The 249,993-nt window shown below is 41.1% G+C and overlaps 13 protein-coding genes across 18 annotated transcripts in view; 8 read left to right on the forward strand and 5 right to left on the reverse strand.

The window, feature by feature from the left end:
• Window positions 1-7,326: 7,326 nt before the first annotated feature.
• Window positions 7,327-22,462, reverse strand: LOC117469297 (zinc finger protein 646-like). Of its 3 annotated transcripts, none has more exons than XM_034113719.1 (6): window positions 22,232-22,462; window positions 19,794-20,053; window positions 18,681-18,927; window positions 14,665-14,916; window positions 12,210-12,389; window positions 7,327-8,992 (listed from the first exon to the last, which is right to left on the reverse strand). In XM_034113719.1, exons 1-6 carry the CDS (start codon window positions 22,364-22,366, stop codon window positions 8,825-8,827), a joined length of 1,242 nt encoding a protein of 413 aa, XP_033969610.1. In that variant the 5' UTR covers window positions 22,367-22,462; the 3' UTR covers window positions 7,327-8,824. The 3 variants fall into 3 exon arrangements, with proteins under 3 accessions (XP_033969610.1, XP_033969611.1, XP_033969609.1); XM_034113720.1 differs by having other exon boundaries at window positions 12,258-12,392; XM_034113718.1 differs by having other exon boundaries at window positions 12,210-12,392.
• Window positions 22,463-23,888: 1,426 nt separating this feature from the next.
• On the reverse strand, window positions 23,889-64,903 carry rab11fip4a (RAB11 family interacting protein 4 (class II) a). Its single transcript, XM_034113551.1, has 15 exons — window positions 64,614-64,903; window positions 58,735-58,822; window positions 58,203-58,291; window positions 46,742-46,893; window positions 46,130-46,285; window positions 44,990-45,124; window positions 43,765-43,800; window positions 43,304-43,412; window positions 31,580-31,683; window positions 30,328-30,468; window positions 29,605-29,686; window positions 29,129-29,266; window positions 28,911-29,045; window positions 27,497-27,640; window positions 23,889-26,128 (listed from the first exon to the last, which is right to left on the reverse strand). Exons 1-15 carry the CDS (start codon window positions 64,761-64,763, stop codon window positions 26,012-26,014), a joined length of 1,776 nt encoding a protein of 591 aa, XP_033969442.1. The 5' UTR covers window positions 64,764-64,903; the 3' UTR covers window positions 23,889-26,011.
• An 863-nt stretch (window positions 64,904-65,766) lies between these two features.
• coil (coilin p80) lies at window positions 65,767-73,947 on the reverse strand. Of its 2 annotated transcripts, XM_034113784.1 has the most exons (8): window positions 73,657-73,947; window positions 71,977-72,847; window positions 71,647-71,937; window positions 70,881-70,979; window positions 68,517-68,564; window positions 68,372-68,441; window positions 66,959-67,047; window positions 65,767-66,180 (listed from the first exon to the last, which is right to left on the reverse strand). In XM_034113784.1, exons 1-8 carry the CDS (start codon window positions 73,905-73,907, stop codon window positions 66,133-66,135), a joined length of 1,767 nt encoding a protein of 588 aa, XP_033969675.1. In that variant the 5' UTR covers window positions 73,908-73,947; the 3' UTR covers window positions 65,767-66,132. The 2 variants fall into 2 exon arrangements, with proteins under 2 accessions (XP_033969675.1, XP_033969674.1); XM_034113783.1 differs by having other exon boundaries at window positions 71,647-72,847.
• A 13,000-nt stretch (window positions 73,948-86,947) lies between these two features.
• Window positions 86,948-111,901, forward strand: scpep1 (serine carboxypeptidase 1). Its single transcript, XM_034113713.1, has 13 exons — window positions 86,948-87,222; window positions 87,362-87,504; window positions 99,940-100,029; window positions 100,300-100,455; window positions 101,579-101,653; window positions 102,322-102,394; window positions 102,542-102,579; window positions 103,093-103,221; window positions 105,074-105,158; window positions 105,246-105,359; window positions 105,433-105,570; window positions 111,188-111,351; window positions 111,514-111,901. Exons 1-13 carry the CDS (start codon window positions 87,174-87,176, stop codon window positions 111,574-111,576), a joined length of 1,317 nt encoding a protein of 438 aa, XP_033969604.1. The 5' UTR covers window positions 86,948-87,173; the 3' UTR covers window positions 111,577-111,901.
• Window positions 111,902-114,441: 2,540 nt separating this feature from the next.
• On the reverse strand, window positions 114,442-130,311 carry engase (endo-beta-N-acetylglucosaminidase). 2 transcript variants are annotated; one of them, XM_034113793.1, is made up of 14 exons: window positions 130,284-130,311; window positions 126,095-126,165; window positions 125,816-126,017; window positions 124,414-124,562; window positions 124,176-124,330; window positions 123,683-123,831; window positions 123,397-123,568; window positions 122,556-122,662; window positions 122,343-122,454; window positions 121,497-121,684; window positions 121,247-121,389; window positions 118,637-118,736; window positions 117,492-117,603; window positions 114,442-116,723 (listed from the first exon to the last, which is right to left on the reverse strand). In XM_034113793.1, the coding sequence occupies exons 2-14, from the start codon at window positions 126,138-126,140 to the stop codon at window positions 116,331-116,333; spliced, it is 2,028 nt and encodes a 675-aa protein (XP_033969684.1). In that variant the 5' UTR covers window positions 126,141-126,165; window positions 130,284-130,311; the 3' UTR covers window positions 114,442-116,330. The 2 variants fall into 2 exon arrangements, with proteins under 2 accessions (XP_033969684.1, XP_033969683.1); XM_034113792.1 differs by lacking the exon at window positions 130,284-130,311 and adding an exon at window positions 128,883-128,963.
• A 3,185-nt stretch (window positions 130,312-133,496) lies between these two features.
• On the forward strand, window positions 133,497-156,436 carry csnk1da (casein kinase 1, delta a). The gene is made up of 9 exons (XM_034113794.1): window positions 133,497-133,955; window positions 144,239-144,349; window positions 148,866-149,014; window positions 149,395-149,623; window positions 150,290-150,460; window positions 151,269-151,417; window positions 152,441-152,609; window positions 152,722-152,831; window positions 153,939-156,436. The coding sequence occupies exons 1-9, from the start codon at window positions 133,880-133,882 to the stop codon at window positions 153,990-153,992; spliced, it is 1,218 nt and encodes a 405-aa protein (XP_033969685.1). The 5' UTR covers window positions 133,497-133,879; the 3' UTR covers window positions 153,993-156,436.
• Window positions 156,437-162,525: 6,089 nt separating this feature from the next.
• Window positions 162,526-171,312, forward strand: si:ch211-234h8.7 (uncharacterized protein LOC561627 homolog). Its single transcript, XM_034113702.1, has 7 exons — window positions 162,526-162,694; window positions 165,894-166,037; window positions 166,278-166,539; window positions 167,347-167,490; window positions 167,682-168,289; window positions 168,390-168,570; window positions 169,574-171,312. The coding sequence occupies exons 3-7, from the start codon at window positions 166,317-166,319 to the stop codon at window positions 169,960-169,962; spliced, it is 1,545 nt and encodes a 514-aa protein (XP_033969593.1). The 5' UTR covers window positions 162,526-162,694; window positions 165,894-166,037; window positions 166,278-166,316; the 3' UTR covers window positions 169,963-171,312.
• A 2,328-nt stretch (window positions 171,313-173,640) lies between these two features.
• dus1l (dihydrouridine synthase 1-like (S. cerevisiae)) lies at window positions 173,641-186,789 on the forward strand. Of its 2 annotated transcripts, XM_034113703.1 has the most exons (14): window positions 173,641-173,723; window positions 174,743-174,988; window positions 175,109-175,217; window positions 175,312-175,362; window positions 175,960-176,072; window positions 176,190-176,272; window positions 176,366-176,469; window positions 177,433-177,580; window positions 178,682-178,778; window positions 178,871-178,959; window positions 180,798-180,973; window positions 181,741-181,778; window positions 181,893-181,968; window positions 184,383-186,789. In XM_034113703.1, the coding sequence occupies exons 2-14, from the start codon at window positions 174,752-174,754 to the stop codon at window positions 184,751-184,753; spliced, it is 1,692 nt and encodes a 563-aa protein (XP_033969594.1). In that variant the 5' UTR covers window positions 173,641-173,723; window positions 174,743-174,751; the 3' UTR covers window positions 184,754-186,789. The 2 variants fall into 2 exon arrangements, with proteins under 2 accessions (XP_033969594.1, XP_033969596.1); XM_034113705.1 differs by lacking the exons at window positions 173,641-173,723; window positions 181,741-181,778; window positions 181,893-181,968 and having other exon boundaries at window positions 174,752-174,988.
• A 7,594-nt stretch (window positions 186,790-194,383) lies between these two features.
• Window positions 194,384-196,875, reverse strand: LOC117469174 (tryptase-2-like). Its single transcript, XM_034113549.1, is given in 6 exon segments — window positions 194,384-194,655; window positions 195,159-195,292; window positions 195,558-195,835; window positions 196,188-196,330; window positions 196,332-196,366; window positions 196,827-196,875. Coding segments are annotated over 6 exon segments (807 nt in total). The 3' UTR covers window positions 194,384-194,487.
• A 4,252-nt stretch (window positions 196,876-201,127) lies between these two features.
• cln3 (CLN3 lysosomal/endosomal transmembrane protein, battenin) lies at window positions 201,128-216,554 on the forward strand. The gene is given in 16 exon segments (XM_034113708.1): window positions 201,128-201,419; window positions 202,270-202,306; window positions 203,330-203,426; window positions 203,529-203,558; window positions 203,560-203,616; window positions 204,359-204,438; window positions 205,197-205,282; window positions 207,202-207,274; window positions 207,767-207,910; window positions 208,531-208,664; window positions 210,641-210,693; window positions 210,771-210,839; window positions 212,389-212,444; window positions 212,902-212,995; window positions 214,205-214,345; window positions 214,831-216,554. Coding segments are annotated over 16 exon segments (1,323 nt in total). The 5' UTR covers window positions 201,128-201,364; the 3' UTR covers window positions 214,948-216,554.
• Window positions 216,555-217,299: 745 nt separating this feature from the next.
• Window positions 217,300-229,292, forward strand: LOC117469290 (serine/threonine-protein phosphatase 4 catalytic subunit B). The gene is made up of 9 exons (XM_034113709.1): window positions 217,300-217,481; window positions 218,059-218,327; window positions 221,479-221,530; window positions 221,624-221,674; window positions 223,737-223,838; window positions 223,965-224,138; window positions 225,539-225,665; window positions 226,962-227,151; window positions 228,561-229,292. The coding sequence occupies exons 2-9, from the start codon at window positions 218,218-218,220 to the stop codon at window positions 228,688-228,690; spliced, it is 936 nt and encodes a 311-aa protein (XP_033969600.1). The 5' UTR covers window positions 217,300-217,481; window positions 218,059-218,217; the 3' UTR covers window positions 228,691-229,292.
• A 1,633-nt stretch (window positions 229,293-230,925) lies between these two features.
• On the forward strand, window positions 230,926-232,568 carry LOC117469304. Its single transcript, XM_034113728.1, has 3 exons — window positions 230,926-231,170; window positions 231,455-231,607; window positions 231,805-232,568. Exons 1-3 carry the CDS (start codon window positions 230,936-230,938, stop codon window positions 232,080-232,082), a joined length of 666 nt encoding a protein of 221 aa, XP_033969619.1. The 5' UTR covers window positions 230,926-230,935; the 3' UTR covers window positions 232,083-232,568.
• Window positions 232,569-235,746: 3,178 nt separating this feature from the next.
• The window catches only part of aldh3b1 (aldehyde dehydrogenase 3 family, member B1), a 17,676-nt gene continuing 3,429 nt past the window's right edge, over window positions 235,747-249,993 (forward strand). The window contains 9 exon segments of the mRNA XM_034113677.1: window positions 235,747-235,952; window positions 241,358-241,527; window positions 242,959-243,069; window positions 244,009-244,129; window positions 245,639-245,724; window positions 245,975-246,056; window positions 247,289-247,542; window positions 247,545-247,683; window positions 248,590-248,756. Coding sequence (XP_033969568.1) covers window positions 241,366-241,527; window positions 242,959-243,069; window positions 244,009-244,129; window positions 245,639-245,724; window positions 245,975-246,056; window positions 247,289-247,542; window positions 247,545-247,683; window positions 248,590-248,756 — 1,122 coding nt within the window. The 5' untranslated portion in view covers window positions 235,747-235,952; window positions 241,358-241,365.

Raw genomic sequence — 249,993 nt, forward strand, 5'->3', positions numbered from 1 at the left:
TCTCTCGCACTGTGAGCACTGGCTGTACTGGTGGATGCTGATGGGTCTGTGCTGGAAGAGTGAGGAAAACTATGGCGGGATCCGCTGTGGAAAATGTGTTCCTCCCCCCTCTCTCTCTAGCTTCCTCTCTCTCTCTCTCTCTCTCTCTCTCTCTCTCTCTCTCTCTCTCTCTCTCTCTCTCTCTCTCTCTCTCTCTCCTCAGTATCCCCCTTCAGCCTGCTGCCGGTGGAGGGTGACGCCGCCCTTCACTGATTCACGTTTTTTTTTTTTGCGAAGTGGAAACCACGTGGTGTGTTTAGAGTAGGTTATACAGGGGAGGAAAGGGGGGGCATCCCCTGCTTATAGGGTATTCACCAGATCAGTGCGCGTGTACATATCCGCGCGCACACAACAAGCCGAGACCCCTAATTCGTTTCTGTGCGCGTGCGCGCTCTGTGTTGTACTGTATCACCGCGCGCTGCACCGGGGCTTTACGCAGCACGCGGACACACATGCGCTTTGTGCGCTCGATCTGCTCGTGCGGCAAAGAGTGTGCTGTGGCCTACAGAGAGGAAGATGCTGCCTGGACTCCCCCATCCCCCTGTTCATTGGCGAAACGTTACATTTCGCCAATGAAAGGGGCAGAATGGTCAGTCGGCATGATGTTACATAAATGACCTATGGTGAACCTCGGGCTGTGTGGCACAGGGAACAAAATGTCCAGGGCCCCCTCTCTCTGACCCAGGGGGCCCTGAGAGCCTCGTCCACCCGCACAAGGTGTCGGATACATGCAGGCTCAGCGAGGCCCAACAGGCGCAGGCTCGTGAGCGTCGTGTGCGGGGCGCAGAGGAAATGACGCTATGGCGCAATTGCTGGGCTATATAGCAGCACGCGCCTTCCAGCATGGATTTCTCAAAATGGAGGCAGTTACTAATGCCCCCCCCCACACACACACACACACACACTACTACACACACGGTTTGGTTCGCTTTGGTGCCCACCTCCCCTCTCCTGTTGGCTGGGCCTACATCCGGTTCTCAGAGCTCCTCTTCCCGCTGGTGACATCAGCTTCACACGGTGGAGCCAAACTGTTCCTGCCAGCAGCCGACGTGGCACGAGACCTCACAGAACCTGGACCAAAAAAGAGCCATTTAACAAATATATAGGAAAGAGGTTCTTCAAAATCATAATTTAATTTTCATCTCCATTATGAACGTGGTTTTCTACACTACATGGTTTGTTATTCTCATTCCTGCATTACCTGCACATTAGTCTTGCAACATTCTCTTGCATTATTTAATTTCTATTCTGTTATTTCCTGAAGAATTTGTATTGTTTTTGCATTTGTTTAATGTCTTATATATCTTTATGTTGCATTGTTGGTGCTGGTGGAGCCTGGGACTCATTGCCATATAGGACCTACTGTGCATATAAGTCGACAATAAGCCATTCTAAAAAATGTAATAGCACATTTGTGCTATAGCCAGAAACAAATGAATAAACCTTTATGGACTAGATTGAAATCAACAAATGGAGTAAACATTTGACCATATCATATGTTGATCATATTCATCTAATCATCATATCCAACGTTAAAACCATAATCATGTCACTGCTTAATCACATTGATAACTATATTAGATGAGCCAGTGATAATGTCATTATGTTTAATTGATGGATATTTATTATGCGTAATCCCCCTCTCACACACACACACACACAAATGCACACACACGCTGGTGAATTCACAGATTTAAAAAAAGGCCCAGGATACCAGATATTTTGACATCTTTTTCATACACTTGAATTATGATTCATATTGTAATCTAAAACCAAGAATAATTTTTCTCAGTGTTTGTTTCTTACATTTGTTTGCAAGAATAGGTGTGTTTATCTCCAAACATGTTAGTGTGTGAATGTTATCATTTCCAGATATCCCTTATGCTCACACATGTTGAGCATACATTAATTCTGTGTGCTTTCCAGTGATGCATACATCAGGAATGTTCAATATAAAGGCTCAAAATTCCAGAATGCGCAGAAATAAATACAGTATAGTTACGCCACAGACCTTTAGTTTCAAACTTTTCTTAACTTCAGGCACTGAGGACTAAACTCAGATGATGTTTGAGACCAGAATATTCTCAAGAGCAGAAAGAATTGAGGAAGTCTTAGAGCAGAAGTCATAGGAAGCTTTCATTCCTATATTCAGGGAAATATGCTTCCCAGAGGCTAGTGGAGAAAGAAAAGTATTGTCTAAGTGTGGAGGTTGTGAGGGGCCCGACCGACACTTCCTGCTGAAGCCCTGCACACTGTGCCCTGTGGAGGGTCCCTGACAGAGCAGCATCTTTTACACAAATTACAATTAATGTATAGTTGTTTCTTTGTGGCGTCTTAAGCATGACTATGCCTGAGTATAATCTGACCTGACATTCAAAGAGCTGCAGTTAGTATTCCCATTCTATACAGATGTCAATACTGCAATATATAATAACTGTAATAGAGAAAGGCTCCTGCATTGAAAATACAACATCATTACTAGAAAAATGTACTTAATGCATCAAAAGTGAAAGTTATAGCAATGTCCAACTTTGGCCCCTGTAAGTGTTTTACTGTGATAGTAATGTATTATTACTAATGATGAATTTATTGTAATTGTAATTGTTGTATCCGTCTGAGGTTAAGATCATGTTTTTGGCTGTACGAATCTGAAAGAGGCATGATGAAGTCGGAACCATCGAATGTTGGTGAATACAAACTTTTCATATGGGCATGCAACGACTCATTCTTATCAGAAACATGATTAATCGTGGCTATGTTCATCTCTAACAGTGCATCATGGGTCCTTGTGTAAAGATATCCCTCTGAGATGTAGTAGAAATATAAAGTAGCTGAAAAAATAATGATCTGTACACACTTTAGATGAAGACCAAATGTCCATCCATCTTCCTCCTCCGTCCTCCCCCTAAAAACATTCACTGACTGCACTCAGCAGAACACCAAACCTGGATTAGTCCGCCGGTGAAAATAGTCCCCACTTTTCCTCTTGTTGTTTGACACAACCAAGCGTGACAGACAGACAGGAAGTCAGAAAGTCTCAAAGACAAGCTCACACACCGAGTGTTTCTCCATTTGAAGGTTGCTTGATTCCTTTGTAGGTTGGGTCCTTCGAATTTGGTTGAAATATATTTTGATTTGCAATTATAAATAACAAAACAAATGTCAACAAATATTCTCTACTCGAAAACAGCAAATCCCATCATCAGAAACAGTCATTTGAGCTTTCTACATAATCTTTGTTAGTGCAACAATCAAACTAACCCTGTCCCTTATGAACCGGGGCCCCAGCCGCCGGGTGTATGGAGATTTATATTTGTAGTGGATGGTGTTAAAGTGTTAGGTGAGGGACTAGCAAAGACAAAAAGCAACATTTGAAGTCATTGTTTCCAAAAACAAATACTATTTCTAGTGTGATGCTGGTGTTTTGGCCCCAGAATGTCACAGCGCCTTTAGGGAGAAATGTTAAGTCGAATTGAAGAAACCTTTTGGAACTAAGAGCCCCAAGCGAACATACGTCCCAACAGCTCCTTGATGCTTTAACTACAGGAGAAAAATACATTCAGATTTGACCAAGTTCCCATCAGCAAAAACACGTCGGTTTGCTATCCTGGCTCCAAAATGGTGGAATGAGCTCCCCATTGAAATCAGGACAGCAAAAAGCTTACACATCTTACAAAACTCATCTCTTTCGACTCCACTTCGAGCGATAGAATTACCAACAAAGAATGACTAACAAAGCACTTGTATACGAATAAAGGACTGGCTTATCTAAAGCCAGTTGAGTAGCACTTGAAATGTTTTGGCTCTATGAAACCTGATGTACTTATATGATTCTGTTTTCTTCAAGTTTGTATCTTCTTGGTCGAATGCACTTATTGTAAGTCGCTTTGGATAAAAGCGTCAGCTAAATGCAATGTAATGTAATGTAATGTTCCAGCTATGGGTGGCTTTTGGACGGGGCCCAGGGCCACGGACTGCCATGGGGCCTCCAAGCCTCAGGCTGCACGTGGTGTGTGGCCCACAACGACGTTAACTGCCCGGGCCCTTAGTGTGCACACCACAAGCTGAACACTATGGCCCCTGGGTGCAGGGTGTGCCTTTGTTGCGGCAAACAAACCCAACCTGTAGAGACAGGGGCCAGTGTTTAGAGAAGGGCCTGACTACGGATGTGTGGGTGAAAAATCATGAAAATAAACTTCAGTTGGCAACTGTGACGGAAACCAAAAGATTGAATAATTAAACAAGCACCTGAACTGTAATCAAGGAGTCCCCCGCTCTTCAGAAGTTATGTTCAAGTGTTCATTGTTTCATATTTCATGAATGGGAAGAGGCTCAGCAGGAAGTCACTCTTTGTTCTTCCAAACAGTTCATCCACACCTGCCTCTGTTGGTATGTGCAGTCATGGAGATTGTTCCTGAGACAAATTGGACAGTGTTTTATCAAGTTGTACTTTAATGAATATTAGAAACATTCAATTTTAAGTAGCTATTCAACTGAATACCTTTTTAAACATCTCTCTAAAATGATCATGTTCCCTCCCTTTATCATTTGAGTGCATGCTTCATTTCTTTCTTTTTGAAATGATATGATAAAGACCACAAGCTAGGAAACACGTGTTTAAATGTAGGATACTTCTATTCTAATCTGTTACCTAAGTAAAAGTCATAATAATCTAGTCAAAGTGAACAAGTATCATCAGAAAATGTACTAAGGGCAAAACAAGTTGGCTGATTAAGCCTTTTAGCTATTATAATATTGGATTACTACTTCTATTCTATTTACATGTATATAGACTTTTTGCACTACTTTTTATTTTGTATTTTATTATATATGTTGGATTGTTGGAGGAGCTCAGGTCAGAAGAATTTCATTGCCATTTCTACACTGTAGCTTTATGACATTAAAACCTTTGAATCTTTGAAACAGTGTATCATATAATATAACATCAACATAACTCATAGATTAATAAGTCACTAAAATAGCCCAATTCAGTCTTGAGTACAAATAACTTCCTAGCAATGACATTGTAAGCATTTTGTAGACTTAACACAAAGAAATTCCAACACAAAACCACAATAGAACAAATATATTACAAATATGCAATAACAGCTACATCATGTGAATTCGAATTATATCAGGAAAAAAAATAGTCTACTTTAAATGTAATAATCAGCTGAATAATAACCTTAACAAAAAATAAGAAAATGAAATAACAAGAGATTGAGATTTAATAAACGATATTAAGTGTTTTTTCTTGTAGAATGTTTTTTTAAATGGATATGGAAGTAGCATTTTAGGAGGAACAAGTGTAATACTGAAAGGCAGCTATAGATTATTGTAATTAGTACTTCACATGCAGTCAATAGATAGCCTGCAAAACTCCTTTAGCAGAATTAGCCTATTTTATAGTAATTCAGTTGTTCTTTAAGTCTGGTTTTTAAAGTGTAATGCTAATGTTGTTGAAGGCTGCACAGTAAATATAAGAACTGAATTATCCTTGTCTCCTATTGTCCGGAACACTACCGCCCCCCACCGGTGTGAGGCGGGCCACTACACCCGGGGCGGGCCTGGCAGGCCGGGGAGCTGAGGCAGGGGAGGCCGAGGCCTGGGCCTTCTGCCGGGAGGCCTGCTGAAATTAATCGTCGTGAACGAGTAACATACACTTTTAGTTTGAAACGAATGTTTTTCAAAGTAATTTGATTTATGGAGGCCCAAATATTCAATCTTCTTAGTCAGAGTTTAATTCAACCTTAAAGTAATAATTCTCTGCTTTCATTTATTTGCTTGTTATTAATCAAATTATATTATCAAAATTAATATAACCAAATGACACATTTTTGCACAGGAAATATTTGCTTTTTAAAACTTCCATTGACATATTTCGCGGGATGCAAAGTGTTTCCGGTATGCGCACCGCGTTTAGGATATTAATTAACGCACGCATTGTTACAATATTATTACAATTATAATGAGTCACTAATCACTACAGCCCGCGGGTCAGAGCAGTGTTAGGGACCGAGCCCCGGTAGAAGCACCGGGCCGGGCCTCAGAGGCCCTGAAAGGAGCCCTGCCGTCGGACATGAAAATGATTGTTTATTAATAACAAGCAATGATACTGAAACTACGTCTCGTGCACCGACACGCGGATATTAATTCACAGTAAACCGCACGGCAGTGTCGCGCGGCCGAACACTTCAGAGCCTTTAAACGAGCCGGAAACCGCGCGCGGGTCGCTCCATTCATTCCTATGAAATCTCAATTAATGCACGTTCCCGCCACGCGCACGCGGCTTGTTGAGATATTTGGACTTCACGTGATTAACTTGACGAAACATGTCATGTCATTAAATACAATTTGAATCTATTATTAACAATTATAAGCCGCAATGACGAGTCCACCAAAGCTGTCTGCACTAAAATAACCCTCCTGGGGGGCGAGTGTGGCCCCCCTGATGCAGGTCAGGCTACACTGTCACAAACACAACCTCCACTATTTGAACATTTCCTGTTTCACAGAGGATTAAAGGGGATGCTTTTGAAAGCTCTAAAAACAAGGATAATTCTGAATCCCCGGATGTAGACCAATATGTAACACTGATGATGTTGAGATTAATCAATTTCTATGTATACATCATATTAGTTCACAGCACTTCAATCTGTCATCACCTCGTCATGTAATATATAAGGTTGAAAAAGAAACAAACGTTTATTTATCAGTTTGTAGAAAACTGTGCTTTAATTTTGACCTGGAAACTAGATGTACAGTTCCTAAATAATGACCTAATGGGTGTCCTGATGATAGGCTGTAGTTTGACTTTTTGATTGAACAAATATTTTGGCTCCATTTCCATCATCACCGACACGAGCGCCAAGCACTCTTCATCACAGAGAACAGGGAGGATCAGCGCTGTAGTCTCAAAGATTTGATCAGGTTCTTATTCAATTCGATATGAGGTCAATTAAATATGTCGCCCTCTGGTGGCTGGAACAGAACGTCAAACCAGTGTCAACAGAAAAAAAAAAGAGGCCACTTTTCAGGTCAATTTACTTGCTTTTCTGGAGCTTTTTTGTCCTCATCAGATCATTGGATGTTCAGTTTGTAGGGAACCATATATAGGGTCTCTACTCTGCACTCTTCATGGCGGGATCTCGCAAACAGATGCTATCCATATCCATGTAAAATACCTGCATGCATCTTTTCATTTTACAGAAAGAAAGTATTTTAATTTAGAAAACAACACTAGCTACTGGGATTAGATCGTGGTCTATATAGGAGAAGCAGCCCTGATGGTGATAATAATAAAACATTTTATTTGTATAGCACTTTTCTAAATACTCAAAGACACTTTACAAGGAGAGAGAAAGCAACGATGAAAACATGTCATGAATAAAAATAGAAACAACTTTAAAAAGAGAAAATACAATGTCAGTAGAATTGTGGGTATTTCAGTGAACACCGTGTTAGCGAGATAACGTAACAGAACTACATATTGGAAACATGATTAAACTGTTATTCATTAAACGGACCGTTTTACATGATTCACCTCATCTTTTAATTGGAGTTATCTGGCCAGTTGTGATTGGCTGTTTGTTGAGACACCTCACAGGAAGTTGTGAGACGCAGGCAGGACGTTTTCTGAAAGGGAAAGCAACACTGGAGGGTGTGTTAGGGGGGAGTGTATTTTGGCCACTGAAGCTTCCGGTGCAGCCGTGGTGATCGTGTGTGTGTGTGTCGTGATGGGGGGGGGGGGGTGGGGGATGTAAGGCAGTGTGACATCCTTACAGCCCACACAGCTTGAGATAGGGGGGGGGGTAGGACAGTAATAATTATACAGCACTTTTCTTAAAGTGCTTCTTAAACATGTTAACAGTCAGTTTGGAACAAAAGGGATGGAGAAGTGAATGTTCTGGATGTGATTCCCAGCCAACAGGTTATTAAAACTACAATAACAACAAGCCACCACGTCAGGAAAAAGAGTGAGCTTCAGTTGTGTTAAAGAAGGAAACCGTGCCAAACTAGTCCTTGTGGCGGGAAGCGATGAGGTCCTTTAAACAGCAGGGCTTCAGTCTTCACGTGAAGAGGGGCCCCACTGCACACATGTTGTCAGCGGGGCCCCTTCCTCGAGGGGTCCCTGCTGTGGAAAACGGCTTTTAGTCATGACACCCCCAAACGTACAATATACACAAACTTCATTCTGGAGCAAGTAACAAAGAAAAGTTTCCCTTTCTCTTTCCAGAGCCTTATCTGACTAAATGTTGGGTTTATGTTCAGAAACATAAGTGAGGGGAGAATTTTGTCACATTACTCGACATTTTGGCGCCCTGGAATGTTCAGATTCAGACTGGTCTGGATCTGAATCCCTCGTCGTTCAGGGTTTGGAATGCTATCTTAATAGAAAATAGCCTTTTGTTTAACATGGAAAAAAAGGGGAAGGGGTGGGGAGAGACAATATTCATAATGGGAAGGATAGATACGTTCATAACTAGAGTGGGGGGGGGGAAGAATGGGGGACAGAAAGTCTTAGTGAGAGGACAGACATTTTAACTTATATCCAGTACATGGCATAGATCATACATGAGGGGCAAGGCAACACATTTTAACCTAACTACTCAGTAATCAATCTCAACTAGTTCTCATGGGGTGGGGTCCCTGTCCCCGAGCCCAGAGGAGGGGTGAGGCGCTGGAGGGGCGTCCAAAGTCCTCCCCTCCTTGATGCTGGGTCCAACAGGGGGTAGGGGGAGGGTGTGTGGGGGTGTTGGAGGGGGGGGGGGGCTGCAGGTCCCTCTCATTGATTGTAGAGAGAGCGCTGCTCCCACGGCATGGCCTGGATGCTGCGCGGCACGGGGGAGGGCTTCAGTGTGGGCGCGCCGTTCGGATGGAGGGAGTGGCCGATGGGGTTGATGGTGGTGAGGGGCCGCTGGGGGGCCAGAGAGAAAGTGTCCTGGTGCTTCGGCTGCAGAGGGGGGAGAAGGGGAGGAACGTCAAATACCAGTCACAGCAGAGACATCTCAGATGAAATAGCAATGTGACACACAGAGACACACACAGATAAAACAGGCAGGTGTAGTTAGAGATGGAGCTGCACGCGCCTGAGCAACACTATCTAAATTAATCATATAGAGTAGGGTTCATCAAATAATGTTACAATATTACCTCATATGTTACAAATAAAACACAGAGTTCAATGAGTATAATTGTTAGGTGTTAGTTTATAACATATTTTCTACAATATGAAAAAGACTAGTGTTTGTAGTGCCAGTTCAGCAGCTGGTTATCCCATTGAACTTGATTTGGTTTAAAGTCGTTTTTCTTCATTATTAAAGAGAAGGTCCACATGACATTGTGAGCATATATTCCTGTTCCTACATTAGTGTTCGGTCAGCGACTTGGGGTCAGATTCTTGCACTCTGATCTGATGACATACATTTGACTTCACACTAAAACCTGTTGGATTCGCTGACTAACAATAAGATCTGAGGAATCCAAGTGGTACATTAAACTTGATAGCTCTTGATTTTTAAACTTTTTTTCAGTGTTGCTAATGTGATCAAATATGAAGACTCGTGTGCAGCCCCAACTCCAACGTGCACCACCGAGCTAAGAGAGTGACAGGTGCGAAAGGGTGAAAGGCGGGACTAGGTTAGCAGGACAGCCCTAGGTTAGTGTGCTACTGTCAGGTCAGAGCCCGAGCTACACCCGGAGAAACCCGGAGACTGAGTGGGGGAGGGGCTTTGAGAGCTGTGCAGGGATGGTGTAATTTTGGAGGTTGACACAGCAGTTAATACATTTTGCAGATTATAAGATCTGTCGCAAACACACGTTTCTGATACTTACACGTTTTGTTCAGCAGGATAATCTCCACATATTAACACCACTTCTATAGTATTTGAAGCTTAAATACATCGGCAAAAGAATGCTAAAAAGGCTAGGCTGCATCACAATCAAATGACTTCACGTCACGACACGACCGCTAAGCTAAAGGAGGATAACCCCGGGATTCCACCGGGTCCGTCTGCGCCGCGGTTTTGTTCCGACCTCCTACAGCGTCAAACCCCACCGGGCGCGTTTCAGAAGCGGAGCGTCTTGTCTGCCGGCTCGCAGTTTTTGTTGATTTGGGCATATTTCCTGGACAGGCTACTTTGTACAGACAAAGTTAATAATAATTGTAATAGTCCAGTTACAAACGACATGAATCAAAGATGTGTTGCTGCTGTATTTTAGTGGTAAAAAAATGCATTCATCATTATAATTATTCTATAGGCTATATATAATTTGCACAGTGCCTGTAAACCGGAGGAGAACGCTGGCACTTATTCTCCTACTTGAAAGACTACGGAGGGATAGGGTCTGCAAAATTAGTTTATTTTGGGGATTGACTGGATGCTCTGATCGTTCCACTTCCTGCCCAGCGCTATGCAACACCTCGGGTCTCGCGTCGAAAATAGACCAGCCGCGTACTTTTAGCGGAGCCCAACGCCGAGACGGTTCTGGGACGCTTCTGGGACTATTCTGAGCCGTAACACGGTGCGTCTGGTGGAATAACACGCATTGACTGAAGTGGCCGCGATCGTTGTGCACGCGGCGGCGCAGCGCAGACGGACCCGGTGGAATCCCGGGGTAAGGCTAAGGCGGCGTTTGGTAGTCTTAAGTAGTCCAAAATTATGAATGATTTAAGGGTTAAGGACTCCTTCAAGCACCCCTCTTTATTCTCCTATAATCTGGTATTAGTATTTGGACAGGCTAATTCATGGCAGCTAGAGAACAACATATGTGCTCCTCTCTTGTAAACATACAAGAAGATACAATAAGATAACGTATCTGCATCTGCTGACAAGTCAGGGGGCTGCTAATACCGCATGAAGCTTCTGTGAGTCTTAAGAAAAGAGGTTGCTAGTAAGTGTCTAGATGAGACTACTAAACGCCTTCATGCTGAACATTAGCCACCTTTAGCTTATCGATGGTGATGGGAAGTCATGTGACCTTGCTGTAGTTCCTTTATAGAGTGCCACAGTGACGCGTCCTAAAACCCGGAAGTAAACTCCTTCCGGTTCCTTCGTCAAAAACGCAATGCAATTTCTCCATAGGATTTTGAAAAATAGCTGGAAATAAGGTCTGTGGTTGACACACATTTAAGAGACAGATCACGTTTTGTTCAGCCGGATAATCTCCACATGTCTACCCTACTTTTATAATTTTCTAATCATAAATCTAGTCGCCAGAAGCAAAATGCTAACGTTATGCTATAAACGAACTACAGCAGGGTCGCTGCTTCAACGTCACGCCAACTTAAGATCCATATTCAAACATACAGATTCTAAATGGTACAAGTTGAAGCTTTTGTTTGAACAGTTTGCAGGAGGCAGGTACTTGCTTTCAAGCAGAACAGGGCAAACAAACTTAGCGGGAGTGTTTACGTGCTCGGTAAACGAAGCGGCCTGGACAACTTCTGTAGTCCTATTCAGCCACATGTTAACAACCATCGTTTTTCAGACACGTAAACTCTTCAAAAATCACCAGCGGGGTCACTGCTGATGTATTTAATGTCGTAGAACAAAACGTGATCTGTCTCTTCAATGTGTCTCAAACACAGACCTTATTTCAAGCTATTTTCCAAAATCCCATGGAGAAATTGCATTGTTTTTTGGCGAGGGAACCGGAAGTGATAAAATACTAACTTACTTCCGGGTTTTAGGACGCGTCACTGTGGCACTCTATAGCCTAGCGTTAGCTTTTTACTCCTGGCTATTACGAGATGTATTTTTTTAGCATTACATTAGCTTCTGTCGACTGCAGTCATCTTTTAACTTTTATTTAAGTGGTGTATATATGTAGAGATTATTCTGCTGATGTATCATTAACGTGTGTTTGCCACAGATCTTACTTTTAGCAATATTCAACGGGGTCGGCCTACAAAAATAAGTCATTGCTGCACCACTTTATTTCCATCTTGGCTCCTAATATTTGAAATGAAAGCAGCAGACTAAGAGCCTAACACTGTGCCCCCCTCAGACAGCAGAATCTCTAAAGGAGGAAAGACCAGAGCTGAGAGCAGAGGCTCTGCTGGACAGACATGTTAGTCCTCTCTCCTGGTGTTAGTAGGCAGACAGAGAGCAGGAAGCTAGGAAGCCAGCGGGAGTGGGCGGCGAGTGGGGGGGGGTTCTCTCTCCTACCATGGGGTTGGCGCTCAGCCTAGTGTATCCCGAGCTCATCTCCTTTACCTCAGGCACCAGGGGCTGGAGCAGGGAGTAGGAGGAGGACGGGGGGGCACTGGAGGAGGAGATGTGTTTGTTGGAGGAGGAGCTCCTCATGCTCTGCTGGCTGCTCTGAGAGGAGACGGAGCTGGGGCGGCCCTGCTGGAACACAGAGACCCACACTCAGTACAACACAACCACTAACATGTACCTAGTCAAAGAAAAATATCTATACGTTCAGGTATTGCAATATTATGTTTTGGGATACTGAATACATTTTTCAAAAACACTAAATAATTAGCAGTTTACATCAGGGCTTTGCTCATACATGCAGCTAAACCATTTCTATTTGCTGACCTTTGCTTCTCTGTGTGTGTATGTGTCATTTTCCCACCCTCAATTTAATATCGGAATATGAGTCATAAAACCTGGAAATTAGTTTGGTTTTCTCAGCACATCTAATTCCCTCGTTGGGGATGGTTTTTTAGAAAGAGTTTTTGGTTTGATTCCCAAATAAAGTCTGTGGTTAATACACGCTTACATTTTTTTACGTTGTATTCTAAGACATCAAATATGTGAGTAAATACCCCACTGGTGAATGTCTAAAAAATGTATTAAAAACAGTTGCTAACAAGTGGCTAAATGACACTAAACGTAATGACACCAAACATTAGCTACCTTTAGCCTAGCGTGACGTCATGTGACCTTGCTGTAGTTCCTTTATAGCCTAGCGTTAGCTTTTCACTTCTGGCGATAGCATTAACGCATCAATATTTCAAAAAAATATGATTTTTTCTCAGATATTCCAAAATCCAATGGATAAAAAAAAAAAAAAGAAGAAAAGTCACAATAGGCGCTTTCACACCGGAGTACTTTTCCCAGGAATAGTTCCGATAGTTCCTGGGATTTTGCGTTCACACCAAAAAGATCTGGAACTAGAACTTTTTTTGCTAACCTTTTCCCCCCTTTTCAGTCCCTGCTAGAGAGGGACTTTCCTGGGGAGAAAAAGGTTCCAATTTCTGATTGGCTGGGCGAATTGCAAACCACGCCCGGTAAAACTCGGAAAAGTTTTTGTGAAGCCGCCATTTTCTTTGCTCGCATTAGCATTATTAGCATTAGCCCAGCGCACCAACGGAGAGAGACTAACTTATGGCAACACAAAATAAAACATGGGAGCAGTGGAGATGAGGAGGTGTCGGCGTTCTGGCGATTTACTCGGAAGGCTTCAGTAGAAGCTGCTGGGAGTCCCAGCAGCTTCTACTGAAGACAGTCCCCAACTCGGGGGACTTCCGGCCGGGGGACTTCGGGTGGCAGTATACGCCGTGAAGTTGTTTGCGGCCTGCCAGTAAACCCAAAGCAGAAGAAGACGAAGAAGTGACGTCAGCGGCTCCCTCAGGGACTTATTCCTGGGGTAGTATCCATAGTAACGCAGTGTAGGCGGAGCCATGACGTCATCTTCAATGCGAAACACAAAAACAACATCAGCCGTTAGCTGTTAGCCCTCAGAGCTCACAGCTCCTCATATCTGTTCAGAAACTAGACAAAAGTTAAACAAGTACAAACCACAGACTGCCTGTGTCATGGTGAATACAATCGCTGGTTTATTTATGTCTGTATAGGCCGTTGTTGTGAGTGTGGACGGTCGGAGCATATACAACGTTACCTTAGCCAATCTCCATTTAGAAAACACACATTTTAAAAGGTTTTTCGCCTGCCATCTGTCTGCAGACTTGTCAAAGCATTAATTCATGGTTTCTACTAACCGGTATCAGTATGTTGTTACTTCGGCATCATTTTGAAACGTGTATTACAATTAAATCACGGTCAAATATGTTCATTTTGTTGTAGTTGCCAGCGATTCTCTCACTAGTTTAGCATACTCAGCCCGGTTGTTGGCCCGGTAAGAACCTCGATTTTGTGAAAAAGTACCCACTAGCCGGAACTACGCCTAGTGGAAACGCAACCAAAAACAGGCCGGGCACGGCGCGCTTAAACCGCGCTCTAGTGGAAATGCGTAATTAGTTCTGGGAACTATTCCTGGGAAAAGTACTTGGTGTGAAAGCGCCTATTGGGTTTTTGTCGAGGGAGCCCTTCCAGATGTGCCCGCTAAAATACGTCATAACTGCACCACTATATTTAGAGAAAATATCAATATTGAATGTTTTACTGGACAATAAAATACTGCAGTGCTATTTCCGACACAAAACGGCCAGACCCTACATCGGAAGAATCACATGGTCAGATACAAGAGGACTTAACCAGAAAAGAAGTATTCATTGCATTTAGTGTAACTAGTGCAGCAAACAGAAAGGCTGGAACCGGGTTTTAGCTTTCCGAGCGCCAACCTGTAGAATCACTATATATTGAGTGGTAAACCCTGTGGTATGGGAGGGCAGTACCCAGCCCTAGAGTTAAGGTTTCCTCTCCTCCATACCTGGTGGGGGTCCGGCTGGCTGCCCACGCCTCCCTGGGACATGGGGGAGACGCAGTGGGGGGGCAGAGGTTCCTGCTGGCCGTGTCCCCCGTGCTGCGGCTGCATCATGGAGTTAGCGCTGTTCTGCTGCTGCTGCTGCTGCTGCTGCTGCAGCTGCTGTTGCTGCTGCTGCTGCTGCTGCTGACGGCGGTGGTTGGAGTAGTTGGCACGACGACCACCACCAGCAGCCCCACCTCCACCTGTAGCTCCGGACTGGAGGGGGGGGAAGAGAGACATTTGATAAATCATATGTCTTTAGTAATGCACACAGAAGATATAGAGCGGAGGACCGGTGACGAATGAATGTGATGAGTCAGGTCCTTGAGCCAATCAGTGCAAAGCCCTACAGACTCCTGACCTTCCACTAGCCTTTAGTCAACCTGGAATGTGAGGGATGGAGTACACACAAACAGAAACACTCACACAAAGCTAGAAATTATTCAGGCCATCAACTCCTTTGCTACCAAGAATCCAAACGATCTTCTGTAACCGTGACAACTATAAAAGTAGCTTGCCTTGTCAGCTTGTCCTCTCACCCCGACACCTTTACATTGGTGTTAAAGCCTAATCATGCCACTGACCATTTAAAGCTACACTAGTCCTTTAAACTTTAGCGTTAATCTTGAGAGAATGTTTACAGTTAACAGGCGAGGTTTCCTGTCAAGCCAAAGTGATATTACAAGTGAACTGAAACTAATCCAGTTTCCCAATGTGTACAGTAGAACACCAAATGGAGAGAAAACAAGTTCCCTAACCCCATTTTTTAAAAAGTTTTTTTTTTTTTTAAGTACAATGGACTAAACACATTTTCAGTACATTAAAAACAGACATTTGGTCCGAGAACAGACTGGCACCTCACCTTCCCGATGTATTTGACTGTTGATCTTGTTCTCCACCTCCACATTGGAGGTGTGTAGGGATTTGCTCCCAGCCAGTATAGATAGGAAAAATGATCATTTCCACTGATATGAGATTTCAATGTCACATGAGCACGAGTCTTATTTTTTTTATGATGGCCGTGATGCTTATTCATTTGCAGAGTGATTTTCACTTTCAATTTTCAAAACCACTCATTTTGATAAACTGGATGGTCAAACCAACAGATATCATATAATCAGACACCCATCAATAAAGTGGTGCATATATTTGTAGCCCGACCCGGAACTGAGAATTGCATGGGTTCCTTTGATTTTTCCTGTGATTTTGGAATATTGCAAAGAAAATAAGATCTGTTGCTAACATGTTATTTATTTGTTTTGTTCAGCAGATTAATCTCCACATATTAACACCACTTTAAGATTTTTTTAAGCGTAAATGCAATAGCCAGAAGTAAAAAGCTAACATAATGCAATAATCAAATTTCACTAGTCACATTGATGCGCATCACCACCGCTAAGCTATAGGCGGCTAATGTTTGGCATGAATACGTTTAGTAGTCTCATTTAGATACTTGTTAGCCAGCTCCGTTTTTTTTAAATGTAAAATCTTTGCAAATTCACCAGTGGGGTATGTACCGACACATTTTATATTTTAGAACAAAAAGGTGAAGGGCTCTTCGGCTCTGACCACAGACCTTATTTCAGGAGTCGAACTTGCTTTAGTTCCTGACCATCACATCTAAAACTTGTGTATAGGTTTGCCCTTTCTCACAGCTACAGTTCCACCTGCTGACGCTACCTTAAACATACACACAACACACACACTCATACACACACATGCCCACTGATGCTCACACCAACCTGGTTTTTGGCCGCGGCGTTGCAGCGGTGCTGGGCCAGGTCCAGCATGGTTCTGTAGCTCTTAAAGCAGGACGGGCAGTTGAACCGGTTCTTATAACCCAACCCCACACACACACACGCACAGACACACACGCACAGACACACATATACATTTGGATTACTATTCCCGAGAGGAAAAATCCACTGAAATGTGTGCCTGCCCTAACCTCTAAACCCTGACTCTTTCCCTAAACTCAGCCTAACCCTGGTCTAACCCTGACTCCACACACACTTTCACTACAGGGGGGGGGGGGGGGTTGGAAAAAGGAGTAAGCTGGTGATCAGACAGAGAGTAAAAAAGGGCTACAATATGTAACGCACTTTTCTCTTACGTAGGGAGAAAAAAACAGTGTTGCACTGCTAGTTTTTCCACGCCTGGCAGAGTAACATTTATAATGTCCAATCCACTAGGAAATGTTAAACTCACCGGCAGGACTGGAGGTCCTCACTGCCGGTGAGTGTTGCTGTGAGTGCTGTCAGACTGAGCAGTGAAGCTCGTTTATACAGAGTTTGACAGCAACACTTCTCTGGTTGGTGTTCATGGTGAAAAACAAATCGAGTGTCAAACAAATAGCAAGTAGCATAAATAGATAACCAAAAGCAAAGGGGCGATGTAGAGCTGGGCGGTATACCGTTTCATACCAAATACCAAGAACTTTATACCGTATGATTTTAATTTTTCATATACCGCAATACCTTTGGAAAAGTGGCGAAGGGTGCTCGAGCGGCAGAGTATTTCAATGTGCACACTGCAGTTTCAGGGGAGGGGGGGGATTTGTTTAGATTTTCAAACGGTGCTTTTGTTGTTAGTTATGTGGTATGCAAAGTTTGCACAATGAAATGGTTTACATTGTGCAACACAAGACTCCTGAGGGCCACTACTGATCAGGTGTTTTTGTGGGGCCAAAACGTATAAATGTAAATACATTTCCAATCATTGAAAAATAAATAAATACTGTGATCATTTGGAGAAATACTCTGAGAAAGACATGAGTTTTTGTCATACCGCCCAGCATTAGGGCGATGCGCGTCTGTTAAAACAACAGCTGTGATTTGTTGAGTCGGAGTGCTTTTCTTTGGAGCAAAGGCTGGGATGAGGCTCTGCCCAGCACCTTTCTGCCAGATAAAGACTCTCCTGGTTATACTAATGTTTACATGGAAGCTGAGGCACAGTGACTAGACCGAGCTCTCTAGCATAGTGCTGCAGAGAGCTGCAGCAGAATAGACTAGACCAAGTGAGACATCCAATGGTCATTATACGCCTCTTTGAAACCCTCCGATCTTTATTAAGGAAAGGAAAACTGTGATTCAAATGTGGTGGGCATTTCAGGTGGCTGCGTTCAACCATTTAACTTTCATGTAAATAAGATCCATCATTTAAACTAATTAAACTGTCCAGACCTCAATATTTTGGAGCTATAGCTGTGTCAGATACACTTTCAATCAACGGGTAACGTTGTGACATTTGTGAAGAATTGTTTCTCAGGGGTATCAGGGTCTCAAATAAGGTATACAAAAGATGCCAACTCTCCAAAAATTGGTAATAGATTTAATGTGTTAATGAAATGTGAGTGTTAAAACCTTGTATTCCACTTTTAAAAGATTGAGAGAGCATTAGAAGCAGGAGCAACCCCATCCTCATCCCCTCTGATAGTAGGAATTGGGGTTCGACATTGTGCAAAAAATTACTTTTGGCACATATTCTGACTGATTTTGCAATTGTGATATGATTCACAACATTGGAGGAATAGATCATTTTGCATCATAAATCTTCCTATTATTGAAAAATACATTAGCATTATATGGTGTGATTTCTTTAAGGGGATCTGTACCAAACAAAGATAGTCTAATTAGTCCACAGAATACCATTTGTAGGTCGGGACATTTCTGCAGCACCACAATACTAGTAATTCCAAATGATAACTCATATTTTGCCTGTAACAAATATTGGACCGACTGTTTTAATATTGCACTAACCCATGTTGCAACTTTGATTACATTTCGATTAGCTGTGCAGGCCTAATAACAATCACATTTAGGAAGTGTTTATGTAACAAAACCACACGCATCCAAATCTTACCATTCAAATAGAAAATATGTAAGCTTTCATGTGGCTGCCATCACACATTGTTGTATTACCAATGCAGCTGGACACACACCCCCCCAGGCCCCCCCACTCTGTCCCAGAGCCCCACCCACCTGGCTGGCGCTAGCGGCGGTGCAGCGGTGCTGGGCCAGCTCCAGCATGGTCCTGAAGCTCTTGCAGCAGGAGGGGCAGTCGAAGCGGTTGGGCCCGTCGTCGTGGATCCTCTGGTGGTTGCGGAGGTACCGGGCCAGGCGGAAGGCCTTCCCACACAGGTCACACATGTAGCGCTTCTGACCGTGGATCCGCATGTGATTGCGCAGGGACATGTAGTTGGTGTAGGGCTTGCTGCAAAAGTCGCACCTATGTTTTGGAGACAAAAAAAATGTGGAGGTTAGAGGGGAAGTTGGTTTAGGCTTTACCTGATGCCCTCGATAATAGTAATCATTAGGGAGTAACAATGCATAGGCCAGTGTGAGCCCTATTTTCTCTCTTCGGCAAATAAGGTGACATGCGCTGATAGCTAGGGGCTGCAAAATGTATTGAAATCGTATAGAAAATTACAATATTGACTAGTGCAACATCCCAATCACGGTAGGCGCAATATATGGTAAGGCTAAGTATGTGAAAATATCTGAATTAATTATTGTAGAGATGCAGAGTAACAAACAATGTGCAACACACTTAATACAAAAAGATCCTCGTTTGGTACAGATCCTCTTAAAAAAAATTGAAATAAAAAAAATCACACCATGATCATATTAGTATATTTGTTCAATTGATAACATTTCAGATATGATCCCTCTATCATGAATCATATTACAATGTAAAACATTGTTCAAACCGTGCAGCCCCATTAATGGCAGCGGCCGATGTTTATCGGTTTCCCAGGACTTTGTAATATAGAAATAATCCTTTTTAATAATGACGCTGGACAAAATCTAAAGGTCGTCTGTTCTTTGAAGCATTAGAACCCTGAATGAGGACGATCCCAGCAACTTCAAAGTAGACAAACACAACCACTGACGGTTGGTACTTCTCGTCGAGTAGGTAGTTGTATTCAAAGTTAGTGTGATGAAAGGATAAAGAGTTATAATAAAGATGTATTTGTTACCTGGCACAAAAGGAGAATAAATAACATCATCCAAACTGTTATTCTAAACATCGCTATTGGATGAAAAAAGTGACATTGGTGCAGCCCCAGTAATCCTCTGTGAGTGAGACCCTACCTGAAGTCTCCGGTCTTGTGGGTGAGCTTGTGGTTGAGCAGGGAGCTGGCGTGCTTGTAGGCGCAGGTGCACATGTCGCACACGTACGGCCTCTCGTCTGACTCCATGTCGTCTGACGCTGACGTGGCTGCTGGGGGGGCCGGAGCCCGGGACTCCAGAGATAGGCTGGAGCTGGAGAGAGACGCTGAGGACAGGCTGGAGCTGGACAGGGCTGCTGAGGACGAGGGCAGCTGATCACACCAGCTGATGGTGGAGCTCGGCTGCAAGAGGAGAGGACAGTGAAGACACAGCAAACATATCAACAAGCCGTTACATTGATTCTTCAACATCCTCCTGGTAGCTCGGAATGTTGATATGAAATGATATATTGCAAAAATATGTATTTCTTGGTGTGTGGAATAGGTTGCTGCTTAAATTGAAGAAACACTAGGTTCATCTGGGGAGATGACGCGAGTGCATTCATCCCTTAACATTTAATCTAAAACATGAAATATGCCTTTACACTGGTGAGTCTTATAATAAATGTGAGAGGTGTAAAGTAAAAGAAACACAGCTCAGCACCATGGACAGCCGCTCATTAGAGACAAGGCCCATAACAGTCAATTGAAGGTCCAATCTGACAACAACTTTAAGCTGTTAAATGTGAAATATAAAGCTTTATTTTTTTATTTCATCCACAAACCGTTGGCTAGCCAGGCTAATCTAACACATTGGCTGCAATCTGTATAATTTGCTACTTGCAGTACATGACAAATAATTGGCCCTGTCATCAGCCGAGAGTCAAGTGTGTTCACACCGCTCTGATGTCAGCAGATAAAGTCTTTCTCTAACAAAGGTTTTTTTAATGGTACAGTGCCATTATGTTTGTTTAGTATTGAGACTGATCACTCAGTGTAACTATAGAACATTATGCAAATTAACAACAACCTAAGAAATTATCTCCATGACTGACCGCCAAAAATTGAGAGACCAATGTGATCTAATGCATCCAATAGAACAGCTCTAACACATATCTATCTTAACAAAGGTTATCATTTCTAGGTTGTTTACACTTTCTGCATTTTCTCTTAGGTTCAGAGATCTGAAATAGCAAAACGAATTATAACTGCATTGTAAATATCAATGATATTGGATGGTTTTTATAAGGAAAATAGGGGGAATGCTCCAGGGGAGACATGTTTTTTTAAATAATATTACTGTTTGTACATACAATCTGCACTTGCACTCTGTTAATACTCTGTCAATACTTACATCTGTATATTGTAGATGTTTTGCTCATTCAATGCTCCCTGTATTGTCAGTTTTTATAATATGCACCTTGTATTTATTTATATTTAGCACATCTTGCATTTCTGGTTGGATACTAACTGCATTTCCTTGGCTTGTACCTGTACTTTGCACAATGAAAATAAAAGTTGAATCTAATGTGATTTAATGACCAGAATAAGCACAAATTGTGTTTAAATGCACATAGGCTGAAGACAGCGGGGCAACATCAGGTGAGTGACACCTGGAAAGTACTGCAAACTCCTGAAATATAAACTTTTGTTTGAGGAATCCCAAACTCATGCTAGGATTTAATTAAGATTCCAGTTAACACTGTGTTATGAAGCTGCTTTAGTGTGACAGAATAAAGCCAAATAGACATAAAATAAGCCTGTAATATATAAATCTAACTCATATCAGTCCATGTGTGCACTGTGCACATAGTGTGTGGGCACAGAGCGACCATGAATGCACCGCACAGTGTGCATCACAAAGAGCGCTTTCAGAGTCCTCCGCGGGGCGTCTTCCGCTCCCGTTTCCTGCGGGGCAGTCTGCTACTGTTTACTTTGCGCTGCTCGATAACAATATTGCAGACCTCATGCAAACAAACCTGCATTCGCTGCTCACATACACCTTCTACGGTTCACTATGTTAGAGCAGACCGTATAAAGTATCGTCTAATGCGAAGCGCTACCTAACAGTAACACGCTGGTTTAACAGCAGGCGAAGGTGTTCGCTAGCCGGACTGTGTTGCCTGGTGTTAGCATTAGCTCGGTGATGCTCCGCTACAATAACATGCATTTTATGCAGCGCTGGGCGCCTCACACAACATATATGTGGCATAGGGCTGGGCATAGATGTTTAATTTCACCAAAGAACTTGTGGCAGATGAAAGAGATACAGTATGTAGGCGCATATTATTATTAGCCACCAAGCTCGGGGGCTAAGAATCAAACTAGGCCGTGAGCCGCTCAGCATGACGGTTGGTCCGTTACCAACAGCTAACGGAGCTAACATAACCTGCAGCTTCACATCACACACTGTTGCTAAACTGGACTTCATGCACTAATTTAACACTTCCGTGTAGAAAGACCATTTGCTTTGTGCTAGTTAGGTAAATAGTTTGACAAAGCTACAGCTCGCTAGCTGGCGATAGGCAGCTGCTTTCTTACTCCGGAGTCGTTGGGATCCTTTTTCCAGAACAATTGAGAGCAGTGGCCGAAAGTCTCTGTCGATGTCACATAATTCACTCCGTTTCGATCCTGAAAGTCTCCGTGTGTGCTGCCGGTATTTGTCCTGGCGTACATCGTCGGTTTTCGGATTATTTGACTTTTTGTGACTGAAAAGAAATAGGGCCGCTTTGTCGGGATCTTCTTCCGAAAAGAAAAATATTTCTTCAGTGAGATGAGCGTTTTGGCGGCGGTCATATCGCAGCACACGGAGCATTACTGCCATCTGCTGGCCTGGAGTGTGCACGCATGGTTTACTCATTCGATATTGTATGAGTGATATCGTTTATTTTTATAAGGTTAATCATGTTTATTTATTGAAGGTTCAATGTGTCATTCACAATGTCATGCCATTTTGTACCGTTTTTTTTCTAAATTAAAGCCATTATTGAGAATGCTTTCCACAAGGCCAAAAAAACTATCAACCTATTTGTGATCACAGAACATGGTATTTAGCTATGCAGATGTGGTTCCCCTTCCTATGTGACATCATGCAGGTCCACCCATGGCTACTGGCTAGAGTACTATCTTTGCAAAGGTGTGCCTTATTTTTGTCCCAGGCCAATCAGAGCACTGGAAAGAGTCTTACAGAGACCGCCTTAAAAGTGAGCCTTTTAGACAGAGGGGGAATACAGTTATGTTTAGAGAGAAAATATGTTTGTTTGTTTTTTTAAACAATAAAGCATGTTAACCTGTTCTTTAAGTAAGTATGCTTCAGTGTGTGGTGACGAACTGCTGGTCTGGTTACTTTGGCTCCACTTGCTTGAGATTAGAGCCCAATTACTGTGGGATACTGCTCCAGGGCCACTGTGGCCCCAAAGGGCCCGCTTCACTGCATATCAATCTGTTTCGGTAACTATCTTAATTTCAATATTGTGGTGCAAGGAGTCTAACATGTGACATATTAACCAGCTTGAGCTTAGTGGCTAACGGTCATGTGACCGTCATCCATAATGCTATCCATCTACTTCTTTCAATTGAATTATCGCTTTCACTATTATTAAAGTAGGGTTAATATGTTGAGATTATCCTGCTGAACAAAACATGTAAGTATCATAAACATGTGTTGGCCACAGATCCTATTTTCTGCAATATTCCAAATTGAATAGAAGAATCTATTGTTTTGTTGAGGGAGCGCTTGCGATGCTAACTTTTAGTTCGGCCCACACAAATACGTCATCACTACAGGACTTTATTGTGTAAATGTACAGTTAAACTGAGACATTTTAAATGTTATTTGTAACACCTGTGCTTGTATATGACAAGTAAAATGTCTGCTATGAAAAAGGCCTTTAACCATAGCTGCTGTATTTGCCTCGCAGTCGCTCTGTAGTTCCCTGTAAAATTCTAGTTTGTATAACTTCAAAAAATTCTACAATAAACCTTTTGTTGCTACAACTGTTTTCGATTCACAGGAAGACGGAACGGAAGTCATGCACTTTTATTTTGGCACCTGCTTCTACAGTAGAGGAAACAAACAAAAGGGCCCACTGCGTCATGCCAAAGCACTTTAGTTTATTTACACATTTATTTGTGCGATACACAAGTATCGCACAAATAAATGAAATTGAACAAATATGAGATGTGACAGACTATAATATTTTTCATCATCTTTTATAGTATTCCAATACTTTGGCTATGACACTTTTAAGTGTGCTAAGCATTATTGACTTCATAGTGCAACCTACAACACATATTTAGTTATTGTGTCCAAACTCTCCAAGAGACTTTTGATAAGCAACATGACTTGCACATGAATATGAACTAGATTCTGTACAGCATTTACAATGTATGAAATCACAAATACTGTGCCTTAAAGAAAACATGTACATATAAAAAAACATTACTCACAAAGGCAACGATGGACAAAATCATAAATGGACTGCTTAAATTAAATATGTGTATATGCAAATGCACAAAACCTGTGAAAAAACAAGCAAATAAACAATGAAAAAACGTTATATATATATGCTGCTCTCACTGTGAAACACCCTGGGAATAGCATTTATACTCAGATCACACTGTGCCTCTACAAGTACATGTGAAACAAGTTTAATATCAAGGTGAAATTATGTTCAATGGCACTAATTCACAACATAGCATCAAGTGTTTCCCCTAAACACACTGGAGGCATACATCAAGGCAGTTTTGTTTGAGATGATTAGATAGCTTTAGTTCAATTGCTTTTTTTCTAGAGAACACTGCAACGTTTACAGTAATATTAGACTATTCATAAATAATACTGATGAATACATTAGTAATGACCCTTTGTAAGAGGCTGGGGAACAGTAGAAGGTGGCCTGTTTAGTGTCATCACAATGTGTCCAGCTCTTAAGCTCGGTAGTAACACATTGGAAATGTAACTTGAGTAGGATGCCCATAAAACATTGAAATGATTTGGCACATACTCTCTTAACACCTTGAAATACCGCTTACAGAACTGATTTGTCCTGATTTGGACATCCAGATGTGTCGGGACAGCCACATTAAAGGGTTAGAAGCTGTTTCATCAAAAATAACTATGTCAGTGTTTATGCATGTTGTAGTCATTTACTACATATTCAATAATACTTTACAGATTTCACATTTTTTAAAGAAATTCATGTTTTGTAAAACATCTATTCATCCAGAAATACTTCCACAACTTGTGGTTTCACATGTGTGTTTGTGTACCGATTGAAATAACGGCATACAACTTGTCAGTGTTCTTTAGATGCGAACTGTTCCCCCTGCTTTCAGTCTTAATGCTGAGCTAAGCTAAGCTAGGCTAACCATGTCCTGATGCTCCCTCTGCTTCCCATGATTCCCATGCAGTTTGAAAGTCAAATAGCTTTAAGAATGTTAGCTTGCTTATGCTTACCATCGCCAATCAATACAAACAACCACATTGTTCACATTCAAAATGAACTGGAGCTAATTTTGAGTCTTACTCTGAGTCAAATTGATTTTCATATGACCTGATTGGTTGCAGGGAAGTCTGTAAAAGCACCTTACATTACGGCCTGCTTTAGTTTGTAGAAACATGCCAAACACTGCTATGGTCCTTTAAACCTTAATCGCTTCATGTCCTTCACTTAAATCTAGCGTACAGTTAGAATCAATAACAATTACTACAGTGTGTACAAGAAAAACACCAACATATGTTTTTGTGCACTCCCAAATATTTCCCAGTGCTCACATTTCAGTAGTTTTGAATATATAGCTATAACACATTGGACAGATTCAACATGACACAGCAGTTCTACAGTGATTGCCTCATAGATAAGCGTTTGGTTCTAGTTGAAATAAAGGTGTTTGTTTGAGTGTGTGACTACAGTTTCAGTTATAATTGGTGAGAATATTTAGCACATTCAAAATGTAAAGTTATAATCCTGATGATTTTCATGAAATAAGATCCTGTATCTGATCATTGGTAATGATCTCTATAGCAGTTTATTGTAAGTGGCAGCCGCTTCCTTATTCGAAATTGGAACTATTGACAGGAAACAATTCAGTGTGTAAACCAGTGTGACTAATGAAGGTTATCACTATACCCCATTATTCATCAGAAATGCGTCTAGAGAAAAACACGATATGGTTGTCAGTCCCTTACAAGCAGGATGGATGTTTGTTTAGTTCCGTCAGAGAGTATGCTGCTTTCCCGTGCACTAGCAGGGGCTTACATCATGAGGATTATAACTTTAAGGTGAGTACAGTAACAGAGTGCTTGTGTGAATGTGTCCTTTAACCCTTGATCTCCAGGATGGAGGGGTTGTGGTCGAGGATGGCCAGAATGATTTTGTCCATGTACTGCCTCAGACGCAGGTTGATCTCCTCCTGCTCCTTCAGCGCGTCCACCAGCTGAGGGACACAGAGACGCATCAGGGACTCATGCTTTGGCACAAATTAATAATACACAAACAGAACAGGTAACACATGACCAACACTGAAAAACTGAAACGTTGACTTAATGAAACACATTTCACATAACTGCATTAGGTTCATTGAAAGCAAGAATATTTTGTATTTGAACTTAATATTATTGCTTGCAACTAACCTAATACAGTTATGTGAAATCTCTTGACATAATACATTTCATTAAAGTCAACGTTTCAGTTCTGTCAGTGCAGGAAGAGGCAAAAAACCCATTGGGCTTATTTACACCCTCTATCGAAATAATGTAGGAAAATCACACTTTTATATAAAAGACAAGAGATCAATATACAAACAATTGCTTGAATTCAATAAGAAATTGCAAACATTGAGAACAACAAATAATAAACTGAAAATGGTAATAAAATAACACTGATGTGAATATGGAAAGCAGGCATCATACAGGTCTTTTGTAAAGCAATGCAGCGAGGTACAGTGATTGTTAGTGATCGGAAGGCCATTCCACTTTATTCCTCTGAAACGGACGGAAAATGGAGCTCTCATATCTGTGAAGGCACCATTAAAGCTGAATTCAGAGGAACACACTTCTTAATTCATGTGAGACACTGAGGGGTGGGGGGGAGGATTTGATGAGTTCCATCAAAATGAAATCATTTTTTAAATATGTTTTGAAGTGCATAGGAATGATCCCTTTACCTGCAGTGCTGTAAAGTAACTAAGTACATTTACTCGAGTACTGTACTTAAGTACAATTTTGAGGGACTTGTACTTTACTTGAGTATTTCATTTTTTTGCTACTTTGTACTTTTACTCCACTACATGTATGTAATACCTTTAGTTACTTCACAGATTTGGATGAATGATGTGAAATATAATCAAGTGTTAACTCAGACTTTAGTTCCACCTGGAGTAAATTCACAAGCTACCCTGCAGTATACAAAGTCATTCAAACTAGCTGCACCTTTACCAGCTTTGAGAACACTTTCATGATCAATCATTATAAAACATATCATATATATTATTCTGAAATGGACCAATCTGCACAATGACTACTTTTACTGTCGCTACTTTCACTATATTTTGATGAGAATACTTTTCTACTTTCACTTGAGGAACATTTTGAATACAGGACTTTTACTGTAACAGAGTATTCCTACACTCTGGTACTAAGTGTACAAGATCTGAGTACTTCTCCCACCTCTATGTACCTGAAAATATTTAGTAAATAAAAACACAAATGTGGTAATCGTTGATGTCATGAACTGTAAGAATGTGAAGCCTGTTAATGAAGGAGTTTACAGATCATAATGAAGGCCGTCCTCCAGCAGCTCTCACCTCGTCTCTGGACGCGTTGTCGATCTCGGCGGCCAGGCACTGGGCCTTGGACGGACAGGAGAATAGGTTCCTGGCCTCGTACAAACTCAGACTGAGGATCTGAGCGTTCAGGTCTTCGTTCTGATCCCGCAGCTTAAAGTTCTCCTGAGGAAGCAAAAAGAGAACAGCTGCTTTTCAGAGGGTAGCGTGAGGAAACTCTCCACGTTGTGCAGTACACAGACTAAAGGTATTAAATATGCTCAGGTATGCTCAGCATCTCACAAAATGCTAACAACTGCATTAAAGGTAGGGTAGGTAAGTTTGAGAAACCGGCTCGAGAAACACTTTTTGTTATATTCCATGGAATGCTCTTAACATCCCGATAGCAATGAATATCTGAAGTGCTTTGACAAAAAATCCATTAAAAAATGTCATCTGTGGAAGCCGTAGTACTGTAAAAAGCACGACCAATCATTTTAGCCGGCCCGGCTAAAATAACTGGATGGCCTACCTGCCTGTCAGCCTTCCATCTGGGCACAAACTTATCTCGTGCCCTCATTGGTCATGTGCGCGTTCGTGTGTGTTGGAGGAGGGGCTCTATAAGGAAGTGGCAGATTTTCTCCGGTTGTGTATTTTCAAATTCTAGCGATCTCGAGCTGGTTTCTCAAACTTACCTACCCTACCTTTAAAGTAGAGGGCCTTAGAATTGACCTCGCATCGCGATTAGGAAACTTTTGATCTTTTATTCTTCCCAGTATTCTTCTTTAAATAAATAGTTTGCCATTTTGAAATGCCCTTTACCCCGATATCTAATGCTATCTTTATACGAAATATATATATATTTTTTTTTACATTTTACTTTGACTTCTTAAAGTATGTTTATAAATATATACATTTTTTTATTGCAAATTCTAACTTTAACTTCTTTTGTTTAGATTTGTATTCAAATTTTTTTTTTAATCTTTTAAATTCTAAAATGAAGCAAGTGTCACAAAACCCAATAACCCACAGAATGAACATATCTGAAATGACCTTTTTTATGAAATATGTTGTTATACAGCCATGAAATTATATATACATTTTTTAAATTGTACTTGATTTGAATCTATCGTTTAGTGGACAATTTACTTTAACTTTTGATATTTATATAAATATCTTTATTTGTGTGATCATTTTATGCAGATTCTTACTTTACCCTCTTGTGGTTTGTGTACATTTTCTATTCCATTTTGATTCTATCCAAATTCCCCCGGGATAAATCAATGATTCGGATTTGGACATAATGATCTAGATATGAAATGACCTCTATCCTGATATATATCATTATATTCATATTGGAATCTGAAACATATTGTTATATAAAATGAACTATATCGTGATGGAACACTTGTGGCCCAGCCCTTCTTGGGAATGAAAGTAGGGAAGATAGAAGGACCTGTTTCAGCCTCTTGACTTCGTGTTCCATCTCGGTCTCTCTGGTCCTGGAGAGGCTCTTGCCCTGCCCTGGATGCTCCATCTCCATCTTAAACAGCTGCAGGTAGTCCAGCTCGCGGCGCAGGTCATCGATCAGCTGCAGAGAGAAGACACCGTTCAATGTTGCTCCTGAACTCTCTCCATGAAGAGATGGGTGAGCTGTGTGTTCCTGAGCCTCACCTCCTGCATGGCCTCCTTCTCCTTGTTGAACTCGTGGCGGTTCTGCCACAGTTTGTCCATGATCTTCCTGTAGAGGTCCATCTCATCCTTCAGCCTCAGGCCCGTGTCCTCCAGCTTGTCTGTCATCCTCTGCTTCTCCTGCACACACAAACAAAATCAACACTTGCTCTCCTGTTACTTGTTTGGACTATATTTATTTTAGCTAAAATAATCCTGTACTACCAGAGAAATGTGCCAAGATGTTGGAACAACTATGCAACAAAAAGTGGGTCTGTAATCTGTGATGGGTGCTGTTGATTCACTGTCTATATTACTTTTCTCTTCTCAATAAGTTGGACCAACCTCTGCATTTTGTTTCTGTCTGTTCTTTTAAGCCATGTTGGCACATTCCCAGATCTCACCATAACATGTTCAAGGTAGTTCAAAGTAGATACAAATGACAGCAAAACACAGGCAAATAGTAAAGTCCCACTCACCTGGTCCAGTTTCTCAGTCTGCGACTTGAGTCGGCTCACACTTATCTTCATCTCTCCGTTCTCTTCTTCTAACAGCTGTAGCCTGTGTGTCAGAGACAGTTTCGTTTTTGTAAAAACTGTTAAATAATATCGCCAGCTGTGTCTGTAACCAATGGAATATAAAAGACTACAATTCCCACAGCGCCAGCCTATTAACACACAATATTATGAGCAAGCGGTGTGGGAGACGTCGACGAGACACAGTTCTCAATTTGACATTTTTTAACGTGACCTTCTTTATCATTATCATCTAACAGAAACAGTCTTGCCCCTTTTGTTTCCCTTTGTTTTGGCTCTGGTAAAGGACTATCTCATTAGTTCAATGTTTATCGAAACTATTTGATTTGATTTTGATTAACCTCACGAGCTGCCTATCATCAATCCAACCTTGTAAGCCAGAGGCATCACAATTGTGAGTCAAATGAATAACATGACAGAACTTTAAAGAAAGTCTCCATAATGGCCTATAGAAACACAGGAAGGAAGCTGCGACACTGTTTATACAAATACACACAGTACCATTCAGAGACAAGATAGATCCAGTTTGACTGAATGATCAAAGACTGGAAGACAAACCAATGCCCTGGTGCAGAGGATACAGTGAGCTGCAGACTTATTACGCTGTACCACAAAGAGGCACTAACTGCTCTCAGACAGCAGCACATGTGTTGTTGAAGAGCAGACCTGTTAGAGAGCAGGTCGATCTCCAGGTTCCTGTCCCGGTCCATCTTGCTGTAGGCCTCGCGGTGCCTCTTGGTCTCCTCCTGCAGACTCTGGTCGGCCCGAGCCTCGGCATCCTTCACCTGCTCCTCCAGCTCGTGCACCCTGACATCAGAACACAGTCAGAAGAGACATGGCAGTGTACAGTTCTGAAATATCACTCCAATACAGCATTCTCTGGAATATTTTGTAAGTTTATTTAACTTCAGCTATACATGTTTTACTTTCCAGCTCCTGTAATCTCCTTATGAGAGCGACCCACAACACAGAAATGAACCCAGAGCACCCCCTCATGGACAAAACAACACCCTGGCACAACATGAGCCATAACATCACAGAGCTGGAAGAAGTACTCAGACCTAGTACTTGAGTAAAAGTAGAAGTACCAGTGTAGGAATACTCTGTTACAGTAAAAGTCCGGCAACCAAAATGTTACTCAAGTAAAAGTACTAAGGTATTAGCATCTAAATATACTTAAAGTACCAAAAGTAAAAGTAGTCATTGTGCAGATTGGTCCTTTTCAGAATAATATATATGATATGTTTTATAATGATTGATCATTTAAGTGTTCTCAAAGCTGGTAAAGGTGCAGCTAGTTTGAATGACTTTTCAATTCAAATCATTATTAAAAATGTGAAAGTAACTAATAATAACTTAAATAAATGTAGTGGAAGTACACCATTTACCTCTGAATTGTAGTGGAGTAGCAACAATGGTAATACTCAAGTTAAGTACAAGTCTCTCAAAATTGTACTTAAGTACAGTACTTGAGTAAATGTACTTAGTAACTTTAGATCACTGGTAATAAAGCTCATGAAAGATGGAAGTGTAGGATTTCCAGATGAGGTTAGACCTTATATCCTTGTTGAATAAATAAATCTTCAACTGGGACAGATTTAACAAAAAATATGCCCGATTTCAGAATTCCATATGAATCGGATTACTGTAGATGTAAAGAGTACAAAGCACCATGCTGGTCTGCAGAGAAACTGAAGTAAAACCACAAAAATCATCAATTTGAATTCTGACGTACTACGTTTGCTGGGGCCTGTCAAACCTTTTCCCTCTGAGTTCCCCATAAGCCCCCAGACCCACAGGCTTCCCCAAAGCCAATAACTGCTTTCTAACTGAAGGTTTATGACCCTTCCTGTTATGTTTGTTTGTGAACACTTTCAGGACAACATACAAACATGACAACAATAATGACTTTTCCTACCTGTGTACAAGGTGTGTGTTCTCCTGTTTGAGCTTAGACTTGAGGTCACTGTTGGCCAGATTGTCGCTCTCCAACTCTGTCACCTTCTTCTCCAGATAACTGACCTGAGGAACACAGAAAGGCTTTAGACCCCCCTTACACACACATTACTCATGTCTGAGGCCTTACCAGGGACACCTAAACACACACTGTCCTTTCAAAGGCTGAGGAGACAGGGGGGCTGTACTGGGAAGCAAGATTAGTGTGTAAGCCTGGTGTGTTGAGCCAAAAGAGTTCCCATGTTATGAAAGTGGCTCTCATTTAAACTGGCTATATCACATTACATTACATTACATTACATGTCACTTGTTAGACGCTTTTATCCAAAGCGACTTTCATACTCAATACTGTGGACAATCCCCACAGGAGCAATTTGGGGTGAAGTGTCTCAGGGACACAACGACATGCTGACTGCAGTGGGGTTTGAACCTGTGACCCCCTGATCCGAACACCAACGCACTAGTCCACTGCGCCCATGACAACTTATGCTGCAGACCTGACCAAACCTAATCGGCTAAAAAATCCTTTCACTAATTATTACCATTAAAATAGCATCACTTTATAGACAATACTACAGTAGCACATACTATAACTATATGCATTGCATTGTTTTGTTTTTCTTAGCCGCAATCAGTGATATAAAATATATGTACAAATTTAAATGAATACAATAATACAAGACATTGTGATTTTAAATGAGGGTAAATTGTACATTAGTGACTTCCGGTTATGGCGCGGTGTTGATCAGACGTAGTTCAGTCGTCGCTCTGCCCTAATATTGTAAATGAACTATTTGGAACGCGGGAGGTAAAAGGAAAACGCAATTTACACAGTCATAACGGTGTTACTAATGCCTCCACGCAAGAAAACAACTAGAAAGGACAACGTTTTGGAAACTTTATCCGAAGAAGATTGGTCAGCCAGCTAATCACCCAACCCACCCGGGTATGTGAAACAACACAAACTACCATTGATCTCATTCTGACCTCTGACAGGTCCAGGATCTCCAGTAAAGGGGTTATAGCATGCGGTTTAAGTGATCATTATATGATATTCTGTACCCGCAAAAAGCTAAAACAAAAGGCCGGCTGTCACAAAACAGTCATATCTAGAGACCTCAAAAACTACTCTAGCGAGGCCTTTAACCTAGAACTGGAGAGCCTGGACTGGTCAGATGAGCTCAGTGGTACACAAGTTGAAGAAACATGGCTTGGTTTCAAAAACAAATTCTCTGCAATACTCAATGATTTGGCCCCCCTAAGAACAACCAGGGTAAAAAATCGCGCTGAGCCGTGGATGCACTCCGGCATACTGACCGCCATGAAAACCAGAGACAAAAAATGCTCTGAGTTTCATAAAAGTCAGTCAATGCTTTCCAAAAGCACGAGCAGTGAACTCCAGGCCCACGTGACTGAACTAAAAATTGAAAGAAACAGACTAAGAAATGACGTAAGCTCCATGATCAAAACTGCCAAAAAGAATTTCATCAATGTCAAAACTGAGGAAAACAAAAATAAACCCCGTGAACTTTGGAAATTACTCAATAACCAGCTTGGCTGCAGTAAAAAACTCAAAACGAGATTTTCAAACGTAAACATAAAGACAGATAACAGGCTCATCACAGACAAACTGGATGTGGCCAAGTACTTGAACATTTTTTTCACAAACATAGCCACAACTCTTGTAAATAAATTACCCTCCCACTCAGGGCTTTTTGGAGTAGATCACATCATGACCTACTACAAAAACCTAGGGGTACGCAAAGATGATTTCAGTCTAGCAAGGGTAACAACAGCAGAGGTACTCATTAAACTGAGCGCCCTCAAACCTAACAAGGCCACTGGCCACGACAATATCCCCTCCAAATTCCTCAGAGACACAGCAACCGCCATCTCACCAGTCATAGCTCACATAATTAACCTCTCCATAAAACAGGGAAAAGTACCCAAAGACTTCAAAATTGCAAGAGTAACCCCCCTGCACAAAAAGGGCAGCAAATTGGACCCAGGCAACTACCGCCCTGTTTCTATACTTACCTCCATCTCGAAAGTCATGGAAAAAATAGTATATGAACAGGTCGAAAAGTACCTCGCGGAAAAGAAACTAATCTATGAATTTCAATCTGGCTTTAGAACATCCCACTCCACTGACACATGCCTTCTTTATTTGAACGACCACATCAAACAAGAGGTGGACGAGGGTAAATACTGCGGCATGGTGATGCTGGACCTACAAAAGGCTTTCGACACTGTCAATCACCCCATTCTGATTGACAAGCTAAAAGCAATTGGTTTTGATAAACTATCGGTGAGCTGGATGCAATCCTACCTGGAGGGGAGAGAACAGATGGTGGAGGTAAACGGTACTCTGTCCCCCCCCCTCCCAGTGAGCTGTGGTGTTCCACAAGGAAGCATATTAGGTCCGTTACTGTTCCTAATTTATGCAAATGACATGTCATCAGCATGTGACTGCAACTTGTTCCTGTTCGCGGACGACTCAGCCCTGCTGGTCTCTGACAGGAGCAGATTGCAGGTTGAAAAAAACCCTCAGCTCCGAGCTCGGCAGAATCTGCACCTGGCTCGCCGATAATAAATTATCATTACACCTGGGTAAAACAGAGTCCATTCTCTTCGGTTCGAAACATAATCTCAGCAAATCCGACGACTTCTCAGTTGCAGTGGGTGACATTATTGTCACAAGTAAGAAGGAAATTACATACCTAGGATCTATTCTTGAGGCAAACCTCTCCTGTGACAAAATGGCATCCAAGGTAATAAAAAAAGTCAATCAAAGAACTAGATTCCTATACCGGATCTCCTCTCTGGTAAACAAAAGCACCCTGAAAACTCTGGCAGGAGCACTCATTCAAGGGTACTATGACTATGCTTGCACGTCATGGTACCATAGCACCTCCAAGGCGCTAAAAATAAAACTTCAAACATCGCAAAATAAACTGGTCAGACTACTGCTTGACCTTTCATCTAGAACCCACCTCACCTCTGCCCACTTTGACAACCTAGGATGGCTTAGAGTAGACGACAGAGTACAGCTACTTGCAATGGGCCTGGTCTACAAGATCCACTACACCTCTATGGTACCCATGTACATGTCACAATTCTTCCCAAAGGTCAAGGAATACCATGATCATAACACCAGAGGGAGCTCCACAAATCATGTAAAACCCAGATTTGGCACAAAAAAAGGGGAATACACGTTTCGCAATTATGCCACATCAAGGTGGAACGCTCTTCCCACAACTGTAAAGGAAAGTAAAACTATACTTACCTTCAAAACCTCTCTTAAAGAGCACCTTCGGGGGAAAGCATTGCAAAACTGGCCCCGGTAATGGTACAAATCTCAACCTGTCGTACAATGGACAGCTTCCCCCCCCCATCTATGTATATACTCGCATTTTAGACTCTGTTACTAACTGTATATCTGTAGACTTGGTATGTCTTAAATGTCCGGTTAGGATGTATTAGAACGAAATCTAAAATGAAAATTGTAAATAAGCCATCTGTATGTAAAAAACCACCTGTATGTAAATTGTAAATAAGCCATCTGTATGTCAAATATGTCTTATATGTCTTAAATGATATGATGAATTGGAAATGGGGGACCCTGATGTAAACAAGACGAAAGTCTTTCTCTGGTCTGCATCCCCTTAACAATTGTATGTTTTGAGCTGTACTGTACTGTACCCAATATACAAGCTGTTAATAAACTTTTCAATCAATCAATCAATCACCGCTGTCTCAAACTGGCCTTACTCCCGACATGGAACACGAGGAGGGAGAAGACCTGTCGCAGGATAAATCCTCAGGTGAAATTCTGAGTGCAATCAACAATTTAAAGAAAGACCTGAAGGAAGACTTTGCATCAAAATGTAATACGGTGATACACTCAATACAATCAATCGAAGGCAAACTAAAACAATACTCTGGCCGATTAACGGAGGCTGAGGAGCGGCTTGGAGCGGTGGAAGACGATGCCTCAGCGCTGAATAAAACAACGAAACAGCTGAGACAACAGGTGGAAAGTTTGGAGGCGAAAATGGAAGATCTGGAAAATCGTAGCCGCAGATCTAATGTGCGACTGATAGGCTTGCCCGAAAACGCTGAAGGGAAGGATGCATGCATCTTTCTGGAAAAATGGATCCCTGAAATGTTGGGTGCCGGATCGTTTTCAGCACCGCTCGCTATTGAAAGGGCGCACAGAGTTCCATCTGGCAGACCGAAGCCAAACGCACCGCCTCGAGCACTTCTGATTAAGTTCTTAAACTACAAGGACAAAACCAAAGTGATTTTGTCCTTGGCTGCATATGAAAAGGGTAAAATCCACTTTGACAAACATCATATAATGTTTTTCCATGACGTCGCCAAGGAGACGGATAAAAAGCGCAGAGCCTACGATGGAGTTAAAACGAGATGCAGAGACATGGGTCTGCGGTATGGAATACAATATCCATGCTCTTTCCGAGTGACACATGACGGCAACTCTCACCTCTTCACTTCTCCTACGGATGTACACACGTTCCTGAAAAAGATCCAGGACAGGCCCAGAGATGGAACAGTTCTGTGAAAGCACCTGGTGAGATTACCATAAAGAATGGCCTACAGTATATGACTTGTTACCGTAAAAGGACAAAATCTGCTATATATACACTGTCAAAGTAAAGTTTTGTCTTTGCAGTATTTAGCAGTAATAATATTGATGTAGGCTATACACTGGTATATCTGTGTTATTATATTACACTGTTGAAGAAGTGTGTTTTCTGTTATTGATACTGTTAAGAATAAGTGCTGTCCTTGAACGGTTAAATCTAAGTTATGCCTTTACACTCCCAAAATCACATTTTATGCATAAAACAAATTAATAATCCACATTTTAGACCCTAACAATGGCAGATAAACTTGGTGTTTACTTATGAATACATTTTATTTTAAGAGCTTTAAACTTGCTGCCTGGTGAATGAAAACATCGACAAGTTAAAGTGGAAATATTTTATAGAAGTTTTTAGTTTTATTCATTCCCTTTGTTAACATTTCTATAATTTGTATGGAAATTAGGGCGGAGCGACACTTTAGGGTCTTGTTTGTGGACATTTATTCTGTTCCTCAGTTTTGTGGACCAGATAGCTCCATGATTAGAGTCTTTAGGAGGGAAAGGGATGCTCATGGTTTGAGCAAAGGGAGGGGTGAGGTTCGTTTGGGGAATTTCACATGGGGTGTTTTGTTTTATTTGTTTTATGTCATGGTGAGTAGGGCTGTGCAATTAATCGTATTTTAATCGCAATTACGATTTTGGCCTGCCACAATTACGAAAACAACATAATCGAAAAAAACAATTATTTAGCTTTGCTAGGTTGTGACAGTGCACTGCAACATATTTGATCAAATTAATTTTGGTCTCATTTATTTGTATTTATCATATTTATATATGTTTAGTAGCTTGTGGAAGTGCGCTACAAAATATTTGTTGATCTTGTTTATTGGTATTTATTATTTTGATATTATTTATTTAAATGTAGATATAAATGTATCAATTATTTAATTTATTTTTGTATTGGTTTTTCAGTTGAATTATACGTTCAGGGTAATCAACAGTTAAAAAGATACTGTTCAAATTATTATTGGTATTTGTTTTAAAGTTCAATAAATTAATTTTTTCAAAGTCAATGAATAATCGTATTTAATAATCGTGATATCAATTATTGACCCAAATAATCGTGATTATGATTTTTGCCATAATCGCACAGCCCTAATGGTGAGTTTATTTTCTGTTCATATTGCGGTCAGCAAATGGGGTCGTGTTAAGCAGTCTGATAGGCAGTTTGATTTCAGTCAGGTGTTTATGGGATTTTGTTATTTTCTGTTTCTTCTAAATACTGTTGTATTTTTGTTTAGATAACAGAATATGACTTCCAATACAGAATTTAAGATAACTTCATGGAATGTACGTGGGTTCAATCATTTATCGAAACTTAAGCAAATGTTAAATAGAGCTAAGAGGTTGAATTCCAAAATACTGCTTTTACAGGAATCGCATTTGCCACGAGGTGATATTCATAAGATCCAGAAAAGATGGACTGGTCAGGTCATCGCAGCCTCCTATTCTTCCCATGCTAGAGGGGTGTTAACTCATACATAAATCCATTCCTTTTACCATTATTAGGACTATCTCTGACCCAAGAGGCAGATATTCCATTATTCACGGCACCCTTCTTACAGAAACCTTGAATATTGTCAATATATACGGATAATGAGGATGTTCCCTTATTCTTCAAAAACATTTTTCTAACTTTATCCTCCCTCCCAGGCCATTATATTATAGGGGGAGACTTCAATTGTGCACTGGAGCCCAGTACAGACAGATCAAGGGGGACAGACTTGTCTCACACCCAAACAAGGAAAACCTTTAACCTCTTTAGCCCCACGGACCTGCCGAAGGGGCCGAAACCACAACATCTGCAAGCAACAGTGTCTGAGGGCTTCTTAAGATTGAATAAACTATGAATGTTTCATATCCATGTAACGGGAAGAAACTCAGCTAACAGACTTGTCTCACACCCAAACAAGGAAACCCCTTAAACAACTGATCCAGGATTTTAATTTGTGTGAAGTTTGGAGGTCATTTAAACCAGTTTCCAGAGAATATTCTTGTTTTTCCGCCACTCACCAAACACACTCACGTATAGACTATTTCCTGGTTTCTATGGGTCTTATGTCAAGGATTACAAAATGTTGGTATGACAGTAGGGTCCTCTCTGACCATTCACCAATTTCATTATTGTTTAATAACTCTGATCTTGTTATGAATCCACCTAGGTGGCGTTTTCAATCCAGATGGCTACAGGATAGAAAATGTGTTGAATTTGTAGGAATACATATTGACCTCTATTTTAGCATGAATACTAACGAAACCTCTCCAACTGTACGCTGGGAAGCGTTTAAGGCATACATTAGGGGCATGATTATTAGCTATTCCACCTCGCAGAACAAAGCCTTTAAATCCAAATTAAATTCACTGGAGGGTTGTATTAAAGATTTGGAGGACAGGATTGTTACCCAAGATTCCCCAGAACTACAAACAGAACTTTTGGTCCTAAGGACTAGTGTTAATTTCGTTGACTAAAACTATGACGAAATATGTTCGTCAACGACCTTTTTTCCATGACGAAAACAAGACGATGACGAGACGGCACCGACGGCAGTAAACAATAACTGTAACGAAATCATCATGCAATATCGTTGACGAAAAGTGACGAGACGAAAATGTAGTTTACTAAATAAAAACTATGCCAAAATCTCTCTTTACTTTCGTTGACGAAAAATGAGGAGACTAAATATTATCCAAGATAACGTTACATCTCTGATAGTCAGTTTTTCTCCCAGCAGTTCAATTTCTGGTGCTGCAGCTGTGTGTCTGTGCTGCGCGCGGCGGTACATTTGAATTACACTGGGCAGCGGCACAATATGAACTGTCAGGAAGACTCGGGTCTAACTCATGGTCTAACTAACCTTATTTAACAGAAAATAAAATGGCAACAACAGGGCTTGGGAGCAGTTAACTGAATACCCCCCCCCCCCCCCCCCCCGTCAGCGCGAGTGAGTGATGAGTTGTGTACAGACTCGACGGGTAATAATGGATTATGACAGAAATGTTACGATCCTGTCCGTCAAAATGACTGACAACGACAAAGTCTAATGCCACCACTGCTTGGGAGAAAGAAACGATGTGATATTTGGGCCCATTTTCGCTACAATGAGGCGGAGAAAAAAAGTGAATGCATTGTTTTATCAGAAGGGAAGCAATGTGGCCATAACACAGCTGGTAAAAACACCACAAACCTGACCAGATACTCTCTGACTGCAAAGCTGCTTTCTTAATCATTCAACCTGTGTTTTTCATCAAATAAGGACAAGATATCATCTTATTGTGAAATAAGTTTGACTAAAATGACAAATGATTGGTTTTGGCTAGACTAGTTTGACTGAAATGTTCTATATAATCTGATGACTAAAAAAGACTCAACAGTTTTCATTGACAAAAAGTAGACTAAAATAATTAGTTTTCTTTGACTAAAATAAGACTAAAATGCTCAGACTTTTAGTCGACTAAAACTTGACTAAATAAAAACAGGATGAAGGTGACTAAATATGACTAAAACTAAAAAGGAAATTTAACACAGGACTAAGACTAAAACTAAATTAAAAAATAGCTGACGAAATGAACACTACTAAGGACTCAATATAGTGAATTATCGAGTAACCAGACAGCTGCTAGCTTACTAACATTAAAACAAAGCTACTACGATCAGGGAGAAAAGGCGGGCAAAATATTGGCTTGGCGTATTCAAAAATTGCAATCTGAAAGGGTTATCAACAGCATTAAAATAAATGGTAAATTAACAAATGACCCTGCAGAAATAAATAATGCTTTTAAAATGTTTTATGAAAAACTTTATCCTTCCGAACATGAAGATTCAGACCAACATGAACATGTTCTAAGTTCATTAGATTTCCCCATTATTTCAACTGATTCAAAAGGAAAACTAGACCATATCATAGGAACTGAGGAGCTTTCAGAAGCCATAACCAGCATGACGGGGGGAAAGGCGGCTGGTCCAGATGGGCTTCCTATAGAAATCTATAAACAATTTCAAGATAAGCTACTACAACCACTTTTGGATATGCTGTTGGAGTCATATGAAAAGGAGGACCTACCACCATCTCTTAGAGGGGCACTAATCACTCTGATGCTAAAACCAGGAAAGGAACCCACTGACTGTGCATCGTACAGACCAATCTCACTGCTTAATACAGATGTATTGACGTTGTCGAGACGCCTAAACAAACTACTGCCTTCCATGATTAAAGATGATCAAAATGGTTTTATTTAGGGAAGGCAAGCTTTTCATAATGTTAGAAGGGTACTAAATATTCTTTATGAAAAAAGAGGGTCACCTAACATGGCACTGCTGTCCTTAGACGCAGAGAAGGCCTTCGACCGAATTGAGTGGAAGTATTTGTTTGAAGTGTTGGAGAGGTTTGGAATAGGCGTAGGCTTTCTCAAATGGCTCAGGACGATATATAAGAACCCAACAGCTGAAGTGGTGACAAATAATATGACTTCTACATCCTTCTCATTGTACAGATCTACACGTCAGGGCTGCCCCCTCTCCCCATTGCTGTTTGTGTTAGCAATGGAGCCATTTGCCATGGCTATTAGAGACTCTCCATCTATATCTGGGATCTCAGTAGGTGACTTGGATCATCGAATATCACTTTATGCGGACGATGTTGTTCTTTTTTTATCAAATCTTGAGTATTCTGTACCATCTCTGTTAGAACTAATTACGACCTTTGGGGAATTTTCAGGCTACAAATAAATATGTATAAATTCTCAATACTTTATCTAAATGAACAAGAGAGGCAGCAACCTAGAATACAAACTCCCTTTTCAGCTCATAGGGAAGGATTCACCTATTTAGGAATAAAAATCTCACCTGAAATGAATGATCTGGTTCCAGCCAACTATAACCCTGTTGGAGACTCTGTGGTAGAATCGCTTAACAGATGGACTTTAATGCCAATCTCCTTAATCGGTCATGTTAACATCTTAAAAATGAATACATTACCCAAATTGCTCTATTTGTTTCAATCAATCCCCTTACCCCCACCCGAGTCATTTATTTATCTGGAATATTAGACGCTCAAGGCTCCGTTTTACCCTACTTTACTTGCCTTATGACAGAGGGGGTCTAAAACTGCCCAACCTACGCTGGTACTATTGGGCAGCACAACTGAGAGCAGCCATGTGCTACTTCTCCCCAGAGGAAGCTCCAGCGTGGGTCAAGATTGAAGCATGCTCAGCTCAAGGGTTGTCGCTTAGTAGCTATCTTTATTCTTCTGAGCCAAAGAAGCTAGGGAAAAACACAAAAAAAATCTTTCTAAGAAATACATCTGGCATGAGGTCCAAAAATATATAGGGGACACCCCCCCACTGTCAGGTTTCACCCCCATATGGGGCAATAGTCCATTTATACCTGGTAGAGAACATGGTTTTAAGACTCGGGCAAACAAGGGATTAAGCAGGATTACCGATTTGTACAATGATGGAAAATTAATGTCATTTACTGAACTACAAGAAAAGTATGATATTCCTTCTAAGCACTTCTTTAAGTTTTTACAAATAAGACATTTTATCTCTGTATCTCAAAACCGCTCACTTACTCAGCCACCTCTCTCAATGTTGGAAGACATTACAGTTAAACACGTGGTTGGTAGAGGCCAGCTATCGCTGCTCTATAAAATCTTTGTAGACAAGTCACCTGAATCTTCAGAAGATAAACTTAAAAGCTGGAGGCTTGATTTACAAGAGGAAATCTCTGAAAAGGAATGTTCTGAAGTGTGCCTGAAGGCTCAAACACAAACAATCAACACACGGCTTAAGTTGATACAATACAATTGGATTTTAAGAACATATATAACGCCATCACAACTACATCACTTTAATCCCAATACCCCAGACACCTGCTTTAAATGTAACAATGCTAAAGGATCACTCGTTCACTGTTTGTGGGAATGTAATGTGGTCAATCGTTTTTTAACATGATTAACCAGATAACAAAGCTGAAAATCCCTTGTCAGCCAAAGTTGTGCATCCTGGGTATTTATCCAAAAGACTTTGTTTCTAAGAAGAGTGAGCGTGCACTTATAGACTTGTGTCTTTTACAAGCTAAGAGGGCAATAGCTATAGAATGGACAAATGTGACTAAACCTAGTATGAATAAATATATTAAGGATCTGTCAGCAAGTGTCGCTTTAGAAAAACTAACATACATTACTAAAGGAAAGCTGGCAGTTTTCGAAAATATCTGGGGGAGCTTCATGGAGTTTCTGAAAAATAATGTTTGTAATGATTAATAACACTAAAGACCGGGGCGGGGAAGGGGGCAACGGGAATACGATTCTAAAGTCTAAACGCCCACGTCATATTCTTTCAGATTTTTGTCCTGTATCATCTGTATACTGACCTGTGTTTATTTGCATGCCTATTCATTTGATTTTACACTGTATCTGCCACATAGACTGACCATTTATGTATGTGTAATGTTCGTTATTTTATTTTATGTATGTGTAATGTTCGTTATTATATGTATGTGTAACGTCCGTATTTGAAAACTTCAATACAAATATTGTAAAAAAAAAAAAATATTTGTACATTAGTTTGTCTATTTTTTCCCCTCCCATTTGGGTAAATGTATTTTTAGTATTATTATATCAATGTTTATGTCCTTTACTGTCTTGACCATTTGCCCCCACTGGCTCAGTCAGTCACAGTCTTGGACCCTGCAGGGTTATCAGCTGTCATTCATTATTTCAGGAAGACGTATTGAGGAGGGGGGAGCTGATCAGAGTGAGAGGAGACTGTGATCGCTGAAGTTAACATCCCGTCTTTACAAGCTAAGATTTTGTATTTCTCGTCTGAATGAAAAGGCAATACAAGTTTGATATTCTTAAAGCCAATACTTTGTTTGTTTAAAATCAACCAAAACCCCCAAATGACCAGAACACAAGTTTTTCACATTAATCCATGATTAGCTCGGAATGGCCGTTGCGACATCCAACTGATTTCAATAGAGCGGGTCACATTTGTGCCTGCATGTGTGAGTGTGTGTACTTTGTCTGTGATGTCGAGGTCGCAGGAGTCGATGCTGTCAGTGAACAGATCCTCCGTGCTGCTGCCCTGACTCGATCCAAACACACTGTGGTTGGCCTGGAACAGCTGACTGCAGGACGAAAATCCAACAGGATTATTCTCTCACACACACACACACACACACACACACACACACACACACACACACACACACACACACACACACACACACACACACACACACACACACACACACACACACACACACACACACACACACACACACACCACACACACACACACACACACACACACACACACACACACACACACACACACACACACACACACACACACACACACACACACACACACACACACACACACACACACACACACACACACACACACACCACAAGTGATTGCCCCCCCTCAGTGCAGTATTTTCATTTAAAGGTCATCAGGAAGGTCGGGTCACTCACCGTCCAAACGCTGTGCTGGTAATCTTTCTGTTAGGGCTGAAACACAAGAGAGAGACCTAGTCACACACTGACTGCTGACACTACACTTACTGTTAGCATGGACACTTCTCACACGCAGAGAAAAAAACATCGGAAAATTGATAGTTAGTTGCTGCTCTGTGAGCATAATGCTCTAATGGGCTGTGTTTTCAGGATCATTGCCAAGTGCACCAGAAGGCACTTTTATTCACTTGGTGGTCAGGCTCCCTTGATCACGGGGTGTGTTAAGAACGAACGATCCTAACAGAGTGGGAGTGATTCATAATTTTTCATGGGGCTGAATGAATTGTTTTCGATGTGTTAGTGTCCTACACCCCTGTATGTAGATGTGCAGAAGAAACTGTAGGATAATCACCATACGTCTGAGCTAAGACCCTCAGTAACGTGTCATTACAGACAGCTCTGATCTGCTGAGCTGGCATCAATGACATAACAGCAGATAGGGCTGTCTTAACAACTTAATACATCTTGTATATAACTTTTTTTAAACAGTTAAATATTGTTACTACTGGATGCTACTACACAGTTCTTAAATAACATTGCAATATATACTTAAAATCGCAACTTACAATTTAATAATAATTTAACAATTAAAATATGTTAGTCTACTTATTTTATTTAGCTTTAATGTGCACTTTCCCTTTGCTGCAACAATTTAAATGTTCCTGCTGTGTGTCGAATAAAGCATTTCTGATTACTGATTATTCATGTATCTGTTGAGTTAGCATTCAGACTAAGAAAAGAAAAAAGGGAACCAAATGCTAATTTTGGGCTCTTTATTGATGGGGTTTTTCATCGATACAAGCTGTAAATGAAGACTTTGGCTGACACATGCAGTGGTTAAGGTCCCAGAATGCTGACTCATTCAATCCCATTTACTTTGCTCACAATTTAAGCCATTTCTAAATAAATAATATCATTGATCTACCATCTTGTTTTTGTATACTGTGTTATTGATGATGTATTGCATCTCACACAGACACACAAAAACCTGCCATCCAATGGGATATGGTTGCTATAGCAACAGCTCTAGCTGGCCGGGCCCTCAGATGTGGGTGTAGCGTGTGAGTGCCAAGGACGAGTCAGGGTGGATTTGGCCGGATGGCGTTTGATGGAAAGGAGTGTGTGTCTCTGCTCTGTAAGGACTATGGTTTGGCCCCGTTGTGTTTCTGCTCGGGTGTTTCACCTGTTGGCCTTCAGGTTTCTCAGGCGAGCCTCCAGGTCGTTGAGCAGATTCACTTTCTTGCAGCACTGAGAGCAGTAGATGTCCAGCAGCTCGCTGTTATACAGCTGCCGCATCTTCTGAGGAGTCTGCCCCGCACTGCAACACAGAGAGAGCATCGGTCTACAGGTCTGAAGGGGGGCTGTGATTATAACACCTTGGAAGTCAGAGAAGTAGTAAATACACGAGACAAGGGCTAGCAGCATATAATGTAACAGCAACCATCAATAGAAACAAAATACTCAAAGAAATGAGGCGTTTAATATAACACAAAACCTTTCAGCTCAAATTAAAACTGTTTTTGTTTCTATTTAAGGCATCTTCCTTAAAAAAAGGGCTTTCTCCATGATGGTATGGATTACTCTGTAGTGACAGTAAGTATTTTTTTTTTTTCTGTATTTTGAAATCTTACTCACATTGGGATCAATGTTTTGCTGCTGTTAGCCTCTACTCTGTTTCCTTTGTGCATTGCATTTTGGGAGAAGTGCTTTCATTAATACCACACTCTTGAATCAAGCTACATTTACTGTAGGTACCGATTTTGGGAGTAGAAAAAGTAGAAAAATCTAATGTAGATATAACATTCAAACTTTCTTAGAATCAGAATAATAATTATGATTATGTTTGTTAAATATATATGTATATAAAGTATAGTGAAGTTCAAGCACAGAAAGTCTGAGACAGAGACGATACAGATTGTTATGACTAGGATCTGTGGAGCCATCGAAATGACTCATCTTTAGATAAAGAAGTGTATTGCTTGCCATGTTTAGGGTAAAAAGGACAGGCAAGGGCTGTACACTTGAATTGTTCATTTTCTATTATCCTTGGCCAAGCCTTTTGATCAAACCTTCAGTTTGTCAGACATCAGATCAGTCTGCAGCATCCTTTTTCTTAGTACTCTGCTCATTCAATTTCCATCACAGCTTTGAAAAGACACGCCAAGGCTTTGCTACAGACCTAACATTGGCAGCAAGTGAACCGAGGGAGATCAAAACTTTGCTTTGCTAGGGAGGAAAGTCATCTGCCGTCCAGTCCCTGACAAATCAGATAATAATACCAGAGCGTGTGATTCAGGGTGTGCGCTCTAACTGGACCACCAACCTGGAGGGAAGCGAGGACCCCAGGTCGGAGAAGCCGTTTGTTCGGGTTTCCTCTTCTGGGCAAGGGCTGCTGGGAGTGAAATCCACATCCTCCCCCTCCCCGTAGTCCTCAAACTGCTCCTCTCTGGAGATCACAGACGCCGAGCCCATCAGGCGGCTGGGCTCGCACAGCAGGGAGCAGGGGAGGAGGGAATTAAACACATTTAGATTTCAGACATTTTGTTTATGTTGACAGATTACATAGCTGTTGTTTATATCTTAAATGAATACCTTTTTGTATAGCTTTGTCTACTTTTCTCTATTTTCCTGTTCTTAAAAAGCTCTTCAAAAGGTTTTGGGCCAGGCTATGTATCCGTCACTTGGATGGAACAAGTCTGTTGCGACGTGGTAATGTACTTTTAATAAATGAATGTTCAAGTTTGACCAGCTTCCTGTGAGACTTCACCAAAGGTTTTGATGGAACATGAATAAGAACTGAGATATCCTTGCAGACTAAGTAGGCTAGGAACTTGGTGCACTGAATAAACAACCATTATAACCATCTTTAAAAGCTGAAAATGCTCGCACAATGTAATGCAAAGTCCGCTTCTGAGATACAGATCGATCTCCTCACCTGTCCCGCCGAGCTGGACCCGAAGAGTCGCAGCTGTTGCCGTTTTCAGCGCTGCTGTCCATGGCACACTCCCCGTCAGCACAACCCTCTCCGTATTCTGGGTAGGAGCGCGTACACATTATGATGGGAGGGCCCAGCTTGGCCTCGCCGTTCTACACAACACACAACATCAGGGCTTAGCATGGCAACACTTATCATTACAAAACACCATTTGAGACAGAGTTCAACTTGAAGGTACCTGCTGTCGTTTTTGTAATTATTATGCAACTGGAAATGAAACACAGAGAAGTCCCAGTACTGTAGTGCTGGTGCTGAGGGCCAGACTTCAGAGTCATGGTGTTCATACAAGGCAAACTGCACGCTAAAACGTACCCAAAGAAAGCTAAACAGCTTCATTCAAGCATATAACATTTCTGAGCTTGCTCGATTCGAAAAATAACAAATTGCAAAATACTTCATGATATTAGAAGAGTTGGCATTTCTTATTCATAATTCTCATAAATTGTGAAACCTTAAATTATTATGTTTGTGATTTTTTAAGGCAGAACTGCACCACAAATATGTTTATTAAGTCTGTAGAAAATGATTTGTTGGCCGGGATATGCAGTTCCACTTTAAAAGCTCCCATGTCATGCTTTTCTGGTTATTACCCGTCCCCTTGTGTTATGAAGCGTTTTCTGCATGTAAACGGTCTGCAGAGTCACAAACCCTCAAAGTACACCCTGTAGCGAGTAAAACTCTAACACAGAAAAGACCTGTCTATGCTGCCCCAGAACGCCTCGTTGGAGATTTCTCTTTTTCCATTTTTTTCGTCCTGGTCATAGTGACGTAACGCTGCGGAGCTTCACACACACACACACACACACACACACACACACACACACACACACACACACACACACACACACACACACACACACACACACACACACACACACACACACACACACACACACACACACACACACACACACACACACACACACACACACACACACACACACACACACACACACACACACACACACACACACACACACACACACACACACACACACACACACACACACACGGAGCTCAGGCTGTGAGTGTGTGTGTGCTCAGGCTGAGTTCCGCGGTGTCTCGCTGTCTCGCAGACCCCACGCAGCAACCAGGAAACGACACCAGTAATCCAGCTCACACTGTCCGCTCCTCGAGCCTCAAAGGGCGGAGCAGCGAGCCCCACAACGTTTTATTGGTTCACACAGACTAATGCGCAATATATCAAGGAGTTTAATTTAAGGAAAATAATGTGTTAAATGTAAGAACATTTGTTATCTTGGAAAATGGGAATTGAGAAAATTGGTCACATATTTTAGAAGGTTGAACATTAGAATATAATTGAACAGCATGATGCTTTGTTTTATATTTATGCTATACTCTTTATAAACATGAAACCACTTTTAAAAACATTTACCCCTGCAATAATAACCACAATTCAAGTATTTAAAGTTTTACATAAGATCTTAGCATTGTTCTGTCTCTTAAAGAACCCTGAGACAGATGTGACACATTTAAAATATTTGTATAAGATGTCAAAAAACATACAGAGCCTAAAGGAGCAGCTCCAGTTGAAACCTCACATACGATTGTGACAACTCTCAGTCACTTTTTTTTTTTTTTTTAAACCTCACATTACATTACATTACATTACATGTTACTTGTTAGACGCTTTTATCCAAAGCGACTTACATACTCAATACTGTGGGCAATCCCCACAGGAGCAATTAGGGGTGAAGTGTCTTGCCGACATGCTGACTGCAGTGGGGTTTGTACCTGTGACGCCCTGATCCCAACACCAACGCACACACGCCCCCCTCTCATATAACCTGACCTGGGATTCAATATGTCTTGAATAAAATAAAATTCAACTTGCAGACACCTTGATAAAGTAGACCTCTAGACATATCAGACACTGAGTGGGATAACATAGCATGGCCACATCTGTGTGCCATCAATAATGCACGTGCACGTCTGGCTTCACCCAACACAAAGGCCGATTCCACACTCAGCTGAGTGAGGCTCCTTTTTTAAGGTGTGGGTGTAAATACAGTCGTGAACATCTTTTCCGTTTGAAATGTGATATTTAGGAGCTGATTGGCTTTGGTAACAGTACCTGTAAATATTCCAAACTGTACAAACAAATGCACATGTGTACCACTTTCTACAATATACATGGGTATATTTGATACTAATAAACAATACAATACAATAAAGTGTTTGACTATAAAGGGTCTATTTCTAGTTACTATTTAAACGCAGCGTGTTCCCTGACGAACACAAACAGACTCCATGTGCATGGGGGGAGGTTGGGGGGGGTGTTATTGGAATTGAGCCACACACACTGCTTAAGAGACTGCTGGTAGGGTCTATTCATCAATTATACACACGTTTCTGTCTGAGATAAACAGTGTGTAGGTATGGGTATAGGAAAAACAGTAAATGAGGATTTTAATTGTGGTTTTCTGTGGAGAGTTGTTATGCTCTAACAACTTCTTTTTTTTTACCAAAACAGTACCTGGACACTGACTTTATATTTAAGAATTGGGGATTTCACTGCCTGTTTACACATCAACATCATGCCAACATAAGAGAAACAAGGAGGCATTGTGCTGGTTACTGACATTTGTCTAACCATCTACCTCCTTTTTAAAGGCTCGTGGAGTTCCACTGCATTTTAACATGACAGCGCTGTGTATTGTTAATCGCTAAAGGATAACCTTCTGAATTGTGTGTCTGTGTTGATCCAACTGCCTCTCCCTCAGCAGACATGTTTAATCAACAGAACCCAGAACACCTGTGTGCATTCACAAAGACCAACCCCAAGCTGCATGCACCGATAATAAAACACCAAGGTGGAAGATGTCTCACACCCCCCCCCAAGTTCCAACAGCAGAGTGGGCAAGGTGTCAATCAAAAGTTATATTTAGCCAAACTAAGTGAAAACACCTGTGTACCTAAAATGCTGTGTGGACATGTACTAAATGCACCACACACACACCCTCCTAACAAATCAATTGTGACTGCAATGTCTCCTCTCCACTACGAGTGTGTGTGTGTGTATGTGTATGTGTATGTGTATGTGTGTGTGTGTGTGTGTGTGTGTGTGTGTGTGTGTGTGTGTGTGTGTGTGTGTGTGTGTGTGTGTGTGTGTGTGTGTGTGTCCTCTAAACAAACATACGCTTTCCTTTATGGTGGAGGTGGGCCCAGAATCCACTGTGATCCTAAAGATGGAGGCTCAGTGTGAAGAACACACACGTCACTGCAGCAGCTCACTCACTCATCTGAACACACACCCAGGTTGCAGTCGAATAGTCCATTTAGCTTAGGAACCTTCCTAACGGAGTGAAATGACCCGGAAGTACCTCAGTGGCAGCCATGATAAGAGCCGTTCTAATTCTCTAGAAGTCTAGATGATAGGAAAGGAGGTTTCAAACTTCCTTTATAACCTCCTTTAGCTTAGGAACCACTGTACCTCCCTTTATGAAAGGAGAGGAGAAAATGCTGCCCCACAATGCCTTGCAGCCGCAGCATTTGCCGTCACACAACAGTCGGCCGTTCACGGAAACAACCGATTATGAACGAGAAATGATATCATGAAAGTTACGGTGCTTATTAAGCATTTTAAAACGTATGTGGTAACTTGCCAAAGTGCTTTGTTTTGAACGTTCATCAGTATTATAATCAAAAAGAGAAATATGAACGTTAGTTTTTACTGAAATGATCAAATAAAGTCAACATTTCACAGTCTTTACTGAGCTGTGTGGGGTTTGTTCAACTTTTAAAAGATGTTTGAATGGTGATATACACAGTGATAGATGTTAAGGACTAACGTTTATAATAAATACATTTGTATTGATTTTAAGATCTTTTCATACAATCATACATATTGGGATCATTTGTATTAATGTGGACCGGAGGGAGAGGGTGACGAGCATAAGTTTCACTTTCCTTTTTTATTTCAATTCCAACTTTGGTCATGAAGAATATGTTTCTCTGTTGTCCCCGTTCATAAAGCATAAAACAACAGCATCAGAGCACGGTGCAGAGTCTCTAGATGAGTTTACAGTAGTCCGTCTTTCTTATTCTACATCATGTAGTCCTCTGTATAGAAAACTGTAGTTTGCTGGCGCAATACGTCGGATAGTGAAAGTGCAGTCGGATTCTCAAAGCACCGCAGTCTCTTCTCCTAAATCCTTTTGAATTCTCCAATCCACTATCCCTTAATCCCGTGACGTTTCACACAGATGTCAAGGGATAGACGATAGGAGCTGATTTTTGGACTATTCGACCGCAACCCAGGCTTTAGCTGGGTCTCTCTCTCTCTCTCTGAGAAGAGAGAGGGGAGAAGAGAGAGCGAGAGAGAGAGAGACTCTCTCTCTGCTCTAGCAGAGAGAGAGTAGCGAGAGCGCTCATAGCTTGCGTATCTATCATCTCTCTCTATTCTAACTCATCTCTCGCTATATCTCATCTCTATCGCTCTCCTTCTCTATCTCTCTCTCGCTATCTCTCTCTCTCTCTCTCTCTCGCTCTCTCTCTCTCTCTCTCTCTTCTCTCTCTCTCTCTCTCTTCTCTCTCTCTCTCTCTCTCTCTCTCTCTCTCTCTCTCTCTCTCTCTCTCTATCCCTTGTTGCTAAGCAACAGTTCAGCAGGGTTGATCTCCATTGCAACACACGCAGCAATTCATGATATCTTTCACATTATTTATGCGACTGTGCATGCTGAAGTCCTAACATGAGGTATGGCAGCTTGCTATAAATGATAACAAATAAAAGAATACTGCGCGGCAAAAAAGTAATAGCAAACAAAAGGAACATTGTAAATAATAATATTTAATAGGTATGTATGACATTGAATACTTAGTAATAATTCTAGATTATTATTGCAGTTGTTAAATGTTTGAAACATGGTTTAATTTGTATAAGAAATATAGATATATATTTAAAACAATCTCTGATGACAATCATGTTTTTCCCGACATGTTTCTAAAACTGTTCCCTCAAAAACATGTCAACAGTTCCCTTGATTCCCATTTTTGAAGAAGTACAAAAACATATGGTCTCACAACTTTAAATACATTATAATTATTATTTTGAACTTTTATTTGTCTGTGTTAAAAGAAGATGTGACATATATCTCATAACATATAAAAATAGTTTGTATCAATAAGTCAACATCCGGACATACTTAATGTTAGGAAAAATCTCACTCTTCACCGGCTTGATCTTCAATATCAGGATGCATGTATTTATTATCCTTGCAAGAGTGGAAGTAGTCATCACATACAGAGGTTGCATGGGACAAATAGTTCCCAGAGTAATGTCCTTGACATGCTTATATACAGGGGTGCACATAACTTCTATATTGTATAAGGCTTCGCCCTCTAAGGCTATCGCTATTGGGTAATCCCACTGCGCATGCGCAGCACTGACAGACTTAATCCACGCCCACCTATGACCTCACTTCCGTATAAATAGGAAGTAGGCCCGACCATCTGCTCTCATTTTTCTTCAGCACTCCGTTGCAGAAGCACTGTCAGGCACAAGCTCTTTTCAGAGCTGCAGGCTAAAAAGCAGGGATTCCTCTTCTAAAAAGCTTTTGTTCCAATTATTAAGATGCCAAACAGGATACATTATGAGTTACGACCAGCGCTCACGGTTTGAGTCCTGCCTGGGATTGGAGCACGCAAACGCGGCTCTCACTCCCCAGGTGTCGTGCACTCATTGTGTCCGTCTCCCTCTGGCCCTTTTGCTGCTGCGGCAGAGGATGATTGGCTAGTCCAGGAGTCTTACTCCGTGGACCAAGCCCTTGACTTATTGGATCCGAGTGGCGGGCAGCAGTCAGGCGACTCCTTCCCCTCCATTCACGGATCACCATGTAGTTCCCCCATCCTCCCTCTCCTCCGGACGGAGGAGACAGGGCGGGGGCCCGGTGTCAGCTGACACCGGGCTGACACCGGGCTGACACCGGGTCCCGGGTCAGCGACTGGTTAACCAGTCGGTTAATAGACAGCAGGGCTTGACGTTTAAACGGGATATAGGAAACAATCCTGTCATCCCAGGAACAGTGTCTCGCGCTCGCACATTTTCAAAGTGTGTGGAGACGGCTCTGGAGCCGCTACACAGAATGGGGGAGAGTGTTATTTTACCTGGACGACAGGCTGTGGCTGGCTCGCTCCAGGGAGGAAGTCGCTTTACAGACGGTACAGCTCGTATCTCATCTGTCAAGCCTGGGTTTAATTTATAAACGGGAAGAAGAGCTGTCCTCTTCCCTCCCAGATTATCATTTATCTGGGAGTGGAATAAAACTCAGCCACCATGAGAGCGCGGCTCTCACGGCAGAGAGTGGAGAAACTGACAGCTCTCCTCCGACGCAACACCCGGATGTGCCTGCACATCGACCCCGTGCGCCAGTAGAGACGCATGGTGCAACAAAGCGGCGGCTGCCTACATCAGTCACCAGGGAGGTGTACGATCAGCGCAGCTGCTGAACACAGCCAGGTGGCTGCTGTGCTGGGCGCAAACACACGTACTCTCTATCAGAGCAGTGTATATTCCCGGCGAGTTGAACAGAGGGGCAGACCTCATGTCCAGAGGAGGTCCTCGCCAAGGGGACTGGAGCCTCCACCCCGAACTGGTCTCCCAGGTGTGGAGCAGGTTTGGGAGAGCGGAGGTGGATATGTTCGCTGCACGCGGGAACGCACAATGTGCCCTCTGGTTCTCCCTGAGAACGCAGGAAGACCCCCCCCCCCTGGGGGTGGACACGTTCGCACACATACCTTGGCCCAGGGTGTTATTATACGCTTTCCCACCAGTCCCTCTGATCCCTCGGTTCCTGGACCGAGTGCAGGAGGAGAGACTGACAGCGGTCTTAATAGCCTCGGAGCGCACGGGAGCGTCCTGGTTTCCATGCCTACAGCGGATGCTGTCAGGGAGACCGTGGGAAATTCCGTGGCGCAGGGACGCTCTCTCCCAGGTGGAGGGAGCGATCAGCGGTCACCCAGGGTTAGGCCAACGTTTGTGGGCATGGCCCCTGAACGGGAACACTTAGAGGGGCTTGGCCTCTCTCAAGATGTTTTGGTACGTGCACTGAGAAAAGCTCCATTTGAACCTTTAGATCAGGTCCCCCTGAAGTTCTTGTCAGCCAAAGTAGCTCTGCTCTTGGCTCTGACATCAGTTAAAAGGGTGAGTGATTTGTCTGCTCTCTCTGTGGCTCCGTCATGTCTCCGGATCCAAGGAGATGGCAGCTCAGCTGTTTTGCGCCCTAACCCGGCTTTTATGCCAAAGGTTATCACAAGCTCTTTTAGATCGAGAGTGATAACTTTGGATGGCTTTTTTCCTCCTCCTCACACATCAGAGGAAGAAGCCACATCTCATCTCCTCTGTCCCGTGCGCGCGCTGTCATGCTATATTGGACGCACGGCTGCGTTGTGCAGTTCCCAGCGTCTGTTTGTGAATTACAGAGAGCGCTCAATAGGGCAGCCTCTGTCTGCACAACGCCTGTCACACTAGCTGTGTGAGGCTGTGTCACAGGCGTATGTCTCCTCTGGGTTGGATCCCCCGGAGAACATCAAAGCGCACAGCACCAGAGGAATTTCAACCTCTACGGCTTTGCACAGAGGAATGACAGTGGATTCGTTTTTATTTGAGGGATGTCTCCCATTCCTCTCTAACACACTCAGTACTGAATGTCCTGTCAGAGTGAGTAATGTCGGGGACTCACTCAACTGTGTGCCCTCTCTCCTGCCTGTCGGCACTCAGAGAGCTGCCCTTTTTCCCTCTTTTATTGTTTTAACAAGTGGGACTTTGGTCTCTACTTTTTATAACGACAGGTATTCACCTTCATTCTAGGGACTGTGATGCTCCATTACGCATGGCGCAATGGACATGGGTTATTAATAGGGATGGGAACGGGATTATTCAGGTATTCGAATAATTATTCAGGTATTCGAATATGAGTTATGAATATTTTTATTCATTTCTTTTTTTTTTTTTTTTTTTGGGAGGGATGCCTAAGTTGATTACATATTATCAAATGGAATAATTCAATGTATACGACAGTGCCATAGCTAAATGTGTTAGGTGACGTCTAAAGGTGTGTTTTGCTCCGCTCACCGGTCCCTCACAGCGGGCAAAGCTGCAGGTGCTGATCTCTCTCTCTCTCGCGTCCGGTAATTCACTCGCGTTTATGTCCAAATCCATCAGATCTAGCTAGTTCTAGCTAATGATATGGCTGCTGCCCCTGCCTACACGCAAATCACGCAGACTCAAACCTCATCTTATGCCCAAATGCGGCGCAAATGCGCTCCGCTGCCGTTGCGAGGTTCCGGCGCTAACAGTTCATGAGCGTGCTCCCCCGCCCCCTGTCAACACTCGCGACACATGAGTGGCCAGCCTAAACAACAATAAGCGCTGCTTGGCAACCGTGTGTGGCGGCAAAGTATAGACATTTTGACAGGAGAGATTTAGTTTTGCCAGTATTCAACATATTTTACCAGTCATAGTCCGGTAATTATTTACACTCTAAGAAGAGTCCTACACAACAGACATGGCGTCAAAAAGGCAGTGGCGAGCCGTGAGCTTTATACCTAGGCCCTCTGACCCCCACCAATTCCCTCGAAAAAAAGAAAAAAAAATAGTTATTACGTCACAGCGTATACTTCAGCGGAATATCAAAACAACGGCCCAGGGTGCAAAACGCACCTCTAAAAAAAAACCCTCTACCACACAAAACAACACCTGTGAACCCAATTTGTGTTCTTTGACATTGAAAATGATATTGCATTGTGTTTGTTACTTTTGTTGCAGTTGTATGTCTTAAGTGTAATTTGGCATGCTTTTATTTTGAAGGCGAGTTCACGCTGTTGACAGGAAGTTGTTGTTGCTATGGAAACAAGAAAAGTTTCACAGCGGGCGGAACTTGTCATAAAGTCCGCGATAATAAAACCCACCCATTTAGGGGAAGATATGATTGGTCAATTGTACTGTCATTTGACATTACTCTCTCGTTCAGTTACTATAGCGGGCCCTCTGTGAATCGCAGAGAGGGCCAGACGAGCTTCTTTCATGTAACCCTTCACATTCAACAGAGACTGAACAGGCAGATTCGAAGGATTTATTTCTTTGGAAATGTTATTTTAAATACAATTAAATCAAGTTTTTTTTCGGTAAAACTAATGAAAAATATAACAAAAATAATATTAAAAAAATATATATTTAAAAAAAAATATTTTTTTTAAAAATGTTTTTAAATATTATTTTTTAGAATATCTTAGGCCCTCACAGAGGGCCTAGAGGGCCCTGACGGCTCGCCACTGCAAAAAGGAGTAATGTGTGGAAATATTTCGACCAGGTTAGTGAGTGCGGTGTAGAGTGCAAACTATGCCAAATTAAACTTATATATATATATACATACTATACCTTGCTATACCCGCAACCTCCGTTCCAGCTGAGAGGGTCTTCTCTACAGCTGGCCTGATTGTGAATCGCCTCCGCACATGAAAGCTGTAGGCCTATAGCTGTCAAACTGTGATCACCAGTTCAATACATTTGACAAATTCGACTTGGTTTCTATACTTATTTGAACATGTATTTATTTATTTCCAAAAATTTGGAATTTTTTTTTTTTTAATTTTCTTTTTGACCCAATTTTTTTTTTATAGGATATTTACATTTCGGTTAACCGGTTAACCGTTTTTTGGGGGGTCGAATATTCGAATATACATTTGCTTTCAAATTCCCATCCCTAGTTATTAATTGAGTAGATGTGTTTTTGTACTTCTGGTAACGGACGGACCAGTGGGGCGTGGACTACATCCTGCTTCGCCCTTAACCCAATAGCGATAGCCTTAGAGGGCGAAGCCTTATACGATATAGAACTGGGGTTACCTACTGTAACCCAGCTTCTATGAGTATAGGCGCAGCAATCTAAGGTTCGGGCCCCACTGGCTCCGCGAATAGCTGAAGAAAAGCTGTTTGTGTGGGAGCAGATGGTCGTGCCTACTTCCTATTTATACGGAAGTGAGGCCGTAGGTGGGGCCCACGTCATAGGTGGGCGTGGATTAAGTCTGTCAGTGCTGCGCATGCGCAGTGGGATTACCCAATAGCGATAGCCTTAGAGGGCTGCGCCTATACTCATAGAAGCTGGGTTACAGTACGTAACCCCAGTTTCTCAGTGAGGTACTCAGATGAGTACCTGGAGTCAGTCTTTGGTACTCCAACTTCTGGACCCATGCAAAATTATGAGATGAAGCCCTCTGTGTCGCGAACGTCGACGGGGGGGTGGGGGCATGCTAGTGGAGTACTTCGGGAACGTCGACGGGGGTGGGTGGGGGTGGGGGACGGGTGCTAGTGGAGTACTTTGTGAACACAGAGCGTCAACGTTGTGATCAGCTGATTTTGCGCAGTTCTCCAGTGTGTGCGCGGGGCACAGGGGGGTCTCCCTACGCAGCCGGTTGGCGTAATTTTGGCACAATTCCGTTGTACAGACCGACGTTAACAGCAGCCCCGTCTGTGCACACGGAGACCGACTCTGTCTTCCAGTGATCTAAGCGCCTTCTGGAAAAGCTTCACAAGTACGTCGGTACGCAAAGGCGCTTAGTGACACAAGTGACGGTACGCATTTCAGATTTTTCCCACGCATGCGTACCTGCGTACCAGTTATGTGCACCCCTGCTTATATACAAGAGAGTGTTACAGTCACAAGATGGAGAATACCGGTCCAAAGCAGTATTCAATGTTTAGTTCAGATTAGCTAAGGCCCACGTAAGCAATAAACATGACAGTCATATGTCTATCTCCATAGAGGCTGAATCATCATGTTAATCGTTGTCACATAGCTATCATATGCCTAGAACATTGTGTCCTGATGCTCTTCTAGGTAATCATACATCCTGTTACGTACACAGTTACAGTTGGGCCTTTTTTATCATGTGCTACTCTGATATTGGAAGAGTACATTCAGTATTTTCCCAACACTTACTTTTTAAGTTAAACTTAACCCATACAGTCACAAGTTTGATTATCTCATCAGGTTGACATGACAAAGGTGTAGTATTTGTATTTGTATGGTTATTATTGCTTAAGTATAATCTTTTCTTTTATAGTCCGGTACAGAAACACTGTTTACAGTTTCGGCCATTAATACAACTTCCATTGAAAACCTATCAAGACCTGTAGAGCTGTGATTTTGTATTATCGGATGTATTCCTCATCAAACATGAGTGAATGAGGTGCCACACAGTGACAGGAGGAGAAGACTAGTGCTGCTCCATCACTCTGTGCACGGTGAGGAAAAGTCATCCCCTCTCCTTCAACTATGAAGGTGATCACTGACTCAGATTTGAGGATGCTCATGCTAAAATAACTGTTTTCAGTAAGTAAAAAAAGGCTCACGGTTCCACCATTGTGGGCTCAACAATGTACCTGGTAAATGTAACCGTTGTCAGTGACAGACGGCTGGGTGGAGGCCACACTGCGAGGGCCCACAGCCATCTTCAGGATCCCCTCACAACCTGCAACAAGGGAGGAAGAACTCCACCTCAATACAGCACAATAATCCTTTTATCGTTTGGTTTTTGGTTTTTCCATTTCAAAATCAAATAGAAAAAATGTAAGAGATTTATTTTCTTGAATATTTGTGACTTATAATCTTAGAGAATTGTATGTTTCAATTTTTCTGTTTAGGATTTAAAACAGAAAACACAAAAAGAAGAAAACAAAAGAAAAGAAGGAACGATTTGCAGATTAATACATCACTTCAGGAAGGCTATCAACATTTGATGGAATAGTTTAACATTTTGAGGACTACTGCAACTGCAGTAAGCTTAACACAACGCTTGGAAACAGAAGGAAAAGAGCTAGCCTGGCTCATCCTAATGCAGATCAAATGCAGTAGTGAGCTGATTCTCCACTCTACCTCTTTGGTACGTCATTTACATCTGTCTGCATGTCTTACCTTTAATGGCGAGCACTCCGTGGCAAAAGTCTTTGAAGTTGATCTTCCCATGAGCGTTAGGATCCAGGTACCTGGTTAACTTCTTCACCTGCAACAGACACAAGAGATTTTTACAACACAGTACTGCACCCTGGATCCTCAGACCGTCTGCATCAGGCATTAGTTCTGTTGAAGAGTATAACCCTCTTTAATCACCACAATGGCTGTGAATTTAAGATATGCTAGTGACCTGGCTTTATGTCATAAATGTGTGCTGATTAGCCGCTACATCATTTTTTGTTATTTTGAAAAAGAAAAGATCATTTTTGGTAAAGATTTCTATTAGGTCAGAGTGTCCAATAAGTATAAGTGACCAAAACCTACCTAAGCGTCCTCGGGTTTATGAAAGGCGCTATATAAATGTAAGTTATTATTATCATCACCTACCTGGATACAACACATGCTAAGCTAACATGGTGATTACAGTTCACATTATACGGGCCACATTAGTTTGCCAACATTGTGATTGTCAGTATAATGTAACAACAACAGATTCCAACCAATCCATGTTGGACTCTGCAGGAAAGCTAGCTAACATTAGCTGTTAGCAGCAGGTAAACAGAACAAATACACACACAACATTTAAATGAAATGGTTTATATGTGCTTTTATGATTATAGCATTTTTACCTTAGTGGAATAGGGGGATTTGAAAGGGATCGGTGTTCAATGTCTCAAATGTAGCCTCTGCATTTACCCATGCTATCAGGAGCAGTGTGCAGCTATTACACCTCACAGGAAGCCTTGATATGAATAAAGATGAATAACCCCTAGTGTGCTTGCAGTAAAGGAACAGCAGTGTGGTATTAAGATGTTATTTCATACGCTGACTGCAGAGAATTAATCACCATAGAAACGGGTGTTTTACAAACGACACAAATGTAAATACTTGACTGCTGCACCGTCTCATAGGCTGCTTCATTACTTAATAACCGACCAATCCGCTCAGAGACTCCTCGCCAGGCTCTCATCGCCATGGTGACAAAGAACACAGAGATGAGAGGCGATGTGAGGGAGGGAGGGAGATGGAGGAAAAGCTACCTCTTAGTACGACAGAGTTATTTTTAGTAGTGTGTTCATGGTGCTCAGCCGCCATGACAGCTTAAAGGAGAATCTACTCTCACTTTTCTGAAACACTCACAGGCGCATCCAGGATCTCACCTGCACCCTCCTACAATACTGATTCACATTTATTTCAAGATAATGTTTTACACAGCTGTCTTCAAACCATATGGTGTGACTAAATACAGTATAACAAATTAGGCCTCACCTGAAGCCTATATTTTAAATAAATTAACCAACAAAATTCAATTAAAAAACAACAAATTAGAGACCCCCATATGTATATAAATATATGTATTTAAGGGTACATAAGGAAGGAAGTGATTGACATAAGGACTTGTATATGAGGTTTTGGTAAAGTATAATTGATAAATGATTGTATCTTTTTATTTATATTCAAAACTGAAAAATGTATAGGCCGCGAAGATATCTGCCATCCTGTCCATCCAAAAAAATAAGAATTCAAAATAAGCTTTTACATTTATGATGACAATATCTCAAATATATGTTTTTAGTTGCATTTAAAAGTATGATTTATGAAATATATAATTTAGAACTATATACTTTTAATAGACTAAAGACATCTTTGATTGCAGTTAAGAAGGCCACATTATTTGCCTCAGTATTTATCACAGTAGATTTGGATAAGGTTTGAGTTATGTTTCGATTTGATTCTAGAAAGTTAACTGGACTTAATTGTTTATTAAATCATTTATTTCAGTGAAACGAAACAGCATCTCAGTGCGTGCATTTTTGTAGGAAACGTTATTGGACATCCATCCTCTTACCTCAGGTGGCTTAGGAAGAGTCAAAGTCTAGGATTTGCCACTTCACATATTTTTAAGATTTAATTAAAATTCTTCTGGGCAGCCACCGGTTTGAATTTCTCAGCAGGGTATGAAAAAAACTGCTATGAATAAGTATACATTGGGAAAGCTTTATTAAGCTTTTATGTGTAAATGCAGTTGCACACTTGGAGCGTATTGAAAGCTGTTGAGGATTCAATGCCCAATGTTTAATATGCGGCTAAAACATTGAAATGTTGGCAGAAACATCAAACTGCCAGAGCTCATGTGGCAACTTGACATGACAAAAAGGTATCTAAAACTTTGCATTATACTTTTAAACTCCTCTTAACCATAGACCAACTTTTGTATTTTTTAGAAGGAGGGGGGATATTGAGGGGGAGATAGCAGGTAACAATAAATGCCACAAAAGTGGTTTACATCATCTGAACTAGGGATGCATATCGTTGACTTTTTTACGATACCGATACCGATACCACTGAACGATACCGATACTCAACCGATACATATCGTGATACTTTCATGTTGCATAAGGGAAACATTTTATCATCCCGCAATTACTCCCATGAAGCGCTTTATTATATAGTTAACGTGTCAAATGAATATTAAATTCAATTGTGGGACTTGGACCTTTTAGTACTGAACAAACAATGAAAAACACGTTATCTATGAAGAAAACTGATTCTGCAATATCATTTATAATAACCATCAGGCGGGAATAGTACATCTTGTCAATGGAAAAACAAAATAGCACCAGTATAATCAATATTCAACCTGAGATTCGACTGACCAGAGAACACATAAAGGATCATGAGATCTCGGCATTGCACATAAAACAAATAGCATCCTTAAAATCAACATTTGCCTGATGAAAGAAAACAAATCCCATCACAGTTCAGTTTTGTGCATTCATCTTCAAGAAGATGAGCATATCTGCTCTCTCTGGATCCAAACGGGCCCTTTCACAGCGTAGGATATCACCTGCTAAACTGAACACTCTCTCGCTTGGCACGCTGCTTCCCTGAACACAAAGGTACTTGGTTGCCATACGAGACAGCATTGGTTGGAGATTGGATGTGTTGCCACCTTTCCCAGAAATAAACTTCTTGCAGTGGTTACAGACCCCACCATTCAGACTGGCAGTGGTTACAGACCCCACCATTCAGACTGGCAGTGGTTACAGACCCCACCATTCAGACTGGCAGTGGTTACAGACCCCACCATTCAGACTGGCAGTCATATGCAGCCACACTTTAGATTTTCAAAAGTGACTTGGTTGCGGAGTTTCACTGCAAAATTGACATCGTAATTCCGACGGTTTTGGGCACAAGTTTAAGGATATTATGCCTCACTTTTATAAAAAAATTAATTAAAAAAAAAGTAAAAAAAAATAAAAAAGTATAGAAAACCGGATCTGATTTCGGTACGGTATACCGTAGCCACCAGTATTTCGGTAATACCGGGAACCGGTATGCACCCCTAATCTGAACGCTGGCAACCTGAAGATTAGAGATGCACTCAGCACTGTGAAAGATATTGAATAAACTTTCCTTTGAATGGGGTCCTATCTTAATGTTTGAATAATATTAGATTGATTACCATGCATGCTCTATTACGTCTCAAGTTGTTGTGGTACTTTTTGTTTGTGTTACACAGAATTGAAATCAGTTTAAAGGACACCTATCATGCTATATTTAAATGATATATTGTAGGGCCATACCTATATAAGGTATATTTATACGTTTCTGTTTTCAAAATACCAAACAGATCATGCATTTTAGCCATGCCTCATTTCGCTCTATGTGCTGTTTGCTGTCTACGGGGCTGATCTCTGTGAGCTGCAGCTGACCACGCCCCCCTGCAGGAGAGGGGAGCGCGCTCTGATCAAGTCAAGAGGGGGAGAAAAAAAGATCTCCGTCCTCCGTGTTTTATTATATTATTATAGGCCTATAGAGTCGTTATTCATTTGTTTTAAAGCTCAATAAATGACAAAGAAGACCTTTGACCGGCACTTTTCTAATTTTGTCCGGAAGATTTAAACTTTAACGGACATCTTGACTGGCGAAAGAAACTGAAACTCTGCCGCACGGTCCCTTCGTTCCTTGGAAGAGGCGGAGAGGTGGGTGTTTGTCCTCTGCTGGTGGACTAACCGGAGAGAATTACAGTGCTTGCCTCGACGGGGAGGGATTGCATTGAATTAAAGCAGCGGGAGCAAACGCTTGCCACGCTGCTTTTGTGGCAGACTACAGCGCCACTTACAGGCCTGGCATATGTACTACAGCGTCTCCAGCGCTTTCGAGCGGCAATGGCCGGCCGTGGCCCAACCCCACATTCCCCTGATAGGTGGAGAGTTGGCCCAATAGCCGTGAAGCCACTTTACTGACGTCAGTAAAGTGTTCAAATCTGGATCAGTTTTTATCAGATCCGTTGCAGCCCCTTTTTTGGAGATTTGGGTATGGAGGAAAATAGAGAGGGTTGTGTTTTCTGACACTTGGTGAGTTCCCTGGAAGACTGGGGACACATATTCATGTATAAAAGACGTACAAAAGTGCATTTTGCATGATAGGTCCCCTTTAAATGATTTTTGACCCTTTAAGGATTGATATCAAATGGTCAAAAAGCTTTCACATTTGGAGACATTTTTCAGCAATCGGATAACTATTACTTCGCTAATGGAAACTGAGTATAGCACCTATAGTGACTTGTGTTAAGTAACTAAGTACATTTACTCAAGTACTGCTATTAAGTACAATTTTGAGATACTTGTACTTTACTTGAGTATTTCCATTTAATGCTACTTTGTTCTTCTACCCCACTACAATTCAGAGGTTTATAGTGTACTTTTACTCCACTACATGAATGTAATAGCTTTAGTTACTTTACAGATCTGAATTAATGATAAACAATATAATCAAGTGTTAAATCAGACTTTAGTTCCACCTGGAGTAAATTCACAAGCTACCCTGCAGTATACAAAGTTATTCAAACTAGCTGCACCTTTACCAGCTTTGATAACACTTTCATGATCAATCATTATAAAACATATCATATATATTATTCTGAAATGGACCAATCTGCACAATGACTACTTTTACTGTCTGTACTTTTGATGCTAATACTTTTGTACATGACTTGTAACAGAGTATTCCTACACTCTGGTACTTCTACTTTTACTCAAGAAAGATCTGAGTACTTCTTCCAGCTCTGCCTATACACTGACAAAACTGAAACGTTGACTTTAATCAAAATGTATTATGTCAACAAATGTCAACTGTATTAGGTTAGTTCAAAGCAATAATATAAAGTTATTTGATGTCCAGTTTAATATTAAAACGACAGTCTATAGCTAGCTTAACACTGAACATGTAAAGAACATGTCAGTCAATAGTTAGCAACTGAACACACATGCAAAGCACCTATAATCTCATACTAACATGTACACGTTATTATTCAGCTAACTATAGATAGGTAAGCACCTATAATCTCATACTAACATGTACATTTACACGTTATTATTCAGCTAACTATAGATAGGTAAGCACCTATGTTACTGAAGAGAAATGTAAAATACCTATATTAGGCCTATATATCCAGCTAGTTGTTAGGCAACTACAGTCTATAGTTAGCTTAACACTGAACATGTAAATAACATATCGTCAATAGTTAGCAACTGAACACACGTGAAAAGCACACACAGACTATATTTAGCTAAATAATGAACATGTAAAGCATGCAGTATAGTCTATAGCTAAACACTGAGCATGCAAGGAACATATAGTCAGTTAGCTACTGAATACATAGCCGAATAGCCTTCGAAACACTCATGTTGGTAAAGCACAGGTCTGGAGATTATAATTAGCTAAATAAAAAACACATAAAGCACCTATAGTCTACGATTAGCTGAATACTGATATAAATATAAAGCACAAATGGTCTATATTTAGCGGAAACGTCCTGTCCTCCAGCCTCTCACCTCGTCTCCTTGGCCGAACTGCAGCCCGAGGTCCACCAGGTGCTCAACGCGGATGAATCCGTCCGCATCTTCGTCACAGACGTCGAAAACCTCCTTGAGCCTCCGGAGAAACTGCAGGAGCTGCTCCTGGTCAGGAACATTTCCTTCCATCGCAGAGCTGCTTGGTATTTTTTTTTTCCTGTTAAAGAATGTCTGTGACGGTCGCCATCATCACCGTCGTCTTCTCCTTCATCCCGTCCTCCGCTCTCCTCCGCCGAACCGACTGCTGCTGATGCTGCTGCCGTGACATAAGCAGCGGCGCGTGCTCAGAGAGCGCGAGAAGTGACGGAAAAGGCCGATGATAAACGACTGAGGCACGAGGCATTGCGTCACAAGCCGGCAGCTCATTAATAATCCAGGTGTGTTACCACTCTCCGAAATAAACAATATGCCCTTTCAGCTGTTTTCAAAGATGCAGTAGAGCCAAGTTAAACAAAAAAGAGAGAATATAGTACATACAATGCAAGGAATGACAACAATCAAAAAATAATAATGGTTGGAACTGGAAGAATTCAAGATTATGATTTAAAGCAATGCATATCATTTCTGAAAATACATTCTTCTTGGTTGCATTCAGATGCAATAAAGCACAGCATGAAGCAACGCTCATATATTAGCAGCTAATACATGAGCAAACTTGAAATATATGTGTCTGTAACCAACATTACTTAAGTCAGTTGCAGACAGCAAACACATCTTTAATTTGTTAACATAATCACGATGTAAATTTGTATCCCACAATGCAATGCAAAAAAGAAATGGAGTTAGTACAAGCAGAAGCAGCTAAAAATATATTTTTGAAAACTGACCATGGTGGTGACACAGCTCGATAGATCCTTATAAAAAATAACCAAAAAAAACATTGAGCTATGGTGTTTAGTTCGCTTGACCTAAAATCCCAGTTGGATTGAATGCAGGCACCTTATCCTTTCCTGTGAATAAAATGGGAGAGTTGGGATTCAGCATGTGCCTTTGTTTCATATATTTGATGTAGTAAGTCTACATTTTAAATGACATAGGGAATCAATGTTTCATATGGCATTCCTGTCATTCTTTTCTTCTCCTGGAAGAAATGGCTTTTCATGAAAGGAAGCATTACTACATTGCAATAATACTATAGACCAAGGATTTTATTAGAAAAACGGTTTATACAAGACTGATATCAACACAATACTGTACAAAACATAAAACCATTATGTCTCTGTCCTGGAAGTCACTCGTTCCACCAACATATTAAAACACAATACTTCATATCTTACCCAGGTTGAATGCAAAACATATTCCACTTTTCAATACTTACACCTACACTAGCTTTTCTGTGCAAATAATGAGTTATTGAGGAGTACATCTAAGAGAATATAATCAACCTTTATCACATTCCTTAGCCGTCATGTACAATGCACAGAAGTGACTCCCCAGTTTAAGTCAAGCTGAAGGATCCTGAAATAAAAAATAAGTAGAGAAACAGCTTGATCCATTTTTAGATGATCAGCCTTGGTTCCAGCAGGGAGTCCCAGCGCTCTGTCACCTGTGGGAGGAGATGAAGACGTTTTTCAACTATATGCTTAGATATATGCTTATACGCATGGCATATGAATTATTCACCACTTTGAATGAGTAGGTACTTGTTGCCATCAATGTGGCATTAGCTGCTTTCGACCAGCATTTGGGTAGAAATGAATAGGCCTGGTTAATGTTCTGTGAGGTTTATCATATATATGATGTGATCCAGTCCAGCCGCTTTGGATCTCAGCACTACTGCTCACAACTTTCTACTCTTCATCACACAAAAAACCCTTATCTGCTCTGAGTTTAATATATGTATTACAGTTATAGTTGTATATTGTAGTAGTACAATGTGCACCATTTTATGTTTGCATAAATATTTGTTTTAATTCTTATTGAACATTTTTGACATTTTGTTTGTTTGTTAAAAAGGTCCCTTATTATATATGTATATATAAGATAAGATGTACTTTATTAATCGCCATTTGGGATTTTTTGTTGTTGCAGCAGCATAAAACAAAACAAGGCATTGCATATAATAACAAATTATAAGAGTAGAAATAAAACAATTCTAAAATATAAACATCACAAAATAGAATAAACCAGCATTAGAGAGTAAGAAAAATATACAGATGACCGTTAAGATAAAAAAAATCTATAAACTGTCTGACAAATAAAAACACTATTGAAGTCAATATAATTGACAAACAGACATGAGATTGATTTCCCTCCTTCACCTCTCTCTTTCCCTTAAGGTGAAAGTATTCCTTTAACAATAGAACAGAAGTTGAATATGTTACCTGAGAGCCTCTGGACACGGCGTACTCCACGCTCTCAGAGCCGTCTGCGTTCTGATACACAAGGTCAAACTTGCCCGGCTCTACAGGAGCTGAGGAAGAATGAACTCATTTTTAATCATAAACATGTAGTCATTTTGACATACTCTTGCTATTAAATCATATCAAATATGGTCATTTTGGGTTCAGTCCACTGTAGCTAACAACAAATATCTGGGACATGCACAACATGCACAAAGCAGCAAGAGTAGTCATTTCAGCCTTTACATTTATATTTTTATATTCTATAATTTATTGCATTCTATTTCAATGTAAATTACTGCTTTATTTTATTGCTATCTAACTATATTTGTATTACAATGTTCTTAATATAGGTCACTATGTGTGTTCTTTTTTAAAAAAAAAACATTTTTATGTATGCACCACGTCACCTTGTCAAATTCCTTGTACGTGTGAACCTACTAGGTAATAAACCTGATTCTGATTCAGTTTACATAAAGATAAGCCCCGCCTTCTATCCGGAGCGTTTAGTTTGAGTGACAAGAGGAATACAAATCATATCGCGGTCAAACTTGTGCGAGTACTGCAATGCGATATTTTCTTTGCCCCCAGTGTTTTGGAAGACAAACCTTTTTGAATGTTGACACTTTAAATTAGCCATTTTAGAATAAGATCAATGATGTAAGTCAGGGCTTCTCAAACTCCGGACCAAGGTCCGGATCCGGACCGAACTGCAAATCAATCCGGACCGAACCCTGTGTCCCATTATAAAAAAAATAAATAAAAATAATTAAAAATAAATAAATAAATAAATAATAATTCTGATTCTGATAAATTAATGTACATCATCATGTACGCGCGTCTTGTGTCTGACGCATTGTGAGAATGAACGTGCATATATATGTACTTGTGTGCGCGAGCGTGACACGCATTGCAGACCGCAAGTTAACCGCAAGTTTACCTTGACTTTCTAATGCTTCTAATGCCTTTTTTGCCGAGGTTCAAGGCATTGGCTACAGACAAACAGTGCCATTTCTCCCACTAGTTCAAGCCATCATACTGTATGTATGTATTGAATGTGTGTGTGTATATTACAGAGGCGCCGTTTGCCGACAGGCAAGTGCTTGGACCAGAAGGGGTCCCCCAAAGAAGGTAGATTAAGAAGGTCCACAGCAACGACAACATGAAACACCCTTTAATTTACTGCAACGACATGTCGGCAAAACCCCTCAAGGGGGCCCCATGCATAGAGCGCCGTAAGAAACATTTTCTTAATTTCAGCTTCTTTGCTCCGCTCCGGGGGGGGGGGGGGGTGACTTTACCGATCCGGACCAGTGACCTTGTATAAAGTTCACAAGTGGACCTTTAATAAAAAAGTTTGAGTACCCCTGATGTAAGTGGTGCAAGGGTCCTTACCTTGATAGGTATAAAGAAGTTCCAGCTCGATCTGTTTGGTGGTTGGGTCAAAGCTCACAAGCTTTCCTTCCTAAAATGAGAAGCAACATGTGGGTCAGTAGTGTGGGGATTCCAGTATGATGAAGTCAGAGACAATCACACCTACCTTATACTCTGATACCTCCGGTGTGTAGTTCTCTGTTAGCTCTAGTAACTGTGAACACACACAAATGTTTATTGTAAATACATTAAAAAGGAAAAATAGTGGTGAGCAATAAACAGCATTAGTAACTATTATTTTCAACATGGATTACCAGACAGTGACATTCTGCTCTGCTTAGCTAGGCACCAACAAACTAGCCATGGGCAAAGTTAGTGAGTCTAAGACCCTAGCGACACGGAGACGGTAACAAAAACGAACCAAATTCGATATCAAAAAAGTCTTCTGTCCACACGCAATCGGCACCAGAAATGTGTCCGTCCACACGAGACCGCTCGACCCGCTGGAGACACTGTAGTACATATGCCGGGCCTGTAAGTGGCGCTGTACTTCTGCCACAAAATACACCAAAAGCAGCGAAGAAAACTTCACGAGCATGCATGGTTGCCATGGTTGCCCTTCTGTTTATTCTCCGCGGTGGATTTAGCAGCAGAGGTGGGGAGAGGCAGGGGCCAGGGCTTTGGCTCTTTTTCTCCCTCCCCGAGGCAAGCGTGTGCTCCTGCTGTATATCTCTCCGGTTTTCCACCAGCAGATGAAAAACACCCACCTCTCCGCCTCTTCCAAGGGACGAGGGAACCGTGCGGCAGAGTTTCTGTTCGAATTTTTTTTCGCCGGTCAACATGTCCGTTAAAGTTTAAATCTTCCGGACAAAATTATAAAAGTGCCGGTCAAAGGTCTTCTTTGTTATTTATTGAGCTTTAAAACAAATGAATAACGGCTATATAATAATATAAGAATAATATACGGAGTCTCTCTTTTCCTCCCCCTCTCCTGACAGCCCGTCAGTATTTTCGTTATCAGGAAATGATCGTATAGGCGTAATCACGGAGCCGTTTGGCCCCCCAGAGCGTTGCGTCCGCAGATCTACCCACCTTGGGACCCTTTATCGTTATCTGCCTTTCCCTGTTGGCCTTGTGTGACCGAACCGTCTATATCAGGGGTAGCCAACACGGTGGCCGCGGGCACTTAGTCGCCCGCAGGGGCAACGTGAGTCGCCCGCAGGGGCAACGTGAGTCGCCCGCAGGGGCATGTTCTAAAAATAGCTCGCCAAGCAAATCCAAAATGTATAAAATACACAAAACAAAAAAGGAAATGTAATTAAAATAATCTACCCTATGCATAAACGAAACCTAAATCATAGCGAACTCTATCTACTTACTACAACTCTATATCTATCTAAAACCCCTCCTCCCCCCACCCCACAATGAATATCGACCAATCACGTTCTTGCTTGATTTGCGGGACCAGCGTTGCAGTCAGGAAGAAAAGCAATGTGGAGCGGCACCTCCCCGCTTCATAAGGAGTTTGACCTTTCCTTCTGGCAGAATCTACACAACACATCAGCCCCATTGAACACAGCCTATCATGCCAGCCTATACAACATATGAGGAACAGAGTTTTACTCTGTGTGTGTTGCAACTTGCATATATATTTATTGCACTTGACGCACACACACGCATTGCGTAATTTCCACTGGGACCAGGGGGGACATGTTCCCCGCTCTTTTCGAAATCCCGTTTGTGTCCCCCCACTTTACAAATATGTTTATTTTTATTTTTTAACGCAAGCCGTCATCGCCACGGAGCGAGCGAGACAGAGGGAGAGAGAGAGAGAGAGCGAGCGAGCTAGGGAGAGCACATCTTTATCTATTTAATATAGATAAAGTAAGAAATCATTCCAATGTGTACTATAGGACAGTAAAAAAAACAAAAACAGTTTAAAAGGGGAGTGATTAGTAAAATAAGCATAAAAAAAAAGAAAGAATGCTAACTAGGTAACATAAGATAAGAATAAACCAGTTTAAATGATTTGTTATGGGTTGTGATCATATTCTAAAGATGTTTGGATTATTGAAAAGTATACAGCTCCCTTTCATCTGAGTGTTGAGAGCTGTATCCATCAATTCATGTTGTGCTCAAAGTGCTCCAGATTGATGCTTTTAACTTCAACATTTAAAAAAAAATCTTCCCGGGGGTCCTCACACCCCCTAGAGGATGTGAGGACCCCCCTAGAGGATGCGAGGTCCACCCCCAGATAAAGCAGGTTAAAATAATTAAATTGAATACATGTTCTTTTAGTAAACACTGAAAACGGGTCCCACAGACCCAAACAGCACACACAGGTTAAAGGTAAGCATATAATAATGTTAAAATGTGCTAAATATATACACTGCAAAAAAAAAATCTCACGACTTGTTTTATTTTTTGAAAGTAGCCCTCATCCTAAAAAAAGGTTGGTGACCCCTGGTCTATATGATAGAGAACTGAAGCGGATACGACCCGTTTCGTCTCCGTGTGGCTAGGACATTACCTTGAAGGCGATCTTCTGCCCTGGCTGGGGGGGGGCGGCCAGCAGAGGCAAGGAGCTGTAGTCCCGTTTGGGGGCAGCTTGTGCTCCGTTTGCTCCGTTCTACAACAAGGGAAGAACAAAGTATTGTTGAATGGTGCAATCGGTTTTTTGAACTTGTTTCTCGTTAGATGTAAACAATTAGGTCATCTCCCAGACTAGTGTCAGTTTCTTTATTTGTTGTTACTTTCTTTTAAGTAAATGTTTTCAAGTTCTGTACTTTAAGTAAAAAAAATGGAGGTACTTTACTGTAGACAAATGTTGTACTTTTTCCTGAACTACTTTTATTTAACAGATTTAGTTACTTTTCCGATTTAGATTATGAATACAAAATATAAATCAACTAACACATTATTATATTTTATTATAGGTTAAGCTAGCCAGGAGTGCATCAAATAATTCAAATGAACCACACTTTTTCCAAGTGCAACATTGAAGTTATGAACACATGAATACATTAATAGTTATAACACAATCATTTAAAATATATTATATATGCTTATTTGTGCATCTTCATGAAGAGTACTTTTACTTTTGGTATGCTAATACTTTTACTTATGTACAATTTTGACTACAGGACTTTTACTTGTAGCCGAGTATTTTTACACTGTAGTATTGTTACTTTTACCTAAGTAAGTAATCTAAGTACTTCTTCCATCACTGTCCTATTTAAAGATGACCTAAGCAGGAACTGAAATCCTACTGAATCACAGACATTAATGAGACACACCTGGAGGACCACTGACAGGTTGGTCAGTGTGTCAGTGTGGCAGGATGGCTCTCTGGCTCCGTTGTAACTGGACCCTCTGAAGCCCCCTGGTCGTCCTCCACCCCTGCCCTGCTCTACAGGACTCCCCCGCCCGATGTGTCCCCTGCTCTGCTCTACAGGACTCCCCCGCCCGATGTGTCCCCTGCTCTGCTCCAAAGGACTCCCCCGCCCGATGTGTCCCCTACTCTGCTCTACAGGACTCCCCCGCCCGATGTGTCCCCTGCTCTGCTCTACAGGACTCCCCCGCCCGATGTGTCCCCTGCTCTGCTCTACAGGACTCCCCCGCCCGATGTGTCCCCTGCCGCGGCCTCTCCATGGCGACATGCCACCCCCACCGAAGCCCGGCTGCTGCCCCGGCTGGCGGATCACCAGCTTGATCTCATCATCACTGTCTGAGTCAGAAGACGCTGCGTTGTCATGGTGATTTTGCGCCGCCACCTGCTTCTGTGCACCGTTGGTGGCCTGCTGTGGCTTGGAGTCTTTACTTATTGCTCCTTTGGGGGCTGTGGAGGTTAAATAAGTTGTTTTGGGCAGGCTTTTCACAGCGGGGGCCTCATCAGAGGAGGAGCACTCGGAAGAGGATGAAGGAGGAGGGCGTGGTTTAGTCTGGGGGGGTTTGGTGGTTGGAGGCGCCTTGGAAGCAGTAGGAGTGGAGGAGGGCGTTTTGGGTGTGGGTGTTTTGAGTGTGGGTGTTTTGGGTGTGGGTTTTATGGCGGCTGGTTTTTTGGCAGCTGGTTTTTTGGCAGCTTCATCGTCTTCGCTGCTGCTGCTGGAGTCTGAAGAGGAGACCTTCTTTGGCTTTGTCACTAGGGGCTTCTTGCTGCTTTTAGCTGGCTTCTCTACACTAGCTGGGGTTTTGGGGGGAGAAGCAGCTGCTTTGGGGGTTTCCTCTGCCTTCTTTTTCTTCTTCTTCTTCTTCTTCTTGTCCTTGTGTTTTATTTCTAACTTCCCATTCTTCTCCTCTCCTGAAGCCTGCTTGGTATCGGTCTCCACGCTCTCCTCACACTTTTTTTTCCTCTTTTTTTTCTTCCGATCCACACACACTGCCTTCTCTTCTGGACAATCCTCCTCTGTGGGTCTCTGTCTCTTTTTGCCGTTTTCACTTGCTGCATCCGGACTGCTGCTGTGGCCATTAAGATGAGCCAGAGAGTCCACCTTCACCCTGGAAAATCAAAAATCAAGTCTTTAAAGGAGGAGACAAACATTGTAAAATACACATTTATATCTTTAGAGTTTATGACTTTCTTGACCATTCTTCCTGGATCAAGCAGTGAGGTAGGGATTTGAGAGGGAAACCAAGATTAAGTACCCATAAAAAGGTCGGAATAATACACGACTGGGATATAGTTTTAAAATAATTTTAAAAAACTGCCACCCCCCCCAGCATTAGAGAACAGTACCATTAGTACAGTATTACTACTATAATAGTAGTATATTACTACACTGATAGTACTATACAGCATGTATTAAAGTACTGTGCGTGCAGTGTTATGGGTACAATACTATAGGTAGCCTATATTGCTATGGGTACAGTACTATGGGTACAGTACTATTGGTACAATAGTATGCGTAGCCTCCAGTAGTATTGGTTCACCACCATAAGTACAGCATTACGGGTACAGTCCTATTGGTACAATACGGTACTATGAGTATCCTACAGGCACAGTACTATGAGTAGTCTACAGTACTATGGGTATAGCAGTATGGGTACAGTAATATGGGTACAGTACTTAGGGTACAGGTCCATAAGTAGCCTACAATGCTACGGGTACAGTACTATGGGTTAAATACTTGGAGTACAATACTGAGTAGCCTACAGTACTATGGGTACAGCATTATGGGTCCAGTACTATGGGTAAAGTACTATGGGTACATTGCTGTGTGGATACAGTACTATGGCTACAGCATTATGTGAACAGAACTATAAGTACAATGTGTAGTACAGTATTATTGACAGAAGAGCACGCGCACCTGAGGCTGTCGTCATCGCGCACAACACAAACGCTCTCGGTGTGCGGCAGGTAGCAGTCCTGGAGGAAGAGCTGCAGGACGCTGCTGCGGCTGAACCCGAACTTCTCCCGGATCAGGCTCTCCAGGTCCGCCACCACCCGGCAGGTGTTCAGGTCCGCGAGCAGCCAGCACATGCGGCATCCCGCAACAGCCGGAGGCGGGTAGTCGAAGTGGAGGCGCACGCGGATAAAGTTTTTACCGTGAGCAGCCATGAGCACGAGAGGACCAAAACACCGCTCTGTTCCGCCGGAAATAGTCACGGTATTTCTAACCGGGAGTTTCAGAACAAGAGTGTTAAATAATTTAGATACGTCTTTCACATTTCTTTCTTTGTTACTGTTTTAAATTCACCAAACAGAGAGTGAAAAAAGAGCCAAAAGTTAATTATCTTTTAGAAAATAATCTGTCAATATTAAATTGCCTGATGTTAAAGTGTCGTGAAATTTGAATAGAATGGATATACACCCAATATGTTACACATACATTCACTATAAAGTATATTTATTTATCATATCAAGTCAACTGTTATCTTCAAATCAGGGTGTTTCTCAATGTCGAGGAAGGCTGCTCCAGAGCCACTAGGCTTGTTTGAGATGAGCTGCGGCTCGCCTCGAAAGTAGACGACAGCTCGGAGTCGGCTTCTTCTCTCTTCTTCTCTTCGTGTTTTGGCGGATTACAAACAATTTTAAAGTGCATACCGCCACCTACTGTACAAGAGTGTGTATCACCATATCATCCTATCACCACTTGTGGAATTATACCACTGTATTTACGTTGTTTTAAATTCTTCCAATCAATCCTGTTTCACTCAAATACTTAAGAATGGCCTTCCTGGTAGCTCTTACCCCCTCACCTTCTGTTCCTAGTATCCCCATCAGGCTCCACTCCCTTCCTGCCTCTCTGACCCTGTCTCTTAGTTGTTCCCTCTCTGTTTTGTACATGTTGCAGTGTAATATGATGTGTTCCACATTTTCTTTCACTCCACACCCCCTGCATACTTCAACTTCGCTTTTTACCATTATAAACATTGTGCCGTTTAATCCTGTATGATCCAGTCTGAGTCTAGTGATGGTGATCTCCTCCCGTCTGTTCCTTATAGATCTTTATTATGACTGATTTCTGTAACTTGTGGTATCTCCTCCCTTTCTGATCTTCCTCCCACCTTTTCTGCCATATTTCCATACCCTTCTTCTTAATTATTGCTTTTCCTTCTCCTTTTCCAAGTGAAACTGGTATTGCTATTTCCTTCTGTAACGCATCTTTTGCTAACTTATCAGCATGCTCATTCCCTTGAACCCCCTCATGTGCAGGCACCCAGCATAACTGCACATCTATTCCCCTTCTCTGAAGTCTCAATAAGCAATGGTTAAGTTCAATAATTAAATCTTCTCTAACAGTTATTGTCGACTATGCTTTTCAAAGCAGATAGTGAGTCTGTGCATATCACCACCCTATCTGACTTCTTCAACCTATTGTAGCCCAATAATTGCTGCTAGTATTTATGCTGTATAAACTGATAAGTTATGTGACACTCGTTTTAAGATTGATATTTTGAATTCTGATATATACACGCCTATCCCCACACATTCTTGCTTCTTAGATCCATCTGTGTACATTTTGAGGTAATTATACTTTTCGTTCGGGTACATACTCGTTTTAATTCCCACTTCATTTATTTGCCACTCTTTTTTCCTTTCTATGATACTCATATCTATGTTAGCTTCTGGGGAAAGCCATGGGGGAACACTGCTAAATGGGCTTGCTTTGGCAAACGTTATGGTCTCCACTCCATATGCCCTCGTTCTCTCCTTACTTGTCCAGCCAAACCCACGCCCCTGGAACTTTGTATATTCCCAGCAATCCTGTAGTATTCCGTTTGTGATATTTTCCTCTCCACTTCCTTGTAGCCTGACCCAGTAGGCCTCTGACAGAGCAAGTTTCTCTCTTCTGATCTCCAGAGGTGTCTCTCCTCTCGGAGTCGGCTTGACTCGGTTTGCATTCATAAAGAATGCACAAATGTGTTTAATCGTTAATGTCAGATATGTACCAAATAAATACATTTGTTCCTGCTCAAGATTAGATTCAACTTTATTGTTATTGCACAGATTACAGACTGAGACAACGAAATGCAGTTTAGCTTCTAACCAGGAGTGCAAAAAGCAGTAAAGTGAAAAGTAATGTACACAATCTACAGAATAAAATATAGAATGAATTGAATGATGAATAAACAGTGAGGGATATGAATACACTAGGCCTAGATATACACAACAGTAGCCTATGAGCAGTATGAACAGTGTGTATGAATATGCTAAGATATATAAAGTATGAAAACGGTAAGCAGTGCAAGTATAGTATAAAATATATATACCCCTCACTGTTTATTCATCATTCAATTCATTCTATATTTTATTCTGTTGTGTACATTATCACTTTACTGCTTATTGCACTCCTGGTTAAGCTAAATTGCATTTCGTTGTCTCAGTACCTGTAATCTGTGCAATAACAATAAAGTTGAATCTAATCTTGAGCAGGAACACATTTATTTACTTAGTAGGCCTACATATCTGACATTAACGATTAAACACATTTGTGCATTCTTTATAAATGCAAACTGGTCAAGACCACTGACGGAAGTAGTTTTGAAAAGAAATAGGCCTAAGTGGTTCTGTCTTTTACATGTAGGATTCAACCCCCCTTGTATTGATTTGTTTTCAAATGAACAGACACTTGAGTCATTCATTTGTAGTGATATAATAATTGTGGGATTTCTATTGCATCCACGACTTCATCTGCAACGAAGAACGCCAACACAATTTCCGCCATTGCAAACCGAGTCAAGCCGACTCCAAGCTGTCCGACTTCAGGCGAGCTTTATGAGACCTCCCCCAGCTGCAATCGGCTATTCTCGTCTACTTTCGAGCCGAGCCGCAGCTCATCTCAAACAAGCCAATAGAGAGGCGAAGTCCCGCCCTTCTACTTCCGCCCCATGGGACCTTATTTCGGAAAAATTATGTATTGAAGTCAATGGGTAGAGAAAGATTATCTTTCGATCTCGTTTGAATTGTGCCATGAATTACACATATGATGTTTGTCAATCTTAAAAAATAATTTCCATGTCAGAAAAGTCACAGTTTGTCGTAAAACTGTTGAAATATAAGACTATGAAAAATACGCAACTAGAAATACTACAAATCCCAGAATCGCGTAAGTGATGTCACAATTGTTTTCCTCCACTAAATATAAGAGATAGCTAAGATAACTTTAACAAGATGCCTGTGTGCTTTGTACCAGGCTGTAATCATACCAGCAATGGGTCTTGCTCGTTCTTTCGCTTCCCGTCTGATGAAAGGACCAGGAGTGGCTGGCTGGATCAAGTTAGCTACCTAGCTAGTAGCAAGCACGTTAGTTAGCAGTACAGCCGGCTTAGCCTTGTCATTTTTATTAGCCTTAACATGAAGTAACATTAAGTAACCCAAAATGTTAAACAGTAGAGTAGTAGTCATATTTCGTGAACCCTTTGAAGAGTACTGTCACACCGGTGTGATCATTCTATAATACACCTTTAAGCCCGGATGCCCCCGAGGGAGACATGCTAACGCTACATTAGCATAGGCGATCTTTTATTACTTCATGCTATCTGCACAAATGGTTAACATTGAACATTAAAAAGATCAGGGAGAATCGAAGGAAGGCAGGCAGGCAGGCAGCTTTGCATGACATTCTTCTGGACGTGTTTCATTGTGGTAATGGTAGTCAATCCCTTGTTTAGCAAGACAGTAGTGACGGCCATCTTGGTGACGTGTGTTGTTGTGCGAGACCAGAGATGTAGTTCATTGAGCGGTTTCACACAAAAAAAGTCTTACTCCAAAGTTTTACGGCAAAACATTTTTTTTTTAACTTGAAAAATTATCTTTTAAATTGACAAACATAATTTGTGTAATTCGTGGCACAATTCAAACGGGATCGAAAGATAACTTTTCTCTCGCCATTGACTTCAATACATAATTTTTCCGAAATAAGGTCCCATGGAGGTCCACCGGAAAGGGAGGGACTTCGCCTCTCTATTAACCATGGAAGTATAATAAGAACTGGATACAGCGTCGGAGGCGGGGTCTCGTTCTTTCTTATGTGAGCTGCTCTCGACACAGGTTCGGGAAAGCCCCATGAGCTTCTCGTTGTAGAGTGAAAATGGAACGCACACGCTGTTGTTTGTTTATATCACGCAGTCTGTTCTTCTTCTCTCGGTTATCACGCAGTCTGTCTTCCGGTTGTTGCCTCTTTTGAATGACGAATACACACTACCGCCGCCTGCTGGTAAGGAGAGTTATTGCCACTCACGCATGCGCAGTTCGTACATGCTTCTTGGCCGTCGGCTGAAGTCTTTGCGGTGTGTTCCAGTGCGACACATGGCCAAGACGCAGAGACGCGAGGCGACGCGACAGTCGGGGTCCGTCTGTGTCAGTTCTTTGTTGTCAGATTGGTGTGTCCCGGCCTTAAGATAGCTGAGAAATGGGTGTCAAAACTAATCACCAAACATTTAGACAAAGGTTTCGCTTCACTCCACCCAATGCAGTTTGGTTTTCTTGCTCACCACTCCACTGAGACAGCTAACTGTGTCTTTGTGGAAAAGGTTAAATGTATGTTGGACACAAGCCCATATGTAGGTGCTGTCTTCCTTGATCTCAGGAAGGCATTTGACACAGTTGACCACCAAGTGCTCCTTACAAAGCTGACTCATTTCAATTTTTCGGCAGTTTCAATACATTGGTTCAAGTCTTACTTATCGAACAGAAAACAGTGTGTTTTGGTCAACGGTGCCAAATCCCCCTACCTTGTCAACCCTGTTGGGGTTCCACAAGGTTCCATTCTTGGACCGGTACCTTTTTCACTGTACATCAATGACTTGCCTAATCTATGTCCTGAGTTGAATGTGCAAATGTATGCCGATGATGTGGTCATCTTTATACACGGGAAGAACACTGAAATAATCTCATCCTGTCTCTCAAATGCATTGGACAAGGTTCAACACTGGCTGAACAACATTTGCTTACAGTTAAACGTAAAAAGAACAGTATGCATGATGTTCAGTAAACGACCAGTCAAAATCGAAGGATCCAATGTGTTTTTAAACGGAGCAGAACTAGAACTAGTCTCCCAGTTCAAGTATCTTGGAGTCATATTGGACTCGAACTTGACTTTTAAGAAACATATTAAGAAAGTATCAAATACTATTAAATTCAACTTGCAACATTTTAAACAAATTAGACCCTTCTTAACTGTCAATGCTGCAAAGTCATACCTCCACTGCATGATTATATCCCACATTGAATACTGTTTGACAAACTGGTCGTTTGCTTGTGCCACAAACCTGAAACCAATAGAACAGCTGTACAAGAGAGCTATCAAGGTGTTTGACAGAAAGCCTTATTCATCCCACCACTGTACCATCCTTGAAAAACATAATTTCTTAAGTTTTGACAATTTTAAGTCTTTTAAAAGTATGTGTTTTATTTACAAATGTTTACATGGACTGGCCCCCCCTCCCTTAGGGGAATTCATCCACAAAATACACTGGACGCTGCACTAGGTCAGAAACCAGAGGAGACTGTGAAGTCCACCATAGACGGACCACTTTTGGACAAAATGTTCTTTCCATCAAAGGCAGCTCATTCTGGAATAGCCTCCCAACTGAGATACGGGATTGTCCCACTCTCAATAGTTTTAAAGGTCAACTCAAAGAATGGTTGAGAAACAAACAGATGTGCAATCACCGCTAAATGCACTTTAATACAGGGGTATCTTCTCTTGCACTTCATGTATCAATGCTGCTATATTGTATTGCCATGTCATACATACTTGTGTATTCTGCTCTTGCTCTTTTGCACTTTTCTTGCATTTCATGTATTTGTATTTGTATTTGCTATGTTTGTAAATGTAATTTTCTTAAATATTTTATGTGAGGGACTGCGGATGGAAAGTAGCTCAAAGCTAAATCCGGCATATTTACGCTTGGCACATTTATTGTTTTAAGTGTTCATTGATGTGCATTGTCCCTACCAAATAAACGAGTAAAATAAATAAAATGTTTTAGTTGTTTGTCTGTATTCGTTACTGCGCACTGGGACAGGGTTGCACTCCAAAACCATGTTGTATATTTTTCTACAATGACAACAAAGGCTTTCAGCGTTAACTGTACAATCGTGTGGTGTAATGTCTATGTAATGTTTATATGCTGATGATGATACTTCAGGTTTAACAGTTTATTGGGTTCCCCAGCTGCCGATATAGAACAGACATGTTCCAGTCACTGAGGACATCTGCATTGGAACAGTTCAGCCCCCTCCCAACCCTGGTTACTGTACAGCAGCTCCACTGCCCCCTCTGTGATGGTGTTCGAGGAGATATATTTCAGAGTATGTTTTGATCTGTTGTGACCTCTCTTCAGGGGAGCGTTGGTGTCTGGGTGGACCTACGAGGTGCTGCTGGATGCTGAGTTGGATGTGGGGGTTGTCACAGAGGTGACGTTTCGCTGGTACAATCACATCTTTAACCCCATGACACCCAGGTATGGTGCGTCCAAGGTGGAGCTGCAGAGAGGAAAAGACAACATGATGTAAGTCAGATTCTTCTATACATAAAAACCTTCAGGTGGCACTCCTCACACTTTGAGAGGAAATCAAACACACCTACACAGTGATATGTTGTCAATCATCAGACATGTTATTCAAATGGTGGCTGTAAGGAGATGGTTATAAAGGCTGTATATTACATTTTGATTAGATACATATCATTTTTTTTAATTAACTCAATTAGTTTGTCAAATTATTTTTATGAGTTCATTTAGAGTTGTGTTACCTGGTTAAATAAACGGCTGTCCTTAACCTATGTAAGCCTTTATCTCTTTTAACTGAATATTGCTATGCGGTACATAGAACATCACACACACACACACACACACACACACACACACACACACACACACACACACACACACACACACACATGAGACTGTGTGTAAGGTGTTCCAGTACTGGTGGGGGGAGAGTACATAGACAAGATTTCTCCTCCATAGTCTTTACTTTCATATCCTTCCATTTATAAACATATAGTGATGGCAAATAGATTTGACTTTGACTTTAAACTTTATATACAAACCAGATGTTTTTATCATTTTTGGAATTCTACGTTTTAATATAGTTTGCCTTGTCGGTCAAAACAGATTTCAAACAATCAGTGTTTACTAGGATTTTATATTTGAGTAAGAGGAAATTCTGCTGTTTTGACATACTTGTATGCAGTAGATTAAAATGGATACTTACACCAATATATGTATTCACATTGTGTTCTATGCTGTTTCACTCACTCTCTCTATCCTTCCTTCTTTGCTTCTTTACAGCGTCTCCTTCTGTGGTACGGAGAACGTGAAGGAGAACGCCGTTCAGCATGTGCTTCCATGCCAGGCCTAACCAGGCAGGCTCTCTCAATAAAGATACGTTATACTCTGATACACTCAGACCTTTGCAGGTCTCCCTTGAAAAAGAGATCTATGATCTCAATGGGACCATCTGGTTAAATAAAGGTTTGAAATGAAGACCTCTGCATGGCTCCTTCCTTTGTGCTGCTGTGCAGACTGTCATATTGTTCTATTGAGATCACACAATGAATGGAGCGGAGAGAGGCAGAGGATGGTGCAGATCAACTGGAACTCTTTGAAATAAAGAGACTCAAATGTTAACTGAGACCAAGTGGTCATGGGCCGATGTAAAAACCCAAACTAGTTTTCTTACAGCATATTTGTATTGAGATAAGATAAGATAAGTGGACCTTAATGAATCCCCGTAGGGACATTCAGGTGTCATAGCCACAACAGAATAAGACAGAAACACAGATAGGACACATGGAATATATATACACAGGCATAATAAGAATAAAAGTAAAATAAAAATAAAATTGTCAAACATGTATTAACAGTATAAATAGAAATAAGAAAATAACTTGGTTAAATCGTTATCCGGTAAATGTACATATATTCAGATGAGTGAGCATGGTTAAATATATATACATTTAAATGTATTTTCCTGAGACATAAGAACCTATGAAAGAATCAAATATTTAAAGTTACGGCCTTCACGCAGATAAAATACTTAGTATTATGTACTGGGTAAGAGTCAGTGGTGGAAAGAAATGAAGTACATTGACTCAAGTACTGTACTTCAGCATACATTTGAGTGTACTTTTATTTTTTTCCTCTTCTACTCCATTTTTCTACTTTACTACAAAACAAACGGACATTTTGTACTTTGAGAAATGTAGTTACTAGGTACTTTATACATTGATATTTTCTTACACACAACACTTGTGTATACATGATGCCATCCAACATTATATTAAAATACCTAAAACAATACAACTACAAATTAATTTGCAGCAATTTTGCACACTTTTTGTGTCATTTTTTGTTAAGTAACATTTCACAGTTTCAACCTCTCAAAAGTGAGACTGAAAATATTTGAATATTTTGGATTTTATTTGAATAATTCAAAGTAATTTGACTCCTAATACCTAAGTACATGTTCCTCTTCATACTTAAATATCTTTACTTACGTACTATTCTCAATGCCGTGTAATGGACTGTTTTGACAGTAAGGTATTAGTACTTTTACTTGAAGGATCTGAATCCTTTTTCCACCACTGGTGAGTGGGTCCTGCTTTACCGCCATCAGCAGCACCATATGAGACAGAACTCTGCAGGGTGTCCAAACTACGGCCTGAGGGCCAACTGTGGCCCGTGGTCCGTTTTTAATGAAATATGGCCCACACATGAAACCTGTGCTTGTCTTATATTGTACTTCTAAAATAGATATGTAAACATATATTACACAGTATTCATGTGTTATTTTACCCACTTTTCAAATACATTCAGTCAATACAAGTTGAAAACATGTTCTAACAAATCTTAGTTATTTGCATTATTTGCATAACAAGCTTGAAATAGACCCTTCCTATATTTCCACTTATTATAAGTAGTCTGAGCTTCTGTTTTAAGGCTGCCAACAAGATAAATGAAACCCTCTGTGATGGAGGCTGTGTTTTTCATATATTTAATAATCAAGCAAAAATGTACCTACTTTTGATTGATTTTGCAAACTTATCACTTCACTTATGAGGCGATATACCTCACCTCTAGTGAGGGGCCCGCCCTTTGTGTGTTTTTCTGTATCAAATCAAATCAAATCAAATCAAAGTTTATTTATAAAGCACATTTAAAAGCGATTTTTGGTCGGGCCAAGTGCTGTAATAAATACTACAATCATAAAAACACATTACTACAATCACAATAAAAGACAATAAATTACAACAGATATATAAAATAAAAAAAACACAGGGAAAAGTCAGGAAGTCGTGCTCCGCTCTGACTAAAAGGCCAGGGAGAAGAAGTGTGTTTTAAGAGTATAAAACCCCTAGGGTCTGGGCCGACCTCACATGGAGGGGCAGAGTGTTCCAGAGCCTCGGGTCAGCTGCTGCGAAGGCTCGGTGCCCTCGGGTTTTGAGCCTGGCCTTGGGCACTATCAGCAACAGCTGGTCAGCAGACCTTAAAGCTCTGGCTGGGGTGTAGCGCTGGAGGAGTTCAGCTATATAGGCCGGAGTCAGCCCATTTAGGGCTTTGAAAACAAATAAAAGGAGTTTAAAATCAATTCTGAACCGAATTGGAAGCCAGTGCAGTGAGGCCAGAATTGGGGTGTATGTGGCCCTCAGTGAAAAATGTTGGACACCCCTGCTTTAGACGAACATACAAAGAGACAGAAAGCCACCACACAGAGATGCCCAGAGACTCAGAAGGCTGATCTGTGAGCTCGGACAGAGGGCATCTTTGAGTGTAAGCCTACAATCTCCATTCATCATTATTACATGTTTATGGACTGAGAACTCACATAAATCACTTTAAACCAATCCCTGACAACTTCATTGCTAATTATAGTCCCCCATTATGTCAGTGTTATTACTGTCACTTTTACAAGAGCAGCAGAGGATATCACTAAAGAGTTCTCATGAACTAAGTTCTGATGAACCTTTGTGGGAAAAGTACTGCGGTGTGAAAGCGCCTATTGCTGTTTTAATACAAGAGACAACGCACAGCAACCGGTGCTTCCATCAGGAAAAGGAACTTCCATCCTGTGAAGTGTTTGTCATGATCCTGGTGTTGTGTCACAATGTTGGTTTTGTCTGTCTTGTGGTGGGTTTTATTTTGCTGTTCTGTTCTCCCTGTCTCTTGTCTTCCTTCCTGTGTTTTCCTCCTTTGTCTGATTGTCTGATTGTGTTCACCTGTTGCCCTTGTGTTTCTGCCTCCCTTACCCAGCTGTGTCTTGTTCTGTGATTACCCCTCTTTGTATTTAGTCTTGTCTTCCCCTGTGTGCCTTGTCGGTTCATTGTTTTTCCTGTCTCCCTCCATGTTGGTCACGATTGTTTTGGTATTGTATCTTCCTCGTGTTACCTATGTGTTTCATGCCATGTTATTTATGTTCATCAGCTTTTTTTATTAAAGCTCGCTTTTGTTTTGAAACCCGCTTCCCTTTTAATCTGCATTTGGGTCCTACCTTTTGCCGAACCTTAACAGTGTTAGGATGAATGTTGAACATTTAGATGTGGCAAAGTCCTTTCACAGATTTACAATTAGTGTGATGCTCAGTGATTACATCTGAAGTCACATATACAGTAGCTGAGTGATGAAAGGATGCTGATGGGATGCATTTTATGCACTGATGGGGTGAGTCAATCTTGACATCACAATTAATATACTAGGCACTCTTTTACTTAAGACTTTAATAAGTAAACCTTTCATGATCATCTGGAAATGTGGCTCTTGACTGGATTATTGCTGACTATGCTTCAGTCTTTAACAAAGAAAACTATTTCTAAATGAAATGGCTTGATTGTATTTCTTCAAAGAATATGTAATAATTATGATCCACAGTTCAGCGGGTGAGATGAAAAGGGGACCGGACACAGACTCTGCTACCATTTCAAGACTGAAATGCTTTAAGGACGGAGGTATTCAAGTTTCTTTTGTGTTTGTGAAAAAAAAGCACACATCCACTCTCACTTTAAACAGAGCATCCAACCTGCTGCGCCTCTCATGCTATGGAGAAAAACAATTTGAGATGTGAAAACACACACACACACACACACACACACACACACACACACACACGGTTAGAATAAACTGCAGAATAAACGCAAAAAATCTGTACAATATTTAAATACTGTATTTACACAGAAATAAACACACTCCATTGCTTGTCTCAGCTGGCCTGCATCTTTGTGCAGAATAATAATCTAATAGTCAGAAGCATAAACAAATAAAGGCAACAGTTATGTGCATTGATGGCTGCACTTGCTATTCAGATTGAGCTTGCAGCACGTTTCATATTCTAGGATTCAGATTTGACTGTGGATCATTTAATGGAACAATGGTTTTGCATGATTTGGCTGATTGGCTAAATTCAGATATACTAAGCATTGCCAGTGATTGTCAAAAGTAAGCCATAAGATTTACATCGACTTCCCATGTCATACCAGGCCGGGTTTTTACCTTTACAGTACATACTGTATGGTAATACTTCAGTGCTGACAAATGGTTCTGGTCTCTTAATTAGTAAAAGACATACTGATATGTTCTCCTAATGTTGCTGTAAAAACAACAAAGCTGTAGATGTTCATCTGTTAAATAACCAATATATCCACAAAGGCGTACTGTAAACAAATGTTAAGCAAATACACAAATCAGAATTAACGCTAATGTTGCTTCAATTCTCCTGGATGTGAATTCTAACCCTTTTGACTTCTGTTTTAACAGCTTGTTTTGCTGCCCATGAATTGCCAATAAGCCCTATGGTTGGTCCCTTCTTCGGACGATTTGTTTCATACAGTCATGCTTTGGAAATCACTGGCAGCACTGTGACATGTGATGTTTACTCTGTGTCAAAAGAGCTGAATCATGCAAAACCATGATGACATGTTATTCCTTTACAGATATACATTGATCTGCTGTAATCTGAAGCAAAGAAGATGCAATCTGAATGTGTATCCACTAGATCAGTGGTTCTCAACTGGTCAGGCCTCGGGACCCACTTTTTACTTGGTCAATACATCGCGACCCAACATTTTGAAGCACTCAAATCTATTCAACAAAAAAATCGTGCTGTAATTTATACGCTTTTGAGCATACAATATTAATAAAAGTGAAGTACAGTGCATATATCCCTTATATCCCTTCACAGAACTAAAGTATGCTTTTAAAAAAGGTTTAATGAGATGATGGAATCAAAGCTGAACTATATAAAAAGGCACACATGCTGAAAACCCAACCCCAGCAGGGGGGTCTGGGGGGATTCTCCCCCAGGAGATTTTTAGAAATACTAACATAAACTACGCATTCTGGTACACTCTGAGAAGAAAATAAATAAATCTATTACTACCCGACATATTAATAATATTTTATGCCATTGTTTGTTTTTCACTTTGTTCTGATATCTTGCTGCGAGAAGAGTAAAGAGGAGATTTTTAAATTACTTTAAATTGTGGGTAAGGGTAGATAGCTCCCATTGCTCTGTGACCTGTCAATCATCAAACCGGGGGTCATATTTCATTATGTGTTCATTTTTATCTGAAGTTGTACCCATGGATGTATTAAGATGTACAATCTTGATTCTGATTGGCCAGAAGACTCGAAAAAACATCAGCAAAGATATTTTATTGAGAAGATGATCGTGACAGAAGTTTTCAAAACCGTTTATAGTCTCCGGTACTTCCAGTCCAACGCCGACTGCATGCACAGCGTTAGAAAATCGGGCCTTCAAAATAAAAATTTGACTTTTTCCCCAAAAAAAAAAAAAATTCCAATTAATTTTTTTTCAACTTTTTTTCTTCACTCACACATCCGCGACCCACTCGAAACGGGTCCGCGACCCACCAGTTGAGAACCACTGGTCTGGTGGTTCCTCGGTTATAGCTCCTCCATTATCGCTCCTCGGTCCTCCGGCAAGACCGAGAGACCGGTGAGACCGAGACCGAGGAGCGAGGAAATGAAAAATAAGAGAAGTGAAACGCAGCCACGGGCAGAGCCGAGCTTGAATGACACAAGCACACGTTTATTTCCATGCAACTCTCTGATTGGTCGGGTGTCATGCCTCTGTTGCATTCACTGAACACGGGAAATTACACTCCTGCCGTCCTCTCTTGTGTCATGATGAGGTTCACGTAAAGCACGGTTAATGTATTATATTATTGGAGGGAGAATTGTCCGGGACTACAGAAAAAACATTCGGGGCCCAGGCCAGGCGACGCCACTGGTTCCAAACCACAGACTGTACACAAAAACAAAACATAAAAAGCACGCCATGAGTCAGCTGACCTCGCCAGTGGTCATGTGATTTCTTGTACCAATAGAGCCGCACAGTTCCAGCGAAGTCAGTCTAACAATGGCAGCAGTCTGGACTCTGGCTGTACTGGCTCTTGTCCTCAACACGGGTAAGTCCTTATTGTTTTCATGACTACATTCTGCTGCTAAACCAATCTAACGTAGTTAACATAAATGTTTTCTTGCGCCTGTAAGTTATACGGTAAGTGAACACCCAGTGAAGTGTGTAATGTATGTGTGTGTGTGTAGGGCTCTGCAGCCCCCTGGCGGCTAAGGAGGACTGGGGCTATGTGACGGTGAGGGACGGGGCCCACATGTTCTGGTGGCTGTACGGCCCCTCTGAGGGCCAGTCTGCGGGGCCCAGCAGGCTGCCTCTCATCCTGTGGTTGCAGGTAGGACTGCTGCTTCCTGTTCCTCATCACGGTCATGCTTTCTGTTTCACCTGACTGCCAGGAAACTGTTCTGCCTGAATCTTTGTCGAAATTGACATTGTTGTTGTGTTGCACGGCATTCCAAAGAGGGCTATCCACAGTCTTGTGGATGGGAAGTTCAGCTGTGGCTCGGCAGGAGAGGAAGAAGTACTCAGATCTTGTACTTGAGTAAAAGTAGAAGTACGAGAGTGTAGGAATACTATTTTACAAGTAAAAGTCCTGAAATCAAAATGTTGGCATCAAAATATACTATAAGTAGCCTGGCTCATGTCAGAATAATATAGATATGTTTTGATTATAATTCAAAACGCTTGTGAATTTACTCCAGGTGTAACTAAAGTCTGATTTAAGTGTTGATTATATTTCACATCATTAATCCAAATCTGTAAGGTAACTGAAGGTATTAAATAAATATAGTGGAGTAAAAGTACAAAGTAGCAAAAAATGGAAATACTCAATTAAGGTACAAGTAACTCAAAATGGTACAGTACTTGAGTACATGTAGTAAGTTACTTTACAACTCGTCTCAGACCGCGGTGAAGTTAGTTTTAGGTTGGATATTCGACAGACATTCGCGGACCAGCCAGCAGCGTCAGTTTCCCCTGCTGCTGGCTATATTAGCCGCGTTCACACCAAGTACTTTCCTGTACTTAGTTCCGGCACCAAGAGCCCTGGCGCTTTTAACCCCAGGGCACTTAGTACAGATCGCGTTCACACCGGAGTACTTTTCCCTGAGGGAAGATTACAAGTACAGTAGGTGGCGGTAAGCACCTTAAAGTTGTTTGCAATCCGCTACAAAACAAGAGAAGAAGAAGAAGAAAAACTTCCCGCGTATACTGTCTGTTGTTTACCTTCCGACCTCAGACATGATGGAGATGGAGTCGACTGAAGTTGTGCTGTTTGTGCTCATGTTATACAGCTTTGTAACTTCGTTAATGCGGCCAGAGCCTGAGCCTATTAGGCGTCCGACAAAAATCCGGAGCCGCCACACGTCGAATGCTATAATCGCAAAGTTTCTTCAGCATCAAAGGCAGTTCAAAAGCTTTAGGAAAAGGATTGGCCGACGGAAAGCACACGTGATTGCCATGTTTCACCGTAGGATGGCTGATACAGGATCTGTTTAATCGCCATGTCGGTTTTCTTTATTGCACTCTCAAGACATAACATTAAATAGAAATATTTTAAATGTAACTAAAGTGTCAGTTGTACATGTCAGTAAACATTGTCAATATAAAATAAAGTGTCAGTTGTACTATATAATAACAGTAATAACAATATAAAATAAACTCCCAGGTGTAGGGATAGTCTCAGCAGCAAACCCACCTTTATTATATATCTTCCTGAGACCCACTGCATCCGTCTGCCATAAACACTATGCAAACATACATGTTAGTTTTGGCCCATAGTGGACTCCATGTTGTGTTGTGTGAAATGGGGGGGAATTAAAAGTTTAGGTCAAATAATATTTAAAATGATATAAATTGTCATATTTGTGTATGTGCCCCTGCCATTCCCCCACAAGGTTGCAACATTGATGATAAATAAATGACAAATAAAGCTTTGCCAGTTTATAACCGATGAAACATGATGGTATCAGAATAATCACTTACATGTGATGTATAGGATGCTACACAGGTCACAAAAGATAAAGTGTCAGGAGAAATAAGCTTAATCGCCATGTCGGTTTTCTTTATTGCACTCTCAAGACATAACATTAAATGGAACAATTTTAAATGTAAATAAAGTGTCAGTTGTACATGTCAGTAAACATTATATATAAAATAAAGTCATAACAGTAATAACAATATAAAATAAACTGTCCCAGGTGTAGGGATATTCTCAGCAGCATACACACCTTAGTGCAACGTTGTGTGTCGTGTGTCAGTATTTACAAAAACTATACCAAATAAACTGTTATTAAATGCAGTTTGTCGCTCATCCTGCCGCTGCGCCCACACTTCATCCTGGTGCTGCTGGCGCTCCATCTGCTGCTTGAACACTTCTGCCTGGCGCTCCATCGAGGTGAGCATCTTGTCCTCCGTTTCCTGGGCCTTGGTGAACAGCACCATCTGATCTCCACGCAGCGACTCATTCACCACGGCACGCCGGTCCTCCAACACCTGGGCGGTGTCAAAGAAATTCGCATTCCGTGTCCGCTTTCCTAAGAGGGGAAAATAAGCAATATACAAGATCTGTTTAGTCGCCATGTAGTTTTACAACATACTAGGAATGTGTTTTTTGTATTTTCACAAATAGAATTAAGGTTTCACAAATCTGAAACTGTGTTATAAAGAATCTTTTGACTCTCTGGGATAATCCAGTCCAGATTTGATGAGTCTAGGTATAGTGGTTTTAGATCAGGACCTGGTCTAATGTGGTCTACATGTAAAAAAAGCACTGAAATCTCCCTTTTTTGTATTTTCACAAATAGAATTAAGGTTTCACAAATCTGAAACTGTGTTATAAAGAATGTTTGGCCTCTCTGGGATAATCCAGTCCAAATAAATCGGCTATGCAGCGATTTAAGAGGTTCAAACACGGAGGATTGTTCCTTTTTGAAGAGTGCTTCATGTATGCTTGAACTTTGTTTAATGTTGTTGAGGCAAGTTAAACATAAAATATGATGAATATTATGAAATAAACATGATTGTGAACATCAGTTCGATGCGTAACGTTCTTTCAAGACAAAGTTACAGTGTGTGTACCTTTTGCGTTTGGTTGCTGGTAAGGAGGACGACCAAGAACTGTGATCTAGAATGCAAAGCTCGCTTGTTTCCAATCCCGAGAGTTGTCCATCCTCGCCTGAAACAGACGATTAGTGCCATGAGTTAGTGAAGCAAATTACAGAAACACTGCACAGTTATTCACAAGTCAAAACGTTTTCATAGCGGTGGAGAATATCTAGCTAGCTAGATGTAGCTAGCTCGGGGCCGGTGTTAGCCTATTATGGCTAGCATGGCTAGCTTGATCTACTGAGCAAATAAAAGTACATCTGAGACCATTATTGTGCAGATTAAAACCCCAGTGCATGTAGTTGATTTTACCTTCGTCGTGGTAGTCATCGTTGGCCACTGAATCCGCCGTTTGTAGTCCTGAGTTTCTTTATATTTAGCCGGCTGTGCACAATTCCCAGGTCGAGTGAAAGCTACCGAACTGGCTTCAGTAGCATTCCCTGGGTCGCGTCCTCGGCGTAGATCTCCAGAAGCGCCGACACCTCCTCATCATTTCTTGATGCTTGCCATAACTGCTTTCAAAAACAAACACAACGCACGGAGCGTTGTGTTTTTGTAGCGAGGAAAAACAATGGCGTCTCCACACAACATTTTCAGAGTTGTACGGGCGTGGTTTGCAATTCGCCCAGCCAATCAGCACTGGGGCACTTTTGGAGCACTTTTCACCCACAGAAAAGTACGCTCTCTGAGCTGGCTCTAAAAATGGGGGTAAAAGTACCCGAGATTAAGTACGATTTTTGGTGTGAACGCGACATAAGGGGTACTCACGGAACTAAAACGCGAAAAGTACGGTGAAAGTACTCCGGTGTGAACGCGGCTATTACGACGGGGAGATCTTCTCCGCGAAACGAGGCTTTCACTTGGGGACCATCAACAAATGACTTTTCAATTACACAAGAAAAATGTTCTTTTTAATAAATCGACAGCTTCCCGATCGAGTGAATGTGAAACAAATCTACTCTAGATCATACATTTGTTGAACACACCTCTTGTTATTGCATTTTAATACTTTAAATACGTTTTATTAATATTTTGATGGAAACATTTGCATATTTCTTCAATAACTTCTAGATCATGTGACCTAATGACTCAAAATCAGTGCTGGATAAAATAACTAAACTTGCTGCATAGGACACACCTCTTTTTATTGCATTTTCACCCTCTAAATATTTTTATATTAACATTTTGATGGAAAAATTTGCTTATTTCTTCAATACCTTCCAGGTCATGTGACCGAATCACTCAAAATCAGCTATGGATCAAATAACCACACTTGCTGCATAGGACACACCTCTTTGTATTGCATTTTAATACTTTAAATATTTTTATATTAATATTTGTATGGGAAAATTAGCATATTGCTTCAATACCTTCCAGGTCATGTGACCTAATCACTCAAAATCAGTTATGAATCAAATAACTACACTTGCTGCATAGGACACACCTCTTTTTATTGCATTTTCACCCTGTAAATATTTTTATATTTGTATGGGAAAATGAGCATATTCAATCAATAGGATATGGCTGTAATAGGCCTAAGGCCTTTTAGTCGCTCATAAATAAGTAGATCACTGTTCTTTATATACTATGATGCTGGCAACAGTCACACAGTCCAAAGTGAAGGTGATGTTTGACCAGTAATGGTCGAGACGGGACTTGAGACAGTTAACCGTCTTGGATGTGACAACGCTTTCTGGCAGATCATTCCACAAGTCAACCACACGCAGGCTGAAAAAGTTGCGGCGGATAGCCAGTCTTGAGTACTGTTTCTTCAACTTGAGGCAGTGTCCACGAGTCCTGGTGTTATAATCCCGTTGTAGTGGGCATGATGTTTTGTAGATGTTGTGGAGATAACCTCTTTTTATTCCATTTTAATACTCTAAATATTTTTATATTTGTATGGGGAAATGAGCATATTGATTCAATACCTTCCAGGTCATGTGACCTAATCACTCAAAATCAATGCTGGGTCAAAGAACTACACTGGCTGCATAGGACACACCTCTTTTTGTTGCATTTTAATACTTTACATATTTTATATTAATATTTTTATCAGAAAATGAGCATATTGCTTCAATATTGTCCAGGTCATGTGACCTAATCACTCAAAATCAATGCTGGGTCAAATAACTACACTGGCTGCATAGGGCACACCTCTTTTTGTTGCATTTTAATACTTTACATATTTTATATTAATATTTTTATCGGAAAATGAGCATATTGCTCCAATAATGTCCAGGTCATGTGACCTAATCACTCAAAATCAATGCTGGGTCAAATAACTACACTTGCTGCATAGGACACACCTCTTTTTATTCCATTTTAATACTCTAAATATTTTTATATTAATATTTGCATGGGAAGATTAGCATATTGCTTCAATACCTTCCAGGTCATGTGACCTAATCACTCAAAATCAATGTGGGTCAAAGAACTACACTTGCTGCCAGGATAACAACCTCCATCTCAACGTCAGCAAAACCAAAGAGCTGATTGTGGACTACATGAAGCAGCAAAGAGAGGGTCACGCCCCCATCGCCATCAATGGGACTACGGTGGAGAGAGTCAGCAGCTTCAGGTTCCTTGGGGTCCACATCACTGAGGACCTGACATGGACTCTTCACACTACCACCATCACCAAGAAAGCTCGACAGCGGCTCTTCTTCCTCCGCAGGTTGAGGAGGTTCAACATGGACTCCAGGATACTCTGCAACTTCTACAGGTGCACCATAGAGAGGATCCTGACTGGCTGCATCACGGCCTGGGGCCTCATTCATAACGCCTTGCGTAGGATTGACGTAGGAAGGTTGCTTACGTAGTACAAAGCACAAAAATAGGTACATAAATTTTCCGCCATTTTCCGATTCACAAAACATTGCGTACCGGCGAGGGAAGTGCGTACGGCACTCCCTACGCCTGTTTCCCTTTATAAATCACAATCGACTCGTAACGCCCATATTTGCCTATACATAGTCAAAGAAACGCCCATTCATTCATTCATTTTGACTGACTGCATGAAGAAGATCGCAGGAAATGACGATAGAACAGCTAAAAAAGACATCTCACACCGTGTCAGATTTAGGTTATTGTGGGGAGGTCGAGATAAATCATATTGTTTGGTGGATACAGTTTGAACCAGAGTAGCAGCATGGAGGTCGGATCGTCACCAAAATAAATAAATAAGTGGTCCGAAAAAAGTTAATGACAAAAAAAATACACATAACCTTCCTCAGGCAGTGTGTTTGTCCCGGGGACAGGAGACACCCCCTTGATGAGAAACTGTAAGAAATGATCGGGGAATCCCTCCGGAGTGGAGTCATGACGACTGGATCTGAATTATTTTTGTTGTATTTGGTGGTTTGTGTTCCAGCTGTCGATCAGCAACTATATATATATATCCATAATCCACCAGTTAAAGGAAATACAACTCATGTGTTGTGTTATATTAGCTGTACAATTTACCACATATGGTGTTCTTAGTTTCCATACCTCCTGTGTTTTACGAGCGACTTATCAAGTCTTGGCAAACGGCATAAAACACGATTAAACGTGATAGTATATAAAACCATGCTCGTATCTATACAACCTATAGAAATGCAAAACGGCGTCAGTTTAGACGTAATTCTGTCCTCCTGCTATACCGCATAATTTATGAGAAAACATTTCATAACATTAACACAACATATTCGAGGTGGTTTTAAATAGCATATCCGTATTTATTTATTTCTCCAAGTTATGTTTTTGTGTGCACTGAGGAGTTTCAAACAGGCGTTTGTTTAATCATTTAAAGATTGGCTTTAATCAATGTTTGAAAATGAATTCTTCATATTTGATAAATGAGAGGTAACATTTTATTTATGGTATTATTTCCACATATTTCTCTCCATTCTTACTTCTGCCAACGGTGTCGCAGTTTCTCGTCTCTCCCGTTTGTGTGCTTAGTGCGTACGCATGGGTTAGAGTTTGCGTGGAGGACAGCACATTTTCCCGTCAAGTTAGTATTTTATAAATCGCAAACATTGCGTAGAAACTGGCGTACGCCATTTTTTGAGCGTATATCCCTTTATAAATGAGGCCCCTGGTACGGCAGCTGCACCGACCTCAATCGTAAGGCTTTACAGAGGGTGGTGAAAACTGCACAGAACATCACCAGGACGGAGCTGCCATCCATGGAGGACCTTTACTCCCAGTGGCTCAGGAAGAAAGCCCTCAGGATTATAAAAGACCCCCCATCCCCCCAGCCACAAACTGTTCTGTCTGCTGCCGTCTGGCAGACGGTACCGCAGCATCAGGACTAAAACCACCAGACTCAGGGACAGTTTCATCCCACAGGCAATAAGACTGTTAAACACCTGAACTGTTGAAACTACATCCATAACATTCATCTGGCTGCTACTTAGAAATTATTTAACTATTTATCTAATATATTATTATTCCAATAACTTGCATATAGACTCTTATTGCACTATTTCACTTTTTTAAACTATTTTCCTTTTTGTATTTACTGGCACTACATTTTTCTGTTATCTGTTTTATTGTGTTCCACTGTTGGAGGAGCCTTTGACCTAAGATTTTCATCATCATAACTACACTGCAGCTATGTTCATATGACAAATGAAAACCTTGAACCTTGATTAATGAATTAAAGTGCTACTTGTTTTGCCCGCTGACCGGCTGGTCCTGTGGCTCGTCTTTTTTTTGTAACTAGCTGATGCTCAATCTCATCCTGTTCTTCAAAGTCACTGTCGGACTCAGACTTCTCAGAAATGTGATCCTCACATTCTGAAACACCTTCCTCTTCCTCTACATCATCATCAAATGGTTCTCTCTCTTCCAAAATCATTTGCAAGGCCCTCAGAGCAGAGAACCATTTGGCCATCTTGATCAGTTGTGATCACACACACACACACACACACACACTTTCCACACTTGTGTTAGCCCCGAACATCCTGTATGTAAGGCAAGGCAAGGCAAGTTTATTTATATAGCACCTTTCAACACAAGGCAATTCAAAGTGCTTTACAGAAATGGAAGACATGAAGAAAATGGCATTTAAAATCGTGTAATATAAAACATGTAATATAAATGTGTAGGGGGGGGGTGTACAGTGGGTGGTCATTGAAAATGTGTTCTGATATATGTTCTTCACAGAAAATTAGCCAACGCCATTGAGTGTGAGTTTGAATAAATAATGTATCATATCATTTTACTTTAGATAAATAATGAAACACTATACAAGGGTTAATATTATATTATCACGTTTGCCAAAGCAAGCCCATTTAGCAGTGTTCCTCCAGAAGCTAAAATAGATATGAGTATTGTAGAAAGGAAAAAAGAGTGGCAAATAAATGAAGTGGGAATTAAAACAAGTATATATCTGAACGAAAAAAAGTACTACAATTACCTACAAATGTTCACAGAGGGTTCTAAGAACAAAGAAGAGTGTGTTGGAGTTGGTATATACATCCCAGACTTTAAAATATCTGTCTCAAAAAGAGCGTCTGATCAATTATCAGTGTACACAGCAGAAATGCTTGCTGTAATAATAGGATTACAGTGGGTTGAAGAGGTCAGACCAGATAGGGTGGTGATATGCACAGATTCATTGTCCATATTAAAAAGCATACAGTCAACAACTGTCAGAGAAGCCATTCTCATAGAACTGAATCATAGCCTGTTAAGACTTCACAGAGGCGGTATAGATCTGCAGTTCTGCTGGGTGCCTGCACATGAGGGGGTGAAAGGAAACGAGTGTGCTGATAAATTAGCAAAAAGTGCACTATAAAAGGAAATAACATTACCAGTTCAACTTGGAAAAGGAGAAGGTCCTTCCAGGTCACATGACCTGGAAGGTATTGAAGCAATATGCTAATTTTCGCATACAAATATTAATATAAAAATATTTAGAGTATTAAAATGGAATAAAAAGAGGTGTGTCCTATGCAGCAAGTGTAGTTATTTGATCCAGCACTGATTTTGAGTCATTAGGTCACACGACCTAGCAGTTATTGAAGAAATATGCAAATGTTTCCATCAAAATATTAATATAAAAATATTTAAAGTATTAAAATGAAATAAAAAGAGGTGTATTCAATAAATGTATGATCTAGAGTGAATTTGCTTCACATTCACTCGATCGGGAAGCTGTCGATTTATTAAAAAGAACATTTTTCTTGTGTAATTGTAAAAGTCATTTGTTGATGGTCCCTAAATGAAAGCCTCGTTTCGCGGAGAAGATCTCCCCGTTAAACTGACGCTGCTGGCGGGTCCGGGAAACTGACGCTGCTGGCGGGTCCGCGAATGTCTGTCGAATATCCAACCTAAAACTAAATTCACCGCGGTTCTGCTCAGGGGATAAAATGGTCCTACCAATTAGAAGATCAGTGGTTGGACCCTCAGTCCCTTCAGTCAAAGTGTCCTTATGCAAAATACCAGGGGCGTCGCCTGGACCTGAAAACATTCGGGGCTTAGCCCACAGTGGCGGCGGCACTACAGTGGCATTTTTTACTGCAACACTCCCCACACGCACACACACAGTACACCCGCGACTGTTACAATGAAGGCTCGATAATCAGCTCACGGCATATAGGCAGGGGTAAAGTGGTATTTTTTATGAGTGGGTGGCTCACCTCCTCTAGGGGGGTCCGGGGAGATGCTCCCCCGGGAAGATTTTTTTTTAAATATTGAAGTTAAATGCATCAATCTGGTGCACTTTGAGAGCAAAATGAAGAGATCTATGGATACCTCTCTCAACACCCATATGAAGCAGAACTGTAAACAGATTTACTTTTTCTTTATGGATATTTTACTAATCACTCTCCTTTTAAACTCTATTCTTGTTTTACTGCCATATAGTATTTCATAACTGTTTTTCCTTTATTCTCTTATTTTTTTTATAACTATAATGATCATATGAAGGTGTGCCGCGGAAATAATCTTTTGAATAATTTGTGACCAAACCGTTTGAGACCCACTGAGATAACTTAGACTAAAGTTAAGTATCTAAACACTCAGAGAGTCCTTTAGCTCACCTGAGTCTCTCAGTCTGAGAGGAGAGGACTCTCCTCCAGCTTCTTGTGGAACAAACAGCTCCATATGTCCGTTAGTGCAGCTAGCTAACCAGATGATAACAACACGGTCCATGCTGGCACCGGTCCCTCCCTCCCCCTCTCTCCCTCTCTCTCTCTCTATCACTAGGGGTGGGCAGATCGATCCCAAAATATCGATACTTCCGATATTACGTTAAGTTTCAAAATATCGATACTAGAGCCAATAGGATCGATACTTTTATACTTTTTTCCCCCTCTCCTCTACTCGTCAATTTCATCAAAAACTATGTGCAGACGAACACAAGTATATGCGCTCTTTTCTTCTCTCTCCACTGCTGTCCTCCTCTCCTCGAGGCTCGCGCACGCGCAGCGCGCTCCCTGCCTGAACGCCGATTATCAAGCTGACTGACAGCAGCCAGCAGGGCAGGACAGCAGCAGCCAGCGACTCGCGAGTGCGACACACACACGCGCATGATGGCTGAGAGAAAGAGCGTTGTGTGGAGCTATTTCACAACTGTCAATGAAAACTTAGCGAACTGTGATGTGTGCAAGAAGGCAGTTCACTACTGTGGCCACTTTGTATTGTTATTTTTCATGTTTGCACTTTAAATTTGCAAAAGTAAAATGTTTATTTGTCTATAAAAACTGTCCTGTCTTTAATCATGAAAATTAATTCAGATTTAGTCTATGATGCTTTCAGCTCAAAAATCATGTCATGCAGCTCTCCCCTATATGAAAGTACATAAGAAGCTTTTCATTTTAAAAAGTATCGGTATCGGTATCGGCGATACTGGCCCTGAAATACTTGGTATCGGATCGAATCCAGATTTTGTGGTATCGCCCACCCCTATCTATCACACTAAATGCGCTATTGCCACACCCACACACAGAGCCGAGCTTGAATGACACAAGCACACGTTTATTTCCATGCAACTCTCTGATTGGTCTGGTGTCATGCCTCTGTTGCATTAACTGAACACGGGAAATTACAGTGCTGCCGTCCTCTCTTGTGTCATGATGAGGTTCACGTAAAGCACGGTTAATGTATTATATTGTTGAGGGAGAATTGTCCGGGGCTACAGAAAAAACATTCGGGGCTAAAGCCCCGGATGCCCAGGCCAGGCGACGCCACTGCAAAATACTGAACCCCAGATTGCTCCGGTGGCTCAGGGGGTCAACCTGTTGAAGTGTCCATGGGCAAGATACTTGGCCCCATATTGCTCCCATCTGTAGGCATGTCTACTCTATCAAGGTGTCCGCGGGGTCTTAAAAAGGTCTTAAAAGGTATTACATTTGACTTCAGCATTCCTGCATATACCCTGTCTATTGAAGTGTATGTAAGTTGTTTTTGATAAGAGGAAGTTTCCAATTTTAGAACTCTTTTTTTTTTTTTACCATTTTTAATTAGTTTGGGTAGACACATCCAGTAAACACAAACATTTGGCTATGGGTTTTTATATTTAGTTGTTCTCAACAAAGTAATATCAATTTACTAAGAAAACCGCTGGTTGGCGAATGTTGCTCAACATGTCGAAGTGTCCTTAGGCAAGATGTGGTATTGAAAGTTTTGGAAGTCACTTTGGATCAAAGAAACAACATTGTGTGATCAACAATGCAGGTTTCAAGACTCTGCAAGTTGATATTCATATCATTGAATATGGAAATGAATGTCTCTGGTTTAGGATTAGGGCTAGCTTAACATTGAACATAGCTGTGGTGTGTTTAAAGCATGTGAGAGGTAGCTTGTTGTAATGGGCATCGGCTATAGAAACCTTCTTTAGTGTGACTGAGTGACTAACAGCAGTGTCGCTGAAAAGCAGAAACTGCCTCATGAAGTAAAAATAAACAAGCTTAAAGATACCCTTGTGTAATACAGCTATTTAAATGTATATATGACTGCTGCTATAGGAAGTAGCCCCTCTGCTCATAAGTCACTATTGCTCAAGTGATGGTACAAATACTAAAAGACCTTTTGGCACTTAAGTGACTACAGATGGGGTCCAAGAATAGCAAGCCGCCTTAAAGGTGGGGTAGGTAAGTTTGAGAAACCGGCTCGAGATACACTTTTTGTTATATTCCATGGAATGCTCTTAACATCCCGATAGCAATGAATATCTTAAGTGCTTTGACAAAAAATCCATCAAAAAATGTCATCTGTGGAAGCCGTAGTACTGTAAAAAGCACGACCAATCATCTGAGCCGGCCCGGCTAAAATAACTGGATGGCCTACCTGCCTGTCAGCCTTCCATCTGTGCACAAACTTATCTCGTGCCCTCATTGGTCATGTGCGCGTTCGTGTGTGTTGGAGGAGGGGCTCTGTAAGGAAGTGGCAGATTTTTTCCGGCTGTGTATTTTCAAATTCTAGCGATCTCGAGCTGGTTTCTCCAAAATTACCTACCCTACCTTTAATGTGTATTAAATGTATTTAATGTATTAGCTTGTTTTTTTTAATATTAATTTTATTCTCCTTGCTTTTTTATGACTGTTTTTTAAATTCCATTCTGCACTATTTCTTAATGTTTTTCATTTTTGTAAAGCACTTTGAATAGCCTTGTGTTGAAAGGTGCCATGCCTCTCCAGAGCATGATGAGGATGTTTGCCCCTTGTGTCTTCAGGGGGGGCCAGGAGGATCAGGAAGTGGCTTTGGGAACTTCGAAGAGATCGGCCCTTTGGACAGGGACCTAGAGCCCAGAAAGGCCAGCTGGGTAAGAGTTTGTTGGAGCGCTGTAAAAGTCATGCACATCTTTGAGCAGAATTTCAACTCAGTTTAGAGGGTCTTCAGCATGTATTCTCTTCAGTGATTGTTATGTTAAATACTTATTTTCCTTGTTTGATGTTGCAAATGGAGCTGCTTTGATGCAAGACAAATGTCAGACTTAATCTGACAATATAGTATTGTATCTTTCAACAAATTGTTCCTTTTCCGACTCTGATGATGGTCACGTTGTTGTCGTCTGGTTGACCTGCTGTTTCAGGTGCAGGCAGCCAGCGTGCTGTTTGTGGATAACCCTGTGGGGACGGGCTTCAGCTACACAGACCGGCCCGACGCCTTCGCCACCAACATAGCCACGGTGGCCTCGGACATGCTGGTGCTGCTGCAGCACTTCTTCACCCAGAGAGCCGACCTCCAGGTCTGTCACCAGTACTGAACAGTGACACATGTTGACCCTGCTTCATTTTATAATACTGAAGGTTCTAAAACGGTTAACACTCCAGACATGCTGATTGAGTATTACTCACTTTTCATCACACTGAGGCTGGAAGTTCTGGTCCCGATGTGTAGAACAAAGCTTTTTCCAGCAGCCATCGCTTAAATGAACAAATTGTAGCAGCCTAGGATACTCTTTTATTTAAATTTGATAGATGTGTCTGTTTTCTGTGTTGTGTTCAATGTGTGTCACCTTGTCCTTAAACTTCAAACCAAATCTACCTACGGGCAGTGTTGGAAGAAGTACTTATAAAAGTAGCAATACTAAACTGTAATATATTATTAGTTAGAAGTAAAAGTCCTGCATTCAAACATTTATTAAGTAAAAGTATTGACTTCAATTTATCCTTTAAGTATTAAAAGTCAAAGTACTCATCATGACTAAAGGCCCCTTTCAGAACCGTGTAGATGAAATGATTGGATTATGATCAGTGGTGGAAGAATTACTGGGATCATTTCTCAATTTGGGATCAATAAAGTATCTATCTAAAAGTAACAATACATTATTGTCAAAATACTCCATTACAAGTAAAAGTACAGAAGAAGTTGTATCGAAAGAAAATGTACTTTAAGTATAAATAATGCTAATTCTGCAGAAAAAAGGCATCTATAAGTGATTTAATGTTTTATATATATATATATATGATAATATTAATATTGTTGCATTTTACTGTTTTAGACAAAGTTTTGATAGACAATTTATTTATGTAAAGAACTTTTTGTAATATATTGTATTGGTTCACTTTTTTGTACCTTAAACAGTTAGTCCACTGTTTTTGAATGCAACATCTTAATAACCTGAACTTACATCACTACAAGTGGAATATGAAAACTATATTTGTAGGACATATTAAGGACTAATACTCCAGTCTACACAGAACATGATGATACTACAGTAGCTGCCTAGTGTATCCTGTAAGGCCTTTGTTTTCTGAAAGAGGAAAAACTGTTTAGTATCTATATTCAACTTTATATACTGTATCTCATGTTTCATGGTTACAGCCTTGGCTTTTTAAAAACAGTGTCCCCTAATTGTCTTTGTGCAGAGCGTGCCCTTCTACATCTTCTCTGAGTCGTATGGAGGGAAGATGGCCGCTGTGCTCTCCTTGGAGCTCACTAAGGTGAGTTCAGAGTCCTTCAGTGACGATGGAAGGTCCCGTGTTTAACAGCTGCCATGTGATGATGAGTGGGCAGTCATGCAAGTCGGCAAGTTCTTCTGTAAAGTACACGTAATCATCCTAAATGTTCTGCTTCATACATTTAATGACAACAATACTGTACATTTTGCACATTTCTGTTCAATACTACCATTTTTTTAAGTACACAGCTCATCCTCTTTAAATTCTAGTACGTATACTGCACATATTTTAAAATGTGTCGCATACTTGTATGTACATTTTGTATATTTCTACCTCTTAACATTTCTTTTTATTTCAAATAGTTTTATACTAGTTCTATATTTGCTCCTTTTTCACAACCTATTTAATTTGACTGTTTATGTTTGCCCCATTATACACCAAAGCAAATTCTATTTTCGAAACCTACATGTCAAAAACCTGATTCTCAGAAGTGTCATTGTTTTTTGGGTACACTTGATACTGTGTAAATGTTTCCAATATGACAGTGACTAGATTTTTGGTTTCACAGCAACTGACACATGTTGGTGTTATTGATTTTCTTTTTTTGTTCTCTTCCATCTTCCTCAGGGTCAAACCGCTTTTGTCATTGAGATGAAAATCTTCAGGATTCATCACCGTGTTGAACTCTAATGTGTCTCCTCTATTTCCAGGCTAGAACACAGGGGACGGTGAAATGTAACTTTGCTGGTGTGGCTCTCGGGGACTCATGGATTTCCCCCCTGGGTCAGTATCATTTACAAGGCAGTTTAATGAATTGCTCGGCAGTATGTAGTTGTTACTTTTAATAGCCAATCACAGGCAGTCAAATCATGACCGTGATCAAAGCTTTGTCAAAGGTGTGCTCTGAATAATCTTTTCCTTCACCCACAGACTCCGTCATGACCTGGGGGCCGTACCTCTACACCACTGTAAGTAACAAACCTTGGACACACTTCTTCTTCAGAGCTGGATTACACAGACCTTCTACTTTACTAAAAGTAGTGATACGACGGTGTAGAAATATTATCAGTATCAAAATGTCACTTGAGTACAAGGGTAGGGGGCTTCATAATACAATTAAAGTACCAACAGTAAACATTCTTATTATGCAAAATTGACTATTACGAAACAATACATATCATATTATTGTATGAATGTCAATAATTTAACACCTCAATGTAGCAGATTTTAAAGGTAGAGCTCATATTAATAATTATATACAACTTGCCAAAACACTATATTTTTGTATGAAGAATATGCGTTGTATATAAATGGAATGCTGTAAAAAGTACAATATTTGCCTCTTAGATGGAGTGGAGTAGAAGTTTATTCGGCATAACATTGTCATTGCGTACAGTACTCCAGTAAATGTTCTTAGTTACATTCAACCTCCTCTTATTATAATTCGTCCCGTTAAATATCTGTTCCCATGTGCCGTGCAGTCCCTGCTGGACGATGTGGGCCTGGCGGACGTCAGCAGTGCGGCGGAGGCGGTGAAGCGCGCTGTGGAGCAGGAGCAGTTTGAGAAAGCCACAGAGCTGTGGTCGGTGCTGGAGACGGTGGTGGAGCAGGTCGGTACTGTCAGGGTCTCACACACTGCTCATGCAAGTTATTCTACATGTTAAAATAAACTGTTGTATAGTGACCGGGGCCATGATTCATGTCAGCTTGTGCCGTAGGGAGTCCTAAACACGGAAATTATTTCGCATTTTAGCACTTCCAGCTAGTTTTTGTCGGCAGAAACCCCCAAAAAGGTCTATGGTTTATACAAGCTAATAAGACTTTTGTTCTCAGACATGAAATACCCCACTGGTGAATGTATTATTAAAACAGTAGTTGCTAAATAAGAAGACTAAACGTCATCAAACCAAACATTAGCTGCCTTTAGCTTAGCGCTGGTGACTTGAAGTCATGCGACTGATTTTATATTATAAGGTTAGCTTAATACTTATGCCGATTTATTTCCGCTTAATCCATAATAAAAGTGGTTTTAATATCTGGAGATTATCCTGCCAAACTAAACATGTAAGTATCATAAACGTGCGTTTTCCACAGATCTCGATTTCAACAATATTCTAAAATCCAATGGAAAAATCACATTGGCTTCAGTGAATGGAGCCTTGTGATTTAAAGGTCCCATGTCATGCTTTTCCTGTTATTACCCGTCCCCTTGTGTGTTATGAAGGTTTGTCAGCATGTAAACGGTCTGCAGAGTCACAAACCCTCAAAGTACACCCTGTAGCGAGTAAAACTCTACCACAGAAAAGACCTGTCTATGCTGCCCCCAGAACGCCTCGTTTTTTCTTCTTGGGTATAGTGACGTATTTGGGTATAGTGACGTTACGTTAAGACTTCCTCATACACACACTCAATCTTTTCTCAGCTGCAGCTCCGCAGATTTCTCAGCCTGAGACAGCGGGACGCGGCGAGGCTGTGAGTGTGAGCACACACAGACTCATAAGCCAGGCTGCGGGTGTGTGTGTGTGTGTGTGTGTGTGTGTGTGTGCTCGGCTGGTTTCGGGCTGGGTTTTGTTGTGTCTCGCAGGCGGCCACTGGGCTCACAGGGAGGGGGGGGGGGCAGGAGCTCCAACAAGCCGTTTAGGACAGAGAGTGAATACACATACTATACAGAGATGCTGTATGAGAAAGCAATGTGAGTTTGGAAAATTGCACAATATAAATCTATTTTAGTAGACCTCAACAATGGATCAGTAGAAATGGCCATGCCATGGGACTTTTAAAATTCCGGGTCTGCCTACAAAAACGTCATCACTGCAGAGGTTTTTGGGATTGGTTTACTGGCTTTTACCTTTTTGAATTTCCACTGTTTCTTATTTTCTCTAGTAGACTCCATGTTGATGCAAACCTCAGCAGGAAGTGGTCCGTTTCACTGGCAGTAACTTAGCAATAAAACAACATATTCTGGGATTGTGTTGCTTTCTTGCCAAAAATGGAATGAGCAGGTCAAAACACTTGTGTCTTTACAGCAGCTAGTTAGCTTGGCACAGAGCTTGGAAAAAAACAGCTAGCCTGACAAACTGCTCTTTTCGTACAAAAAAAACTCATTACAATTTCTGCATATTGATTTTCTTGCTGTGATTCATGCAGTGGTCACTTTCAACTTTCTCTGCATCATTTAGCTTATTGTTTTTATTTATTTTCTGTATAAAATAATTTTATGTATATAGCAGGACAAATTTGAAACTTACCGGTCATGTTTCAATAATAATAATAATAATTGTGTTGCAGAGTTTCCGTTGGCAGGTAATTAACGGACTATGACCGGATATGCTGATGTTTAAAACTCAGTTAATGGGGCTCATTTTTAGATTGACACTGTAGCTACTGTGCATATAATAATACAACTCTTGAATCTTGAGTGCGTGTGCATCATGTTTGATGTGGTCTGCTTTTGGTTGTCAGAACACCAATGGGGTCAACTTCTACAACATCCTGACCCAGGAACCGGATGAGAGCCGCAGCTCTGCAGCAGGAGAAGACTATATCTGTAAGAATCTACAGCTCAGCCAGATGAAAACTGACTGCCGATAACGGAGACGTTCATTATTAAACTAAGAGGTTCTGTTCCCCACAGCTCTGCAGGTACGTCGCCATATCAGACCCCTCCACAGCCAATCACTGAGCCAGCTGATGAATGGACCAATCAGGAAGAAACTGGGCATCATCCCCCAGAACGTCACCTGGGGAGGTACTGTACCGATTCTTTAGTTCAACACGCATGCTTTTCAAGAGTTTATTTGTATTATGTGTGTGTGTTTCAGGCCAGGCAGACGAGGTGTTCAGCTACATGGCAGGAGACTTCATGAGGCCTGTGGTGGACGTAGTGGACAAGCTGCTGAGCGCCGGAGTCAACGTCACCGTCTACAACGGCCAGCTGGACCTCATCGTGGACACCATGGGTAACTCTCTCACTATATTACTTTAAGTGCAGCAGCAGTGGTGGAAACTAAGTAAATGTACTCAAGTACTGTACTTGGTTACCATTGTTTAGGTACTTGTGATCAACTTGTGTATTTTTATGTATTGCTATTTAATACTTTAACAACATTTTTAAGGCAATTTTGTACTTTTTTTTTAAACAAATGTACTTATTGGCTACTTTGCAGGTATGGATTTATTATACAGAATATTAATCAACCAATACATCATTATGTGTTATTATAGGTTAAGCAACACAGCAGTATATCAAGTAATCTAGATAATCCCCACCTTTACCAAGTGAACATTGAAATCAATGCATTAATAATAATACAAACATGTAATATTTAAATGGAACATTTGTATTTACTTTTTGTACTTTAAGTACAGTTTGATGACAGTACTTTTACTTGAGGATAATTTTGAATGCGGAACTATTACTTGTAACAGAGTATTTTTACAGTATAGTACTTAAGTAAAATATCTGAGTACTTCTTCCACCTCTGTGCAGATAGGCACTTCCTGTCACATGGTCTATTCTTCTGTAACATGGGCTGCGGTCCATATTGCATGCCTTTCTTTTCCCATATACTGCAGCTGCCCCCACAAAGTTTGCATTTTAGGCGAATTATTTCTTACTGGTGTATTCCCTGCGCAAAGGATTGAGGGTAAGAATAGCCAAAAAAAACCTGGTGTCTTGCACACTGTAAAATGGGACAAGATGCATCCTGGTATTTTAAGCATGCTGCATTTGACATAAAGAGTACAAGTTATAGTAAGGGTATAATGTGGTGCAGGAATGATTCCTAAACCGGGAAATTAGTTGGCATTTTATTACTTCCGGTTGCCTCTTCTTGAACTCTATGGTTTTTCGAATTATTAAATGTTTTGGTTGGATTCCCGAAAAAAGGTCTGTGGTTAATAAAACCTTACAAAATGTAATGTTTTGTTCTAAAACATAAAATATAGTAAAAAAAGTAATACTTCACTGGCAACCGTCTAAATCTTTGTTTCTTAAAATCAGTGGTTGCTAACAAGTGGCTATATGAGACTACTAAAAATCATCTTGCCAAACATTATCTGCCCTTAGCTTAGCGGTGTTGACATGTAACCATGCCAACCTACTGTAGTTGTAAATCCAATGGAAAAAATCCCATTGCTTTTTGTCAACTTCTGGGTCGGCCTACCAAACTAATCACTGAGCCTCAATCAATCTTTATTTATTTATATAGCACATTTAAAACAACCTTCAGTTGACCAAAGTGCTGTACAGGCAATACATATTAAATAACACCATGGGAGTACAATAATAAAACAATAATTAAAAACATGATAAAATAGAAAAATATTTAAAAAAACACATACAAATGTAAAAATGTAATGTTCAACTAGTATTAAAAGCCAGTGCAAAGAGGTGAGTTTTTAGCTGAGATTTAAAAAGTTCAATAGACTCAGCAGTCCGGATATGTACTGGGAGGCTGTTCCACAGTCTGGGAGCTGCAACACTGAAAGCCCTGTCACCTCGGTTTTTTTTCCTGCACCGAGGAACCACCAACATATTTTGCTGAGCTGATCGCAATGCTCTAGCTGGAGCATGGCGGTGCAATAACTCAGACAGGTAATGTGGTGCCAGTCCATGCAATGATTTAAAAACAACAAGTAAGTACTTGAACTGGATCCTGTAACTGACAGGAAGCCAATGAAGGTCTGCCAAAACGGGTGTGATGTGGTCATAACGTCTCTTCCCAGTAAGAAGGTGTGCAGCTGCATTTTAGACCAGCTGCAGGCGACGGATCAAACACTTATCAACACCAATATACAGGGAGTTACAATAGTCTAAACGAGACGTTATAAATAGGTGGATTAGCTGTTCAAATTCCTTATTAGGAAGATAGGCCTTTACCTTCCCCAGAAGCCGCAGCTGGAAGAAGCTTGTCTTGACAACTGAGCTTATTTGTTTGTCGAATTTAAAACAGTTGTCAAAGATGACTCCAAGATTTCTGACAGAGGGACGTCTGTAGGAGGCTAAGGGGCCGAGTACACTATTAAAGCCATCCAGGAGTTCAGACTGTCCAAATATTATAATCTCTGTCTTGTTTTCGTTGAGAGTCAAGAAGTTGATTTCCATCCATGAATTTATGTCTTTCAGACAGCTAAGCAAGGCAATCCTAGATTCCTTATTTGCTTTTATAGGCAGGTATACCTGCAGATCATCTGCAAAGCAATGGTAAGAAATGTTATGGTTTTTAAAAATTGACCCCAGAGGTAGTAAATACAGACTGAACAAAATGGGGCCTAGGAAAGAACCTTGAGGGACCCCATATGCTAGTGGGACTGCAGCTGAAGAATACTGGCCAAGATGCACAGAAAAGGTCCTTTCTGACAGATAGGATTGAAACCATTTTAGGACATTACCTTTAATTCCAACACACAGTTCAAGGCGTGATAAAAGAATTTGGTGGTCAATGGTATCAAAAGCAGCAGACAAATCTAAAAGCACAAGCACAGCAGAATTCCCAGAATCAGCAGTTAAAAGAAGATCATTCAAAACTCTTAGGAGAGCAGTTTCTGTACTGTGGCGTGATTTAAAACCAGACTGAAACTTTTCTGATATGCAGTTTAAAACAAGGTGCGACTGCAGTTGCGCTAACACCACTTTCTCTAGGACTTTAGACAGGAAGGGCAGCTTAGAAATAGGTCTAAAGTTGGAGAGAACAGAATGATCAAGGTTCTGTTTTTTGATAAGAGGCTGCAATACAGCATGTTTAAAAAAGGTTGGAACGCAGCCTGAGGTGAGAGAGATATTTATCAAAGTTAAAATATATGACCCAATTGTAGTAAAAACGTCTTTCAGTAGTCTCGGAGGAATACTGTCTAAGGGGTATTGTGAAGGTTTCAAATTTTTAACCACATCAGATAACTCGGGCAGTGAAACCAGGTCAAACTGCTCGAAGACAGCTGAGCACACAGGAGACACTGCTGGGTCTAAGGTGAGAGGAGGAGGTGAAGATCTGATGGCCAAGACTTTATCATTAAAAAATGAAAGGAACTGTTCACATAGAGTAGGTGATGGCACAACACAGGGAGAGTTACAGGGATTTAAAAGACAATTAAGAGTGGTAAAAAGGAACTGGGGCCTATTTCGGTTTTTGGACACAAGATTTGAAATAAAATGTGTTTTTGCACATTTAACAGCCCTCTGATATTCGCTTAAACCGTCTCTTCGAATCCCCAAGGAGACGTGAAGTTTATCCTTCTTCCATCTCGTCTCTGCTCGTCTACATGCGCGTCTCAGGGCGCGGGTAGAGTCAGTCATCCACGGTTCAGTCACAGGTTTAGGGCGTCTGGCCGTGAATGGATCGATCAGGTCCAGAATAACCGTGCAAGTAGAATTAAAAAGGCTGAGAATCTCCTCAGCACTGGCATCACAAGAGTCAATTAATGTGGAAAGCACAGAGTCATTAAAGGCAACGGAAAACTGTGACACTGTCAGAGGATTCAGCGCACGTAGGCGGCGCTCCGGAACGCACGAGTCAACTTGAGAGCAAGGCAGCATCATAGTAAATAACACAGGCAAATGGTCCGAAATACCAGTGTCACAAATGTCCCTGATACAAACATCTAAACCATGAGACAACACAAGGTCCAGTGTGTGTCCCTTCTCATGTGTCGGGCCATTAACCGACTGTGTAAGGTTAAAAGAGTCAATGAGATTCATAAAATCTTTGACGATCGGTCGGGAATCACAGCACACATGAATATTAAAATCGCCAATGATTAAACATCGATCAAAGTTCAAGATAACCCCCGTTACAAAGTCTGAGAATTCCTGAATAAAATCCTTATTGAACTTCGGAGGGCGATAGATCAAAGCACAGAGCACTGGAAGTGTTAAGTGTAGTTCGAAAAGTTGCAGCTCAAAGCTGGAGAAGCTGTTCGACGGAGTTTGACGGCAATTAAAGCTGGATTTAAAGACCGACGCCAGCCCTCCACCTCTACCGGTGGTCCGCGGGGTGCTGATGAATGAACAGTCAGGTGGTAGAAGTTCCGAAAAAGCTGTTAGCTCACCAGCACGAATCCACGTCTCCGTCAGAAACATAAAGTCCAAATCCCGGGATTTAAAAAAGTCATTAAGCAGGAAAGTCTTGTTAGCTAGCGATCTAGCATTGATGAGTGCCAGGCGGAGAGTAAGCTCCTCTCTTCTCGGTTTTTGAGTACGATCCAGTGGGCGAAGGTGTCTGTGATCCACGCCACCCCTGCGTATCCGCCTGGGGAAATTAGCCTGCTCCGGTAGGCTCACTGAGCGGCCATCCGGAAAGACGCGGAGGAGCCATCTCTGCCTAATCATCGGGGCAGCGTAGCATACACTGCTATTGAGGCTAAGGGCCTTTCCACGTAGAGATAGCAGCCAGGTAAGCCCTGATCCTTATGGCTTCTCCGCCCCGCTTTCCCCTTCGTCTTGGGCGCTTCCTCTGGGGGATGGCATATACCTGGCGGCGCAGGTATGCCGGTATGCTTGAAAGAAGTGGAGGAGGAGGATTCCTAAACATTGCTCTAATACCCCCTCCTGAAACGCTTTGATTTCCATAAGCGACTGGCGGTCGTAAACTAGTAGAGCAGAGACATTGTGACAAAAAACACAAAACAATAAAACTACTAGAACTAATAAAAGGCTGAACAGGCCTGGGAGACGTCTCGCCGTGCACACTGCTGGCGCCATCTAATGGCACATTTCCACTACACGGTCGGCCTCGGCCACGCTCGGTACGGCTCGGTACGGCTTGGCCTTAACAGGGCCGACTCACTTCATGCTGCGCTTCCATTACAGTTTAGGAACTGGGGTAGTTACTATAGTAACGCAGTGTAGGCAGAGCCGTGACGTCATCTTCAATGAGAACTCCAGAAACACAACACAGCCGTTAGCTGTTAGCACTCAGAGCTCACAGCTCCTTATATATGTTCAGAAACTCGACAAAAGTTAAACAAGTACACACCACAGACTGCCTGTGTCATGGTGAATACAGTCGCTGCTTTATTTACGTCTGTATAGGCCGTTGTTGTGAGTGTGGACGGTCGGAGCATATACTGCGTTAGCTTAGCCAATGTCCATCTAGAAAAACACGCATTTTAAAAGGTTTTTCGCCTGCCGTCTGTCTGCAGACTTGACAAAGCATTAATTCATGGTTTTTACTAACCGGTATCAGTATGTTGTTACTTCGGCATCATTTTGAAACGTGTATTACAATTAAATCACGGTCAAATATGTCCATCTTGTTGTAGTTGTAGCCCCCTTGCCAGCGCTCCTCTCTCTAGTTTAGCATACTCAGCCCGACTCAGCCCTGTTTGTTGGCCTCGATAGAACCACAATTTTCTCGGGCCAGAAAAGACGTGAAAAAGTGGCCCCGGGCCGGGCCGGGCCGGGCCGGAACTAGGCCTAGTGGAAGCGCAACCAAAAACGGGAACGGCACGACACGGCACGCTTAAAGCGAGCTCCGCGCTGTAGTGGAACTGCGCCATTAGAGCCTCTCTAAAGTATGGGTACTGAAGCGCGCCATTGGTCTGTACTTCCTGTCACATGGTCTGTTTTTACTGTCACAGGTCAGGAGCTGTGGGTGAAGAGGCTGAAGTGGGAGGGGCTACCTGTCTTTAACAAGATTAGGTGGACCCCCCTGGACGATCCCACCTCCCAAGGCGTTACTGGAGCTTTCTGCAAGACCTATAAGAACTTTGGCTTCTATTGGATCCTCAAAGCAGGTCACATGGTAAGACACTGGCATTTGTTGTTACGTATTGGTCATTTGATATGTTTGACACTGCTTGGAGACTAATCCAGTTCAGTTTATTAAGGATATTTTAGAACTCATGTTACCTTCTCATGATGGAGACTTTTGACTTCAGATGTTAAACTTGTCTTTGTGTCCCAGATCCCCTCAGACCAGGGCCCGATGGCCTTGCAGATGATGAAGATGATCACTCGGCAGGTTTAATCTCCAACTCTGATGCCAGCTGGAATGGCTCTGACAATCTCTATGACCACATTACCTTTTTTATATGTTCTGCTAAACCAAATCAAGACTCTGAGCTCTGTGATTAAGGCCACATTTACACGAGAACGAAACGGCTTGTATCTGCATAGTTTCTCTTGCGTATAGCCCTATTATTTACACGAGGCCGCAACAAACGGACCCCACAAACGATAACGGGTCCCAAGGTGGATAGATTTGCAAACAAAACGCTCTGGGGGGTCAAACGAGTCCGTGTAATCGCCTCAATACGAATATTTCCTGAAAAAATAACGATAGCCCCACCTCTCCTGCTCACTGCTGTAGCATGGCCAGTAGCTACTGTCAGTAGCTACTGCTAGTGCTACTGCTACTGACCATGCTACAGATGTTAGTGCAAAATCTACAGCTCCTCTACCACAACCATCAGCAACAAGTGGACATGGAGAATTACATTAACTACTACATGTTGCTAAATCCACCGCGGGGCATAAACAGAAGGGTAGCCATGGCAACATTGCTGCGAGGCTGCTCCGGGGTCTTCTTCGCTGCTTTTGGTGTATTTTGGCGGAAGTTACAGCGCCACTTACAGTCCTGGCATATGTATTACAGCATTTCCAGCGGTCTCGTTTGAACAGACACGTTAAATGAAACGAATGCATGTGAACGGAAGACTTTTTTGAAAGCGCATACTGTGCATAAACGCAAACGTTCCCGTGTAAAAGCAGCCTAAAACACTGACCTGTTTAACTTTCAGCCAAAAAACAATAAAGGCACTTTCTTTTGTAAACACTGAGTGGTTCCTTGTCTACTACACCATCAACTGTCCTTACTACATATCTGCAATGAGTGCTACTTTTGTTTTTTCATTCTTTAATGAAAGCTGTATGAAACAAATGTTTAATATAATTCTCATAGGGATGTTTGGTTTGCTGCATTGATGGAAGAAAGATAATATTAAAGGTCCCCTATTATACTGTTTTTCATCAAAATATTACAGGTCTCAGATATACAGAACATGTCTCTGAAGTGTTTGTCTGAAACACCAAACAGATCATTGCAGCATCCCATAATCCCCTCTGTTTCCAAAGTGCTGATTCTCTGTCTGTTAGGCCCAATCCCAAACCGCCCCCTACACCCTACCCCTACAAACAACCCCTCCGTTCGCGCGGAGGGTCCGCCACATTAAGTGCTGTTCCAAACCAACGAGTGTGGAGCGGTGTGGAGGGGGAGTGGGCTATCAAGCCCTCGAACAGCGAGTCTGCATCGGTGCTGACTGGAGACCGGTCTCTACCTGACCGGTCTCAACGCTGTGTGTAGTAGTTCCAGCAAACATCCACTGATAAACTGCGATGTTAACAACCTCATGATAACCTCATATGTTTTTAACTTAGGATCGTACCTGTGTTTAGTCTAGAAAAAGGTAAATGTGTGCATTTTATTATAAAGTTGTGTATATTTACAGACTGTTGCAAAAACTAAGAAGCTTGTAAACATCAGGTTTAAAACTAAAAGAGCTTTACAAAAAAGTAACACAATGAAAGATGTTTGGAGTTTTATTTGAGTTATTAATTTACATTTTTTGTCTAAGAGATGCTGATTTGAAACCGTTGTTACATACAGTTACGGCATTTCCTGTTTCTGCCGGAGAGAGGGGAGGCCGTCCCAAAGCTTGCCGCTGTATTTACTCCCTCCATCTGACAGGAGGGAGCCTCGTTGAGCTGCGAGTGTGGCTACAGACGGAGTTCACTCCGTCACGGAGGGGTAGGGTCGAGGGAGTGGTTTGGGATTGGGCCTTACTTTAGATGAAAATAAGGAGCCACTCCCCACGCCCCTCTGAGAGATATTTGGTTAAAAAGAACTCAATGGAGCTCTAGGAGGAGATTCAGGTGATAAGGTGGGGGGGGGGGTGTTTTGGCTTTTGACACAAGCCAAAACATCGTTATGACATCATAAAGTGGCCAAAATCTGATCAGCTCATTTTCAGACAGGTTTTTATATAAATGGATCAGGACAAAAAGAGAGAGAATCTTTTTTCCTGAAACTTTCAGAGTCTCTTTCCACAGAGGGGACACATGTTGATGTATAAAAGACATGAAAAAGTGGATTTTGCATAATAGGTGACCTTTAACTTATGGAATTAAATGGATCAATGAGATATAAAACCCACGGCCACACTAGACTTTTGAAGTATGCCAACATGCTAATGTTTAGCAGGTATACCAGGTTTGGAATGTTTGATTGCTTACATTCATTACATAGTTGGGCTAGTTTCCTTTAGTCCAAGTGTTTATGGCTCCAACATGACAAAACTTCAAAACAAATTACATTCCTTCAGTGTACCACATGTTTAATGCTATTTAGATTCTTTAGATCATTACCAAAAGATACCGCCTTTGCATTCTTGGAACATAACACACCATTCTTACAAACTGAACAGTTGGTAAGGCCTATTATTTTAACCATCAGAGGCCAGAGGACTTGATAAACATGGAATGAGCTGCATCCTCCCTGTTTTATGGGACGAAAGACATAATACTTCCTGTTTATGTTAGATAAGTAATACTTTGACCAGACACACACTTTCCAATATCAAAAGTCCATCAATAAATAGTAATGTGCTGGAGTAAAGCATGCCGATGTGGGATAATGTGTAGACATTTGTTCCTATGGTTAAATAGAAATGCATGCGTCAAATGTATTATTACATTGGTTTGTCTAAACTAAATGGAAAGATAAAAAGACAGAAGTCTGTCAGACACTGACGTGATGCACAGTTGAACATGTTTTACACATATTTACACAAGCGCATGCTGTCCTGGCTCCACACAAAGCGCTGAGATCATGAGGTTGAACTTTTTTACTTGTCTCTACAAAGTATTGTATTATTTTTTAAATCACAATGAAATTAATTGTTCACACTGATGAACAAAATCATTTTTATTATCAAATTCAAAAGATGTTGACAAATTGAAGTAGGTAAAAGCCAATAAGAGCTGGCCCGACAGAAGACTTGTGAATACTGTATGAGAAAGTGATCACATGATGTAGCTTGTTGTATTACAGTCTTTAACAAACCGTTTTGAAAATATCCTTCAGTTCAGTTCCCTCAGTTTACAATGTTCTCCTATAGTTAACATAGATTGATAATATAAAGCACATTGGTGGATACAAGTATACAAGTGCTGAATCCACATATGCCAATGAAAACGAGAAGAAAGAAAATATATTGGATAGGTAAATCTTGTCACATGATACGTCTGTAACCCGATACATTCACCATACCGAAGTGAGACCGCACAGCGAACCGTACTTCATGTTAAATATGGATTATGATTGAAACACACCATTGCATTGAGAAACCTGAGATGTAATATGAGTTAATATGATTAAGACCATTGTGCAAATGTCATGCACAGAACATGCATATTAGCCCTTTATATGCTTCATATAATATTCAGTAAATGATCCTTTATCAAATGCCGGCAACACAGGAGACTGAAGGTACTGCAGCACATACAAGTAACATGCAGTAACATAAGGAATGGTTCAACAGTATGGGGAATACAATAAGACTTCAATGAGTAGGAATGGATATTGAGCAACCAGTCTTATCAGCATTATATGACCGTGTTTTGATATTTTAGTTCATATTAATTTCATATAGTTGTAGAAATAAATGTGATGGTATTTACATGTTGATTTGCATGTATAATGGTTAGTGTGATAGAGACTATGTAAGGTTTTGAGTGCTTGTTGATTGTTATATGTGTTCCTGCCCAGGGATTGCAGATGGACATTAGCATATAGCTACATCTGGCATAAATCAGATTTGGGCTTTTCTATGCATGATCCTTGTTTATGAAGACATAAATAAAACTCTCAAGTCTAAACACGAAATGTAAAGCTATAGCTAGTTAGCACAAATGCTGGCAACTAGGTGGCAGCAGCTAACCTGACTAGCAGCATCTTTTAAGCTTACTTATTAAAACAGTACATCTCCTTTTTTAATTAGTCCAACCATCAGTAATTCAAAACCTTCACGTCACTCAAACCCTTTAAACCAAACAGTTTTTGTACAAATGAGATATGATGCGATAGTTAGCTTAAGCTGGTAGGTGGACAGAGCCAGGCTAGCTGTTTCCACATGTTTCCAATCTTAATGCTAAACTACATTTTAAGATCAAGATGCTAATTGTTCTCACGTTTTAATCACTTTCAATTTAGCTCTGGACAGATTTTGCCCAGTTGTCAGTTGTTTATGAATTCAGGTGTAGCCCTGAAGAAAACCGCTTGGTATGATTGAATAATGATCATTTGGTTGTTACCTTATCAAGAAGGGGTGCACAATTAATCAAATTATTGTATAGAATATATCGAAATCCCGATATGGATTATTCAAATTGCAAAAGGCACAACATTTGTAAAAGGCTAAAGTACAGATTTCCCGGCCGATAAATTGTATTCTACACACTTAACAAAACATCTTTGTTCTCTATGGATCCTTGCAACAACAAAAAATGGAATATGTTTTTCAATGACAATGGGAATTCTGATTACAAAACTTTCTCTACCTGGCCTGAAACCCACAATTCTTCTAAAATCGTGAATTGCAATTGCAATATCAGTCAAAATAATTGCAATAAGTTATTCTGCAGGCCCTAGTTTAAAGTAATAATAATTGACATCATGTTGTTAACCTTCCCATTCTGTAATAAAGTGACATTCAGATATTAAAGTCATTTTGTTTTGGTCTCTGTGTAGCTGAGGCTCCTTCTGCCCCAGTGGCTCTCTGGCAGCGGGAAGCCCTTCCTGATCACCGGCTCCACCACCAGCTCCAGCAGGCCGGGGGCTTCTGGGACCTCCAGCTCTGTCACTCTATAGAGTTTAGAGTACGCCCGGCCTATCAGAGCCAGCTGGCCGGGGGGGATCCGGGGGTCGGGTCCTCTCAGCCGCCGCCAGTACACCCTGAAGTGGCGCACAAGCTCCATGGGGAAGTCCCAGTGCATAGTGGCGTTTAGGTGCAGGCAGGGAGAGGTGGAGGTTCCAGCACCACGCAGCCACACCACGTCATAAATACACAAGCCCTGGACGAGCTGAGGGGGGGTCTGCAGACTGGCTCCATCTATCAGCTTATTGAGAGACAGAAGAGGAGACAAAACTGATCCAAGTCAGATTTATCACAACAGTAGTTAGTAGATTTACAAACAAGAAATTTGCTTCGGTGTAAAATGGTGCATATATTAGTACATTATAGTCTAGTTGCCAGCAGTGTGAACCCGGAAATGTTGAGTACCCCAAAGTTTTATGATATGAAATGTATAGTACGGGTCCCCAGCACATAGAAACCTCCGGATTCTTACTTGCATATGTTGGGCAATTTGCACATTTAGCATAAGTTGCGTTAATTAGCATGAATTACCATTATAGCCTATGCAGACAATAGTTGAACAATGGCTTGTCCGATTTGGACAATTTGTTGTGGTTTAAGGGGTTATGGAGGATGTTGAATCCATTTCTGACATTTCTGGATCAAACATTGCAATTGTAACCAGAAGGTGGCCATATGTATACTCTCGTGGACTGATTTGACTACTTTGAGTAGTGTTGTGTCCATTGGATAAAGAGAGCACAAGATGAACATTATTATAAAAAACTTACAAATATGGAACTATTTTGAAAGCATTTAAAAAAAACTTAAATAAATGAAAAGAAGGGTTTACAAGAAATATAAAAAAGTAAGGCCATTCAAATAAAGTATTGTAATTCTGATTGTTATTCTGAAAGGCTACAACATGAAGTGCCTCTGGTGCTGAGACATTTCAAATGGAAGTGCTCAGGTGTTAAAGAGAGAGGGAGGGTCAGTGGAAGCTCTGTGGGACAGTGGGCCTCGCTCTCACCAGGATCTCTCCCACTCTGCAGCTGATAGGCGTTTCCTGCCGCTCTCTATCCCTCTGGATGCTCACACTGACTTCTCGCAGAGCACAGCCACGGAGCTCCAGCTGTGAACATCTGCCCATGGGGGAGAAACCAAGACTTTAGCATGACATCCTTTCACTGTAGCTGTTATTCACTTAGAGTTACCTTACCCGCAAAGTTGGGAAGGTTCATTAAAAAATGTAATCTGTTACAATTACTATTTACCTGCTTAGAAAAGTCATTAGTAATGTAACATCCCCAATATTAAAGTAATGTATCCTGATTACTTTCTGTTACTTTTGGATTACCTCAATATAAAATATGCAAATAAAGACAATATCAAATAAATATCAATAAGACTGCTTTTACTTATTGTATTCTGATAAAAAAAAAGAGTAGACAACACATCAATGTATTAGAAAAGAAGAAACCAAGATATTCAACAACAATGTGACTACTTCTTAGTGTTTAAAAAAAGTGTTGGACTCAAATACTGAATTTGATGATGATGATGAAGTAAAAAAGCAAGCAATGTTCCGTCCACTACTTTAATAACTTGCATGCTGTTGAAATTGTTTAGCCTTATATAATGTTTATGTCTGTATGTTGTTAGGGTTCATTGTTTGTCCAGTCCAGCTACTACTTCCTTTGTTATGATAATCACTTTTCAGATTAATAGAGGTAATTATGCACGTAAATATACTTTGTTAAGTATGCTACAGTATTACCACTTCACACTCAAACTTGATTTAAACAGTAACATCAGTCATAGTAGACAGGTTAGTTGACGTGAGTTAGCAAACATCAGCAGTTAGCAGTTGGTCTTACCCCTAAAAGCTTCTTCAAATGAGACTTAGGCCCCTCGGATAAAGAGAGTTTATTAACAGCTGGCAGGCAGAGCTTCCACTTAACGGTGATGAGGTTTCTCCTCTGTGAGCTTTTGTTTAGAAAATGTTCCCCCGGTGAAAGCGTTTGGAATTTGTTGATGTTTTGTAACATTGTAATCCTGGTAGTAATCCCCAGTTTCAAAAAATGTAACTGTAATGTGATTACGTCTTTTTTTTCTGAAACTCTAACGGATGACAGTAGCGCTGTTACATGTATTCCGTTACTCCCCAAGCCTTACCCGATGGTCCAGCCGCCTGCACTCAGGTTGCCACACAGCTGAGAGAACTGGCTCACAGACTCCAGCCCATCACCCAGTGCTGCAGCAGACACAGGGGGAACTGCAGACACACATTAAAGGTTAGCATTACCATACAAAAGTGATGAACCTTTACAACCATCAGCACCGAGGAACTAGAAGCAGGAACAAGTGTGTTCTAAAGTGAACGTTTTATGGAGATTTAATAAAGCAAATAAACAAACAATTACCAAGCAGAACCATGCGGTCAACAAAATATCTCAGAGCTAAGCTTATCCCCATTGTCATACGATACAGGGTTCATACACTTTTTCACCAATGATTTTAAATGACTTCTCCATGGCCTTTACCTAATTTTCCATGACCAAAAAAATGACTCTTTCTCAGCGGTACCACTGAAAATGGTTTATTTTAACATGGAACAGGAAAATAAGGTCTGCATATGAAACATGTTGTGTATCTAAAACAAATCAAATAGGCTTACTAGCTTCTACACGCTAACGCAACTAAAATCTCTCACCAGCAAAATACCTCCACAGTTAAATCCCATTTTACGTTTCATTACTACACGATACAGTATTTATTATCATTATAGTATTACTATTTAGGCGATTAGCTAAAATATTATATATATATATATATATAATTATATTTGATGCAACTTAAGTTACATTTCCATGACTTTTCCAAAACTCTGGGAAAAATATTGTTTTCCATAACTTTTCCAGGGCCTGGAATTAGCATTTTCAATTTCCATGACTTTTCCAGGTTTTTAATGACCGTAAGAACCCTGACGATAAACCCGCACATACACCAGGTGGCCTAAATATCATTCAAGTTAAAAAGCGTTAAAGCCCTAAGGTCGTTCCAAGGTCCAGGTCCAAAGGCAAAGGAGACAGAGCACCTTGACTTTGGAACGACCTCTCTGAGGAGATCAGGACTGCAACATCTGTCTGCTCTTTTAAGTCACCTTTAAAAACTCACTTTTACAATTGCTTTTATGTGATTCTACTTTTAGTCTTATTTTATTTTTCATTTATTCTCCTTCTATGTACGGTATTTCTGTTTTATTATTTGCTATGCATTTGACTATGTATTCTCAAGTTGAGTTTATTTTGTTAAATGCACTTCCGTGTATTTGTATGTTAAATGTTGTAAACTATGTTTTGAAAGGTGCTATATAAATACAATTTATTATTATTAACCACACCCAGGTGAAAATGACCAGAAACGATCAATTACCAATGTGTGTGGTGTAAACGAAAAATGTGAATAATAAAACAATAAACACAGGCTAACGTAGCATTTTGGCTCATACACCCAGTATGCAATTTGATGGGGGATGCCACAAGGGGTTGGCAACATTTCTAAAATGCATGCCCCACGTTAACCTGCCACCAAACCCAGGAACAATCTGGGGTTAAGGACCTTGGCCAAGGACTCTACGACATGACCCTCTCACTGTTAGACACTAATTTACCCCCAAAGCTAGAGCAAATGACAATCTGTGTCTCAGATCTGTAAGTAAGAGTCCTAACGTGCTGATGTTTGGGAGTCATGGTCAGACCAGACACTGGATGGATGGCAGCGACGTGCAGTCAGTGGAGGCAGGGGAGGCAGAGCCTCACCTGTCATACTCCAATGTAACGGAAAAACAATTAAAGAAAAACTAAATAATAATAATAATAAAATGTCTCCACTGATCTTGTGTAAATGTGATTTATGTATGATTCCAATCGTATTTTATAGTCAAAATCAGCAAATTTGCCGAGCTCCGCTACGGGAGCGATGAGAAGTGAGAACTGCCTCACGTAAGCTCACAGTAACTTGCTGGAGCGCGGGCACTAATTTAGCGCGGCCACTTATTTTGTGAGCGCGCTCAAGCCAGTTACTGTGGGGTGAGGTGAGGCACAGATGAGATCTGCCTCACTTCAGAATGCGTCACCCCACAGAAACTGGCTGGAAAGCGGGCCCTAAGCGCATGCCTGTTACCATCTCACTGTAGGTCACCAATGTAATGTTTGTAGATCCCTTTATTACATTTATCCTCGCCATCCATAGTCTCTAAATAACTTATTTCACGTATATATGATATTTAGACTCGTTGGTCTCATCATACAACGGCAAATCACCAGGAGAGGCAGCCATAACCTCTGCCGCACTGAAGGGGGCGCACGTGAGCCCACAGGTTCTTGTTGCTACTGTTATTCTACCGCAAACAACAAAGAAACTAGACTTTTGAAACTACAGGAAGATAAGGAGGACTTTTACAAAACAGTAATAGAGATTGTTGTCCAGAAGGATAGCATGGACTTCTATTCATCTTCAAGTCAAGGTAAGACCACAACTGTAATGAAAATGGGATCTTACTTAGAAAGAACAATCCAATATTTAGATTTTGGGTATCCTTTTGTTGATCGGTCTGTTTAAAATTAATCATAGCATCAGACTAAAAAAGCTTTTGAAAATAACAGAATATTTCGATTAAGGTCAAAATAGGCTATAATATTTGTAAATCTGACTCTGAAAGAGTCAGTGCCTCACCAGCCATGAACCTCACCGCACGTCACTGATGGATGGTGAGAAACTCACCTTTGACATCATGGACGTTCATGTGTGTGCATTGATTGGGGTCTGTGGTCTTCAGTTCCAGGGACACTCTGATCCCAGGCGATGACTTGTAGATGAGGGTCACCAGAGTCTTGGGGGCCAGGATTACATCGAGGGAGAAGATCCTGTCAGAGTGAATGAGGGGACAATTGTGTTAGGGGAGGTAGAAGTAGAGAGATCCCATTTTCCTCAACATTAAAAACGTAATGAGGAAGAAGAAACAAACACACACTTTGCACTAACTGGAGATGTGTGTGTGGCGGGGATGACTCCCTCCAGCAGCAGCGAGCAGCCTCCATTCCAAGCGTCGTCAGGGCAACTGCGGCTGCTCAGCCACCCCCCGCCCTCCAGCTGTGTGTTGCAGTACAGGGGCTGCACCTCCTGGGCACTCAGGTTAAACCAGCTCCTGCTCGCCTCAAGCTACACACACACACACACACACACACACACACACACACACACACACACACACACACACACACACACACACACACACACACACACACACACACACACACACACACACACCCCCACACACACACACACACACACACACACACACACACACACACACACACACACACACACACACACACACACACACACACACACACACACACACACACACACACACACACACACACACACACACACACACACACACACACACAAAGACTCAAAAGATAACGTATCCCACATCTCATGGTGATAATGTAAGTATTTGTAGCATTATGACTGAAATCGTCAAAAAAATAAAGCTGTTATATTCAATATACAGTGGGCTTAATAGGGTGCCAAGTGGCACGCCAATCTTTTCTTGTTCCAACGAAAACACTTTTTTTGAATTAACAATTCCTTTTATGTAAATAAGGTTTACAAGTGCATTAAAAAACATCAATATAGAATAAAATAGCTTTTTACCTAAAAGAAAGTGCCAGGGGAGGACCCCCCCCAACAAGAGAATGTTATGAACTGGCCCCCAGATTCCTGGCCCATCATGTTTAGCATCTCTGGATTAATGCCATCATATAAATGTACTGTTACTAGTTCAAAGCCATTAGCGGCTGCTTTTGGGTACCTGTCCTCTCCTGTAGATGGCCTTCCCAAAGCCCTGGCAGAAGGAGGAGACGAAGGGGAGGGGTGAGACGGGCCGATGGATGTTCAGGAAGTCTGACAGAAGAGCCCAGAACCTGCACACAGCACATCCCCACTGACTAACATGCACTGAAAGCGTTATCTTCTTCTTTATTGTGTGTTTTTACTGAGGTATTATTACTGATTTTAATCATACTTGTCCTGATTCTTGCGAAACTGGGTCTTATCACTGAGGGTCTCGTACACCCAGCCTGGAGCAAACAAGGCAACAGAGAAGTTGTGCTTTCGAATGATTTCCAGCGCCTGTAGACAACCAAAGCAAGAATTTTCATATCATTTAGAATGGTGCAGGAATGAGTTATCATTGTTGCAGGAATGAGTTATCATTGTTGCAGGAATGAGTTATCATTGTTGCACTCTTTCCTTTTCTCAAAGTCAATGGGTTTTTCGAAAATGTTTATGAATTCCACTTCCAGTTCCCTCGTCTCGAAGTCAATGTTTTTTTTTTTTACGTTTTTGTAGTTAGGGTTAGCAGCATAAAATAAAATCTGTGGTGAAAACAAATTTAGGAGATTTTCACGTTTTGTTTTTGACATAAAATACGTCGGTAAATACCAAAACATGCTACAGAGACTGCTACAAAGTGACTAAATAAACCTTTAGTTTACACTCCTAGCCTTTAGTCTAGGGGTGGTGATGAGCAGACATGTAACTATGATGAAGTTTGTTTGTAGCCTAATGTTACCTATTTACTTATGACTATTGCATTTACACTTCAGAAATCATAAAGTGGTGTAAGTATGTGGAGATGATCCTGTTGAAGAAAACGTGGCTAGTATCAGAATGTGTGTTTGCCACAGATCTTATTTTCTGCAATATACCAAAAAGCAATGGAAATATCCCATTGCTTTTAATGGAGGGAGCCCTTGCGCTGGGTTTACCAACAAAAACACTTAATCACCGCACCACTCTATAGTCAGGACTGACATTAATGAAAACGTCTTCAGCAACAGAAACACGTGTCCCACAGTGTGTACCTTATTTGTTTCCCACATTCCTCCCACCACCTTGCCTCGGGCGAACACGTCCACTCCGACGTAGACGTCAGCCTGGCGGCCATCGAGGCCGCTGTATCCCGTCATCGACTCCAGGCTCTGCTCTGTCCAGTTGTAGTTGGTGAAGAAACCATCACAAGCACCGAAAAACACCCTGAGATTGAGATGAAGCGTTGTTTTGTTATCAATGAATCATTTTCCTTGGTCGTCTAAATGGTCAGAATGGTTGATTTGAATTGAGGTCTGTTTCTAACTGTCATTTCTCTACCTGTTGGACTCGTTCAGTTCGTTTTGCCAATTTAGCTCTCCTTTTTCGAGAACACTGTCGTACCACAGCACCAGGCTGCCGGGCACTCTCTCGTGCATCTGCTCTGTCAGATACTGCAGGAACAGAGGAGTGTTCTTCACCGCACCCTCCTGCACACACAGGACATCACACCATCACAATCAGGTTTATTGCCAGGAGCATTTACACATACAAGGAATTTGCTCTGGTGTATGATGGTGCCATCATAAACATACGAAAATAAGCTGTAACAGAAGGTTACAAATATATATGACAATACAGTATGTGACAAACAGCAGTTTATTATATTACATTTGAAAGTGGAGGGTTGTGCAGAAATGCCACAGATTCACAAATGTCCCAATCCACACTAACAATAAACTTGATTCTGATTCAAATATTTCATCTTCAGGGGACCAAGAATATCTGTACAAGGTAGTCAGTATGGATTGGGATCAGGATAAGTGTTACTCACACTGAGGGAGTTCTCGATGTTGATGAGCCAGCCGTCGAAGCCGTAGCAGTGGCTGATCTGGACCAGCCTATCAGCCACCGCCCGGTACGACTCTTCGTCTTTCAGGAAGGCCTCGCACACCACCGCTCCGTCAGTCCACTCTGTGATGAAGGTCCCTGAGAGCAGGAGGTCAGGAAGCCCCATTATGGCAACACTGACACTGTTATGCAATCAAACTATACCTATACTCTTTACCCACCAAGAACGACGACTCCGTGTTTATGTGCTGCATTGGTCCACACGACAGGAGGAATGGTCACCATGTTGTGTGTGAAGTAGTTGAAAATATCAATGTACTGCCAGTGGTAGAAGGCATACGGAGCATCGCTGTGTGTGCCCTGGGTGAAGCTGAACAACAACGAGTGTGTGACAACAAAAACAGATTGCAAAGACAATTTACTTTGGAAAAAATGATTGCCACAAAAGATCCAAAGGTGGCACAGCACAAGATGAAATGGAGAACAATCAGCTGGGATATGGAATAATAAATATGCCTGGCATGTTCTGTGTGTGCTTTTGTTTGATGGACGTATTGAGCTCTCAACCTAGTTATTTGAAGTGTTGAAGCGATCCTATTGGCACTTTTTTTTGGTCTTTTCTTTCTTTCTTTTCAATCGAATTAAATTGTCCATACCTTTTAAAAAGTTTATTTTTTAAATGTTTCTTTATCTGTTTATTTTCCTGTATGGAATCACTGCCGGATGCTAACTTGCATATGTTGGGTAATTTGCACAATTAGCATTAGTTGCGTTAATAAGCGTCTTTGAGTACCAGGAAAAGCGCTATATAAATACTGTGTATTATTATTAGTATTTTTGTTAATTAAAATGAATGGCATTATAGCCTATGGAAACTATAGTTAAAAAATAACTTGGCAGTTTTGGACAATGTTGGAGTGGTTTTGGGGGTTATTGAGGATGCTGAATCAATTTCTGACCATTTCAAATTCAACAATGGCAGTTTTAACCAGAAAATGCCAATATTTTTACTCTCTGTGGACTGATTTTGATTTATTTTGGGTCAATTTTGAAGATTTAGGGGACTCTGGATGATTTGGATTGGACAGATTGCTAATCTATTTGAAAAGATTGTCAACAGTAGACACAATCATTTTCATTTTGTGCTCTCTAATCCAATGGTCACAACACAACTCATGGTAGTCAAAATCAGCCCACAGAGTACAAATATGGCCAATTTCTGGTTAAAACTGCCATTTTTTAGGATTCAGCATCCTCAATAACCTTCCTAACCACTCAGAAACTGTTTTACTATTGTTTAGGCTATGATGCCTTTTAATTAACAATAATGATTCTAATTGTGCAAATTGCCCAACATATGCAAGTTAGTATGATGGGAATTTATAGTGATTCAATATATATGTAGATTTCCTCGCTATGAAATGTTCTCAGACCGAAGGGTGTCGCCCTGACCATTACCAGAAGGTGATTAAGTGTGGAATTTCCACCGCAGTTAGCATCCGGCAGTTTCTATGTGCTGGGGACCCGTACTTTATATTTCTAACATAAAACTTTGCGGTACTCAACATTTCCGGGTTCACTAATATCTAGAAGTCTTTATGTAACCAGAACTCTTTTCCATACCGGTCATCTAAGTAGCCGCCCATCATGTCGTGAGACACCAGGGTCCGACGGGCACTCGCGGCGAGGGGAGGGTCCCGAGGGGCCAAAGGGACAGCTGCCACATTAAAGAGGTTCGCATCGCTTCGTTTCCACGACAACAACTCCTCTAAAGTCCGAAGGCCGCAGCTGATTGGTTCGGTGGTGTCAGGGTCGTGATGTTTGGCTGACAGGGACAGGAAACAGATGGTCACGTATAAAGTGTGGTTTGATGTGGAGGCTGAAGGACTGACAGAGCCTCACCTGGCAGCACTGAGGAGTCAGAGTGGACCACCTCATGGACCTCCATGGGCTGGTCCAAACAGGACTCTGGCCTGGGGAGGACGTTTAGGAATCATTTACTAACAGATGAAACAATCGATAAGATAAGATATACTTTATTGATCCCACATTGGGTAATGTTTTCGTTACAGCAGCATGTAAAACAAGGCATTGCACATAATACGAAATTAAAAGAGTTAAATTGAAACATCTCAAAATAGAAAATAAGTCAAAAATATAAGTTGACTGTGATACAGATCTGTAAACTATCTGACAAACACTACCAAATTACAGCTAACACAATATAAAAGTAGGATATTAGTTATTTGTCAATTCCAGATTCTAATTTATGAGCCAAGTTAACCAAAAATATGAATTTTAGAATAAGAAACAGACTTTCATGGTTTTTTATATATATTTAAAAATGATTATATAGAGTAAATATTATTTTGTGATCCGGATATGTACCTGTATGACTTGACTTTTCTCTCTGTATTTTCAATTGTTTTTATTGTAATATCTTTTTAAGCCCCTGTACATGACTTACCTCGAGACTTCTTTTTTATGTTTTCAAACTTCTTTTATAAAGTTTGTAGTTATTTTGACATGGGATTTGCAGTTTTAGGAAAAAAAACTAAAACTGCAAATCTAAGGCAGGAAGCATATTATAAACTATGCTTCCTGCCTTTTCACTTCAACTAACTCTTTTGTCTGTGCCTTGTCTCTGTAAATATTACATTTGTATTAGTTGAAAATAAAAATAAATCTCAAACAATGAACTTAGTCAGTAACACAAACTCATTTGTTTTGATGACAAAAGCAGTCCCCTGTTTTTACACCTCCACTTCAGTTGACTCATTACGGAGAGTAGGGCTGCACAATGAATCCAAATGTTATGGCATTATGGACCTGTGAAATCTAAATGCAGTAACTATCTGCTGAATTATATGTCAATATGTTTATGTAGAAGTAGATTAACATTTAGTATTAGCTAATAACCTGACTCTATAAAGTAAATAAAGATGTGAAATCATTCCAGCTGAGTCAAAAAGTACAATATTGGTTTCCAAAATGTAGTGGAGTGGAAGTATAAAGTAGCATAACAAGTTATACTCAAGAACCTCAGAGTTGTACTTCAGTACAGTACATGAGTAAATGTTCCTATTACATTCCACCACTACAAAATGGAAATGTCAAGTACACTATAATATTTTAAAACTGTACTTGTACTTAAGTAAAACGTACTTTCCACCACTACTGCTGCTGCTGCTTAATTCCTGAAGGAAAAAGATGGTTGGCAGCGCACACTGGCCCCATTGTTACTTAGAGGGGGATTTTCTTATACTGCAGTGTAGGAATACTCTGTTACAAGTAAAAGTCATGCTTTGGAAATATTACCCAGGAAAAATGTACAAAGATATTGCCATCAAAATATACTTAAAGTACAACAATTAAAGCACTCAATCTGCACAATGGCCCATTTCAGGATAGTATAAAGTTCAGAAGTATTATCGGCTAATTGTATTTCATGTATCAAAAGTAAAGATACTCAGTATGCAGAATGGATCTTTTGGAATAGTATGGTTATTATAATATCCTGTTTTATCTCTAATATTTAAGAGCATATTAGTATTGTAGTTTGTCAATGTGGACCAGATGAGATACTTGTTCTACTGTGTAGATTATTAGAACAAAGCATTCATCTGTCTGCATCTTACAATTTATGTATCTTAAATGTTAATCACAACAACAAACGTTTTTTTATTTTTTCACTACAATATTTAATTGCACATTATGTTCGTGTATATATACACAGTATAGACTCCTGCATTTACTTGGTCACTTACAACATTCTCTGCATTATTTAGCTTATTGCTTTGTTTATTTCTGACATGTATATAGTTGACTTCATCTGCATTACTTACACAATGGTCTTGCAACATTATGCACTATTGTATTCTACTGTTTTTTCTTGCACTATTATTTTTCTTGTTTAATGTCCTATATATATATATATATATATATATATATATATTATGTTGCAATGTTGGAGGGCCTTGGCAGTTAAGATATTCGTTGCCATATCTACACTGTAGCATCTGACAATAAAGCCCTTGAACCTTGAACCTAAAGTACTGCATTATATCAGCTTCTAATTGTGTATATGTACAAAGTAACTGTGAGTGTTAAATAAATGTAGTGGAGTGAAATGTATAATATTGGCCTCTGAAAGGAGTAAAGGTATTAATAACACCGCAACTAAAAGTACTCATCATCCAAAGTAACCGTTTTAGAAATAATAATATCACAGGGTTATAATTATTGATCCATTAAAGTGTTTTACATTGTAATCTTACAACTGCCAAAGGTGAAGATACATTTAATAACTCTTTACACTGCCAAGCACCTTAGTCCATAATAGTAAACGATATTGTAGTAGTTGATTTATTACTGTATTAAAAATATTAAGCTGTAAAAGTAACTAGTAACTCATCTTGAAAAATAAATGTTGTGGAGAAAAAAGTACAAAAACTGCTTCCAACATGTAGTGGAGTAGAAGTATGAAGTAGCATAAAATGCTACTTGAGTAAATGAACTTTCCACCACTGGATTTCCACATTAATCATTAAAGGAGTACAAATGAAACTAACGAGTGACATGTCTCCAGTGTTGGAGCAGTCAACAGTAGTTACTCAGTAACTAGCAGACGATGACCCAGTATATTCTGAAGCTGAACTCTCAGCAGTAACAGAGGGACAGGCGAGGTTACCTGCTGGGCTCCGGATCCCCTTCACTCACAAACGGGTCCATAACAGCACCAGCTTCAGAAAACACGGATGTGTCAAGAAACTGAGGAAACCGGAAACGGAAAGCTGCATCATGGAACCAGGAACCACAGCACAACACTTCCGCCCTTAATCCTTCACAATAAAAGCGTATGCGCTCCCATAAATACAAGTGTACAAAAAGCAACGTTTCAGGAACTTGAACGTTAAACCCTGCAGTGGTGTACATGTACTCAAGTACTGTGCTTAAGTACAATGTTGAGGTACTTGTACTTTACTTAAGTTATAATATTTCCATTTTTGTCCATGCTACTTTGTACTTTTACTCCACTACAGCTATAGTAACTTTAGTTACTTTGCAGGTAGTAGATGAATGATAAACAATATGATCAACACTTAAATAAGACTTTAGTTAGATCTGGATTAAATTCACAATATACCCTGCAGTAAATAAAGTAATTAGTTCCACCTTTGGCAGTGGCTCAGTCAGTAGGGGCTTGCACTGGGAGCTGTAGGGTTGCCGGTTCAAGTCCCCGACCAGACCTAAAATATGGAGTGTGGACTGCTACTTGGAGAGGTCCAAGTTCACCTCCTGCCCTGCCGTGGTGCCCTTGGGCAAGGCACCGGACACCCCCCTTCCCCCCTCACTCCCATTGCTCCCCGGGCGCTGTACAATAGCTGCCCACTGCTCCTAGTACTAGACTCCTGGTACTAGGATGGGTTAAATGCAGAGAACACATGTCACTGTGTGTGTGCTGTGTGCTCTGCATGTGTGACCATTAAAGAGGGTTTCATCCCTCCCTAGTCTATTCTATTCTTTACCAGCTTCATTAACATATGTTAATAATTATAAAACTAAACTTAAAGGTCCCATGTCATGGCCATTTCTACTGATCATAATTCCATTGTTGAGGTCTACTAAAATAGATTTATATTGTGCAATTTTCCAAACTCACATTGGTTTCTCATACAGCATCTCTGTATAGTATGTGTATTCACTCTCTGTCCTAAACGGCTTGTTGGAGCTCCTTTCCCCCCCCTCCCTGTGAGCCCAGTGTGCTCGCGACATGAGAGGCTCGTTGCTGCTCGCAGCTGCTGCGAGTTGCTGCGAGGAGCAGACAGGCTTCCGTGTCGGCGATACAGCGAGAACAAGCTAAACTCAACCTGAGCACACACAAACACTCACAGCCGAAGTAAAAACAATAAGTGTGGCTTGATATTGAGTAAGAAAAAGGTTTATAACGCTGTGAGCATGGGTCTGCGGAGAGCATTTCTCCGCAATCCCAATGTAGTAGCCCGAAAAACGTTTACTCATTTAAACAGTCGTGGTAGATACCTTGTTTGTTTTAAACATCATAAATACACAAACGACAATGAATACTTACAGGTTGTGTACCCGAATCTCCCGCTGGTCCAAACAAAGTAGGAACAGCATCGTTCTTCAGTGCCCTACGCTGTACATATCCGGCATGAATCGCTGAAAGGTTTGGGAAGCTTTGTTTCGTGAAAGACTGGCAGAGGGTGCGGCCATAGCTCTGGGCATGGCTACTGGGTATCCCTAGCGATACCCAGGAAGTAAACAATGGAAAATGAGATATCTCCAACGAGGCGTTCTGGGCCAGCATAGACAGGTCTTTTCTGTGTTAGAGTTTTACTCGCTACAGGGTGTACTTTGAGGGTTTTTGACTCTGCAGACCGTTTACATGCATAAAAGGGGACGGGTAATAACCGGAAAAGCATGACATGGGACCTTTAAAGTGGACCTATTATGCTATATTGGAAAAATATATTGTAGAGCCATACCTATACAAAACATGTCAAAACATTTTTTGCTTAAAATACCAAACAGATCACCCGTTAGGCGCTTTCACACCGGAGTACTTTTCCCAGGAATAGTTCCGATAGTTCCTGGGATTTTGCGAACCTTTGGGATTTTGGGAACCTTTTCACCCCTTTTTAGTCCCTGCTAGAGAGCAGGGACTTTCCTGGGGAGAAAAAGGTTCCAATTTCTGATTGGGCCCGTAAAACTCGGAAAAGTTTTGTGAAGCCGCCATTGTATGCTGGCATTAGCATTATTAGCATTAGCATTAGCCCAGCGACCCAACAGAGAGAGACTAACTTATGGCAACACAAAAAAAAACATGGGAGCGGTGGAGTGATGAGGGGGTGTCGGCGTTCTGGCGATTTACTCGGAAGGCTTCAGTAGAAGCAGTGTCACGTCGGCCGGATGTCGCCAATGACATTATAGGAGCAAACATTCTGGATCTGCTTGTTAGCACCCCCCCCCCTTTTTTTTTTAGATGTGGGTACGGAGGAGGGTTTTGTTTCCTGACACTTTGTGAGTTCCCTGACACACCGGGGACACATATATCTATGTATTAAAGACATCAAAAAGTGCATTTAGCATAATAGGTCCCCTTTAAGTGACGACTACAAATGTTTCTATAATCTCTATCTCTACATGTATGACAGCCATTCCATTCCAGTGTCTGTTGAATTCCAACACAGAGAAACGTTTTCAGTAGAATAAAACAAATGAAAAAAATAAGTTTACTCAAACACATATCTACAAATAGTAAAACCAGAGAAACCGATAATGTTTCAGTGGTTTCTTAATAACTACTTAAAGTATATTTAGATGCCAATACTTTTTTACTTTTACTTGAGTAACATTTTGAATACAGGACTTTTACTTATATCAGAGTATTCTTACACTTTGGTACTTTTACTAAGTACAATATTTGAGTAGGCTACTTCTTCCAGCTCTGAAACCTAGCATAACCCTGTACTACAATAAGTGTACATTCCTGCTCACGTAACATATTTTGTTCCTTTTTAAAGGAACTGCTCAGATTTATTGAATGTTGTACATTTTATAATCATATATTTTATTATTATTTCAGAGGAATCCGTGCAGTGGGTTGTCTACGAGAGGACGGATTGAGGACAGACAGCTGGACAAAGAAACCACTCTTTTGTTGTTATGCAGGACCAGACTCTTTACTTGGAAGAGATTGGCCTCCAGCAGCAAACCAATGCAGCAACAACCAATGGACTGAGCGTGGAAAGTAAATATGGTGGCCATAAATAATACTTCCACGCATAATGATATAATACTGTACATGCAGGGCTGTCCCTCCCTACAGGAAGATCACGCAGACTGCGTGGGTCCTCACCTTGCGGAGGGGGCCTCATCTTGCGACGACGCTCGCGAAACAGAGGGCCTCATCATATAACTTTGTGTGGGGCCTCAAGTTGGCCAGGGACAGCCCTGTGTACATGTACAGTATGAGACCTGCAACACAGGCATCTTAAAGGTCCCATGTCATGCTTTTCCGGTTATTACCCGTCCCCTTGTGTGTTATGAAGGTTTTTCTGCATGTAAACGGTCTGCAGAGTCACAAACCCTCAAAGTACACCCTGTAGCGAGTAAAACTCTAACACAGAAAAGACCTGTCTGCTGCCCCAGAACGCCTCGTTGGAGATTGATATTTTTCCATTGAAAACTTCCTGGGTACAGTGACGTGCAGCCCCCTCAGCATCCCCCCCTTCCCGCGTCCATTCGCGATGTCTCGCTGTCTCGCAGATCCCACGCAGCAAGCAGGAAATTAACCCAGCTCACACTGTCCGCCCCTCGCAGCAGCGAGCCCCGCAACGTCCCACCAACACGGGACCCAGACCCCACGCAGCATTCTCATCTGTTTGTCATTACTGGTGTCATTTTCTGGTTGCTAACGCCATTGTAACACATAATCACTGATGTTCCGCTGTAACGGTGGTGGACTCATCAGAACAGAGTGGGCAAGCTGACCAATCAGAGCACAGTGGGCGCACAGGGAGGGGGGGGGCAGGAGCTCCAACAAGCCGTTTAGGACAGAGAGTGAATACACATACTATACAGAGATGCTGTATGAGAAACCAATGTGAGTTTGGAACATTGAACAATGTAAATCTATTCTAGTAGACCTCAACAATGGAATTATGATCAGTAGAAATGGCCATGACATGGGACCTTTAAAATATAAAGTTTGGTCTCCAACTGGAGAACAAGATAACGGAGTTTAGGAATAGAAAATATATTATTTTGGGAACATTTTGAATATGTTTTTTTTGTCCTGATAACTATTACTGTATTTGCTGCACAAGAAAACAAGATAATACTATACTACATTTTTGTAAAATGATGTACATATATATGTACCGAAACAAAACACTAATAAAAAACATGCCAAACAGAGCAGAGGTTATTCGTGTAGACGTGCACCGCAACTACAACATAAAACAAAATACAATGACCTCAGACTCGTGGTGTAAATGAAATATAATTAAGCTGGATTTTTTTTTAATAAAAAAACATCATAGAGCTGAGTACAAAAATAATTATATCTGATTAGATTTTTTACTTTCTTTTTTAAAGACTGTTAAAATGGAGATTGAACTAAAAAAGAGCAATACGAACAATCCTAAACGATTAACCGTTTTTTTATTGTGTGTATTGTTTCCTGAATCGGCTGTTACTGAACATGGCAGCTCTTCTCTGAGAGGCTCTCTGGCAGTGTCCTCCCTCGGGCAGCAGCAGGGAGGTGATGTCAGACAGACAGGCAGACAGACAGACAGCTCGAACAGATCACTGACAGAGACATACAGGATCCTGCGGTACCCTCTCAAAATCCACCTTCATCCGTACTGAATTAAAGCGTATCCATCTCAAAAACAGCAGGAGCATAAAGTACACACTTGGAGCTTTCTAACGAGCGCTTTATTAGCACGGTATGAGGTTATTAGGATTTTAAAACAAGAGGCGAAAGATTGTGAGAGCTGACTTGACTATCCGGAGAGGACATACTACCGAACAGAGGACACTGTTCATCTTATTTGAAAGGAGGTTTCATGTTTCGGATGCTAAACAGGCTCGGGCTGTAAACCTGAACGTTATTTTGGGTACATTTGGGAGCTAGCGAGCTGCTTGCTAGCCGAGACCATGGAGCTGAGAGTGGGGAACAGATACAGACTGGGCAGGAAGATTGGAAGTGGATCATTTGGGGACATCTATCTTGGTAAGTTCTCGTAAAATAAACCTGCTTTCCTGTCTTTGTTTTCCAGTTACAGCTCAGCCTGGTAGATAAAGCTCCATCTGCCTGTCTGTCTGCTTGTTTCCTGAACAACTACCTGACAGTCGATCAGCTGTTTACTGTTTAGTGTTAGCCACATTAGCTGCTAAGCTAACAGGAAACAGACGTCCGATACATTGTGATAATTCACTTTAATACGCCCGACCTGCAGTAACACTTTGCCTGTCATAATGTCAAATGAAGTTCCCACTGAACCGTCTTAACGGAGAGAACAGAAACTACCGACTGCTGTGTAGCTTTAGCTAACCCCAAACTAGCATTTAGCTAACGTTAGCTCATATTTGTGTCCGCTGGAAGCAGCAGCAGCAGCAGTCCGAGAACAGAGCAGCTGAGCAGGCCACAGGCTGTACTCTGAGGTCCCTGAATGTAGCACCAAAGGCCCCTTCACGGTCCTCCTTTGGTCTCGGTAATAGAAAGACTCTGCAGAAATAAAATAAAACGGGAGAGGTCTCCAGAGGTTAATTACACTTTAGTTTCACAATATTTGTTATGAAAGAAACCCATATATCAAACATGGGATTATGTATCTGTGTCTATTGAAGGCCTAGTGGGTTTCATCTAGCATGTAACTGGTTAATAAATGATCCTTCTGCCTGTGTAGTGCTTGATGGGACATGTTCACATATCACCCAGTTGTATCTACTTATGGCCCAGGGCTAGGTAGTGTGTGTAAAGAATTGATAGGATGGGTTATTTTAAGAGATATAATCAGCAGTTGAGAAAGTTTAATATTCTCTCTACATAAAACATGGAATTCAGATGTTTAGCAACTATGCTGTCCAATCCATCTTTACTGAGCTATGTGCATTTGAGGGACAAACAAGAGATGGGAAAACATAGATAAAGGAAATTATTTATAAATCAATAACAAATCTGCATCAATCTAATTAGAGTTCCCACTGAACTACAGGGAGTCTAAATTGTAATGCATCCTCTGGTGACCATATTGGAGGTCCACATTGTTTGAGAACAGCTGATCTAATTTCTAAGCTCAAGACTTAGTCATCTGAACAAGAATAGAGAACAGACATTATTAATTGATGAAGCATTTTTACTGGCTGTGGATGACCATGGCTTCTGCTGTTATTCTCAGTATTGGTGAATCAGGCATTTTCTCACATTAGTCCATGAAAAGAACAAGGTATATTATATATAATATTCTGCTCACAATGATATAAAACAGAAAAGCAGAAGAACATTGAGAATCTTCATTGTTTCATCAATGAAACAATGTTTTGAATAATGAAATACTGTGGTAAGCTGTTAAGAACTTTTATACAAGATCATATTATTTTACTGGACCCTTCCAATGTTAATGTGTCAATTGGAAGCAGTTTGTCTCTAGCCCTCATGCTACTCTACAAAAGGAGTACCGAATTTTGGCATTAACTCGTTGCCAAAATATTGTTGCCGGCTATTCAAAGTATGATTATAATATTTCTGCTCATAGTTAATCATATTTCTTTGCATATACTGATCAAAGTCAAATTAAAGTACCTGTAAAATGTGCAGAAAAATAGAATTTTGACAGTGGGCCGTATGACCTGTCAATACCTGATATTTTTCTATCCTCAGCCATGCTCCCATAATGCTTACATTGTTGTGTTTGTTGTTGGCTGAAGGTGGATAGGCTGTTTGAATACTGCCTGTGTGTAAAAATGACAAACATTCATAGCTGTTGGAATAGTTTAAAATCTTTGCGAGGCTTGTCTTGACAGCTCTGCTATAGCTTACTTAGTGACACGTTATATCTTATTTATCTGTTGCCAGACTGTGGTTTTACGGGGAAATGTGCTCTACTATTTACTGGGCGGAGGCACTTCCAAGACTCTCTGAGGGGTCATCTGCAAAAGTTGGACCTAGCCCAGAAAAGTCCACAGGGAGGCTTGTTTACTTCATAGTGGAAATGGTTAGTTATGTGTTGGCAATCAGAGAAGATAGGTGTCATAGAAAGAAATATCCCAAAATAAAATAGGATAGCCTATGTGGTAAACACAAGCTTACGTGATTTTCACCGCGATGCTAAAAAGTTGATGTTCTTGCTGAACAAAACATGTTGGTATCATAATCATGTGTTTATCTCCAATTTCAAAATCCAATGGAAATATCCAATTGCTTTTACTTGAGGAGTCCCTTGCAATGCTAATTTCTGGGTTAGCTTACAAAAGATACGTGCAGTGACGTATCTACGTGCAGTGACGTATCTTTTGTAATAATGTGACGCGTTTGTGTGTATTGTGTTTGTTTCCCGGGGAAACACTCACAAGAAACACCGGCTGTTGTTATGCCTGCTGTGACGTTAAGTTACCGCTTGTAATTATGCCTTTACAAGCTTCAAAGTTTTTAAAGTATTTATCATCTGAATTTGGCGAAACAAGTTTAATATTCTAAAAACCAAGACTTTGATGAAAACAAACTGTCACGGACCCTGCCGTGTTATCTATGATTACTATACGCTTTTCATTCATAATTTCAGCGGGAGGGAGGGGGAGCGGCGCTGTGGAAGAGCAGAGTGCGCCTGTGTTGACATTCCCCTTATTGTGCGTCAGTGTCTTAGGTTCAAGTTAGACAACTAATGTCTGGGTTAGTGTTCATGACTTCATGTTTATGTCATCTTAATCTTTAATCTTAATGCACACACACTTTCCGTGCTTTCCAATAGTTTAAAATAGTTTTATTCCACTGTTAAATAACCTGTTCAATACAAACATGCCAGTTGTCAAAATTAAATAACATTTCTGTGAACTGATATTTGTTTAGTGAGCTTATTAGAGGATGTTCCCTGAAAGATTGTAAAATGTCAATGAAGATGTCAGACTTAGTATATTTGTTAATAATTACATACAATACATGGAATTTGTGTGTGTGTGTGTGTTCCAAGTGAATCTGCGGCCCCCTGGTGGCCAGTACATCAATTATGTGGCCCCCACCACCATCCAAGTTGCCCATCCCTGCTATAAGTAATGTTTTTTTTTTTGGACGGACACTATAATTTACATTTTTTTTACTGTGTTCAATCTGAATTTACTTTAAAATAAACAAATTCTATATTGATTCTGACTCTTCTACATCCAACTCACAGGTTTATCATTGCTTTGAGAAAAAAGATTATTAATTTACCTCTTTTAGAAGGGAAGATATGGTCATTTGTTATGGGAATGTCATTTTCGAGCCCGAGACCTGAAAAACAGGCTTGTGGCTTAACAGGTTAAATCATGATGGTTATATCCCATGTTTACAAGGCTTAAACTTACAAGATTAATATTCATACATTTGATCAGAGCACATATAGGCCTGGCCTGCATGAAAGAGCAGTTTATATGTCGACTGAATCCAATGGTGTGTTGGTCATACAATAGAGGGATTTCTTGCTAATGTGTTGTGAATAATGTAAAAGAAAATACATTATTAGAAAGAAATCACAATATCGCGATATTTCGATCTAAAAAAAAACTTCATTAGATAACCATATAATAATGAAAAACCCATGAATAACATGTCATAAATCAAATAATAACATTTGTTTGTGTTGCACCTGAAGCAAAACTCCCATACAAACAACGCAGCATTTTTTTAAATGAGGACTGTAGAAACGCACAGCGCTGTTTCAGTTTACGACCTGTTAGACGAGGACTTGTGTAACAGGTATGGAGCCAAACTGAAAGCATGTATGCTAAAAGGGATGGGTGGATAAGCAGAGCTCAGAACATCAACAGGGAAGTTAGGACAGGCTCAGACCTGACGCTGACTCAGCTGCTGACTCACTGCACTTCTGCCTCTTTGTGGTTCGGTTGTGTAAGACGTTCTTGCGTTTTTTATTCGTATGTTGACGTCACCTCAGGTGACTTCTTCTAAAGAATATTTGGAGTTGAGAAATCAGTTTTCACTTGCACGGTATGGCCAGGTAGTATGTGTGTCCTTATCCTGAAGCACACCTTACACAAGAGTTCAGCTGATTAGCTGCTTACACACCAATGAAATCCTGTGGGGAAACACTGCATGGGTTCAGACGTTTGGATTGGCACCAATTTCGCACCTGATTGCTATCAACTAGCTACATTTGAATTGACAAGTGGTCTTTGTTTTCTAATGTTATTCCTTCTCTCCTGACTGTCTGCAGAACAGTGATTCTGTTTTCATGATTCCTCCGTAATGATTAAATACACATACTAGAATTAAGATAGTATTCAATTATTAACCATCAAAAGTTTGTATTCCTTCCTCCTATCGTTTGCATTGTGTAACCTGACCGTTGGCAACTTTTTGGTCAATTCTGAACATCAAGCAAGCTGAACATCCTTGGTGAAATAATTAGCTGTTCAGTTTTAGCAAATCAGTATTGGGAAGAGAAACAGACATAAGGGAAACACACAAATAACTTAAGTCAATAGGGCACACATCACAACCTAACAGTAGCTTGTATATCTCCCGTCGTACATTTTTTCGTTTCCCTATTTGAAAGAGGAATACAGACTTCTGGTATAGAGAGATACTTCCTCAAATGCGACACAACAGTCAGTTTGATGTTGGTTTGATGTTTTTTTTGTGAAGAGACTAGGTGTATCTGTTGCTGTTGTGAACCAGTGTAGGAGGACATGTCCTAACATGTTTTACACCAGCAGCACTGCTTATCAAAAACACACACCTATGTAAACATGTACTCACTTTTAAGGCCGCTACACACCCACCTGAGACCAAAGAACGCGTACCGAAGGCGTCTCGACTTTTACGTCAGCTACGTCGCCTGCGTCGGCTATGCCGCCCGCCTACGAACACACCGCAAATACTTCAGTCAACGAGTGGCAATAACTGTCCTTGCCAGCAGACAGCGGTAGTGTGAATAGCCAATCAGAGTGATTGCTTGGGCCGACTTTCTCTGACCTCCCGCGGCCGATTCAACATGTTGAATCGGCCGCGGGAGGTGTGAAAAGGTGCCGTAAAGAGACGACCGTGCGGGACACACCAACCTGAGTAGGGCGCCCCGACTGCCTCTCTGACGGCCTCTGACTCCCAAAATCGGGTTGCTGTGTAGCCAGCTTTATACAGACCAAATGAAATCTGCCCAGACAAATCACATTCCTATGATGCAACAAAGAACACAACAAACGGAGGAGTGCTGCCCAGAATGTAACAACACACATTTTCACTATTGGAGCTGATTGATTGATGGATTGATTGACCTGGCACATAAGTAGGGATGGGTATCGTTTGAAATGTATCGATTCCGATTCCGGTTCTGCTTATCGATTCCGGTTCTTATCGATTCCCTGTTTCGATTCCAAAATTGTAAAAGAAAGAGGTCAAACGTTTAGATAACAAAAATATCTTTATTCTTTTAAGCTTTAACTAACATTTTTACAGCGGCGCAGACGGACCCGGTGGAATACAGGGTCTACCGCGTTTAGGAACCGTTAAGCAGAACCGAAATTGTGTATTTTGTATGGGTACCCGGTACCCGGCATTCTCTTATCGGTTCTCATCTGGAACCGAGTTTCGGTTCCCAACCTTACACATAAGTGGAACAACAAGCGAGTTAAGTCTTTCTGTTGTGCTGCAACTGAAATGGAGTAGAACAGCCCTGGGTTGCAGTCGAATAGTCCAAAAATCAGCTCCTATCGTCTTTTCCTATCCACTATTCCTTGACCTCTGAGTGAAACGTCACGGGGTTAAGGGATAGTGGATAGGAGAATTCAAAAGGATTTAGGAGAAGAGACTGCGGTACTTTAGAGACTCCGACTGCTCTTTCACTATCCGACGTGTTTATGATGCGCCAGCAGACGTCATAAATGTGCGTCTGCTGCTGTGGGGAAACTATGGAAACTACAGTTTTCTATACAGCGGACTACAACATGGATGTTTAATAAGAACGAGGGACTACTGTAAACTCATCTAGAGACTCTGCACCGTGCTCTGATGCTGTTGTTTTATGCTTTATGAACGGGGACAACAGAGAAACATATTCTTCATGACCAAAGTTGGAATTGAAATAAAAAAGGAAAGTGAAACTTATGCTCGTCACCCTCTCCCTCCGGTCCACATTAATACAAATGATCCCAATACGTATGATTGTATGAAAAGATCTTAAAATCAATACAAATGTATTTATTATAAACGTTAGTCCTTAACATCTATCACTGTGTATATCACCATTCAAACATCTTTTAAAAGTTGAACAAACCCCACACAGCTCAGTAAAGACTGTGAAATGTTGACTTTATTTGATCATTTCAGTAAAAACTAACGTTCATATTTCTCTTTTTGATTATAATACTGATGAACGTTCAAAACAAAGCACTTTGGCAACTTACCACATACGTTTTAAAAAGCTTAATAAGCACCGTAACTTTCATGATATCATTCCTCGGTCATAATCGGTTGTTTCCGTGAACGGCCGAATGTTGTGTGACGGCAAATGCTGCGACTGCAAGGCATTGTGGGGCAGCATTTTCTCCTCTCCTTTCATAAAGGGAGGTACAGTGGTTCCTAAGATAAAGGAGGTTATAAAGGAAGTTTCAAACCTCCTTTCCTATCATCTAGAGCAGGGGTCTGCAACCTTTTTGACCAAAAGAGTCATTTTGATCCCTTTTCCCCAAAAGATTTGTGTCTGGAGCCGCATTACATTATATAAAACTGTTAACCTCTAATAAGAAACAAAGAACTCCTATAAGGAGAATTAAAAATAATACACAGGCCTACTTTAAAATAAATTAAACGCAGCACTTGGGGAGTCCTCTGCACATTTGAAGGAAAAAATATATAATTAAAATGGGCCCACTTTGAAATAAATAAAACATATAGCTGCACCCTAAAAAGAGTTAAAGGTGGGGTATGTAATTTTGGAGAAACCAGCTCGAGTGCGCTAGACTTTGAAAATACACAACCCGAAAAAATCTGCCTCTTCCTTCAGTCTTCCTTACAGAGCCCCTCCTCCAACACACACGAACGCGCACATGACCAATAAGGGCACGAGATAAGTTTGTGCACAGATGGAAGGCTGACAGGCATTCAACCGTGCAACAAAATATAAATAGTCCTACAAATACTTTTATTTTATTTCCTTATTTTTGTCTAAGCTCAAGGGCTCTCGAGCCGCGGGTTGCTGACCCCTGATCTAGAGAATTGGAACAGCTCTTATCATGGCTGCCACTGAGGTACTTCCGGGTCATTTCACTCGGTTAGGAAGGTTCCTAAGCTAAATGGACTATTGGACTGCAGCCCTGGTTTCCCTGTTACTCTGTGCTACACATATATTAAATATCATTTTACACTCCTCACATTAATTGTAGGGTTGCTAGTAACGGTTGTTTCCGTTATATATTTATCTATCAATTTTTATGCAGGGTAGAACTGATTAGATTATAGTGGTCAAGGTCACTGTGACCTCATTAAGCACGTTTTTGGTCATATCTCAGGAATTCATAAGCTGTTTTCCACACATAAATATCTAAAAGGATACAATGATCAAGTGATAACACAAATGAATGTAAACTATACCATAACTGGTTGATGGAGGGATACAACCACCAGGAGCAAAGTCAATTTATTTCCATAAACTTAAATAGCAAATTACATTGATATATTTTTATTAATTACACCACACACGTTTTAATTCAGCAGTCCATTTATACAAAAAGTTGTGATATATATATATATACATATATTTTTAGATCAAAGGAAAAGTGTGCAGGTCCTGCATCACTACATAAATGGCGCACAATGGTCGGTCATCATAAGTAACCCCATTAATACATATTTTCCTGTTTTTGCCGTTTAATAATAACCTTTATTTAACAACTTTGATGTAAATGAGTATCCACTTGGGTGTTTTCCATCTATTGACATCCCACTCTTCTCACTTATGTAGTGAAACCGAGAGTAATCCATTCAACTATAGCGGTACCGACCCTTTAAAGTAATTACCCAGAATGCAACAGATCAATGTGGTTCGTTTGTTCCCCAGGATCACTGCAGCACCTCTCTCATGCTGCACAGCCTCGCATGCAAAGCCTGAGGCCATGTGCCCTGCCCAGATGACCTCATACAGGGAAATCAATAATGCTCCATTGGTGCTGCTGTTAGCCGTAAAAGGGATTACGTAACCTGCTTTCCAGCTGCTGGGTTTCTCTGGCAGGAACTGGACTCTACAACTGGACTCTACAACTGGACTCTACAACTGGACTCTACAACTGGACTCTACAACTGGACTCTACAACTGTCATTTAGACAAAAAAAGCTGAAGCACTGGTTTGCTTCAGCTCAGGGGTGTTCAAACTAAGGCCCAGGGGCCAACTGCGGCCCCTGGTCTGTTTTTAATTGGCCCGCATCTAATTCTAGAAGTGAAATGGAATACGGCCCACACCTGACACTTGTGCTTGTCTTAAAATTGTACTTCTTAAATATGTAAAACTATATTGCAGTGTTAATAAGCCCAATTATAGCTGAGAATATTTTTAAACAAATCTTAATCGATACAAAAAACAACTTATTTACATACCAAGCTTGAAATATACCCTTCATATTCCCCCTTATTATAATCAATCTGAGGCTTCTGTTTGAAAGAATGAAAGCATATTCAAGTATCAAGCATCAAGCATCATTGACCTACATTTGATTGATTTATCTAACTTCACTTGTGAGACAATATCCCTCACCTCTAGTGAGGTGCCCCGCCCTCAGTATGTTTGTCTGTATGTGGCCCTCAGTGAAAAGAGGTTGGACTCCCCTTTTCTAGATTGACATATTTAGTATTTATTTCATGTGGTTGGTCAGATCACACGGAGCAGCAGAGAGTGGTCTCATGGGCAAATCCTCTTGTCTGAGTGGAGATCTAATGATAGACCCCTGAAAGAAGAGCAGGGTACATGAAGTGCTCACTGTTGGCTGGCCTGCTGTGTTCATAGCCTCTGATATGGAGTCTGCTTATGAGACACTGACCAGAAGCTGATGTGCTCACTGTAAAGGTTCAAAGGTTTTGATGTGTCGTATACACGGCTACAGTCACAGGGTCCTCAGACAACCCCTATACAAATAGTGCACGCTCAGGAGTTTAGCAGTCTTATGGCCTTTGGGATAAAACTGACTGTCTTATTTCCATAAATGTAATAATTTAGGATAAACCCCTTGAGATGAGCCATCATGTCTTCAAGGAGGTCCTCATATACCTCCCCCATATACCTCCCCAAACAGCAAGACAGTAACCAGAAACTCAATCACGTCACAATACAAGACAAGACTACTTCAATCACAACACAAATATTAAAGATAGAAATTCAGACATAACCACTACGGAGAGGCTATAAACAAATACAAACATAGTGTTTTGCACTTGTGAATTCATCAATAACATGTACAGTTAACGGCAACAAAAAGAAGCATTGTTAACCATTTGAAAATAAGTGAAGTCTCGTATATTTGGTGGTAAATGATTCCAGTCTGAAGGAGCTTTGAACTGAAATGATCTTTAACCTACTGTTGTGGATACTGAGGGAGTGGAATAGAAGTATTGTGTGCCTCAACTGATATGTGCAGGACTGTGGTACTAATAATAATAATAATAATCCTTATCATCTTTACTTTGCTGGATTTGATGAAACGTGATGTAAAGACACAGTGTTTCCCCTAGGTTTACTGCTTGGGGGGGGTGCTGCCAGGGCGGGCCTTTCCTCCGCTCTTGTCTCTGATTGTGAGTGTGTGCATTCGTATGTGTGTGTGTGTGGAGCGGAGCCCCGCCCTTCAGAAACAGAGCAGAGGACAGAATGTGAACGTGCAAAGCAATGCAGTGGACACTGAAACATGCACATCCATTGGATAAATAACATAAGCGTTTAGTTTATTTAATAAAAGAGCACATGTTCAATGTGAAAAGTGACCGTAGATAGATTATTTCAATTTCGATTTGGCGCTATATTTATATATATATTTAAAAAAAAACACCTTGAATTTCAGGGGGGGCGCGGGGTTCCGTTGGGGTGGCGCAGCGCCCCCCCAAGACAATGGGAGGGGAAACACTGAGACATGAAACGCACACTGACCTGACTGCATTACTTGTTTGATTTACGGATGATATTCTGTTACATTACATACATCAACGTCCTGTCTGTAAACGTCACACTTTGTTGAGGCCGCATGCTGTGTGTCCATGCTGCTCACCTCTCTGTCTCTCTGTCTGTCTCTCTGTCTCACCTCTCTGTCTCTCTCTCTCTCTGCAGGAACTGATATCTCCGTGGCAGAGGAGGTTGCCATCAAGCTGGAATGTGTGAAGACCAAACACCCCCAGCTCCACATAGAGAGCAAGATCTACAAGATGATGCAGGGTGGAGGTACGGGTCACTCTAACGCACCCACACACACTTTCTGACACTAGTTTTTTCTCTTGTCAACACATAATGTACCGAAGTCGGAATCAGACTCAGAATTCCTTTTTTTGTCCTGCAACGGGGAAATGTACATTACAACAGCAGAAGTATAGTGCAGATAAAGTAAAGAGAATAGACTTGCATACAAAAAATAGCAATAACTAAGTATGCACATGTTATATATATATATGTATAAACTAATAGCAGATGAGTTCACCATGGTAACAAAAATAGTTTTTAAAGTCACTAAATAAAATCAAATAGGAAGCTGGTACTGTTTGCTACCAAGCAAGCGTACTCGACATTGAGAAACGGCCAGGACATATGAAATGACCCTTTTCCTGATATATAGATATGAAATGACCTATATCCGGATATATATTGTTAAATATATTTGAAATGAATTATCTCTTGATATATAAAGGTATGAAATGACCTTTATGCTGATATATCAGTATGTACATATGAAATAACCTTTTTCTAATATATATTGAAATGACCAATATCCATTTATACATCGTTATCTAGATCTAAAACGACCTCTATCCTTATATATGTGGTATCAAGATATGAAATGTCTTGTATTGGGATCTCATATTTGGGCCATATTGCCTTCTGTTCTACTTCTAAAACAGTGGTGTGCTTCTTTTGAAACAAGTTTGACCTCACTGAATGTTCCTCCTCTCGTCAGTAGTGTGTGTCTTTCTAACAAACGGTGGTCCTGACCTGGGGCCTCATTTATAAACGGTGCGTACGCTCAAAAGATGTCGTACGCCAGTTTCTACGCAATGTTTGCGATTTATAAAAAACAAACTTGACGGGAAAATGTGCGGTCCTCCACGCACACTCTGACCCATGCGTACGCACAAAAATGGGAGAGACGAGAAACTGCCACACCGTTGGCAGAAGGAAGAATGGAGAGAAATATGTGAAAATAATACCATAAATAAAATGTTACCTCTCATGTATCACATATGAAGAATTCATTTTCACAAATGGATTAAAGCCAATCTTAAAATGATTTAACAAATTGAGACTCCTCAGTGCACACAAAAACATAACTTGGAGAAATAAATAAATACGGAAATGTTATTGATCACCCCTCGATTATGTTCTCTTGTTAAGAAATGTATTCTCATAAATGAAGCGGTAAGCAGAAGGATAGAATTACTTTAAACTGACGGCGTTTTGCATTTCTATAGGTTGTATTATTTATTATTATTGTACTTTAACTATATATATGTATTTGTTGTTCTTTTCTTTTCACTATATCTGTAAAGCGTCTTTGAGCACCTGTAAAAGCGCTAACAAAATTAATCTATTATTATTATTATTATACGAGCATGGTTTATACTATCATGCTTAATCATGTTTTATGTCGTTCGCCAAGACTTGATAAGTGGCTCGTAAAACACAGGAGGTATGGAAACTAAGAACACCATATGTGGTCAATTGTACAGCTAATATAACACAACACATACGTTTTATTTCCTTTAACGGGTGGATATAGAGTTGCTGCGGGGGGGTTGAGACGCACAGGCTGCAGTGGAGACGCTGCGCACAGCTGATCGACAGCTGTATGGGCTTAGATATGTCTCATCATTATTTGTGTGAACATAAAAATAATTTGTGTGTAAATATGTGATTTGTAAATGTAAAAGACCATCCACAAATGCATTTAGATAGACAGATAGACAGACAGACAGATACTTCATTCATCCCAAATTGTGAAATGTGTGGAAACAAGTATAAACATAATAACATGAAATACAAATGAAAGCAATAGACAGGAATATATGCATATACAGTAGAAAGGACACAATGAATATTATAACATTTAATGTAGCCTTACTATGAAGGCTGACCTAAATACGGTGTTTTTCTACAGATTACTTTACCACTGCACTGGTAAGGTAAAACTAGGCCGATTAATAAGATGTGAAGTGCTTTGTAACTTTGACTGAATACACAAAAAACAATGAAGAAAGAGTTTCCTCTGGGCTGCTTCGCTGCCAGCTGCTCCCCCGGGACCCGAAAGTGGCGTATAGCCTGTACTTCAACATCAATGCATACGAATGTGCTCGATATATGCTGTATTGAACCAATAAACTAACACAAACTAACTGTATCACTACTGTATAACATGATGATGATGATGGTGATGAAGAATGCATCTAACGTTCCGCTGTTCATTATAATACAAAACCATCATGCTCTTACTTTGAAAACCATGCGGAAATGTCGTCGTCAGCCGGCCATCACGTGTTTTCCGAAAATAACCGAGTGACACGAGTAGATTTTAGCCGAGACCGGCGGAAAGTTTGTCTCAAAACTCTGTGTGTAAAAAGACGATCTGCGAGCAGAGAGTTGAGATCCACAAGCGTATTTTTGGTCGACAAATACAAAATGGATTCACAAATGCCTGATCGAAAGTTGTAAATGTTAAAGAGATATTCAAAGATCTTTTTTTTATTTGTAAAAATATTTTGCGTATTTGCAGATCCGTTTTACATTTGCAAATGTATTTGTGAGTTTGCAAATCTTTTAAATGCATTTGTGGATGGTGCTTTACATTTACAAATCACATATTTACACACAAATCTTTTTTCTGTTCACACAAATAATGATGAGACGTATCTAAGCCCATACAGCTGGAACACAAACCACCAAATACAAAAAAATAATTCAGATCCAGTCGTCATGACTCCACTCCGCAGGGATCCCCCGATCATTTCTTACAGTTTCTCATCAAGGGGGGGGTCTCCTGTCCCCGGTACAAACACACTGACACACTGCCTGAGGAAGGTTATGTGTTTTTTGTCATTAACTTTTTTCGGACCACTTATTTATTTATTTTGGTGACGATCCGACCTCCATGCTGCTACTCTGGTTCAAACTGCATCCACCAAACAATATGATTTATCTCCACCTTCCCAAAAGAACCAAAATCTTTTTTAACTGTTCTGTCGTCATGTCCTGCGATCTTCTTCATGCAGTCAGTCTGAATGAATATTAATACGGGCCGTTTCTTTGACTATTTATAGGCAAATATGGGCGTTACGTGAAGCCCGCAAAAGCTGCGCCGCATTACGAGTTGATTGTGATTTATAAAGGGAAACCGGCGTAGGACGTGCGTGCGCAGTGTTTTATAAATCGGAATATTTGTGTGCGTATTTATTTGCTTTGTCCTACGTAAGCCACCTTCCCACGTGAATCCTACGCAAGGCTTTCTAAATGAGGCCCCTGGTGTGTGAGAGATGTTCTGTCTCTGTCAGCACTCTGCACACATGCATCTGTATTTCTGTCTAGCGGGGCGAGATGTTTGAGGCCTGCTGGCTGACCCAGACAGCAGATGTATATAAATAGTGCGTCCGTGCTCGTGTGTGTTTGTGTCAGCTTTTTCCTGCGGTGTGCCTATAGAAGGAAATGCCAGATGGCCTCTTCATCACGGCCGCCAGTCACCAGCTACTACTAAAGCAGATGGCCTCTTTGATGTGTGTTTGCACATCCACATGTATTCTCTATAGTAGCATTAAACCCACCACCAACTAAATGATTACAATGCACTTATGCCCATGGGTGACAACAAATATTAAATACTACAGGATTTATTGGATGAAGTGGTTAGTATTCTCTGAGCTCCTAGAACCGCTTGAGGCATATTTTTAGTTTATTTGATAAACTCTGACCTTTTATGGTGGTACCTGTGGGGGAAACCTCTGAAGCAATGGGACTCAGAGAGAGACACGATAGAGAGCTGGAGCTTTGATGGCAAACACTGATGGTTTATTTGGAGCTTCGGCCGGAGAATTCACAAGACATGTCACGGGCCACGAGTTGACCACACGGTAGAGATGCCACAATCAATTCTGAAGAGCCCTCCTGTAGCTCCAGGTTTGAACTAGTTCAGAGTGTAATAATCAACATTCTTCAATAGATAGACTAAACAGCTGAGGACACTGAATCAACTTTAGTTGTCTGTTATGGCTCGGGGTCATCTACACCCCGAGAAGGATGTGTTCCAGGTGTCCCACAACAATAACTATCTCTGACAGAGAGTTGCCCAGTCATAAACTGGTAACAACAACAATATGCTAGGGCATGGGAGATAACGGCTGCTCAAGGTTGGTCAGCTGCGTCAGAGGGCGAAGGAGGACATGCAGGGCAAATGATTCCCCAACAGTACCTACGCTTTTCCTTTGTCGGTTAGTATTCAGTTTAGGGCTAAACAATATTTTGGCACATATTTTGCCTATAACAAATACAAACGTATACCCTAACCCTGCATCTCCTGTGAATGGGATTTTGCATTACTCAATATTGTGATTTAGACAAAATTCTGAATAATTGTTCAGTCTCTACTTCAGTTTTACAGAATCAAACCAGTGAGAAGTTATACTTAATCCAAATCTGTAGTTATTCAATTTACCAGAACATTTACTAACATGGCACTCAATATTCCCCCCTCTCCTTTCCTCAGTGGGCATCCCAACGATCAAGTGGTGCGGGGCCGAGGGGGACTACAACGTGATGGTGATGGAGCTGCTGGGGCCCAGCCTGGAGGATCTGTTCAACTTCTGCTCTCGGAAGTTCAGCCTGAAGACAGTCCTGCTGCTGGCCGACCAGATGGTAAGAGAGAAGATGACTGGGAGGCACCAGCTGTAGAGTGGTGCGGGAATGAGTCCTGAAAACCGGATATTAATTAGCATTTTTACAAGTTCCCTTGTCCTGAAGTTACGTTTTGTGAGTTGCCTGAAATAAGGTCTTTGGTTAACACAAGCTTACGATCTTTTCACTTTTTGTTTTACGACATGAAATATGTCAGTAATTACTCCACTGGTGAAAGACTGAAGCTAAGTAGATGTGTTGTATTTTTAGCAATCTTAAGAAATGCTGTTACTCAACAGGAAATATCTGTGGTGTGTTTTGTGTAGAGATCATGTATTGAAGGCTTCTCTGGCATCCAGTCATATTCTTATTTTATTGTATTATTGTTATTCTCCCTCTAGATCAGCCGCATCGAATACATCCACTCCAAGAACTTCATCCACCGAGACGTGAAGCCAGACAACTTCCTGATGGGGCTGGGCAAGAAGGGCAACCTGGTGTACATCATCGACTTCGGCCTGGCCAAGAAGTACCGCGACGCCCGAACGCACCAGCACATCCCGTACCGCGAGAACAAGAACCTGACCGGCACCGCCCGCTACGCCTCCATCAACACCCACCTGGGCATCGGTAAGAGCAGTCCACCAAACACCGACCTCTGACCCCTCAACATTCATGATTCCAAGGGTTTCTTTTACGTACTAACTTACTTTTTTCTCTAACTCATTTACTAACTTACTTCCTTTTATACTTACTTTTTTACTAACTTCCTTTTGACCTAGTAACTTTTTTTTTCTTACCAACTTACTTCCTTCCTTACCTGCTTATGTACTTATTTACTTATTCACTTTTTTGACTTACTTACTGATGTACTTCCTTGATGATTTACTAACCTACTTACTTGCCTACCTTTTTTACTCATTTACTAACTTACTTTTTCTACTTACCAACTTGCTTGTTCCGTACTTGCCGACTTACTTATTTACTTTTTTTAATTACTTTTTAAACTGATTCATTTATGTACTTCCTTACTTATTTACTAACCTACTTACTTACTTTTTACTTAATTACTTTAGTATACTTTTTTTAACTTATTTTCCTGCTTGCTTACTTACCTTACTTACCTTACTTACCTTACTTAGTTACCTTTTTTACTCACTTACTTATTTTATATGTAGACTTTAAACAACTGTATGTGTTCCTAAAATAAGTAGGTGACGACACTACGTAGGACAGATTTGTCCCTGGTTCTGGTGATTTGTCCGTCTGATGTCCCTCTGTCCTCTGTGTCCACAGAGCAGTCCAGGCGGGACGACCTGGAGTCTCTGGGCTACGTCCTCATGTACTTCAACCTGGGCTCCCTGCCCTGGCAGGGCCTCAAGGCTGCCACCAAGAGGCAGAAGTACGAACGCATCAGTGAGAAGAAGATGTCCACGCCCATCGAGGTCCTCTGCAAAGGATACCCATGTACGTTCAGTCTGCACCTCTACTTGTTAAGAGTTCTTAAGAATCTGGCCTCTTGTGGGGGGGGGGGAGCGGCTGCAGGTACTGGTCCTGGTCTGACTCTGAGCTGAACTCTCTGCCACATGTCACACCCCCGCCCTCTATACCAGGGGGGTCAATCTTATTTTAGTTCAGGGGCCTAATACCGCCAAATGTGATCTCCGGATGTGGGCCGAACCAGTCAAATCATAGCATAATAACCTATAAATAACAACAACTTCAAAATGTTCACATTTAATTAACTATCTTTTTACAAAACATTATGAACAACCTGAAAAGAAAAACAAGTTCAACAATGTTGTGCCCACATGTGCATTACTTACAGATCACAGTGTATCTACAAAAACATTTAGTCACCGGTATCTGGAACTGAACAATATAGTTATTTACTTTATGATCAAAACAACTTGTCAAGATCTAGAAGTTCTTTTACATTAATTTCCACATCTGTGTAGTAATCCTGACACACCACCATACAAACTAAAGTGGGAGCTAATCAGGTTCATCTACCCCCATGCCTTGTAAATGTATAACATGTATAGATACAAAATGCAGTGCAGGAACAATAGGGTTCCACCAAACTCTTTTGTACTGACGCTGCTGACTGACATTATATTGCACATTGTAATTATAACCTTTTGCCCCGCGGGCCGTATGTTTGACACCCCTGCTCTGTACTCTTTCCTGTAAAGCAATAACGCAAAAACGTACAGGAAAAACGATAATGTTCGAATGTTGATCCAAACCCTCATTTCTCCTTTCCCCCCCACAGCGGAGTTCGCCACCTACTTGAACTTCTGCCGCTCGTTGCGTTTCGACGACAAGCCCGACTACTCGTACCTCCGCCAGCTGTTCAGGAACCTGTTCCACCGACAGGGCTTCTCCTACGACTACGTCTTCGACTGGAACATGCTCAAATTTGTAAGTTGCTAAGCAGATTCACTTCACTCAGTAATGAAGCTGTATTTAGTTGCATTATTGTTATTATTGAGCCCAGGTTAATTTACATTAAGCCTTGAAGGCAAAGTACCTTGTACACTAGATAGTAACATGAGTGTTATCCTGACCATGGTACGGCTACCTTTTTTCTATTTAGTTTCCCCTGTGGATAGAACACATCAGTGTAGGCGGGACAATCAGCAAGTTACGATAGAACTGCTGCTAGAAATTCAATCTGATGAATTTACTTCACAAACTGTTTAAAAATACAAGTGCCCATTGTTCTGTGTTTTGTGTTAAATGTGTGAAACTCAATAAAGAGTATTTATTAAAAAAACAAGTGCAACATGAAACAGAATGGAGATATGTGAAATGGGACACCCCAATGAACAATAACGTTTTAGAATAGGCTCCCACACACTAAACAAAGTATTTACAATATATATTACTTGTATTATACAGAAACATTTACAAGCTAAGAATAGAATAGAATATACGACTCCAACCCTAAATACAAAACGGTCCCAACACATTTATTTCCTCCGTCTAAACATTGGTTTAACACGTGAAAGATATAATAAACACCGACACATTCAAAGGGAAGATGATGATACTAACAGCTTTTAGGACACTCGCTGAATCCCTTCAACACGACATATACACATAAACGCACATAGTCAATTGTCGGGTTGGGGATGTTCCTCTCGGACCAATCAGTGGTCTGGAGGGTTTTAACTCCACCTTCTAGTGCCCACATGGTAATAAAATGAGTTCAAGATACTATCCACAACTTTTGCAAATGGAAAACCGATAAAGAGTTGTGTAGAGTTGTACCATGCATGGAAACATGTGATCATGTGACAGGCCTGGACCATTTCATTTTTATTCAGAGCTCAGAATACAAGTACCATTGTCACCGTGTTTGGGCAAGTGCCGAATTCAGTTTTCACCAAGTTGTTGGATTCGGAAAGAGGGTATTCATGTTAACGACTGTGTGTGTGTTAGGGGGCCAACCGGGCGGTGGAGGATGCAGAGAGGGAGCGGCGGGAGCGTGAGGAGCGTCTGAGGCACAGCAGGAACCCGGGGGCCCGGGGCATGGCCTCAGCCTCAAGCAGAACCAGGGCAACACAGGAGGTCGCAGCCCCCTCCCCACTCAACCCCGCCTCACACACAGGTCAGTACACACACTCTTTAAACCAAAGGAATGACAGTTCATCTTCCAGTAACTTTGAGTTTGAGGGGGCCTTTCCATCATCGTATTTATTTGACTTGTCGTTGTGTCTCAGGTTTAGAGAAGGAGAGGAAGGTGAGCATGCGTCTTCATCGCGGAGCACCAGTCAACATCTCCTCCTCAGACCTGACGGGACGCCAGGACGCGTCCCGCATGTCCTCACAGGTAACACACACACAGTGCTTGGTTACGCAACGTAGGAAAACCTCAATAGGTCTGACATACCAAACTTTGTTAGCGCATTGGAGCAGCAAAGTTCTGAGTTGAAAGCCATTTTTCAGTCCTGCAGCGGTAGCTTTGGTGTATTCCCAATCAATATGGATTTCAGTAGCTGCCTCTCATATTGATCAACTACTGTGGTAGTGTGCATAAAGGCTGCCTTTCTGAGTGAGGAAGGAGAAGAACACACTGTTATAACCTGATTTGATTTGATTTGATTTATTGATTCCAGCTGGATACTTTAGTAAACTACCTTTTAGCTTCACTAGACTTTCCATGTGAAACTGATCATCTGTGATGAATTGTTTAGCAAATGAACAAAAAAGGAAACGTATATAACAAGAGAACAAAGGAGTATGTGCAGACGTTTTTGCCCCGAGCAGCAGCAGTGAGAACAATTACGATTTTTTTCTTCTGGGAGTTGTTTTTTTCCATCCAGCATGGATGTGTTTTTTTGTCTCCATTAGGTCCCATGTTCTTGAAGACAAAGTGCTCCCCCTGGAGGTCAAACAGTGTAACAGCCGGTCAAATTCTAACATGAGCTTTAATCTGTCCACATACTGTAGCGGCATACTAAAGAAATACAACAAAAGATTGACTCAAAATGAGTTGCAGCTGAGGCACCAGGAAGCCAATCTTACTCGAGAGATGTTCAATGTCCAGGCAAGAATATCCTCTGTGCATTTATTTAGGTTCATCCCAATCATACAACACAATGGTTTACCCTGTGGCCTTTCCTATGTTTTCCCTGGTAAAAAACATATGCTGGTGCGCCAGTCCCACCTACACCTGTGTCTAATACATAATCAGGTTCCCAACACCGCCTTCAAAATAAAAGCATAAATAATTACTGAAATAACTACGATAAATAATGATTAATTTGATATAAACAAAAAACTGCTAGAAAACTCGTGTTTAATTACTAAAAAAACCTAATTCAATGTATAGCTCCAACACACACGGTTGAACTACTAACGCATGGCGTTGATTCCTTTTGTGTTATTAAAACATTTGGTCCATGTGATCAGTGATGTTGTTGCGTCTCTCCTGCAGGCTCTGTCCTCCCGAGTCACACCCAGCGGCCTCCAGTCTGCAGCTCCACGGTGAAAGCTGCCCAACATCCACCTGTGCACCATGGAGGCCTCAACATGCACCGCCTGCCTGCAGCACACAAACACACACACACACACACTTTCATGTATACACACAGGACTGTTAACTGACAGAGGGGGACTACCATCCAATGCACCAGAAGAGTCTGGCTGCTCTCTTGTTCACTTTACAGAGGAAGAGCTGCACAACCAGGAGTGTCTGGTGTGTGTCTGTGTGTGAGCACCCCCCCCCCCCTGAAGCCTTGGATTTTCTTTTCTTTTTTAACCTTTTGGTTTTACTTGTTTTTTGTTCTTTAGCATTAAAACTTTTCTTCCAACAGCTCCACTGATCAGACTTCACAAGGGTCTGTTATCGTAGGACTTTTTGAAAACTGGAAGAGACATGATCCATCTTTGCATTGTTAAAGGACAGTGCCTAAACTCTAATGTCTGTCCTGAAAGACTCCTTGAATCCCACAAGTCTTTTTTTGTTTAGATGTTTGAGGTTTAAATGTTAAGGTAGGCATTGTTTTAAAAATGGGACAAGAGGTCTTTTTAATGTTCTAGTTTCAAAGGTGTCTTTTTTTAGTTTTGTCCTCCTCAGGTGCGTGTTGTATTTGATCCGAAAACACGCAGCACACTCTCTGTCCGTGTACAGGCTGTGACTGCAGTGTGCTGCTTGGGAAATCTGTGAATGGATGACATGTTGTTTTTAATCTGTGCGTAGTGATGTGCTTTGTGTGTGTTTGTGTGGTTCTGTCTTAGGGTTATACAAGAACATGTCGGGTGTATTTTCTTTTAGGGTTCCTAACTCCTCTGCCTCCTAACTGCTTTTTACACCATATAACGTCTGCCTCCATTTTTTCAAGTCCACCTCTGGCCATTTTCTACCGAGACCTCGACAAACTGTCTGTATTATCGTTGGACTCAGCATTTCAGGGAGTAACAACTTCCTTCTTCTTTGCAAAACCTCACAGATGCCAAAAAAATGTATTTTCCAGTGGAATGATTGTTCGTCAGCGCAGATAAATCCACGGCCGTTCTCACCACGGACACACAGTGGTAGATATTATTTGTCCATTTGCTGGATTGTATTGCAGAAATGCATTTCCGTAAGCAAAACATCTCTTCTGCGAGTTTGGTCGGAATGAAAGCATTTCTTCTCTTAAAGCCGCCTTCACGTGATGTGCGATCTAATCCTCGCTAACCGAAGATCGACGCAGAGCCTTGTGGGAAAAACAGCTAGCTAGTTTTGCTACTATGGTTACTTTTCCTGCTAGATTGCACGACTACCAACAGCTGTTATCTGGTTGGTTGCTCTTTGAGAGGTCAGAAACAATCGAGGTGAAATAAAATAAAAATGTAAGTTTGGTTGGAATCAAATAATGTATTCTCGCCTGAAGGCGCCGTTACACAATGCGCAATTTAGTCTTTGCTCACTGAAGATTTACGCAGAGCCTTGCGGAAAAAACGGCTAGCTAGTTTTGCTTCTATGGTTACTTCCATTGCTAGCTTGCGCTGCTACGTACAGATTATCTGAGTGGTTACACTTTGAAAGGTTAGCGACAATAACAATTTGAATCATTTGAGACAATTTCGGGTGGTGGGTGACGCATGAGGGTAGCACTTCCACGTAGTCGGGCAACATCGCTCTCTTTTATAGAAACAAAACAATGTCAGCGCAGAGCCGTTTTATCGCTGATGATGTGAAAGCATGCTTTTTCAAAACAATTTCTGACTGTGCTAAAACATGCTGTAAGCAACAGAAGTGAAGCCATGCAGTTCACATGATTCATTTATGACATGAAACAAAATGAAAGGCGTTGGGATCAGTTAATGTGAGAGTCCAGGTAGAAAATGGACCGCCGTGCTTTTAAGAGGCTTTAAGGACGTAAGGAGGTCATGGAGAGCTGTCTTAAGAAAGCGTGTACAAGCCATGTTGGACTTTTTCGGTCACCTGTGAATGACCAATGAGACCTGCAGACTTTAAAGTAGAAAATCCTTGATGTGATAGACTGGTTGTAGGCTGTAATTGTGGGAGGGTGGGGTGGGGTTGTACATGCTTGTTCTGTTGTCGTGTATAAGGTGTTACTCTGTCTGCCACGTCCGGATGATGGAGGCGGAATACGGAGGGATTGGAAACGCCTCATTACACAGCTCACATGGGGGCTTGAAAAACAATCTAAAGTGGCGGATGAGCTTGTTTGTCTCACTGGCGATGATAGATGCAGGAATACTAAACAAGGGATAATGGTTTTTTCAATGTCTGCGTCTCACTTCTTTTCTTAGTTTGTCACCTGCGGTCCAGTTTGGCTTTGAACTGCGCAGCGGATATATCTCTTACTGTGGATTCAAGGGAAATCTTTCTTTCCACTCCCACCTTAAGACTTATGCTCCTCATTTGTAATGCCACTGTATTTGTGTATTTTAAAAGTGTAAATAAATAAGTACTTGTATGTGTTTCTTTTTATTTATTGGGATGACTGAAGAGAAAGCTGTAGGTAGTGGTACTTGTTGGTATGTTTTATTTTCCCTTTAGACCGCATGGAACCATCCTCTGGAGACAATGGATTTCCATACTATATTACATGCATCATGCTTAATGAATGGAAAGGGGTTAAATGCATGAAGCTCAGCACACATGAAATCCCAACTCCACCGTGGAGTATCAAAACGTTGATTAATATCCACATAATGGCGTATAAAAATACGTGTAATGTCAGTGTTAATAAGAAAATAATTTGAAGAGGCTTGGATACGCCGTCATTTGCAAGTAATCACCACAACTGACTGATACAGGAAGACGGCTGTCAATCAAGCAAAAATGCCCCAAAGCAGGAGTCCCTTTACTTCTTAAGGACGAATAACAGGCAGAGCCCAGCGCTCTGAAATCTGTGATGCGACCGGCTGGCCTGCATTGTTATCACCCAGGAAGAGTGCCTCTTCAACCCTTATTCATACTAGGAAACAGCCGTGGACAGCTGCTAAAGGGAGAACTACAAACAATCCTCCTAAACCACCAAGTGTGCCAATCCAGAACAGATACGCTCCGCTGATCGAGAACCGGAGATCTCTTTCTGATGACCTGGATAACCTGTCCTCTTCACACAGCAGGGTAAGGACCAATAGCTACTCCAAAAGTAAAAGGCTAGAGGGAAAGCTAACGACTGGGCCTGAAACTCTGATTGTGGGTGACTCTGCTGTAAGAGATGTAAAAGGTCTGTGTAGTAAGAACAACACCAAAGTACTCTGTTTTCCCAAGGATATGGTCTCCGACTTGGCTGAGAAGATCCTGCATATTGGGGCTGAACATCCGACTGTGAAGAATGTGGTACTACATATTGGAACAAATGATGTTGTGAAACAAGAGTCAGAAGTGCTGAAAGAAGACTTTAAATGTCTGTTGGAAACTGTCAGCTCTCTAAATGCGGAGGTGTTCATCAGTGGCCCTCTACCGCCAGTCAGAAGAGGAGTGGAGAGATTCAGCAGACTGTTTGCACTGAACACGTGGCTTTCAGCTGCCTGTAGTGACCATTCTGTCCATTTTATTGACAATTTTAACTTTTTCTGGGATCGCAGACATCTTTTTAAGGCAGATGGAGTTTGCCTGAACAAGTCAGGAGTGAAATTGTTTATCTCTAACATATTCAACTGCCTGCATCAGCAATCTGTTCCCTCTGCCAAGGACAAGCGGCAAGAGGAATCAAAACAGGAGAAAGACACAACACATCGCGCAGAAAACCCTGAAGAAGTATCACTGCATCCGCCTGAGGAATGTTCTGATTATGGGAGACCTATGACACAAATGGAGGAGTCTCCACTGCCCGTCACCCCCCCCTGTCAAGGCCTTTGAGGATACTCTTCATTCATCCCCCAGCTCTCTCTACTCTCCGCTCACCCTTTCACCCTCGCCCTCCCCCCTGGAGTTCGATGACCGCATGAAGGCGATATGCAGGGTTGGCAGCATGTCCTTTACCCCCGCCCCTCAACGACGCCCACCAAAATCACCGAAGACAAGCCTACGTCAACCACCTCCCCCCCCTGGCAGCATGTCCTTTACCCCCGCCCTTCCACAACGCCCACCAAAATCACCGAAGCAGAGACGCGCACCATCTCCCCCGTCTTCATCACCGTGCCTACGTCAACCACCTCCCCTCCCTTCAAGAAAGCATCTGCAGTCTCCGAAGCCTGATAAGGATGTGTGTGTACAAAACGCAACAAACTATTTCTGATATGTGCTGGGTCCAGGCTCAAGGGCATATGGCACTCTCAACTCTTTCCAGGACATGCCGGGGCCCTGCCTGCCAGTAGCTTTGCCGATATCTGTGTTGATAGGTAATAGATTAAGAGCGGTAAATCAGCTTAGAAACAGGAAGTGCTCAAACGTTTGTGTGAGGTTATCAAATTTAGCAGTGATTCCATGTCAGCCACAGCTTGTCACAAATGTTTTTACTGATGGTGTATTTAACAAACTTAAACTAGCTTTATTAAATGTCAGGTCTTTGGCAGGAAAAACATTTTTAATCAATGATTTTATCACAGAGCACAATCTCGATTTTATGTTTTTAACGGAAACTTGGATTGAACAAAATAACAGTGCAGCTGTTCTTATCGAATCAACCCCTCCCAACTTTAGTTTTATGAGTCAGGAAAGAATGCATAAGAAAGGGGGTGGAGTTGCTATTTTGTTCAATGATTCCATTCAATGCAGGAAGACATCTTATGGGGACTTTGCTTCTTTTGAATATGTGGCCCTTCAGCTGAAATGCTCCTCTCGAGCTCTGTTCCTAAATATCTATAGACCACCCAAATACTGTGCAAGCTTTTTTGATGATTTTACTGAACTGCTGTCTATAGTGTGTATTGACTTTGACCGTCTAGTCATTGTTGGTGATTTTAACATCCATGTTGACAACCCCCAGGACAGAGGGGCTAAAGAACTGTTTTGTGTTCTTGATAACTATGGACTGACTCAGCATGTGGCGGAGCCCACGCACAATAAGGGGCACACTCTGGACTTAATTATCTCAAAGGGTCTGAATATCTCTAAGGTTGTGGTGACTGATGTTGCACTCTCTGATCATTCCTGTGTTTTCTTTGAGAGCTCTATTTCTGTTCACAAAAATGTTCAAAAAGAGGTAACCACAAAGCGATATTTAACTGAAAATACTAGGGAAATGTTTACTCATAATTTTTCATCCACACTCTCCCCTGCTAACATCTCAGTAAATGAGCTAGTAGATCATTTTAATTCAAAAATTAAAAATGTTATAGATACCATTGCTCCAACTACGGTAAAGGAAGTGATTGGCAAGAAAATATCTCCATGGAGAAAGGCCATGACCGTGAACACAGAAAAAAGAGAGTGTCGAAAAGCTGAACGTAGGTGGCGAAAAACAAATCTCCAGGTTCACTTTGAAATCTATAAAGAGAGACTTGGCCTTTATAATTTGGAATTGAAAAACTCACGACAGTCTTTCTTCTCTGACATCATTACCAAAAACAAAAACAACGCACGTGCCTTGTTTGCTACCGTCGACAGACTAACTAACCCCCCAGTGTCAGTAGCCTCTGAATTTCTATCTATGCAATGATATTGCCTCCTTCTTCACTGACAAAATTCAGAAAATTAGACAAGCAGTCAGTGCCTCTGCATCAGGTACAGCAAATGTGTTGTCCCTATGTCCACCTAATATCAATTCAAACACCATGACACAATTCCATCAGATTAATGGTAAAAACTTAGGGGACATTATTCAACTTCTGAAATCCTCCTCCTGCTGCCTTGATATTATTCCAACAGGATTTTTCAAAGATGTTTTTCCTTGCATGGCCTCAGATCTACTTCATATAGTAAACACATCTCTTCACTCAGGTATTTTTCCAGAGGCCCTGAAAACTGCAGTCATTAAACCGCTCTTAAAAAAGAATAATCTAGATGCTTCAGTAATGAACAATTACAGGCCAATATCAAACCTGCCATTTCTAGGTAAAATCATTGAAAAAGTTGTATTTCAACAGTTGAGTAACTTCTTGCATTTAAATAACTGTTTCGATGTGTTCCAGTCAGGATTTCGTCCAAACCACAGCACTGAGACTGCTCTTGTAAAGGTCTTCAATGACATCCACTTAAACACAGACAGTGGCAGAACTTCAGTGTTAGTATTATTAGATCTCAGTGCTGCGTTTGACACTGTTGACCACAACATATTACTAGACCGACTAGAAAACTGGGTGGGACTTTCGGCAACAGTTCTAAATTGGTTTGAGTCCTACTTAAAGGACAGAAAAAACTTTGTTTCTATAGGTAAATACACATCTGAGTTGACAAATATGACATGTGGGGTACCTCAAGGCTCCATCTTGGGGCCTCTTCTCTTTAACATCTACATGCTACCACTGGCTCAGATAATGAAAAACAACAAAATAAGTTACCATAGCTATGCGGATGACACACAAATTTACGTAACAATTTCACCAGGAGATTATGCTCCAATTCAAACACTGAGTAAGTGCATTGAACAAATCAATGACTGGATGTGTCAGAACTTTCTCCACTTTCCAATTAAACAAAAATAAAACTGAGGTAATGGTTTTTGGAGCCAAGGCAGAACGTATAAAAGTTAGCGCTGAGCTTCAGTCTGCAATGTTCAAAACAACAGATAAAGCCAGAAATCTAGGTGTAGTCATGGACTCTGACCTGAATTTCAACAGTCACATTAAAACAGTTACTAAATCAGCCTACTATCACCTAAAGAACATATCTAGGATTAAAAGACTAATGTCGCAGCAGGATTTGGAAAAACTTGTCCATGCTTTTATCTTCAGTAGACTCGACTACTGTAATGGTGTTATTACAGGTCTCACTAAAAAATCTATTAGAAAGCTGCAGGTAATTCAGAACGCCGCTGCTCGAGTCCTCACTAACACTAAGAAAGTGGATCACATCACTCCTGTTCTGAAGTCCTTACACTGGCTTCCTGTGTGTCAAAGAATAGATTTCAAAATACTGCTGCTGGTTTATAAAGCTTTGAATGGTTTAGGCCCAAAATACATGTCTGACCTACTGCTAAATTATGAACCATCCAGATCTCTCAGGTCTTCAGGGACTGGTCAGCTTTCTGTCCCCAGAGTCAGAACTAAACATGGAGAAGCAGCATTCAGTTATTATGCTCCAAATATCTGGAACAAACTCCCAGAAACCTGCAGGTCCGCTGCAACTCTTACTACTTTTAAATCCAGGCTGAAGACTTTTCTTTTTGCCGCTGCTTTTAATTGAACTATTCACATCTTAAACTGCACTGTAACTTTTAACTTTTATCCATGTATTTTTTCTTTTAATGTTTATTTTATTATCTTTTCTTTTTAATGACTGATTTTAAATGCCATTTTCATAATGTCTTCCATTTTTGTAAAGCACTTTGAATTGCCTTGTGTTGAAAGGTGCTATATAAATAAACTTGCCTTGCCTTGCCTTGCCTTGCCTTGCCTTGCCTAAAGCTGCACTTGTCCAAATGTTTATATTCAAGGTCCCCTAATATAATCTTTTTCAACAATATATTCGGTCTCAGATATATACAAAACATGTCTCTGAAGTGTTTGGCTGAAATATCAAACAGATCATGTATTGTAGCATGCCATAAACCCCTCTGTTTCAGCCCTGTTCCAAAAGTGCTGATTCTGTGTCTGTAGCTTTAAATGCTATTGAGCTGGCCACGCCCATCTGAGAGATGATTGGTTTAAAAAAAGAAATGGTGCTCTCGGAGGAGATTCAGGTGATAAGGTGGGCGGGTGTTACCTTGGTTGGTTATTGTCTAATGGGGGTAAAAAGGTTCTCATGAACTAAACATTTTTTGGTGTGAACGCAACATTTCGGAACTATATCGGAACTAAAGTGTACTGCGGTGTGAACGCGCCTTATGTCAGTATTGGTTAATGTGGGTGTGTGTGGAGTTAAAATCACCCATGAAGATACACTTCACTAGTTAGTTTTGTTTATGTCGAAAATGAGCCGAATAGGGAGCCCTAATTTTGTTAAATGCAACGCTTGCGACTGATTTTTTATTTATTTAACAAAAACATTATGCCTGGATATTAGTTTGACTTTTTGCCATAAATGTAAAGGAAATGGAACGCAATAACGGACTCTGGCTTCGATACAAATAGTAATTGTTACACGCTACAATAATCCGTCTTTGGAAATAAAGTCTTCAAAAAGACAGGTAATATTTATTTATTATTGGTTTTTCTTTTTTTGCCATTTCTCTGTTTTCATCCTTAATAATTGTTCAGTTAATGTGCGCATGCATGGATCAAAGCGTCCGTGAAGGGATGACAATTCTCCCTCTGCTTAGTAACTGGCGTACGTCATGTTTCCAACGAAAGCCTGCGCATCTTATACCCATCATATGTGTACCCAGTGTGTGAATAAAACATTAGGCCAGAAATAGCGTTCAGGGACACTGATTTGGAGGCATTAGGACCCAGCAGCACAGATGCTCCTCCGCTCTGGTGATGGTCTGCGGGCAGACGTGCGGGGAGGAACGCAGCGCCGGTGCTGAGGCAAAAGGCTGGAGCTGGGACAGATACTGAGAGGCTGAGGCAGGGAGAGGGATAGAAGACGGAGGCAACAAGAGGGTCTGAGACAGGAGGCTGGGAGAAGGATAGAGACTGGGAGACAGGAGGCTGAGGAGGGACATCTCTATGCAGCATCAGCCGGTAAGAGACTCACATCACTGCGTGTGTTCTGACATCACTACAGATCACACTGTGTGCACAATGTTCCTGCGTACATATGAGTGCAAGTCAATATGGGGCCGGTCAGTGTGAGTGAAGCAGGAAGGAATCTGTCACAGCCACAGTGACACGTGACTATTAATAGCTGCATCATTTCGCATCATTTGTCATTTTTGCTGTACCTTTATTAAAAAATGCCAGCGAACAGTGCATGTCGTGACAGAGTTGTGTGCCGAGGATCTTCCCCTGTATGGATGAAACTAGTCAAGACTGTATATTTAAGTTTCAAAAACTAAAACCTTTAATTTCTAGACCATGTAAATGCATTTTTTCAATGACACTCAACATGTACAGGACAGGTTGAAACTATCAAAAAAACACATACTTAAAATATACAACACACTTCTGAGAAGGTGAGTTTTGATGTGTGATTTCAACATGAACAGATGGGTGCAGTCATGGAAGGGTTTTGGTGAGGGATTACCAGAGGGAGGGGGCAGTAATGGAGAAGGCTCTGTCCGGCCATGTCCAGTGCTCTGTCCTGTGAGGCGGAAACAGGATGTTCGCGTGAGAGGAGGATTGTGGTGATGGAGCAGGTCAGTGAGGTAGGAGGGGGCCTGGTTGTGGAGGGTTTTGTAAGTGAGGAAAAGGGCTTTAAAATGTATGCCTTGAGAGACAGGGAGAGAATGGAGAGAATGGAAGACAGGGGTGATGTGGTCACGGTAGCCGATGAGCATCAGAATTCTCTGTGTACTTTAGGAGTTTGGATTACTTGCCAAATGAATGCTGTCGTAGCAGTCGATTTTGCATGTGATGAAGGCATGGATCAAGGTTTCAGCAGCAGGGAAGGAGAGTGATACGTGGGGAGGAAGTAGAGAATAAACAGGAGAGGACCAAGCCCCAAACCCTGGGGGACGCCTGTGGGCAGGGGAGCGTGGAAGGAGGTAGTCATTGATGATCAGCTGTCTGTTTGTGAGATTGGACCTTAGCCAGGAGAGGGCAGTTCAGGTGATTTTGAGGAAGGATTGACTACCGATAGAAGAATGGTGTCGAAAAACAAGATTTCTAAGTGAATCCTGTGGGTGTGGTCTGGCTAAGTGAGAAATTGGGTTACAGTTCACTTTGAAGGACATGATGGCACTTTATTTGGTGTATGTATCTAGAAAGGACAGGGGAACTGAAGAACAGGTTGACACGACTCCTAAAACATGAACCAACAGGATGTCGGCCATGACCCCCGACTCAGGGGGGACCCCTTCTTAAGAACTGATGAGACGGAACTAACCAGATGCCTTGCATGAAATCTGGCACAGGAACCAAAGAAATGTTGGACAGGCCCCGACACAGTGACTAACAACACATTTGACCCCTGACACAGGAACTATCAAGACTTTGGAGGGGACCTTGACTCAGGAACAGACTAGATGTTGGACAGGACCCTCGACACAGGAACTGACTAGATGTAGGACGGGAACCCATACACAGAAACTGACGAGAGTTTGCATGGGACCTTTGACACAGAAACTTACGAGATGTCAGCCAGAAGCCTAAGCACAGCCCACATTGGAACATGGACACAGGACCCCGATTGGTACACTTAGAAGGGACCAAAACTGAGACAGGACCATTTTTGAACAAGGCCACTGACACAGGTCGAGATGATAGCCAGGATGCGGGATCTATCAAGACGTCAGCACTTTACGACACAGGAACTATCAAGACGTTCACTGGGGTGCCTGACACAGGAACTCCCAATTTGCTGGCCAGGACCCGCTACCCAGGATATGTCCATTGTGGTACAGGACTGCAGATATTCTGAGTTGCTTGGCCGCTTATACAGCTTCTAATATGTGCCTTTGTTTATCCTGTGAATGACTAAGAGCAAACTTCATACTGCTTGTGAAGTTACATAACATACAACATTTCAGTACATTAGCCTTTTGGGTCATTCTCAACACCTCCAAAAAGCAAATGCGTCATTCGCTGTTGATGGGAGGATATTTGAGGACTTCAAGCCATTACCATCTGCTAATCTGAGAGTACCTGAGTTGTTTGCTGATGGGTGAAGCAGCCTCCATAACTAGATGTTTGGCACACAGTGTAACTTGAAGAGAGATTCAGAGGACGAATGAAACATATTTCCCCTGGGACTGACTGGTAACGTCACATTCCCGTTAGCATGGGGTGGGAAATGATCATGTTACCCAGAGACACTGGATTGTTGGCTGAATTGTCCTGAGCCCAGCTGGCATTTCCCACACAACTCAACCCCTTCAGCTCTTTAAGAGGTTGTAAATTAGCTGATAGAACCACTGGCTTTTTCCTCACTGAGCCAAAGTGACTTTAGTGCTTCGATCTGTAGATGTCTAGAGAGAATTGTCCCATGTTCTGGGACGAGGTGCTAAATTGTAGTTGTGGTGGTAAAAGCCATGTCTGGCTCCAGAGGCCAGGAACTATTAATCACACAGTGCTATCCCATAACTAAGAATAAAATGGTGCAGTCCCACAGTCATACTCGGTCACACATGCTGCTCTGGTAACTGCTGGACGGTTATACTGAAGCTGATGAGCTGAAATGTTAGAAACAGTTAAACTGCTATGGATGGAGTGTTCAGATTAAATCATACCAGTCCATTTCATGCTTAATAGTCTATAATCAGGTAATAGTGATTGATTCAAAACAGTAGCACAAAATATCAGTACGAACATTTTGAATAGGCCTATATAGAACCACCATATTTGATAAGTGGCTGAAAATCCTTCCATGATTGTCTGATTCCCGTAGATGTTAGCTGCTGTTAAGGCACGTACAAAAATCAAATTAGAGTCGTTCTACATGTGTACTAGAAACGACTAGTTCTACTCTGCGGGACAAGAACACTGCTGTTTTTTTCTTCAATGCCTTACATGGATGAATGTTGAGGATGCTTAGTATTCGCATTGGACACGTTGGACACTCAACCTTATAGCATGTAGGCATCCTTTGAGCTTTTGCTTGCGAGCTACAGATGATCAAATGTCCTCGGACAGCTGTTATTTTAGTCACCAGCTTCCACTGAGAATTAGATTTTGTCTCTTTAATTTGGCTGGTAAATGTGCAACTGTTATCATTGTACACAGTAAACAATGACACCAGTAGCAACAGCAACTGCAACTATTCTTTCTATCCTTTTTATTCTAGTTCCTGTTGGATCATCTCATTTCTGTTGGAACTCCTGTCCCCTGCTCTGCCAACCAGTGCTGGTACACATGATGTGTCACTGTGAAGACCTGTGAGGGGGGCCTCTCTGACCAACTGTTAGCATCATCCCTACCAACAGATAAAGTGCATAATGTTGAATCCTTTTTCTACACATCTGGGGCTCTAAGGGGAAAAAATGTGAAGCTAAAGACAATGAACGTGTTAGTCAAAGTGGTAATGTTAAATGCTTCACGTATACACTTTGGATTACTGAGTTCTAACTGCTGATGGCCCATATTATCATGACAAAAACGTTGCAGAATGAACTGTACTTATAGAGAAGCGCTAGAACACTGCTTGTTGTGATTTTCTTTTTCTTTTTAGATTCTCTGTGTACTTCCATTGCAACAGCCCTAGAGCACCATGGGCGGCGCGGCGGTGGAGCAGGGTCCAGGGCGGGTGAAGGCTCCAGATGGCGGGTGGGGCTGGGCGGTGCTGGTCGGCTGCTTTGTCATCACAGGTTTCTCCTACGCCTTCCCTAAAGCAGTCAGTGTGTTCTTCAAAGAGCTCATCAGGGAGTTTGATGTCGGGTACAGCGACACGGCCTGGATCTCCTCCATCCTGCTGGCCATGCTCTACGGCTCCGGTAGGTCACAGCATCTTACACACACAGCACCTATACACAGTATAATATACACACAGTTAAATACACATACAGCACGAAACAAAGCAACACAATACACACAGCACTATATACACACAGTATAATACATACATACTACAGTACACACAGCTCAATGCACATACAGGATAATACAAACAAAGTACAACACATACAGTACAATACACACCACAATACACACACAGTACAATATACACACATTACAATATACACAATACAATACAAAGACGGTACACACACAGTATTATAAACACACATGGTGCAAAATACACAGTACAGTATACAGACAGTACAATAACAACACAGTACAATACGCATAAAATACAATATACACAGAATACAATATACATACTGTACAATACAATACATAAAGTACAACATAAGTACAATATACATGCAGTAAAATACATATACAGTGCAATACAAATTGTAAAATACACATACAGTACAATACATATACTGTACACTCAAGGCACTCCAAATACATACATGTCTGTATACATGAGAGTATACTGTTTTTCATCTAACTCTCGACCAGAATGTTAATACCAGTAAGTTGATTTTCAAAATGTGTACCTGTGTATTAAGATTATTATAAAACTAAATACTTGTTCATATTACTATATTATTATCGAGTACATTGTATGATTGAGCTAAATAGTGTTACATGTCATAACAAGTACAACTGGTTTTCTCTTTCTCTCTTTGAGGTATTTGTCAGGCCCAAATACTTTCTGCTTGACTCACACACAGTCTATTCCTCTTCATCAGGTCCTCTGTGCAGTGTGCTGGTGAACCGCTTCGGCTGTCGTCCAGTGATGTTGGTGGGAGGCATCCTCGCTTCTCTGGGAATGATCCTGGCCTCCTTCTCCACCAGCATTATCCACATCTACCTCTCTACTGGGGTCATAACAGGTTTGATGCTCTGCTGAGATTTCTCCTGAACAAACCTACCATACTCAGTCATTCAAGCTGACATAAAGTATAAAGTATTTTAGAATGTGACACATCTATAAGAACACATCCCCTACAAAACAAGACAGTTAAATGCATGTTTGCCTAAAGAAAGTCAAAGAATATAAGGAACTTTTTTTCCTTTGCTGCAGGTTTGGGGTTAGCCCTGAACTTCCAACCATCGCTCATTATGCTAAACCGCTACTTCAGTGAGAAGCGTCCCCTGGCCAATGGGCTCTCAGCAGCAGGAAGCCCTGTGGCCCTGTGCTGCCTCTCTCCCCTGGGCCAGGTTCTCCAGTACCAGTACGGATGGAGGGGGAGCTTCCTCATCTTGGGTGGCATTCTACTCAACTGTTGTGTGTGCGCGGCCCTGATGCGGCCTTTGGTTGCTCCAAAGACGCTCAAGTCTAAGGAGCTGGAACAGGACAATGAAGAAGAAGCAGAGAAGAAGAAGCCCAAAGCCAAACTGCTGGACTTCTCTGTGTTCAAAGACCGCGGCTTTGTCATCTACACCGTGGCGGCGTCCATCATGGTGCTGGGGCTCTTTGTGCCGCCGGTGTTTGTCGTGAGCTATGCGAAGGAGCTGGGGAATGAGGACACCAAATCAGCGCTTCTGCTCTCCATCCTGGGCTTCATTGACATGTTTGCACGGCCCACATGCGGTGTGATAGCTGGAATGAAATGGGTGCGTCCTCGTTGCGTCTACCTCTTCAGCTTTGCTATGATCTTCAACGGAATCACTGACCTCATCGGATCACAGGTTGGTAATGGTTAACTCGTTATCAACTGGAAAGTCTGGTTTCAAAGCTAACCCTACATTTTGATTGTCCTTTACAATTCGTGTCACGATTTGTCCCCAGGCCAACGACTACACAACGCTGGTGATCTTCTGCATCTTCTTTGGCCTCTCCTACGGCATGGTGGGGGCCCTGCAGTTTGAGGTTCTCATGGCAATAGTTGGTACTGAGAAGTTCTCCAGTGCCATTGGCCTGGTGCTGCTTATGGAAGCCATCGCTGTGCTAGTGGGGCCACCTGCTGCAGGTCAGTCAGCACAAAGCCTACAACCCACAAATGTTTTCTAACCTTCATTATCTTCATTCAAAGTATTTCCCATTGAGATATAGAAAGGGGCCAAGATAGCATTGTGAAGTTTAGATAAAAGAGCAAGCAACAGACTGAAAAACACCTGCAAATTAAAAAATATTCTTTTAATTAGCAGTGTCTGTTCCAGGACATGTGCAATTAGTGGTCAGATAGTCTCTAATCCTGTTTTTATTATTTTCCATGCAAGTTAAGTAGTATTATTTAATGTGTCTCTGTTGCTCACACCAATATGAAGGTGCAAAAACATTAAAAGCACTTTCTTAATAAACATAGCGAGTTTTAGTAATGACATACAGCATCTGTCCACATGACCGCGGGTTGCAGCTACTGATTTTGGAGTCCATTGAAAACAAGAACAAGTAGGCAATTTGTGTGATAGGCTTTTGTAGTTGAGCCTTTTTGGGGTTTTATATTGTCAGATACAGCTAGTACTGGAGATAATATTAGTTGTTACAACAATAAACATGAACTCTTATCAGCTACTAAAAGGCCAAAACGGTGTCATCTAGTGCCGCCAAAAGAAAGGATTTTAACAGTGAACTCCCAAGGTGTTGCTTCCCTAGAGTCCACTGGGTGCTTGGAACGTCAACCATGCACTGATTGCTCAAAGCTCGCCAAATTAGTTTCAGTTCATTTAGGCAAACGCAGACATAAACAAAACCATAATACTTTATTGGGGAGGGTTATTATTCACAAGTCGTTGAACAACACCCTAATACATTCAGTTTCATGAAGAATGATTAGCTTCAGGCACCACGTCTGCTTCCTAACTCTCTGAAGATTGGTGACAAGCTACAGTATTCGATTGCTTAACAATATCAGACCAAACCAAAATCCATGCACCTATCCATGTGTTCCTCTCCCCTGTTATTCAGTACACAGTTAGGCCATGTTTTGTAACCTAAGTAATCCTCTCATCTGTCTCCTCCTTCTCTGTCAGGCCGGCTTCTTGATGCCACCCATAACTACATGTGGATCTTCCTGCTGGCAGGATGCGAGGTGGTCCTGGCCGCTGTCGTCCTGGCTACATGTAACTTCCTGTTTATCAAGAAAGAGCCCTCAGCATCAGCAGACAAGCTTGAGAACATCACAGTGACAGAGGAGTGCAGCAAAGATCCAGACGTCAATGACGAAGAAGAGAAGGGAGCAAGAGAGGAGCAAGAAAAGGAGACAAAGGAGGAGTTGGAGGAGAAAGAGGAAACAGACAAAGATAAAGAAGAGAGGATCAGGCCAGCAAGTTTAACAGTGGACTCACAGGAAGTGGAAAAGTTCTTGAAAGAGCCAACACAAAATGGAGACATGGCCAACAGTCCTGAGACAAGTCTGTGATCGGTCATGCAGGGGGCCCATACCGGTTTTATAACCCCCCAACAGTGAACTTTGAACACCGTTAGATAGTTGTGCTTTCCTTAAATTTAGTGTTTAATCCAGATGTCAATCAAATCAAATCAAGTTTTATTTATATAACACATTTAAAAGCGATTTTTGGTCGAGCCAAAATGTAATAAAAACACTTTACTACAATCTCAATAAAAGACAATAATTTACAACAGAAATATAAAAAACAAAAACACAGGGAATAGTCAGGTGTCATACTCCGCTCTGACTAGAAGGCCAGGGAGAATGGCTGTTTTATCGCTACCACTGCCATATGAAATAGTAATAGTAAGAGTTACGTCAGCAATATTTCATCACTAGATGTTATAAATGATAAATGTGGTGCAGCACTGGCTTGTGGATACAGTTTTTATCAAAAGTCAAATTTTTATTTTTAATTAACCAGCAACTGATTTTGATGATATTCTGAATTCATAGTGTCAGCAAATACCATGAAAAGAGATTAATACAGTTGTTTATGAGATTTTAGCTGGAGAAATAATTGTATTGTCTATCTTCCCAGTTAAATCAACAATCGATGTATCTTACTGAACCCTGTTACATTCAAATGTGGAGCAGTTAACCTAATATTAGATATATAGATTCATGCGTGTTCAAAAGGTGACCGTCAATATGTGAACCTTTGTGAAAAGTTTGCCAGACTTGATGTCTTTGGACCTATTCTACCCTTAACTATCTCACAAAAGTTTTAAAATTCTGGGTCACCATCTAGAAACGACCCTTGGTGACATAGTGAAGACTAGCAGGCTAACAGCTAACACTAGCTAGCCACAATTTGTTAGCAAGAGTTAGTCACAGTAGATCTCTTAGCTAGTTATCAGACATGCTAACTGCCAACTGGCAAAGCAAGGCTCTGATGTACTCTAGCAGGATAGGGTCAGCAATAAATAAAGGTGGATGAGCATTACAATTTGGTAGAAGTCGAACTGCTTAGTTTTATGTAAAAAACAATGCAGTATTGGCTGTTTTAGGAAATGACAAATGTTATAGTTTTGAAGATCTGAAGGAGGTACCAATGGGCTTTGAGCTGAGAGCCATGCAAACTGTGTGTTTGTGAAAGTATTGAGTGATGGACTAATACACTGTTAGTTTTGGTCTTCTCATGTCTGCTTTTTGAAGGAGTGAAAACAGCTCCGTCGCGTGAGGAATAACTCCTTTCCATTGTTGCTTAAAGGTCCCCTATTATACTGTTTTTCATCAATATATAATAGGTCTACAAATATATACAAAACATGTCTCTGAAGTGTTTGGCTCCAAACACCAAACAGATCATGAATTGCAGCATCCCATAATCCCCTCTGTTTCAGCCCTGTTTCAAAAGTGCTGATTCTCTGTCTGTTACTTTAGATGAAAATAAGGAGCCACTCCCCACGCCCCTCTGAGAGATATTTGGTTAAAAAGAACTCAATGGTGCTCTAGGAGGAGATTCAGGTGATAAGGGGGGGGGGGTTACCTTTGTTGGTTATTGGCTAATGGTTACACAATCCAAAAAATCCAAAAAATCGTTATGACATCACAAAGTGGCCAAAATCTGATCAGCTCATTTTCAGACAGGTTTTTATATAAATGGATCAGGACAAAAAGTGAGCGAATATTTTTTCCTGAAACTTTCAGAATCTCTTTACACAGAGGGGACACATGTTTACGTATAAAAGACATGAAAAAGTGGATTTTGCATAATAAGTGACCTTTAAAATGGTTAATGTACGCTTTGAAAATGAGTTGCTGTCATCAAAGTACAAATGTCTCTCTGTGCTGTCAGTGCTTAACAGTTAAGCCTGACTCAATGATGAAGTGACAAGTGGTTTCCGTTGTGTCAGTAATTAATGGTTGCTAATGGTTGCTAAGTGTATGGAGTGTAAGTGTTTAAAGATTGTTGCTGCTTTGGTGGAAGCTTTATGATTCCTCCTCAGGTTGTAAGTATTGTCTTCATCACCACGGCCCATTAGTCTAGCACACAGTCTTTAAGTGAAGTGTTTACACATGTGTTTAAAGTGTTTTGCCTACACAGCTCTCACAGAGTGTAGTATAGAGGAGGGATCACTTTGTCCCATAATTGTCCCACAATGCAATACACTTGTTTTAGTACAGGAAGCCAAACATGTTCCCTGTTATTAGTGGTGCACTTGCAGTGCATCATATAACACAGCAGCTGGGTGGGTGAGTCAGTTTCCATGGTGATGGGTGAACTTCAAGTGGGACTTGAAGTGTCACTCATCTTAGTAAAGAGACCTCATGTCTTCATTTTATCATTCAACAGAGATACTTTCAAATTCAATATATATTGTATTTATTTTCATATGATATAGGTTATTTTATCTAAGGTAAGTCCATGTGTTTAGCTGAATATCATGCTCTCTTAGCTTTATTGATCTGTCTGTTAAATGTGACTCACTGTGATTTCAATGTACAGTATATGTGTGTATGTGTGAAACAAAGCCACAGCCAATGTATTTCAGAATGTGAAAGAAAAGCTCACGACAAGCTATAAAAGCAGCTGCTTTAACTATAAATAAAATGTTTAAATACAAATTCCTACTGAATGTTCCTGATAGAAGTCCAACACTACAACATTACTTTCATTTTAGCATATTGGTTTCTGTATGATTCTGTAAAAGACAGATTCTGTATCCATAATGCAATAAGAAGAAAAACATCTGTTTGCCGAAAGTTGTCAAATGTAATTGTAAATGAAGTCGGATTCCTGTGTCTTTAATGAGCAATATTTGCAAGCCTGTCATGGTATAAGCTGCTCTAATAAATGTGTCAAATTAGGTGCCTGTATTCAAATTAACCTTCATTTAAAGTTGATAATACAGTGATTCACTTTAAAAGGTCTTTAAAGAAAATGTGTGAATGAGGATGTCTGGAGTTACGTAACACATGCAAACAAAACATAACATAGTTGTAGATTGAATAGTAAATGAATCCTTGAAACTGATTATCTGACAGTATACTCATTCTCTTGTCGCTAGAACGCAGGGCTCTTACTTGTAATGAAGTATTTTTCATGCTTCCATTGCTATCTTGAAATTAGTCTAAATTAGTCTTTTCCACTATGCATAACAACCACAAATTATGGATTGACCTACATCCATGGGATTGACTAACACTTTTAATGGATAGTATTTGTATCAAAGTGGATACAATTGCAGAAAGGGTTGCAAAAGGGGGTACAAAAATAATAACATTAATTTCAGCAAACCAGATATCAAAGCAGTATTTAACAGACATTGAAGGAAAGTAAAGGGCGATGATTTCAGAGATTAAAGTAATTAAACATGAGAGATTAGAGAATGACATAACTGAAAAGCACTCCTTAAAGTAGTTTAATATAATGCAGCATTTTCTACTATATCAGAAATACGAGGAAGAAAAAAGCAATGCAATGATCTGATAGATGTTCTACAAAAGGGCCCCCACATTGGATGTTGTTCATTCATTCAAATTATAGACTGTATATGATTCAAATCCATTAAGAAAAAAATAATGGTAATATTGATAATGAGATACATAGTAGACACTCCATACCAGCTGGGGGCGGAAATGCTCCAAATGAACCTAGCAAAATGAAAAGAGGAAAGCCGTAGGAACGATAGAAAGGGAACGTTTCTTCTCGGTGGTGTTTCTCTGTTGCACACATTTGGAAAGTGCTGCGCCTGGAATACTCTTCAAAGCTCTCAGTACTGCAGGTGACACGGCAAACTCTCAGCATATATTAGCAGAACAAGTAGCATAGGACATATAGGTAGTACAGGTACATACGGGTATTACTCAGGTTACAGTTGGTACTGTAGCGGGGCGGTGCACGCGCTGCCAGAGAAACACATGCAGCTCGATCATGAGCTGCTGCTAGCTCGGATAGCTAACCGCAGCACGGCCCAGACACAGCTAATTATAAAAACACTAATAATAATAATAATAATAACTATGAAGTGTTACACAGAAACACTCGAAACGAAGATAATTAAGTACTGTGTGTACTTTGTTTGTGCTAATGTTGGGAGGGCAGTGCAAATAAAGCTAGGCTAGCTAGTTGGGCTATTCAATATAATAATACAGTGTTTAACAGCAAGAAGCTAATGAAAGCTATACTCAGTGGTGAAATGTAACGAAGTACATTTACTCAAATTGTAATTAAGTAACATTTTCAGGTATTTGTACTTTACTTGAGTAATTTTAGAAATTCTACTTCAGTACAGTTTGGCAGCCAGTATTTAACTTTTTACTCCACTACTTTCATCCGACACTTTTTAATTAATAGTTACTTTTCAGATTAAGATTATTAGCTAATATAAAATATAACTAAATCATTAAATACACTTTTACATGAAATTATAGGTTGAGATATCCAGCATATTGGTAAAACTACAAATATGATTCTTAAATTGGCCATTACGCTTAACGAGTACTTTTACTTTTGTTCCTTTAAGTATATTTTGAGTAAGATTTGAATGTAGGAATTTTACTTGTATCAGGGTACAATTAAGTATTGCTACTTTTATTCAACTAAAACATTTGAGTACTCCTTCCACCACTGGCTGTACTTCAGAATACAACACCATTCAATATTAGGTTTCCAAGCTTTGACAGCTACCTGAATGTGTTGCTAAAATGTTATTATTCACAGTTTATTTCTTGGAGGACCTTCTTGGTGTGTTAGCTTTCCTGCAGGCTCTTTATGACTTTCTGTTCTTCCTGTCTGTTGAAGTCTGCTGTGATGGCCAAGCTGCAGGCCTTTGAGTTCTGGAGGAAGACCCTGAAGGAAGCCCGATATGTGGTGGCCCCCATGGTGGACCAGAGCGAGCTGGCGTGGCGGCTGCTGAGTCGCAGGCACGGCGCTCATCTCTGCTACACCCCCATGCTGCACGCTCAGGTGTTTGTTAGGAACGCTAACTACAGGAGAGATAACCTCTACAATGAAGTGTGTGAGGAGGACAGACCGCTCATCACACAGGTGATTCATGGAACATTACCACCATCTTTATTATACCTTCCAAGTTCTGTTATAATAGTTTCCATTAACACGTTTTGTCTGACATTACCATTGGTTATCATTGCTTCCTCTGTGTGTCAGTTTTGTGCCAATGATCCAGAGGTGTTCGTTCAGGCGGCTCTGATGGCGCAGGACTACTGCGACGCCATCGACCTGAACCTGGGCTGCCCACAGATGATCGCAAAGAGAGGTACTCTCAGTTGCTGCAGAAAAAACCTCTTAGTGGATGATCAGAAAAGCCCCCCCTCGCAGAAAACTAACCTCCCTCGATGCTTGTTTCTCAGGGCAGTATGGAGCTTTCCTACAAGACAAGTGGGAGCTGCTAGAGAAGATGAGTAAGTCTGATTTAAACGTATTGTCGGGATGACCTCAGTGTATTACAGAGTGGTGCAGGAATGAGTCCCAAAACGTGGAAATTAGTTGGCATTTTACCACTTCCCCTTCCCCTGTCTTGAATTCAATGTTTTTTGGTTTTGGTTAGATTCACGGTAATAAGGTCTGAGGTTAACACAAGCTGGAGAGATTTTCACGTTTTGTTCTACGACAAGCTACGTCAGTAAATACCCCACTGGTGAATGCCTGAAAACATCGGAAGCTAACAAGTGGCCTAATGTGACATGAAGTCATGTGACCATCATGTATTTAGTTTATTGCATTATGTTAGCTTTTTACTTCTGGGGATTTCATTTCTGCTTCAATTATTAAAAAGGTGTTAATGTGTGGAGATTATCCTCAAAACATGTAAGTATCATTAAAATGTTGATCTAAGTGTCTCCAATATTTCGATATCCAATGGAAAAATCCCATTGCTTTTTCTCGAGGAAAGTGTTGTCACGCTAACTACCCGTTTGCCTTCCAAAAAATATGTCATCACTCTATGAAGTTATTATTAAAGTGTTTTACTGTCTCTGAACATTCCTCTCATGTTTCAGTCAGGTTAGCCAATGAAAAGCTCTCGGTGCCCATTACCTGCAAGATCCGTGTGTTCGAGGAGATGGAGAAGACGGTCCGCTACGCCCAGATGCTGGAAAGAGCTGGCTGTCAGGTGGGACCATGTTCATGCAGAAACAATTCATCAACTGTTTTTACGAATCTGTACAATCTGCTATCTGTTTCAGGAAGCTTAAGATGTTGTTTAAATGTTTGTCAAATATCTTCCCAGCTGCTGACAGTGCACGGCAGAACCAAAGACCAGAAAGGACCCATGACGGGGATCGCTAACTGGGAGCACATTAGGGCAGTACGGTAAGCTAAGTCACCTCCTTTTAAATCCTGCAAGTGTATCTGGTGCTCCTATCATAGCTATACCAAATCAGGTTTGTTGTGTTTGTGCTGCAGGAAGGCGGTAAATATTCCAGTGTTTGCAAATGGCAACATTCAGCACCTGAGTGACGTGGAGTGCTGCATTCAGGAGACGGGAGTGCAGGGAGTCATGAGCGCAGGTATTGTTTCACATTACATGTTAATAAGTGATCTTCTATAATGTACATTCATGCTCAGGCTATGCGTTAGTGCCCATCCGTCCCTGTATCTTGATAAGGATTTATGAGGAACGCCTGAAACGGGAAAACTTTAAATATTTCAAAGGAAAAAATCAATATGTATTTACAATATTTACCAAAAAAAGTCATGGTGTTATTATATCAGCAAGATTAGTTGTGCCATTCCTCAAAGCAGTTTGTGTCTGGCACAAGGCAGAGGGCCACATCACACTGTCTACACCTCCAGGGGTGAGTAAAAAAAAAAAAGATGGATGACACTCCCTGTTCATTTGCATCTCTATAATCTTTATCCAACTCCTGAAACATCAAAGTCTACTTCCAACATGGATAAATGTACATAAAAGACATCCATACATTTTTTTCAGGCTTCTTTATCTCTAAAAAACATAGTTTTTCTAGAATGGATGACAAATCGGCTGAAATTGTACAAACCGTGTGTGATGGAGGTATGGTGCTGGGCTATAACATGCAGTTGAAAGTGAAACTTAAACTCTCTCTGCTGCGGAGATAATCCCGCGAGTGTTGTGAAACTTTTTTCTGTCGCCAGCGACATCGTCGACCTCAGCGGGTTAAAGAAAAATAAGTAAATATGAAAAAAATGGGGCAGGATATAGAGCAAAAACAAGTGAAAAACCTTTTTTTTGCACAGGGAACAGATAACAGCTTTTTGTGTCAAAGTCTTGAAAGATGGATAAAAAATAACAATGTGTTTAAACACAAGGAAGTCTATTTCAATCCAAATTTAAAAGTAGGGCTATATCATGACGAGGGAATTTCTTCAAAATGATGAAGGAATGACATTCTGGACAGACAGATGGAGGTTCACGGTGTGGTTGTCATGGCGTTGAGCTGTGAGGAGATTATTATAGATTATATACAAATTTCTGTTCATATTCTTTTCAGAGGGGAACCTCCACAACCCGGCGCTGTTTGAGGGCCACAGCCCCCCGGTGTGGGAGATAGCGGAGGAGTATCTGGAGCTGGTGAAGCTGCACCCCCCCAGCACTCTGTCCTACGTACGAGCCCACCTCTTCAAGCTCTGGCACCACACGTATGTCTGATGTATGACCACACACACACAGATGATTGTGGAGATGTCATGCTGTGTGCGATGTTATGCACCTGTGTGGCGCTTGGAAGCTATCTGAAATCCTCTTTTTTTTATATTTGGTTGCATTATCACAACATCTATCCACTTCTAGAGTGACCTCTCCTCTGTTGCACTTCCCGAGTTTTATAATCAGAATCAGAAGTCCTTCATTCTTCCCATAGCGGGGAAATTGAAAAAAATACAAACAGTAGAAAGAGTAAATATAGACACAAGCACACGTTGAAGTAACTGCCAGCAATAACTTTACTAAATTATAAGTAATTATTGTATTATAAGTCATTTGTTATTGTCATGTTCAGTGTATAACACATTATTCCACATTAATGATGGGGTTTCTTGGGAAGCACAGAGGGTGTTGTAAGCCCCACACATTGTAAAGCCCCCTGAGACAATGTGTCATTTGCGTTAATGAGTTCTATAAATAAAATGTGATTGATTAATTGAAAACCTGAACTCAGTAAATAGCAGACTTGTACTATATATACTGTATTACTGCAGTATAGGAGCCCATTTTGTATGCATTTGAATTAGGGTTAGGGCTGTCAACGTGAATTGCAATTAATCTGGAAACCCTAATGCGTTTAAAAAAGAAACATCCCTTTATTTTTTTCTTGTCCTGCATCCTTACCCTATCGGTGTTTCACACGGGTAAAAAGCATATCCCGCACTGGTGCGCTAATCCCACCATCTCCTGTTTCCAATATATGCATAATCACCAGGTGCCCAAAGCTGCCTTCAAAATAAAAGCATAAAACAACTCAAATACAACAAAAATAAAAGGTACATTTACAATAAACAAAAACAACAAGAAAATAAAGGTTCAACTATTAAATAATATAAATAAATATATATATAGCTCCAACAACTACTTCGGTTGAAAATGGAGGCATTTTGCCGAACCTTGCCGTGCCAGTTTGTTGAAGTTGTAAGGGGGTGTGAGATAGGGTCACCACTGTAGGAGGGTCACTCACAGTATGATAGAAAATCAACAATGTCTCACTCAGATGATTTATTGTGGGATGTGTGTGTGTGTGTGTGTAGGCTACAGATCCACCAGGACCTTAGAGAGGACATGGGCAAAATGAAGACTGTGGAGGGTTTGGCCGATGTCAGCAAACAGCTGAAGCTGCGTTGCCAGGTAACAGCATGCAGCACTGTTGAAAATGTTGTGTTTGCAAAGCTATCTTTGTGAGGATACCTGACAGTTATTTACTGTGTGTGTTTGCGCAGGAGGAGATAGCCAATGGAAAGGGAGGTGAGGAGAAGAAGAGCAGCCTGCCCTTCCCTCACTGGATCTGCCAGCCTTACATCAGACCAGTGTGAGTTTTTTCACTGAGTTCAAACTTTTGGACATTGAGTTGCAGATTTATTGACACATTCCTTGGGTATTGTCTACTTGCCAGCAGTGTTGGACAATTTTGGTGTGGTTTTTTAGGTATATTGAGGATGTTTTCTGCAATTTTTAGGATCAGAAATGGCAGTTTTGAGGTCCCCTAAAACTTTAAAATCGACCCAAAAATCATAAATATCAGCCATATTTAATTCTGAAAATGTCAGAAATTGATTCAACATCCTCACTAACCCCCAAAACTACTCCCAAAATTGTCCAAATCGGCCAAGCCATTTTTTAACTATCGTCTGCATATGCTAATTAATGCTCACTAATGCTAATAGTGCAAATTGCCCAATATATGCAAGTTAGCATCCGGCAGTTACTATGTGCTGGGGACTCGTGCTATACATTTCTAACATAAAACTTTTCTTAGGACTCTATGAGCTGGCAAACAGACTAGTAACCACTAACCTTACTTCCAATCTTTCAGGCCCAAGTAGGGCTGTGCAATTAATCATATTTTAATCTCGATTACGATTTTGGCTTGCAACGATTACGAAAATAACGTAATCGAAATAAAACGATTATTTTGCTGCGTGCGCTTTCGCCCCTCCCTAAAAGCCCTCTCGGCCAGGTTGTGAGTGACAATAGTTGTGCGAGTTCAGCACTGGCAGATGGCAGAACAAGAGCAACTGGTGAACAAGAAAGGTAACACGAATTCCGCTGTTTGGAAATACTTTGGGTTTAAGGAGTCCAACGTGGAACAAAAAAAAGTACAGTGCAGCAGGGGCGGACTGGCCATCTGTGTGTTCTGGAGAATCACAGACGGCCGGCCCGGACCGCTTTTTTAAAACGTCATCATTTCAATTGCGCTGACAGGCGACAGAGGTCCACAGTTTCCCCGCGTGAGGCCCCCCCGTTGACAGTTCACGAGCGTGCCCCCTCGCCTTCATCCACCACATCACAGTCATCAATTAAGGACGCGCTTTACAGTGCAACGGCATACTCAACTAGCTCGCAAAGACTCAACAGATCCATCACATTCTACATAGCTAAAGACATGTGCCCAGTTAGCACGGTTAGCAACCAGGGGTTTAAGCAACTGGTTAACACTATGGACAACTGGTTAACACTATGGACAACTGGTTAACACTATGGACAACTGGTTAACACTATGGACAACTGGTTAACACTATGGACAACTGGTTAGCACTATGGACAACTGGTTAACACTATGGACAACTGGTTAACACTATGGACAACTGGTTAACACTATGGACAACTGGTTAACACTATGGACAACTGGTTAACACTATGGACAACTGGTTAGCACTATGGACAACTGGTTAGCACTATGGACAACTGGTTAACACTATGGACAACTGGTTAGCACTATGGACAACTGGTTAACACTATGGACAACTGGTTAACACTATGGACAACTGGTTAGCACTATGGACAACTGGTTAGCACTATGGACAACTGGTTAGCACTATGGACAAGCGTTACGTGATGCCATCTAGGGATCATTTCACCAGATCTGCACTGCCTGCCCTATATGACAAATGCCGTGGGGAAGTTGAAAAAGATGTGGCTTCAGCTGAATACTTTGCAGTTGAATTATACTTAAAGTTCAGAGTAATCAACTGTTAAAAAGATACTGTTCAAATTATTATTTACAGTTTTTTTTAAAGTCCAATAAATGGATTGAACTTTAATCCACCTTGGAGGTGCAGTGCAGGCATATGTCAATGAATAATCGTATTTAATAATAGTGACGTCAATATTGACCGAAATAATCGTGATTTTGCCATAATCGAGCAGCCCTAGGCCCGAGGAGCCGGTTCCTTACGATAACAAACGGGGTCCAGAGGTGATGAAGGCGATGTGTCAGAAGAGGGCGCTGGAGGACTCTGACGGAACAGCTGACCAGCTCTCCAAAAACAAGCAGAAGAAGAAATCCCGAAACCCCAACAAGAACTTCTGTCTCGAGCAGAAACGTGAGTCATGAGGCTCATTCACACCGCAGTACTTTTCCCACAAAGGTTCATCAGAACTCTTTAGTTCTCATGAACTTAGTACAGATCGCGTTCACACCGGAATAAGTCCCTGGGGGAAGGATTAGGCAAATGAAGCCGCTGACGTCACTTCTTCTTCTTCTGCTTTGGGTTTACTGGCAGGCCGCAAACAACTTCACGGCGTATACTTCCGCCGGAAGTCCCCGGCCGGAAGTCCCCGGAGTTGGGGACTGGCTTCAGTAGAAGCTGCTGGGACTCCCAGCAGCTTCTACTGAAGCCTTCCGAGTAAATTGCCAGAACGCCGACACCTCCTCATCTCCACCGCTCCCATGTTTTCTTTTGTGTTGCCATAAGTTAGTCTCTCTGCGTTTCTGCGCTGGGCTAATGCTAATGCTAATAATGCTAATGCGAGGATAATAAAATGGCGGCTTCACAAAACTTTTTGGGAGTTTTACGGGGCGTGGTTTGCATTACGCCCAGCCAATCAGACATAGGAACCTTTTTCTCCCACAAAAGTACCTGCTCTCTAGCAGGGACGGGAAACTGACGGAAAAGGGGGTAAAACGGTTCTCATGAACTCATTTTAGTTCTGGCTCTTTTTGGTGTGAACGCGACATTTCGGAACTATATCGGAACTAAAGTGGGAAAAGTACTGCGGTGTGAACGCGCCTATGCTCTCTAACATCAAACTGAAGAAATGCTAGAAGGCCACAGAACGTCCAATGAAATGTCCTTCTGTTCTCTTACAGCCAAGTATGTCAAGTGTGAGCAGTGTGGGAACCCAAAGGTCAGTGTGTAATGTCAATAAGGACACCAAGCTGTCCTGAAGAACTGTGTTAAAACACAATCACCGTGCATCAGAAGACATTTGCATCCTGACGCTCTGTGTTGTGCTCTGCAGGGGAACAAATGTGTGTTCAACCTGTGTCGAGCCTGCTGCAAGAAGAAAGCCTACAAGGAGGTGGCAGACTGTCCAAGTGAGTGTTCTGCTTTATTCAGATTAGGCGCTTTCACACCAGAGTACTTTTCCCTTTTAGTTCCGATAGTTCCTGGGATTTTGCGTTCACACCAAAAAGAGAACTTAGTTCATGAGAACTTTTCCCCCCTTTTCAGTCCCTGGCTCCTGCTAGAGAGCAGGTACTTTCCTGGGGAGAAAAAAGTTCCAATTTCTGATTGGCTGGCCGAATTGCAAATCACGCCCCGTAAAACTCTGAAAAGGTTTTGTGAAGCCGCCATTGTATTTGCTGGCATTATTAGCATTAGCCCCACGCACCAACGGAGAGAGAATAACTTATGGCAACACAAAAAAAAACATGGGAGCGGTGGAGATGAGGAGGTGTCGGCGTTCTGGCGATTTACTCTGAAGGCTTCAGTAGAAGCTGCTGGGAGTCCCAGCAGCTTCTACTGAAGCCAGTCCCCAACTCGGGGGACTTCGGGTTTTGTGTACGTATTACGCCGTGAAGTTGTTTACGGCCTGCCAGTAAACCCAAAGCAGAAGAAAAAGTGACGTCAACGGCTTCATTTGCGTAATCTTCCCTCAGGGACTTATTCCGGTGTGAACGCGATCTGCTCTTTTGTTCCATGGGGAACTAAGTGCTGGGAACTAAGTGCTGGGAACTAAGTGCTGGGAACTAAGTACGGCAAAGTACTTGGTGAAAGCGGCTAATGTATCTGATTATGGGGTTATCATTCGTGGTTTTCTAACAGAAAACTGCATATACTGTGTGAAAATCCAAAAAGTCCCATAAAGCTGCTTCTCATAGGCTACAGTTTAAAGGTCCCATATGAGTTAGATTTTAATGCGTTTTTATTATGTTAATTCTGTAAGAGTATTCACAAACCTTGCCCTAAAACATTAATGTGCGTGTGTTTTTATGGGTATATATGTTTATGATTTGTATGTATACAATTATAAATGTATATACATAAATGCTTGTGTGCAGGGTTCGAGTTATAAACTGAGCTCTATGGGGTTCTTTAAAACTAACTCAAACATTATACACCCAGCCAGGCCACTACCAGTTTTTTCTTGTGCCATTTTGCTTGATTTATTTGTCAATATTTACAGCGTTGCTGCCCATAGTGATTGCCCTATAGTTTAAATCTACTACCAAATAATAAACATATGGACAGGGGTTACTATTTAAAGAAATGTATGTAGGAACCTATCCATGTGAACATATTTTAAGTGGGGGTGGACCTCAAATCCTCTAGGGGGGTCTGGGGGCATGCTCCCCCGATAAGATATCATTTTGGAGTTAAATGCATCAATCTGGTGCATTTTGAGGGGAGAATAAAGAGACTAGATCTATGGAAACACCCATATGAAACAGAACTGTATACATTTAAATAATCATAAAATCATAAGAACATGGCCATAACCAATAACATACTATATCCAATATGAAAAAAACATATTTATTTTTGGTTCATTTAAAGTTGCGAGTGTGTCTGGGCTCCTGAACCAGCCTCACCTGTCTCCCTCCTCTCCCTCCTCTTCCTCCTCTCCCCCTGCTCCTCTTTGAGGCACCAGCAAAGACTTTAAAAGTTTATCTTACCTTTTTTCACCTAGTTAACATTTTCTTTCTTTTTATTCATGCATATTTTACTAATCACTCCCCGCTCAAATGGAAATATGTGTTTACATAAATGGTGACCAAACCGTTTGAGACCCACTGAGATAACTGACTAAGTTAACTATCTAAACACTCAGAGAGTCCTTTACCTCACCTGAGCTGTAGTTATCTCTCAGTCTGACAGCAGAGGACTCTCCCTTCACCTTGTTGTTGGTTGAAACATCTCCCTAAAGCCGTTAGCGTAGCTAGCTAGCACCAGATGCTAACAACAACAATAAAAGTAACTGGTGTGCTCTCTCTCTCTCTCGCTCTCGCTCTCGCTCTCGCTCTCGCTCTCGCGCGCGCGCCACGGGAAACCTCCTGGTCCTCCTGATGGCCAGTCCGGGCCTGCACACACACAGCAGCAGCTCTCTACTTGCTACAAACTTAAATATGAAAAGGTTCAACTACGCACACACACATCATCTCGGCTCGCGCAGCACGCTCACAGGCATAGCTTGCGCAATAATGCACCTTGGAGGTGCAGTGCAGGCATATTGTCATTCAAGAGATGCGTAGTTCTTTTGGAAACATGTTTTTCTTTTAGCCTATTTACCTCGTTAACGTAAATAATACTCATTAAATTGACACATGCATTATTTGTGATTAAAATAATGGTTGTTGGTAATGTATTAGCGACCCCCACAGATGTATGATTTCACTGCGTCCGTGGGAGCTCAGACCCCTCCTTATGGGAGCTCAGCTCCCATTGGCTCCCACATAACTCGCCTGCTTGTGTATACTACTGTGTAAATAATCCAACATTTGCTTCACAGGCCACGGGCTGAGGTTTAAGACCAAAGCAGAGAAACAGAAAGCTGAGGAGAACGGGAAGGTGAACGGCGAGGAGACGAGGGAGGAGACGAGGGAGGAGACGAGGGAGGAGACGAGGGAGGAGACGAAGGAGAAGACGAGGGAGGAGACGAGGGAGGAGACGAGGGAGGAGACGAAGGAGAAGACGAGGGAGGAGACGAGGGAGGAGACGAGGGAGGAGACGAGGGAGGAGACGAAGGAGAAGACGAGGGAGGAGACGAGGGAGGAGACGAGGGAGGAGACAAAGGAAGAAAAGAAGAATGGCAGCGCCACAGAAAGAGAGATCAGCTCCTCTCCTCAGCCTCCCACAAAGCTTCAGGTTCAGCCACTTTGAACAAGACTCTATATCTATACATCTCTACGTGCACACTGAGAGGTCACATGACCCCCTGCTGAGACTAAGCCAGATTAGGTCATTTCTCTGATCAGACAAGCCATTAGGTCATACATTTCTATGTCTAAAAGGTTGACCAGCATCTGGTCTCATCAGAGTCCAGATGTTCTCCACGGTAAAGCTCTCCTGTGATGTGCTGGGAGAGGATCAGTGTGTGCACGTAGAGACCCCCTCAACAGGAAGAGAGCGACCAGCCACCAAATGATTGATGTGATGCGGATTTCTAGAACAAACATTAACTATTCTTTCTTTTGTTCTATTTTCTTTGCTGTGACAGGTTTTGGAGTTCCTCTCCTGATTCTAACAAGTTTTTCAAATTTTTAAGACAAATATTTTAAGAGCACAATGTCTGACTGATTTAAGCCAAAGTTAAAGGACTTTAATTTCTTCATTTGACTCATGAATGAACATAAAGGATATCCTGTTGAGCATTGACTTATGTATGTGCCTTTGGATGAGATGCTCCTCTATCATAGAAGTCACTGTTTAGCGGAGTAGTCTGTTTGCCAGCTCATAAAGTCCTATAGTGAGTACCCCAACATTCTATGTTAGAAATGTAAAGTACGGGTCCCCAGCACATAGAAACTGCTGGATGCTAACTTGCATATGTTGGGCAATCGCACAATTAGCACAAGTTGTGTTAATTAGCATGAATTAACATTATAGCATATGTAAACAATAGTTAAGAACACAGTTTTGGCTGATTTGGACAATCTTGGAGTGGTTTGGGGAGTTATTGAGGAAGTCGAGGATCAGTTTCAGAATCAAATATTGCAGTTTTTGGTTGCATTTGTACTCTCGTGGACTGATTTTGACTACCAGGACTAAAGTTGTGACCATTGAAACTAGAGAGCACACAATGAAAATAATTTCCTCTACTGTGGACAATTATTTTCAAATAGATAAGCAATCTGTCCAATCCAAATGATCCAGAGTCCATTAAAACTTCAAATTCAACCCAACATTAATCAAAATCAGTCCACAAATATGGCCACTATCTGTCTAAAAATGCCATTATTGATCCTTACAATTTCAGAAATGGATTCAGCATCCTTAATAACCTCCAAAACCACTCCAAAATGGTCCAACTCGGCCAAGCCAACTATTGTTTTCAAATGCTATAATGCTAATAGTGCAAATTGCCAAATGGATGCAATTTAGCATCCAGCAGTTTCTATGTGCAAGGGAGTTGTACTATATATTCCTGCAATAACACTTTAGGTATACTCAACATTAGGGCTGTTTTTTTTTGTTTTTTTAATAAAAATAATAATAGTTTTATTTCGATTACATTGTTTACGTAATCGTTGCAAGCCAAAATCGTAATCGAGATTAAAATACGATTAATTGCACAGCCCTACTCAACATGTATGTGTTCACATTGCTGGCAGCTAGAGTATAGCAAGGACATGTTGCTGAAGAGCTTGCTTTTCTTTACGTTTGATAGAGGCTAGGTTTCCAGGGACTACAGTCTTTATGCTAATCTTGGTTAGCATCCTCTCTACTGAAGGCACAGACAGGTCATTGCTATCTGACCTAAAGCCCCTGAAAACTAATTCACCAAATATGTGAGATTTCTGACAAAAAGGTAAAAGCTAGTGTTACAATCATCTTTAGGTATTATTTCTTACGAGTGAACACTCCTCGCTCTGCCTCATCAGGACTGTGTGGGTGTGATGATAATGCTGATTGGTGCACAGAACAGAAGACAGGAAGTGTTTCTAGGGCTTTTAAGGTGAGACATCAAAATAGTGTTTGACCTAAAATGGCCTTTATCAATAAAGCATTTTAAAGAGACCCCCCTCTTGTAGCCGTGGTCATCCTCTGCATTTTAAATTGGCACCAACTTTTTGTTCCTGCATCTTTTCATCAGAAAAACCTATATTGTCAACAGCAGTATGCTAAAAATTGAAACAGGATGTCCTGTTGCATCTGCTCTAGTGCTGCACAATTATTAAACATTATTTCAAATGTTATGGAAATCGCAATATTTGTTGAACACGAAATGACTCAAAATACCTTTTTGAATGAAGTATTGTGAAGCAGAGATAGTACAGCTTAAACCTGTATTCTACAGACCTAACAAAACGAATTGGTTTGGTACAGATCCTCTTTAAAAGGATTATGACGCAATCATGATCCTGCTCTTTAACATTGTGAATCATATCACAATTGCAATATCAGTCAAAAATAATAACAATAATAATAATATTTTTACAAATCATGCAAATCCTAAGCTATTAGGGTAAGGGAGTTAAGTGGTTAAGTATTTTTTTTTTAATTGTATGCATAATGAAAGGTGAAAGATTTGGAAGATAGCCCACGTTTTAAGGCTCTCCCTTTGTCAGTACCACCGCAGTTATTCGAGTGTTCAGATGTTTTGATCTTTTATAAAGTGATACAAATACATCTGGTTAAACATCAGCAGCAGATAAGGCTTGCACATCAGGGCTTTTCAAAGTCAAACCTGAAGGCCAGCATCACCCTATAATCATTGTGATTAGATACACCATGAATCCAAAAACAGATCGCACATCTGCTCCACACAGTCACACATCAGCTGTGGTAGAGAGCTTCAGGGTAAACATACCTTGCTAACCAGCTTATATGCCTTTTTAGTACAGACCTCTGAGGTAAGACAAATCGATTTAAAGGTAGTCACAGTTTGCTAGTTTTCTTTCAGTCGGTTACAGTTGACCTATTGAGATGTCTGAGGTATACAGTCGGTTACAGGTGACCTATTGAGATGTCTGAGGTATACAGTCGGTTACAGGTGACCTATTGAGATGTCTGAGGTATTCAGTCGGTTACAGGTGACCTATTGAGATGTCTGAGGTATACAGTCGGTTACAGGTGACCTATTGAGATGTCTGAGGTATACAGTCGGTTACAGGTGACCTATTGAGATGTCTGAGGTATACAGTCGGTTACAGGTGACCTATTGAGATGTCTGAGGTATTCAGTCGGTTACAGGTGACCTATTGAGATGTCTGAGGTATACAGTCGGTTACAGGTGACCTATTGAGATGTCTGAGGTATTCAGTCGGTTACAGGTGACCTATTGAGATGTCTGAGGTATACAGTCGGTTACAGGTGACCTATTGAGATGTCTGAGGTATTCAGTCGGTTACAGGTGACCTATTGAGATGTCTGAGGTATTCAGTCGGTTACAGATGACCTATTGAGATGTCTGAGGTATACAGTCGGTTACAGGTGACCTATTGAGATGTCTGAGGTATACAGTCGGTTATAGGTGACCTATTGAGAGGTCTGAGGTATTCAGTCGGTTACAGGTGACCTATTGAGATGTCTGAGGTATACAGTCGGTTACAGGTGACCTATTGAGATGTCTGAGGTATTCAGTCGGTTACAGGTGACCTAATTGAGATGTCTGAGGTATTCAGTCGGTTACAGGTGACCTATTGAGATGTCTGAGGTATTCAGTCGGTTACAGGTGACCTATTGAGATGTCTGAGGTATACAGTCGGTTACAGGTGACCTATAGAGATGTCTGAGGTATTCAGTCGGTTACAGGTGACCTATTGAGATGTCTGAGGTATACAGTCGGTTACAGGTGACCTATTGAGATGTCTGAGGTATACAGTCGGTTACAGGTGACCTATTGAGATGTCTGAGGTATACAGTCGGTTACAGGTGACCTATTGAGATGTCTGAGGTATTCAGTCGGTTACAGGTGACCTATTGAGAGGTCTGAGGTATTCAGTCGGTTACAGGTGACCTATTGAGATGTCTGAGGTATTCAGTCGGTTACAGGTGACCTATTGAGATGTCTGAGGTATTCAGTCGGTTACAGGTGACCTATTGAGATGTCTGAGGTATTCAGTCGGTTACAGGTGACCTATTGAGATGTCTGAGGTATACAGTCGGTTACAGGTGACCTATTGAGATGTCTGAGGTATTCAGTCGGTTACAGGTGACCTATTGAGAGGTCTGAGGTATTCAGTCGGTTACAGGTGACCTATTGAGATGTCTGAGGTATACAGTCGGTTACAGGTGACCTATTGAGATGTCTGAGGTATTCAGTCGGTTACAGGTGACCTATTGAGAGGTCTGAGGTATTCAGTCGGTTACAGGTGACCTATTGAGATGTCTGAGGTATACAGTCGGTTTACAGGTGACCTATTGAGATGTCTGAGGTATTCAGTCGGTTACAGGTGACCTATTGAGATGTCTGAGGTATACAGTCGGTTACAGGTGACCTATTGAGATGTCTGAGGTATTCAGTCGGTTACAGGTGACCTATTGAGATGTCTGAGGTATACAGTCGGTTACAGGTGACCTATTGAGATGTCTGAGGTATACAGTCGGTTACAGGTGACCTATTGAGATGTCTGAGGTATTCAGTCGGTTATAGGTGACCTATTGAGAGGTCTGAGGTATTCAGTCGGTTACAGGTGACCTATTGAGATGTCTGAGGTATACAGTCGGTTACAGGTGACCTATTGAGATGTCTGAGGTATACAGTCGGTTACAGGTGACCTATTGAGATGTCTGAGGTATACAGTCGGTTACAGGTGACCTATTGAGATGTCTGAGGTATACAGTCGGTTACAGGTGACCTATTGAGATGTCTGAGGTATACAGTCGGTTACAGGTGACCTATTGAGATGTCTGAGGTATACAGTCGGTTACAGGTGACCTATTGAGATGTCTGAGGTATACAGTCGGCACGACAGAAGCTTATGTGGACTAAACTGAATCTCTCTTTATTGCATGAAAACCAAATGCATTCAATGGTCACATCTTTCATACTTCATATACTGCTCTGTCAAACCACAACATCTCTGTATTGCACTCTGCATGCTAGCATACTATTGGAATGCTGTTTACATTCAAACCAAACTGCAGACACAATGACAGCAACTGCTACGTTCTGCTACATTTACATAAAAAGACATTACAAAACAAAACCTTTTTTGGGTCCAGTATAAAGTAACTGTTGAATCTTTAGTGAAGAAGCTGCTCTGCATTGCTTGCTGAGCAGCTTCAGGTTCAGACCACATGCCACCTCATCACTTTGTCCCGGGAGAGAGCAAACATCCAGTGCTTTATTTATCCTGCATTAGATTTCTTGTGTTTTGGGTAATTTGACTCCAAAAAGATTTTGAAACTGGACTTCTATCCCAGGATTTTGCAAATATTGCATTGAGACATACAAGCCAAAGGTCATGAAGGCAATGTTTAAATTCGAACTAACTGTACTGGGGCTCAGTCTTTCAGAGGTTCAAGGTTTTTATTTGTCATACGAACATAGCTACAGTGTAGTTATGACGATGAGAATCTTAGGTCACAGGCTCATCCAACAGTGCAACACAATAACACAGATAAACAGAAAAATATAGTGATAGTACATAGCAAATAGCAAATACAAAAAGAAAAATAGTTTAAAAAGTGAAATAGTGCAATAAGAGATAGGCTATGCAAGTTATTGGAATATGATATAGATAAATAATTTCTAAGTAACGTAGACGGCAGCAGACTGAACAGTTTGTGGCTGGGGTGATGGGGGTCTTTGATAATCCGGAGGGATTTCTTCCTGAGCCGCTGGGAGTAAAGGTCCTCCATGGATGGCAGCTCCGTCCTGGTGATGTGCTGTGCAGTTTTCACCACCCTCTGTAGAGTCAGGATCCTCTCTATGGTGCACCTGTAGAAGGTCAGGATCCTCTCTATGGTGCACCTGTAGAAGGTCAGGATGCTCTCTATGGTGCACCTGTAGAAGGTCAGGATCCTCTCTATGGTGCACCTGTAGAAGGTCAGGATCCTCTCTATGGTGCACCTGTAGAAGGTCAGGATGCTCTCTATGGTGCACCTGTAGAAGGTCAGGATGCTCTCTATGGTGCACCTGTAGAAGGTCAGGATGCTCTCTATGGTGCACCTGTAGAAGGTCAGGATGCTCTCTATGATGCACCTGTAGAAGGTCAGGATGCTCTCTATGGTGCACCTGTAGAAGTTGCAGAGTATCCTGGAGTCCATGTTGAACCTCCTCAGCCTGCGGAGGAAGAAGAGCCACTGTTGAGCTTTCTTGGTGATGGTGGTGGTGTGAAGAGTCCATGTCAGGTCCTCAGTGAAGAGTCCATGTCAGGTCCTCAGTGATGTGGACCCCAAGGAACCTGAAGCTGCTGACTCCCTCCACCGTAGTCCCATTGATGGCGATGGGGGCGTGTCCCTCTCCCTGCTGCTTCCTGTAATCCACAATCAGCTCCTGGGTTTTGCTGACGTTGAGATGGAGGTTGTTATCCTGGCACCAAGATGTCAGGTTTTCGACCTCCTCTCTGTACGCCGTCTCGTCGTCGTTGGTGATCAGGCCGATGACGGTCTACAGCAGGGGTGCCCAACCTGTTTTGAACCGAGAGCTACTTTTAAAGTTGCCAGTCTGCCGAGATCTACCAGTCCAAATAGAGAGGCTTTACTGACAGCCTACTACCAGGTAAATACACACTTCTACTTGTATAAAACTGACCTTTGTACGATGAATACTTCATAAAATACTGCAGATCCTTTATCTGACCTCTTTCTAATCTACACACATACAAGTATGTAACTGAAGCTACACAACAGTGTTGTTGATACAGAGTTGGAGTTTATTCACACGTCACATACTACAGTGGGTCATGTTTTCAAGAAACATTGAACAGTGCTGCCACATATGACACAGGAAAAAAAGAAGAGACTCTGAACCCTTTCTTTGCCATTATATAAAAATAGTGTTGCTACAAAAGTATAAATTAGGCTTACTGATAAGACAACTCAGATCTGAAGCTACACAGGAATCTGCTGCCAAAGTGCAATAAAAAGACAAAATTAATAATTAATTTTTTTTGCATTTTAGTAGAGTATAAAAAGAAATGCCTTTAAAATAGGATGCAAGCAACACTAGTTTCTTAATAACCTGAATTGATAATAGACTATAATCAATTTAAACAGAACAGATCTTAATGTTTACATTCTTATACCATTTTGTACAATAATTATAATGAATAAGTTCAAACAAACAAAAACTTACAGCTGATTAATAACGGTATCTAACTTGAGTTTTTATTATATCAAAAACCTGTTGAAATGCTACTGTTATTTTTACTGTCCCCAAAAAGCGCGTCGGCAGCCTCCAGGAATGCTTCTTTCACAACTTCGCCGTCTTTGAAAGACTTCATGTGTTTGGCAGAACGTGACTGACACGATAAGATGCTATGGTAGCAGCCTTGCTCTTGTTGTTGGGCCTGGTGAAAATGGACTGCTGTGCATTTAGCTGTCCTTTCAGGTCCCTCACCTTTTGGGAGCGTAGGACAGAATTAGGAGGGAATTCCGTCTCGTAGCGTTTGTGCACTGTTTTGAAATGCCGCTCCTAAATTACCCTTCTTCGGTAAAGCCACGCTCGTATTGCAGATGAGACAGATGGACTTTGAATTGGAATAGATACAAAAATAATCATCCTCCCACTCGGAGTGAAAATGATATATTTTGGGCTTTTTTGCTTTGCCATAATTGTGGTCTTGGCTCATGTCATTCATGTCATTCCATCTCTCCACCTTTCAAATCTGTCTCTCTGGTAAACTTACCAAACATTGTTTTTTCAAAATCATAATCAGAAATCCTTTATGAGTCCCACAGCGGGGACATTTACTTTGTGAAGCAAAAGTGGCATAGCAGATAAAAAAGGCAATAATACAGAATAAGCTAACAAATTAATATATAGAAGAAAAGCACACATTAGTTATACTAGAATAAAGTAGGTAAGTTAGTACACATCCATGGCTAAAAAAGGATGAGCAGCAACTTCAGAACTGAGTGACATATGTAAGGAAAAGTGTTGAGACATTATAGAAATGATGATTGACACTTTTTGACTTGTATTTTCTAGTATTCAACCCTTTGTATTAAACCCAGATGCTCCTTAGATGAAACCCACTTGTATAACTCATCCTTAATACAAATGCATTTCAACTTCAGATTTACATTTGTTGTGAGTGAAATAATAATGTTAAGACTCACTTCTAGCAGTTTGGACACCTTTAATTGAGACACTTGAGCTTGCTGGTCTTTCTTAAGCGTTGGTAGTTCTGGGGGCAGGACACCAGGATTATGAAAATTGATTTTAAAAAAAAATGTTGTGTGGAAATAATATTGCAATCCCTAATCTTTCTATATACCCCCTGCAACCCCTCAAGTACCCTTAGGGTCCCTGTACCCCTGGTTGGGAACCACTGCTCTATGCTAAACAAACATTTGAGAGATTTCTTTGGATGTGTTCAACACTTCACATGACTTTCAGGTTCCCAGACCTCTTCTTCTGTGACCCTGTAGAAGCTGTGAGAAAGGTGACCCTGATGGTGTCAAAGTGATGTCAGTATTTATGGTAGGTGTTGAAATGGTTCACAGGGTAAGTGGCACATTAGAGGGAGAACTGTTTATCACCACAGACACAACGTCTCGTGACAATCGGAGCCTCAATACGTGACATGACAACTGTAAGGAATATGATTATTTTCAGGGCTCCATGTTGTGTAAAGTAACTTAACATTTGACTCATTTATATGGCATTGATGTTCATTCCTGCATGTTGTGCTAATTGGCGGATAAGGAAAACAGAAGAGCTTTAGTCAAATATAAAATCTCTGTATTATTATTTTATATTTGATCCCATGATTTTCGATCTCTGTGGTTCATCGTTCGCTGCTGAAATCTTATGGAATCAGATGTCTGCCAATAAGAATACAATAATAAAAATAAATGTTTTAAAAAAGGAAAGCGACTTAAAGTTGACATGATTACACAAATGATTTATTTGCATGTTATCATTTTTACTTCTGAGGGGACACGCTTTTTGTTATATTTTCTCAAAGAAGTCTTGCTTGATCTTATTGGCACAAATGTGATTCCATCAAATCTATGTGGCAAATAGGGAAAGTGGTGTTCTAAAGAAGTGTACCTTTATTCAACCCTTAGATGCATAAGTGGGTCTTTTTTGACCCGGTGAGGTGGTTTTCTTAGAGTATCTGTGTAATTACATTTGTTTATCATTTCATATTCCAGCTATTCCTCAAAAAACATGTTTTGGATATCATGCCATACACATTTTTAATTTAAATTTTAAGAAATTGTAGTTTTTGTATTACTACCCCAAGCTTCCATAAGTGGGTCAAAAATGACCCGCATGCATTTTCTATGGGATTTCGTTTTTTTCAAAATGTAAAGAAAAATGTCTAAAATTATAAATAGTGAAAACTTAAATATAAAATATTTCTAGTGTGAACCAAAATATAATACTAAATATTATACAAGAGATTTTTCTTAACCAAAATGACAAAAATGGCATAAAAACACATATTATTCTAATACGGGTCCTTTTTGACCCACTTATGGAAGAGTGTCAAATCAGTCACTCGTGCATCTAAGGGTTACATTTAACTGGTAAACTAGTGTAGTGTGGACAACACTATGTATTAGGTTTGTGATGAAAATGTGACATATTGAAAGAAACAGGAAGTGTGTGAAAATTGATTTAAAAAGAAAAAGAAATCGTAAAAGAAATCTCCAACGTGACACTCAAACTGATGCTTTAAAGCTTTAATGCAGATCATTTTAACCACGCATGTAGAATAAAAGACTGCAGGGGCATAAAGGGTTGGGGGTTACATCTCCACGGAGGATTCCAATCAGGTGTGGATGTAGTCGTTGATGAAGCGCAGGTGCTTGGACACTTCGGTGAAGACCCCGGGGAGACCATCGGTCCCGCAGCCGCCAGGACTCCCAAAACTCATGATGCCCATCTGAACAAAGCCCCCCTGAGGAGCTCTGCAAAGCAGCGGGCCACCGTAATCCCCCTTTAAAGGCACACACACACACACACACACACACACACACACACACACACACACACACACACACACACACACACACACACACACACACACACACACACACACATTATTATGTTATAGTACCCGATGCAGAAACCTCTAAAGAAATACATTCAAAACAACCCAAAATAAAAAATAAATTACTTAAATATTCAAAGATGGCAAAAATGATCTCTCAATTGGATATTTCATTTATCAACTTAACTGTTCTTGTACAAACTGCTGGTGAGTTGTTTCAAATTGTCCTATCTTATAAGCAAGAGTTTTTGATGCATTAGTGTTGATTTGTAAAGGAAACTAAAGCAGTACAAATAAATGTAGTTAAGCAAAAAGTAGAACATTTTCATTTGAAATGTAGTGGAGTTAAAATATAAAGGGGCATTAAAATAACAGGTGTTCGAGCTGCTAACTAATAGCGCCCCCCCCCCCCCCCCCAAAGACAGACTTATATCAGTTATTAGACTCACATCGCAGGCGTCCTCCCCTTTTCCCCCTGCACACAGCACGTCGGTGGGGAGGTAAGAATACTGCTGCTTACACACTTCCTGAGACACCAGGGGGATCTGCAGCTCCTGCAGGGTCTCCGGATAAGGGAGAGGAGCTGCACACACACACACACACACACACACACACACACACACACATCTGAGGTCAGGGGATAGTCCTTTATCCACATCCTGGTGCGGTTGAGATGTTGATTATTGTAAATACTGAGATATATCCTTAAAAGCTCATTTCGAAAAGTCAAACATTTTATTAGGAATGTCCAGCGCCTCAATTTAGCATTTCTATATGCTGACGATAAGCCGTTTTATGGGACTGATATGTGGCCTTACAGTGTGTGCTGCTTGCCATGCATAACTTACTGCTGGCGCCAATGTTCCCCCAGCCGGCGATCCAACACTCAGAGGAGGGGGTGATGATGTCATCAGGGCCGGGCAGAGTCACAGTTTTGACCACACCATTGAGCCTCACCTCCTTCTTCAGCTTAATAAGGGCGATGTCGTGCTGGAAGCCGGGGTGCAGGGCCTTGTACTCTGAGTGGGAGATGACGAAACTGATGCCATGGAAACGAGCAGACTTTTTTTGCAGTTCGTGCGTGCCCAGCCAAACCATCGATCGGCGGGTATCAGGGTTAGGGTGTCTGGCAACACAAACACACATTAGCTACTTTCTCGTCATTCATAGATGTAGGGACTGTGATACACTATTAACTTTTGTTTACATATTTGTATTATATATACTTATATTTATCCTTGATTATATTTCATTCTCAAATAGAACAACTGTCACGAAACATATTTTCCCTAGAGATAAAAAAAGTATTCTGATTCTACCTGCCCACTAAACTTTGTTACGTTTTGTTGTTTTGAATCCCATTAAATTGAGGAGAATTTGATTCAAATGTAATGTATTGATCTTGATACACAGATATCTACAATAACCAGTGTAGCCACGATACGGAAGAGGATGAGGGTCCTGAAAAGAGCACTTACTTATTCCAGCAGTGAGCAGCAGTCATCACCCAGTAACTGTTGAGGATGGTGCCGCCACAGCTCCACTGGTGCACACCATCAGCTGTGATGGCCTTCAGGAAGGCCATTTGTGGCCAACTGCCCTTACCGGCATCCCGCCCCCCCAATGATGGAGCTCCTCACCTCAGCACCAAGAACACCTGACAACACAGGAACAGACTTTATAACACTGGTGGGGCCATCGATAACAGATCTGACTATGGACCAGAAGATTCTAGGTTTGAACTCCTTTAAACTATCCATTAAAGTCCATGTACATCTTGGTTAGTTAGTTAGTTAAATGATCAATGGCCTTTTAGAAAGTGCTTAAAATGATTCTGAACCCTTCAATGTCAAGCAGTCACAGCTTTCATGATGTCTCTATGGATTCTGGGGTTAGGTGTCCGATCTCCAGCCCCTGCAGACAACATCTTGAAGTTTCCTTGGTCAAGATAGTTAATGCTAACATCTCATCTAACTGTATGCAAGAAAGCAAATAATTCCAACTAGCAAGAACTACCAATATGACACTTTTGATTTTAGTTTAAGATTCTACTAGTAAGTATTGATAGTATTGATTAGATACATTTGAATAAATGAATTCAGAATCATATTTCTCACCTGCGGCGTGGATCAGCAGCATCACGGTGACAAGTCGGCTGAAGGCCATGCTGTGACCTCAGGCTGAGTCGGAGTGAAGCAGGATCTGTAGGCTGTGGCTTTATACACACACACACGCACACACACACGCGCGTGCACGCACACACACACGCACGTGCACGCACACACACACACACACGCACACGCACATACACACACACACACACACACACACACACACACACACACACACACACACACTCACAGTAGTTTCTTATCAGCAACATCAGCCTGGTTGGGTAACAGCTTTCATGCTTGATGCATCTTTTATGATCGCTGCATTTATGTGAAGTATCCAGTACAAACAACTTATACCTGTTACTCTAAAAAATACAAGTAATATTGTTATTATTGTATTTCATGCAACCATTAATATCTTGAACCTGCTGCTCAGACTTTTTTCTCTACAGTTTTATTTTGTTGCCTAAAACCTTATTTTAATCCTCCAAATGTACCATGTGTGATAATAATTCGTTTTTACAGTAGTTGTTGGCAAACATGAGGAGATTTAGGGTTCTGATTATATTTGATGCATACATTTTACTGTATAGTAGTGACAACTTGTTATATGAAACATGTAATGATAGAATAGTTAATGAAAACGTTACATAGTATAATGCCCCCATCGACATCAATGGGACTACGGTGGAGAGAGTCAGCAGCTTCAGGTTCCTCAGTGTCCACATCACTGAGGAACCTGACATGGACTCTTCACTGAGGACCTGACATGGACTCATCACACCAGTGTCATCACCAAAACAGCTCGACAGCGGCTCTTCTTCCTCCGCAGGCTGAGGCGGTTCAACATGGACTCCAGGATACTCTGCAACTTCTACAGGTGCACCATAGAGAGCATCCTGACCTTCTACAGGTGCACCATAGAGAGCATCCTGACCTTCTACAGGTGCACGGTGCACCATAGAGAGCATCCTGACCTTCTACAGGTGCACCATAGAGAGGATCCTGACCTTCTACAGGTGCACCATAGAGAGCATCCTGACCTTCTACAGGTGCACCATAGAGAGGATCCTGACCTTCTACAGGTGCACCATAGAGAGTATCCTGACCTTCTACAGGTGCACCATAGAGAGCATCCTGACCTTCTACAGGTGCACCATAGAGAGCATCCTGACCTTCTACAGGTGCACCATAGAGAGCATCCTGACCTTCTACAGGTGCACCATAGAGAGTATCCTGACCTTCTACAGGTGCACCATAGAGAGCATCCTGACCTTCTACAGGTGCACCATAGAGAGCATCCTGACCTTCTACAGGTGCACCATAGAGAGCATCCTGACCTTCTACAGGTGCACCATAGAGAGCATCCTGACCTTCTACAGGTGCACCATAGAGAGCATCCTGACCTTCTACAGGTGCACGGTGCACCCATAGAGAGCATCCTGACCTTCTACAGGTGCACCATAGAGAGGATCCTGACCTTCTACAGGTGCACCATAGAGAGCATCCTGACCTTCTACAGGTGCACCATAGAGAGGATCCTGACCTTCTACAGGTGCACCATAGAGAGGATCCTGACCTTCTACAGGTGCACCATAGAGAGGATCCTGACCTTCTACAGGTGCACCATAGAGAGCATCCTGACCTTCTACAGGTGCACCATAGAGAGGATCCTGACCTTCTACAGGTGCATCATAGAGAGCATCCTGACCTTCTACAGGTGCACCATAGAGAGGATCCTGACCTTCTACAGGTGCACCATAGAGAGCATCCTGACCTTCTACAGGTGCACCATAGAGAGGATCCTGACCTTCTACAGGTGCATCATAGAGAGCATCCTGACCTTCTACAGGTGCATCATAGAGAGCATCCTGACCTTCTACAGGTGCACCATAGAGAGGATCCTGACCTTCTACAGGTGCATCATAGAGAGCATCCTGACTGGCTGCATCACGGCCTGGTACGGCAGCTGCACCGCCCTCAATCGTAAGGCTTTACAGAGGGTGGTGAAAACTGCACAGTGGCTCAGGAAGAAAGCCCTCAGGATTATAAAAGTCCCCCATCACCCCAGCCACAAACTGTTCTGTCTGTTGCCGAATCAAATTGCACTGTTGAGGAACCGGTGATCTAAGTTTTTTATTATATGACATAATTACACCGTAGTTGTGTACATGTTATGACAATAAACCTTTGAATCTTGTATGATAACACACACAGAGTAAGACAAAGAAATTAGTAACACAGAGTAGAAATACTCAATAATTTATTTATGACCTGGGAACATGCGTACACTTTTAAGAGTCACATTTTGCTGACATGGGACTTTTTGTAATATATTGGGTAATAGGGTTTATTATTTGTAATTGTTTTTAAAAGTAAACAAATTTTTCTTAGCAGTTATGGTAAAACGCACTACATGGGAAGCTTTGCAGAAATTCTACTTTTTCAGTGTGAAAAAGTGGTTGGCTTCCCATGCACGGTATGTTATGTTAGCAGGGCCGTCCCTCCCTACAGGCCGATCATGCAGACTGCGTGGGGCCTCACCTTGCAGAGGGGGCCTCATCTTGCGGAGGGTGCCTCAACTTAGCCGAAAATGCGGCGCACCTATGCGCTTATGCGGCGCAATTAGTGTGGCGCGGCACGGTTTCGCCTTAGCGTCCGTCCGTCGACGCTCGCGAAACAGAGGGCCTCATCCTATAACTTTGCGTGGGGCCCTCATGGTGGCCAGGGACGGCCCTGTATGTTAGTATATTATTACAATGTTCCAGTCTAGTCATGGATGCTTCATATGGAAGTTATGGTTGTTTTCCCTTAAAAGTGTATTGAATGTCAAAATAAAAGCACAAATACACCCCTGACTGCTGGGGCTGGAGGCAGGGGCCACGGCTGTCACAAAGCCATAAGTATTGTATTTCGTTGCTTAAAAGGATTTGAAAATGTTGTCTTACTACATACTTTTTTATTGGTATTTTGTATTTATCTATTCAATTGTCATACATGAACATCCTACATTTGACATACAACAGACAAAGTCCAGGGGCAGACATCAAAGCAATAAGACATTACATACAGTCAAGAAAAAAGGAAAGAAAAATACATTTTGATACTTCAGATTCAATATTTTTCAAATATCAAATTAGTTTTGATTGCCTTCTTATTCCTAATGTTTTTTGTTTGTTTGTTTAAATTCTTCATAGAAATTTACAAAATGTGGTTTGGAGTCAGCCCATTTCTTTTTATGGATATGAAATTTCCCTAAAAAAATGTTTTACTGCACCAAAAAGACAAATTCTGCATCCATACTATAATCCCTGAAGTACATAAGAATGTCTTTGTCCTGGAGTTGAACCTTTTGTCCCGTCTTTTTCCTAATAAAACATTCCACCTCATACCACAATATTCTACAATAAAAGCCTACATAAAATAAATGGCCAATAGTCTCTTCTTGTAGATTACAAAATGTACAGGAATATTCAATATCAAGTCCAAATCTTTGCAGTGTCTTTTTTGCTGGACATATTGTGTGTAAAAGAAACCTCAGCTCCTTAACTATATTATTGAGCAACACTATATTTCCAATTAAACAAATTAGTTTCCAATAGATGTCTCCATAAAGTGAAGCCCAGAAGAATCTTCCTCTGGGCAGAGTTACAGTTTGAATGCAGTTTCTAAAATATTTGTTTGAGCATTTATTCTTGGTAATGTCCACTTCACCAAGGAATACTGCTAGAAAGACTAACAACTGAAACCTCAGTATCTGAACATCTGAGAAGCTGCAGCACACTCCTTGGCAAAGCATCAAAAACCACTGCATATTCTTTTGGTGTAACCGGTAGGTGAAATTTAGAAAGGAATTAATTGTATTTTAGTAATTGCCCATCAGTATTAACAAGTTGTCTAACTAATAAAATACCATGTTCAACCCATCTTTCATAATATAGAGATGTTCTTTTATATTGAATATTCCTGTTGTTCCAAATGTAATAATTGGTTGGTGAAAAATGGTGTTTGTAAATTAGTTTCTAGGCCAGCAGGGAAAGTTAGATAATTGTATAGGCAATTTCTCAATATTATAATCACATTTAAGTATAAATGTAACCTCCCCTATTGAATTAAATATATTTTTAGGGAAGGTATTCCAAATGTTGGCTTTTTCGCTAATCAAGTTGGTTTACCATTTCACTTTGAAAGTATTATTGTCTTTCTACATACTACAAGCTCAGTATGCTGAATAGCGTCACTGCATGGGAACGATTTTAGATAGTTTTGTTTCCACTGGGAGTTATTTTGATGAAACACCGCGTTTCATGTGACGGGACGTCGTCAAAGTTTACAAAAAGAAACCAGCTTGCGCTATTTAAATACATATCGTCACAGCTCGTGAGCCGCAGTCTACGATGCTTATCCTGGGAACATTAGCAACGTCAGCCCGGTAAAAACGTTAGCACGGTAACATTAACAGCGTTAGCCCGGTAACGTTAACTGTTGGTAGCCTGGCGTCCGGTAACGTCAGTGTGATACCTCTCCTCCGGTTCGGTACCATGGAGCAGGCGGCCAGCGTTAACGCAGACCCGGCGCAGCGCTCTGACAGTAACGGTGGGTTTCTCCTTAGTCAAAAAATATGAAAATATTACAAACATATGCTTTGTGAGTTGCTAATAGTCTGTCTGCCAGCTCCCATTGTGAACACGGAAATGTTGACTACCCCAAAGTTGTATGTTAGAAATGTACTAGTAGGCCTACGGGTCCCCAGCACATAGAAACTGCTGGATGCTAACTTGCATATGTTGGGCAATTTGCACAATTAGTATTAGTTGCATTAGCATATGCAGAAATAGTTTTAAAATGGCTTGGCCGATTTAGAATTTTGAAGTGGTTTTGGAAGTTATTGAGGATGTTGAAATTGTTGACATTTTCAGGATTAAACATTGCAGTTTGAACCAGAAAGTGGAAATATGTATACTCTCGGTGGACTGATTTTGACTACCATGAGTAGTGTTGCGAGCATTGGATATAGAGAGCACAAGATGACATTATCTCTACTGTGGACATTTTATTTTTTTACAAATAAATAAGCAATATGTCGAATTCCAACGATCCAGAGTCTCCTAGATTTTTTTAAATCGACACAAAGTTCAGCAAACATCAGCCAACAGAGAGTATAAATATTGCCACTTTCTGGTTCAAACTGGAACAGAAATGGAATCAGCATCCTCAATAACCTCCAAAACCAATCCAAAAATATCCCAATCTTGAACTGTAGTCCACATTGCAAATTGTACAAATTGCCCAACATATGAAAGTTAGCATCGGGCAGTTTCTATCTGCTGGGGACCCATACTATACATTACTCAACATTTCTGGATTCACAATAGGACTCTATGAGCTGGCAAATACACTGATATGCTGTATGAGTCGCTAAAGTCATGTGTCTGTGTGTTCACAGGCAGATGCTCAAAATGGCGGAACTGGACTGGATTCTGGTGAGTGTTTGCAAAAGCTGAAAGTCTAACAGAATAAACACTATTACAAAAAAACATTTTTGACCCACTTATGGAAGCTTGGGGTAGTAATACAAAAACTACAATTTCTTAAAATGTATACAATTTTAAATTAACATTTGAATGGCATGATATCCAAACATGTTTTTTGAGGAATAGCTGGAATGTAAAATGTGAAATGTAATTACAAAGATACTCTAAGAAAACCACCTCACCGGGTCAAGAAAGACCCACTTATGCATCTAAGGGTTAAGTTACATTCCTCATCCCAAATGTGTTGCATCCCCCTTTGCACTCGGCATCATTGTGGACACATGGAATGGAATTGTTGTTTTATATCTGTACATATGCATGTTTATATCTTTATACATATATCTTCACACAGGTAGACTACAGCAAAGCTTCTTAAGGGTTAACTGAAGCTACTTAATCAAAGTGATGCAATCTGCTTCGGAAAAATGATCAAATGATCAATGTAGATGTTATATGAGATTATAACAGAATAGGATATCAAAATGTCAGTAAAATGCCAATTCATTGAGTTTTTCAAATCAAATTCAAAGACAGTAGGAACAGGTCTAACATTTATTTGACTGTTTATTTCATTATTGTTATTATTTAAGTTATCACGTTCAATGTCCAAAAAAAAAGAACAAGATTTGATTTAAAGGAATGAATGCTAAAGAATCAATAAAAAGACACATTCCTTTCCTTTTAATGAAGCAGAATTAATCATATTGTAGTATAAGTAGTTAAATTAATGGCAAAAAAGTTTGAAATACTACTTAAATCACTATGAACTCCTGCACTCCTCTACAACACTGATTGTACACTGGAGCAGGGTTTATTTTGGTCTTTTATTTTTCATTCAGGAGTTACTCTTTTAAACACCACCATCTTTTTCAAAGACGCACCAACCAGTGGCTCAGCTGTGTGTTATTGATGCATGTGAATGTGCGTACCCTGCATTATTATTATGTAACTCTTCTTCTGTTATGCTCCCAGGCTCCTCGGGTTGTGCAACAACTTTGCCTATGTGGTAATGCTGAGCGCTGCACATGACATCCTCAAAAAGCAAGCGTCAGCGAACGCCACTTCACCTGTGAGCAGTTCAATCAGTATTTGCACTGAGTCTTGTTATTGCCAATGCCTTGAAGCTGTATGTCCTTATGAACACAAAATGATTCCCTTGTTCTATATGTAGACTCCATCCCCGCTGACTGTGGATGTCCAGGCTGGGAACAAGCAGCAACAGCAGCAGCCCCTACGACTGTAACCCTGTTTCTACTGCGGTAAACACAGTCACTACGCCACAAGCTCTCCTGTGCCAACATATACAATAAGGATTTTTAAACTATTATCATTATCACTTTGCATTCAGCCCAAAAGCATGTGTGTGTCGGTGTTTTTCTATGTATGTATTGTGTGTGTGTGTAGTATTTGTATGTGTGTGTATCTCAGTTTTTTTGTGTGCATGTGGGTCTTTTTGTGTATTTTTGTGTGTTTATTATGTGTGTTTATCTGTAGCTGTGTGTGTGTCTTTGTATATATTATGTGTGGGTGTCTCTGTGCGTCTCCCCGTGTGTCTGTCTCTTTGTGTATGTATGTGTGTATGTATGTATGTAATGTATGTTTTGCTGTGTCTCTGTGTGTGTCTGAGCCTCTGTGGGCTTGTGTCTGTGTGTATGTATGTATGTAATGTATGTTTTGCTGTGTCTCTGTGTGTGTCTGCGCCTATGTGGGCTTGTGTATGTATGTGTGTGTGTATGTATGTGTGTATGTATGCAAGAGAGATAAGAGAGCCGACTATTTTAAACGGGTTTTTAGACAAACAGGAAGCAAGATGAGTGAAGAGGTACTGAAACTCATCTGACAATCAGAGAAACGAAGCCGTTGTTCCACACATAGAAAACATACAGTATATATCGCCACACATTAATAGTATTGAAAACCATAAAAGATATCCCACATAATTGTAACAATGTAAGTCTGACATAAAAACACAATTGATTTCAAAGATGCTGTCCTCCTCAGGCTGTGCTGTTAGCGGACATCCTCCCAACGCTCCTCATCAAGCTGGCGGCTCCCTGTGTCATCCACAAACTGCCTTATGGGTAAGACACTTGTGTACCTGTCCGTCAAAGTCCAGGAGAAACAGTGCTGGACACAAACATTGAGTGGTGTCGCTCAGTTCAAATACGTTCAAGATACATTTCCCTGTACCCTGGTCAACTCAACACTTGTTCCATGTTGAATTCATATCCCAACACTTCAGTTAAATGTTTATTCCTTTTAGAAGGAAATCAAATAAAAGATCAATAAAAAATATATAATACAATATTTATATTGAAATAAGAATTTAAAGTAAGAATATGAAATCAAAAAGATCAAATAAATACATTTATAAAAACACAAGAAGTTAAATTAAGTCATGTAAAATAAAAAATAAGATGAGCTGTGGTTAAACAGCTGATACAGTGTATTAGTATATTCTGATATTAGTCCCGAGTTACACAGATGAAAAGGGTTTGGCTGCTGATGGTTAGGGTCCTTCTAACCTGGTTAGGGTCCTTCTAACCTGGTTTATTGATACATTTAGCACCATTGATGTCATTTACTCAATATTTCCAGTGGCTTCCCCGTGCTGCTGTTTCAGTCAACTCTTTCATATCATTTTCACGTGGTCTTATATTTAAAAGTGTTCAGTTTCATTGATGGAAGCGTATCAAAGTGGAGTCGTTATAGTAGGTTGTGCTGGCTATACATCCGATTGGCTGTTCATAGGAGCACGTTGTCCAAACAACAGCATGTTTATATGTTTGTATAATACATTAGTAATTGTGGATTTACTGCCTCATTCCTGTTTCTCTAGTTTCCGGGTGTTGTTCTGCGCCCTGATGGCAGCCACAAGTTTCCTCCTGGTGTCCTTCTCCTCAGCGATGTGGATGAGCATTCTGGGTAAATTCTGTTCTTATTATTTTGAGTCACAGCTCTTATCGTTGTGTGTAGTGGAACATCTGATAACGGAGTATCAGAAAGAGTCCGCTTCAGTTTCAGCTAATCTTATCTGAACGGGTGCTGCTGCGACGATTCCACTGAAATGTGATACTTTAATAGTTTTTATCATGAACTATGGATCAGCATGCATGCTAATGACTAAGTGTGTGTATGTGCATACACATTTCCTTCTAATATCTGTAGCAAAGAAGTTTAAGAGAAGGAGGCAAATGAATCTAAATGAGTGTTGAGTTACAGAACATGATGTGGAGGAAATATTTGATTGAACTGCCTTATTTCTTATATTATTATTATTATATAGTTCCAAATAAAATATTTGCTTTAGAGGATTCATTTGCAGAAAATGAAAACTGCTCAAAATAACAATAATCAGGCTTCCAGATGGCTCCGTGGTGGGGGCCGGCTCCTGAACCCATCAGGCAATGTCATCCCCTCTATCTCCCCATTTCACCTCTGTATCTCTAATAAAAGGCACAATCTGGCCCCAAAAATATATTTAAAAAAATAATATATATATATATGCATGGGTTTCAGACCTCATATAATGGAGCAAAAACAAGTTCATGTTACTTTATATATATATATAACACCACAATACTAATATTCTAACTAAGGAAGAGTTCAATAATCAATATGTGGTGCAATAACCCTGATTGACAGTAACAGCTTTCATTAGTGTCACCATCCTCTAGCTGACTTTATGCCACTCCTGCCCCAAACATGTAGACAACGGTTCATGAGCATCAATGTTTATCTTGCTAACTGGGTATCCTGAGGTTTGTAAATGCAGGTTTTGGGGATCAGGCAAACCGTGATCTGCTGCTCCTCCATACACACCTTGACTGACCTGTCTGTTGACAAACCTCCGAGTTTTGGGAGCTTGTCATAGCAAAAGAAAACAAGATGTCTTCTTGGTTAATCTTGTATGTGGCTTGGTTCATATGTCTTTCACAAATCGACCTTATTCAAGCCTTGCTGAAGCCTCATCACCAATTCTCAACAGAATGTATCACTGGGTGTGAAACATGTTGCCTCTCCAGGTCTCTGGTAAACCATTAGAAGACTTGTGAAAAGCTACAAATGTGACTCATCAGAGAAATGGCCTTACTCCAGTCCTCTATAGTCCAACCCTTATGGTCTTTGTTGACTCATTTTTGAGGTAATAACTTTCTTTTACTATATACACATATTAAAATACATTAAAATGTATACTTTTTTTTGCATTATTACAGGTATAAAACCACGTCATCTTTTGTTCTTTTAACCATTTTTTACTTTATCCAAATACATACTCCAATTGACAATATTCTTATTTTTTACTTGCTATTTATCAGTGCTTTTCGGAATAAATCTAAAACAATTATTTTACTCAAACATATCTTTAAATAGTAAAAAACCAGAGAAACAAATAATTTAGCACGGGTCTCTTTTCCACAGCTCTATTTATATCAATTGTAGTGTGTGAGAATAATCTATTTAAAAATGAGGTGTTGCAGAAAAGCCAACGTTGGATTATAATACATGTCATTAATCCATAATTCATGTTTGCAGTTTCCTCACAAGGGTCAATAATGTCACAGAGGAAATACTTTAATCATTCTGGCTACAAGTCTTGATTAAAGCTTATTAACTGTACTGGTGACATTTCTATTGAAATGATATAAGAACACAACTTTATTGTCCACTAAAGTGTCAAATAGTCAGTTGCACATCGAGCAGTTCAGTGCAGGTTACAGAGAGGCGTTGTGGGGTAAATGCAAGAGGAAGAAACATGATTAGATCTATTAACCACACATACAACTATTCACTTTCAAGTCATTTAATAAGGCGGCTCTGTGCCTCCCTCCTGTGTGTTTCAGGAGTGATCTTTGCCAGTATCAGCGCAGGACTGGGAGAACTGTCCTTCCTCTCCCTCACTGTGTACTTCAGCAGGTAAACACTTCCTCTAACCAAGGATGAACTGATTACAGTTGTGTGGTCAAAGTTGTCACAGGGGCAGTTCTAGTCTTGCACTTCACTCTGAAATCGCTGATGGTAGAGCTTACTCAGAGGAACCTAGAAGGAAGCACCTTCCAAACAACGCTCTCCTCTCAATGCCGTGCAACAATGATGTGACTCAAGCTAGTGCTAATTCCATGAAAGAGCATTTAAATAGCTCTTTGTCACAAACCTAAAGCAGTGGGCAATGACCAGACGGTTGTCAGCAATGATGTCACATCATAGCTTCTGATGGTCTGTCTATAGAGTGGTGCAGGTATGAGTCTGTTAAACAGGAGATGAGTCAGCAATTCTGTTTCTGTGGTTGAGTATCATAAACGTGTGTTTGCCACAGATATTATTTTCTGCAATATTCCAATATCCAATCCAAAAGTCCAATGGAGTCCTTGTGATCCCCCCCCCCCCCCCCCCCCCCCCCCCCGGCAGGGATGTGCTGGGCGCCTGGGGCTCAGGCACCGGGGGAGCTGGTGTCGCTGGAGCCTTCCTGTACTCGGGACTCACCCAGGTGGGCCTGTCTCCCCAGGTCACGCTCCAAATCATGCTGGTGGTCCCGTTCGCTTTGTTGGTCAGGTGAGTGTGGAGTCCCAGAGCTGATTCACGCATTTGCACAATAACAGACTGACATTCTTTAAAGATGATATGCTGCTTCATACAGCTGAAGATAGACAGGAAAGTGGGTCATTGTTACACTTTTCATGGTTTGTTTTATAACTTTGAATCTCAGTGGATGTATTTAGAATAGTTTCAAATGGATTGACAGAGGGTAAAATGAGTAAATAAGAAAAGAGAGGTATCAAGAACATCAAAACAACAATTATTTTCACGATAAACACTTGATTGATGATGAGGTAGTAAAAAAGTAAACCATACTTTGGTCTTTCATTTTTTTACCTCTTTACCTAATATTTTATTATTTAAATATATTTTCCTTTTTACAAACAACTGACCAGAGGAAGATCTTGGGTAGATAATGATGAGAAAATAATGATTTTAATGAAATCAGATTTTAAATGTGGGAGAGATCTCCTTCTGGAGGGAACACAGGGATTTGAGCCTTTGCGGACCATTTAAATGCACATAAACAAAATAAACACACTACAGGAAAGTCAAAACTCCAAAAAGCAGAATCACCTCAGTTCTTCTCACTGTTCAAATGAAAATATGTGTACTTTTGCTTTTCCCCCCACCAGCTACTTCTTCCTGCTGGCTCCTCCACCTACTCTCCCTCAGTGGAGAGAGAAGCAGTATGCTGCGGTGGTGTCAGAGGAGAGGCAGCAGCTGATGGATGACTCGGAGGAAGAGGAGCAGGGAGAGTCAACCCCAGGTACATGTCACAGACAAATCAAAAAGGTTCAAGTGGACGGGATTGAAATGACATTAACGAGTTTAGCTGCCGTTGTGCATTACATACATGGAAGGCCTTTGAGTGCATTACTGTTATTTCATCAGATAATAAAGGAAGCACATGTTGTTTCAGTGGGGAAAAGGTTTCAACTTCATTTAGATTTTAAACAAGTGATTACATTAAACAGCAGGCCTGTGACCTCATGGTGAGATTTAAGGTCAGATTAACTCATTGGCCTCTGTTTATCTCAGTGTGGAGGAAGTTGTTTCAGTGATAAGGGATGCACGTGGGTGGATTCGTGCGGTGAAACGAATATATGTTGGATGTTATCCGCTCTGTGTTGCAGAGAAAACTAATATTTACACTTTGAACTCAATGTGTTAATAACTTCTTTTGATACTGCAAAGATAGCAGTTTCACCCAACTTCCATTCTGAGTGCTCAGCTTGGCTACAAAATTAGATGGCAAACAAGAATATTGAACTACTTTGTAAAAGATTGAACTAATGGAAAATTACACTGATATGGTGTTTTAAAGTAACGAGTGGGAGTTTTGAAAAAATCTGACACTGATCGATAAAAAGCAACCAATGTTGTTGCTAATCATTGATATATCCCAGACTAAATAACAATACAAGTTCTGCTTGGCATCAACTATACAAAGAATAATAACACAAATATTTATACATATTTACCAAAGCAAACTATCTAAAGAGAAAGAATAAAATAATGTTAATATACAATTTTTACTGCCGTTTTTTTAAATGGACACTATTGTCCTCTAATGACATCATATTCTTTTTTTAAGGGATGCACAAGGCCTAAACCTGCAGATTTACATTCTTTTTGGAGTAGCGACCTTTTGAGATGATAACCCAAACCCAAATTAGTAATATAATATGTTCTTATTGACACATGTAGCTGACATACAATACAGCTTTATTTATAGAGCACTATAAACCTCCAGACCAAAGTTCTGTACAGTCAAATAAACAAACAAAACATACACAAATTAACACAGCTCAGCTCACACACCATAAAACTAGTATAAGTAAAAACAATAGACAATTTAAAAGCAATAAAAGCAACACTCTAAAAGATGTTAATACGCTAAGGAGAAGAGGTGGGTTTTAAGAAGCGATTTAAAAACAGGCAGTGTGGAGGCCTGTCTGATATGCAGGGGCAGATCGTTCCACAGTGTAGGAGCCGCTACAGAGAAGCAACGGCCCCCTCTGAGCTTTGACCTGGTTCTGGGCACGTTCAGGAGCAGTTGATCAGCTGACCTGAGAGGGCGGTTGGGCGTATAAGGGTGTAGCAGCTCAGAAAGATATGGTGGGGTCATGCCATCCACCAGCTCCTGAGGCAAATAGTATCACTTCCTTTGGTTCCACTTCACCTGATGCATATTACTGAAATATAATAAAACAGATCTGATAGCTCCCTTCTCTTGAGGAGATAGAATTAGCTTTTTCTTGTCAGTTTTAATGAATGTATAACCACTTCATGCGCAAGTGCTGCATAATTAATCAAAATCTTATCGTAATCACAATTCAAACCCGTGCAATATCTAAATCCTAGTAAGCACAATGTTTTGGCAAAGGGAAAATATCTTGAATATGATTTTATATTAATGATTGTGCTGCTGCAGAGAAGAACGGCATTCTCACACTGCGATCCTCATTTGGTACAGATCCACACAATGATCATTTTAATTTTCTTTTCTAAATGATGCTCCTTCCCTCAATTATTGCAAATCATATTGTAATTGCAATATCAGTCAAAAATATTTGCAAGTTATACTTTTTTCAAAATCATACAGCCCTAATATGGGCAGCCTGAGTTGCTGAGACCATGCTGTTTCTCGCTTATTTGACAACACAGGCAGATTTAAAGAGGCTTTTCACAATGAATGAATCATGTTATTGGTTCATGCTTTCGTCCCCCTCAATGTAACAGGGAACAGGAGCAGCGGACCGCTCACCCCTAAAGAAAAACTTCATGTCATCAGAGTAAGCACACTCTTCCCTTCATTTTAAATATGAGTATCTTTCTGATCAGCCCTAACATCTCTTGTTCCTGTGAGCAGGGCCTAATGAGGTTTGTGTTCCCGCTGGGACTGGTCTACTTCGCTGAGTATTTCATCAACCAGGGCCTGGTAAGTTTGAGTTGTTGGGCCAAATCCAACATTAGTGTGCTGTAGTCTGAAAGATGGTATGAATTGATGGTTCATGACATTTCAACTTTTGAAAATATAGCTAATAGAGTGGTGCAGTGGTCACTTGTTTTTCTCTGCCGACATGAATGTTAACATCAGAAGGGCTCGCTCGACAAAAATGTAATGGCTATATATATATAACCAATGGCAAAAAGAAGCCTCAGACATTCACCAGTGGGGTATTTAGACTATGTTTTTGTCTAAGATAAAACATTAACATATCTTAAAGGGGACCTATCATGCAAAATGTACTTTTGTATGTCTTCTATACATAAATATGTGTGTCCCCCCGGTGTGTCAGGGAACTCACGCAGTGTCAGAAAACAAGACCTTCTCTCTTTTCCTCCGTACCCAAATCTCTAAAAACGGGGGTACAACGAGCGGATACAGATTTGCTGCCGATATTACGTTATATCGGAAATGTGGGCTGGCTTTACACCCACGGCCCTATCAGAAACGTTGCTATCAGAAACAATGCCTGACGTGTTTTGGACATAATATGGTCTTTGTTTACATTAGCAAGCATCGCTAACACTCAGAGCTGACGCTGTACTGGAGAGAGTATGTGTAAAGAAGCAGGAAATATAAAAAGGAACTCACCTTGTGGTAAACCCGCAAGAGAAAAGCATTCTAGCTCCATACTGTTTCAGAAATAATCCTTGATGTGGTTTGGAACATGATAGTGTTTAATCACGGCAGCATTTAGCTGAGTATCTCGTAGAATTCTGAGCAGGCGTTTGCTCCCCCCTTTTCAAGCTAAGGACCTCGAACCTACAGTTCTCTAACAGGGCTGCAATCAAGCCCCCAGGAAGTGCGCCGGACTCTGATGAAAATATTCGTTGCGTCCAAACGGCGGTACTACAATTTCCGTATCAGTCCGTGACGTCATTGGGCCGAATCTATATTTATTTTCTGTCTCCATTCATTCTACTGAGCTGAGAGTGGGAGCTCGGGGGGGCGGGGCTTAAGGGGCGCATGCTCTGTGAGCGCACATACGGGAGCTTCTGCTCTGACAGCTAGGCATGATGGGTAATCTGTGACGTTTCGCTCTCTCAAAAGTTGGGCCATTTTGACCTCATGCGCCAATGAGCAGCTCTCATAGGAAAGAACGAGACCCCGCCCTCCGACGCTGTATCCAGTTCTTATTATACATCCATGGCTGGAATAGAGGGATATTAGGGATGTCTAACATGCATGATCTGTTTGGTATTTGAGCAAAATACATCATAGACATGTTTTTATATATTTTTATATATCTGATAGCCTATAATATATGCCTAAAAATAGCATGATAGGAGACCTTTAAGCTTGAGTTAGCCACAGACCTTGTTAAGGGCATCTACTGTAACTCTATACACGTTCAAAAACAGTTGACTTCAAGACGAGGGAACCCGATGTGGTAAAACGCTGAATCATTTCCGAGTTTTAGAACTGATTCCTGCACCTCTCTATAATGAGCACGGACTAATGTTGGCGTTTCTTTCCCCAGATGGAGCTCCTGTATTTCCCCAATGTGTTTCTGTCTCATGCAGAGCAGTACCGCTGGTCAGTTAACCTCACCGTCATCTTTTCTGAAGGATTCAAAAGTTATATATTTGTTCCTTTTTGACAACTATTTGCCTCTTATTTAGTTTTTGTATGTTCCAAAGCAAACTCCTTGTGTGTGTACGCCTACGAGGCTATAAACGTGTGTGTGTGTGTGTGTGTGTGTGTGTGTGTGTGTGTGTGTGTGTGTGTGTGTGTGTGTGTGTGTGTGTGTGTGTGTGTGTGTGTGTGTGTGTGTGTGTGTGTGTGTGTGTGTGTGTGTGTGTTGTGTGTGTGTGTGTGTGTGTGTGTGTGTGTGTGTGTGTGTGTGTGTGTGTGTGTGTGGTGTGTGTGTGTGTGTGTGTGTGTGTGTGTGTGTGTTGTGTGTGTGTGTGTGTGTGTGTGGTGTGTGTGTGTGTGTGTGTGTGTGTGTGTGTGTGTGTGTGTGGTGTGTGGTGTGTGTGGTGTGTGTGTTCAGGTACCAGACGTTGTACCAGGTTGGTGTGTTGGTGTCTCGATCATCCCTGTGCTGCATAAAGATCAGGAAACTGTGGGCTCTCTCTTTGCTCCAGGTGAGAAATGCACACTAAACATTTTTCTCAAATTATGATGACATTTCAATTTGAACAAATTTGTAAAATGTCAACTGCCAACATTTTTTAAATTCCGTATTCCTTAAATTTCCACATGTGGCAACGAATTTGGGAGGAAAAACACCCAAATATTAAAAAAGCTATTGGTTGACAGTAACAACTTATTGGGTACATTTGCATTTTATATACTGCTTAATACTAATCTACAACCAACCATACATTTGTTCTGGATGTACCATTTGACATACTGTAGGTATATGGTATGGATGGAATACATTTTTTGGAATTTTTTTTCCCTTTTTTCACCTAACCCAGATAGTGTGGTTCAGGACTGACTCATTAACTCGGAAATTAGTTAGCATTTGAATACTTAAAATGTCCTACATGAAATATGTCAGTAAACCCCCCCGGGCGCTGTACAATAGCTGCCCACTGCTCCTAGTACTAGGATGGGTTAAATGCAGAGGTCAAATGTCACTGTGTGTGCTGTGTTCTCTGCATGTGTGACCATTAAAGAGGGTTTCTTCCCTCCGATTCTATTCTATTAGCCGCCTTTAGCTTAGCGCTGGTCATGTGACGTCATATCGTTTTTTTTACCATTAGTTTTTTACTTCGGGTAATTGCTGTTATGCTTCAACTACTAAGTGGTGTTGATATGAGGAGATTATCCTGCTGAACAAAACAGTAGAAAACTGCTCTTTCAAATATAGCTATCACTTTTTTTATTGGTGTCTTTTGTGTTGATTTTATTTTGTTAAATTAAAGACTGTTGGAAATCTTTTTTATTTATTTTATTTCATAAGCAATTTCCTGTAATGTAGGGTTAATCACAAAATACGCTGTGATCATATTGTTATCACCATTAATTTTGCTTTAGGAATTATTAATATATTTAATTATTTAGAAGGAAATATATTTGACTATATTTTTTATTATTTTTTATAGTTCTCTATCTGTGTTTTTAATTCTTATTTTTATGCACCATGACCCCAAGTCAAATTCCTCGTACGTGTAAACCTACCTGGTAATAAACAACACACACCTATCTTCATCACCAGCTGTTATCACAAATATGCACAGAATAAAATATTTCCTCAAATATGAACAACAGTCCAGAGTACAAATCCTTTTCCTTCTAATCTGTGGGTGGATGTTTGCATACTGCTGACTCTGCTGTCTGTGCTCCAGGTAGTGAACGCGCTGCTGCTCCTGCTGGCGGTGCGTTTTCACTTCCTGCCCAATCCCTGGACCGTGTTCGCCATCATCCTCTACGAGGGTCTGCTGGGCGGAGCGGCCTACGTCAACACCTTCTACTTCATCAGCAAGGAGGTAGGCTGCACCATTGATCAAAATGTAGATTGTGATAATTCATTGACTTTAGGGGTAAGTCTTTTTATTCCACTTCAAACCCTTTATAGTTTATTTGCCAGTTGCTTATTGTGAACCCGGAAATGTTAAGTTCCCCAAAGTTTTATGTTAGAAATGTATAGTACGGGTCCCCAGCACATAGAAACTTCCGGATGCTAACTTACATATGTTGGGCAATTAGCACAAGTTGCGTTATCTAGCATACCGTATGCAGACAATAGCTAAAAAAAAATGTTGGCCCATTTGGACAATTTTGGAGTGGTCTTGGAGGTTATTGAGGATGTTGTATCGATATCTGAGGTTTAAACTGCTGGCAAGTAGACTTTTAAGAGAGTGTTTGGTGGCACATCAGCATACCGCCCTGCTCTGTGTACAACTGACTTGTTCATTATTCTACATCACATGTCCAGTGTGTGTTCATCCTGAATTCTTTGTTGTATCCACAGTCTGAAGACAGACACAGGGAGTTTGCCATGGCTGCTGCCAGTGTAGGAGACAGTCTGGGCATCGCTCTGGCTGGACTCGCTGCTTTCCCCGTGCACAGATACTTCTGTTCCCTATGACGCAGCCCACACACACCTCCACCATGAATCAGCAGGAAGTGGGTGGGTGCCTGCTATTTCAGGGATTGAAAACAGGAGACTAAATTCCTACATAAAAGTGGTGGTGGAAACACTTTTGACCTACTTCTACTACTGATCAACTACTGCTGCTTTTTGGGAAGCACACTTCTGATTTGGAGCCGGTTTCCCAGTATTTCTTTACAGAAGGCATGGTGAAAGCTAACTCAAATGAATAATGCAAAAACGGTATTAGAAGTCTGTTGCCGGCAGAAAATGATTGCAGACTTGTAGTGCAGTAACCTCTGTGACTAAAACACTTTTTCTTTAGCTGCTTTGCAAGTTAAAGAGGCCCTTTATGCTTTTGGGGTTATCTTTCCTTGGGTTCAAGAGTGAAAAACGTTGAATATGAAGAAGCAAATGCATGTCAGGAAATATCCAGTTCATGTCGTAGCAGTCGTAGTTAGGCTGAATGAAGAAATGTAAAAAAAATATAATAATATCCCATAATCTGAATTATTTCCGTACAACAGGACATAGTAGATCATCTTCTTTTCAAACATAACACTGAATCTGTCTGTCATTTATCTTACTAAGGTTAACATTATACAACCATGTTAAGCTTTTAATCCAAAAAAGTAATACAACACAATTCTGTACTGAAGGCTAAAATGTAATTAGACATTTTCAATATTTTAATTGATATGATGTTGTGGGACCTTTAATCTGTTTTTACGTTATTGCATTTTGCTAAAGTGTCCTTGATACTGACACAGTTGACACTTGACACAGCTATTGAGTACTGACTGTTTGTGGTTTAACACATCAAAGTGATGTTAACAAAGGAAGTTAAAAGGTTTTTTAGTGCCTTCTTTATTAGAAGCAGGTCAACTGACTGACGTGTGATGTTGCTTCTCTGTCTATGGTACTGTTGCAACGGGTCGCATGCCTTTTACTACACCTTTCTACCAAAAATAAAGGTCTTTTGTGTGCTTTAATATTGAATATACTGTAACAATATGAAAAACTGGACTATGCCCAGAGCTTTAAAATACTAATATTATTAAATGTACATACATCTTTATTTAATTGTATTGCTTACTTTAACATCTTATGTTTATATTAATATTTTCATTATTTTTTATTTATTTCTCTTTTTTTTATATATATATATAATTTTAAATGGAGCAACTGTCATAAACCCCAATTTCCCCCTGGATAAATAAAGTATTCTGATTTATGCATACACAGATCATCTGTTTGCAAATCAATTAAACATACAAATCTGCTTGCTGCCACCTTTGAATTATTATATTGAATGATTTCATTCCTAGCTATTTTGCTCATTTGCACTGCAACTAACGACGGTTACTCTAGACCATTTTCCCAATAACTCTATCTTCAATAACTCTATCTTTAAACATTAATCAAATGTCAGATAATAATGAAAATGCTCATCACAATTCACTTAATGTGACTTCTTCGAATTGCTCTGTTGGACCAAAATCGATGACTGTATTATAATTGCTGATCCTTTTCTGTCAAATCATCTTTTCAGCTCAAGTTTACCTGTAATTAAAGTGAAAGTTGAGCCTCATTTTTATAAACAATGTGTTTTTTGTGTTCATTTCTTTTATCGTTCTACATGAATCATTAAACCTTTAGCTCTGATTCAGTTCCAAACTTTACTGACTTTTTTTCATATATCCTCAGGTATAGTAACAAACCACTACTGACACCATGTGGTTAAATGTGGCCCCAAATGATCACAGTTGTGCTACAGCGGAAAAGATTCAAAGATCTCCTTTCGACGTGTTTCCATATCAAAATGCTGAGCTTGAATAATCATATGTCTGGTATTGTTTTTCTACACAACAGGTCAGATTTATTTTCAATTCTAAAACATTGCATCCGTGCCTGCTCCCTTCTACTATTGATAGATTCTCAATCTAAGGTTATGCTTTAGGTTTTGACATCACAGTAGGATATACAGTTTATGTATATAAGTATGTATATTTATTTCACGAAAAAAATCATAAAGTCAGCCAGAGGATGGAAAGATGCCAACACTCATTAAAGCTGTGAGCTGTGACCGTGAATCAGGGTTATTCATCCAAATGGTGATGAACTCTTAAGTTAAAACATTTGTATTGTAATGTTCTTTTCTGAAACCACTGCATGTTTTTTGACCAGTTGCAACTTTCTGTAAATACATTCTCCAACTGAACATATTTTCATTTTAAATTTGAGAGAAACATTGTTAGAAGTTTGTACAATGAGTCAAAAATGTTAAATGTACTCAACCATAAACCTATACATAGTCAAACCACTGAAGCTGTATATGTTATCAAACCCAGGCGCGCTCCCGATACCGGAAGTCATAGTCAAGTTGTGCGTGTTCATGAGCACGGGAGCAGGAGTGGACCCGGCAAACACGTTAGCTACCGTGGGAAGAAGAGAACCAGTCGGTGGATCAATCCACGGAATGAAACAAATATATGTTTGTTTGTCACCGTTCAGCTATCATATACTTCACGGTAATCACTCTAACGCATGTTTCGTGTAACAGCGTCGTGTGAATGCTTCTGATATGTGTTGCTAACGTTGGCTAGCCTGTGTTGCTAGCCTTAGCTGTTCTGTTCACAAAGTTAGCCGAGCAGCGCTAACAGTGTTGACGCCGCCTGGTGCCTCGACAGGCAGCAAGCTAACATACAGCTAAGCTAAACACGCTTCTTATTTCATTAGCACATAAAGTATTGGCGGTTGTTCGCTACCGCCCGGTAGACATTATTGTTAACCGTCAGGACGAATTCCTAAACAAAATGGTTGGCTGAGATATCAAACAATCAGTTGTTCGCTGACGTAGTTAGCTGTGATCTAAGCTAGCGTGCTAATGGTTAGCTTACCATTTAGCTACGCCCTTAGGCCTCACATTCCTGGACGAATAAAGTCGGTTTTCTCAGGTTTATTGTAACTGATATTATTCATATTTGTTTAGTTGGTTATCTTGCATTCAAAAAGTGAATCTTATCCATGTTACTCAAATGTGGCTGCCTTGCTTTGCCTATATTCAGATTCATTGTTTAACTGCTTGGCCGTTTGTTCCCGTTACAGTTCTCATTCGGAGCGTCTCGATAAGAAGAGGCTGACCAAGTGTTGAAGAGCCCTGTGTGTTTCCGAAGAGGGAGTGTGTAGTTCCTGTCCCATCAGAGTCCCGGGCCGGTGTGTGTCAGAAGAACCAGAGTGTGTGTCTCTGTGTGAGCAGCTCTCCCTATGTGTGTCACTATGGGGGACATCAGTGACCTGGACCGACAGATAGAGCAGCTCAGACGCTGTGAACTCATCAAAGAAAATGAAGTGAAGGCTCTGTGTGCCAAAGCCAGGTAATGATCAACTTCACACAATACACACACATGCAGGGCCGGCTCTAGACAATTTGCAGCCCTAGGCGAGATTTTAGCTGGCAGCAAATGTTTGAACATTTTAAAGTAAAATGCTTCAATCTGGTGCACTTTGAGCAGAATCACTACTAGATCTAGGGGTACAACTCTAAACACCCATATGAAAAAGATCGGTTTACATTTTAATAATCAAATAAGTATGTGAACATAACTAATAACCTACCATAGCCAATAACAAATAAATGTAACTTATTTTATTTTTGTTGTTCATTCATATCTTATTTTACCTAGTTAACATTTATTTATTTATGCATTTTTTTTTATCTCTCCAATTTTAAAGGATATTTTTGGTTTACTGTCCTATAGTATACATTGGAATGATTTCAAACCTGTTTATCCCAATAATTATAAAGGAGTGCCTTGGAAATATGTGTTTACATAAATTGTGACCAAACTGTTTGAGACCCACTGAGATAACTTAGACTAAAGTGAACTATCTAAACACTCAGAGTCCTTTACCTCACTGAGCTGTAGTTATCAGCCTCTCAGTCTGACTGGAGAGGACTCTCCCTCCACATTATTGTAGAAACATCTTATTATATCCGTTAGAGCAGCTAGCACCAGATTCTAATAACAACAGCGCCCTCCCTCGCTCGCTCCCACGCTCACTCGCATTTTGGCTGTGAGCTGCGAGTGCCAGATAGGCCAACATCCCCCATTTTCATCACTTACAGCGCCCATCGTACAGGGCAAATGAAACGTGTAACCGGGGTGAAAAGGGTGTTACATTGACTTAATTATGAATATTGTTACATCAAGGCCGAAAATTAGGATGAGCACCAACGGTCAAAAATGTTTTTTCCCTCCCAGAGCTGCCAGCGCAGCGCCTCCCCAGATCTGGCGCCCTAGGCGAACATCTATAACGCCAGTGCTACGGGCCTGCCCTGCACACATGGGAGAAAACTATATATAGAGTATTATAAGAGCTAATGTCTCCTGTGAGATACCACCATTCAACACACAAAGTAAATTAAATTAACAAATGCTGGTCTCCTAACAGCCTACTACATATTATTTGAATATAGTATTTACCTCATGTAGACATGCATCTAAATTGCAACTTGTCTGTTTGGTGGAGGCATAAATGTTGAATAATATACTGATATTGGAGAATGTGTTTACAGAAAGATACTTTTCTAACTGAACATATTTTCATTTTAAATTTGAGAGAAACATTGTTAGAAGTTTGTACAATGAGTCAAAAATGTTAAATGTACTCAACCATAAACCTATACATAGTCAAACCACTGAAGCTGTATATGTTATCAAACCCAGACGCGCTCCCGATACCGGAAGTCATAGTCAAGTTGTGCGTGTTCATGAGCACGGGAGCAGGAGTGGACCCGGCAAACACGTTAGCTACCGTGCCGCAACATCTTGCAGGAAACCGTGTCTGAGGGCATGTTCGTTTAATAAACTATGAATGTTTTATATCCATGTAACGGGAAGAAACTCATCTAACTGATCGTTTTTATTTATTTTTCAAAATAAAACCCACAATGCTAACACTGAGCCTCTGAATTAGCAACGAGCGAAAAATGCACCTTACTGCACCGAAAATCACTCACAAAACCTTATTATTTATCTCTTCTCTACATCCATGACATCGTTTCACATCGTGAGGTGACACAGAATCGTTGGACACCCACATTATCACTGAATTATACGAAATCGCGACGTTATAAGCAAAAACGGACATCAAAACATGTGACGCTAGGTAGCTAAAAATGCTAACATTTTTACCTTGGCTCTGTCGTCTCTCCAAAGTGGTCTTCAATGGCATTAAAACGATAAAAACGCTGCTGAAGTTAATCCATAGGTTAATCCAATGTGTCTGTGTCCCTTTGAAATGATTTCTGATAATCCATAAGCATTAAAACTGCTTTTCCGTTTCCAGATGTCAAAGCTAGAGATAGGTTCACTCTGATGGAAAATTACATGTGCGAAGCCCCCACCATTTCTCTTCACAATGAGTGTGTGTGGGGGACTCCACCTTCGATTCTATTGGCTCTAACGGTCAGAAAGAGGTGTCAACCATCAAAATCGAGCAAGGGAGGCCGGAGATATGGAAAATCCACCCAAATGACCCCAGAAGTGGTTTCTTTTTGCTAAACCTCTCTAAAAAGGTCAAATGTCACTTGTTTTGCATCAATCTTGATACAGGGTACTTATTATATGTTGTACTTTGGATTCCTAAAGCTTTTAGTCTACTAACCCATCATCCAAGGGTAGTTTTCACTATAAGTACAAAATAATTTTTGGGCGGACACTATAATTTACAGTTTTCTACTATGTAAAATCTGAATTTTCTTTAAAATAAAAAACATCTATATTGATTCTGACTTTTCTACATCCAACTCACATGTTTATCATTACTTTGAGAAAAAAGATTATTAATTTAACCCTTTTAGAAGGGAAGATATGGTCATTTGTTCTGGGAATGTCATTTTCGAGCCCGAGACCTGAAAAACAGGCTCAGGGCTTAACAGGTTAAAGACTGACAGATCGCTTCCAATCACTATATGGATAGAACTTAAATGAGCTCAGTGCATTCTGCTATAAACGGCGACTCATCAAAAGAGTTCACAGTACTCCTCAAGCAAGGATAAACGCTGTTATGAGCAGCAGTGTGACATGTGAAGGAGGATAGATGTTGCACTCTGAATCTCGTTATACTCTGTGTACAATGACAATAAAAGGCTTTAACTTAAACTTAACACAGAGCTGATCTTTATTTATTTCAATACTTTACTCCAGACATGCTTGTATATTGAAACTTATAAATACACTTTGGTACAATTTATAAATGGTTTTGTGGCTTATTTCATATCATATCCTGCCCTGCATTGACATTGTCATAACACTTTCGTTTTTTAAATTAGAATGTAATAAGAAACCACAAGGCAAATCTATTTATTTGAATTAGAATGTGTGTGTTGCACGAAGCTTTTTTCCGTAGGTTAGCTAGGGTTAACAGTATCAGGATTTCCCCCTCATTAAATTCGTTTGGCATTTGTAATATAAGGGATGATGTAAAGTTGACCAATCTTGCTTTGTGTGTATTTATTTTCAGAGAGATTCTGGTCGAGGAAAGCAATGTACAGAGAGTAGACTCCCCCGTCACAGTAAGTCACATTGAATTACTGCTCTTTGTATCTTATATTTATCATTAAAAAAAAGAAGTATTACATGTGCTAATAATGTGTTCTCTCTCATAGGTGTGTGGTGATATACATGGTCAGTTCTATGACTTAAAGGAGCTGTTTAGAGTAAGTTTCTGTTTCTTTTTACACACCCATCACTGGGTTTTATTTTTTATTGGTGGAGCATAATAATCACAATCTGATCCTTGGTTTTAAAATACTTGACTGCAGATGATATTCTACCTTTTATTGTGCCATCAGCAATGTCCTACAATGTATATGCAAACACTAAATGCAGGTGAACTTTGAGCTTCAGTAAATTGTGATGGATACTAGTGGTTTAAATCACAAGTTACATCCTGACATTATATTGCATTGTATTGATTCTTTGGACACCAGAGGCCTGTACTACGAAGCCGGATTTTCGCTTAGCGAGCTAACTTCAGGGAAAACTCAGGGTTTCCGGTCCTACGACGCTGGTTCACTTCTTACCGGGCTAGATCTCCATGGTAACTTATGCTGAACGGCTAACCTGGGGCCTATACTACGAATCAGGATTTTCGTTTAGCAAGCTAACTTCAGGGGTTTCCGGTCCTACGAAGCATGGTTCACTTTTTAGCGGGCTAGATCTCCACGGTAACTTATCCTGGAACCTAGTCTGCTCCGAAGCAGGATAGGTTCCAGGATAAGAGATCAACTCGGTGAAAGCACCGCCTGCTGACCAATCAGAGCTCAGTGTGCGGAGGAAATACAGTTTAAACTGCCGTTGCAGGAAAGACGGCCGGCCAAAATCACCGACTGTGTGAACGTGAAAATGAATAGATTATCACCTCCCATCTTCAGAGCAATCTGACTATTAGCCTATAACTATTATACTATTATGTTAAGAAAGCTTAATTAAATATCTGCCACAACATAAGTAACCGGATCAAAGTAACATTACGTAGCCTACAGTCCGCGGCACTGTGTGCAGACGTCGATGTGTCCCATTATCATTCATATCATATCACATCATAATGTATCATATATTTCCTTATTTGAGTCAGCTTCTTGAGCCGTATCTGGCCGTGCAACACTCACAGTGTCACATACTGTATGCAGAAGTATTATTTTAAGCAACACATTAAGTTGACGAAACACTCGAGTCAAATGTAATTAAAGTCAGATCCACTCGTGTCTTGGACGGGGCAGTGATTTCATAAACCTGTTAATGTACGCATTCAAACACTTTTTCTTTTACCAGCTGTATTCACCTTGCAGGTGCAGCTATGTGGCTTTTATCCTGGATAAAGTGTTTAAGTCATGGATGTTTAAAGTTTAACGTCTTCATATTTGACTAATATTATAGTTTACTTTTGATTCAGAAAGTATGACGCTGCGCTGTCAGTACGCTTCTCCATGTTTGTGAATGGTCAAATGTTGCTAACCCCGCCCCTTTCATGTGAACGCGCACTCAGCCGGACAGAGAAACCCTGGCTTGAGTTACCGAGTTGATAACCAGCGTCGTAGGACCGCTTAGCCGCTTGTTTTGGATTAGGTAAGCCGGGTAACTCAAACATATCCAGGGTATGTTGAACTGGATTCGTAGTACAGGCCTCTGATATCACAGTCTACGTGAGATTATTTCTCTTGTATCATCATGGCGTATAACAAGTATATCATATGCCAATTTAACTTTTAAATCCTTTATATCAGCTCACGAAAAGCAACTAAAATATGATTTAACAACGTTTTACTGCAGACATTGAGATGTCTTCAAATACATTTAGAATAAGTGTTTTTAATGAAAGGATAACAACTAGACCTCTGTTGTTAAAGGTAGCTGGTTCAAAGCTGGTGGGCAGCCTGTCAATCAAATGATAATTGGTGAGTCCACCTTAAGTGAGCCTGAGGGGCGGTTGTTGCTAAGTTATGATCTAACCCCGCTTCATTATAACCAGCAGGGGGAGCTAGGCTTGGTTCTGAAAGAGCTGTAGCATCTATTGATTTAGAGACAAACAAACTACACGCACACAACGAATGTTAATTTTTATGAATTAGAGCGCCCAGATCTAACATGATTGTGACATGCACTTGTTGAATGGAGCTTGATTTTCTTTATCAGCAACCAGATTTTGGAGGTATTATTTAGTAAGATTCTTAGTATCCCACTTTTTAACTTGTTGTTTTTATTTTCTCCACTTGACAGGTTGGTGGCGACGTCCCCGAGACAAATTATCTTTTCATGGGAGACTTTGTGGACAGAGGCTTCTACAGTGTTGAGACTTTCCTCCTTCTGCTAGCTCTTAAGGTACATGGGATCGTTTTCTCTTTTTGTTTTAGCGATCTTAGTGTTCCCTTTACCTGTACATCACAGCAGTTGGGTTATTTTGTTCCCCCTTTGTCTGCGTCTCATCGCTGCTGCTTTGTTCCTCAGGTGCGTTACCCAGACAGGATAACCTTGATTCGGGGGAACCACGAGTCCCGTCAGATCACCCAGGTGTACGGCTTCTACGATGAGTGCCTCCGCAAGTACGGCTCCGTCACTGTCTGGAGATACTGCACCGAGATATTCGACTACCTTTCCCTCTCCGCTATCATCGATGGCAAGGTGAGATACCATGTGACACCTTTCCTTTCAAACTGACAACAATGACATGACTGTTTGTGTGGATGTATCTCTACTCTGATAGTCTAGGTGCCAGCTCATAGAGTCCTTTTGTGCACCCGGAAATGTTGAGTACAAAGTTTTGCACTAATGAGCATATGCAGACAATAATTTAAAAAAATCCCTGGCCGATTTGGACAATTGAGTGTTTTTCAGGTTGAGGATGCCGATTCCATTTCTGACATTTTCGGGATGAAAAATGGCAATTTAATCCTGAAAGTGGCAATATTTGTACCTCCGGGCTAGCTGATTTTGATGAATTTTGGGTCAATTTTAAAGTTTTAGGGGATTATTGATCCTGAAAATTAGGGATGTCCCGATCACCTTTTTTTGCTCCCGATCCGATTCCGATCATTTGATTTTGACAATCTGCCGATACCGATTTTTCCCGATCCGATCTTTATGCAATGCATTAAGAGGAAAAAAAAGGTAACAGATAACGGCTGGTCATCCAACGCGATGAATTCAGCTATCTTGGCTGTTCTGGGGTAGTTTCTCTTTCCTTTTAAAAGTCTCTGAAAGTGTCGGTTGTTTCAGTGCCGTTACCTGAGTGGCCGCTGTGTACTCGTCGTGTTGTTGTTGGTGGTGTTTGTATTAGATTGGTCATGTTGAACGTAGCTCTGTTCTTTCCACCACGCGGAACCTCCGCCTTGCAAACATTGCATCTGGCTGTTACACTGCCTTCGCTTTCAATTTTATAATACTTCCAAACTCCTGACATTTTCTCTGTCCCGACTCCCGAGTCACCAGCTGAACGTAGCCTCTTGTTAGCTTACTGCTACTATTAGACACTGCGCCCACTCTGTTGCCAGATTTGAGAGAAATAAGCAACCAGGTCTATGAAAACAAGTCCAAAAGAAGCAACACATACATGATGTTGTGTAATTTTAACCCAAAACTAAGGCCTCAGGATGACTTTAAGACGTGAACATGGTCATTTTTGTTTTGTAACATTAAATAAAATGTATAAAAATATTTTATAAAAAAAAAAAATCCGATCCCCGATTTTTTTCTCCCGATCCCCGATCACGTGATCGGATCGGGACATCCCTACTGAAAATGTCAGAAATTGATTCAACAGCCTCAAAAACCACTCAAAAGTTGTCCAAATTGGCAAAGCCATATTTAACTATTGTCTGCATATTCTAATCAATTCAACTTGTGCTAATTGCCCGACATTTGCAAGTTAGTATCTGGCAGTTTCTATGTGCTTATGATGCATACGATCGGTGCCATCATAAAACGTTGGGGTTCTCAACATTTCTGGTTAACATCACTGGCATGTATACTATGATCTCAGTTTTAGTTACATGTTTGGTTAATGTTCTCCTCTCTCCTGTCAGATCTTCTGTGTGCACGGGGGCTTGTCTCCCTCCATCCAGACACTGGACCAGATCCGGACCATTGACAGAAAACAGGAAGTTCCCCACGACGGGCCAATGTGTGATCTGCTGTGGTCGGACCCTGAAGGTATGCAGGCCCCCCATGCGCCCTGTTAACACACATCTTGGTGAACGTTCAAAGAAACTATCTAATCGTGAAGAGCACAGTTATGGCGCGTTTCCACTACAGCGCGGAGCACGGTTTAAGAGGGCTGTGACGTCAGCGGCCCGTTTTTGGTTGCGTTTCCACTTGGCCTAGTACCGGCCGGCGGGTCCTAATTCACAGTTTTTCTGGCCTCATAAAATCGTGGGTCTAGGGCAAGAGACAACGAGGCTGAGTCGGGCTGAGTATGCTAAACTAGAGAGAATCGCTGGCAAGGGGGCTACAACTACAACAAGATGGACATATTTGACCGTGATTTAATTGTAATACACGTTTCAAAATGATCCCGAAGTAACAACATACTGATACCGGTTAGTAAAAACCATGAATTAATGCTTTGACAAGTCTGCAGACAGACGGCAGGCGAAAAACCTTTTAAAATGCGTGTGTTCTAAATGGAGATTGGCTAAGCTAACGCAGTATATGCTCCGACCGTCCACACTCACAACAACGGCCTATACAGACATAAATAAAGCAGCGACTGTATTCACCATGACACAGGCAGTCTGTGGTTTGTACTTGTTTAACTTTTGTCTAGTTTCTGAACAGATATGAGGAGCTGTGAGCTCTGAGTGCTAACAGCTAACGGCTGTGTTGTTTTTCTGGGGTTCTCATTGAAGATGACGTCACGGCTCCGCCTACACTGCGTTACTATAGATACTACCCCAGTTCCTAAACTGTAATGGAAATGCGCCATAAAGTGAGCCAGTCCTAACGAGGCCTAGCCATACCGAGCGAGGCCGTGTAGTGGAAATGCGCCATTAGTATTTGGATATACAGCAATATAAGGGAGTTAGCATCACAGGTCAACATGGCTGGTTGTCACCACCACTAAACTAGACAGACTAGACTGGTGTAATGACGTTTAGTAGTCTCATTTGGACACTTGTTTTGGAAGCTTCAGACATTCACCAGTGGGGTGTTTACGGAACATGAACGTCTCTTTAGCCTGGGTCTCTTGTGTACGTAGCACTATAAAAAGTTTGCCTTTTAAGTGAAGCTAATGCAGTAGCACTAAATCTGGTTGGGCTTCTAGATAGGGAATGTGCCTGCAGGATTCTTGCTTCCAGTTAGTTTCTTCATTGTAGAATGCACTTATTTTAAGTAGCTTTGGATAGAGGCGTCAGCTAAATGAAATGTAACGTAACCAAAAATGCAAAAAGAAAAACGTTGTCGTCTTAACCCTGTTGCCATGTTGACCTCTGATCTCCCGTCCCTCAGACACCACGGGGTGGGGGGTGAGTCCCAGAGGTGCCGGCTATTTGTTTGGCAGTGACGTGGTGGCCCAGTTCAACGCCGCCAACGACATCCACATGATCTGTCGAGCGCACCAGCTGGTGATGGAGGGCTACAAGTGGCACTTCAACGAGACGGTGCTCACCGTGTGGTCAGCACCCAACTACTGCTACAGGTAGGAAGTAAAACGTTATACTAACGTCTGAGTCTAGTTTCAGGTTTGTGATAAGTTTCACAAATGATCTGACTCCATTTGATCAAATGAACTGCATTTATTAAGTGCCTTTTGAGTCTACCAACTCAAACAACAAACTCACTCACTGATCACAGAGGCAAAGCAAGGTGAATGTCCACTCATCTTGATTACCATTGTCTTTAGTTAAACACTAGCTTTTATGTGCCTTATTCTGGGATGTTTTGCATTCACAGTAACAGCTGGGCAGTGACAGTGTGTCACTATTGAAACATAGTGTTAAGATTAGCTGTTTCAAATGGTTTTCTTGAGTTTTTAGCTGAGAAGTGAGCAACATATGCCTTGTGTAATCGGAGATAGAAGCTGTTTGTCTCTCCTGTCTCACATTGCTATCAACAGTTAAACACTGACATGTCAAGTCAGTCTAATAAGCTTTATACCATTTTCTACAAAAGAGCCTCACTATATGGAACCAGTCCTTTGGCAGGATACCAAACCCTGAATTGCTCCTAAAATATGAATGTGTGAATTGGTGAATGCTGATTTGTATATGTAAAAGCGATTTAAGTGGTTGCAAAGACTGAAAAAGCACTTTATAAATGCAGTCCATTTAGCATAAAGAGTGGAATATTTGGACTCGTGGTCAGTTTAATGGGACGCATGTAGAAATGTGGGAGATGAGTGATCTTCAGATATGGCTAAATATTTAAACATTCAATATACACAAGACCTATTTCACATCACATTAAGTGTTAAAATCGCAGCTCGTAAAACAATCGATGAGTATGTGAAGGTTCTAACCCGGGGACGTCAAACTCATTTTAGTTCAGGGGCCACATGCATATACATATACATACATACTTGATCTCAATGAGCCGGACCAGTAAAATCATAGCATAATAACTTATAAATAACGACGACTTCAAATTATTCCATTTGTTTAGTGCCAAAAGTGCATTCTGAAAATGTAAAAATTGAATGAACTATCCTTTTAGAAAACATTACATTTCTTCATAAAAAATATGTTAAACAATTTTGTGACTCAGTTTATCATTTACACATGTGATAACAAACACATTTAAACACATGTATCTGAAACTGAACAATAGTGTCTTTCATTTAAGATCAAAACAACTTGTGGGGTTCTTGAAATTATTTTACATTATTTTCCACATCTGTGTAGTAATCCTGACTCAACACCATACAAACTAAAGTGGGAACTATTCAGGAAGAAGGTTCATCTAACCCCCTGCCTCTTAAATGTATAAAAGAAATGCATAAAAGTTGTGAAAATTGCAATAAATGTCTTCTCTGTCATTTTTACACGATGCAAAGTCATCCGTATATTTGATACCCCTGTTCTAACCGGTTCTATCTCTCTTGACAATCAGATGTGGCAACGTGGCGGCCATCTTGGAGCTGGACGAGCATCTACAGCGGGAGTTCATCATATTCGAAGCGGCGCCACAAGAGACCAGAGGCATCCCCTCCAAGAAGCCAGTAGCCGACTACTTCCTGTGAGGGGCTAGAGCAGACAGCAGCGATGAGTGGAGGTCTCCACTGCCACCTCCCAGCCTCCACCCTCCAACATGTCCGCCTGAACTCAAGCCTGCCCACGGCTGACAGCAGTCCCTCTGAGGCGGACAGACTGCTGTCACTTCATCGTTTTCTCCCCCCTCCGCCTCCTTCCATCTCTCTCTTTCTCTGTAGATACTCCACCTAAACTCACCACCACTTGTGGTATTTTTCCACGACGAACATTGTCTTTTAGTTTTAGAAGTTTTATTTTAAATGCAGATGAAGGAAGTTCAACAATTTAAGGAACTCCTTCAATGCATACGTTCTCTTTATTTTAGATTTTTTTTTTTGTATAATTGTCGCTGCCGGCTTCAGATGTAAGCTGACCCTCAGCTCACTTTCTTCTCGCTCTTTGTTTCTGTTTCAGCCGTCATGTGCGTCACTATTTAACAGAGCCACTGTCACAGATGATCTGCAGAAATGTAATGAGTAGCCAGCAGGGGTCACTGTCACCATTATTTTCTCTTAATTCCTTTTAATCTACAAATCTCTCTAGGTCTGTCAATTTTGATATTGTGAGAATAAAGTTTTTGTATCAATGCTGACTTCTGTAAAGTTGTGGTTTAATGCTTCATGTTGAAAGGGTCAGTTCACCCAAAAAGCTCTGAAGATAAAACTAGCACCACAACACAAGAACACAGCTAACTAAATCCAAAGTAATGCGATATTAGGAGAAAGCATTTATTTCTGTGCTGATATTGATCTAACTGTTTGACGAGACTGTCCCCTAATGAGTCCAACGTATAGTGAGGTTTACTAAATGTAGCTGTCAAAAATGATATATATGATTCATTTTCACTAGACTCACTTGGACATCATATGGCAATCTTTCTCATGGAGACATGGAAAAAGCATTGTATCCCACTACAGTGCATTTGTCTTTAGTGAAACAATTTGTGGAAAAGAGGACATACCCACAGGGGTGTGTGTGTGTGTGTGAATTACAGTCACAACAAATATGTGAACCAGTTGGAGACACACACCATTAGGCGCTTTCACACCAAGTACTTTTCCCAGGAATAGTTCCCGGAACTTTTATTTCTCCGGAACTATCTAGTAAATCGCGTTCACACCGGAATAAGTCCCTGAAGGAGGATTAGGCAAATGAAGCCGCTGACGTCACTTCTTCTTTGTGTTTACTGGCAGGCCGCAAACAACTTCATGGCGTATACTGCCACCCGAAGTCCCGGAGCCCCCCAGAGTCCGGGGCTTTGGGTGGCAGTAAATCGCCACCCGAAGCCCCGGGTAACTCGCCAGAAGCGCCGACACCTCCTCATCACTCCACCGATCCCACGTTTTATTTTGTGTTGCCATAAGTTAGTCTCTCTCTGTTGGTGCGCTGGGCTAATGCTAATAATGCTAATGCGAGGAAATAAAATGGCAGCTTCACAAAAACTTTTCAGAGATTTACGGGGCGTGGTTTGCAATTTGCCCAGCCAATCAGAAATTGGAACCTTTTTCTCCCCAGGAAAGTCCCTGCTCTCTAGCAGGGACTAAAAAGGGGTGAAAAGGTTCCCGTGAACGCAACATCCCAGGAACTATCGGAACTATTTCTGGGAAAAGTACTCCGGTGTGAAAGCGCCTCATGTGTCTAAGCCAGTGGTTCACAAAGTGGGAGGCGCAGAGGCATGCCAGGGGGGGGCGCGAGAGACCAGGAGGAAAAATGGTTATTAAAAAAAAAAAAAAATTATTGATTCGAAAATAATATGATACAGTACAGTACTATTACGTCTGGGTCTCTGTGTTTCATTAAAGCTCGGCTCTGTGTGTGTGTGGAACGAGCCATTTTGTGTGCGCGAGAGAGAGAGAGCGCACCGGTACCGGAGATCGTTGTTGTTAGCTTCCGGTGCTAGCGAGCTACGCTAACGGATATAAGGAGCTTTTTCAACAACAAAGTGGAGGAGAGCCCTCTCCTGTCAGACTGATGCCCCTTTCACACCGGCGCTTTTCCAGCTCCTGCTGGGAGCTAGAGCCTGAAAAGCGCCGGTTTTTCCTGTTCACACCGCAGCGGCGGCGCGTCATAGCTCCGGAATGCGGTTCACTTCCAGCTCCAAAAAGTTGTTGGTCCAGAGGCAAGAGCTTTGGAGCTATGACGCGGCGTCGCTTACGTCTCTCTTACGTCCGTCGAGGCGGGGGCGGGGGCAGGGGCGGGGGCGGGGTCGGGGTCAACCTCCTGAACAACAACAAAATGCCTGCGTTTTATCCAGTTTGTACACAACGATGGAAGACCTCAAAACACAGAAAGGATTATCGGGACCAAAAGAAAGAGCTCGGACGGAGTGGCAGCGGTCGTACGAAAACAAGTCCACATTTTGACTTGCTAAACTCGGTCCTCGGAGACAGACCGACGAGTGGTGTGGGATGCACCGTGAATTCGCTTTGTCTCTCGTCAATTGGGTTGGAGGACGAGTCATTTAATGCTGGTGAGTTATGCATTACTGATTTGTGTTATTTGTGCCTTTTTGTTTTACAACATAAACTAAACCATGTAGCTATAGACAGACCTGGCAATAATAGCTAAAGTTTACCTACTACAGCTACCGGGTGGGCACCCATGCGCTAGCATGCTAATGCTAACAATAATAAACAAAGGTATCCCCATGGCAAAGACAGCGAACGCCTCCAATGTATCTTCTTTCTTCTCACTAACTATGTATGATTTGTTGAAGGGCTACTTTTGTTCATTGTGTTTATATTGTGTTTACAGGCATATCTCGTTTGGAGTGCAGTGAGTCGGAACCACCACCACCTTTGGCGTGTAGCTCGCCCGTGCACATGCTTGGGTCTCTTGCCACAACAAGCAGCTCTTCCCAGGAATCTCTGGTGACCCTAACCCAGCCAGTGGGCCGTAACAAACAGGGTAAGGTTTACAGTGTTCATAATGGTAATACTGTTCCCTGTTGCCATTTATCATGGCATTGTCATTGTAGTAGTGGTTGAAGTTATGCAACTGCAGCCATAATAACAATAAAACATTTCATTACACAGTATATAATTTACACCTCATAGAATGCCATGAACACGGTGTTGACCTCATTATTATTTTTCCCTTTGTAGTTAAAAGGAAGCGGGATTCGTCATCTGGCCTTGTCCCGTTAATGGAGAGGAGTGAAGCCAGGGACGAAGAGCTACTGGAGCATAGCCGGGCGATGCTTCAGGAGGTGCAGAACGGCAATGCTGAGTTCCTACGGATCTTCAACGTCACAGAGCAGAGCAGAATCGAGCAGAGCCGGATCGACGGACTCGCCAGAATCGCAAAGGCCGAGCATGACAGCCACATGCTTGGCTTGTTAGACAGGATGGTGAAGGTGATGGAGGCCAACAGCAAACAATGACATTATTTTTGTATCTCCATTGTTCATGCCCCTTTTGTGTACATAATTTTTAAATACACTTAGTTATATAGTATATACAGTATGTTCTCCACACTTTTTTGTGAATACTTGTATACATTCTTTTTTAAATACACTTAGTTATAGTATATACCGTATGTTCTCCACACTTTTTTGTGAATACTTTGTATACATTATTTTTTAAATACTCTATTATATAATATACAGTACAAATATTGTCCATACTTCTGATTCTTTGATTTGTATGTAAAATAAACATAACTCAAAAGTCATGTCTTATTACATTTTATTTTTTCAGTGATCCACTGCAAACTAGCTAATGTCACTATGATAAAACACTGAACTAAAACAGTGGTAGATGACAAGTATGACTACTTGTATGCTAAGTCTGATTCTGCCATGCATTCTTTAAACAAAATGATGCTAAATGGAATCGTTACCTGTGTTATCTAAAATAAATGTGTCATTGTCAAGCCGATGACACACAAACGGCTATGGAAGAAGTACTTTATTACTATATTTACTATACTATTTTCAACCTATATATTTTAAGTAAACGTTGCAGTTCTAATTGGTGTCTAAATACTGTTAAAAGAAAAATCATGTATTCAAAATTGTACTTTAGTATTTGTATCAAAATAAATCTTTGTACTACCAAAACTAAAATTACTTGTTAAACACAATGGCCCATCTCACAATCAATTATATTAAATGAATAGATTATGATAATTGATGTATTAATGTGTTTATCACAGCTGGTAAAGGTAGAGCTCATTTTAATTACTTGATATACTGCTGCTGTATATCTCAACCTATAATTATATGTCAATGTTTGTTAGTTATTATCCAATAATCTGAATCAGGTAAAACTAAAAGAACGAGTAACTTAACGTGTCGGGTGAATATAGTGGAATAAAAAGTGCTTCCAAAATGTAGTGCAGTAAGAAGTATAAAGTAGCATACATTAAAATACAAGTACTTTAAGATTGTAACTGGAGTCATTAAGTTTAATTTCTGGTGTCTGAACACAGCTATTTAAGAGCCACAGTGCAGGTGGTAAAGTAAGTGAACATTTGGATTTAAACCTCCTTAGGCAGTAATAACACACGTGCTTCACCTAGCTCTGTATCAGACCTGCAAAACTACAGGAGAAATGTAGGACCATTCTTCCTCTCAGAACTGCTTCAGCTCAGCCATGTTCTCAGGATGTGAGGCGCTCTTCAGGTCATTCCACAGCATTTCTATTGCTTTAGGTCTGGGCTCTGACTGGGCCACTCCAAAAGCCTTTTTAAGCCATTTTGTAGCAGATTTACTTCCATGTTTAGGGTCAATGTCCTGCTGCATATCCCAACTTCTACCACTCTGTCATTATCCTGTTGGATGTCTTGATGAACTTGGGAATTCATATTTCCTGGGATGATGACGTGCCGTCCTGTCCTCAAATCCTGATGCTCCCTCCACTGAACATCACCACTGGGATGATGTCTCCAGGTTGGTATGCGGGGCCTTGTTTTTAAGGTGCTGCTGCGTGTCCTTCCTATAATTTAAAACATTTTCCCAGTAGCGCTGCGCGTTTCCACTACACGGCCTCGCTCGGCCCCGCTCGGTATGGCTGGGCCTCGTTAGGACTGGCTCACTTTATGGCGCATTTCCATTACAGTTTAGGAACTGGGGTAGTATCTATAGTAACGCAGTGTAGGCGGAGCCGTGACGTGATCTTCAGAGAACCCCAGAAAAACAACACAGCCGTTAGCTGTTAGCACTCAGAGCTCACAGCTCCTCATATATGTTCAGAAACTAGACAAAAGTTAAACAAGTACAAACCACAGACTGCCTGTGTCATGGTGAATACAGTCGCTGCTTTATTTATGTCTGTATAGGCCGTTGTTGTGAGTGTGGACGGTCGGAGCATATACTGCGTTAGCTTAGCCAATCTCCATTTAGAACACACGCATTTTAAAAGGTTTTTCGCCTGCCGTCTGTCTGCAGACTTGACAAAGCATTAATTCATGGTTTTTACTAACCGGTATCAGTATGTTGTTACTTCGGCATCATTTTGAAACGTGTATTACAATTAAATCACGGTCAAATATGTCCATCTTGTTGTAGTTGTAGCCCCCTTGCCAGCGATGCTCTCTCTAGTTTAGCATACTCAGCCCGACTCAGCCTCGTTGTCTCTGGCCCTAGACCCGCGATTTTATGAGGCCAGAAAAACTGTGAATTAGGACCCGCCGGCCGGTACTAGGCCAAGTGGAAACGCAACCAAAGACGGGCCGCTGACGTCACAGCCCTCTTAAACCGTGCTCCGCGCTGTAGTGGAAACGCGCCCTGCTGGTCTCTGACAGGAGCAGATTGCAGGTTGAAAAAACCCTCAGCTCCGAGCTCGGCAGAATCTGCACCTGGCTCGCCGATAATAAATTATCATTACACCTGGGTAAAACAGAGTCCATTCTCTTCGGTTCGAAACATAATCTCAGCAAATCCGACGACTTCTCAGTTGCAGTGGGTGACATTATTGTCACAAGTAAGAAGGAAATTACATACCTAGGATCTATTCTTGAGGCAAACCTCTCCTGTGACAAAATGGCATCCAATGTAATAAAAAAAGTCAATCAAAGAACTAGATTCCTATACCGGATCTCCTCTCTGGTAAACAAAAACACCCTGAAAACTCTGGCAGGAGCACTCATTCAAGGGTACTATGACTGCTTGCACGTCATGGTACCATAGCACCTCCAAGGCGCTAAAAATAAAACTTCAAACATCGCAAAATAAACTGGTCAGACTACTGCTTGACCTTTCATCTAGAACCCACCTCACCTCTGCCCACTTTGACAACCTAGGATGGCTTAGAGTAGACGACAGAGTACAGCTACTTGCAATGGGCCTGGTCTACAAGATCCAGTACACCTCTATGGTACCCATGTACATGTCAAAATTCTTCCCAAAGGTCAAGGAATACCATGATCATAACACCAGAGGGAGCTCCACAAATCATGTAAAACCCAGATTTGGCACAAAAAAGGGGGAATACACGTTTCGCAATTATGCCACATCAAGGTGGAACGCTCTTCCCACAACTGTAAAGGAAAGTAAAACTATACTTACCTTCAAAACCTCTCTTAAAGAGCACCTTCGGGGGAGAGCATTGCAAAACTGGCCCCGGTAATGGTACAAATCTCAACCTGTCGTACAATGGACAGCTTCCCCCCCCCATCTATGTATATACTCACATTTTAGACTCTGTTACTAACTGTATATCTGTAGACTTGGTATGTCTTAAATGTCCGGTTAGGATGTATTAGAACGAAATCTAAAATGAAAATTGTAAATAAGCCATCTGTATGTAAAAAACCACCTGTATGTAAATTGTAAATAAGCCATCTGTATGTCAAATATGTCTTAAGTTATATGTCTTAAATGATATGATGAATTGGAAATGGGGGGACCCTGATGTAAACAAGACGAAAGTCTTTCTCTGGTCTGCATCCCCTTAACAATTGTATGTTTTGAGCTGTACTGTACTGTACCCAATATACAAGCTGTTAATAAACTTTTCAATCAATCAATCAATCAGAGTACCACTAGTTATCACGGTTATCACCATAAAAGTGCGACATCATTTCTAGCTGTCCCTTACCGGGCTCCGTAGTTAGTGTAGCAACAGCTCGCCCGGTGTGTCTCTCGCCTGACAGGTTGGAAGCTCGTTTTTCAGGCTGAACCAAAACCTCCCCCCCCACGCCCTGTCGTAGGAGCTGCCAGGTCGAGCGGTTGTTAGAAAAGAGAACAATCCCGGGAACACTCTAGAAACGTAAACGTTCTCCCTACCATCTCCTCGGAACACAGCAGCAGGTAACGTTACTCTCTTCGTTACTCTCTTTCGGCTTCAACTCCTCCTGTTGCTGGTAAACCGACTTTTGTGTGAAAGGCTTCATGGAAATGAAGTGACAATTCCGGGATATACTGTAAGAACTGGATTTTTTTAAATTAATACAACACTTTTTATATAGAGGCGAAGTCCATCTACTTCCGACTTTATTTCGGATTAATTATGTATTGAAGTCAATGAGGAGAGAAAACTTATCTTTCGATCCCGTTTGAATTGTGCCACGAATTACACATATGATGTTTGTCAATCTTAAAAAATAATTTACAAAAAAGTCACAGTTTTGTCGTAAAACTGATGAAATATAAGACTATGAAAAATACGCAACTACGAAGACTTCAAATCCCAGAATCCCGGTCCCGCATGCTGGCTCTTACGGAACCGACTAACTCCCCTTTTGTATATGTACAGCTCTCAACCATATATACAGTCTATGCTCTCAACATGCCCAGACTTGTAGTGATTTTCACCTCGTTTAATACTTTTCACCTCATTCTGAAAGACAGAAGTGAAATGTGCCAACGTGACGGCCGTCTTGGTGTGTGGTGCGAGACGGGAGATGTAGTTCATTGAGCGGTTTCACACAAAAAAAAAAGTGTTACTTCACAGTCTTACGACACATTTTTATTTTTTTGACTTGCAAAATTATCTTTTAAATTGACAAACATCATATGTGTAATTCGTGGCACAATTCAAACGGAATCGAAAGATAATCTTTCTCTCCCCATTGACTTCAATACCCCGGAAAGCTGTTACTTCAAAGCAAGGGCGCCGGAAGCGGGGGGGCCAGGGGGCCTTTAAACTTTAAAGGCCTTTTTCTCAAAATGATGACTCTGTAACAGTCATTATATAATGTGACATATTTTGCTTAATATTTGGAGTAGCCTACAACAACAATCCTGATATCATTAGAAAGTTATGAATCTCCTCTTTCCAACAGTGTATACAACTCAAAATGTGTCTTCGGGTCAATGCGACTGATTTCGATGGAGCAGGTCACTTTGCATTAGGTAAAATAAAGCAGGCAGACATAACAGGAAGAATATGTACATTTTAACCCAATCAAATAGGACATTGTCACACCATTCAAATGTATCCATGTAAATTACAACCAATAAAAAGCTTAGATTTGTTTATTCGTTACGTTGTTTACTTTATTTGTTACGTTGTTCTGTGTGTGTCAGCCGTTAACCTAGATAGAAAAAATATACACTTGCAAACAAGTCAGAAGAACCAGCGCAGAAGAAAACTATACAGTCAATCTAAACTTAAATTAACAACTGGAAGGTCACATCCCTGACATCCACGTCTCCGGAGCCTGGACCTTCATCAATCATAGAAACAGCGAAGCCAGATGAACCCAAAAGCAACAGCTCTGCGGCCGCAGAGACTGTCAAAACCCGCCGCCACCCCGCCGTCGTTGAACCGAAACAGGCTGGTTCCGACTGCGTGGAGGTTTGTTGTCGGGACATTGAGACGGGTAAAGCTGCAGCTAACTGACCGCTAGATTATTTGGGCAAAGAGAAAGGTACTTCAACGCAGAATGGTACAAAAACAGAGAGTGGTTAATTCTTTGCAAAATCACTAAACGGGCCTTCTGTGAAATATGCAGATTTGCTGCTGTCAAACTTTCTCAAAATGTGGAGATGATAGCTTTGTTAATATCGGAGTTAATAACTGGAAAAAGTGCCCAAGCCTCCTGGACAGCCACAAAAAGTCTAATTTCCACAGAGAGTGTATTAAAAAAAAAGTGCGCTTTCTTCAGTCAAACACCAGTCAACATACAGCTTGTCAAACAACAGCGTATTGAGCAGGAACAAAGAAGAGATGGAATGATGGAGCAACTGCGCTGTCTGCAGTTTCTAACCCGACAGGGCCTAGCAATCAGGGGGCATAATCAGGGCGGAGAAGGAGAGCAATTTCCAAAAGAACTCGTAGCTGAGAAAAACCCCACTCTGAAAAGCTTCATGCTCACCGGGAAATATGCATCATGAGACAATTAATGAACTTATAAATCTAATGTATCGGGAGTCTCTCACCACTATATTAACTGAAATTTAAAAGCAATGCAAAACATGCAGTTATTGTGCTTCCAGCAAACATCCACTGATAAACTGCGATGTTAACAACCTCATGATAACCTAATATTTTTTTAACTGAGGATCTACCTGTGTTTAGTCTAGAAAAAGGTAAATGTGTGCATTTTATTATAAAGTTGTGTATATTTACAGACTGTTGCAAAAACTAAGAAACTTATAAACATCAGGTTTAAAACTAAAAGAGCTTTACAAAAAAGTAACACAATGAAAGATGTTTGGAGTTTTATTTTAGTTATTAATTTACATTTTTTGTCAAAGAGATGCTGATTTGATACCGTTGATACAGTTACGGCATTTCCTGTTTCTGCCGGAGAGAGGGGAGTTTGTCCCAAAGCTTGCCGCTGTATTTACTCCCTCCATCTGACAGGAGGGAGCCTCATGTGTCACTCCACGGAGTTCACTCCGTCACGGAGGGGGAGTGGGTAGGGTGTAGGGCGTGGTTTGGGATTGGGCCATACACACGCACTTTTTTGGCCCCCCCCACTTCTAAAATGAATCCGGCGCGCCTGCTTCAAAGTAGTAACACTACTGAAGTAACACTTTTTTTTTGCGTGAAACCGCTCAATGAACTACATCTCCTGTCTCGCACCACACACCAAGACGGCCGTCACGTTGGCACATTTCACTTCTTTCTTTCAGAATGAGGCGAAAAGAATTAAAAGAGGTGAAAATCACTACTCTGGGCATGTTGAGAGCTGGACATACACAAAAGGGGAGTTAGTCGGTTCATAAGAGCCAGCATGCGGGACCGGGATTCTGAGATTTGTAGTCTTTCTAGTTGCGTATTTTTCATTGTCTTATATTTCAACAGTTTTACGACAAACTGTGACTTTTTTGACATGGAAATTATTTTTTAAGATTGACAAACATCATATGTGTAATTCGTGGCACAATTCAAACGGGATCGAAAGATAATCTTTCTCTCCCCATTGACTTCAATACATAATTTTTCCGAAATAAGGTCCCATGGGTCGGAAGTCGATGGGCGGGACTTCGCCTCTCTATAGAGAGGTGCCATGACGAGTCCTAAAACCCGGTAGTGAGTTAGCATTTTACCACTACCGGTTGGAGGCGGGGCCTTGTTCATTCCTATGAGAGTTGCTCATTGGCACATGAAGACAAAATGGCCCAACTTTTGAGCGAGTGAAACGTCACGAAAGTATTCATATAATCATATAATCCGTTCTTATTGTGCATCCATGGGTAAAAGCAAAACTCATGTAGTACTGAACACGTCACATGAACGTGCCGGGCGACGCGGTCCCGTGGGTTAGATCCGCGTTCATAATGCCGAGGAAAAGAACTCTCAGAATAACGTTATTAGCACATTTTACAACTTGAGAACCGAATGTTTTTAATAAGGGCTATACAAATGTTCATACTGGGTAGTTTTTTTAGTTTAAAAACAATTATCCAACGATTTACAGACGTCTCTTTCCCAATGTTAGTCAATGGGAAAAAGTCTTTCCGGGCCCAGCGACTGATACGGAAGTGTAGTACCGCCGTTTGGCCACAACACATATTTTCCTCAGAGTCCGGCGCACTTCCTGGGGGCTTGTTCCCTAGTCTCAGAGTCAATGGGATTTCTCCATAGGATTTCGGAAAATAGCTCGAAATAAGGTCTGTGGTTGACACAAATATAAGAGACGGATCACGTTTTGTTCTACGACATTAAATACATCAGCAGTGACCCCACTGGTGATTTTTGAAGAGTTTACGTGTCTGAAAAACGATGGTTGTTAACAAGTGGTTGAATAGGACTACAGAAGTTGTCGAGGACAAGTATACAGCTCCCTTTCATATGAGTGTTGAGAGCTGTATCCATGAATTCATTTTGTGCTCAAAGTGCACCAGATTGATGCATTTAACTGCATTTAAAAAATAATCTTCCCAGGGGTGTATGCCCCCGGACCCCCCTAGAGGATGTGAGGTCCACCCCCAAAATAAAGCAGGTTAAAATAATTGAAATTGCATATTTTATTTTAGTGAACACTGAAAACGGGTCCCACAGACCCAAACAGCACACAAAGGTTAAAGGTAAGCATATAATAATGTTAAAATGTTCTAATTATATACACTGCAAAAACCTAAAAAAATAGGAGTAAAAGTAGCTCACGACTTGTTTTATTTTTTGAAAGTAGCTCTCATCCTAAAAAAAGGTTGGAGACCCCTGTTATAGAACGATACATTTGACAATTTTAAGCTTGGCCTACCATTTTATTGACCCACCTGTTCAAAGTGGGGAATGACAGAAAACGTTTGAGAACCACTGCCCTAAGCACCCCCAAGAAATGTATGTGTTGTGGTGGAACATTATGGGACATAATTCACCCTGGTATATAGTGTGTGTTGCACCACGGACCTGTTAGAGAGTGTACCTTGTTGTTGTTATCATTCTAGCTTGACAGTAGCAGGTAGCAAGTTATTCTTTCCTCTGTAAACCTAATGGAAAATAAAGTGTGGAGTTCCATACTAAACACGCCGCCTCCGACTCCCATTCATCGGCTCTACAGTGTCTTTTTGTTGTTGTTGTGAAATTCATAATTTGAAAAATGATTGATTCGAAAATAATATGCTACAGTAGAAGTACTTCTGGGTCTCTGTTTCATTCAAGCTCGGCTCTGTGTGTGTGCGGCACGAGCCATTTTGTGTGTGTGCGCGAGAGAATGAATGAAAAACAGGTATGAAACAAGAATAAAGTTTAAAAAGGGAGTGATTTGTAAAATATCCATACAGAAATAGAAAATCTGTTTACAGTTCTGTTTCATATGGGTGTTGAGAGATGTTTCCATAGATCTCTTCATTTTGCTCTCAAAGTGCACCAGATTGATGCTTTTTAACTTCAATATTTAAAAAGAAAAAAGGGAAACCCCACATGTTTGAGCACCCTCTATGAAACGTCAAGCTACCCCACAGCACCCCAAAAAGAAAATCTCTGGCGCTGCCACTGCATGGGTTACGTTAAAATGTGCCACCTGCACGCGCTGCCTCAGTGTGCATGTGTCCCTGCGTGACAGTGTTTCACTGCAAACCTCCATCAGGAAATAGCACAAATTACATTTCTGCTGTTCTGCCGAAGTGGACCTGAAGAACCCTACTCTGGAAGACACGTCATAATACACAGGATATTTGAGCCTTTTCAGACCATTTACATGCAAATAAAACCTATAGAACACACTACTGGAAAGGGAGGACCCCAAAAAGCAGAATAGGGCCTCTTCAATGTATATATTTCTGTTAAACATGCTTTTTTGTTTGTGTGTGTTTTTCAGGTGAAAGGATGGAGACCCACAGCCAGATTCTGGACAGGTTGCGCTCTGCGTTTCGGTCGGGTATCACGGTACCAGAGGCGTTCCGTCAAGCTCAGCTAAAACAGCTCATGTCCCTGATGACAGAAAATGAAGATCAGATTTTAGATGCACTGAAGAAAGACCTCGCCAAGGTACAACACTGCTCACGTGACACTCACACTCACACTCATACATACATACATACATACATACATACATACATACATACATACATACACAGAGCTACATACACAAACCACACATCTTTACACAACCAGCCAAAGGCCTGGCAGCGTGACGCAGCAGCCGTCCTGATGATGGTTAAACTGAACATGTTCTATAGCGGCTCTCAGCCCCCACCCTGGAGACCAACTGCGGCACCCGGGCCTATACTTCTAGGACCAAAAGTATAATGGAATATGGCCCACACCTGAAACTTGTGCTTGTCTTATATTGTACTTCTTAAATAGATATATATAATATATAGTACACAGTAGTGTTCATGTGGTTATAAGCCCACGTTTCAAATAAATTCAGTCAATTAAAGCTAACAACATTTGTATTGATGCAAAAAAGCCCAATATGTTATTTACATAGCTAGCTTGAAATATACCCTTCATATTTCCCCTTATTATAATCAATCTGAAGCTTCTGTTTTAAGGAACAAGCTGCTAGCACTTTTTGTAACTAAGTAAATGAAACCCTATGGAGAGCTGTTTGTTTTCTTAAAGCATATTCAAGTATCGAGCCCTTTGTATGTTTTTCTGTATGTGGCCCTCAGTGAAAAATGTTTGGGCTCCCCTGAGCAGTGTTTCTCAAACTTTTTCATACCAAGGACCACTTAACCAATACAAAAACACTCACGGACCACCTAACTCACCAAATATCCCAAAACAATAGGTCTGCTCACCACTCCAACAGTATGTAACAAAGTACAGCCTAATAATGACAGCTTAACATTCTCTATATCGCCTCGTTCACACATTAAATCAACAATACAAATACAACTACAGATTATATGAGCATTTAGTTCAAATGCGATTTAAAATGCTCATAAAATAACAATAAAGAACGTTTTTTGCAGCCCCAACAACAGCCTCTGATTCATCAACAGACTTCATGCAATGCTTCATTGGATGCATATATTAGATAATAATCTCTATCTATCTACTAACACATCTAAATCTACTTCCAGCATGGATACATTTTCATTTCAAATGTGAAATTTTACCAATATACTCACACTGGGGGGCGCTCACGGACCACCAGTGGTCCACGGACCACACTTTGAGACGCACTGATCGAGAGGAACCTCACCCACCAGCTGAACCTGTGGACCCATTCTCTAACACCCCCCATGCGGGATACCCACTTAAAGTTTCAGCCAAATGGCGATTTTGTCGAGGGAGCCCTTGTGATGCTCACTACTAACGAAATGAAGGATGGAAGTTCAAATGCGACCTACTGTAGGATGCATCTTCCCTTTCTAACTGATCGTTATTAACCTTCAGTTTGGGGGTTTGCAGCCCTGAAATATTATGGAGAACTAACCTGCCTCTCTTATTGTTGTTCTTGCACTTCAGCCCAAATTTGAGTCCATCATAGCTGAGGTGGATATGGTGATCAATGAGCTGCACTTCACCATCGCTAACCTGAACAGCTGGATGCAGCCGGAGTACGTCAGCAAGAACCTGGTAGGGTTAATATAGCATTTATTCAAACTGGCTGTTTGCAAGGCAAGGCAAGTTTATTTATATAGCACCTTTCAACACAAGGCAATTCAAAGTGCTTTACAAAAATGAAAGACATTAAGAAAATGGCATTTAAAAATCAGTCATTAAAAAGCAAAGATAATAAAATAAACATTAAAAGAACAAATACAATGGATAAAAGTTACAGTGCAGTTTAAGATGTGAATAGTTCAATTAAAAGCAGCGGCAAAAAGAAAAAGTCTTCAGCCTGGATTTAAAAGTAGTAGAGGTTGCAGCGGACCTGCAGGTTTCTGGGAGTTTGTTCCAGATATTTGGAGCATAATAAACTGAATGCTGCTTCTCCCATGTTTAGTTCTGACTCTGGGGACAGAAAGCTGACCAGTCCCTGAAGACCTGAGAGATCTGGATGGTTCATAATTTAGCAGTAGGTCAGACATGTATTTTGGGCCTAAACCATTCAAAGCTTTATAAACAAGCAGCAGTATTTTGAAATCTATTCTTTGACACACAGGAAGCCAGTGTAAAGACTTCAGAACAGGAGTGATGTGATCCACTTTCTTAGTGTTAGTGAGGACTCGAGCAGCGGCGTTCTGAATTAGCTGCAGCTTTCTAATAGATTTTTTAGTGAGACCTGTAAAGACACCATTACAGTAGTCCAGTCTACTGAAGATAAAAGCATGGACAAGTTTTTCCAGATCCTGCTGTGACATTAGTCGTTTAATCCTAGATATGTTCTTTAGGTGATAGTAGGCTGTAATAACTGTACTGTTCTACTGTACTACTGATAGTAGTAACTGTTTTAATGTGACTGTTGAAATAATTATTATGCGGTCCTCGAAAAAATGTATGATTGTAAAGTGTATATATACCCACAAAAAATGGTTTTCCTTTGCTCTATAATTTGTCTTTGTCCATTTTCAGGCCACAAAGCTAGATGATTGTTTTGTGCGGAGGGAGCCGTTGGGGGTGGTGTTGATCATCGGCCCGTGGAACTACCCCCTGCAACTCCTCCTCTCACCTCTGATCGCAGCCATTGGTGCAGGTATGGTCCACACCCGTATCACCACAGTATTACCATATTACAGTTTTCAAAGCAACTAACATACACATAAATACCGCAGACAAAACGCCTATGGGAGAAAGACCCTCTGATAGGACGCCTATTTTTACCCCTGGGCCACGGCCGCCAAATATACAATATATTGAACCTAAAGTGAACTGGAAAGTGCGAAAACTCATTTTAGGGTTTAAACTTTAAAAGACTAATTTCCATACCACTGAGTGTAAAAGTTACTAAATGAACCAGCTAGTCCTCTGACTGTAATCTTTCACAGTAAACAGCTGCATGTTGTTGGCAACAACAACATGATGAGAGCATTGAGAGAGTACCAAAAAAGGGCCAGAAATAAGTTACTATTTTAGGCAATTCCAGGTTCCATGTCCCTTAGTCAACGGTTTTTCGAATGAGTTTCTGCTCAGCGGTTGCTGAAATGAGACTACAAAACGTCATCACTCCAAACATTAGCCCCCTTTAGCTTAGCGGAGGTGATGTGAAGTCATGTGACCGCGATGTAGTTTGTTTGTAGCCAATGTTTTATTACTTCTGCTGATTGCAATTAAGCTTCAACTATTATAAAAGTGGTGTTTATCCTGCTGAACAAAACATGTTAGTATCATTAAAGCGTGTTTGCCACAGATCTTATTTTCTGCAATATTACACATTCCAATCAGCCATGTGATCCATTTTGATTATACATTATGTATTGTTCCAGCTGTAGGTCGAAGTGCCACAAAGTTAGCTGCTTGGTTATTCTTTTTTAGTGCGTCTGTATCTTAGTTATCTATTGGCAAGAGATGAGGTAGTGATGAGGTCAGAGTACGGGTTTCCTGGCTAACTGCATTGTACAGACAGGCCAGAGTACGGGTTTCCTGGCTAACTGCATTGTACAGACAGGCCAGAGTACGGGTTTCCTGGCTAACTGCATTGTACAGACAGGCCAGAGTACGGGTTTCCTGGCTAACTGCATTGTACAGACAGGCCAGAGTACGGGTTTCCTGGCTAACTGCATTGTACAGACAGGCCAGAGTACGGGTTTCCTGGCTAACTGCATTGTACAGACAGGCTGTGGATCCTGAGAGATTATTTTACATAAAGTGTGTAGCTTCTTGTGTAATAAATGTAATTGATCTGTTTAATGTGTTGTTGAGACAAAACCATGTCCTTACTTGACACCATTATACATCTACTTCCTCATTCTTCTGTAAAGGTCATTATTCATCAAGACACTCTGTTCCAATTGAATAGGCAGTTGTCAAAACAAAAAACAAGAAACCTGATCCTAAACATTTGTAGTATATGTGCTGCCTTTTTATAGGGTCCCTGATATACTGTTGAGGGGCTCCACATGCACAGACTGCAAAGATAACACGTGGCTTAGGATCTTACTCTGGGTATTAAAGAGCATTTCTCACCTCCTGAAACAGGTGAAAATGTCACTTCTGTCGTGTGGATTTCTGCTTCCTGTACTGACTGAGAAATGTTGTTGTCTAGGTAACTGTGCCATCATCAAGCCTTCAGAGGTCAGCGCCGCCACAGATGCTCTTGTCGCAGAGCTCATCCCAAAATATATGTCTCAGGTAAAGCAACAGCAAGTTTCTACATGGTTTAAATCCAGGAAGTATAACACTAAGGCTCTCCTGTCAACAGAAGGATTAGAATCTTTATTTGTGACTCATGCTAAATACTCTGTTACAAGTAAAGTCCTGCATTCAAACTCTTTCTTAAGCAAAAGTATTTACATCAAAATGAACTTAAAGTACAATGAACAGTAATCAACACTATACACAGTATATATGTACAGTACTTTGTATGATCTCTGTGCTACAGGACTGTTATGCAGTAGTCCGCGGGGCAGCAGAGGAGACCAAGGCTCTACTGAAGAACCGATTTGACCACATCTTCTACACAGGTAAACAATGAGTCATTCTTATCATATGTCCTTTACACAAAATATCACAAAGTGGACTTGAGCTAAGAACATATCAAGGCTAAGATCCAAAAAACACCACTGCTATTAACAGATTTGGGTTAGAAGTTTCTATAATGAACAATGTATCGAGGGTGCGCAACATGAATCCATCTACACTCATGTGGTTCATGCTAAAACAGTATTTTCATCAAGTAAAAACTCATGTTGTCTGTATACCCAGTGCATTCAATTGATCAAAGCTGTTTTGATTGTTTCAGCTGTAAGAGGAAGACAGAGGCCGTTTCTCAATGTCGAGTACACCTGCTGCAGAGCCACTATTTCAAGTATACTACTTCATCGAGTGGCGCAGAATGCTGGGCATTTAACATGCATTTAAACAGTCCTTCGGTGCCACTCGATGACATAGTATACTTGAAATAGTGGCTCTGTAGCAGGTTTACTCGACATTGAGAAACGGCCAGTGTTTTGTCTTTATTTCAAATTATTACATGGCTTAGTTGAATACTCGATTCTGATTGGTCAATTCAGAACATGTGACACGTTGTTAATCCAGAACAGACAGACCGCTGTCAAGGACTTATTGACCGTTGTTAAGGACGCTCACATCTGCAGAAAGAAGTCCGTTCGATTTAACTGTATACAGTTTGGCCGAAAAGCAAACTGCATGCATCGTCGGGCTCCTGATCTGCCTGTCGGTGTTCTTTTCCCCATAATGACCGCGTCGCTGCACATTATCCCTTACATAACATAGTCTGCTGTTATCACCCTGCATTTAATTAACTTCTGTTATTGATCTACCATTTTTATTTTCATCCTTTCACTCCGTTCACATTCATGTCAAGGTCATTAGCATCTTTAGAGGCATGTTTTAACCATGGTTTTAACCAAGTCTTTGAATATTGGAGAATTTAAATCTGTCTTTCATTTGACTAAGCTGTGAGTAGATGTGATGGAGGGCTGGAGGCGGGCCTTAAGGAAAATGCAAGTGTGCCTGGTCTAAGATTTCTGGGTATTTTTTGTACCTACAGTCAGTCCATATTTTGTTTCATGCGCTACTGAGCAACTTTCATAGGAATGAACGAAGTCCCGCCTCATACGTGTTTCCATCTCTCTCTATGCTTCCATGCTTCGATCGCTTGGTCTGGAGCTACATATCTGGAGTGCTAGCAGCCACATTATCATAAGCTCATTAACCCTTCCCTCTGACTCAGGTTCTCAGGCCGTGGCTCGCCACATCCTGCATGCGGCCGCGGACCACCTGACCCCTGTGACCTTGGAGCTGGGTGGGAAGTGTCCGTGCCTGATATACGGTAAGGTGAACATCACCTACGCCGCGCGCCGACTGGCCTGGTCAAAGTTCTTTAACACGGGCCAGAGCTGTGTGGCTCCGGACTTCTTGGTGTGCTCGAAGGCCACCAGGGACGCCCTGCTGCCCGCACTGAGACAAACCCTGGAGGATTTCTACACAGCAAGGAGCCCGAGAGCTCCTCCGACCTGCCCCGCATCGTGTCCCCAAGACACTGGACCCGACTCATGGAGCTGCTCAAGAGGTCCAAGGGAAAGGTGGTGATGGGAGGAGAGAGTAACGAGGAGAACAAGTACATCGGTGGGTAGAGAAACATGGTGACACATGAGAACATCGGACATACAAATAATCACTAAGTATTCCTTTAATGAATAGAAGACAAGCTCTTGCGCACTGTTTTTTAGAAAGTCATTCCTCCTCTGAACCCAGGTTACTTTTGTTTCTTTAACTCCAGACGAGCCTAGCATTGAGCTGATAAGACCTGCCAGATATCGATTACAGCAGCTGTAACTGGCAATGTAAAGAGTACACAAAGTGATCAAATGGTACTTTTAAAAGCAACGTACATTCTTTAGTTGTATGTATCTGAGAGAAAGTCCCTCTGGAGGGAACACAGGGATTTTAGCCTTTGCAGACCATTTACACATACATGACTAAAACCTATAGAACCCACTACAGGGGAGAGAGGACCCCAACAAGCAGAATAGGGCCTCTTTAATACTTCAGTATGTTTGGAGCAGCTTTAACTAACCAACTCCTCTAACTCACAGATGCACTGTTCTCTAGCGGTGATCAGATGATTATCCACCAAACACAGCAGCTCAACATGTTAGATTATAACTGTCTCGTAAATGGAGGTAGATTTCTCTCAATTATTTGTGAGCAGATTGACTACCCAATCTGTAAATGTGAAACATCTATATAATATAAATGGATCTGAAAAATAATTAAAAAAAACATGTGAATACATTATTTGATTTACAAGTAAATTAACATTTTGTTCAGATTAGTGGGAAAGTGAGTCGCAAAACGGTGTGTAAAATGCAAAACACACATGGACTTGAGATCCACAAATAAAAACTGGATTCACAAATGCCTGATCGAAAGTTTAGAAAGATATTCGCTTTTTTAATTATTCACATATATTATTTTATTTGTGGAACTTGAAGAATGTTGTGTTTATAAATCTGTCTTTGCTTGTGTCAGCTCCCACAGTGCTGGTGGACGTGGCTGAAGATGACGCTATGATGGAGGAGGAGATCTTCGGCCCCTTCCTGCCCATCCTCACCGCAGAGACTCTGGAGGAAGCCATCGCCTTAATCAACCGCCAAGAGAAGCCACTGGCCCTCTACGTGTTCTCTGAAGAGTCCTCTGTAAGTACACAGAGACGCATTTTCTTTGATTTCTACGTTTACTTTATATCCAGAGAGTGAGCCAAAGTAAACAAACAGTAGAGTAACAAACATCCTTGTGTACATCCTCGTTCCAATGCAAAGTTTTGAGATCTGTATCCATTGACTCTGATGGCGGCGAGTGGACTTGGGTGTGTAACATGATTAACTAGAGAATGCAATTCCTGAAGAAATTGCTAGTGGGAATGCTTTATGCTGAAACTGACGCTAAACTGCTATGCTGAAATGTAATGTGTAAGAAGAAAGTGAAGAATTTAGATTGAAATGATACATGAACACTGGGGGCTTGAATGTGTGATGAGAGAAGAAAAGAGAGTAAAAAGGCTTGGAAAAGCAGCAGAATATTTGAACTGCAAACCTTTGAACTAACTTGATGGGGAATGATCTGTCGCCATGCCAACGGCATTTGAAGAAATCTCAAAACTGTCCCGTAGATGTCTTCACGGCTGGACTGTTAGCACACATGTGAAGTTTGAGCACTTTTTGAACATTTTCATAGGAGTTATAGCGACATCGTCTTTTATGGCGAGGGATGCGTTTCCATGGAAACGGCATATGGTGAGATCTCAGATTTGGCGTAGAGCTGTTGAGGCATGGACCGGTGATATACAAGTGAAGATTGGGGGACGATCGGACCGTGTCCATTGGACTTACAGCGACATCGTGCTTCATGGCGAGTGGTCTGTCGCCATGGCAACGGCATTTGAAGAAATCTCAAAACTGTCCCGTAGATGTCTTCACGGCTGGACTGTTAGCACACATGTGAAGTTTTAGCACTTTTTGAACATTTTCATAGGAGTTATAGCGACATCGTCTTTTATGGCGAGGGATGCGTTTCCATGGAAACGGCATATGGTGAGATCTCAGATTTGGCGTAGAGCTGTTGAGGCATGGACCGGTGATATACAAGTGAAGATTGGGGGACGATCGGACCGTGTCCATTGGACTTACAGCGACATCGTGCTTCATGGCATTTGAAAATCTCAAAACTGTCCCGTAGATGTCTTCACGGCTGGACTGTTAGCACACATGTGAATTTTGAGCACTTTTTGAGAGAGAGAGAGAGCGAGAGAGAGAGAGAGAGAGAGAGAGAGAGAGAGAGAGAGAGAGAGAGAGAGAGAGAGAGAGAGGAGAGAGAGAGAGAGAGAGAGAGAGCGAGAAGAGAGAGAGAGAGAGAGAGAGATAGCGATAGAGCTAG

This window comes from Trematomus bernacchii, unplaced genomic scaffold (assembly GCF_902827165.1).
Source record: "Trematomus bernacchii unplaced genomic scaffold, fTreBer1.1, whole genome shotgun sequence".
NCBI classification, from domain to species: Eukaryota; Metazoa; Chordata; class Actinopteri; order Perciformes; family Nototheniidae; genus Trematomus; species Trematomus bernacchii.

What these genes read in the sequence shown, in the direction of transcription:
- LOC117469297 (XM_034113718.1), bottom strand. Translation starts at nt 22,366, where the DNA reads ATGTACGCCAGGACAAATACCGGCAGCACACACGGAGACTTTCAGGAT. An exon ending in CACAAGACCGGAGACTTCAG is followed by an intron (nt 18,928 to 19,793) that starts GTAGGGTCTCAC and finishes TCCAAAACATAG; the next exon opens with GTGCGACTTTTGCAGCAAGC. An exon ending in GCCAGCCGGACCCCCACCAG is followed by an intron (nt 12,393 to 14,664) that starts GTATGGAGGAGA and finishes TCTGTGTTCCAG; the next exon opens with CAGGGCCGCCCCAGCTCCGT.
- rab11fip4a (XM_034113551.1), bottom strand. Translation starts at nt 64,763, where the DNA reads ATGGAAGGAAATGTTCCTGACCAGGAGCAGCTCCTGCAGTTTCTCCGG. An exon ending in AGAAACCTGAAGGCCAACAG is followed by an intron (nt 43,801 to 44,989) that starts GTGAAACACCCG and finishes CTTGTGTTTCAG; the next exon opens with CCCTAACAGAAAGATTACCA. An exon ending in AGAAGGAGGCCATGCAGGAG is followed by an intron (nt 29,046 to 29,128) that starts GTGAGGCTCAGG and finishes TTCTCTCTGCAG; the next exon opens with CTGATCGATGACCTGCGCCG.
- coil (XM_034113783.1), bottom strand. Translation starts at nt 73,907, where the DNA reads ATGGCTGCTCACGGTAAAAACTTTATCCGCGTGCGCCTCCACTTCGAC. An exon ending in CGCGATGACGACAGCCTCAG is followed by an intron (nt 72,848 to 73,656) that starts GTGCGCGTGCTC and finishes TTGATTTTCCAG; the next exon opens with GGTGAAGGTGGACTCTCTGG. An exon ending in CCGTGTCCAGAGGCTCTCAG is followed by an intron (nt 66,181 to 66,958) that starts GTAACATATTCA and finishes CTCCTCCCACAG; the next exon opens with GTGACAGAGCGCTGGGACTC.
- scpep1 (XM_034113713.1), top strand. Translation starts at nt 87,174, where the DNA reads ATGGCAGCAGTCTGGACTCTGGCTGTACTGGCTCTTGTCCTCAACACG. An exon ending in CTCATGGATTTCCCCCCTGG is followed by an intron (nt 102,395 to 102,541) that starts GTCAGTATCATT and finishes CTTCACCCACAG; the next exon opens with ACTCCGTCATGACCTGGGGG. An exon ending in GGCCGTACCTCTACACCACT is followed by an intron (nt 102,580 to 103,092) that starts GTAAGTAACAAA and finishes TGTGCCGTGCAG; the next exon opens with TCCCTGCTGGACGATGTGGG.
- engase (XM_034113792.1), bottom strand. Translation starts at nt 128,923, where the DNA reads ATGGACCCGTTTGTGAGTGAAGGGGATCCGGAGCCCAGCAG. An exon ending in CCATCTACAGGAGAGGACAG is followed by an intron (nt 121,685 to 122,342) that starts GTACCCAAAAGC and finishes GTGTGTGTGTAG; the next exon opens with CTTGAGGCGAGCAGGAGCTG. An exon ending in GCAGAGTGGGAGAGATCCTG is followed by an intron (nt 116,724 to 117,491) that starts GTGAGAGCGAGG and finishes TCTCTCAATAAG; the next exon opens with CTGATAGATGGAGCCAGTCT.
- csnk1da (XM_034113794.1), top strand. Translation starts at nt 133,880, where the DNA reads ATGGAGCTGAGAGTGGGGAACAGATACAGACTGGGCAGGAAGATTGGA. An exon ending in ATTTGGGGACATCTATCTTG is followed by an intron (nt 133,956 to 144,238) that starts GTAAGTTCTCGT and finishes CTCTCTCTGCAG; the next exon opens with GAACTGATATCTCCGTGGCA. An exon ending in ACTGGAACATGCTCAAATTT is followed by an intron (nt 151,418 to 152,440) that starts GTAAGTTGCTAA and finishes TGTGTGTGTTAG; the next exon opens with GGGGCCAACCGGGCGGTGGA.
- si:ch211-234h8.7 (XM_034113702.1), top strand. Translation starts at nt 166,317, where the DNA reads ATGGGCGGCGCGGCGGTGGAGCAGGGTCCAGGGCGGGTGAAGGCTCCA. An exon ending in CTGACCTCATCGGATCACAG is followed by an intron (nt 168,290 to 168,389) that starts GTTGGTAATGGT and finishes ATTTGTCCCCAG; the next exon opens with GCCAACGACTACACAACGCT. An exon ending in AGTGGGGCCACCTGCTGCAG is followed by an intron (nt 168,571 to 169,573) that starts GTCAGTCAGCAC and finishes CTTCTCTGTCAG; the next exon opens with GCCGGCTTCTTGATGCCACC.
- dus1l (XM_034113703.1), top strand. Translation starts at nt 174,752, where the DNA reads ATGGCCAAGCTGCAGGCCTTTGAGTTCTGGAGGAAGACCCTGAAGGAA. An exon ending in CTTCTGTCTCGAGCAGAAAC is followed by an intron (nt 180,974 to 181,740) that starts GTGAGTCATGAG and finishes GTTCTCTTACAG; the next exon opens with CCAAGTATGTCAAGTGTGAG. An exon ending in AGCAGTGTGGGAACCCAAAG is followed by an intron (nt 181,779 to 181,892) that starts GTCAGTGTGTAA and finishes TGTGCTCTGCAG; the next exon opens with GGGAACAAATGTGTGTTCAA.
- LOC117469290 (XM_034113709.1), top strand. Translation starts at nt 218,218, where the DNA reads ATGTGTGTCACTATGGGGGACATCAGTGACCTGGACCGACAGATAGAG. An exon ending in GAGTAGACTCCCCCGTCACA is followed by an intron (nt 221,531 to 221,623) that starts GTAAGTCACATT and finishes TCTCTCTCATAG; the next exon opens with GTGTGTGGTGATATACATGG. An exon ending in GCTGTGGTCGGACCCTGAAG is followed by an intron (nt 225,666 to 226,961) that starts GTATGCAGGCCC and finishes CCCGTCCCTCAG; the next exon opens with ACACCACGGGGTGGGGGGTG.
- LOC117469304 (XM_034113728.1), top strand. Translation starts at nt 230,936, where the DNA reads ATGCCTGCGTTTTATCCAGTTTGTACACAACGATGGAAGACCTCAAAA. An exon ending in GGACGAGTCATTTAATGCTG is followed by an intron (nt 231,171 to 231,454) that starts GTGAGTTATGCA and finishes TTGTGTTTACAG; the next exon opens with GCATATCTCGTTTGGAGTGC. An exon ending in AGTGGGCCGTAACAAACAGG is followed by an intron (nt 231,608 to 231,804) that starts GTAAGGTTTACA and finishes TTCCCTTTGTAG; the next exon opens with TTAAAAGGAAGCGGGATTCG.